The 253,852-nt window shown below is 41.8% G+C and overlaps 15 protein-coding genes across 31 annotated transcripts; 8 read left to right on the top strand and 7 right to left on the bottom strand.

Moving 5' to 3' along the window:
* Positions 1-2,600: 2,600 nt before the first annotated feature.
* Positions 2,601-3,584, bottom strand: mc1r (melanocortin 1 receptor). The gene has a single exon (XM_067248783.1). It carries the CDS (start codon positions 3,582-3,584, stop codon positions 2,601-2,603), a length of 984 nt encoding a protein of 327 aa, XP_067104884.1.
* Positions 3,585-7,592: 4,008 nt separating this feature from the next.
* Positions 7,593-19,101, bottom strand: tcf25 (transcription factor 25 (basic helix-loop-helix)). Its single transcript, XM_067249542.1, has 18 exons — positions 18,819-19,101; positions 18,390-18,530; positions 18,055-18,126; positions 16,780-16,901; positions 16,583-16,648; positions 16,353-16,435; positions 15,178-15,308; positions 14,802-14,901; positions 14,393-14,486; positions 13,699-13,791; positions 13,445-13,550; positions 13,141-13,300; positions 12,799-12,886; positions 12,210-12,368; positions 11,639-11,729; positions 11,270-11,349; positions 9,770-9,845; positions 7,593-8,437 (listed from the first exon to the last, which is right to left on the bottom strand). The coding sequence occupies exons 1-18, from the start codon at positions 19,023-19,025 to the stop codon at positions 8,270-8,272; spliced, it is 2,037 nt and encodes a 678-aa protein (XP_067105643.1). The 5' UTR covers positions 19,026-19,101; the 3' UTR covers positions 7,593-8,269.
* Positions 19,102-20,325: 1,224 nt separating this feature from the next.
* cyba (cytochrome b-245, alpha polypeptide) lies at positions 20,326-22,776 on the bottom strand. Its single transcript, XM_067249097.1, has 6 exons — positions 22,634-22,776; positions 22,276-22,345; positions 21,936-22,010; positions 21,711-21,794; positions 21,417-21,498; positions 20,326-20,967 (listed from the first exon to the last, which is right to left on the bottom strand). The coding sequence occupies exons 1-6, from the start codon at positions 22,689-22,691 to the stop codon at positions 20,779-20,781; spliced, it is 558 nt and encodes a 185-aa protein (XP_067105198.1). The 5' UTR covers positions 22,692-22,776; the 3' UTR covers positions 20,326-20,778.
* A 328-nt stretch (positions 22,777-23,104) lies between these two features.
* Positions 23,105-26,301, bottom strand: mvda (mevalonate (diphospho) decarboxylase a). 2 transcript variants are annotated; one of them, XM_067249194.1, is made up of 10 exons: positions 26,144-26,301; positions 25,811-25,881; positions 25,604-25,718; positions 25,303-25,437; positions 24,991-25,190; positions 24,589-24,663; positions 24,228-24,446; positions 23,872-23,987; positions 23,531-23,639; positions 23,105-23,401 (listed from the first exon to the last, which is right to left on the bottom strand). In XM_067249194.1, exons 1-10 carry the CDS (start codon positions 26,217-26,219, stop codon positions 23,321-23,323), a joined length of 1,197 nt encoding a protein of 398 aa, XP_067105295.1. In that variant the 5' UTR covers positions 26,220-26,301; the 3' UTR covers positions 23,105-23,320. The 2 variants fall into 2 exon arrangements, with proteins under 2 accessions (XP_067105295.1, XP_067105294.1); XM_067249193.1 differs by having other exon boundaries at positions 23,204-23,401; positions 23,531-23,642.
* Positions 26,302-27,568: 1,267 nt separating this feature from the next.
* On the bottom strand, positions 27,569-29,968 carry pdcd5 (programmed cell death 5). 2 transcript variants are annotated; one of them, XM_067248881.1, is made up of 7 exons: positions 29,798-29,968; positions 29,125-29,154; positions 28,859-28,902; positions 28,541-28,602; positions 28,369-28,460; positions 28,130-28,201; positions 27,569-28,033 (listed from the first exon to the last, which is right to left on the bottom strand). In XM_067248881.1, the coding sequence occupies exons 1-7, from the start codon at positions 29,861-29,863 to the stop codon at positions 27,986-27,988; spliced, it is 414 nt and encodes a 137-aa protein (XP_067104982.1). In that variant the 5' UTR covers positions 29,864-29,968; the 3' UTR covers positions 27,569-27,985. The 2 variants fall into 2 exon arrangements, with proteins under 2 accessions (XP_067104982.1, XP_067104981.1); XM_067248880.1 differs by lacking the exon at positions 29,125-29,154 and having other exon boundaries at positions 29,798-29,963.
* Positions 29,969-30,103: 135 nt separating this feature from the next.
* uraha (urate (5-hydroxyiso-) hydrolase a) lies at positions 30,104-31,395 on the bottom strand. Its single transcript, XM_067248879.1, has 4 exons — positions 31,258-31,395; positions 30,762-30,901; positions 30,481-30,616; positions 30,104-30,389 (listed from the first exon to the last, which is right to left on the bottom strand). Exons 1-4 carry the CDS (start codon positions 31,309-31,311, stop codon positions 30,300-30,302), a joined length of 420 nt encoding a protein of 139 aa, XP_067104980.1. The 5' UTR covers positions 31,312-31,395; the 3' UTR covers positions 30,104-30,299.
* Positions 31,396-31,874: 479 nt separating this feature from the next.
* On the bottom strand, positions 31,875-42,541 carry LOC136955623 (heterogeneous nuclear ribonucleoprotein C-like). Of its 2 annotated transcripts, none has more exons than XM_067249346.1 (7): positions 42,385-42,541; positions 41,161-41,236; positions 35,530-35,580; positions 33,857-34,026; positions 33,422-33,535; positions 33,061-33,224; positions 31,875-32,705 (listed from the first exon to the last, which is right to left on the bottom strand). In XM_067249346.1, the coding sequence occupies exons 1-7, from the start codon at positions 42,419-42,421 to the stop codon at positions 32,667-32,669; spliced, it is 651 nt and encodes a 216-aa protein (XP_067105447.1). In that variant the 5' UTR covers positions 42,422-42,541; the 3' UTR covers positions 31,875-32,666. The 2 variants fall into 2 exon arrangements, with proteins under 2 accessions (XP_067105447.1, XP_067105448.1); XM_067249347.1 differs by having other exon boundaries at positions 32,561-32,693; positions 42,385-42,508.
* Positions 42,542-53,569: 11,028 nt separating this feature from the next.
* Positions 53,570-65,430, top strand: LOC136955808 (mothers against decapentaplegic homolog 6-like). 3 transcript variants are annotated; one of them, XM_067249544.1, is made up of 4 exons: positions 53,570-54,953; positions 56,119-56,175; positions 56,322-56,399; positions 64,447-65,430. In XM_067249544.1, exons 1-4 carry the CDS (start codon positions 54,254-54,256, stop codon positions 65,055-65,057), a joined length of 1,446 nt encoding a protein of 481 aa, XP_067105645.1. In that variant the 5' UTR covers positions 53,570-54,253; the 3' UTR covers positions 65,058-65,430. The 3 variants fall into 3 exon arrangements, with proteins under 3 accessions (XP_067105645.1, XP_067105646.1, XP_067105647.1); XM_067249546.1 differs by having other exon boundaries at positions 54,540-54,637; XM_067249545.1 differs by lacking the exon at positions 56,322-56,399.
* A 9,000-nt stretch (positions 65,431-74,430) lies between these two features.
* Positions 74,431-87,503, top strand: smad3a (SMAD family member 3a). Of its 2 annotated transcripts, XM_067248711.1 has the most exons (8): positions 74,431-74,814; positions 78,402-78,595; positions 78,839-78,973; positions 80,363-80,488; positions 81,470-81,682; positions 81,916-82,053; positions 82,145-82,289; positions 83,275-87,503. In XM_067248711.1, the coding sequence occupies exons 1-8, from the start codon at positions 74,612-74,614 to the stop codon at positions 83,396-83,398; spliced, it is 1,278 nt and encodes a 425-aa protein (XP_067104812.1). In that variant the 5' UTR covers positions 74,431-74,611; the 3' UTR covers positions 83,399-87,503. The 2 variants fall into 2 exon arrangements, with proteins under 2 accessions (XP_067104812.1, XP_067104813.1); XM_067248712.1 differs by lacking the exon at positions 83,275-87,503 and having other exon boundaries at positions 81,916-82,061; positions 82,145-82,284.
* Positions 87,504-102,471: 14,968 nt separating this feature from the next.
* map2k5 (mitogen-activated protein kinase kinase 5) lies at positions 102,472-147,283 on the top strand. Of its 2 annotated transcripts, XM_067248777.1 has the most exons (23): positions 102,472-102,863; positions 103,059-103,107; positions 103,295-103,362; positions 106,536-106,605; positions 112,096-112,136; positions 113,732-113,796; positions 113,927-113,975; positions 115,621-115,685; positions 120,079-120,118; positions 121,014-121,082; positions 121,472-121,553; positions 122,274-122,335; positions 123,336-123,384; positions 123,504-123,577; positions 124,745-124,795; positions 124,989-125,060; positions 126,430-126,459; positions 132,244-132,270; positions 132,649-132,681; positions 137,041-137,087; positions 137,586-137,647; positions 139,672-139,717; positions 144,842-144,927. In XM_067248777.1, exons 1-22 carry the CDS (start codon positions 102,732-102,734, stop codon positions 139,674-139,676), a joined length of 1,242 nt encoding a protein of 413 aa, XP_067104878.1. In that variant the 5' UTR covers positions 102,472-102,731; the 3' UTR covers positions 139,677-139,717; positions 144,842-144,927. The 2 variants fall into 2 exon arrangements, with proteins under 2 accessions (XP_067104878.1, XP_067104877.1); XM_067248776.1 differs by lacking the exon at positions 137,041-137,087 and having other exon boundaries at positions 144,842-147,283.
* On the top strand, positions 139,671-158,923 carry LOC136955154 (SKI family transcriptional corepressor 1 homolog-B-like). 4 transcript variants are annotated; one of them, XM_067248773.1, is made up of 9 exons: positions 139,671-139,717; positions 152,660-154,394; positions 155,053-155,140; positions 155,227-155,316; positions 155,525-155,590; positions 156,427-156,501; positions 156,585-156,659; positions 157,304-157,369; positions 157,726-158,923. In XM_067248773.1, the coding sequence occupies exons 2-9, from the start codon at positions 152,670-152,672 to the stop codon at positions 157,821-157,823; spliced, it is 2,283 nt and encodes a 760-aa protein (XP_067104874.1). In that variant the 5' UTR covers positions 139,671-139,717; positions 152,660-152,669; the 3' UTR covers positions 157,824-158,923. The 4 variants fall into 4 exon arrangements, with proteins under 4 accessions (XP_067104874.1, XP_067104873.1, XP_067104876.1 ...); XM_067248772.1 differs by having other exon boundaries at positions 155,480-155,590; XM_067248775.1 differs by lacking the exon at positions 157,304-157,369 and having other exon boundaries at positions 155,480-155,590; positions 157,729-158,923.
* Positions 158,924-161,676: 2,753 nt separating this feature from the next.
* Positions 161,677-180,468, top strand: LOC136955574 (E3 SUMO-protein ligase PIAS1-like). Of its 4 annotated transcripts, none has more exons than XM_067249292.1 (15): positions 161,677-161,700; positions 168,052-168,553; positions 172,345-172,429; positions 172,596-172,643; positions 172,752-172,842; positions 173,387-173,521; positions 173,795-173,900; positions 174,271-174,344; positions 174,601-174,761; positions 174,870-175,003; positions 175,170-175,368; positions 175,747-175,883; positions 175,976-176,013; positions 176,138-176,361; positions 176,977-180,468. In XM_067249292.1, the coding sequence occupies exons 1-15, from the start codon at positions 161,677-161,679 to the stop codon at positions 177,077-177,079; spliced, it is 2,061 nt and encodes a 686-aa protein (XP_067105393.1). In that variant the 3' UTR covers positions 177,080-180,468. The 4 variants fall into 4 exon arrangements, with proteins under 4 accessions (XP_067105393.1, XP_067105392.1, XP_067105391.1 ...); XM_067249291.1 differs by having other exon boundaries at positions 176,974-180,468; XM_067249290.1 differs by having other exon boundaries at positions 176,138-176,376; positions 176,965-180,468.
* A 786-nt stretch (positions 180,469-181,254) lies between these two features.
* On the top strand, positions 181,255-182,241 carry rxfp3.3a1 (relaxin family peptide receptor 3.3a1). The gene has a single exon (XM_067249273.1). The coding sequence runs from the start codon at positions 181,255-181,257 to the stop codon at positions 182,239-182,241; it is 987 nt and encodes a 328-aa protein (XP_067105374.1).
* Positions 182,242-183,744: 1,503 nt separating this feature from the next.
* On the top strand, positions 183,745-189,555 carry LOC136955052 (mortality factor 4-like protein 1). Its single transcript, XM_067248639.1, has 13 exons — positions 183,745-183,883; positions 184,569-184,615; positions 184,727-184,794; positions 185,009-185,095; positions 185,228-185,266; positions 185,585-185,665; positions 185,762-185,787; positions 185,919-186,007; positions 186,122-186,223; positions 186,405-186,493; positions 186,992-187,164; positions 188,208-188,292; positions 189,019-189,555. Exons 1-13 carry the CDS (start codon positions 183,844-183,846, stop codon positions 189,101-189,103), a joined length of 1,011 nt encoding a protein of 336 aa, XP_067104740.1. The 5' UTR covers positions 183,745-183,843; the 3' UTR covers positions 189,104-189,555.
* Positions 189,556-191,876: 2,321 nt separating this feature from the next.
* On the top strand, positions 191,877-222,500 carry uacab (uveal autoantigen with coiled-coil domains and ankyrin repeats b). 4 transcript variants are annotated; one of them, XM_067248677.1, is made up of 19 exons: positions 191,877-192,060; positions 206,166-206,296; positions 210,316-210,404; positions 210,639-210,703; positions 211,722-211,779; positions 212,040-212,110; positions 212,391-212,497; positions 212,675-212,856; positions 213,170-213,207; positions 213,875-213,931; positions 214,313-214,420; positions 214,846-214,878; positions 215,079-215,171; positions 215,370-215,400; positions 215,527-215,576; positions 216,276-219,005; positions 219,223-219,375; positions 220,097-220,162; positions 220,346-222,500. In XM_067248677.1, exons 1-19 carry the CDS (start codon positions 192,013-192,015, stop codon positions 220,415-220,417), a joined length of 4,182 nt encoding a protein of 1,393 aa, XP_067104778.1. In that variant the 5' UTR covers positions 191,877-192,012; the 3' UTR covers positions 220,418-222,500. The 4 variants fall into 4 exon arrangements, with proteins under 4 accessions (XP_067104778.1, XP_067104780.1, XP_067104777.1 ...); XM_067248676.1 differs by lacking the exon at positions 191,877-192,060 and adding an exon at positions 204,864-205,533; XM_067248679.1 differs by lacking the exon at positions 210,639-210,703 and having other exon boundaries at positions 192,043-192,060.
* Positions 222,501-253,852: the final 31,352 nt, after the last annotated feature.

Genomic DNA, 253,852 nt, shown 5'->3' with positions numbered 1-253,852 from the left:
TGTAAGTTATCCTGCAGAAAAACCTGGATGGTGGTTTTTCTACAGGATGTGTTGCCAGTATTGACATCCTATCCTGTGGTATGCCTTCCTGTATCTGTATCCTCTGGGTTCTGAGTGCTTGAATCCATGTGTGGTTAATAGTGTGTGTGTGTGTGTGTGTGTGTTTATAAGTGTGTGTCAATGTATGCCTGTGTCTTTTCAACCAGAGCAAACCAACAGAATGGGACATAGATATTTACGGCTTACATTAATTGCAGAGATAAAGAATTCTCTGTTTTTTATAGGTGTGTGTGTGTGTGTGTGTGTGGAAAGGGTCAGCGGTAAGTTCAACAGAGGCAATGAGCAAAAGAGCATGTTTAGTGCTGTTCTTCCAGGGTCAGCCGGGCTCAGCAGCATGTGATGTACACAGCCTCTAACCCTAACCGCCGCCCCCACAGTCTCCAGAGCCTCTACCCCCAGTATTCATGTGTAAGGGCCCAAAACAAGTAAAAAGTACAATCTGTACAAACTTTGTAAACTTGAAAATACTGTATAATACAAAATATTGAACAGTTCAAGCAGGGTCAGAACCACAGGTCTAAACATTAATAATATCTACAGTTTTATAAGTAGTAAAAGGGCAGCGGATGTCTTAAGGCCTCATTTGGGTTAATCACTTCTGACATCAGCAACATCATCTTATCATCTCACCCTTTACATCCCTTTGTGTACATCATGTCCTGTAATAGCATGTGTGACAGTGTGGGGGTTACCAACCTGGTGCAGCAGCTTAGTGATAAACATGCTGCTCCGCTCACCCTGAGGGTAAGGAACTGGACTGTTTAAAACGGTTCTGGCAAATAAGGAATCATGTTAAGAGCTTTTATTTGACAAAGAGAATCGTAAAATCATGTAACTTAATTAACTTGCCTTGGAGACATGCTATTTCCCCCATCTGTTCAGAACCCAGATCCTGTCTATTAAAAGCTGAGTTGAGATAGTTGAATAGATCTTGTGTTTGAAGAAGACAGCCACATGAAGGACCATGTGGCCTTCTGGCTCCAGCCCAGGTGTTTCACGGCAACGATACAAAGTTTGGTTCTGCTGAGACCTCCTGATCTTGAAGTCTTCTTTCATAACTGTGCTTGTCTCACCTTGGAGACCAGAACTAACCCTGTCACCATGAAGACCAGAACTAATCGATATTGGAGACCAAAACTGACCTTGTCATCATGGAATTCTGAACTACCCATGTCACATTGGAGACCAGAACTAAAGCTGTCCCCATGGAATTTAGACAGCAATATGTATATTGTATAATCAGGTGCTGTTACCAAGTTTTTTTAATCATACAAGTGATTCTGTGATTTGATGATGAACATTTTGATAGTAAGTAAATGCCAAAACCATTTGCCATGAGCAAACTCACCTTTAGGCTTATACACAAATTAAAGGATACAAACCATGCTTATTTGTTACATTACATTTTAATGTAATTATTCATGCATACTTTATTTGCCAAATAAAATTGACAAGAGATGGAGACATTAGAATATACAGTATAGCCAATAGTCTGAAATTATATACATATGTAGGGTAGGGTCCTAACCCTAACCCCGTTCAGTTACAGTAGCTTCACACATTGAGATCAATTTGAGGATTTACTGATCTTTACATCAGAACAAAGTAACTTCTTCATTGATTATGTATTACTGTAGGCTAAATGTTTTAATAGTACAGGCTGTAAAAATAGAAGCAAATGGATGATGATCAAATACAACTTAAATCGGAACAATACACTTTAGTTTTTTCATCTATAATACATTTGTTATGTTTAAATTGTATTTTTCATATGCTTATACTGATTATTCTAAATAAAATCATATTTCAAAGTCCGTCCATAGCTTATCAAGTGAGAACATTAACCGTGAAAATATTATTCGTATTTTTACTAGGCCTTTAGGCCTACATACAAATGAGACATGTGAACACACAAATAAACAAAAACAGTACACACCGAAAAATTGTTCTATCGGAAATGTCCTTCAGAATTCCGAACACTCCTGTAGGAGTATGACTGACCATATTACTCAAATTTGAATGAATGAAAAAACATGTTCTTGAGCTATATGCAGCACAGCATTTTACCTTTATTTACCAACCATGTATTCCAACTCAACATATAGCAATAAAAGTTAGTATTTTCGTTCCCTGAGAAAACTGGACCCGTGGCAGGCAAATGTTCATTAGGATATTCTTAAAGAGAGCTCCGCTTGGCAGTTGGAAGGAAACGATCATTATAATGAGATAGTTTTAATTGATACTGTGTCTTAAAGTCTTAGGCCCAGAGCCTCAACCATAGAAAAAGCTACGATCCTAAGCGCAACATGCACAAACTGCAATGTCCCGCTATCCTGAATTCCTTCCCGGTAGATCAACAAAGAAACGGAACTCGACCGTTTGAGGCCAGACACGTTTTCACCATTGGCATCACAACAACGCTTTGAAGAGGCCAACCTTCCACTCCCCAAACTATTTCAACTCCTTTCATTATTAACCATCTCCGTCAGCTCGATGCCAGGGTTAGAGTTTGGATTCAGGTGTGAACATGGGGCCCGCTGTCACATACTGAAGTGCCAGCACCATGAGCAGATGAGCAGTTCTTTGAGCGTTTTTCGCAGCTCCTGGCTCCGATAGGCATAGATGAGAGGATCGATGAGCGAATTACAGATGATGAGGATGAGGAAAAGGTTAAAGTGGCTGAAAAAACAGGTACAGAATGGCGTCTTGGGACAGGTGAGGATGAGGATGAGGTGGAGGAAGAAAGGGCCCCAGCAGAGGATGAAGACCCCAAGCAGGATGGTGAGCGTGATGGCTCCCTTCATGCTCGTGGCCTGGCGGCGGCTCTTGTGAAAGGCCATGATGCGCCGCGAGTGCACGTGTGCCAGAATGAACATGTGCAAGTAGAGCACGGCAGTGAACACTAGCGTGATGAAAAAGAACGTCACCAGGCAAACAATTACGGCGTTGTCGGTGTGGTAGACGATAAATAGCGTACTGGAGGTGATGCTGGCCATCCACACCAGGACGATAATGACCACGGCGCGCTGCGTGGTCATAATGCTGTGGTAGCGTAGAGCGTAGAAGATGGTGATGTATCTATCTGCAGCGATGGTGCACAGGAAAGACAGCGAGGACACCACAGAGCTGCAGATCATAATGTCTATGACATTGTCCAGGTGTCTCAGCATATCTTGGGTCACCTGCAGCAACCCCTGCTCGTTCAGGAGCATGAACAGCGTCTCCACCACATTACTGACGCTCACCAGCATGTCGGAGACAGCCAGACAGCAGATAAAGTAGTACATGGGTGAGTGCAGGTTGCGATTTTTTATGATGGCCAGCACCACAAGAATGTTTTCAACCAGACTAATGAGGCCCAGCGTTAGGAACAACTCTTGCGGGATTCGAATCTGCACGCAGCCAGTGGCGTTATGCTCCCCATTGCTGGCGTTGTGGGTCGCGTTGTCGTCCATGTACATGGTGAGGGGACTCAGCTCCATATGGTGCATGACGAAACTGTGCTGCTGGGAACTACGGTTCATGTCCGCCTCTCGCACACAGCTGCAGTCGGTCCTACAACAAACAACACGAGGAACTTGAGTCTTTCTTATTTACAACAATGGGTGACTTGACCTTCACCACGCGTATGCTGAGGCAGGGCTGTAATCATAATATATATTGGGGGGGACACATCCCCCCCAATACTCAAATCTGGTCAAAATGTCCCCCCCTATATATTGATACAAAAATATAAAGAAATTATAGATGTGCAACCACGCATGCTATCCGAAAATTATCATAAAAAATGTAATCATATTCATAACTAAACGTAAAAAAAAGAAGGAAAGGGAACTTCCCCAGCTGATTTCGTCCCCCCTAATGTTGACTCCATGGCTACGGCCTTGCGCTGAGGGGTATGAAAATGTGGCTATTATGAAATGTACTACTCTGTGGTCAGGTGAATAGGCACCAACTTTAATCCTTACCGTAAATCTTAACCGGTGGGGAAAGGTTAAAGGGTTAACCCCTAACTAAGAGTAATTACTCTAAAAACATAATCTTTCAGCAGACTACCCTGTCATTCAGTCTTCATGGTGAAAATGTATTGGGGTTCTGTGGTAGTATGGTCCATATAGTTTGAGCATATTCTTGTCTCCAAATAAACTTTAAGATTGACACAAAATAAGACAAATAAAGGAGTCAACGGGTACGCCTATGAGAAGTAAACGTTTTAAGACTGAGTAAAAGTTGTCAAGTTTTAATTCAAGAAAAGACATGCCTCGTATTGCCCACTGAACAAAAAAGCCTATAGCCTATCAAGATTAAAAGGTTGATTTGAGACGAAAGATGAGATAGAAAGAAGATGAAATTGACTATGAATTCACATTGACGCACCTTTACGCTGTCCTGAAAAATAGTTTGTTGTATTTTCACGAGACGTATAAAGCTTGTATTGACCACTGATGCACATCTCTTTTTATTTCCACTTCAGTGTTGAGCCAAAATATCGGATGCGGTCAAATAATCATCCATGTAAGTTCTCTTCATCCTAAAATCGAAATTGTTCTGTCAAACTGTGCTTGGCAAAGGCGCGCATGCTGCACCGCAGCTTTACTGATGGGGAGATGTTATTCCTTGGAGTGCCGCCCATTGATACCCAATTGCAAGCGGGGAAAATCAAACATTTGGAGATCCGGTTGGTCTACGGTCAGTAAATGTTTGACCCGTGCGCTGACAGTATGTTCCTTAAAGGCTGTTCTCGAACTCCTCCTTTCTCGTGCGGAAAGGAACCGCATGATACTGACAGACACAAACGGAATAACGCGTGATACCGCATCGGAAATATTTAACACCATTAGATTTGTGGTTTAAGCTCTAAACTGTTTTGAGATCTTTATCATTCATTGTCATTAAAGTAACTGACTGAAGTGCAGAATTGAAAATGGTATAGGCCGATATCACCTTTAAAAAAGCCTAAGAGATAGCCTTCAACAACTCTTTCAGAACTATGATGAGATGATAACTTTGCAATAGACTCGCCCATCCCTATCCCTCATGACCAGTCCAGTAATAGTCACTTTACGCACGTTGCGCACAGATAAAGGGTGTCAAAAAAATCACTGAGCGCCCACAATTTGGTATCAGTGTGTTCAGACTGCACGCATGATTTACAATTGTCCCAAACCAGTCGTATTTAACTGTTTAGAGTGTACGATGCAGCATGATAAACGATCAATGTCCTTTGAATATTTCTGATTCTGTGGCAAGATGAGGGCGGTTTGAGACATTGCTGGGATAGAGCTACCGTAAATCCGCGGCACTTAAACGTCAGTTTGTTAGGTGGCTTGTTCTCACTCCCATGCCTCTGGCGCCAGACGATTTTTACCACAACACGGTTCCAGAACAGCGTTAAATTATGAACATTACTTGACCTGGATAAAAAAGGACACATCTTCAACTGAGCAGCAGCCTCAGTTAGATGTGGTTAAGTTTACCCGGAATCGAGGATGGTCTTGCCAAAAGTTGTCTAATGGAGGAGCATTTTGGGTCAATTGAATGCGCGTGTTAAGCCCCTCAGTCTCTTAGAACTACTGGTCAACTGTTCACTTTAGACGTCAGTTAGGCAACAACGCACGAAAGATTTTTGGCTGTCGAGCAAAGTGCAAACCCAATCATTTATGAAACTGCCCTATAACTCTTGTCAGCCATCCAGCTCTTAACGTCCATCTCTTCATAACCATAGGTATCTGAATAGAAATAGAGCAAATATAACTGCTAATAGTTTTGCCCTTTAATCATAGAACAAAACACACATTTAAATAATCTTATAAAATAAAGTACTTATAATGATGTAGATAATTGCTGATTTAGTGTATGTAACCCCCTAGCCTTTTCTGACCCAACCTATCCAGGCCAAACCCCAGCCCTGGCTCAAGTACCGCAGACCCTTGCATGCCTCAATCACTCACACAAGTGGTAGCAAATTAGACATCTTACAATCACACCATTTGCCTATGTGTGAATAAGAGAGATGACAGAAATATCAGCCTGACAAACAAGCACACACGTTCATCCATACCAACAATCTTTTAATCTCATACCTCTTATCAGCAGAGAGCCAAATAACATCTCTTTGCACAAGTGACAGTGCACAATGTCTTTCTTTAGGGTAATTGACCTGGACTTCAACCTTTTTACGTAAAGCAGCTCAAGCCACTGCCTGAAAGGCCTCATAACTGAGTAACGACGTTGACAATATGCTCTTACCCCTCCTGAGAGTGCAGTGTATGCTGCATGCAGCAAATCAAGCTCATTAACTCATGGAAATGAAATCTATATGAGTATCTCCTGGACTGCAACTTCCTGGACCAGGGAAGTCAAGAAAGGTCAGTTTGTGTGTGTTTTTTTAATGCTGCATTACTCTTGTTGAGTCTGTGTGGCAAGGGGCCCCATGAGCTAGATAAGCATCAGATCGGTTTGTGTATTGTAATGCTTACTCTCTCACTCACAAAGACACTCTCATACACATACAGCAACAGGAATAAAAGGTGTCCTGGCAGTGGCCATTAACACTCAAATGACAGCAGTGAGCCCATTTGAACAGCAACCCTCAAAGCCATGTCTTAAAAATGAGGCTTCACACTGTAATTATGAGACTGTTACATCATTACGTCCACATGGAACGTCCTCCTCCATGAACTGGGAGAAACAGTCCACTTGTAAACAATACACAGGCCAGAGAGTTATCTGCACCATACCCACTTCCACACTCATACACTACATACTGTACATGCTGGCCATGACAAACACACCTGAACACTCATACACATTGTTTATCACTTCAGACAACTTTACAGTGAATGTTTCTCTGGCTTTCCCTGGTGTCTATACTGAGCCCAATCTGTATTTCTGGAAGGGGGTGTGGCCTGTGCTGCCTCTGGGGAGGGGTGTCAGTACAGTGGAGGGGACACCTCACATGATGGCTCCTCATGACTAGCTTGCAGCCACAGGTAGACAGGAACAAGGAGCTGGTTGAGCAGCAGGAAGGACCCTTTGGGCGCACCGTCATGTGGCCTCTGCAACACAGCCAACAGGCTGCCGGAGTGTTTAGTACTAGGCCCGTACGGTGACTTACCATGTGTAGCTCTGATGAGTATATAGTACAGGAAAGATCCATATATTTCATAGCATTTCATACATGTATGCCTCCTACTGCAGATCCACAGACATTTTCAAATGTTTATATGTGAATGAGAACTATTCAGCAACGCAAATGAATGTCATGGGACATGTTCCTCTGCCAGAACATCCAAGGACGAGGCCATCTTCTTGCCTCGGTCACCGGGTACACTCATCTCTCCTCCTAGGATGTATCCAGTTATCAGTAATTCAACTTAAAACATTACGGTATTAATATGAAGGATTCTTCCATCTCTACATGAGCAGAAAGTATACTGAAGGCCTTGTTTTTTTGATGTTCCATGAAACTAAAAATGTTTTAAAGAAGATAAGTGGACTTTGCACAGAATTGATTTTACACTTCCAATAAACTTATTGAAACTTATTCAAACATTAGGAACATTTATTTTGTAATCAGTGAGGACAACTTCTAAAAAGAATAAATTTCTTCCGATAAGCCAAATTATATTTAAATCAATAAAAGTTTACTGTGAAACAATATGAACATCAATGACTTCCTGTTTTTAAACCATGTGTTATGATCATGTGACACTTTATTGAGCAGTTCTGACTTTTATCAGAATTCATCTTGAGTGAAAGCATTGCAGTTGACCGTCACTTGGCTGTTAGGACATCACTACTGGAGCCCATCCATTTTTGAAACAGCAAATTGATTTCTCTCATGATCAAACCCAATATTAACATTTTCACAAAAAGCCCATGTTATATTCTTGATAAGCAAACAGATGTTTTTATCAAGTAGATTCTGTCAAACTGAGAAGAAATGGAGGGATGAGGGAGAAGAGAGGGAGGCGAAAGGAAGAGAGTGTAGGACCAGGGTGCATTTCAGAATGTTATAATTAGAGAAATGAACCAGACCCTCATTAACATGTTGTTTCATCCACCAGAACATGATCTTGATCTGTTCTTATGGTAGCCGTCTCAGGTGTTGCATTCTACTTGTTTTCTCAGCTCTCCTTCCATGTTCTTCATCCTTATCCCCCCCCCCCCACCTCTTCTAGTTCATGCACCTTATTTTCTTCCCATCTTAGTCCCATTCTTCCTCATCCCTGTCAGGGTTGTCCTCTCTGGGTGGCTCCTGGAACTGGATGTTGGCCAGCATGTCTCTCATGGCCACCATCAGACGGTTTACTTCCTGGTTAAGCTCCCGCCCTGCGCGAGCCACTTCCAGGTCGTCCTCCGGTCTCTGGCCGCCCTGTGGAAACAGAGAGCTGCATGTCATCTCCATGACAACACCTAGTTGAAAGGTTGGAGTGTGTGGTGATCCACTGTAAAACAGTTAGTCTTGCCTGTCTCGCCCCAAACCTAAACTTCCTCTTTTAGTGTCACATATACATTTACCATAAATCATTCACTTGTGTCTGCACACAAGTGCAGCCTGTTTGATAACTAGGTGTTGAAATTAACTTGGATTTATGTAATCCAATTTGAATTATCTGACAAAGTGTTTTCAGTGTTTTAAGAATGACATACAAACATTGATGAGTTTCACTGAGAGCTGTGTTCATAGATCCAGGAGCTAACTGTGTTAACCAGACACACAGAACAACACCAAACATGCTAGGTAGTCAGCATCTACTCCACATCCTAACAGCATCTCTGCCACCCCAACTGCATTTCTCCATCTCTTTCATTTCAGTACCAAGATCATGATGGTTGGCATTATGAGGCCTTTGGTGAGTTTCACATACAGATTTGAGTTTCACACCCATATCAATAGGACCTGCTGCTGGACTTTGGTCTAGCAGAGGTCAGGGTTAGAGGCAACTCTGGTCTCACCTGTGGCCAGGTAAAGGGTTAGTTAGGGTTTCATCTGTGGTCAAGTTAATGATTAGTTAGGGTCACATCTGTGGTCAGGTTCATGGTTCGTTGGGGTATCAGCTGTGGTCAGGGTTAAGGTTAGTTAGGGTCAGCTGGGAGGGGTCAGGGTTCATTCTGGTCTAACCCATGAATGACATCTAAGAAAGGAGATGTGCAAAACTCTTATTTCACTTCAGGTAATAGATGTAGCTGTATGTCATTAGTTAGAAATTAATTCATGTTTTTTAGATGTTAGACATTTCCTATGCCATCAGGCTTATGGATGTTCTGGTCAAAGTCTCAAGAGGATCACAAGATATTAGTCTTAACCTCCTGTCAAAACACTTTTTTGGTAGAACTCCGGTCACCAATTTGCCCCAAAATTTGTTTGATACTTCTAATTTCTTTGCTCCAGCGACCATGTGCTCTCACTCAGTGGGGCAGTTTGTGTAATTTATCACTATGGCAAAGGAGCCAGGCCGGTCGTAGCCCAGGCAGCATTTCTGCTCTATGAATGTTGCCATTGTTGAGCCTTCTGAGAAGGGGTTGACATCGTCCGTCTATTTTTACAGAGTGTGGGGAGGTCATATGCCTTCACAGCTCTAATGTTCCACATTTGTCACCCTTTTGAAAGGGACCAGGATTAGAGAGGGACACTAGGAGGGACGTCTGCATCCCAGCACATCAATGACACAATGTATTTTCACAAAAGATTATAGCTACTCACCTGTAGGTTGAAGTTGGGCAGCAGAGAGCGGAAGAACAGTGACAAGGTACTCTCATTAGAAGCACCCACACTTGGTCTATATGAGAGACAAATAAAGAGAGAGGGAGAAAGAGAGGCAGACAGTGAGAGACAGACAGTGAGAAAGAGAGACAATGAATGATAGACACACACACAGAAGTGACCAAAGATCACAGAGCCCGCCGTCTCCATAGTAACCTGCAATTCTGGTAGGAGATGATGTCACTGCCTGTGATGAGGGCCAGGGACACAACTTCTAGCCACAGGCTTTTGTCTCTCAAATTCCCTACACTAAACTGACGATATAGTTGCAGTTTATTTTTAGCTAAACTATCCACAAGAGACAAAATTAGATATATATAAAAAAAAAGCAATTATCATTAATACATCCTCTATATTTAGTAGAACAGCCTTCAGGGGCCATGTGGAGTCAGAAAGGCGGAGTTCAGACAGAGATAGAGAGTGCCTGTTCAGAGGCATGGCCTTGACAAGCGCCTGAGCAAACAGAGGACCGGAAACACAACTACCCATACTCATGTAACCACCCTCAGTACTCATGTAACCACCCTCAGTACTCATGTAACCACCCTCAGTACTCATGTAACCACCCTCAGTACTCATGTAACCATCCTCAGTACTCATGTAACCACCCTCAGTACTCATGTAACCACCCTCAGTACTCATGTAACCACCCTCAGTACTCATGTAACCACCCTCAGTACTCATGTAACCATCCTCAGTACTCATGTAACCACCCTCAGTACTCATGTAACCACCCTCAGTACTCATGTAACCACCCTCAGTACTCATGTAACCACCCTCAGTACTCATGTAACCACCCTCAGTACTCATGTAACCACCCTCAGTACTCATGTAACCACCCTCAGTACTCATGTAACCACCCTCAGTACTCATGTAACCACCCTCAGTACTCATGTAACCATCCTCAGTACTCATGTAACCACCCTCAGTACTCATGTAACCACCCTCAGTACTCATGTAACCACCCTCAGTACTCATGTAACCACCCTCAGTACTCATGTAACCACCCTCAGTACTCATGTAACCACCCTCAGTACTCATGTAACCATCCTCAGTACTCATGCACTTCTTTAATAATCCCTTTTACTCTTTAACCCTGGGTTCCAGCTCCAGAACATTCTTCAGCTGATGCCTCATTTCAGTTTGTATTTGTCAACAGAATTGTATTCATCATGTCCCCTCCCGCCCCACCGCAAACAGCATCACATGACTGAGAGCAGACGCAGGGCAGAATGCACGTCCTGCACATGTTCCTGCAGAGAGAAGATCTGCAGGAGGACAGGAACTCATTAACCTCTACTGAGCAGGTCAAAGTGTTTTTTGTGGGTGGGTGAGGAGAGGCAGCTTGCTGGAGAGAGGCTACCGCCAAGAGATCCTCAAGGCTTGGGTGGGTTACCACAGCTTAAGCACAGGTAAAGAGTTTGGAGAGGAGAAGTTTACCTCTCTGGTCGGGAATACGACACCAAGGAGTCCAAAGGGGGGAGTGGGTCGAACCCCATTATTGGTTGAGTGGTCACATCCTGTGAATACACAACACTATGTTCTTAACTACCACAGATAAATGACAAAAGCTTTATGAATACACACCACAACATTCTAAACGTTATCCAAAACATGTTATTGTGGAAAAAAGTGCTTTCTTAATAATGAGGCGGCAGGGTTCAGAGTGCACTTCACCATCGGCAGGGCGGAGGTTTGTGTGTTAGCAGAGTGCACCTCACCAGGGGAAGGGTGCAGGTTTGTGTGTTAGCAGAGTGCACCTCACCAGGGGAAGGGTGCAGGTTTGTGTGTTAGCAGAGTGCACCTCACCAGGGGAAGGGCGGAGGTGGCCTCCTTGATCTCAGACAGGATGACATGGCGATGGATGTTGCGGGAAGGACTCTGGTACCTCTCCTTCCTCCTGGAGGGAGGGGGGGGCAGAATGTCATGACATTACATTTACATTACATGTAGTCATTTAGCAGTCGCTCTTATCCAGAGCGACTTCCAGTAAGTATAGGGACATTCTCCCTGAGGCAAGTAGGGTGAAGTGCCTTGCCCAAGGACACAACGTCAATTCTCACAGCCGGTAATCAAACCAACAACCTTCTGATTGATAGCCCGACTCCCTAACCGCTCAGCCATCTGACTCCTAAGATTAAGTCCTTCTAATCACACTTCAGGAGGACCATTTCAACGCCACTCCCTAAAAATGTGCTACTTATTGCCGCTCCTTCAAAGGAAGAAACATTAACACACACTTTCAATTTCAGAGTGAACATTCCGACGTATCAACTAATGTCTGCCCTTGGAAATCCTAATGGGTCAGTTGATTCTAATTTGACAGGGTTTACACACACACACACACACTAATAGTTACTAATAGTTAGCAGGTCCCTACTTGTTGAGGCAGTCCTCTACCAGAGGTTCATTGCTGTCCACTCTGAGCAGCACCTGCGCCACATTCTGCTCCAGCCAAAACAGCACCCCGCCCTCACGCCACAGCATATGGCTCCGCCCCACGTACAGACCCACCAGCTCCGCCAGGGCTGGGGGCTGTCTGGAGGGAGACGACAACGAAAGACAAGAAAAACAAGTAGTGCTTCTTAACGCCTACCATACTGTGATGTATACGGTTAGAAGTAATGCATGATATGATATGATAAATGAATACTCCATGGCTAGAATGTCAATGCATGCTTGAATTCAATGTATCTGTCTGAGAAAGTACTGTAAAAGAAACGCAGAGAGACTGCAGAGAGAGAAACGGAGAGAAAAGGACTTCAAAAGGAATTGAGACAAAGAGACTGCAAGGGAGCTGGAGAGAGAGATATACTACAGAATGAGACCAAAGAGAGAAAGACAGTAGAGAGAGACTATAAAAAGAGGAGCACTTCCAGAGAGAACACGGAGAGAGAGAGAGAGAGAGAGAGAGAGAGAGAGAGAGAGAGAGAGAGAGAAATACTGCAGTGTGAGTCAGGATGTTGTACCCCAGCTGACTCCGATGGCCGAAGAAGGCATGAGCCGATACGGCTGCATCTGGCTGCACTGTGCACAGGTCCAGCAGAGGCATCAGCGCTGAGGAACACACACACACATGCTCGATGGATAGACACAGTCACTAAGTGAGTCCCCATGTGTAATACCAGGATCAGAGAGCACTCGGGGCCACAATCATTTACTCCAGCCGCTAGTTCTGTGTGCGTGCCATCACTATGGGAGGTGGATGCGTTCATGAGTCAAGTGTGTGTCGTTTTCTGCCCGCGAGCGCATAGGTGTGTGTATGAGTGTGCATCCATACCTACATGCATGCCTGTGTGTGTGTGTCTAACCTCCAGGGAACATGATGAGTGCATACTGCAGCAGCTGGTCAGCCTTGTCTCTGTGTGTGTCTCTCTCCTGAGGCTCCGCCCCCTCCTGCTGACTCAGCTGGAAGTGGCAGAGTGCCACAGAGAACGCAAAGTTGGGGAGCTGGGACAAATTCCTGTGCACCTGAAACACGGGCACGCGCACGCACACACACACAGATATACACACACACACACACACACACACACACACAGAGGAAGCAGGTTACCCTTAATCTCACAAGCATACAAAACTGTACAGACAGACATGTGCGTGAAACTGTCTCACCTCCCACTCCTGATAAAGGCGCAGCAGGAAGTGGTATTCTCTTGAGCGTAGTGACAGGAAGTCTATGAGCAGCAGCATACAGAGTGGGTCACCATCCGGGTCCAGACTAGCACACAGGGAAAAGCAGACGAAGCCATCGAACACTGCCCTGAGCCCCTAAAATGTCCATGCACCTCACACACAGACATGCTCCCTGGGAACCCCTAGTCTGACCCGTTACGCCTCGGGTCCTCCTGACTCCTCCCCCTCCGTACCTGAGAAGGAGGCGGCAGTACTCGAGGGCAGTCCGAGGGCAGCCCCTCCTCTCCAGAAACATCATGTGCTTGTACAGAGCCAAATACAACGCTCTAAAAAGACACACGAGAAATGTTGAGACAAGTGCCATCTGTTGGTGAAATACTTGCATTTCATGCTAACGTCATCCTTATGCCTCAAGTACCTCATTATAGTCTACAGCCGTGGCCAAAAGTATTGGGAGCGACATACATTTTGTGTTTGCAAAGCTTGCTGGGCGTTTGCATAAAATGACTGCTAACATAATTTCAGTAAGTTATATCATCAGCACAGGGGAAAGTGTGAACTAGTTCTAGCCAGGTGAAATCACTATCATTCTGATTGGATTTTAAGAGCAGATTGACTGCTGTCAAGAGGGGACTATTTGCATATATTGAAAATGTTCGCCCTAAAAAAGCTTAAAAAAAATATGAAATGTGCCTGATTGTGATTCCAGTATTCTATAGAAACATGTGAAAACATTTTCCTCAAATACTGAACCAGCAAACACAACATTTGTCATTGCCAAAACTTATGACCACGACTGTATATATATGGACAACTCAATAACAGCCTGAAGTGTACATGTATGAACATTATGTTAGGGCTTTATCCCTTAACATCTGGTGTGTGTGTGTGTGTGTGTGTGTGTGTGTGTGTGTGTGTGCGTGCGACCTGTTCTCTGATCTTTGGTAGCTCAGTCTGCAGGTCCCTGAGGTCAAACTGAACAAAGGGTGGAATGCACACTCAAAGCTGTACAGAGCCCTCTCTGAAACACACAAACACAATAAGTTACACAACACTATCAGTCTATAAAGAAAGCGTACACGCGGTTGCACAATTGGTTCCCGCTGTCTTCACCAAGCAGTCAGGCTTTCAGTGGCTTCATCAAACCATCTCCTGTATGTCTCACAGGTAGAATATGTGCTACTCTGGAGAAGTGTGTGCTGTGCAGTAGAAGAGACTAGACCTCTAAACATGCCCTGGGATTGAAGCCTCACAAACCAATCAGATTTCCCTGATACTGTACTGGTTGTTCTGCTCCTTACCTATGAAGGTTAGGGTACCTGGTGGTGCTGCTCACCTATGAGGTCCCTGGCCATCTCCTGGTCCTCCTGGATGCGGCTCACATCAGACAGCTGCAGCAGAGAGTCGATGTGGTAGGGGTTCATCTGCAGCAGGGCCTGGGGAAGAACACACCCTTAGTCTCCACAGTCCTCTAACACAGGCAAATGCATCTCACACATGTCTGACATAAAGACCTGAGGGTATTACAGAACTCCCAGGGTCTGTTCAGAGATCTGCAAGGCAGGGTATGGTTCAGTGGCTAAAGCACTTTACAGCAGAACAAGAGGTTGCAGGTTCAAATCCCCCTGTACTGTACGTCGCTTTGGATTCAAGTGTCTGCTAAATGAATACATGATTATGATCTACTGCTGGATCTGCCAGTGCTTCCTCACCACTATGTTGTTGGGATCCATGGACTCCACAGCATCCATGAACTTGAATTGAACCTGCTGGTAATCCCGGCTGTGTTCCAGGGTGAAGAACTGAAGTCCAGCCCTGCTCTCCAACAGAGTCATGGAGATACCTGCAGCAAGATATGCCAGGCCAGACAGGAACAAGGCCACACAAGGGATCAGACAAGGGGATTTCTGGGGAAGCAAGCTTTCAAACCAGTCAGCAACCTCCACCAAGCCAGTCCACTACCTCCACCAAGCCAGTCCACTACCTCCACCAAGCCAGTCCACTACCTCCACCAAGCCAGTCCACTACCTCCACCAAGCCAGTCCACTACCTCCACCAAGCCAGTCCACTACCTCAACCAAGCCAGTCCAACTCCATTCTTATATTGAGTGATGCCCGGTGCCAAGTCCTGGCACTATGGTAAGCAGGGGGTTAAAGGCGTACATCAATGGTGCCATTGAGTCTGCCCAACCATAGATGAGTCTTACTGCATTTGATTCATGATATGTGCTGATTGGACATCTCTCGATATGACGTCATGGCCTGGATAGAGACTGAATGTGGCCTCTGTTGTGATTAGAAAAGCCATGTCTGCCAATCTGGTTTCAGGCTAACAACAATGATAGTATGTGTTCATCTAAGCAGTGTTATCCCAGCGTCCCAGAGCCCCCTGTTGGAAATGGGAGTCAGATCTCTGTGTTTAGGCAGGAACAGTGTTGCCTTCTAGCAACAACACAGAGGCGCCACACAGGACCTATTAATGTAACTGTCGCCCAAAGACAGAAAGCACAAAGTGAATGTGTTTCAACACCATTCATTTAAAATTGATCACGGAGGCTGACTGGGTCCCTGCTAGATGACCTCTACTGACACGTTCTGTATAATGTTGTTCAGTCTGGGTTAGCATTGCATTTCCCATCACACAAGGATAGATGTTAATCTATCTCCAGGAAAATTAGGATATTGAACACTGCTGGTTTGAACATCAGTAAATGACATAAACATAATAAACATATTACTTAACATGTAATAACTAGTAACAAGTCAGCATTATATGATTTTAAAAGCAAAGTAGCCATGTTTTATGCAAATCTTAGCATTCTCTTTGTCACAGCAAAAACACAACACAAATTATGAGGGCCTACTTGGGGTAAAAAGAGTGACCTACCTGGACGGCTAAAGCGCGGCCAGGTGTCTTTAGGAATGGTCATCCAGGTGCTGCGGTGGAACTGCCTCTGTCTTTGACGAGGTCTGACAGAAAGGAACCATCAAAGCACTACTGTTAAATACCATTCATGGAATATAATAGAACAGAAAGATTTTGATGTAACAAAAACACACAATATTAATACTGGACTTGGGAGAAATTTCGCACAGCTGAAAAGTAAAACCTTTTACCTCTGGTCCCCCAGAACTGCTCGTGCTCCGAAGTACCTTTTCAGTTCAGTCTCTGGATTCAAGTTCCTGAAGCACACACAGACTAAACTCAGCAACAGTTTATGCTCAATAGATGCCGACTAAACCTAGAGACGGCATCTTAACCCAAAGCAAACAATTCAATGACAATTCCGAGTGATTCAGTGTGACCCCCCGACCTGTGCTCCACATGTAGAACCGGCCTGCTTCCTGCCACTCCGCAGCCATCACTCTGGAGGGTCAGGCTGCCCAGCTGCTCCATACTCTCCAGGAGGGCATCGATGTCCTCTGCTGCCTCCTCCTGGGGACACACTAAAGTCACTAGACAGCCAGGCAGCTCTATGCCCAGATACACATTGGTGGAGCTAGTTCTGGCATGGCACTCGGGCAGCGCGTCGCATCATCAGCTGATGTCACCCAGGCAATCAACTGAAGGTGTGCTGGATGAAGGTCCATGCCTTCCCCTTCAGAGGACTTACATGCTGTATGATTTCACAGACCCAGACACACTTGCTCACATATCAGGCGTTGTACTAGGTGTACTAGGTATTGTCCTCCCTCCACCAACCCGAGCTCCTCAGTACTGTCTTCTGTATTGTCACTACAAGGTGTTAATCCTCTGTAAAGCCTTTTGACTTGTTAAAAAGTCTAAATGATTCCTGTCCACTGGGGGATCTTGTATCCTATGCTCCCTGCCTTGTTATTGTATGTACTGTTGTATGTGCTATGCTGGCTATGCTCCAAGGTAGGGAGGTTCCCTACCTAAGGTTCCCCCTTAGATATGTGGAAGAAATTGGGATTTCCTGTGTGCTTACATTATTCACTAATCAATTAAACAAGTCATTGAATACTAGTTAGTATGTTGTCATGTAAGCTTGCTATTAATAAGAGTAGATTGTGTCTATGTGTCAGGGTTAATAGATGTTCGGGGTCGGGAGAACATTCCTTGTCATGACTACAAGGAGAGCTCCAATTATGAACTCTCTAGTCTGAGAGTTGTCATGTGTTGGGAGCAGTGAATCTCTTTCTCTGAGACTGTTGTAACGTCATTACTGCCAGTGCCTGACTGTCACAATCTATGTTCACATTCTTGTGCCCTATAAAAGATGGTCCTCCGGCTTTCAGAGCGGAGAGAGACATGGTTGAGACCTAAGCCTGGTGTTGTGTTGTCATTTATTGTTGGAGGTCTGGTTTTCTCTCCCAATCTGCAGATTGATAAATACTTATATAAAATCCAGAACTCAACTGAACTTAGTCACTCCGTTTATGAAGAGACGGACAAAACACTTTCTTCATCAGATATAACCACACCGCCAAAGACAAACCTATTTCCATTGCAATAAATGGTTAATTCAATATGTGAGCACACCTGATGTAGCTGAGGGTGACACCTAATGCAATAAGAAGGATAGCATATAAATTAAGTAGTAATACTTGTTACTTCACCGCTTTACCTGTGTGTCTCCTGAAGTGGTCTTTTTCTTCTTCTTTTTCTTCTTCTTTTTCACTTTGTCTACAGCTGCAGACTGAATGTCAGAAGAAAGAAAACATCACACCAGCACCTTTGTAGCTGCAATCTAACCTAGAGCTGTAGCTCTACGTTAGACAAACCAAACATGCTCTTCTAGTCTGGAGCTGGTCCTGACCACACTTAATTAGATTGGTAATAGCTATGTAAAATAGCCCATGTACAATACTATCATGTCAGACATGATATGCGCAGAGTAGGGATGAAGGCAGAATTTTCACACAATTTAAACAGAGCCTTGCTCTACGATGCTCTCATCACCTTGGCTGCCCCCGTCTCAGCTTGTGGAATCCTCTTCTCCGTATCTCCGCTGTCACTCTTCTCCCTGCCCTCCTCGCCTTTCTCTTCAGGCTTCACTGCATTAGTGTCCTCTTTCTCTACCTCGTTCTCAGCTTCACATATCTGTAAAGAGCAGGCACAGACACAAGGTAAATCTGAGATGAACACTAGATGACATGCACCATCAGGTGTACCTTGAATACAAATAGAGGTGTTCTTGTTTGTATAGCTAGATGGTAGCTTGATAGCTGTAACACTACACCTACAAACTCCTCACCAAATCCATGGCTAGCTAGCGAATGCTAACTTTTCTCTACATCATTAGGGAATGCAAGACATACAGTGTTAATCAAGACTGTAAACGTTGTCAACATATGGTCAACTAGCTAATGCGCTATATAGATATTTTACCAGCTCATAAATATTGCTAAGGTTCTTCTGAGTTTTGTTTTTCTTGGCTTTTTGGTTGCTGCTATTACTGATAGGTTGCGGCGCAGAGTCGCCTTCCTCCTCCTCAACCTCAGCAGCCTGTTCCTCACCGGGAACAAGACTACCCATGTCTAAGGCCTCCTGGCCCCTTTGTTTCCCTTTCAGCCTCCGCAGAGCCCGGCTCGACATTTTCTCGGGGGATAGAATTCACTAAGCTGTGCAGTTGTTATAGTCGGACAACTCCTGCCATAAACAACATGCTCATTCTTCAACAAGCAAAGACGAACGTTATTGGCTGCTTAAAAGGAAACGGCTACGTTTTAGGGAAGTGAAGTCACGGATTTGTCTACGGATACTCCATTTGGACAAGTGTAGTGCATATAGCATAAATATAGTACAATGTTTATCCTATTGTCTTATAAATTAACCACAGTGTGCACAGTATAGCGGTCCAGCTCAGATTTCGGAAAGGATGTCCATAAACAGAACACTGGTTTTAGGTGAACTTCACCTCAATGATCGGTATCCACTGTGCAGAAGGGGGCAGTGATGCATCACTGACTAACATTGGGTCTGTCAAACCCAAAACCTTTATGCCTCGAACGCCTACACTAAACATAGCTTATACAAATAAGTGAAGTGAAATGAAATAAGTCAAACATATAGGGACATGAGATATATTTATGATTATTGTTAATTGAGGTAGTACTACTGACAGGTTGAATAAAATGAATCTATCCAATAATCCAATGTTTTGCTGTGCTCTTTTATTTGTACGTTTATATATCCAACTCAGTTAAATGGTTAAGTAGACATCTCGCTGCACATCAGTGGACATGTCAAGCATGATACACCTGCTGGTTATTGACAAGCCCAGTGCAGCTATTCATGCTGTGGAAAAAGTCAGCAGTGATGAGGGAGGAATGTGCATTGAACAATAGGATCCTATTACAACTGTAAGAGATTAGTCAGTCTTCTACCGGTTATGTATTAAACCCAAAGTGAGTTAACAGATGGCTGAGTGGTTAGGGAGCTGTTAGGGAATCGGGCTATCAATCAGAAGGTTGCCGGTTCGATTCCGAGCTGTGCAAAATGACATTGTGTTCTTGGGCAAGGCACTTCACCCTACTTGCCTCAGGGAGAATGTCCCTGTACTTACTGTAAGTCGCTCTGGATAAGAGTGTTTGCTAAATGACTAAATATTTAGGGTAGGATTCCTACTAACTAGACAACTGTGTTTGTGTTTCTGCTACGTAAAGCTCTGGGTTATGGTTCCTGCTAACTAAAGCTCTGTTCAAGTGTTTACGTTTGTGTCCTTGAGTAAAGGTGTGTCTGTGTTTTTAACATGAGAAACAGAGGGAAATTCTTGTGTGCTGCAATGAGTGGTGAACATGCTGTGAAACCACTCAAGGTTCACTCCTTGTGAAAAGGACAGTTCTCTATTCTTCCTCAAACAAGTCAGTCGAGGAGTTTCCAGAGTACACCCTTTAAATTGAAGGATGAAGAATGTATTTAAATATTTTATTTTTAATTTAAAAGCATTGAAAGTTACATAGACACAGTAGGTGGTACTCACAGGCCAAAACAAATCTACAATATAAACTCTCAAGTCTGTCCAGGAGTTTTAGATTCATCAGGGCTTTTAAACACAGTGATAAATAGTGCAGTACACCATTTACAGGTATATACTGCACAAGTACCTTGGTACAATTTTTTTTAACATGCCCACTGTGGTGCAGGTACAAAGGTTTACAGCTTCAGGGACAACACTGACCAGATGCTGGTCAAATCTGTCCTTTTTACAACAGAGATCTGACTAAACTAAACTAGTAAAAGTAAAGCAGGTTGGAGACATATGGTAGCAGCACTAAGAAGATGAGTGATCAGGGTCTATAGTATACCATGGTTTTATATAGAAAGGCTGTAGCTCAGGGGACATGAGCTACTCGGTAACAGGAATGGGGTTGGCATAGGCTGCTCCCTCTATGTCCTCCGCTCTCTTCCGGCGCATATCTTGAGGTGGGCGTGGAGGTGGGTTCTGCGGAGGCTGCTTGATGCTCTCTCCAACGGGCTTCCTGCTCTGCTGCTGCCGAGGCATGATTGGCTCCCACTGCTCCCCTCGAATAGCAGCCTGCAGAACACACAAGTCACTGATCAGATTGGGCCAAAACAACTCCTCCCTTACCTCTACTGATATACAATACAAGGGGGCATTATGCCATGTCCAAAACACTTCCAGTCATCACCCCGACCAGTACCACCCCACTCAGCCATATAAAAATGCCATGCAGAAGTTTAGCCAACTGTATGAATTCAAACTTAGTGTTGTTCTGTTGCAAAACACAGGAAAATACCTGAGATACTGCTTGATTCTAAGATGTGTTCATAACCAGAAACCAGCAGAAAACATTTTCTTGAAGCCACTTCCTTGTATGTGTACATGCATTTCAGCAAGTCTTACCCAACAAGTCTGACCCAATAGCTAACAGTGAGTGTGGGAGGTGCAACCCCAGTACAATACAATATATTCATTTAGATATGTATCCATGTACATACAAATGGAGGTTAGGTAGTACATACTCCCAAGTAGATGAGGCTTGCAATGCCAAGGCACACACAGCCTAGGACAGTGGCTAACATGAATCCTCCAGGAACACAGATGCTGTGGGTGAAAGAGGAAGTGTGAAGGAGAGAGAGAGAGATAATTACATGATGTGACAGTAATTACATGATGTCACAGCTAAACAATGAAGGTTTGTGGAGGAATGATAAAGCACTATATGAACAAAACCCAGAAATGGTTTATCCGGTCACATTCACAGGAGGAGGCAGTGTTTTTGTTACACAGCAGGACTGATACAGAGGCGTACTCACGCTGCATGTAGAAACGCTCGAACATAGTAGTTCCTGGTCAAAGGCCCAAAGGATTTCACACAGATAGTGAAGCAATGTTGGCCCCTAAAAGAACACAAGAGAAGGAACTCAACATATGCTTTCAGTGACACGATTGGGTTTAACTAATCAATAACCAGTGATGACAAAATGAGGGTGTCAGAGATGTTGTGATGGGGTTAGGTCTAGGGTGTAGGGGGTACTTACGTCCTCTCCACACTAGTGCCTTTGTTTCTCTTGCCTCTTGGGTACTCAAGCAGACAGACAAACACTCCAGCAGCTCTGAGCATCAGTTAAGTCAGGTTCAGCTACCATACTTGGTGCCACAAGCCCTTAAGTAGCCCTACGTGCAGCACGAACATGTTATTCTTGAAACCAGGTGTGCTACAATGTATCGATTGCTTTTCAAATAAGGAGTGTTCAAGATTAAGATTATGTGCAGTTTCGTTCGTTCGTATATTTTTCTTCTCTTGAAAAATGGTGAGAATGGGTTTGTATTTGGTTCAGGCTGATAATATAACCCCATAGCTAAAAACGTAAAGGATACATTCCATAAGCTGCGAACTGCCAGTCCCTGAACTGACCGGCCGTCCCGACAATGCCACCGGTAAGAAGAACTGAAACAGGGAAGTTGTAATTACAACGCAATTTAAAACATTTTTTTTCAAAAACAAACAACAAGTATGAAATAGAATAACGAAAAACCTCGCTGTGATTCCCAAACAATTACTTGTTTTGTTTTTAAGTGACATGTTTTGACCATTTATTTTGTATCTCGATGTCCAAAAGAACCATACGAACTTAGCATTACAATGGTGAACAATTTTTTAATTCATGTAGCTGTATTACTCATGTGTAGCGTTCCTAAAGCATGTAAACAGATAAAAAGGTTTCGTGATACTCACTCAATCCTGCTGCTAAAGCTTGTTCATTGGCCCACATTGCCCATTCTATCTTCCCCATGTTTGGAATAGGACGAACAGAACCTCTGACCGCCGCAAAAGCCTCTAGTCTGTTGTCACATTCGATTACAAGAGAACACGTACAGTGTTTCAGAGTCGTTTCCAAAGTTAAGTCACTTCCGAACTGACTTAAGACAAGGAGGAGTCTCGAATTCAGTTAACCATGAAGTACCCTCACAGAAGATTAAAAATGCCAAACGACCCATTGAATTCAATTCAACTACACTGATTTTTTCAAAAGTTGTTTCGCTATTCATAAAACACCACACGTTTATTTCTTACAGTGATAGTTTTATTTCAATTAATTATTTATTTTTGCAGACAACACTCTTCAGTCTAAACCGGAACTATAGAATATTTAGAAATATTTTTTCTATAGAAAAAGAAGTGCACAAAAGACTAAAATATAATTTTATAAAATGTCAATTTATTTAGATACATTCATATATAAAATATAACACTTTAAAACCTATGAAAGAACAAGCATTTTCTATCATCATCTAATTTACTCTGCTTTAGCTTCAACTAGCAATGCAGTAGAGGACAATATCCAGGGCCTCCGCTAAATCCTAGCCTAAAGCAAGACTGAAATTGATGCGTCTCCTTGGGTCGAAAGGATGAATTCAAACATCAGACGTTCTTCTTAGGCAGTCCATCAGGGCAGAGCAGATGCTGGGTGGGGTCTTCCATCACACAGGGTCCAGGGCCAGCCTGATAGTAGGGCCACTCATTACCAGGTGAAACATGTGTATGTACCACGACTTAAAAAGGCCCTTAACAAAGATATAACATCTTCTCAATTGTGACGTAAGTGATTCAGGAGTGTGTGTGAGTGTGTACCTTGGTGCTGATGATGTAGCTGATTCCCTTCACTAAAGGTTCCATACCAATGGCCTCCTTTAGCTCTTCAGACAGAGTTACCCCAGTAATGGGAAGACCTTTGAGGAACCTGCTGAGAACCCAGATACAGTCACACCAACACAGTACAAATACCACCAGCACTACCAACACCAAAAATACTGTAGTCTGTGCATAACAATAGCATCATGAACCATCTTGATGTGGAGTGAGCCTGCATGAGGAGACTACCTGTGTATGATAGGATGGAGATAATGCATGCTAACTGTGTGTGCTAAAGTGGAGAGTATGCATGCAGGCTGTGTTAGATAAAGGACACTCACTGTTCTCCATTGGTCTCTGGAGGGAAGAACGTACGCACCACTTGGAAAAACTCAGCTGTATGCTCCTGAAGGGTGAAGATGACAGCGTTTGGACCTGCATCAAATGAATATGCTACCTGGAGGAGGGGAGACAGGTTAGCTGTGATGGGTATATGAGATGAGAAAAAAAGGTAGCCAAATGTCACCAAGTTTCTCCACTCATGTTCTGTCCCCTGTGAATTCTTGTAAATATCTCCTTTCTAGTTTCACATCTCCATTTCACACTTTAAGATTAGCAGCAACTACTTGAAACTGAAACGTGTTCAGTGAATCTGACAGGAGGAGGTGAGGGGAAGCAGAGACCCTGTGATGCTCACCCTGGTTTCCCCACAGTGACGGTTATAGCGGTGCACCAAGTTGATTATGCGGCGAGACACATCGTTCAGGTAGAAGACAGGAGGGTATGTGTCCAGGCAGGTGGCATGGAACTGGTTGCTATCCTTCATGGTCAGCTCAGCAAACGTGGCAAAGTCCCTCTTCTTCACGGCTCTGATCATCTGCTCCATCCTGCCTGGTACCACACACTCTGCCCGGTGCTGACAGAGACCAGCATGCAGCTTCACCATATTGCACACAGCCATTTAATGTATACATATTGTGTGTGCATTTGTATGTGTGTGAATACGTGTATATAGTTAGCATGCCTGTTCATGTATGTGAATGTGTATTTGTGTGTACCTTCAGCAGACTGCTTGTCTCAACACTGGTCTGCATTCCAGAGGTGCTGCCCACAAGCTTCCGCTCAGCACTGACCTGAGGGTCAGATCTGGCTTAATTCAATACATATTTTATTTATACAAGATGGGATGAAAGTTTAAAAAAAGATACCTTGCAATACAATGTATAAAAATACAAATATGTAAATTGGTGGTGTTTCTTGCACACCCAAAATACCTTAGTAATGTCAGTATGGACGACACCAGTAAAAAAAATCTGAAGCGTTGACATGTATGCACATTTGATGATGATATGCTAGCTGCATGTTAGTGTATAGTGGAAAACTGTTTCAATTTCAGGTACTCTGTTAGTGTATGTTAACTACAAATGTATTAAACACAAATACACATAACAAAGACCTACCACGAGCACCAGCACCCTGAGCTCAGGCCAATTGGTCTCTGGCGCTACCTGCTGGGCAATACTGTCCTTGCCGTCCTCTCTCTGTCCCATGGTCCACTGGACGAAGCCTCCATACATGCTCCTGCAGGCGCTCCCCGAGCCCTGCCGTGCCACCACCGACAGCTCCCCCTCCACCCCCAGCACCCTCGCCAGAGAGTACACTGCAGGGAGGGAATCAGGGAGACGGCAGAGACAGCCAGGGATGTAAGGTGGTGACATAGGCAGAATCCATCAGAATGAGGCACACGCACAAGTACAAACACACACACACACCTAGGCAGGCATAACCAGCAGCAGAGGAGGCTAGTCCAGCTGCAGTGGGGAAGTTGTTGACGGAGCAGATATGGAACTTGTGGGACAACCCGGCAGGATCTCCATCACTGTGCCTCTTCCTTGCTAAGCGCCGAACTGAGTTGGAAGAACAACCAATCACAACACAAAGGTGTTAGTTTATGTGACATAATAGTAGTGCTGTCCTTCTGTCTAACCTTTTTCTTCTAGTCCTGCCTTTCTTTACACTCCTGTCTGACCTTCCCACAGGACTACCTCACCCTTTGAGGCAGGATTTCCTCACCCTCTCTGAGGCAGGACTGGAGCCTAGGCAGGGTGATGTCCTCCTCCCGGCCGTTCAGCCAGATGCGATCCTCCTCAAATGACCTGCTGCAGGCCACTGTTGTGGTGGTTCTGAGCTGAATATTATGAAGGGAGGTATCAGGTCATGGCCATCAACACTCAAAACACACACATAATCTGAAGTGTAGCTACAAAGTTTAACCAGTACCTGGTCTTGGTGCAGTGTCACACTCAAAGATGAATTGATAGGAAGAATTAGTTCCTCATCTCTCTTCCCCCCTATTATACAGTAATAACAGCAAGTCAGATATGAATACAGTGAAATAGACTGCCTTCATATGATAGATGGTTGTGCAGGACGTTGCAATGTTACAAGTTCACATAAATAAGTATAATCTTGGATCCAGTGCTGTTATATATAACAAACGTTAATAAAAAAATGTTGGGGAAAGAATCAAGGAAAGTTTCGTATGCAGCGTTTTCAACAATTGTCACTTGCTAGCTAGCAGTGGGTAACTGGACAATATAAGATAATACTTACAGTATTTAATGACGGCAATGTTTACAGGAGCGCTGCAAGTTACCATGTTGAAACCCAGTGCCTTGTCCTCGGGCATTGTAGTGGCAATTATTATTCTACAACACTAACACACTTTGAAAACAAGTCCTCAATGACTTCTCCAAAAGTGTGCTTATCGTATTTTGAGCTTTGAGAGTTATGTCCCGCCTATCATTGCGCTTCCTAACCGCGTATTCCTATTGGTGGAAGAGGGCACATGGGTAAAGGCACAACCAATAGAAACCATTACTTGTTCGTCACTCAAAAAGGGCAGACGCTGGGTAAACACTTTTGGTAAATACGGACAGCCGCGTATTAAACGGGGCGGGGTAGAAAACTGAACCATTTTAAATTCCCTGTACCATACATCAAATATGTTAACGATTTGAAACGGATAATGTTGCTCTTTTATGGGATTTATTCTTGAAGGTATGTATACTTTTCATTTAAAAAAAATACAATCCTCTGTATGTGGTTTTAAATTGCGCTTAACTCCACCCTCCAGGCAGTCCTCTATATCCAAAACCTGTGACTGACTAATCAGACCACGGTCGTGTGAAAATAAGGCCAGGTCGGTGGAACCTCATTGGTAATCGCAGACGCAGTGCAGAGCCGAATCAGTCTTGCTTCATCCGTGGATTTATTGATTTAATTTTATTTATCAAACTGACATATTTAATTCCAAAGAGACACACTGTTTGAAGGATCATATACTAAGTTTAACTTATAGGCCACAGTAACCTATGACTGTTTCGTTTATTTATACACTCAACCTTTCCAATAGTGTAAGCCATTCAACATAGAACACATACCTTTTCAAATTCGTTTTGTACTCTGATTGAAATTATGTTTTTCTTCAAACTATTACCATAATCCAAGAACATTTGTACTATATGTATGACTGTATGCCAGTTTGTATAGGATTTGTTGTGGTGCTGTAATGACCCTACCAAATCTAAATCTAAAATATAACTATTTTAGTAAGAACCATGTTTTAAAGTAATAAGCATGGTTAGTGGTTCCTGACATTCTGATCAGAATGAAATTCATACACACTACACTTCCCTCAGCAAGTGCCTCACCAGAAAGGCCATGTATTATATACACTCATAACTGTGAAGAATTTTGCAAATGCAATAACGAAATGTACCACTGGAGGAAGTATTAAGTTGTTTTAGAACTACAACCTAAATTATGTGTTAATATGCCACCAATGCTATGTACACATGTCCAGCACAAAAACACAGTCATTGGTCAGATGAGTTGAACCCAGTCCAGCCAGAGATATATATTGAATTATTCTCAAGTCTAGTCCATCGAAAGCTATGTAAAAATATTTGTATAAATCACTCTTTAAAGATTCTTAATTTTTTGCAATACAGTTGATAGCGTAATATGGGCAATCAGTTTAAGGCTTTATATTTGTTTATTCATGTAAACTGTAGAATAGATTTCAGCAAAACAAAACATGAATATACCAAGGTGTCCAGTCATGTGTCATGCTAGTATTGAATAGCACACATACAATATTCACAGAACAGTCTTCAAATCGAGTACATTTGAAACAATATCCTTTCTTGCAAGAAAAACAAAATAACAGTGGTGAAAATGGAGATATGGAGAAATTGAAAATAGAGATAAAGCAGGTTTGCTTCTTTGTTTTGAAACGTTTTATCTCTATGGGGAGAGTATTGTGAGTTCCAGATCCACGCAGGGCTGGATGAGGCATCCCAATGTGCACCTCCCGTGTGGGGCCATAGGTAAAAATATGGTCTGCTACCAACAGAGCCCTACAATCCTGTCTATAGTCCCGCCCTCCGCACATCAGTCATCATCCTCGTCATCCGAGTCCATGACCTTCCGTCTGTTGAACTGAGAGACAGAAGCAGTGAGACAGGCTGACTGACAGAAGCAGTGAGACAGGCCTTACTAAGCAGATGGAGGCATGAATTAAAGATTGTCACTTACTTTGACAGTTGTCTTTTTCTCTGTTTGCTGGCTGACCTTTTCTAGGATTTCAATTAAACCTGTGTCTGTAATCTAAACAAAGGAAGGAATGTTTAATATCAAGAAGCATAGACAACAGAGACAACCAATGAGACTGTTGACAGAGCCATGCACTGCAAAGACTTATACAATATAGGCCCATGAACGTACACAAGGTAGGCCTACAGCCTTATACAATGTCTATATACAAAATGTCCCACCTTTCCTCCTAGCTGACCGAAGCGAGCCATCTGTATGAGGTAGTTCTCAACGGCTTTGGCTTTGTCTGGTTTCACCAAGGCCAGATTATTCACTGCAAGAAAAGGGATGTGAGAAGGCAAAAGCCCCTACTAGTACCGCTGACAGCGAGGTGGAGACTCCAAAAATACTTACATCTGGCGCGGGCGGACTGGTCCAGAACCTGAGCCAGAATGGAGTTCCTCATCTCTGAGTCTCTGAGAGGAGGATCAGAACAGGAGGTCACGACACAGCATGAGCACACATTAAAATAACCAGTTTCACCTAAAACCAAATTCATCACAGGCCACAATCTTCTGAACTTCATCCTCATCACCTTATTTTGAAGTGTGGTACATTAGTTAAGGTTCAGCTTCACATCCTGAATATCCATACAGCTTAAACAGACTGGCTCTGATAATAAGCAAGTTTTTAGACGGGTTGGTATGTTGAATCAGAAGGTAAATGACTGACCTCTGCTTGGCCTCCTGCTGTCCTTGTTGGTCATTTGAGGAGTCCTGTGAGGGGGTCACAAATTTGTATGAGGCTGGACTTCCACTTAGTGTTAGTGGGACACATATTGCAAGCACTTGCTTTGAGGTTAAATGCACACTTTAATTAAACAGAAAGCTTATTCTGATATGTAATCAGGCAAACTGTATCCCTACATCTAGCACTGACTGAGACACACATGCAGTCTGCAACTGTCATCAGCACCCCACTAGCTGCACTCTGCTTACCGGACAATCCACAGGGTTCCAAGCTAGAGCCTGTAAGAACAATCTATCACTTTATCATTTTAAAGACATCTGCTGGATCTCTATATCGTATCAATTTAATCTGATCTAGTCCAATTGTAGACACATCACCATCAGTGTTCAATGGGGCAGAGATTGCAAGGTGCTAGTAAGCAAATAAATCACGCAGGGTAGTTCTTAGTTTTAAGGTAGCCTAAGTTTGCTATCGTTATATCCATGTTATTTCAGGAGGTAAACATCTGCCTGACACCATTCATTCGAAGACGTCTAGGAATAGCGTACTGAAGCTGAACTAAAATGGAATTAGTGCTACAAGAATGAAGCTTGAAGATTGGGTTTCTCATCCTAACCCAAGCATTGGGAGCTAGCTAGCTAGCAAACAAGCTAACGTTCCCTGCTAGCAGTCACCTACTAATAGCTAGTTTACAAACTAGAAGGAATATTCAGTATTAAATTAAAACTCTAAGTTGTACTGGAATGATATCCAGCTAGTGAAATATTAATTGGTCAAACTATCTTTCACATTCATAGTCTATGGTTATCCAGTACTGGGTAACTTTAGCTAGTGGCTTCTACAGTGACAGTATGGATGAGATGAGCCTTTCCTTTTATGGTCGAAAATATGCCTTTTCATCCCTCGTGTTCACTCCCTTACCCCATGTTTCGCCTGCAGTTCGGTCATACGTTGCCTCCGAATTGCGTCCAGTTCGTCATCTGCCATTGTGTGATTGAGTCAAAAACGCGTCCGTTTAGAATAAAGAAAATCTACCACTTTATTATACTTGCGTTATGGAGCCGTTTCGTTAGGGGAAGGGCCTCGCTACAGGCTAGTGTAATCGATGCACGGATACATTCACCACAGCAGCCAGTGAAAGCAGTCAGGGCAAAATGATTGTTCTGAATAGCTTAAAATTAAACCTAGTAGAAAAATAATATAATTTGGGGTAATAATACAATACAATTTAAAATTATCACGTTTCTTTAACACATGTGGTGTATACTTTTTATTGTCATTTCAGTTGTGAACTCAATAAATGGTGCAAACATAATGTTTCTTTCCTCTGCGTGTGGTCACACACCTGCCAAAGTTAACTCTTTCCTGACCATTCAACCTATAGGCCCTCCAGTTAGGTAGTTCAGGTCCCCATAGCTTTTCTTTAGCTCCCTCTATAGGTGCTGTAGGAGAAACGGCTGAGAAGCAGAGGGATGTGGAACTTCTGGCTTGAGTCAGTTATGGTGAAAGTTATCTGTGGAGGAATAAAGACGGTATGATGCCACTATCTATTTATGCCAACCAAAAAAGAAGTTGCACAGTAGTATATAAACTAATCTACTCACTTCAACAAATGGATAGAAGCATGCCTCCCCCAGGCTCTCCCAGTACTGTCCTGTCTCAAAGCGCATCTTGTATACCCCGGGAGTGAAAGTGTCTTTGGTGATGAGCCCAGGGCAGCGGCCATCTTCATTGGTGGTCCTAGGAGAAGTAATTTGGTCACAGAAGAAAGTGCTTTAACTTATCTGAAACAGTACTGAACTTTCTACAGATGTAACACAGCTTTTGCCAGCCTCTATAATAATAACAACATGGAGAACATAGGTTAGTGGAGCTCTGTGCTGACCCTGCCATGAGGAGGTTCCACGTAGCAGTGTTGGGGTCCAGTAGATGCAGACTGAGAGCCATATGGGAGCCAGGGACACCCCTACCAGTGTTCAGTACATGGGTGGTTAGAGGACTGACTGGACCAGCCATCTCTGCACACTGCAGCATACAGAGAAGAAGGCTAACAAGAACTGCATATTGTGCATAACTATATAATTATTAGCTTATTTAGATCATCCGATATGAAAAGTGGTGTCATAAAGCCCCACCTTGTGGCTGACAATAATAATGTAATGCATTTTGTGGCCTCTGATAGGCCAAGGAGATCCCAACCCAACAATGTAAATTCTTGTCAATCAAAAAACTATTTGAACTCGCGACTGAAAGCGTTCTTCTTCCACACCACTGTTAAATATTTAAGTGTCGTGAGAACTTCTGACCCCTGCTGCACACTAATTTCCTTTTGAAGGATAAATAAAGTTTAAAGTTGAGAACTTTTCATCGAATAATCTTACCTTGTTTGCAGTCAAAAGATGACTCCGTATGTGTCGGAGTCTGTTAGCACACATGCGTGTTAATTCGGTGTCGAGCCAAACCGGGTTTTCTAGTTAGCCTATTCAGTCTTCAACAGCAAAGTGCTATCATTTAATAGTTCATATGCCGAATTTACCCGTGCAAATTGCACAACCTACCTCACGAGGTTTGCCGTATGAATGTATTATTATCAAAGACTGCCATCAGTGGGGCTTCACGTGCACATTTTTGGTCAAGGAAACATTGATCTGCTATACTCCGCTGTTAATGTTTAAGGACGAGCAAATATAACAGATGGTGCACATTGTCCCACACTGTAGATTTTACAAGTTTGTTCTTCTGACCAGAATTGATGTTGTTTTGTAATGCAATGTAAAGCTAAATACGTTGATAGGGTTTTGTTAGTTTAGTTTGAAGGTTTTTACATTTGTTTTCTGTTACTCATAGTCTTACACACACTGTATATATATATATGCACACACACATACAATGGCATCAAGATTAAATACTTCTAGAAGTGTTGATGATCAAAATGAAAATACCCTCATTCACGCAGCTTATGTATCCTATGAAGGCTGAAGAAAACTTACAAACATTTGACACCACTAGAATTTTAATAAAACATTTAAAGACTTTTATCTTTGCTCTTTTAAAGAAAGAAATACAACCCCCTAAAATAAAATGCTAAAATGATAGAAAACATACCAAAAACAGAAAAGAAAGACATTAAAGCACAATATTACAGATGTGCCCAGGCGTCTCCTTGGTGACAAACATCCCACCAGACACATTTAAGAAGAGATGGGACAAAGGGAGTGTGGAAGGCAAGGTGTGTGTGTTTTAACCTCTGATTTTGTTTATTTCGATTAGTAAAAATGTTACACAATTGTTGGCCTTCTTTAAAAAGGGGCCACTGTTATCTCTCGCTTTTGACTAGTGTAGAATACAATACTAAATTCTAATCAGGAATATCAACAAGTTCATTTTTTCACGTCTGGCTCATAATTACCTTCAGCATATAACCTCTTTATCTCTCCCACTCTTTCTCTCTTTCATTTTGTATGAAGAGAGGATCTAATGCTTGAAAAAAGGAGCTAATGTCTGCCGAGGAGAAAAAGAGGGAGGACATAGGAGGAAGAGAGAGAAGAGATTGTAGACAAAGAAACAACTGTGACTGAGTGGTCAGTGTGTCTTCAGACAGTCCAGGTGAACACAGTAGGTATGGGATGATGTGTAGATTTCTGTCTGTGTGCATATTTCACAGGTACCCAGGATACATCGTAGGCCTACAAAAACGCTAGCTAGCAAAGGAGTTCATGTGGTCTAAAATAATACAAGACAGCTGCTTTCTTCCTCCACATCAGAGACTCCATCTGCTTGGTCTCCTTCCTCACATCTCATCCTCAGGACCAGAGCTCTGCTTGTTTATCTGTCACAAACAGACAGACATGTCATATAGATAGATAGGCAGACAGATGGACAGACAGACGGGCGGGCATACAGACATTACTGTCCTAGGAACAGCACAGTGCAACTGCAGATGAGAGGAAAGACGTATCTCTGGAATGACCTGTTTATGTCATTTTTTCTGAGAATCTAGGAGGCAGGCTTGCGTATGCTCATTTGTTGATGTGTGTAAAATATGCAGTAAAAATTTAAGTGACACCAGTTGAAACTCAAACAGACTGACACAGAAAGTTCCACTCTCCTACACACAGTCAGGAGATTCTACACACAGTCTCACTCATGGAGAGGTTCTGAGACTAGACTGCACACTAAATTACCGTGTGGTGATCATCGTCACTGGCCTCCCCCAGTTCAGGGCTCTCTCTCTGGGCACGGCGGCGGGGGCTCCGGGGGGAGGAGGGAGAAGGAGAGAGGGAGCTGGGGCTGCTGGCTGAGGCGGGATACGGGGAGCCCGCTAGACTGTCCTCTCTCAAGGGAGACCCTAAAACACACATTCACACATGCACGCATACATACAGTATAAGCACACAGAGTATGTCATCTGGGTGGACAGGGAAGAAAAAAGATTCTTCAAAAGACCACACGATGGCAGCAGAAACTCTTAGGTCTAGACTTGCCCCGCACAGCCTGCACTGTGTGTTCAAGCTTGACATTCAGACGGTTGATTAACCGGCTCACCTGTGTGGTCCCTGCTCTGTGAGTCCATCCTGTCCAGGCTGTGCAGCAGCCCATCTATCTGGGTCTTTATCAGCGTCAGCTCCTTCTTTATCACCTGCAGCTCATTCATCTTCACTGAGGGGGTGGAGATGGAGAAAAGGAGAGAGAGGACAAGGGGGATGGGGAAGGGGAAGGGGAGCGGGTAGGAGATGGAAAAAAGGATGGGCAGTTGGAGGAGGATGAAGAAGGGGAGGGAGGGAGGGTTAGGAGAGTGTAGCAGGGGGCTAGAAAGGACTAGGGGTGATGAGGCCTTGTAAATAAACATCAACATTCTATAGGTTCTTCAGTCTCTAATAAAGAGCTAATAAAGAGCCTTGATTGGCTGCTAACCATTAGCTATGATGGAGTTAGGCTTGTAATATATATGTGTTTGTATGTGTGTGGAAGGGTACTTACACTTGGCCCTAATGGAGCCTGTGTTGTGAGCTCTGAAACTCTTGGACAGGGGCCTGTCTCGGCTGTGCCTGTGCCTAGAGGAGTTGGATGAAGATCGGGGCCGTTTAGCCTCACTGGGGCCCTGTCCCAAGGGCGGCATTGAGGCTGGAACACGCTGGTAGTCATATACTCTGTGGAGGCCACAAACATTTGAGATGTTTCAGGTAGAATAAAATATGTGTCAGCACCCCCATGTTACAGACAATGCATTGGTATACAGTACATTCTTACAGGCCTTTGATTTAAATTTGCGCCTGAGAAAAGGTGGGAATCATGAGGAGGCAGACTCCTCCACACCCCTAAAGGCCTGTTGACTATTGTCCCTGCTGCTCTTGTCTCCCTCTCCCTTCGGAAACTGCTTCCATGGATACCATGGTATCTGAGGGTGGTGGGATGTGGTTCGGAGTGGTGCGGCGATGAGCAGACTGGTGGTGGTTTGTTTTGGTGACACCTTGTGTCCCCATTTTTATGAGGGGGTTGTGACAACCTCCTCCCTCCGTCTGCCGTCCTTTGCTTTTGCTCTGAACGAGCACTTGTCACAGACACCTGTGAGACCTCTCTTGTTTGATTGTGGATTTGGGACCTCTGAATGCATAATACATGCAGACTACAGTATACTGTTGTATTGTTCTATTATGGTCAATAGTTGGAAGGGACTGAAGAGATCTGTCATATTATTTGCCAGGTAGACAAGTCTAATTTGTCAGCCTCTCCACTCACCCTCTCCTGTACCAAACCAACAATCCATTTCCCTATCTATAGCTGAACATAATATAATTGGTTCTGTCAGCACCAATCAAAATCTCTCTGGCAGTGCAGGGGAGATGGGGATAGGAGAAAGTGCATTCCACACTCACTCACACATACACACACGCGCACACACACACACACACATACACACACAGACTGGACACCTGGATAGGCTGGTCAGTGTACTAGAGGACAGGAAAACTAAGTTAGCCTTAGTGGTAGTGAGGTATTTAGTCTAACAGGTAATGTTGTGTGTGAGGATTACAGTCTAGTCTGTGGGTGAGAGTGAGGATTACACTACAAGAGAGGCTTTGTTTCTGCTGGAGCTTCAATCTGTGTGTGGAGATGCACTTTCTCTCACGTTTCCACATACAAACTGACACAAACACACACATACACACACATGCACGCACACGCACTCACCAAGCTGTCTACAAATCTGAAGCTTGTCAGCATTGCAGGGTATAATCATGCACCGTGTTCAAAGCAAATTGAAAGTCAGAGTATTTTTTTCTTAAGTTTAGAGAGAAAGATGCCAAACTGGCAGAATAAAGATGAAAGCATAAACTCTAAAACTACAATGCACCAATACGTGTATGTGTTTTTATGAATGCATGCTTGTGTGTGTGTGTCAGTGTGTGAAAGAGAGAGCAGGATACGGAAAATACTTGTGTGGGTGTACTTTCTCCCTTGCTTTCAAAGCATGACTCAGAATATCTAAATGAAGTGTTTCTGAGGTAGGGAGACTGGAGGAAGAGAAGCGGGGGAGAGGAGGGAAAGAGAAGGGTGTGTGTGTGAGTCTCCTCCTCCCTGTGCACTTACACACTGCCACACTGATATTACCGACACAACAGCAGTACTATAGTTGTTACCAGCTGACTTACCTGTCATAGTAGTCCTCCTGGTAGGAGTCATAGTCCAGATCGTACTCAGACCTGCACAAGGAGAGGGGGTGGAGAGGAAGGAAGGGGAAGGGTAGAGAGGGAGGCTTAGGGTTATGTTCTGCTCACATGTTTGATAGAGTGGCAGGATGTTTTCATCCCTCATAAAACACTTGCACTTTGACCCCTGTAAATGACATGCAAGACATGTCAATGTGCAATATTATGCCAAGCTTTCCTTGTTTGTCTAATTGGCTGTGTTTGTATGATGTGTAAAATACACGTTAACATATGAGTTGATGCTAAACAATAAGGAATAATATGAACCTAGTACTGCTAAATATACACATTCCATGTTTATATTCTCTCAGCGAGCATACTTCTGGAAATAAGAGTGAGAGAGATTATTTCACACCTTAGGTGTGTGTGCATGTGTGAGCATTAAACTGCAGTTCAGCCAACTGAAAAGACTATGCCATCCATGGTATGCAGTCAGTTAGAAAGACGACATTGGATTAGTGGTGCAACAGCAAGGTGAGGAATCCATAATAATTGTCCTGCGCTCTGCACCAGTGACTACGGGACACATACTATGTGTGTTCCTGAATGTTCCAGCTCATTTACTGCGGAGCCAAGCTGTCAGAGAACGTGTACATGGGTTTGTGTGCTTGTGTTTTGTGTTGTATGTGTGACTTTAAGTGATAAATTGAGAGAAAGTGTTTGTGAGTGGTAATACTGGAGCTTCATCCTCCTCTTTAATCTAGTGGAGGCGCAGGCCAGAGAACAATGGTGGCATATCAGATCCACCTCCTGCCACCTGCAGCCGACTCATGATCTGTGATGTACCATTATGTACACCTCACACACTTTCACCTCACACACACTCATGTCACATACATTCACCTCATACACACTTCCTTCACACACCGGCCACACACACTCAAGCCACATGCACTTCCCATACACTTGCTTCACACACGGTGGTGTACTGTGTATAAATGGTGTGTGTTTCTGGTGTGTGATGTGTGCTTTGTGCATGTGTTTGCATGCATGTGTGTGTGTGATGGAAAGCAAGGTCACTGTAGGCTAATTACTTTCTTTTCATAATTTCTCGATATTCAAGTAAACCATTAGCAAGCTATAAATCATCTCACCTGGTTGCTCTCACAGACAGGTTTTGTTTGCGAGAGAGCATGTGTGTAACGACACACAGACAGACAGACACACACACACACACACACACACACAAAAACAGATTCACACACAGACCAACACCAGACCATTTTCACATTTGCAGAGGTTATGGCTAGGTGGTTAGATTCTGGAATGTTGTGAGGTTCTGGAGGGTAGTGGTGAGATTTTGGGAAGGTGAGCCTCCAGGCCTTCCAGAGCAGTTTCAGAGATCAGACTCGCTCTGATTAACACACACCCTAGCAGGTTTGAACCCCAGATAAACATAATCTGCCTTTCAAATCAACCCTAGTTACAGGTGTTGATTGTGATTAGAAACCAAAGGCTCTTACTGTAATTACTCACTTACGCTTCTGGCAGGAGGAGAGATGAATAACACTCCTGTTTTCTGCATTAATGGAACATCTGCAGGTGGTCGGATTGGATGATAGATTGGATTAATCATTTTGTTAAACAGATGTGCACAAACAAAGTAGTCTGTTTATCCCAAACATTGACAATGAATAACTTAAAGGCAAATGTGTTTGTATGTTTTGCATGTACTGTGTGGTTGTGTGTGTGTAAATGTGTGGTTGTGTGTGCTCCAGAACTCTGCACGTCGCTGTTTGTCTGTGTAGGTTCATTTGTCTTGAGGTGAGGGAGCGTGTGAGGCTGGCAGGAGGCTGGGAGGGAGGCTGGGAGGGAGGCTGGGAGGGAGGCTGGGAGGGAGGCTGGGAGGGAGGCTGGGAGGGAGGCTGGGAGGGAGGCTGGGAGGGAGGCTGGGAGGGAGACTGTCCAGGAGGGGCTGATGGGCTGTTAGAGGTTAGAGCTGTGTTGATTAGAGCCTAGGATCAGGGGAGGTTAATGACAATTTCAGAGAGGTGAAGGACTCATTATCAAGGTTAGCTCTCATTTGCAGCATCCAACAGCAGTAAGGGATCAGAATGTGCTGTAACAGAAAGGAAACCCAGTGTGGTACTGAACTGGTGAATTATCTGTCATCAGGCCTCTATATAAAATGGGCTCACAGATCTTCCCTGTGAGATGAACAGCAGTACCAGAGCTGTGTAGTGGAGGAGTGAGAGGGCAAAGAAGCTGTCAGTGTCCTCTGGAGAGCTGTCTGGGTTTATCTGTGACTGACAGGCCTGACATTTGCTGTTGACCTCACACTGTAGTCTGTGATCCTCACAGGAGGAAACTTCTACCTGGGCCAACATAACTGGGATCCCTCGCTCCCTCTCTACACGCACACACGCACGCTTACACACATGCACGCACGCACACACTCTCACACACTCACACACACACACATACACACACTGTACTCAGCTCTGTGCTGACTGGTTGTTTTGCAGAGAATGGTCTTCTGCTCACTGAACACGCTCAAAACACAGCCTTCTTCCCTCTCTCTCCTCCCTCTCTCCTTCAGCCTCCTGTGTGTTCAGGACTGTGTTTAGCCATGTTCAGATTGTGTTCATCTGTGTTAAGACCATGTGCTCACCAGGGTTCAGACTGTGTTTACCCATATGCATACTGTGTGTTTAACTGTGTGTTCAGACTGTGTAACAGTTAGCTACGGTTTAAGGTTAGACTGTGTGTCTGGGATGTGTGTCTATGTTTCGTGGAGCAGAGTGGACCGTAAACTCAGGCCTTTATTGATAAACATTCCTCCAGCCTTTAACACAGCCAGTTACACGACAGATTAAATCAGTTACAAAGAGCTCTAGGTGTCCAATCTCATTTCTCTGACACAAGCACATTATTATGGATCTTTCAACTGACACACACGCATTATAATGGATTGATCTAGGTAGTGTTTCAGACGGAAGAATGTTGCACATGGTATGAAGGGCTATTATTATACAGTATGTCAGTGTTCAACACATATGCCACACATATACGGTATGTTTTCCACAAATACCTTGACACTTGGGAACGTTGCTATGTGAATGGGTGAATGTGTTCTTATGTGCGTGTGTATGTGTGTGTGGGTGTGTTTGTGTGTATGTGTGTGTGTTTCAGTGTTGACCAGGCAGCAGTCTAGTCTCCCTGGCTGCCCTCAGGCTTCAGAGCCTATTTCCTGTTGTGCAGTGTGATAAGTTTCCTTGTCAGGTCCGCCCAGTACCACTATATTTCTGATAAGCTCTGCTGCTAGTTTTCCGACCTCTGGCACAGAGATCAATTTGAGATTGATTCAGAAAGCCCTGCTGGGGTGAGATGGGAGATCAATTTGAGATGGATTGTTCACGCTAAGGGGCAAACGGCACACACCACAGCTCTCTCTTTCTTCCCAGTCTTTCCAACTCTACCTCTGTCCTCATGTTCTGTCTCTTCATACTGCTGTCCTCGTCCCCTCTCGATCTCTCTCTCTCACTCTCTCTCTCTCTCTCTCTCTCTCTCTCTCTCTCTCTCTCTCTCTCTCTCTCTCTCTCTCTCTCTCTCTCTCTCTCTCTCTCTCTCTCTATCTCTCTTTCTGTCCCAGTCTCTCTTTTTTTCTTTTACACATATGCACACTCGTACATTGCAGAAAGGGAGAAACTTTTGATTTTCCTTGACCCATAACGTCTCATTTCAACGTTCAAGTATGAGGATAAGCTTTTCTTGGATGTTATCCGTTGGAAGATTGCTCTCAAGTTGAGCTTTAAAAGGCTTTTTTTCTTTCTTAGGAGGTCCCCCTCTTGCTCTCTTGCTATTTAGGTGAATATTTTACTGTCCTTGTTAATCCATGATCTTCCTCCAGCTGTGTCTTCTCACCAAACCTGTTTGTGTGTCTTGTTGTTGTTGTGTGCATGTGTTTCTGTGTGTGTGTCTGTGTGTATGTATGTTTTTGTTTGTTCTTGTGTCTTCTTGCGTGTGTATGTGTGTGGCAGCAGTAGGGGAGGTGATGACTCCATCAGTAGCTGAGCGGTGAGAGGAGAGATAAGTAATCTGGCTTGATGATATACACACTGATGGATACACCCAGACCCATAGGCTTCTCCTACACACACACACGTACGCACACACACACACTGTTCCCCCACCCCTCCTCCTCCTCCGCTTGACTAACTCCTCACACAACTACAATATATTACTGTATGTTTTTACTGAAGGCTATCAGCTGCAGCACCCCCCATGTTCATACATATCCAGAGGGTACACACCCCTCACACATCCCCCTGTGTGCCCCTCCAGGCCCTCTAGGGTGTGACAGATGGGTCTGGTCTATTATTAACACCCCCCCACACACACTTCATCAGCCCCCTCAAGTAATGAAAACAAATGACGGCACACTATTGGAAGGGAAACACATGAAGCAGGCTGGACTGATGCCTGGCATCCCCTCCTCTCCTCTGCTGCACTTTCCCCCCCACCCTGGACCTCCCTCCATCTCTACCTGCACTTCCCTCACCCTGGACCTCCCTCCATCCCTGTACCTGCACTTCCCCCACCCTGGACCTCCCTCCATCTCTCTACCTGCACTTCCCCCACCCTGGACCTCCCTCCATCTCTACCTGCACTTCCCCCACCCTGGACCTCCCTCCATCTCTACCTGCACTTCCCCCACCCTGGACCTCCCTCCATCTCTACCTGCACTTCCCTCACCCTGGACCTCCCTCCATCCCTGTACCTGCACTTCCCCCACCCTGGACCTCCCTCCATCTCTCTACCTGCACTTCCCCCACCCTGGACCTCCCTCCATCTCTACCTGCACTTCCCCCACCCTGGACCTCCCTCCATCTCTCTACCTGCACTTCCCCCACCCTGGACCTCCCTCCATCTCTCTACCTGCACTTCCCCCACCCTGGACCTCCCTCCATCTCTACCTGCACTTCCCCCACCCTGGACCTCCCTCCATCTCTCTACCTGCACTTCCCCCACCCTGGACCTCCCTCCATCTCTACCTGCACTTCCCTCACCCTGGACCTCCCTCCATCTCTACCTGCACTTCCCTCACCCTGGACCTCCCTCCATCTCTCTACCTGCACTTCCCCCACCCTGGACCTCCCTCCATCTCTACCTGCACTTCCCTCACCCTGGACCTCCCTCCATCTCTCTACCTGCACTTCCCCCACCCTGGAAAGGAGCGGAAAAGACATTGTATGTTTGAGGGTGTGCATACATTTTTGGTCCAAAGCCACACTCTGAACTTCTGGGGACGTGTGTTACCCACTGCTAGTGGCTGCCAGCACCTCTGCACCCCACATGTGTGGCAGCCTCACCCCGGCTGCGAGAACATTCTGCCTACATGGTTGGCAACATAAATAACTTGAATAAAATATACCAATATAACCAATAAATAAATAATAATAAACCAATATATTTATTAGGCAACACTAGACTTAGTAGAGCTCTACACAACACAATACTCACTCAGTGAAGCAAAAGACTCCTGCCCAACCAACATTTCTCAGTGCCCCCCCAATCAAGGCAGTCTTAAACCAGGGCTAATCCACACACACACACACACAGGTACATACTCACCCATAGAGAGTGCTGCTGGGTCTCTTGTTGGATGTCCTGTAACATCCTGTCTTCAGTTCGCCACTCATGCTCATGTCTGGGACCCAAACACACAGAAAACCTTGCGTTACAATCCATTGTAACAACAATTCTCAAGGTGGATGTAAACTGGAAGTGTTTGTGCTCCAGGCTGACAGACTGGAGTGACATTTCAGTATTTTGGGACAACCCAGTTTGGGGCACTACAAGAGCAGATTAATTGTGGGGTATGCAGCACAGCATGTGTATTGGCAAGAAGCCCTGTCAACTGCAAAGACAAATACACACAATCACACTCACCAACACACATATACACCAGAACAACACACAGACAAGCTGACACCAACACACAGGGGCAAACATCTCCATCCAGACTGGAACCCTGCAGTGTCTGAGTGGGTCATTTGTCAGATAGTGCTGTAAAAGTGCCCCTGCATGTGTGTGCGATTGTGTGTGATTGTGTAAATGTGTGCGTGCGTGTGATAGTGATAGTGATTTGTGTCTCAGATGGTTGTGAGGGCTCTCTATACTATTCCCCTTACTCTTCCTCTCTTTGTCCTTTCGGTCCTCTCTTCCTCGCATCAGGGAGGCTGGGTAAGAGGGCTCAGCTGGGGGGTAAAAATAATACTAATCTAGAAAAAAACTAGCTTTCCTGGTTCGGTAGTAGGTCCAGTTCTAGTGTAATTGTAGATTATATCCTGGTGTAGTAGTAGATTAAATCCTGGTGCAGTAATAGATTATATCCTGGTGTAGGATAAGATACACACACAGAGAGATCTACAGTACGCTACAAAAAACACAGTTGTACATGCTCAATTGCTCATTTATCTTCCTTTTGTGACCATATGTGTGTGTGTGTGTTTGTGTGTTGTGTATGAGCTCAGCTGCGCTCTAAGAGTAAACATTACAGCTCCCTTCACCTCGGTTTAGAACCCATTACCCTCTCTCTATCTCTCTCTCTCTCCATCTCTTCTTCCATTCTCTCTCACCCACCGTCTATTTATTTGAACAGATGGGTAAACCAAGGGGTAAGAGATGAACAGGGGGGTTGATAAGGAGGAGAAGGACAAGGGGGTACAGAGAGATGAAATGTCAGAATATGAAATAAACAAAGAGACATGGAAAGGTGTTTCACACAGTACACACACATACACACACACACACACACACACACACACAGAGTAGGGTAAACCCTGACATACTCACATCGTTGACTGCGGTGCTCACTCTTAAACAGGGTCATATCAGGGACGCCTCACGACAAGGGCAGCCTGGAGACCAGGAGATGATGGGATGTCACCTTCTCTCTGCCTCGTAACTGCTCTGTGGAAGTCTCCTCTCCTCCGTCTGCTTGGTGTAGGTGTGCAGGCAGTGGTTATGCTGAGGACTGTGGTACTACTGAGGCAATGACAACGTACTGAGAGCAGCACCAACAGGGATGTACCATGTCTCAAAATTCAGCAGGGGTGGACAGAATTGGATAATTCCATTTTCTACAGGGGGAAAGGGGAGAGGGGGTCTTTGAGTGAGCAGCTGGTTTCCTCTCAATAACAGAAGCTTGGCAGAGGCTGACACACTGTACCCAGGCAAGGCTGAGCTGCCAACAAGAGAGAGCTACAGGCAGAATGTAAGAGAGGATGTGTGCGAGGGGGACTGGGCTGACCGGGTGGAGGAGGGTAACTTAATCACAGCCCAGAGCTGAGTGCATATGGACATGGAAGTTGTGAGCCAGTATATGAGACCAAAACAGGAAGTTGAGGTCACATCATATACAGAATACACACACACACACTGTTGCGCTGTATACTGGCACATACTGATGTAAAATTTGCCCCACACAACCACACATACACCTGAGAGTTGATGATGTGAGTTGAAGAGGTACTATGGGGAAAGAAGGGACAGACTGAAGGGACAGACTGGAGACATGATAAACATCCTTGTTGGTGATAAAAGAGAATCAAATGGCATCACATCAAATGGCGTCATATCAAATCAAATCTAACTGTATTGTTCAGCCAAGGTTCTCTTACATTTATTCAGAAATATTTATTTATATTTTGTCAAATAACACAAGATAGATTGCTGGATTTGTATAAAGCATTGTTAAAAAAAGAAATCTTTTGGAAGGAAAGCCTGTTTTGGAAAGTACTGTGTCTCTGTCCTAATTGGCTTTCTGGGCTCAGAAATTGTGTTTAATAATGCTTTGCAAAGCTGTGTTCCGTGTGTTCAGTGTGTTCAGTGTGCAGACATGCAGGTGGTGGGAGTTTAATATCCCTGCTCATAAAAGAGAGCCTTGCATAGATATTTAATTTGATCATTAAAAAGTGAACATGGTGTGTCCTAGTAGGCAAGCCAGGACATCTTTACACACTAGACACTTATATCTGCATACTAACGTAGACACACACCTGTTGTCATTTAGTGAGAGAGTCATGCTGACCTTGTCAGTAAACAGTGATTTAACTCCCCTAACAGGATCACTGTGCTGGGTGGGCTCAGCATCCTGACTGCTCATTAGGCTTCTGTGGTTGATCCTACCCTTCCCAATCCTAACAGCAATTACAGAGGAAAGAGATCAGAAAAAAAAGATTGAAAGGATGGGAGAGAGGGAAGGGAGATGAACAGAGAGAGTTACGAGCTCAAACTTTACCCTCTCTCCTACCCCTATCCTCTCTCTTACCTTATGTCTAAATTGAACCCACACCCAATCCTTATTACACTGCAGAACTGACTAGCTCCTGTGCCCACACACCCAACTCCTTAGAGATGTTGAGAAACAATCCCCAAAGCCAAACCCTAACCGTTCCCATCTAGCCATTGATAGAATTTGAACCCCACCACTATTTTATGTAATAATTCCCACATAACGCCACAAAAGACAATGACAGGCCAGTGCTAGGGTGTGCTACCTCCAGACCCTGTGCAGCTTCTCCCAGAGAAAGTGTTAGGAGAGCTGCCTGCTGGTGTCATGGTGCCCCTGATAAGAAGATTCTGTATGGGGCTCTGAATGGAGGTTGTGCCAGCAGAATTAGCTTCCTTTGTCATGGTAATGACAGCCATATTCCTGTCCCCATCCATCTCAGCCATGCCATTATATGAAAAAAGGATTGCAATTTATCCAGCCATAGTGGGAAAGGGAAAGATGACAATGACCATCATCTGTGAGCATGGAAGTCCCTAAATAACTCCCCATTCAGGCCAGGGCAAGGGACCAGCAGAAAATGTTATCTACTCAACACACTGAAGCAATATTACACACTCAGCACACACATGCACACACGGACAAATATACAACCCCTCAAATGTAGCTAATTGATTTGAGTCCTTTGGAATCGAACATATTCTGGTTTTTAATTCCTCCAGACTAGGCATAAGGTTATGGAGTTACATACCACTTAGAAGCAAAGTCATACAGTTTGATAACACTTTTAAGCAAAGAGTAATAGAGTTTGATAATAACACAAGCAGTGAAGAAAACAACTCTGAGTTAGGGTACATACATTTTGATATTATGGGGAAAAACACACAGAACACTAAATAATGTGAAAATTTTGTTTCGAGGGAGATGACAGTAAATGAGCTAGCTACAACCTCAATCATGAAACCAATCTATCCCTCGCTTCTTCCTATATCTACATTATGGGTTTCTCTTTCTCTCTTTGCCCTATCGGTCTTCATCTCCTGTCCTCTCATTATTGCACTCTGAGCATTCTGGAGCCCTTTGCATTTGGATGCAGGATGAACTCTGATAAGAATTAATGAGAAAGTGCCTTTGTCCTGGCAGAGAATGGCCCTGGCTACACTGAAAAGCCTTCGTGCCAGAAAACCATGCAGAGAAGAGAACAGCCACCCACTCCAAACAGGTCTGGCAGGGGAAGGGAGATGGGGAGAAGAGGGGAGGACAGAGAAGGCTGATAGAAATACAGCCCCTAAATTCTCTATCATTTGTTGTGCTGTCAGTAGTCAAAGTTTTTGTCTCATATTTTTAGACCTGTAACTTAAACTGTCACCTCTTCCTCTGTCAGCTTCTATTGGCTGTGAGTTAGTTGTTTTCAGGTTAACCATTTTGGAGAGATGAGGAGAGGGAGGCAGGGTAAGAGGGGAGGGGGAGGCAGGGGAAGAGGGGAGAGGGAGGCAGTGGAGGAGAGGGGGGCAGGCACGGAAAGGAGAGGTAGGCAGTGCAGGAGAGGAGAGGGAGGCAGGCGAAGAGGGGGAGGGAGTGAGGGAGGCAGTGGAGGATGAATTGGGAAATTAGGTGAGGGGGTTGAGGGAGCGATAGCTAAAAACTAAGGACTGCAGAAAGAAAATTGTGTAGAGGAAAGAGTGGCAGGGGGCGTCAGCAGGAGTGAGATAGAGGAGAGAGAAGCCCTGTCTTTGCTCCAGTGGAGAGGTCTTCAAAGACAAAGAGAAGGAGAGAGATGAGGGAGTTACTTAGCAGAACGATTGAGCATCTGGAGAATTCAGAGTAAAGCAAGGAGGGATGAGCAGGGCCTCTCAAGGACATCATATCTTAATTGAAAATGACGGCTTCAATTAAAAATGTAATCATTCTGTCCATTTTCTAATCAAAAGCGTGACGGCTGATAGTTTTGTCTCATTAACTTCAAAGAGGAATGTATGATGAGAGGGGTTGTGGTTAACTCCCAGCAGAACAAGCAGGACTACAGGCCAAAGGGATGAGGAAGAGGAAGGGGGGAAGGGAATCCGAGGGATGTCTATCGTAACTATCATGACCTTCATCGGCGCTCTGATCAAACTGATCTACAGTCAGTGTAGTATATTCCCTTTACCCAACCTTATCAGGATTATCCTAATTTAATTAGCGACAGAGAAGCTCTTTGCACACTGCAGTAGCACTGACATACCACACTTCTATAACATTGACCAATAACACTGCAATAACACTGAACAACCTTAACTGTTGGTAGGATTTATGAATAATCAGGACAGTGAGCTGATTTCCAAGCTGATCTGTTAGATTGTTTGGAGACTGAGGGACTCTCCTGCATAATCAACACTTTAGCTGTCTGTTCCAAAGAAATACATGAGAATTAGTTTGTTATAGTTGCAGCGAATTGGACTTACAAGGCACAAAATATCTTCCACCCACTTAGAAAAGCAAATGAGCCTGTTATTATATTTGCAGGCTTTCCCCTATCTGATGATCCCACTCCGACGCTGCACAAAGACAGAGTGAAAGAGAAAAGAGAGAGAGAATGAAAAAACAGAGAGATAGAGATCAACATGTGTAATCAGATGGCTTGTGAGTTTGATGTGTGTGTGTGTATCTTGCCTGTCAGTGTATATTTCCCAGACCCAATGTGTAGGGACTGATCTCTTACCATCTCATAACGACTCTCTAATTGCATTTGGCCTCTAATTCTCTGTACGTGGAGACGAGGCCAGATTAAACATCTATTCAATTTCTCTTGTTATTGTTTCCTCTCTCTCCTGCAGTGGTCTCCCTCTGCTCTCGCCCGAACTGCAGAGGAGATGTCTGGTTAGAGTGCTGCCATGGTGTCTGGGCGAAGCAGGCAAGTATGGCTCCTTCATGACACAGAGAAACAAGGCAGCAGAGGATGATGAATGAGGGCGTTTGTGAACGCTGCTTAGTTGAAGCGTCACACAATCTACTGAGCCTGTCTCTTCACCCAGCCATGAAGGAGGAAGAGTTAGCCCGTTTTATTCTCTCTACATCCCATTCACCTTCTGTCTCCTGAAAACGGGTTCCTTTTCCTGACCCTCGACATGCAAACACATTCTGTTTTTTCAGTTGTGTGCCATGGCTTTCTGTATCTGTCAACCCCTAAAGTGGTGGAGGAGGAAGTGGTAAAGGAAAGGGTGGGTGAGAGGTTGGGTGAGAAGGTGGAAGTGGAGAAAGAGGAGAAGGTGGTGGATGGCGAGTGAGATGGAAATGGCGGAGGAGAAGGCTTTAGAGAAGAATGTGGAGGATCGTGGAGGAGACGATCAGTGAGAGGGTGGAGTCGGGAAAGAAGGAAGAGAAAAATTTTGAGGATGGTGGGGGAGGATGATGCAAGTGGTGGAAAGGAAGGTGAAGGATTAGGTGGTGAAGATTCTGGTTAGGCTAGTTGGACTGTGTGACTTGAGAGCAAATTAAAAGTATTGTAGTCTGGCCACAGTCCTGTTCCCATTGGCTGGTCTAACACAGAGCACTGCCACAGTTACCCAAATAGAAAGGATTGACTTCAGCACCTCTCTCTCTCTCACACACACACACACACACCTGCTCACTCTCTCATACACACAGCTGCATATGCTCTACAAGCCAATAGAGAGACTCATGCTCTCACATTCACATGCACACCTACACGCACATGCACATGCACACACACTTATCCGGGAAAATCTGCCAAACTCGATCCTCTTCAATTTGAAGCTCTGAGCTGGACATGATGTGCCTCAGACACTACAGATAAAAACAGAGACATGAAATGAGGAAGGGAGAAAGGGAGAGAGAGAGATTTGGAAGGGTTTTGGAGAGAAACATGAAAGGAAAACATAGGGAAAGATAAAGAGAACTCAGCATGAGCAACTGTGAAAGATGATGAAAGACAGGAAAAGACAGAAAGAGAGTAAATGGAGGGACGGGATTAAAGTTCCAAACCATCCCTGGCTCCCTTTTAAAGGTTTTGGGGGTTTCATCCTGATTGTGTCAGAAAGAAGCCCAAGTTTCAGGGTATTGATAAAGCAGAGCACAGTGACATCTGGTGGTTTGCAGAAATTATACCAGCTATTTACTCCAGACTAGACAAAGCACGACAGCAGTTTACAAACGTATCATGCATTATGTGTTCATTTTGATCTCCTGGTATTTGTGTTCATACACATTATGTGTCAATTTGCTACATGCTACATACTCTCCTTCCCCCCAGAAAAGAGTGGACAGCTACACTCCCTAGGCCCAGGGCACACACCCACTTGTCGGTTCCCTGTTTTGCAAAACTGGTGTTTTAGTGATGGTGATGTGTAAAATGCAACACACCTGATCCTCCACACTGCTACTACCTTGGGGAAGTTGGTAAATAGCGCCCTCTAATGTTTTTTCCCTGTGTAGCTCTGTTGTGTAGCTCTGTAGTGCTGCTGTTGTTGGTGGTGACACTGAATTCAGCCTTCAGTGGGCCATCAACTAGTTGTTGGGGTACCCCAATATATTATAAAATATCATCTTTGTAACCTTGTTTTTATGTTCCAGTCTCAATATTGCTGCTTTGAACAGTTCCAGCTGCTTTGAAAAGTTTCTAATTTTCCTGATAAATTATGAATTTACAGTTTCAGTGGTAAATCCTGTGTTTACATTTCCTACAAGAATAATTATTGTGCAGACTACTGCATTGAGAGCAGAGTACTCTCCTACATATCCAACCAAGAGTAACAACAAACATACTTCATTCTTTGTAGAGATAAAAACATGTAATAATGATCAAATACATTCAGGTTAAATGGTTATGGACAATTTTATATTTTTGGTCAGCATATTTCCTACTGGCTAATAAAACTGGAATTGAACTCTGACTTGGGATATGTGAAAATAGAAGTATTGATTCTCCAGCTGTTGTACCCAGTGTAGAAAAGTTGCCTGTCCAAACCCAGAGCTTTTCTCAATATAATTACATGTTTCCATTTTGTTACTGTAAGCGCTGTATCACTGAAGTGTAAGTACTGCTCAACACAGAGTACCCTCAAACTTTCAAGGGTTTATAGTTCAATACTTTTGAACTTCAGCAGAAAACTTTAGGTCTTGTTTTTTGTAATCCTAAGTGGAAAATAAACTTAAACCCTACCAACAAATGCTACACAAAAGTTACTTTGCAGCACTCTTACTTCACAAAATACTTTTCAAAATAAACTCAACATAAAACTGAAGACATTAAACTCCTTTGACACAAAAACGTTCTGATGTGCTTTTTCACATCAACAAGCTTATTGGCTGGTCCAAACCCTCCACATCTCCCCTTACGCCAGCCCCGCAGTCCCAGACTGACTCTATTACAGGGTTGTAAACAAAGTTACCTAAATTAGAGCAACACAGTATTCAGTTGTCAGAGCCAATCCCAGATGTGGGCTTTGAGGGGGACCATGTTGCTCTGGGGCCGTTTGCACTTTACTTCCTTCTTTCTCTGTCCCTCTTGGATCAACCCATCCAACAACTCTTGGCTCAGCCAGCCACACAGCTACAAGCCAGAGATGATATGTGTAAAGTTAGCAGAAGTTACATTCAGATTTTACCTTATCCAGGTGCAGAATGTATGTGAACTAAACAGATAATTCCAGGGGTATTGGGTAATTTTTGGGCTACATTATATATTTTCTTTATGTTTTTTTGAGTGTGCAAACTCCATGGTCACAATTTTCATAATTATTCACTTGCCCTTTGACCTCTCCAGTATCTGATGCTGTTCTTTATGACATTTACATGACATTACATTTTAATCATCCAGACACTTTAATCCGAAGTGGCAAACAAATAGTGTGCATAGAAAGTACAGCAGAAGATCAAGGATAAACAATATATCAACAATACACTTATGCTCTCTCTACTTGAGCCTTTGATTCAACTAGATAGAGAACAACCAGTACTCCTATGTAAATGGGGATGTGAAAATTATTATTCATTGCCTGCACGTATTATTGGTAAATACCTTGTTGTTAATGTGGACTACAGTGCTAGCCAAGATTAATGATGTGTTGAACAATCAGAAAAGACATAAAGTCTTACATTTAGCCAGCTAGAAAGCAGAAGGCCATACAGAGCTTGTCTCCTCAGCCCAACAGAGCACATGGTCTTCACCTTAGATCCTTCTTCCTGTTTCAAGGGAGAGTCAGAAACAGGAAATTTGGGGGCGTATTGGACAACGGTCTAGCCTTTGACCCCTGAACCACAGTGCACCCCGCCTTTGAAGCGAGAGGGAGAATCACAAGCAATTACTTGTGATATAAAGCATGTTCCTTGGAACGTCCAGCCCACGCTGTGAACAGGATAGGACTTTTACTGCGCTGAGGGGGTAGGGAAAAGTTAGTCAGTCTTGGCTTCTCTAATGCCTTCCATTCCATCCTCTTGGGAAGGGCTTGGGTTTGGACAAATGTTAAAAGCCTATGAAAAATATGTCAAACATGCACAACATTGATATTCAGGGTGCTAGGCTCCATGCCTGCTAAGAAAGCACAAAAAAGGTTATGTGATGCACCAAAATGCAGACATATGTGTAAATCACCCCCCCACACACACACACACTCCCCAGTCTCTGCTAACACTTCCCTGTTCCCTGTAAAAACTCAGCTCTGGCCTCACTATCATGAGAGGCATCACAAGACATTTAAGCTTCTCCTGTGGTAACAGCTTCATAAAGAGGTCAATGGGCATAGCTTGCCCTCACGCCATCACCTTAAAAGGAAGCTGTTGAAGACCCCCGCTTTCACAGTACCATGTGTGTTTGAGGGTGGGGGGAAGGGGGGTGTCTTTGAGTTGCTGAGGGTCTGAAAGGAAATTCAGAGTCAAACTTGGTGGTAAACTTCTCAGCCTCCTCTGGGATTGTCACCTCCATTTTACATCACTATACTCTGTGCCTCACCACCCACCTCCTAATCTGTGAGAAACAAAATACTTAGCGAGCCAAGCTGGCCCTCCAGTGTCTCTGTCCGTTTTTGTGCAAATGTGTTTGCCATAAAAGAAACAGATATATCTCATGTGTTAAAGTCCCAATACTCTCAAATCTATTTTGTGCTGAAGGGCCAGCGATTGTAGATGGTAGAAATTGATTACCAGGGTAATGATGTATTGGGTATTGGTTCAGAGTCAATGATTAATGTGGCCTGAAGAAATATAATAATAAATTTTATCCACATAATTATATTTTGCTGTGTTGTGTCTTGATATTGTACAACCAAGCCTCATTGCTTATAATGCATATGTCTAATGTATAATCCTAATAGTTTTCTAATACCTTATTAGATTTTCCTTCCTTTTTATTGCTTTATTTGATTTCTTAAAATGTGATTATTTATTACATAAACCATGAAGCCAGGGTTGTAACAACTGCCTCCTCTTTTGCTTTATTTCCTGATAAGTGGTGTGTTCTGTTGGAAACAATGTCTTTGTTGCTAGAGCAGAATAGGTGTTGTAGGTTATTGGCATGCATGAGGATAATGACAGAAAGGTTCCTGTGGGATGCTTTATCATTTGGTCTGAAGACCTCCATGAAGATCCATTCACTCAGATGTTACTATAACTCACGGTCTAGGTCATATTTGGGTTTCTGATGAGGCAGAGACAGCTATAGTCATTGGGGGTCAGGTCAGATCTGAAAAACATACTTACCTTACCATTCACACTCAATGATATACATACACGGACTTTGGGGAAGCAGAAAATTATAAGAGCAGGGGCCATGTTGACAGCAGATCTACTGACCTCTTGACTCCGGGAGCTCAGTTCCTGTGTTGTATTGTCCCACAGCTTTACTTGGAGCCTGGACCAAATCTTTATCAGCACTCTCACTACCACTATAAACACAAACACCCACACACACACACATACAGACACACACACAAGCAAAGCACACATGCACAAGCACACATGCACACACACATGCACACACACATGCATGCACAGACAAGCCTGCAACCTTTTGCTCAGTCTTACTGTCAGACTTCCACAATTCACAGCCTAAGGCCTACTCATTATATCGTGCAACTTTGCAACAGCCAGGAACAGACTCCATCAAAAGGTTACTTTCCTCTTCCTTTGTTTTGGTTTTGTTTCCTTCCTCATTCACATTCTTAGAAACCATTCCCTTCGATGGAAGTCTAAATAGAAGCATATTCCGACAGCAAACAAACTTACAAGTATGAGGTTACCTTTTGATGTTTGATCTGAATGACTGGCATGCCTAACATGGGCTTAATAATCACGATTGTAATCATTGAATTATGCAAGAATTACAATGAGAATTGCTTTTCATCTGAGTGAGAAGCAGAAGTCCTACAATTAAATCCTCTGGGCTCTAAGCACTAAAGAAAGACACCCAAGTATCCCTAAAGCTGGTGCTATTAGTAGTACCCATGTGTGTCATCCACATCACTGCATTAAGGATGTGGTATTCTACTTTTAACTTTGACTTTGAGGACCGACACTGACCACACAAAGCATACAAACACACTAGCTGGCTAAAGTGTCTCCCTTTTGGTAGGTTATCTGCAAAGAGAAATACCTCAAATTGAATTGAGGTGATGGGTGGCGGATTTCCTGTGGTCCGAGTTGACATTATCTCCAGAACCCCAGCATGTTGTCATAAGAGGGGATCTGTGTCTAGCCAGGGTAGAAGAGGATGCTTCTGTGCAGGTTTGAGGGGGGGGGGCAGTCAGGGAGGGGAGCGTGTGCATGCTTTTTTATGTCCATGTGTGAATGTGAGACTGTGAATACATCCTGATGCCTTGACAACACGGTCTACCATGTCTCCAGACTATAAGAGAGAGGGCAATAGAGGGGCAATGGAGCTGATAACATGTTATTCCTGAGAAACGCCTGCCTCCTCTCTGCTGGTGTACCGTGGGAATCCCAGGGCCCTATAGTGGACAGACAGACACACACAGACAGACAGACAGACAGACAGACAGACAGACAGACAGAAAGACAGACGGACACAGACAGACAGACAGACAGAAAGACAGAGAGACAGACAGACAGATGGACATGACAGACAGACAGAGGCAGGTTGGCAAGTTGGCAGGTAGGCAGACAGACAGACAGACAGACAGACAGACAGACAGACAGACAGACAGACAGACAGAAAGACAGAGAGACAGACAGACAGACAGACAGATGGACAGACAGACAGAGGCAGGTTGGCAAGTTGGCAGGTAGGCAGACAGACAGACACATGCAGACACAGGCAGGCAGGAGGGGGAACTTATTTTAAGAGGTGATCTGGTGCCAGACACCCTGTCTCCCACCACTAGCCTTAACTCAGAGACATTATAGTAAAGCAATCTACTGATGGGTTGGTAACAATCCACTGATGGTGGTAGGCCCATACATAGTTTTTGTTGTTTTTCCAATTTACAGGGTGCTTTAGATTCTCAAACGGTATGTGTTTGGCAGAGAATGGAAAAAGCTATAATGAATGCCTATTTAGGGTCCAGTATTGTGAGATTGGCTGGTGTGAGTTGAACATCGGGCGTGTGAATTGGATGGAGTCGGTCCCGAATTCGAAAGATAAAAGGATGATGTGCCTTTAAGAGTTAAGAAACTTGAAACCGTGTTTGCGCAACAATCACTGCCGCTCACAGCCGCCAAAGTGTCTAGACTGGCACATGATGGGAATCAACCAATGGCTCCAGAGCTTTCCTTGGGGCCCCCGTGTGTGCACGAGCGAGTGTGTATCCGAAAAAGAATAGCATCGAAACAGAGTGAAGAAATTCGAGTTTACTTTAAAGCTACTTCTCATAACGGAATATGAGCTGTGCCTCTGCGCTTACGTCGGCGATCAGAGCTCAGCCAAGAATTTTGACTGAGGCTTTTATTGTAGGATTGGTAAAGAATTATATTCACACAGTGGAATCAAACATTGAAATTTGATTGTGTCCAGGATTAGCCTATATGGGATTACTCCGGGTGAAGCAACTCATAGGTTACTATATTCTGTGGATTTTAAGGCAAACGGTCTAAAGTGTTCAAAGGTCCATTAAAAGAAGGAAAATGACTATGCGTTTTTTCTAGTCTACGCCGTTTATTGGGGTTTATGTAGGCTGCTTCACAAGAACGGATCAACGTTTTAGCCTAATTGACTTGAACATGATTAGGCTACAGCCGGTAATTCGTTTTTGATTATTTACCACTTTGATCTTGTCAGTGAACTCGTTTGGCCTTTTTTTAAATGCAACGTTTACGTTTTAATGTTGCGTTTTGGTCATAAATGTATTGCCCCCCCGCTGCGCATGCCGTGCGCGCAGTTTACAAAACCTTGATGTTGTACGAGGAGCATAAATCGATGTGGAATTTCCGCAAGCCAGCGCAGGAACAATACGACACATCCAAAACTGTCTAAGTTGTCGTATGTTCAGGTCTAAACGCTCAGGTCTTATACGGCGACTCTGGAGAAGCCGTTTGATCACTGATAGAGACGGGGAAGATGGAAGCAAACGAAGCAAGGGAAGTCGGGACTGTTCGTGCGGCAGTAACCCTGAAAAGATTCCGAAAACGGAGCTCTGGTCGATAACCAGATCAGATCTGTCTCAAGGAACTTTAGGCGAAGCGTGCAGCGGAAACCTCACGGTGGGCAGTTCAGACAATGGTCGGAGTGTCATGTGTGTGCCTGAGCATCGCGGAGCTCAGGGACACGAGAATGACAGCAAAACGATGACTTGCTGTTTGTTTCGAGAAAGAGACCCGAGACCGAGGAGCCGGACCCAAGACCAAGGAGAAACTAACTCATGCCCGGTGAGCGAACAAGAAGTCAAGAACGTTACTTATGCGTTTTTGAAAAGACTAAGGGAAAAACTGCTGGATGTCTTATTGGAGGCTGTTGAGTCCAAAGGTGGGATGCCCAGTGAATGTGTGTTGGTGCCGCAGATGGAGCTGCGATTAGGTGGTCATCCTATATCCCCTCAGTTCCTCCTTTGTAAACTGTATCGATGGACAGATTTACCTCGCACGGCCCGACTAAAAGCGTTATTTTACTGTCAAAGCTTTGGAATGTCAGAAAGCGCAACGGTTTGCTGCAATCCCTATCACTACAGTCGCTTGTGTGGGCCAGGTAAGAAAAAATGTAGCCTAATGGCTTCCAAACTTTACATATTTTGTTAATTAGCCTATGAATATGCACACACATCTAAAGACACTTCCATTTATTCAAAGACAGTGGATCTATGTCTAGCGAAAATCCAGTGTGAAAATGTATTAACATTGTCTACAGGCCTAACTACTGCTTTACACACTTTGCGTGTATTGATGAGACTTCAAGTAGGCCAGATTTGCTTCGATCAATTTATTCATGATAGCTTACATATGATCAATAATTAGTTGGACCATAAATGCCATTCCTAAACTGTCTTTAGTAAATTCAACAAAATGTTAATGATGATGCGCATTTTTATGATACAGACAAGCCCACTTCATATTCAGGCATATTTCTCTCTCTCTCTCTCTCTCTCTCTCTCTCTCTCTCTCTCTCTCTCTCTCTCTCTCTCTCTCTCTCTCTCTCTCTCTCTCTCTCTCTCTCTCTCTCTCTCTCTCTCTCTCTCTCTCTCTCTCTCTCTCTCTCTCTCTCTCTCTCTCTCTCTCTCTCTCTCTCTCTCTCTCTCTCTCTCTCTGTCTCTGTCCCTGTCTTTCTTTTTTTCTTTTACACATATGCACACTCGTACATTGCAGAAAGGGAGAAACTTTTGATTTTCCTTGACCCATAACGTCTCATTTCAACGTTGAAGTATGAGGATAAGCTTTTCTTGGAAGTTATCCGTTGGAAGATTGCTCTCAAGTTGAGCTTTAAAAGGCTTTTTTTCTTTCTTAGGAGGTCCCCCTTTTGCTATTTAGGTGAAGGAGTGGCGATAATATACAGTTTGCATACCGCTGGCGCCAGACTGGCTAGCTTGGTATCTCACTGACTGAGTACTCCGGCAATTACTGCCTTGGCTCTTAAAGAACCCGCAGCCTTTTTATCAGCTTTATTCTCAGCAGTTTTCTTATTCATTAATTTCTTATGTATTTCTCCTGATAAAATAAAAATGTCAACAACACACAGGCACAGCACATAAACCATTTGTTCAGAGCTTGAACCATTAAGACAAGAAGATTTTAAAGTATGAGAAATACCACCTGTCAATGTTTGCATGGTTGCAAAGTATGCATAAACCTATATGGTGCCAAAACAATGTTATGGCTATGACGTTTATGATCTGTTCTGTACATTTATTGTATTTCAGACTCCCCTCCGCCTCCATACTCCCAGATATCTTACTCAAATGAGCACAAGCCACTTGGTGAGTATCAAAGAATTCTGCCCTATACCAGTGGGTTCCAACACAATAGGTGGTGAGCGCTGCATAGGTTTTATTGTAAATAATGTTAAGTCCTGTGTTAAATCTTTACTATTATTTCCTAACCTTTCAAATTAATCTTTCTTTAGATCTGTCAGATTCAACACTGTTTTACACTGAAGCTGTGGCCCCCCACACCCCCCCAGTCACACCAAGAGACTTCACAAGTGAGTTTGTGGTGCGCAAAGATTACGGCCCAGAAAGTTTAATTTTATAATGTCCAAACTATGGATTCAAAAGCTAGCTGAGAATGTTGTGTGACCTGCACTGGTCACACAGTGTGACATTGTGTGACCTATACTGGTGTGTAACATTTTGTGCACTGGCAAAGCTGATAGTTTAGGTGTTTCCAATTGATCATGGAGTCATGAACAAGCAATTAGTCCATTGAGTAAAAAAGAAAATAATCTTTAAGTTTCAAGAATGTCATGTCAGTGGTTGTTTGTTATAAGGTTGTAAACATTAGTAGTACATTTGCAGTACTGCTTTGTATGAATTGATAAGTGACCAATTGTTACCTTCATGAGGAGGTTGATATGCCATACTGTAGTTCAGTTCAGGGAGTTCAGTGATAGACTGGTTTAATCCCCTATCATTTTGAGGAGCAATTTATGCTTCTAAATGGCTTGCCATTAAAGACAGAACAAGCACACTTGTTGGTCAGACAAACTAGCTTCAAACCCACTGTTATATAATCTCCAAGTCTTGCGTTAATTTCACTCAAGTGTGCAGTAGCCACAGTAGTTACAGTATGTTTATGCTTTTTTCCAAACAGTAAGCATATATCAAATGTAAAACTACATGCTTCCAACTGACATTACAGGAGCTAGTCTTCAATGTAATACCCAGGGCACCCTGACACTTGATGCCACAGTAATTTAGCAATGTAGCTAGTCTCTCTCTGTCTATCTGTCTCTCTCTCTCTGTTTTCAACAGTAAAATATTTTGCTCAGATGAAAATGCAACAAAATCCCTCTAAGAGCTCCACTCCCTCTCCCTGTACCCATCCCCCTCACTCCCCCTCTCTTCCTTCAAATCCCTCCATACCTCTTGGTAATTGAGCAGTGGAAGGGGGTTCGCATTTTTGGGGGGGAGAGCAGAGACGCTCTGGTTAAAGCTTTTTTTAGGGGGTGTGGTCTTGGGGAGTGGTGGGGTTGTACAAAAGCAGTCCCCTCTGGTTGAAACTTGAGCCCTGTTTGTTTACGCTGGGGGGTCCTTGTAGTGTTGAGAGAGACCACAGGCCCACTCGATCAAACTCGCCTTCTTTGCTTGTGGTGTGTTGAAAGACATCCACAGTGCATGCATTGTTTGTTTATGGGAGACCCAAAAGACAAGAAACTACGCACTTTGTTTGTTGCGGGTCGTGTAGGTCCCATTATTATGTTCTCTACAGACTTTATACATTTGTCATGAGTGCTTGTGTATGATTCATGCCATGTTTGCCAGATACGGTCAATATATAGCTTTTATACAGAACTAATAACCCAGAGTTAGGGAGAGAGGGCCACTCCCTATGTTGGGCAGGTAAAGTTTAAGTAGACAGATTAGTTTACCAGAGGTGGTGTGTGTGTGTGTGTGTGTGGTCCTCTGTTACTAGAATTGTGGAGCCCTGCAAATGGCACAATCTGTCAATGCCATTTTTATGTACATGTTGTGTCCTTGATTCTTGTAGAAAAGTTGTTACTTGCATTTTAGCATACCCAGACAAAGCTGTGTCGTATGCCTATCTGTTAGACTGGAGGATCTGGCTTTTAAGATAAGGTAGCAACAAGATACAAGCTAGATATTATAATCCACAGTCAAACAGAAAAACTACAGTGTATAGATTTTAAAATCCTAAGTGTCGTTTAGTCAAGGCAACTTTTGTGCAGTTTAAAGAACATTAACACTGAAAAAGATGCAAATAAAAAAAATGTACCATTAGAAACAGCAGCATTATGCTGCTTCTGAGGGTAGCCTTCCTTTTTGTTTCTTATTCTTTTGAAAACAATAAAGCAACTATCTAGCTTTGAAAGGATAATGACAGGGTGTGGTCCTTACATAGCTTTAGCCTGTGTCCTTTTATCATTTGATCAGTTTACATTCCACTTCAAATCACGGCAATCAACCTTTTTTTGGAAATGGAAATGTCAGCTGGAAACTCTTAAGAGGGCCCTGCTATCTCAGTCTAGACCTGTAACTCACAGTAAACACGGTGTCACTGGCCTGTTTGTCGTTAAGTTAACCCTCATGGGAAAGACGGGTTGTGTGTGTGTAAGAGACAGTCTGGAATGTCCATCTGACCAAGGATAGAGAGATAAGATCGGTCTTGAAAGACTCACATAGGGGTTTCACTGGGACATACTTTAAACACAAACCACTATCAACCACATAATCTGTGGAACTTCAGTTGAAAAGCTCACTCAAACTTTTTTCATTCAAGTTTTGTGGCCAGCTGTAGGTAGGTCAGGGAAGATTGGCCTTTAAAATGTCAAAGAAAACAACATTACAATTTTAACATTGGGCTGTCCACATTCGTTTTGAAGTTTACAGTGCCAAAGTGTTCATTTGAAGCTCAAAGTGTATGCACATTGTCAACTGTGTTGAAGAAACTTTGACTACTTACGTAAAAAATGTCTAAAAGATACTTAAAAATCCCATTGTAATTAAGCCATATAATGTACAGACTTGAAAACTTGAATAAACAAATAAATAATTAAATAAAATGAATGAAATGAATGCAGATGGCTCCATACTTCTGCATATTACAATTACGTAAGCAATACACATTCTAACATGCTCTGTGGCATGTATAAAAAGATGAGCAGGTCTAGTTGACCTAAATTCTTGATCAGGACAGCAAGAGAACTGGTGACTAGAGTGACACGCATTAAGGTCTGTAAGAAATACACCAGTAAATGAGAGTGAATCTGCTCACTAACACCTTAAAATACTTTGTTCTTTGTTTTTATTTATTTATTTGACACAATATTAGTTGCCGTGGATACTTGAGGTTAAGTGAGGAGGCCACTTCTTCATTTCCCTCTGTAACTCTCATATTTTGGTGGCTTGTTTCTTTAAGCAGATCAAGGTATTGGCCTAAACTTCTGCTCCCAAGTCCTGTCTGCACTCACAGCGACGTCAACCCATGAATCGACCCTTTTGACTGAGGGGGTACAGCAGAGAAATGCTGGGAAGTAGGACAAGGCACCAGGTTGTGAGTGAGTGAGTGAGTGAGTGAGTGAGTGAGTGTGTGTGTGTGTGTGTGTGTGTGAGAGAGAGACAGAGAGAGAGAGAGACAGAGAGAGAGAAGGAGAGAAGGAGCAAGAGAAGAGTGGATTGGACAGGGGGTATGTGTTTGAAAAGAACACCAACAGTACATTAAGGAGGTAATGCTGTAACTACAGTACAGAAACTCAGGGTAAAAAAGGTAAAAACATTGTAGCACTTAGTATTTGACTACACCTTTTGTTGTTTTTTTCTCAGCAGGTCCTCTAGTTGACCTGAAGTCATGGACTGTTTCCTGGCATGTGTACAATACTTGGTCTTTTGACTCAATGAGACACATTAGACTATGGAATTCAACATCAAGTGCTGGCCCATTAAGCGCTTGCCATTTCCTCAAATATTTTCCATCATCTCATCTTATTTTTTTCACTTCAAGCTGAGCGTGCGTTAGACATGGTTAACTCCTGTCTAGTACCTAGAGGCTAGAATCTAAGGTGGCCTGGTAGTTTCTCTCAGTGAATAACTAGAAGTAAATGCTATTTCCTAATTTCTTATTGTTTGTATTGATCTAAGAAAATTGATCCAGTTTTACTGTGGTTGAGTGTTGCCTCATTTCAGACTGCATACTTTTACTTCTTCATTTTAGTATGTTCTGCAGGCAGTATAAATAAAATGCATCCTGCAAAATGCAACAACATACTACTTTGTCGAATCATTGTGTCCTAAACCAACAAACAAAAATAGGTTCCTAACAATCTGCTGCTGTCTCCATGGTTGACACCCTTTCGGCTGTGCAGATAGTGCAGATAGTTGTGGGTCAGAATAGCTTGATAAGGATGCTGGTTAGCATACTGCAATTACAAATTGTTTTGGCATCCTGTAGCAGATGTACTATGTAACAGCACATGCTGAACGTTTGTGTGGCATGTCTTTCTGACCATAATGCATGACAGAGAAATACAGCTCACCTTAACAAGGTGAGAGGTGTATGTGGCTTTATTGTCATTCAAATAACCTACTTGTTACCTATTACATTGTGTTCATTGCTTCAAATGAACCATTTGACAAAGACCAGTTGATGGTCACATTTATAGGGTGTTTCTTAAAAAAAGAACATTGTTCAGAGCTATGAAAAGCACAGCAATGTACACAAACGCCTCACTGTCCAGTGTCTACAGGCACTTAAGGTAAATGTAATCAGAATCGACAGTGATGAGTTTGCTAAGTGACCTTGCTAGACACAGACCACCATCCTTGCCAGCGCTGGCTAAGGAAGTTGATAATTATGAGGAATTATGTGGTCACTGGACATGAAATGGAAGTCCTCTTTTGCCATGCTGTGTTGCTTTTACTTACTAAATTTTTATGTCGCCTCACATCCCTTTAATCACATATTGGTATGTTGTTGCTTAGTTTGTCTCTCTCTCTCCCTCTCTTAGAACTACTCTGGAATAGATGTGTAGTAAAAAGTCTGAACTCAAAATGTAATCAATATGAACAATTTATTACTTGCATGAAAGTATTCATACATTTATAAATGTGTCAACAAGTGTAATTGGCTACGTAATTCACAAATCTCTGTATGAAATCCTATGTGCTTAATGTTGGTTACCTAGATGGCTACCCGTCACTTCACTGACTTGTGTCTCATCTTAACACTCACTTGGATTCAAAGCCTAAAATACAGTCAACCAAGCAAGTGTAGATTGGAAACGACTAACGACTAACATTCTGCCTTACTCATCACAGTGCCTTCAGAATATTTGCCAACTTGCAATTTGGTCTAATGGAATCTCGCCATGCTGTTGACCATAAAAATTACTTGCAAATGTTGACAGAGTACGGCAACACAGATTCTGGAAGTTGTCACGTGCATTTCCCAGGACTCTTAGGAGTCGGTTGGTTTGTTTGTACAAAGTGCTGTTTGCTTGGTTTTATGTGCTCAGAAGAGCACTTTGTATGTGTGTGAGTCTGAGGGTGTGTTTTCTTGAATGCCTGTGTGCATTTGTGTGTGGTCGTCAAACGGTTTCTTTGGCAAGTGTTGTGATGGAGACAAATCTTTCTGACAGGAAAACAATCTTATACTCTGGATAGATCGATAGGTAGGGTGTAATTTGCAAATAGAGGACTCTCCATGACAATCCCCCTTTGGAGCATGATGTAAACAGATATGTACAGCTTTCACAGTAACTTACTGTGACATGAAGAGCTTTCAGTGAGCGTCATTCTTTAAAGTTATCAATTTGAAACCCCATACTCTTGGGAATTTGCCACCTCAAACAGATACCTTATAATTCAAAGAATGCTTTGGAGGAATACATTGGATGGTTGTCTATGATGATGAATTGTTTATTCTCGATAATGGAATCACATACTTTGACAGTTGTGCTCTTGAAAATGTCTGAGATATTGCAGTAAGTTGAGAGCAATTGACAGACTTGCAAACAGTTACACAAGTACACACAGATGCCCATGCCCACTGGCAGACACACATATTCCCAGGGCCACAGACAGGCAGTCAGTCAGTGCAGGGCTGCTGTGGTTTACTTTGCTGTGCTGTTTGGTGCATGTCTGACTGATAACAGTCTCCTAATGGGAGAGATAGCTCAGACGCCAACCTAAATGTGGCCTTTTAGATGGAAGTTTTCCTATAATAATAGTAATAGTCTCAAACAACAGGCTCTCAGTACCACTGAGAGAGAAATGGACGGGAGAGGTACACTGTAGTTCAAGGCTATATGTGTTCTTGGGGGCTCTTTAGGGGGGTTACAAAACTTTAACAGGCAGATCTCTTAGTCCGCCTCCCCTCCTCATATATCATAAATAACAGAAAAGTCTGGGGTTTGTCCCATCTGTATTAGTTCCTTGATTCCCCTGCCCTACACACACACACTCACACACACACTCTTTCCCACTCCTCCTCTCTGTCAGCAACAGTGGAAGAGTCTAATAACTGGAGGAGAATTTAATCCTTGGCACAGGATAAGAGACACAGCTCTCTTTTTTCTCCCTCCCTCTTTCCTTTCCATAATGTTTCCTTCTCCCACTTTTTTTGCTTCAATGGCTAAGGTTGGCAGGGTTTCTCACTCAAACATACTTTTTACCATGTCTTCCTAGGTCTTTCTGTTTCACTCCATATCTCTCTTTCCCAACCCTCTCTTCTACACGTTACCCCCTCTGTGCCGGCTGAGGGAAAAATACCCTTTTTACTCCTGTTGTCAAAGTTAGGGATAGAGGAACAAAAATCAAGTCTTCAATTCTGAATGGTAAAATAAAGAAAAAACAGTTGTTTTGGGTGGTTCAGCCTGTGGAGAGCCAGCAGGAATCTGTGTGTCAGAGTTCTGAACTTGAGTGCGTCCAACAAAGAGGGGCTGCAACTACAACTTTGTGTTATTGATTCTAGACACCGTTAATTGTTCAGTAGTGCATTCCTGTTTTGTTCCTAATTTCAGGCGTTAGACCCTGTAAACTGTGATTGAGTGATTCAACAATGATTTAGATATATTTATAGGGTTCGGGTTAGTAAATACATACACAATAAATACACATCTCTTTACTCCAATCTTTCTTGTCAGTGTCTTGTATTCATTAAACAACAGTAGTTTTATTCATTAACAGAATACTATTTACAGCCTTATGTCCAGGAGCAAGCACATCCACAGAGTGACATTGGCAATGTCACACACATCCCTTTTGCTTTGGTCTTGGTGAATAAAGTCCATTGGACTGGGATTTTTTTCCCATAGTGTCATATTTTGTAGTTTCTCTTAGACATGTTTGTGCAGCATTACTACAGGGAAGTGGAGCCTGTAAAAACATCCAAATGGTGTGTGTCTGAGCTCGCTAGCCAAGTATCCCACTCTGCGCTTTTGTACGGGAAGGAAAAAACAGTCCAGACTAGGAGCTGCCAGCCTGGAATTCACTAATGACACATGTATGTCTGAGAGAAGAAGTACACTTTTGACCTGGGACTAGGGATGCTGGACTTGAGGATGTCCAGTGTGGATCATCAGTTCCCACAAAGGACCCCCATTTGTGTTATTGAGCTAAATGCTATTGCACTTCGTGTCTCTGTCGCTCCCCACATACCTACATGTATGCTAAACTCTTATCTTCCCCACTCTTATCCACAAGATCAACTCCAAATGTACCTGAAAGCAGGATGTTAATATGGAAAGAGCAGCCATTTGGGCCTCAGACCTAGAGGGGGGGGGGGGGGGGGGGGGGGGGGGGGCTGATGGACAGCAGTATAAAAGAAATGGGACCACAGGCACATAGGACTTTAAATCCTCTGTGTCAATAGAGTCTCTGGAGCAAAATAATGGCATCACTCTGTGTGGGAGTTAATGTGAGCTGATAGCACGAGGGCTGGAGGGTCAGGGGTTTGCAGGCTTGTGCTAGGTTGTCAGGGAGCTGAGTGCTGTGTACCCCTCCCCCACCACTACCAAGTTTCCTTCTTTCTTTCTTTCTTTCTAATTTTCCCTCTCTTTTCCACTCTGCCGTTAGATAAAGGGATGAAGGAGGTGTGGTGATGGGGGGAGTAAAGGGGTAGTCCGTGCTGGCTCACCAATCTGGAATGTAGGGTGGGGGGTGGGGTGTTATTATCGTGACATGACGGTTTTCTGACAGCTTCAGTTTCTTTTTTCACTGATCTGGTAGTGTTCTCCGTCTACAAAGAAAGACAGTCTTTCGAACAGGGCTCACAAACTTAGTTACACTTCAGCACTTGTTCATATGAATGCATATTCTTTCAGTCTGTGTGGACAAAAATGATCTGTTTGGGTAAAGTTCTTAACCTGGTTAACATTTTCATTGTGTTCTTGCAGCTAGACGCTGGACAGGAACTTCCCTACTCTTTGTACTCTCTCCAGACTTTAAATCACTTCAACCAAGTTTGTTGATACAAAAAAGGGCTGTTTAGAACAATAACCCTCTCTCTCCCTCTCTCTCTCCCCTCTCTCTCTCTCTCTCTCTCTCTCTCTCTCTCTCTCTCTCTCTCTCTCACAGACACCGGTACCTCCCTTGACTCTTCGACCTCTGACGGCCAGCGCTTCCACTGGTGCAGCGTGGCCTACTGGGAGCAACGGACGCGTGTGGGCCGCCTGTACCCTGCCCATGACTCCTCCCTCAGCATCTTCTATGACCTACCTCAAGGCACAGGCCTCTGCCTGGGCCAGCTCAATGGCAATGCTTACCATGACAACAATCACCGAAGCCGTAGTCACGGCAGCAGTGGCGACAACAGCAGGGGCAGCTGTGTCCAGCGGACACGCAGCAAGATCGGCTATGGCATCGTCCTGAGCCAGGAGCCGGATGGCGTGTGGGTGTACAACCGCAGCCAGCACCCTGTGTTTGCTCACTCACCCACACTGGACCTTCCTAGCTCCAGAGGTCTTATGGTGAAGAGGGTGATGCCAGGCTTCTCCCTCAAAGTATTTGATTATGAGAGGTCCAGCTGGATCCTGAAGCACGGCATAGAACCGGAGCTCCAGGAAGGGCCCTACGACCCGCTCAGTGTCCGAATTAGCTTTGCAAAGGGCTGGGGCCCCTGTTACTCCAGACAGTTTATCACCTCCTGCCCCTGCTGGCTGGAGGTGTTACTCAGCAAACATAGATAGCGCACAATCATATAGACATTGACACAGGCACACACTTACACACACACATGCACAGACACAGCCAAACCGTACATACACCCATACACTTACTCATACAGGCTCTCGCACACAGTACATACACACTTATGAAAGCACACATATGCACACACATATATAGATACACAGACAACTGTGCACTTGTGCACACCAGCTCAATCAGAACTGACTCCCAGACAGCTATCTCAACCACTATCCCAAATATAATCTACCTAGATTTAATATAAAGTTTTATATATTATATGAAATATATTATGCTTGTAAATACTGAGTAATTTTTTCAATGTAATTATTTATGTATTAATGTGTATATAGACAAAATAAAAAGGATTATGCACTTTGGATTCTATATATGCATTATAGAGTTTCATAATGCCAATGGAAAGTATGTGTACTGCAACAATAAGAAGAATCTTTTTTCAGATTTTGTCAATTCCTTGCAAAAACAATTCCATTTGCACATTGACAATAAAGTATGCATATAATGTTATTTGTTAAGTATTGGTTTTGTGGTTTACATTCACAATTTTATAAGAACATCCTTACAGTTTGTGCTTCATTTATTTATTCAGAATCATAAGTTTAGCACTAAAGATTTCTCATTGTTGAACGTCAGTGAAATTAGAACTCACTATAAATATTCTTCAATGAAAATTGTCATTGCTCCACTGCTTCAAGGTCACAGCCTTTTACATTTTTTGGCTTCTTCAAGTTAGTTTTGGTGACCACTGAGGGAAATGTTGACTTTTAATTTGAGACAAATCAATGGTTTTTAAAGTTATTTAAGTTCTTAGCTAGTAAACGCAGATATCCCGACATCTTTCTTTTTCATACGTTTCTGTCCAAATTGTGGAATTAAAGAGAACAACCCAGTGATTCTGGTCTGATACCAATGGAAACAAACTGCACATTGTTATGATTGTGGTGAGAAACACATAGCTGAGAGATTACACAACAAACCACCATGAGTACATGGGCTTAAAACTGGCTCCTAAAAGAGAAGATTCTGTGCTCTTAGCACAGTATTTATGAAAGTTCTCATATTTGGGGAAGAGATTAAAAGCCATAAAAGTTGAATGGAATAGCAATATAAGCATCCAGTGGACAATAAGTGATGGCTTTGGGGTAAAGTCATGTCTGCTTTTTGCAGTCTCTAAAGGTGAGACATTTTGTGTGTGTGGGAGGGGGGGGGGGGGGGGGGTTGGTCCGTTTTGACTGCAATTTGGGCGGCCTGCTGAGAGTTGTAATTAGATTTAGTTTGAAAAGTAAACGACTTGATTATACAGTCACAGTGGCTGTGAGAAAAATGAAACGGAGCCACGTTGCTCAGACATCAAAAATACTTTCCCATGTTGTTTTGCCTTTAATTTTGGTTAGCAGTATTATTATTATTAATATTGCATTTCAGGTGGTTACTGGCCTATTCTCCACAGAATCGTAAACCTTTTGTCAATTCACACATACTGACATTGGCGTTTCCACTGTCTACTCTACAGCTTGACATGACTGACACAATGATGGAAGCAGTAAATAAACTTGAATGAGGGAGAATTCATGCCTTTGTGTTTAGAACAGTACATTACCTGTCTGCCTTTTACAGCTCAGTATTGAGAAAAACACCAGTAAGAAAGCCCAGGGTTTTCCCATTGTGCAACACTTCAAAATTCCCTACAACTACTAAAATATTTCTTTTACCATTCTCTTTCCAAGTCAAACATGTCGGTCCTGTGGTTAGCATATCTGAGGTAGATTTAGGGGTTTGGTAGGGATGTGTGGTAATGAGAGGGGAGTGGGCTCTGAAAATCCACCATCTTGTTCTCAATCTTATTTGGCATTTCCGACCTTGTTTTGTTTTGTCAAAATTCAAAGAAAAGAGGAGCACATGACAGAAACGTTGGGATTCCTTAGATAGGAGGTTCTTGGGACTTCCAAAGGCATAGTGTGTTGAACATCGGATGAGCTCTGCCTGAAGTGGCTTCTATTCCTTGCAAAACCTCTACAAGGTTATTTTCCCCTTGCATCCAGATTGTAATTGTTTAACCATACTACATAAATATATTCATTTAGGGTAGTGGTTAGTAAGCCCTTTTCTTTTAGATAGCCAATATCAGTCCGACTTTTCTTTTAGGGTCTGTAATGTTGTCTATTTAGTGACTCTAAATTGATGCAGGAAAGGCTGTCATGTTACTTCCACATTATGTTTTGGCTGAAGGCTTATATATGCTTCTGTTTTTCGAAAAACGGACACATGGGAACGCCCTCTTCTCCGAGGAACGCCCTCTACGAGCTCTCCTTCAGCCCTCGGAGAGCCCGGGAGAGCTCGACGTGCACCTCCTGAATTTTCTAACTATCCGTCGTGAGCGACGGAGAGCTACGGAGACCCCCTTGGCTGTGATTGGTCAGTATTAAGAATCGCTTGAGTCAGGGGCGGGGGCGGGGTTGCCGGGATAAACAGGACGAACAGAATCCTTTGACCGCCATTGCTGTAAGTTTTCACAATTAATATTTCAGCTAAACAGTACATGTAAATCAGCATCTGAATTAAAATGTGACGAGAATTTTGGGCAGTGTAGTTGCTGAAAATGTGCGTATTTTATTGATGAAACGGCTAATTTGTAAATTTGCTCCGACTTCTCGATAACCTAGGTAAATAAACACTCCACGACGATTTACAAAAACCCGTTGCGCCACCTACTCTTCTGGCGGTGAATTGTTTTCAGCACCCACAGCCTACGGAGAACCATAAACGCAGTCTATCCGTGCGTATCCGTGCGCCCGCCCATCCGTAAACGGAGACGCAGAAGCATATTGCGGCCTTGAGGCTAATGCTTTTGTGGTAGACAAGCTAAAATGTTTTTGCATCTCCTAGTACTGGGAGGAAAACTCCTACTTCCTGTATACCTTCCCAGTCTCCATCCCGTCCGTCAGATGGACTTCCTGTAAAGATGAGGGATAGTGTTTCTACTACTATAAGTAATTGCTACATGTAATTGCAGATAACTCAGATCTAAAAATTAAAACAGCCACAGCTAACTTAAAAAATTGCAATAATAGATATTGAACAATACAATGGAAATACAATGATACAATGAAAGGAAACTGTGATATTAGGGAAATGTTTGTATAGGAAATTGGAGACATGCTAGAAGTGTTAAAAGCGCAGTAAAAGAGGGGAAGAAAGAAGAAAAGAAGAAGCAACTGTGTTGACTTCTTAGATGTCTGTACTGTATCTGAGAAATAGATATGGAGAGATGGAGTGCAGTAGTGCAATCCCCCTCCCTTTCCTTTCCTCCTCCTTCCCCCTCTCCTTTCCTCCCTGAGGGCCTGGGATGTTCTCTGCAGTTCTAAAGCAGCACTGGCGGCAGGCAGGCAGGCAGCCAGACGGTCTGGCTCCACTGGCTGGCTGGCTGGTTGGCTGGTTGGCTGGCCATCGACACACAGCCAGACATTCTGTCATGGGCTTCGCTTTCACTGGCCTCAGCCAAAAAAGCTTGCCCTGAGAAAGAGCGCACATACACACACACGCACACTAACACACACATATACAAACATACAGTATACCAAAGGTGTACACAAACAAAGAGGAACACACACCTATGTGAATGCACACACATGCACACACACATATATTGCCCTCAATCCCTAAACCTGATACTGAACACAGGAGATCACTCTCTTCTGCCTGTCCACACAGAACTAATTAATGCGGGAAAGGTAAGAAAGGTAAAAAAGGCCGACAAAGGCTGACAAAAGACAATGGATTCAGGACTCAAAACTACAGAACATGAGAATGGTCATGATAAAGATGTGCTGAATGTTATAATTGTAAGAATAAGGAAACTGTTGAAACAGGAAGGAAACAATAGTAATGTTTTATGTTGATGAATATGTAGATGTCATAAGAGTTGGTTTACAAGATTGATTACTCTCTCTCACAAACACACACACACACATGGACACAAATGGCAGTGCTCATTGCATGCACACACTCAAACACATATACAGAATAACACTCACACGCTGCCCACCCTCCCCTTCCTCAGTAGGACATCGCTTCATACATGTAACAGGAGATTCAGGGGCATGTCTTCCCAAAATGGCTCCCCTTTCCTCTCACTGACTTGCCAGCATTTAGGTAGCGCTGTTTGTGCCTTGTCAAAGTCTACCAAATGATGATGCATAGCCGAAAAAGTGTCAATAAGATTGCTCCAAGAGTTGTTTCTTTGAATATAGCATCAGCCCACTACATTTAAATTATCAGCGTATTGTAAAAAACACATATTTCCTTTACTTAAATATCTATACTTGTATTACACATAATGTGTAACTTTGTCACAAAACTAACCAAGGCATTTAAAAGGACAGTCTTTGGTGTTTGAATAAGTGATAAGCTATGGTCTTTCCATATTTAAGACTCAGACAAACCTTCTACTGCCACCTTGTGGCTTAAACTATAACTATGCCATAGTTTCTTGTCTCCTGCGTATCTTTCCCTCTCTGTAAATTGTGTTCCCTAGCTGCACATACACCGAGGTGGACATCAAAATAAATTGATTTAATAATTGTAATATTTTCTACCCCAGTCCTTCTACCCTTGCTAACATTAGCATGTTGATTCCGGTTTCAATAGGAACTGTGTTTACATTCCACTGCCCCTGGAATCATCTTTAATGAAACCTATTCAGAGGACCTCAGAATAAGTCACTGCTTTAGGATAAAGTCTGTGGACTGTGGATGTTATTTGCATCCTAATGTTAAACAGCTCACATCTGGCCCAGAATTGATGTTACCACAATGTTCCTAATCTTGGTTTGCACATGTACCCAATAATGTTTTCAGTGAAAAAGGTTGTGAAATGTGGTGAACAAAAGCTATTTTTGTAACTTCACCTAAGAGCTAAAACTACTGAGAGCTGTTAAAAAGATAAGCTTTTACACACTTCATCTCAAAATCTTTCTTAAAGGCTACAACTTATTCCAGGAAGAACCAATTTTTCATCTAAAAAGTAATAACAGGGATTTGTTGATAACACATTGTGGAAACATTTAACGACAACATTAACAGCCTATGGAATATGATAATGATGATAGCAACAATAACAATGTTCTTCTCTCTCGTTTTGCAAGTAGGGGAATACAATAGTAGCCCAAGGATATTATTTGCATATCAACTACAGAGATTCAATGGGCTGTGACCGAATGCTGGATTGTCTGTGCATAAAATATCTTAAATAGGCAGGTCTAGATCAAAAAATGCAAATGAAAGACAAGAACAGCAATTATGTTCATGGTTTGAGTATAGTATTTCACAGTGTAGGTGAAGGTGGAGTGTTTTTGTTCAATATTATGCTCAACATAAACTACTTCTACATCTATAATGTAATCGTCATCAACTACTTGTAATTGAATGACAATGAACCCTAGGCTTACCTGGTAGAGTAGTTGAAGAGCAGAAAAATATATTCATTTTGCCTTGAAGTTTTTCAGTTTCATGCATATTGTTCTCTTATCGTAACTAGACTGTCACTTTTTTATTTTTCATCATTAAATATTTAATGCTTCTGGTAGCATTGCAATTTAATCAAAACATTGAATTGAAATCATCTTATAGAGGTGGTTGCAGTGACAAGGTTTCGCCACGTGAAGGCACCACATAACTATACTTCTGCAGCATTTCTTAACACTGTGATGCTCAAAACAGGATCATTAAGAGAATACACTCATTCAACTGGATATGCTATCTGTAAAAAAATAATTTAACAACCTATTGATGGAATCAGGTTAGACTAAATGGTATGGAAACGTTTAATAATATTTTCCAGCTATACAATTGGGTTTACTCTCTAATTAAACTGTTGCTTTTACATTTAATTCATACATCGTCATAATAGGCCTTAAACTTTCCCCCTTAAAATAAATAAGCCCTTAAAATAAAATTATTGTGTGTCATAAACTCACTGTTTAATCTCAACATTTAAAATTTTGAACTAACCTTAGTGAGTATGGAAACATCCAAGTCATGACTCATCATCTCGCTGTTGAGTCATGAGTAACCAGAGAATGACAGAGTGACATCATGCTGAGCTGACAGTTACCCAGTTTGCAGTTCTCTATGCTTTATGCCTGAAAACAGAAAGCAGTAATTCAGTGTGAGTCATTAAGGAGATAGCATGGTTGTGAGAGGATTATCAGAATGACTATACACACTCTTACTGAAGCTGGGAGAACCCAGATGTGACTCAAAGTAATCAACTCGTTGTGTTTCTCCCTATTTGTAAATGTATGAGGTCTGACTAAAGTGAACTTTGTATCACCCAGAAATCACACCAGTACAAAGGAACAGTCACTTGACTGTTCCTTTGTACTGGTCCCACTCAGCAGACTTTGCTTGGCTGAGTGGGCCCTCATCATGTCTGACACATTGCAGTTTGAGAGAACACAAACATGTCACATTGTGCCAGTGTGGCTATTTGTCAAGAGTGACAATGCCCTAACAGAACGGTTCACCGGTCTAAATTGTGTGAAAAAAATAAAAATCTATAAAACAATGAATACAGTCTTCTGTATTAATTTGAATGGTGCTATTCAGGACTGTATGTTTAAGCAAGTTCTACATTGAGTGCTGTAATCCTCTTTCTGCTCCCAACAAAGACAAAAGTCCCAAAACAAATAGTTTGTCTTCTGTTATCTTATCCATTCCAAAAAAGAAAATAACTCTTCCTGTTGTTAGTGTGGCAATAAGTACTAGCTTGCGCAAAAAGTAAGGTTTCCAACGATTTGTTATCCAGGAAGTATGACCTGACAAGTTCCCTACTAAAGTTGTCAAATACCACTGCCCAAAGAAATAGGGGTTGGGCTTTCAGTACACTATGTGCTTTCTCAGACTGGGAGCTGTCACGGCAGCTGAGATTGATGGCTCTCATAGTATTGCCAAGGAGATTCGTGAAAATATTACCAAACAGCAGCTGTCAACAGTTTGCCCCGAGCTTGGTTATTAAATGTATTGAAATGTAACCATTGGTGTCTATCAGGTAAATTTGAAAACACACATTTATTCACACACACATAGCAAGGGCCAGCTTTCACTCTGCCACTGACTTCAGCATAGTTTATTGAACTGAGCTAATTGTCATTTGTTCTGAGTACATAATTCCAATTGTATTTCATGTAAACAGATGGGTTTCACTGGAGTAGATTTGTGATAGTAAGTATTATTATTATTATTATTACATGAGCTGGGACACAAAGCAAGTGCTGTAGTTCATGTTGTGTTGTCTCTAGCTACAGCCACAGTAGCTTCATGGGTACAAATTACAAATATATAAGTTTTACATGAGCTTAATTTAGTCTACAAGTTATTCAGATGATATTCAACAAGAAGATTCATTCAACAAACATATTAGATAATACTGTTAAAGATACCAACTTTCAAATTGTAATAGACAAAAATACTTGTGAATGCATTCTTTGCTAAGACTATTTGTTACTCATGAATTAAATTAAAATGAGACTGAGACTGCAACTCAGCTAGGGACCACCTATTTGAAAAAAATGTTTGTTATACTTCTTGTCTGCAAGAATGAAAGGTGGAAACTGTCAAAGCTTCCAGCTGATGTAAAAATATACATTGCTGTCCCACTGAAATAGATTAAAGGGAAAGGATCTGTCATGCTGAAAGATTGCTATATTTTAAGTTTAAGTTGTGCAGTGTGCAAAGGATGAATAGTGAACACTGGTCAATATGCCAGTGTGCGTACAGGGACCAAAGGAACTGTGGGTTGATGTTACTATTGTAGGATGCTAACTGTCAACTGGTGGAAGGATCAAAGGTTTGTGCTGCTTGGGGGATACAGATTTACAGTCCCTTCTATCCTTTGAAAATTTCAGAAAAAAAAAGAGATTGAGATACAGTAGCTACAATTATTCTGTTAACTTGACCATGTGGACGGCAGCAAGCTACATATTTTCATGCCGCACAATGTATATTATTTTACACCTATGGACATTCTCCACTTTCAATTGAAGTCAAGATTCCATCCAACTGGACAGACGGTGATGTGCGGTGAAACAGTTTACTACTTTTTCAAGTGTTTGCAAATAGGGCACTCAAGATTTGAAACTGTCCGCAGTAAAGAAATCCTTTTGAAGTCCAGGAACAAAGGCACTCACAGGCATCAAACTACAGGCCTGCCATCCCTTTCTGTTTGAGGATATCAGCTGTGCTACAGTACTTCTACATCTAGAGTTCGTGCAGTCAGGTCTCTCTGGCCCCCCTGCCTGTGTGCCCAAGTATGTAACATTTGCCACATAGCACTATGCATCTACGTGGAGTGCCTCGATGATAGTCCAAAACTTTATGTATCCGTGTTTGTGCATGCATAAGTGTCTGTGTGTGTGTGTGTGCTCACCAGCTGAATGTACATCTTGCCTGTGCTATAAGTCTAATGATTGCCAGTTCCCCATTGAACCCTGTTTGGAGTTTGTTGAGACAACATTTACTGGAAAGTTCTCTAGACTCTTAGAACAAGCATTTCAACAATTTACAGTTGAAAAACAGTTAGACTATTGCTATGTTGAAGTCAGTAGGCAAAAATGATCTATCATTTATCCAATAATAGTATTAAATGTCTTGCATAAAGCTTTAATTTCAGACTGTGCTTTGTGACAACCTTGTTTGTGTCCTAACACCAGTAAACAGCCTTACACCAGTTCTGAGACAGATGCAGTAAACTCAATGTTAGGGAGTGAGGTGATATTATTATTACTTTATTACTTTCCATCGACCATTCCGTTTACAAAATGCACTGTTTTCATTCAGTAATGTGATGAAAGACGCTTAATATAGCCTACCCCCAAAATGTGTAGTAGCCTACAGTGTGCCTTGCAGAGACAGCAGATTTTTACCAGCTGCTCAGCCTATGGGCTTTCACAGTTCTTCTGCAGTCTGAATTGGTTCCTACCTCGCGAGGGTATTTGCATTTGAGGCAGACTTTTTGTAGACTTCAGGTTTATCCCTTATGCGGCGGATGACTCTGAATTGGGAACAACTTTCTTGAAAAATCATCAAACAACGTCCTTGACAACACATATTTAAATAAATAAGTATAAACTATTGTAATAGTTTGTTGTAAAAAAACTAAAGCAAAAAACCCAAAAGGATCAATCGTGTTGAACTGTGTCGTGCGCGAACTACAAGAAAGCAAATGACACTTCAGACAGAGCTATTTTTGTCCGCGGAGTGTTACTGAATCTATTACTGTTAGACAATGCACACTGCTCACACACGCACACATACACACACACGCACTACTCGCGTTGAACTCGAACGAACTAGACAGTGCGCCGAAATTGAAACAATCAAACTTTAAATGTCTGAGTTTATCTGCGTGTTTATAGAGCTGCGTGTTCTTTCTAATTTCTCTTTCTGTAATCTGCCACTTGGTTTGTTTTTCAAGAGGATTTCTGTGTATATTTGCAAACCTAAGGACTTGTTACTGATAGGACTTTACTGAACTCAAAATGTCAATTTTGCCTTTCACTCCCCCCATTGTGAAAAGGCTTTTGGGTTGGAAAAAGGGAGAACAAAATGGTCAGGATGAGAAGTGGTGTGAGAAAGCAGTGAAGAGTCTGGTAAAGAAATTGAAGAAAACGGGCCAACTGGATGAATTGGAGAAAGCCATCACTACTCAGAATATCAACACGAAATGCATCACCATACCGAGGTAATGTCGATGCCATACTGTTAGTGCTAGCACCGCTCGTTACGCATCTTTTTGCATTAAATGTTTTACAAATGTGCTGTTTCAGGGTGGTTAGTCTGTGCACATTTAACATAATGTTATGGTCCGTTGGTCCCCTGTTTATTTAGTTTCCTGGTTGTCAATCCCAGACAACTAATAGTTTGCAAATCCAAGTTTTCTTTTGAGCACATTACTTTCGCATGGGTCGTACATTTAGCATGCGATTATCTGGATTGCTTGATACGGAATATTGTGGCGCTCTGCGTTAGCTAGTGCAGTGCACGGCATTTCAAAACACAAATGGAGTCGAAGTTATATAACTTGGCCTCAATCTGGGGCGGTCTCTGGTATAGTAGTTTTATGCGTGGGCAGACAGTGATCGGATTGTTTATTATCACTATGGTGTGCATCCAAATCAATCATTGTCAGATTTTCTAATTGTAGTCTTCCTGCATCCGACAGATTATATAACAAATGTAGCTGAATAAAAGAGGTTACATGAGCCAAATGCAATTTCTGTAACTTTCCTGCATGATATAGCAAATACAGCAGTCATAACCGAGTGTAGCTCAGTGGTAGAGAACTTTACTGCTGATCAAGAAGTCGTAGGTTCGAATCCCTCTCTGAATGTGGCTTTGGATTAAGTGTCTACTTTATGCAGAATAGTTTTATTAAACACACAGGTTGATAGCCTACGTGCTATGCAGTTAAAAGCAGCCAATTAACACAAAGTCAATAATGACATGAATTTTGTAAGTACTGTAGTAACATGTTTGCTAGTAGCCACCACCATACACTGGTTTCCTCTGTGTGGAAGTGCCCCCAACACATCAAACGCTTCTCTAACCATCAGTGCCCCCAACTGAAGCTGCTGTAGCAAAGCAGGAGACTGGCCTTGGAAATGTAGAAGTATTGGTGTTGCATCAGCAAAAACAGTCTTCAACATCTCCTGCTCTCACCCTACCCCACAGCCCCTACCCCTAAACCTAGCGGGCGGCGGGCCTATCCTCACTAACTAGGGACACTCTATCCCCCATGATCAAACTTTCTCTTTTTCACGTCCTTCCTTTACCCATCCCTTCTTTCTGCCTTTGCTCTCTTCTCCCTACCTCTAGGATAGGCCTTTGAGAGGGTGTGAAGGTCCTGGCTTGGTGCCAGGGCCCTGATGTCTGTCTTGTCCACACACGTCTTCTGGATGTAGTGTGGAAAGAAGAGGAAAGTTGAAAAGACAGATAGACAGAGAGATAGATACATTGAGATGAAACAGGAAAGTTGTATGTAAGGAAATAAACAAAGAGGATTTGGAAATGTGGAGTTTGAGGAAGAGAAAGAAGCAAAGACACACCGCAAGTAAAATAGTTTAAGTAGTCATTTGCCTACAGCAGTGTCTGAGGTTTCCTGGTTTTGGCAGCAGCTCTGGTTAGTCTGGGCAGCACATGAAGAGACACGGGAGCTGATAAGAGTGATAAAGCTGCTTTGTTTTCTCACCGCAGACAAGTGGAGAGAACAACAGTAAGAGGACATCAATGAAAGTCTGTGTGTGTGCTTGTGTCTAGGAGATAGCAAGCGGAATTCCTGACACATATTGTGTAGCAAGCATGTGCGACACCCTGTCTCTCCCTGACATGCTTCAGCGTGATGAATGAGGAAACCCGTTTTGTAACTGTGTGTGCACCCTCTTTGGCTCCATGTACTACCACACACAAACTGTGCGTGCACCTCCATGCACCACCACACCACTCTATGGTGATAGAGACCCCCACCCAAACACAGTGGTTCCTTTTTAAACGTGTCTCGTTTTAAAAGCTTGTGTCTTTATCCATCTGTCTGGGGCCACGCAGACACATCTGAGTACCCAGCATCAGTCTCAGTCTACACAGTCACCCCAGACAGTATTGTTTGTCCTTCAGTGATGTGATCCACACTGAGAGTCTGTCTGTCACAGCTCAGAAGGAGCAGGCTGGTAAACTGCAGTCATTGTTTGATTATCTGGATAGAAAAGGAGATATTGCACCGTCTGATGTAATCTATTGTACGTGTGTGTGTGTGTGTGTGCACGCGTGTGTGTGACAGAAAAAGTGTGAAAGAAAGAAAAACACTCCGGTGTGTGTGTGTGGAATGTACAGTTTTGGCAGATGGAGACAGTAGCAAGACACTGCCTGTCTCTCTATGTTGTCGTCACCGTGTGTGCGTTTCAGAGTGACTCACTCTGGCTCACAGAAAGGGCACGCTCAAGTGTCAGGGTGGATGGTACAGTGTCTGCAGACAGAGGCCCGAGACAGTAACTAAACATAACTCTACCAGCCTGTCCATCTCCTGCGTTGAAGCTCCGGTGCGTACCATCGCCCTGAGAACTCATGTTTAGATGTAACCTCAGTACACAGCGTGCGTGTGTGTGTTGGTGTGCATGTAAGGCACGGCCAGTCCCACCAAAGGAATGTGCTGCCCTGCCAAGTAACATACTATGGAGGCCTCAGGGAAGGTATGGGTTGTTTGGTTCTAAAGGTGAAGAGTTAGATTAGAGAGCACCTTGCCACGGCCTATCCCGTCTGTGGGGGGAAACGCAATGCGCACACCCACACACACCCACCTGTACACATTTCGTACATCCCTCAGATAACATGCCTGCCTTTGTGATCCTCTGGCCCCCACTACTGCTGCTGTTACCGCAAATGTATCATCTATGAGGTCATGCTTGAGGAAGTTAGCATAAACATTAACGTTTGGCCCTGGTTAGACCATTAGTCAGCTTTCATACTTTTTTTTCTGTGCCTTCCCCCTCCATACTGAAGGGGGTCTTGTGTCTGACCTGGATTCCTGGAGGCCTTGCCCTGGGTAGACATGCTGGATGAACCCAGCTGGCCTTCTCCATTCCTCATACATGCGCAAGAAAACACACTCTAGAAGCATGTCTCTCATGAAAATGCATGCACACACACATTCATCACACACAATACACACAGCCGTCATCAGAGTGAAGCCCACTGGGGCATTTAGGTTCAGACTGTCCTCATGTCCCCCCCTCGCCCTAACATATAACACCCGCTTCTTTAAATACTCATGAAGTGTCTTTGAAGAGACAGATGATTGTATGGGTCCAGAGTAGCATAGAGCAGTCAATAGGGCTGGTTTAAGACAGGTTTGGTGATGTTTCATCTAGCCATGTTTTCTATCCATCTTGTTTGTAGATCTTTCTCCAACAATGGACTCACCGAAGCCCATGCACAGCAGTTGAATCTGATGTTGTTTGAACTTGTCTGTGTAAAACTCTAAAACGTCACATCTCCTCAGGGGACGGCTAACTTGAGAGTAGTAGAGCTTGACAGTTGTCCCACCCCATTTCGAGATAGCCAAATGAAAATGTGAAAAAAACATGTGGAAAGCTGCTGCCAGTGTCTGTTTGGAATATCAGGTTGATTCAGGGCAGATCGCTACAACGAGATAATTAGGCTCGTCTTCATGTCCTCGGGTGACTCCCCTTGTATTTGTCAGCCACAGGGCTACATCTTGCTGCTGTTCCTATCCAATGGTTACCCATGTGTCCTTTCTTTCATTCCCCTGTTCTCCAGGTCTCTGGACGGCCGTCTCCAGGTGTCCCACAGGAAGGGGCTGCCCCACGTCATCTACTGCCGCCTGTGGCGCTGGCCAGACCTGCAGTCCCACCATGAGCTGCGGGCGGTGGAGCTCTGTGAGTACGCGTTTCACATGAAGAAGGACGAGGTGTGTGTCAACCCCTACCACTACCAGCGGGTGGAGACGCCAGGTAACGGCTACGTGTCATCTCTCACCATCATCCCCTCTGTGTGTCGGTGGGCAGGCACATGTCCCACAGGAATCATATAAGTTCATGCGCGCCATCCACCAAACAGCGAGATTCTAGCTTGCTATTTACATGTTACTTCATTATAATTAATTGCCGTTGTTGTGAGTGACTGTGAGTGTCTTAATGGGCAGGGCAAGTAAACAAGAGGCTGGTGTGTGTGCGTGCATGTGTATCTCCCTGCAGTACTGCCTCCAGTGCTTGTGCCCAGACACTTGGAGATCCCAAGTGAGTACCCACCACTGGATGACTACAGCCACTCCATCCCAGAGAATACTAACTTTCCTGCCGGCATCGAGCCCCAAAGCAACTACATACCAGGTGAGATAGTCTGGCAAAATTTTTTCTTTGTTTTGGTAACAATAGAATGTTCCAGAAGGAGAGATTTTAAGAATGTTCCTATGGGTTTTCTCCTCATAAATTGAGAAACTATCGTAACATAGTTAGGAGATATAAAAGCGGAAGAGAGGACACTAGAGAGACTACCTTACAGCAGGAGAGACCCAACACAGATGAGTTCAAAGTGGGGTCACTTGAGAGAAGTTTCCTGGTTTTTGATACTGGTCTCACACAGGCAATAAAAGTCATAATGTAAGATCAAATGAAAAGCTTGTACCAGGCTCACACTGGACAAGACAAACTCTTAAAATCTTGTTACTTTGTGTATACTGTACTGTGACTGTTAATGCAGCTGTAACAGTGCAATTTCCCCCAGGGATGAATAAAGTATTACCGGTACTCTAAACTTCTGACCTGAAAACCATCAACCCAAAGAGAGCCGAGCATTGAAGCTGGAGAGTACAAGAATACATTATTTTGTGATGCAATCAGCCAGAATCTCCCAGGAGTTAGCATAACTTTTGTTTTTGACTAAGCTGTGTCTGGAAAATTGTCTACGCACACTCTGCAGTTTAGCAGGGTCTTTCTGGCCTCAGGGAATGCAATCCCAAGTTCACCCATCTCATCTCTTGACTGACTCTTACTGAGGTTGGAGCTGAGCCAATGCAAACACACACTGTCCTGAGAAGGTGGACTAGTGCTGCCTGGCATTACGTGTCTGTGCTGTCCTGCTGGCTTTAGATCCAGCTTATGAAAAGCAGAGCAGCCCTCACACTAGCAACCACATACAAGCAGCTAATGCTGTTAGACCTGCCTCTGCAGCCAGCTTGTGTATACAGTTAAGCATGAACAGTATACATACTGTAGACCGAAAGTAGACAGATTTCATGCCCAATTGGTTATGGTTTTTAAATACAACTTTTAAGTACAGCAGTACTTTGTTTCTTAAGGACATGGAAAACCTTTATTCCAAGTCAGTCTTCCCAGTCTCAGTCCAGGCCAGATTTATCTGCTAAAGAAGTTATTCTAATACTTTAATATACTATGGTTTTGAACGATCTTGCAACCTACGACCTTTTGAAAGGGGTGTGTTTATCAACCAAATTAATACAAATAGAAGTGAAATGCTCCAGAGCCAGGTCAGGGTCAGAGAAGCTGGTGACAGAAGACAGCTCAGAAGACAAAGTAATGTAAATGTACTGCATGTTAAAATGTCTCTTCCTAATTAGTTTATGTGCACAATATTAGTTGGAGTACGTGAAAAGGGTAACCGTTTCTATTGGAACAGCAACATCATCTCTGTAAACTGATGTTTTGTGTGTTTGTGAACGTGCATGTTTATGTGCATTTGTATGTTTGTGTGTGTTTTAGAGACACCACCGCCAGGCTATCTCAGTGAGGATGGGGAGACCAGTGATCACCAGATGAACCACAGCATGGACACAGGCTCCCCCAACCTGTCACCAAATCCTGTCTCTCCCACACACAGCAACCTTGGTAAATCATGTGTGATTGTATGGGTTTGTGTGTGTATGTACACAAAATGGAGAAAGAGACAATTAATGGCTGCAAATGTGTGTTTTATGCCTGTATGTGCGACAGGAGCACAAACCAAACAGATGGGTGTTCCACCCCAGCCGTCCTATGGGAGTGTGCTTCCGTACTGTAACAGAGGAAGCTCTGTGATGAAAGATGGCCTTTGTCTTTCCTCCCGTGTGAACTGCTTCCATGCTAGGACACCAGTGAGCTCAATACAACATCAATAATAATATCCTCTCTTCTTATAATGGAACGGAAAACCACTGGGGGGTTGAGCCGTCAGGCTTCAGGTGAAATAACAAATGAACTTTTCACATAGCCCTGGCCCAGTTTGGGGAAAACTTACTTCCAAGATTTGACACCAATGCTGAGATGGCGTAGAGTAGTGGTAAACCAGGGTACACATGGTGTGTTACCAGGAAGTCTCTGGCCTTCCTTGTACCTGTTGAGTTTTCCACACTTCTGGTTTGTGTTTTGGGGAAATGATGTGTTTAGCTTATATGTGTTGTCTGCATTTTCTTTTGTTCCCCACACTTCTTTTTCTAATTTCTCCTTAATAAACGTATTTTTCTTTGTCCGTCTTCCCAGATTTTCTTCTTCTTTGCAATTTGTCCTCAGTTTTTGTCTTATCTTAGTCGAATAGAAAGGGACATTAATAATCTTCTCATTCTGTTTCCCTCTTCGGTTGTCTATGTATTTGCCTAAATCACTTTTTTTTGCCTTTCTATATCTTCATAAATTACAGTCCTTTGCTCCTTCTACATGTCTTTTCCCTATTTCAAATCACTTCTTTTAAAATGTAAACAGAATATAATTATATATCATATCACAATAAAAAATTTAAAAAACAGCATTCCAAGGACAATTTGGATTTTACAAAACACAATGTAAAACCAGTACAGTTAAATTAAGTTTCTTTGCCTCCTTTTCCCTCTGCAGACCTGCAGCCGGTGACGTACTGTGAGCCGGCCTTCTGGTGCTCCATCTCCTACTACGAGCTCAACCAGCGTGTGGGTGAGACCTTCCACGCCTCTCAGCCCTCCATGACAGTGGATGGCTTCACAGACCCTTCCAACTCTGAGCGTTTCTGCCTCGGCCTGTTATCTAACGTCAACCGCAACGCCGCTGTGGAACTCACACGCCGTCACATTGGTAACTACATTAGCCGTTGTACCACCGTCAGGTTAATGTGCTGTTCTTTGTCACATTCAGAATGATTTTCCTTGCCACACATTGTTACTTTTGTAAGTCATTGTACGTATGGAATTGAACGCCACTGTGATGGGTGTGTAACCTGGCAAATGTATCCAAGATTGACAATGTGTTTACGATGTAAACAAAGTTGTTGGTTTGTTGTCTGATGTTGTTTTCCATGGTCCCTCCAGGCAGGGGTGTGCGTTTGTACTACATCGGAGGAGAGGTTTTTGCCGAGTGTCTCAGCGACAGCGCCATATTTGTCCAGAGTCCCAACTGTAACCAGCGCTACGGCTGGCATCCCGCTACCGTCTGCAAGATCCCACCTGGTATGGATGTGTGTACCCACGTCATTGAATGTTTGTCTTGTGGTCTTACTCGTTGATGGTTGACTAATTGTCATGTGATGGCTTTCCTCAGGTTGCAACCTGAAGATTTTCAACAACCAGGAGTTTGCAGCTCTCTTGGCCCAATCGGTCAACCAGGGCTTTGAGGCTGTCTACCAGCTGACCCGCATGTGCACCATACGCATGAGCTTTGTCAAGGGCTGGGGAGCAGAGTACAGGTAACAACATTTAGCCAGACGTTTACTTTATTTTAGTGCTGTCAGTAAACGCGTTATTAACGGCGTTAACGCAAACCCATTTTAACAGCGTTAATATTTTTTATCGCGAGATTAACCTTTTTGGCCTAGCAAACTTAGTAGTTTTTTTCACATGCTGTTGCAACGACTACTGACGTTAGAAAACACCACACCGGATCTAGCTAGACCCGAAAAAAAACAGTAGTAGTAGGCTAACGTTACGTTTTGAGTGGATAGCGAGTGCAAGACGCCAAAATGGATGCCAATAAGATTCTGAATGGAAAGGTTACTTTAAAAAAGTTGCCAAATGGTTCCATTGACAAGACCAAATTGATCTGTATGTTTTGTCGTTGTGAACTGAGCTATCATCGCAGCACGTCCAGTTACCACTTGATGGCCAAGCAATGCGAATTTCCCGCCCCCTCGTCAAAGCCAGGCAATGTTGCAATGTTGTTTTCAATAAAAAAAAACATTTGCACTAACTAAGCAATCCAATCCACTTTTCAATGTTGATAAGAGCATTAAAATGAGAAAAAATAATGGGACAAAGAGATCAAGGGACATTTAGAATAGATAAAAATGTGCGATTAATTGCAATTAATCGCGAGTTAACTATGACATTAATGCGATTAAATATTTTAATCGTTTGACAGCACTACTTTATTTCCTTTGATCTGATTGTTTTTGGTAAAAACCCACTTTGATGAGAGATACCTGGGGCCATAGTGTCAGTCAATTTCTGTTTTACACATATAATACACATCCCACAACTTCTTCACAAGTTAGTCTTTGCTATACCTGTTTCCTTCTACATTCCTTATGTTAACCATTCCTGAAACAAATGTGCAGCTGTGGATACATCTGAAAGTCCAAACCTCTACCCAGCTCAGCTCAGTGATACAGACAGGCACGTCAGCAGTGAGAGGGGTTGTGCAAGCCTGTCACTCTCTCTTATTCTCTCTTGTAGGAGACAGACGGTGACCAGCACCCCTTGCTGGATTGAGCTGCACCTCAACGGGCCCCTGCAGTGGCTGGACAAGGTGCTCACACAGATGGGCTCCCCCAGCATCCGCTGCTCAAGTGTGTCGTAAAAGCCCACCCCTTCCTCTCAACCCCACATCACAGCATCCATCAGTAAGCCAATACACAAACTGGGAAACCTTTTCATGCCCCCCCGTCCCTCACACACACACCTCATCGTTATTGGTAGGCCTTTTTAATACGCTGGCACATTGGTGGTGAAAAGGGGTGAGTGCATTAAACAGTACCGTTGAAGTATTGTCTCCATAATATGTCCATATTTTTTTATGTGTTTTATGTACAAAAAACACTTTTTACATCTAGTGCCAAACTTGCTATAGCATGTGTGGTCGAATTTCTTTTCAAGTACATTCTAGAATGTATTTTTGAAGATTATTTTTCTGTCTTTCCTTAAACTCTCATGTTGTAGGACGTAATGACTAATGTAGATGTTCCAAAATATGTACAGGTGGCATGATTAGGCACACACAAAATTACATTTTGAACACACTTAAAAGGTGTGAATCTATTCAAAATGTCCATATTTGAGGTTGGTTATAAATGTCTCCTCTGTAGTGCACGAGGGAAATGTATGTATGTGTGTGCTTTAAGGCACCTGTATTATACTCCTACTGAAATTTTTATGGTTATTTTTATCACAAGAATGCTCTTATATAATGGCCCTAGAAGTCCCTTTTTTTCATCAGTGTAAAGAACACTTTATGAAAGTATAAAGATCATTTAATGTGCAAGGAAATGAGTGGTTCAGCCCAAATTTATTTTGTTTTATGTCAAATTAAAAAAAGACACTGCAACAATACAGTACAAACAGACTTTCCACATGCAGGTCTGCAGGTAACAATTTACACAAACACAGACAGAAAAGAAAAGAAACATGAAAACATAAGCAACACAACAGCATGATATGTCCCAGAATCTCCCCTCCCAACACACATGAAGGGTTCTAGTGCATCTTGCTGTCTAATGATCCCTACCAAATCATTCTCTGAAGAAGCTACCCCACATTTCAGTAAATTTGGACACAGAATCGTTCAGTTTACCTAGCATTAACTTGTATGTACGTATGTATGTATGTAAATCCAGTTCTTATAACTAGGTATGGTTGTATGTTTTCAGTTCCTTAGTATAATCCTGACTGCGTTACGGAAACCTGCAAGGACTAATCCAAACTGTGCCGTAAGTTCAGCTGGTAGAACAGATTTGTCTCCCAGAAAGCAGAATTGTGCCGAGCTTGGCAGCTTATCCAGCTTCTTAAACCACTCGGGTCCAACATGGGGAAAACAACGGGACAGTCCCACATCAGATGTAGAAAAGTATGCAGAGAACTCTTACATTTCCACTCATTGCTTTGAATTAGACCAAACTTTTTAAATCTGACTGGAGTCCAATAATATCAAATAATTTATGTAACTAATACATCACATCTTTATATCTCTTACTGGCAAACTCATGTTAGGGACAGTTTTCTTGTTAAAGCTCAATGTTGAACTCCTTTCGCCATATTATCCTCAAATTCAATGTTTTACCATACAGAGCATGTGTTGCCATTTTATCAAATACAGAGGATAATGGTAACCTTTAAAAATCTACGTGATTGGTGGTATAAAGTCCCCTTTATCAATTAAAAAATATTTAATTTTACTCCTGATAGGAGTTAAACACTCCATTCCCAAATAGTTCAGCAATTGTGGCTAAACCCTTAGTGTGCCATACCCTCCAACATTATCACTCATCAAGCGCTCTCCAAATTGTCCCCCAAGTCCCGTCAAGTAGCATATACTGTACTGGGTGCCATGTCTTAGTTGGTTTGTCACCAGTACCTTGGATGGGTTCCCTGAATACCTCAGAACAGAGAAGTCTGTCAGTGTTTGGCCTAATCCATCTTGTTGGAAACAGCCCAGCACTCCAGATCATTCCTCTGATCCCAGTTGATTAGGACTGTGGATTTGAACCTTGGTCCAGATGTCTCTCGAAACAGGGTATGATTTCTACGTGTATTACGGTTCATCCACTTGGACATGTTGCTTTGCTCTAAGTGATTTTAGATTCTGTGTTTATGAATGACAAAATGAACAAGGGGAAACACAAATGTAGGTCTGTAATGACTTCCCAGTGGTTATGATGGTTATACGTTGAAACACTTTGTTGCTCAGTTACACCGTAATTCCTAGTCAGTTGTTATCATTGTAAGTTTATAACTTTGTTAAACACCAGTGAATGCTGTCCTGTGTACAGTTTTTACACGAGAATATAGTAGTGAATGTTTTCGTTTTAGTGCCACGTGTCCAAGCGAATCCATCATCACACTGTAATAATAATCTCTCTTATATAGCTAGACTAAGGATGCCATAAACTCCAATTCAGTGCCAAATGGAAGAAAAGCATAGCTCTGATCTGATTTAGTGCACAGTTGGTTCTAGCAGATGTAGCAGAGGATTATTGGGCCACGTCACACAATTACATCATTCCTCTAAAATGACAATACAAATGTTGAAAACTATGGCACCTCAAGCAGCCAGCATAGTTGACAAAGTGAACTTTCTGTACAAGGAAAAAGAAAGGCCTGTTTGTAAACAATGCATACAATTATGCAATTTGAGGCTAGTCTGAAAGCCTGTACAGACCGCAGTTTTGTATTTGCATATGGTATTTTGCTTTCTGTACACTACTTGAGTATGAATATTTCAAAACTGTTTACCAATTTCCTACATTTTATGTTTTCAGATCAATTCATTGATTTGTCTGATAGTATCTAGAGAAGCAAAAAGTATTGTTCCTCTGCCTTGCTACTGAAGCAGGTATAAATAATTAACGTGCGATTTACAGAAGTTTAGACTTCTGCTATTGTGACATCCCCAATTTACATCCACATTTAACAGAGCCAGATGTTTAACTATTCATTAGCATAGACCATGGAAGTGCACAAGCATGCACATTCTAAAGTGTTCAACCTCGTTGGTCTTAGGGACCTTGTCTATTATGGTTTCTCATTGACTTGATCCTCTTTGGACCACCTCAATGTTTTAAATTATAAACAAACTGATACAAATGCATGTTTTCTCTTTGTACTGGATCTGTTTTGCTATCAAGTATTTTTTTTTAACTTTTGTGCATTTTTGCATTCTTGTCAGCATTGCAATTGAGACAAAAACTGCTGGCAGGGTCTGTGAATGCTGTCCTTGTATTTTTGTACCAGAAAGGAAAGTGTTTTGGGGAAAACAGAGTTTATTTTAGAAACGGAAATGGTTGGGATTTGTAGATACACAATAGAACCAAGTTTTCTCAGTCTGTGGGACCTTATATAATGTGCCCTCTTTAAGGAGTAGGGATGAAAATGGGTTTGTGTATGCACCTGCCTGTGTAGGCAGTTGTGTGTTTGTTCATGTATCTTCATGACTTATGCCGCTAATGCTCTTTATGGTTTTGGGCAAAAGGAGAAAAGAAGGGAAATCATGCATGCTGACATGCTGTGTGATCTACGACAGTTGCATGCTTACATTACAGGCCCCTCTATATAACATACTGTATAAATTGTTCCTTGAATGGAATTATGTCTGAGTGCTTGCATTGCTCCTCACTATGTCTAAAACAGTACTGTACATCGGCATATTTAGGAAAGCAGGTGCTAGGGAATATGGCTAGCAATAGATCAAATGTGCATTCTCAAGTGTCTTACCTCTTACTAGCCCAATGGTGCTACCTTTTTACATGCAAAACCTAGGAAGTGTGTGTAAAGATAGGTGAAAAAGCATATACAATCTAGAGTTTCAGGAGATGAGGCAAGGCTGTCCATTGTTCCCTAATTTTTCACCTCTTGCCAAATATTGTCAAAAAGCTAGTGTCCTAAACAGTTTCAGATGAGGTAGTATCTACTGATCTGAGATTAGATTTCTAGAAAAGGGTAAACATTTATGTCAAGCAATTGGCAATTAAAAACGCCATAACGAATACATTTCCTCAGTAGGGAACACATGTCTTCTGGATGCTCTTCAACTGATTGTGCTTCTTCTGTTCTCTCTCTATTTTCCTGTTACTTTACATATGTGTTGTTTGTTTGCTCTGAATTGTTTTAGATGTTTTATTTGTATAAAGATATACCCCTGTTTTTTCTCTTTAAAAACTGTAAAATAAATAAATTGCTATTTGTTTTTGTTATTGGTATTTTATGACTATTTCATACTTTTTACAGGTTTTACACAGGACTAGACAGGTGTTGAAATGATTTTTTATTTTACCGTTTAACTATGTATGTTTTTGCACTTAACAATACTGTTCTTGGCAAACTGTTTTACTTACCATGTACTATTACACAGATATTGTTAATTATGTAGAATGTTACTAACTTGGATGAGAAATTACCCCCAAGCTCCAATAGCATGGCAACCCAATGCAGTTTACAGTATCTTGGAACTCTCGCCATGGTTGAAGATGAGCATCTCTGGTAATTTGTTAGACGAATCTCTAGTTATCTGACGATACTTTTGACCATAGAAAATAAACATAACTAATTATGGACCTGCAGCATAGCTAATCTAACCATACTAGCATGCACTGATGCTTTCAGGGAAGCTTAGTGCCTCCGTAATCTGCTATCACCAAGCACTTGACTGCTTTGTTTTTTTAGTTCTCGCATCTCCTGCATTCAGAACAAAGGGTTCATCCACCCTGTGGGGCTTCTCTGTCCTTCCTCCCCAGTGGCAGTATGAACTTCAAGAACTACTCCACACTTCCACCTCTCCTTTATATATTGATGATGTGGTCTGGAAGAAAATCAACAACACTGGTGGTTTGATGACTCATTGATGTGTGAAACTATGGGGTTACACGGTGAGACCCAAGTGGAGAAAAGGCACTGTGTCACGGAGACAGATTTTCAGTTTTTAAAACAATAAAATTCAAACTGTAGATGCTTTTCTTCAACCACGCTGAGTGCCTGGATAAACTGCCTTGGGTTGCCTTGTCTCAAATTTGAGGGTAATTTCTTATCAAGTTGGCAGAAGCTGACAAAAGGCACATATCACCTAGGTTATGTCGTAGGGAACAGCTTGTTCTGGAAGTAACTTTTCCAGTCTGCTCTGGCACAAAGGAGAACTAGCTATTCATTTTTCATAACCCTTGTGACACCTTTACCAGACTTATACATTCACTGTAGACTAGATCATTTAGACACATCAGTGGGTTCTAAAGATCTCTCAAGGTTATGAAATATTTATTGAAAAAGAGGCAGACAGAAGACATTAGGTTCATTGTTTAATTTTTTCAGTGTGCATCAATTCTACATGAGGAGTTCACTGCCACTGAGCATTCAACGTTCATTCAAGGTTGCATAGATGAGGAATTTACATTTAGTCATTTAGCAGACGCTCTTATCCAGAGCGACTTGCAGTAAGTACAGGGACATTCCCCCGAGGCAAGTAGGGTGAAGTGCCTTGCCCAAGGACACAACGTCATTTAGCACGGCCGGGAATCGAACTGGAAACCTTTAGATTACTAGCCCGATTCCCTAACTGCTCAGCCATCTGACTCCAGGAATGTTTTACATAGCTATTGTTGACACCAAAAAGGTGACTGAAACTGTAACTCGTAGCACGTCTCCACTTTTCTCACTCCACAATATAATATTCTCAATCCCATTTCATTTTATAATATTTATTGCATATTACAATGATTATGACTTGACTTGTTTAGGGACACTTCAAACGACAATGTCTGACAATATATCTACTATACTGTTTTGGACTGTTTAGACTGGTTCCTACATTCCTACTGCTAAATGCATAAATGTAAATGTATTATACCTTTATGAACACAAAACCTTATTATGAAATGTAGAAATGTGTTGTGGCTATAGTTTTAAGTGAAACGTCGCCATCTGCTGGCTGTGTACCATTGTTGCTGCAGCCACGTTATTAGGTATAGGCTAGGCATAGTGTTTCATGATACACACGAAAACACTTTCTTCTCGAGTTTCTCAATTAGTTTATTACGGTGTGTTTCTCAAAGGCAGAAAGGCAATACAAAAATGCAGGTGGCTGATTGGATAAATTGGAGGAGACAGATTAGATAATGACAATCTGTCTCGTAACTGTCTCACCGCAAATATCAGTCCTTTGCTGCCAAAGAACATGTTGGTTAACAAATCCATCTTCCCAATTTGTTTCATGTTGATCAAGCATAACTTGTAGTTAACCCTTCCGACCCAGTTGTCTTTTACTGGCCCTACCCATGTTGTGTGGAAAATAAACTGCTAGTCCTACTTGTTTTCTTTTCCTTTTGCCTTTTATTCTCCGAAAGGCAGGGGCGTGGCCACATGGTGGCCAGGGGGGGGCCATGGCCACCATTGGTCAGAGAATGGCCACCCTGCCGCCGCCCCCCCCCCCCCCCCCCAACCTCACGGCACGAAAAAAACAACAACGAAAAACTCCTGAACAGAAACGGTGTAAAGCTGAAATAAATGCATTAGATTTTTTTTATTAAGTCGTCTTATATTGTAATTTGTCACTTACACTAAAAGCCCCATTTTCGCAACATGTTGGGCCACGCCCCCATCAACAGCGCAAGACACAAACCAACGTACCTGCATTCTGACAGTGCTTCAATGGAGACTAGCAGCTAACCACTGGATACCGTTAGAAAACTGCTGCTCTGAGTGATGCAGTGTGTGAGTTTTAAAATAGTTGATGCACTTGATAGTTTTTGACAATCAAGTGCCACCCCAAATAAAAGACTGGCCAGAGCTGCCCCCCAGAAATGTCCTTGCTACGCCCCTGCCGAAAGATGTAGGAATCCTCACAATTCAAGGAGTTGGAAGAGGTTGATTATGTGTCGCTGCGATTCCTCTTCCTCAGTCTCACTAAAACGAGCCTTTCACTAAAACAGACTACACATAACACACACCATCACTCACACCTTCATTCACAGAGTGTACCGTTATTCTCAACAATGTATCCAACATAATCAGAAGTGAAAATTTTAGCCAGCGTTGTTTTAGTGAGAGACTTGTTTGCAACTTGCATTGTTGACGGATGCTATTGGGAGTCGCCAGCCGCAACCGAATGGTTTGTCCTGCTATGGGTGGTTGCACCCCACAGCTGTCCGACAGTAACGGGTAACCTACCTGGCCTTGCATGCCAACAAACACATTCGCTCAATTCCCTTAGATTGGCACCCACTGGCCCCCTGCCCATTCGCTCACCGTCTGTACAGCGCTCACTGTTGGTATGCCTGCCAACTCTCGCCCTCCCCTGTTGCCTATTCCAGCAATGAAGCTGTCACACTTTTACAATTGTAGGGATTTCTCTTTAATAGCACTTAAATATGGAGTCCTTACATTGTCCTTATTTTATTTTTTTAAATAGAGCATGATTGAGATCAAACCAGAACACATTTTTGGTATTTTTGCTTATTGACAGTTTGACACTGACTGAAAAGAGAGCCAACAGCATTAGGATACTAAACCAGTGTGAACAGTGAATCTCTCTCTGTGTAGGATCTAACATAAAACCTTTAACTAACTAATGACCAAAAGAACATGGCCACTTACAGGTAAAAAAAAAAGCTTGGAAAGAAATAGAGCAAATGTATCATATTTACTGGCTGTCAGTGCTCTGATTAATGTTTGACCATATCCTCTGTGAAAAGGTGTTGGGGATGTGGAAAAAATCCCAGTCACTGACCTGAAACTAATAACATCTGACTTCAACAAGCCGGCCAACCTGAGAGCGTGTGCAGTATTGTTTCTGATAGCAGTGGGTTCAAGAAAAACATAAAGTAGCAGGTTCATACCTTGACCTTTTAACGACATGTTATTTCGACCTGACCTGCTGTAATGCTGACATATAGGCTATAGGGTTGGAAACAAAAGTTGGGTTAAGCTAACATTGGGTCATTATGTTAGTTTGGCATTTATTAGATATGAAAATGAATCTCTTGGTTATAGAAGGGGTGCTCTGATTCAAACTCTGCAAATATCATAAATAGGTAATTACCTTTTTTCAACTTCAATTGTTCTCATAACGAATGATTGCAACGGCTTTGCCAGCTATTATATCTTATTACTATTCTGCTTGTGCAACTCGCCAATGCATTAGATGCAAAAATTCACATAAACTCATTTCGAAGGTCTCTTGGCAGTTAATTTGTCGTTGCAGAAAAAAATCTTCCCATCTAGCCTGTTTCCCCCCTGCAGAATGGGACAGAAAAGCCAACAGCTGGGACATAATGAAGCTTTCAGGCACTTGTTCTTCCCTCATGTTGAGCCAGGCCCTATCTCTCACCACCAGATGTTGTGCTATTCTGTCCAAAAAAGCATACGGAACAGAGGAGAGCGATGAGCCATATCATCATCCAGCAGATATTCAATTCATGATTATCAGGTGATGCTGAGGTTAATTGCTTCTTTTGTGTTTAGCGTGTGAGGTCCTGCCACCTGCTTTGTGGTTGCTATCAGTGGATGTGGTGGCATGTTATCTGGGTTTGGGTTGTATCCTCAACATGGACATCATTTTTCTACGACCACAACTCCTGTCCATCTACCTGGCCGTACTGTGGTGTTGTGCTGATCCCGTGCTTTCTAGCCGTGTCTCTGATCACAGCCTAAACTGACAGGCGCCAATGCGGAGAGCTGAAGATGCTTTGCTTATTTGGAACTCTATAGCTCACAGCGAATGTGATTGAACGTGTTGATATATTTATGTTAATAGAGAGGTCAGAGCTATGTTGAATACTCATATATAGTATTAACCATGAAGTATAATCGTTAACAAATGATCGTCCAGTGCTCATTGGGTTCCATGTTTTTTTGTTGGAACAGTTGGAACCTTGAAGGACACCCAGAGCATAGGGGACTTCTTGTGTTTGTTTTCTCCTGTTAGGAAGGATAGTGTCTACTCACAAATAGTGTCTACCTATGGGATTAGTAGACTTAAAAATATAAGAAAGAAGCCAAATATATGAAGACTGGTCTTCTCATTGCGAAAGGGAGGCATGGTGTCGGGTGCACCTACATAAAGACTAACCATAAACGGTAAAAAGGTAAAGTAAGGTATAGGGCCTAGTACCTATACCTAATATTTCAAAGCTAATGTAAGCGTGACACTGTCACATGGGCTTGGAGCATGTACACTGGTGGCATCCTATGTTTGTTTGTGTTTGAAAATCATCTGGCTCGTGCTCATGCTCAGATGTACATGCCTCAGGGCTAATTGGCAGCAGCAGCTGGAAAATTACCTTTGAAGGGTAAAGGTGAAATCAGCTTGCCAGCTGTCGCACACACACACACACATACGGACGTGTGCATCTTCATGCTTACAGACCACACTCTCACACAGACACACACAATTCACAGTCATGCATCCATGCTTACTTATATACACACATGCATACAATATACCACTGCAGATATAGTTTAACCCACTTGCTATTTATGATGTACGATAATAATTCATAAAGATATTATAGGTTACCAGCCAATTGAGTACAAAGAACTATAGGCTGAGGATATATTATGTTATTTTCTGATACACAAATAGGGTGTGTACTTAGGTTTACATAAGTGTGAGCTGGAAAATAGAATGTTTCACTAGAGAGCAATATGTCCCAGTTCTCAGTCTGAAAAGCTGTCAAAGCTGTCAGGTTTGAAGCATTCCGTAGATTCTAAGCAAGCTTTTTAATTAGTGCTCACTGTGTGTGTGTGTGTGTTTGTGGGTGAGTGTATGTGTGTTCCTTAAAAAAAAACATGCATACGCTGTTAATTACACTCTCTAATCTACCCCTTGCCAGTAGCATCATGTTGCAGGCTAATTGAATTAATTGAGGGTAGATGTTTCTAAGTATAGAATTGATTTAATGAATATAATTTATGCATTGCTCCTCAAAAAGCTGAAGAGAGAAAGGTATTATCAAGCCCTATTTTTCCATCACAGTGCAAATTAGATTATTTTTGGGGCATTTTGTCACTGATCAATGCACTTCTTGATTCCCAACATCTGGCAACCGACTGGAAACTCATTGAGTCCCGCAGTAACGCTATCGTCCTCCCGTCATTAGTTCTCTTGATTGCCGCGAGGACCATAAGCAATCGCCATAACCCAATGTATCTCAACTCATTTTATCGAGCGGGGGGTTGGCCTGCTTGTCTTCTTCAAATTGGATGCGGCAGGGAAATTAGGCCCTGATTTCTCAACATTATGAGAGTGATAATGCAAGAATAAAAGAGTATCTCGCTTCAAACGCCAGATTAGGCTAATAGAAGTCATTACGCAGACTTGCTTTTATAGCGCATGGCTGGTGCGATTTAATGCATTTTCACTACGTTGAAGGGAAATCCCTATAAAGAATTTGAATTGGACTTTATGCAAAATGATTTCCTCCCCAGATTTGTGAGGGCCACTGAAAGTCTACAGTCACAGTTTTGTCAGTGTTTTGATGAAAATCAAAAAGCCTATCAGGGAAAATGAACTAAACTGCTGCACCGGCTTTAATCAAATGTGCAGTCAAAATGATTAGCTAATTTACTGAAATTCTTTAGATGTAATTACAAACAGATGGAAGACTTTATTTGCACTTAGGGCAACTGAGCAGGGGAAATGCTGTGTGAACAACAATAATTAAGAAGTTGGGCTCCGTTTTTCCGAGTTTTGTGCAAATAATTAAAGCCTTTATGTTAATTTGCGGTAATTACATGCGATAATTAGCCTACATGTAGGCTATGCTTTTCAAACAACAGTGCATCACCTTTGTGCCTTGAGGTTGGGAAAACACAAGTTGTTAGTTTAATCCTTTATTATGGCTTAAGCCAATGCCTATAGCGCAATGCGTCTTCCAATGCATTTACAATATGGCAAAGAGTAGGTCTCGACTACTTGGTAGGCCTACAGGGTCACTAAAATCTGTTCTTGTGAGGGAACATTAGTTCTTGACAGCGACCCTTCGAGGATTAAATTAAACAGTTCAACTGTCGGAAAGGCAGTAGCTCATTCCTCAATCAAACTGTTAGGCCTACATGAACAGCTTGTATCCACCCTATAGCTCTGATTCAGCAAACTTCAGCATATTCGTGTTTTGAATATGCCAGTGGGTTTCATGCATGGCGTTTTCGCTGAGGGGAAGAACTTATTCTTCTTCTTCTTTCGTGCGTTTCCCATATAGATTTTCCTGCCGCTTCAGGCCTATAAGAATCTGTGCCAGGAGTGTCAGTTAGATGGATCACTGTTAGCCGAAGCTGGAATAGCTCTGTGCTTCTGACAGAAGGCACAATTCCACGCGGATCAAATAAATACAGATGTGAAGTAATTAGTTGTATTCCCTAGTAGGCCATTCTAGGCACGGTAAAGATGTAAGGGGATTGGTTTGTTTAACCACGAACAGCTTTCATCAATTTAAACAGGAGCAGAAACTGCAAGGGCTATGACCCAGGTGGCTAGAAAGGACGCTTATGTTAAACATACACTTAGATAGAAGTGACAGACTACTTTGGGCCTTTTTCATCAACAATCTTGGTCAGAATGATTATGGAGGTGTCATTCAGCCTTGATGACTGTTTTTCCCGGTACTCAAACAAGTAGGATGAATACATGAAATCAGTCATGATGTTTGCCTCTGCTGCAGTAGGCCCAGGAAAAGCTGCCCTCCCTTAGCTGTCCACCTGCTGAGCCTTGGACTCAAACATTCTCTAACCTTCCACTTCATTCCACCTCACAGCTATGCTATGACTCAGGATAACACCTTCAGACTCTCGCACATCCTAGAACCTACAGTTAATTGCACTACACTGTTTTGCATTTACTATTTAATCTGTACTTACTACTGCCCCAAATTTCATTATGCAGCACTGTTGCACATTCCAGTACTCAAGTTGTTACCTTTTGTATCTGATAAGTGCACTGTTTCACTTTTTTGCCATTATACTTTGTTCGCACTTTATATCTGTTCACAAGCAATCGTTATTTGGAATTCTGGTTAGATGCTAACTGGATTTCATTAGCTATGTACTGGTAGGCCTACAATGCAAAATTATAATAAAGTTTAATCTAAACACAAATAATAATATTATTATGTAAACATTTTGTATAAAAAAAGAATACATTAGCTATTGGAGTCTTATACAATACTGTGCATGCTACATGTTGAGTTTTTCTAAAGAAATACCATCCCACCCAACCAGGTCTCAGACTGTACAATTGCCAGGGAAAGGACAGCAAATGTTATTGATGTGGGACATGTAACCACAAGGGACACTTGAAGATCTGTCCCTCAACAACAAATCTTGGACCTGCTTGTATCTGTGCTGTTATCTGATAGAACCATAATATAATCATTATGCTAAATGCGCCTTTGAAAAAAAAATCCTACTCTAACTGCAACGCATAATTATAAGAGGTGGTATATTTGCTACATAATACTACAACAAGGTGTAATGTTGCATCCTGCTCGAGACCCAGTTTTGCCCTCGCAATTACAGGCCCCTTCAGATATGAGCGTATTTAAGCGATGCATTGATTTAATGTTTCTAATCAGGACATACAGCTTCAGGGCCTAAAATGTAAATTTTTTCTCTTGCTTACAAAGTATCCTTTGATTTTCTGTCATGCCCATAATTACCGTATTTTGCTTCTAGAAAGGGGGAGAGCTTTGTGTTGTCTAATTATTAGGTAATCTTTGCCGTAGCGCCAGCATGTTGTTTTCACCTCTTTGTTTTTACTTGGCACCCATCTCGCTGCCTGCTAGGCCATGGCAATAGCTCCTAGCTATTAGCTCCTAGCTATTAGCTCCCCCTCTAATTCATGTTGTGACACAGTTTAGACTAGAGTGTGGGTGTGTTTTGTATTTGTGGTTGGGGGTTGGGTGGGCACAGAAATTTTTGTTATATCAGTGCTTTTACTTACAATAGTAAACGGTTGAGCTGTTGCCAGGCTTCTTTGAGGTTGTAGAGAGAGGTCCAGAAAGAGTTTTTTGCCATCTGGTTTCCTAGGCAGAGAGTGAGAGGGATAGAATGGAGGAACCAGAGTCAGAGTACTTAGGGTCTCTGGTGCAGATAAAACCAGTAATTCGTGTTTTGTTGCATACCTTACACTTGCAACCTGCGGCAAGCCTGTTTACAGTGCATTTAATTCACATTGATTCTGTAACAAATGTGGCCACTCCCCCGCCAGAAATAGACTTAGCTGACGTCCGCCCGTACCTGGAATCGAACCCACCACCTCCGACATTCCAAGCGCGACCACTACCAGCTACGCCAGTGAAAAGCTAGCAACAATAAAGTAACTTTTTTGTTTGCGTAGAGCTGTAGAACAGCCATGGCAATCTGTTAGATTTGTGATTAAATTCAGCAAGCTGCTAATGGTTGGATGTCTAGCCACCCTAAGTTACCATCAGTGGAGAGAGTCTAAGAAAGCTTAACACAGCAATTAACAACATAATTACTGTAAGTGGCATGGCAATTGTGCCATTGAGCCATTGCACATCCAAGAACAAGGGCTGTATCGATCCAAGGGATTGCCAGTTAGCATCTGATTGATTGGCACATAGATTGGGTTGCGTAGGATTCGTCGACTCGGTGGATAACAAGGTTATGCGTGTGTGGATTATGTGTCTCTGTGTAAGTGAGGACTATAAGTGTTTTGATGTGGATGTTTGATGAAAAAGTATGTTTCTGCACTATTTGTGTGTTGGTGTGTAGGTTTCGCCCAAGAGGATGTAGTCATGGTTGTCAGACACACTGATAATTACCTTTCAAACTCACTATCTAGCCAGAGTACTCCCGAACATTCAAACACTAGCTTTCTGACATACTGTATGTGTAGTGTCAATCTCCCCTTTTCTCACACACACACAATAACGTTCCTTAAACACAAAAAGAAAAATCAGGTGTCCAAATTATTTTACAATATCTAATCAGCAAATCAGCAAATCCAATTAAGATAAATATGGACAGGAGTAAAATGTTTCAGCATTTATTTTTATATAAGTTGATTAAATCATTGTTTGTTTATTTGAGATTGAGAATAACATGCATATGTAGTCTTGTAATTACATCCAGTAAATATTGCTAATAGACAGAAGAAGAAAAAATCCCACTGCAGGGTCTCTTTAATTATTGAACAGATGCAAAAGCAGTTTGATACTTTTAATATAATGGGATGTGGTTCACTTGAAAACATCTTCCCTAAGACACACACATGAACAGAGTTCCCCTTAAAGCAATCACTCTTAGGATCCGGTTTGAGGATGTAGGTGGGAAGATGGTTGCATGGTCAAACTAAACAGCATTTGAGAAAAAAACTATTGAAAGGCATTTCCTTTCAAACCACACTGACAGACCAATTGAGGAGTGTGGTAGAGTTTGGACACATACACATGCACATTTATGTACAATTAACTCAATTTACTTGTAGCCTACATTAAGCGTTCGAGTCTAAATCCATCTGAATTAAGTCAGATGAAATTCAGTCCATGTATTTATTAAACAATCTCATCATATGGTCTTTACTCGAAAAGTGAAATGTGGTTCACCACAATTAAATTGAAATTAATGTTGTTGACTTGTTCAGTTCTTTGCTCAGTTAGAAAATCATTTGATTGTTTATGATAATGACACTATGGTTTAAGACTTTACACAGTTTTGTGCAATGGTCAATTATTCAGAGACACACATTGTGACATCAAAAGCAACTCCATATTTGCAGGGTTTGGATATAAATTTAATTCTACTGAGCTGATGAAATGACATGTTTATCTAACACATTCCACCACTAGAGGGTAGTGTCACATGGACCGAATATGTTGAATGAACAATGAATAGCCTACACATAAAAAAGCTAGGTTTTTATGCTACTATTAAATTCTACATTGCTAGTATATACATTTAGACATGGCCATATGCTTGATAATGCATCTACATTCAGTCTTTATGATGTTAATGACAGTTACATCTATACATTTATTAATTTAGCAGACAACATGTTTACAAAATACATTGCAGCAACATCATAAAATCTCTAAAATAACTACCTAAAAGGTCAATTTCATAGATATCATGAGAAGTACAGATGAGTGCAGCATATGGTGCCCTTGGGTAAAGTGATTTTTTTCAGGTAGAGTATGAAAAGAAGTGTTTTCATACCTTGTTGGAACTAACTGAGAGGTTAGAGCCAACTGAAAATAATTGAGAAGTGCATAGCTGACCATTGGAGAATAAACGTGGGTAACTTCAAAGACATGAAGTGTGTGAACTGATAATGTAATAATATATCAAAACTAAATTACGTATAAAATGTATCATTGTAAGTCCTAAGCAGGATTACAATACTGTTAACTTGCCTCGCCCTATGTAATTATATCCTCTAATGGCATTAATTCATTTGTTTCCTTGTTCCATCCTCAGAAGATGGGGCCTTTAAACACCACAGAGCATTAAAAGCAACCAAATACAAGGTCAACCCCGAGCTCTGACGGTAAAGACTCCAGCAGCATGACCGCAGACAGACACGTGTCCACATCTATCTGCCTCCCAACATCCATTAGCATTTAAACCTGTTGCAGAGGGTGAGATTTTTTTTTTGTTTGATCTGTGGGATGTATTAGAAGCTTGGGAGCAAGTCGCAGATAGCCTATATGTTTGCCCTTGTACTCTGTTGGCATATTGCGGTGTAACAGAGCCTCAGCTGCAAGATTGCGACTTTTAATGAAAAACTGGAGGGCTGTGCTGGGCCAGGTAAGAACACACAGCCTGTATTTATGGTTGACAATGAGGCGATGTGGATTTGATTCTTAGAGACTGGGTAAATGGCCCTCTGGAGTCTGCCTAACCCCCCCCCCCACACACACACACACATACACACATTATGTGCACGCCACACAGACACACACAAAGATACAAACCCCTTCCTCTCTCATTCCCTCAAACACACACACACACACATTATTTATGTCCCTATCTTTGTTTCTCTCACTGTATTAAAAGGAGAGACAGACACTGCTGCAATCGATATGTGCTAAAATTGACTACTGTATGGGCCTGTGTGGATCTTTTTCGACCACAATTTTTTTTCATGAATACATTATGGTTTGTATTAAGTACTGAACTGTTCAGCATCTAGCCCACATTTAAAGTACAGTAGCTGCGGCTGTGAGTCGTCTCCATGATGATTTGTGTGGTACACTAGTGATGATGGGAGTCATTAGTTAAGTCATTAGTAAAGGGATTCATTAAAGAATCTGTTAAGTAATGCAGTAATATTTTTAGCATTTGTATTTATAGTGAATCAGGCTGCTGAAGATGGGTAGTGCTGGATCCCCTCTCTCCTGTTTCAGGCCCCACCTGACTTGGAGGCCCTTCCAGGTCTACTGGAAAGAGTCTGTTTCAATGGTGTGCCCCCCCCCCCCCACACACACACTGTCTGTGCTGGGATCCCTTCTCTTTTCCAGGTACAACACTACACTTGGCTTGGTCTTGGTCTTTTCCAGGGTTCCTCCCACCACTTAAAACTAAATCCAGACAAGATGGAGGTCTACAGACGTACCTCCTCAGACTCCACCCGGACTGAAAACGTATCACTTCTGGTCCTTATTATCTGCTGCTAGTATATGTACATTCATTTGGAAAGGCATCTGACAAATTAATGATATGTAATATCAGACCTATGAAATGGCATCCTAATACTTAAATTATACATTTAAAGACAAATCAAAGGACATATATGTTACTGGCACTTTGTCCTCATTTGAGAAAACCAATGTTTTGGATATAGTAAATTATGTGGCAAACATTTATGTTATTTATGGTTAGGCTCAGCCTTAAGTATACCAAAGTCAAGGTTCAACAGTAACCCCGTATGGCTGTTATGTGTGGGTCAAGACTGTCACAATATTTCCTCTTTATTAGAAACAAGTGCTGGTGTGCTGAGGCATCCAGCACATAGCCAGACAGATCTTTGGGATGGATCTGGAGAAAAAAACAGGATGGTGTTCAAACAAAAACAACAGCACTGTGCTATACTGAGGTTTGAAGAAACCCTAGCCCCATTTCTTTGCATCTTTAAGTTGGAGACATCACATTTCTCTAATAAACTCGATAAGTGACTATTATTCTGTGTTTTTGATCAAACTGTACACGCTAATGGACATCATACAACATGAAATTGATACACGGTAGGACAGATTATTAATTCCAGCTAAAATGTTGTAAACCCCCTAGTATGCTGACCTCAATTTGGGGCTTTTTCTGAAGGTCTGCAGAGAGAGGGATGGTATCGATCCTAACAAAGACTTTGGCAGCATCAATAAACAAGAATGGGCTTCAAGGCCGAACAGACCAACTCTATTTCAACTGGACTGTTCTCATACACTTTTTGGACATAAATGAAGAATGAAAGAATGGATATCCCTGAAAAGACAGCACGAGAATGCATAAGCCCAGAGTTTCTAGGTGAGATGCTGTGCCAAGAAAAGTGATTGAGAAGAGTTGTTCTTGTATATGCAGTGATGAATTGCAGAATTTTTTACAGTAATATGTTACTGGTATGTGGTTTGAGAAAGAAAGGCCTTCAACGAAATGTTGCAGTGAGAAAAAAAATGCCTCAACATAGTATTTCTGGAAAAAAACAAAGAAAAAACATTTAAGCATGTTTCATGTTTTATAGATGAAATTTAAGTCGAGAGCAAGCCGTGCAGTCAATCACCCTTTGTGAATCTCCTTCGCAATTAATCAATCCTAAATTGAGCATCCTGTTGCCAATGCTGTCGTGTTTACTTGTTTGCCTTGTTCATGCATAAAGTTAAATAAGTACACCTCATACGTTTAGTCAAATTGAGATCACTCTCTGCTAAGCAGCTCGTCAATAGAGAGGGAAAAGGGACCAGAGAGAGGAGGCCTGATAAAATGGTTTTTAATTACCAGACAGCAAATACTGGCTTCCCTTCTTGGCTTTCTCTTCCTAGCCAAGTCAGGAGTTTGATTTCTGATAATGTGGATTGCTGACTTGGTTTCATCTTTGCTCCCCCTAAAGCAAAAGGTCCCACTCCAAGTCCTAGAAGAGGGTGTTTGACAAACTGCCATATAGATTCCTTCTCTGCTGGTCAAGGCATTAATCAGGATGGCTGATAGGTCGGCTTTGGTTTCCCCTTTCACCTCTCTCCAACCATTAGGAAAAGTAATAATTTGAGGTGTTACATTGAAATCAATGAGCCCCTTTTCCTACTTCTAATGACAATTGAGGTGATACCATCTTTAACTTGATTTACATGCTACATTACATGCTTTATTTAGAATCTTTAAATACCACTGCTGTGTTCATCTTGGGCATGAGAAGGTGAAACCTTATTGAATACAAAATAATCTAATGCTATGAGGACTAATCTTGTCGTGACATTTTTGAGGGAAAGGCCTTTTCATGGATGGCAATTAGCTTTTCCAATGGCTTCTGTTGCGACATTCTTTGGTTCCATGAAATAAAGTTTACTCGGCGCCAAGGCCACTTTTAATAGAGACATATGTAAGGACGACCAACTACAAACGATATAGGTGTTGTCATTTGATAAATAAATAATACAATGCACACCCAATGAATGTCTTTATTAAAAATCACATTCCACTTTTTTTTTGAAATGTTTCTGAACAGTCACCTGACCCTGGATGGAAGTAACACTCTTTAATCTGAAAATTGGGGGAACGGACGTAACCCTGAAACCAAAGAACAGGATTCTGCTATCAGTCAACGGCTAGGCTAAAAGAAATGTTTTTATACTTGGCCCAAGCTACCGTTAGATAGCTACAAATTCAGTTCCAATTATATGGTAGTCAACTATACACACTCGCCACCACTAATGTCAAGACATTTTTGTAGCTGGCCCTTTGCTACGAAAATGCACACGTACATTTGTATAATATCGGATGACCTAGTTTATCGCTTGTTAATAGTTGCATTTGTATTTATGCAAATCGTAGTCCACACTGATACATGCTATAATCCATGATTCGTAGGTTACAGATGAACCAGGATTATTGTTGGTTTTAGCCACGGGTAATGTTACATTATAAGTATGGTATCCGGGTTGTCCTTGAAAAACTTCCGGTGCGTTTCCTTCCTTTTTGTTTATCGCTAGCTTCTAACTCGTCTGTAGTTTATTGAAAATTGAAACTCGCGTAAAACGTTGATCTGCCATGTACAGTCGCTTACAGTATCACTTGATCATGGGAATGAGATGGGATATTTAACCAAGCAAGCTAACTAGCTAGATTCATGTTGTCCTAGCCAAACCAGGCAGATAATTAATGTCTGCAAAGATTCGAGGATGGTAGCTTAACTGTTCAACAGGCTAGCTGGCTATTACTAGCTAGCCGAGCAGGTAGACAACACAGATTATGCCACTGTACATTTGCCTGTTATGATATTACTTGTTATGAATATTTTTTCTGCAATGGACACCGAGGGAATCGTGATCCGCATAAAGACACCCGTCGGGGACATGGACTCTTCCGTGGATCGTCCTTCACTTTTGAGCTTTAATGACTTGTTGGTGAGTGCATACTAGTTCTTGTTAACTCACAACATTGCTCTGTCTCTGCATCATGCGTGAGTTAGCAGTGTAGCTATCCTGGTGTCTTAAATAAAGGTTTACAAAAACAAGCTAGTATCTCAATTGACCAACTTTAGTCCACCTCAATGTCAAAAGTTTTACGGTTAATCTAATTGTTTAACAACTCTTTTGCAGGTAGCTATCAGGGATGTTATGCCGGAAGCCACAGTCACAGCTTTTGAATGTAAGTTGAATACCCATCTGTAAGTGTAACCATTCTATAATATATGACTCATCAAGTGTATAATATATAATTGCAAGTGCTTTGCATAAATCTTCTAGGATGTAAGCTATTTGTTTAAATGGTTGCATCAATGGCAGTATGTTCAAAACTGGGAGTGTGGTTTAACATCCTACACTTGTGTTTTAAGATGAAGATGAGGTAGGCGACAGAATTACTGTGCGGACTGACGAAGAACTCAAAGCCATGCTGTCATATGTGAGTATTTTGTTTTTGCATCTGCATCAAAGATAATATAGTGGTCACTTACACCAACCTCAAAATGCAGCAACATGTTTTTGTATAGTCTGTCATCCGTCTAGATATTGATGTCACCTTGGTCATAATCCAGTATTATCACAATACATTATGGGACTGCATGCAGGGATTTCACAAATTATCAGTTGGCCTATGAATAACACTGAACCTCATACAACACATCTGTATGATTTAACCAATGCTACAAGCCAAGCTACTATATGTCTCTTCATATAGCTATACAATTGCTTTCTAAATCTAAACAGATTTACTAGGCAAAAGGGAAGGTTTCTAGAACCAGAAAAATGTATACAGAACCTTGCTGACTATGCAAGTTAGAAACAGACTATTTATTTTTCTGTTCTCTTTCTTGATTCTTTTCAAATTTTACATAACAAAGCACACAAGTCCGCCAAGGGATTTATCAAGGAGGAAGAGTCAGATCCCATGCAAGTTCATGAAGACATAAAACCATTTTAATTGAACTGTGGCTCACAGTGCAACAATAGTTTTTGGGGATATTCAATTATGACAAGGTTTTCTGAGCCCTTAGTCCTTTTGTTGTACTGAACTTTAAAGCAGATTATGAACCATGAGTGATGATAGTTTTATTTGTTCATTCTGAACTCTTGTTACAATCTAATGTGTATTGAAAACACGTTATTTCAATGATATAGAATACATTTCTGAACTGTAAACACTGAATTCATTACAAGAGTTATGATTTCCACCATAATCTTTATATAGAGGTAATTTGAAATGGATGTCCAACACCATAAAGAAATATCACAATTATCAAGCAAGAAACAACTGAAACAATTCTTGCCCAACTGCGTTAAAATATTTAGTTTGTCCCTCTACTCCCAAACCCTTGCATCCCCTATACTTACTGTTCACATAACAGACATTAAGAGTAATGACTTGTAATGGGTTTCTCCACGAGGTATGGCGAAAGCTAAATGAACTGTCAATTTTTATTATTTATTATTCAGTACTTAAAGTTTTGCCTCATTAAAGAGCAGCCCCCCTGGGCAGAAACATTGTTCAAAATCTACTTTCATCTGGGGATGTCTTTTACCCCCCATCAGCTTACAATGATGCTGCTATAGCCACAGGCTCGATTTCCTCCCCTGTTTTTGCACGCCCATCTTTATTACTTAGCCTTCTCGCTTTTGGATACTGTGTTAGCATTGGGTTTCACTGATGTTCCTACCAGGCTGGTAAAACAGGAAGTGCGTCTTTGTTGCGGGGCACTGCTAAGATGTCTTAAACTGGGGTCATTGGACAAAAATATGGAACTTTCTTAGCGGGTTTATGTTACTATGTACATTTCTGCCCTATATCCAGTTTTGTTTGTTGATTTACAAATGAGGAAATAAAACACTATTGGGTTAAAAAAAAGAAAAGAAACCACAGCACCCACCCTCTTACATTAACTGCCTCAGAGTCCACTGAGACCGACTAGTCTTCCAGGCATCTCTTATCATTGCTTGGCACCTTGAAAGACAGGTGCCCCAGTTGAAAGTTAAAGACTGACCCGTGTCACACAGGCGAACCACGTTACCCCATTCCCATCCTCGCTCTCCGTCCCTCTGGAGGGAGGGGCCTAATTATGCTGTGTGCTCTCCTGCTCCCCTTAGTCTGCTAATGATGATGAGCCACCCGAAAGCCTGGGCTCTCTCCACTCTCCTCCTCTCCACTCCCCTGTGTCCCCCTAGGCTGAGCGATGGTATTTGGGTTTTAACACTGTTTTACTTATTGGCCAACAAAGGGGAATGTCTTTTAATACACCTTTTACAGATTACACGGTAATTGCGGCCTTAATCAATAAGCTATCCAAGTGGAAAATTAAAGACGTGTGTGTGCCGAATGTGTGTGTGCGCGCACGCTCGTGTGTCTGTGCCTCAATTTTCACTCTGTCTTTCATTTGAGCACACACATGTTAGCCCCATTGTTCCTGTGCGGCCTAGTGACAACACTGGAGGGCAGAGCTAGGGATAGGGCCTGAAGACGGCATGACAGTGATAAATAGGCTTTTTAATAACAGCTGCGCCACTTGGGTAGCCATTCTGATCCACTTTAATTCCAAGCTGGCCAATGAGGGAGCAGTGCTGCCTTTACATAAGGTATTTGAGTCCCTACACTTCTGGATCAAGACTGAGGGATAACTACTGTATAAAGACAGACACTGTTGCAAACACAGTCACCCAACCAGTTAAAAAGACTGAGGCATTGTTTTTGCACACACACATTCATACCACACTCCCCCACCCCCCCACCCCCCCCGTATCCATCTGCCTCTGTGATTTGAAATGGACCTGATTGTCAGGGGCAAGGCCTCTTTGTTAATTTACAAAGATCTCAAGTCTCCAAAGAGGGTGGGGGTCGGGGTTTACACACACATAGACACACACACACACACACACACACACACACACACACACACACACACACTGTTTAACAGATGGTTTTGTTAACTGAAACGTCAATTGTAATGTTCCTTTGGCAGGCCCATCAAAGACTTTGTGTGTGTGTGTGTTTATGTATTTGAGAGAGTGAGGTGCTGACCTGCAGTGGAGAGGTTAATGCTATAGCCTTCCAGAACTTGCCCTTAGGGCACTGCAGTCCTCATCTAGACCAGATTTGAACAGAGCATGCTCTTGTTTAGTGGGAAAACAGATCAGCTGTGAGGTCACTGTCTTTCAAAGTGTACTGTAGGCTTACAATACAAACCTCTCTTACTAGCGATATTATTGTACGGATGTCTTCTGTCACGGTTATGGGATAGCACAATGTTGTATTTAAAGCTTTTAGGCCTGTACTTTAGGTAAGCAGTGCTATCTTAATGTATAAATTGTCAGAAAAGGGGCCTATTTCCCATTACTGATATACTGTATTTTTTCCGTTGGTTTCAATGTGTACATTTGAAAGGAGGATTTGGATGTTGCTTTGTCAGTCTTAACACCTTTCTAGATAAATGCTCATGGTGAAACAGTGGCTGGCTCTTATTTATAGTCAACCTCCATAGGGAGGCAGCCCAAGGAAAGATATTTAGAGATGTGCAACTGAAACCTCTGGTCTAGGCTGTCCTCAGCACCACATGTTCTTTTATTTTGTTGTTTTCTTATTTCCAGTACTGTAATACAGTGCACGAACAGCGAATGAACGGACTGCTGCCTGAGCCCCTCCAGATATTTCCTCGAGGTACAGTTGGCACACAAAGCTATGTAATGTGCTTGTCCTTTTACTATCATGCATGCTTGGATTGTATTATATGTGTGCATGGCTTATTAATCTTTTAGACCAAGTCCATGTTTTGTAATAGGGGTTATGCGGAGCGCCCAGCGTTCGAACCGGAAAACAGATGTAATCGTTTCCGCTTCTCACTTCCGTACACATCTGCAGCGCTTGGTGATGCAAAGAACTTATATTGACAGAGAAGTTCAAGCATTTTATAAATTATATTACTCTCTACATTAGGCTAAGTGTGACAGGTAAGAATAAAGTGATGAGTTTATATAACGTTATAATAGCCTAACGTTAGACCGTTTCCCAGGAGGTAACGTTAACGCTATCTCTACAGTACACATTACAACGTTAACTTATTTGTGTATACTGTAGGCTATCAATGAAATATATGAATTCAGCAAATTAATTTAAGAAGCTCATTTTAATTTACTGTCATATCCATATAAATCATTATTCTGGTTTCTATGGCTAGGACCTGCAGTTCTTAGAAGGAATTAAGTTTACTAGCCTACTAGACAAAAAAAACGTTAAAGTTAGCAGGTGCATAACATTACGCTACCGACAAAATTTACCTGACAGGGTCTTTGGGAAAGCGATGAAAGGCATAAATACTGTCACATTGCTAGTTGTTGCAGTTGATTGCCGAACACTGCGTTCTTTGAGTCCACTTGGACTTCGTTGTCATATTGTGTCTCTTTCTGTGTAACTGTTATAACTAGCTAGTATGTAACTTTGTTACTATTAGTCCAGGCAAAGTAGCGTTTTACAACAGACTAATTGTAAAAAAATTTTTTGGGCAGATTAGATCATTTCTATGAGGTGTCCAGAACAACATACTAAAAGTCCTAAGAAATCCTAGTTGAGGAAATATGTTAAATTCTCATAAATCCGAGATGTGTGCCAATAAGGCCAGGCAACATTACACCCCAATGGGGCTATTTTTTTCCTTTACTCCTATCAAAATGAAACTTTACACACTGAAACTACCCATGACAAGTACAAATTTTTGTATTACAAGTTTCTTAGAAAATGAATGTTAATATGTTAATGAGCTATACACTAATCGAATATGCCCAAAATACACCCAAATAGGCTTAATTTTTTCCTTTACTCATACCACAATAAAACTCAACATAGTAAAAGTATAAATGAAACGTAACTTTTTATTACAAGTTTCTTTTGAAAGTAATTTGAATATGCACATGAGCTCCACACTTATTGAATATGCTCTAATTTGAATAGGCAGAAACACCATTCATGTGACAAATACATCGGCCCAATCTTCATCCAATCATCCTTCTGCTAATGACCTGATGGTCATTATTGGCATAAATCTCCCATCCAAAACATGCCACCCCCAGTCTTTTGGTCCATACGTTCACTTTCCCCTTTCCACTCCATCATTTGGCAAAAGACCCAAAGACTATGGAACTTGGCAGCTGTTGACGTTGGAGGGATAGCTACATTTATGCATTTAGCAGACGCTTTTATCCAAAGCGACTTCCAAGCTTTACAAAAGTGCATAGGTCACTGATCATAACAACGAGATAGCCCCAAACATTTCGGGTAGCCAAAACATGAAGCATACATTGTGAAAAACCAAATAAGTCCCAAAGGGAAGAACCATAAGAGCATGTTTAGACAAGTTACAATTAAACAACATGAACTTCAGAAGTGCAAGTGTGTACCTGTAGAAAAAGCAAGCAACAATAATATAATTCACAGCGAGTACAATAACTTTAAGTCAGTTACAACTAACCAACAAGAGCAACTAGTCTCTCAATAAGAGTCATTGTGATCCTGGAGGAAACTAACATCAGGTCCAGCCAATCATTCCTAAGTACCGGAACAAGTGCGTCTTGAGCCTTTTCTTGAACGTGGGGAGACAGTCAGTGTCTCTGATGGAGGTGGGGAATTGATTCCACCATTGGGGGGCCAGACAGGAGAAGAGCTTGTGTTGGGACCGGGCGCTCTTGAGCGGTGGGCCCACCAGGCGGTTGTCAGAAGAAGACCGTAGTTGGCGGGTGGGGGTGTAAGGCTGGAGGAGAGACTTGATGTAGTCGGGTGCAGTCCCATTTACCGCTCGAGTCTCCACTATATTACGCTGCACCTCAAAATGCTTCTGACCTTAGATCACAATACTTTCTTTTAGCAATTTACAATTTGTATTGCTGCATACATAGCCTAACTCTTACATACATATACAGTACATTTGCCTCAACCCTTACTGCAGTTCTGGGCTTGTGCTATTGTTGTTCAGTTTCTGTGCAGGCATGAACAGGGGGGACAACCTGGATATTGAGATCTGAGTAATGAGCTGTCTGAAAGAGCAGTGCCAGCTTTGCACGAACACTGACTGGAGGTCATGATGACAGGTTCTGAATCACGTAGCACTATCTGTGTAAAATACACAAAGAGACAATTAGACAAACATTGATACTGATGTATCCTTTGAATTGTTTTTGAAGTGAATTTTGCTACTATTCAGATACCGCTGAATTAAGAATTGGCCTAGTAAAGTTGCTGGGGTAAGTTTGTTGACAAGGGGTTTCCTACAAGTCTATTACAATACGAGGTGAGGTATACCATACCAAATATGTTGCAATAGAAAGATTTACTGTCAATCAACTTTGCCCCAATTACCTTACTTCTCCACTAACAGGTGGACTATAGCCATTTATCAAGTGTCTCAGAAGAATGTTTACATAGTCGAGAACATGTTCATGGTCAAATGAAAGCAATTGTAATGTAAATATTTTCGTTTTGAGAGGCTTGATGAACGCATGCTATGCTGCAGTCATTGAACTGGAACAGACTGCAAAATTGAACAGAAAACCCAAACCCATCCCTAAACATTAGTCTACTCTCAAGCTGTGTGGTTTTTCATTCTTCTGCATGGACCTGTGACAAGCTGCTCTGACACTGATAGTACCGGTCAACCTGTCTTTGTTTGAAACTGGTGGACAAGAAGATACAGCATTCATCCATTCAGTACTTTTATCATTATTCTAACAATATTTTAGAAATCTGAAACACCTGCCAGAACAGCAGTCTACCTACAGTCGACAGATTAGACCTACAGTCAGATGGATTACATTACGGTTGACCAGCATAAACACACAGGACATCGTAGTAATTATACTGTTGGTACTATAACCCCATCTGCGAGCAAAAATAAAAGACTACACTACTGATAGCATACAAGTCTAAACTAACTACTGATAGTTAGCTAACACTATCGCTATATTCGATGCCATTAGCAAAAGCTACATATATTACATACCTTCATAATTATGAATAAATGAGGAGGCGTAACACTGATGAGGATAAACCTACACAATTATAAAATGTCTATCTCTCTCCCCCTCATTGCTTTCGGCAAGGGCACAACCTTTGTTCTCTCACATATATATTATTTATTGTTTATTTTCGCCCCCCCTAAGGATCAGTCAATATTTGGACTACATACACAACGGCGGTGTCAAAAGGTTCGTCTTGTTAGCGATTGCGTTGGTTGTATTTTTATTTACGTTCCGTTGCATGGTTTAAGTAGAAATTGCGTTTTTGTGGTGAAAAGTGAAGCTAACGGTGGCTAATTTGCTAGCCACAGTCACTGACGTTACTAACGTCACTACGTCACCAACGTCACGAAAACACGCGTGACTACCTGTAGCAGAACATTCGTTTCGCATCTGTTAACTTGGGGGATAGCTAGTAGTGATGGGCATTCCGGCTCTTTTTCGTGAGCCGGCTCGTATGGCTCAGCTCACTAAAAAGAGCCGGCTCTTTTGGCTCCCGAACGGCTCTTTAAAAAATACATGTTTTAACTATGAATTTGACTATGATAGGTGTGAAAACAATTTGAATTAAATTATGAAATGAAATCATACTCGACCGTAACCCCATATCTTAAAAAATGCATTGATTTTTCATGGCTCTCCTCCAAGTTTTGACTACTCTCTGACTGTGTGTGAGTTGGCTCGGCCCTCCCTCATGCAGGATTGACAGGAACAGAATGTGAGGATGATCGTGTGCGCTTTTAAGCCTACAAGTATTTTTTAGTTGTTATTTTAATTAGTCAATTATTTTAAATACAATTAAAATTAATTATTTCATAATCATTTAGTTTTTATAGGCTGTATTAATCTATTATAAATAGAGTCGGCTCTTCAGATATGCGAGCCAGCTCCCGACGTTCACCTTCAAGAGCCGGCTCTTAGAGCCGGATCGTTTGCGAACGACCCATCACTAATAGCTAGGCTAACTATAGCTTTACTGCAAGGCAGCTGCAGAAACACCACAAGCAAAGAGGCCAGGGTGATAACTATTTACTCATTTTACTTTGTGATGTGAAACACAATTGTGAAATGTAACGTACAATATTAGCTGATATTATTAGGTTAGGTCGAGGTCTGAGATTAGGTCAATTTTTACACCGGTCTGCCAAATGTATTCGTTGATTCAGCTATGAGGCTGCATCTTGCAGGGGAAATGAGAAGACGTCATATTTCATTCTACACTTAACTCGTATTTTGAGTTGTAAATGAGCAGCAAAAATCGATGTAATCTTTATAAATAATAAGTAGGCCCTATGCATTTTTATATAAAATATACAGAAATATTAGTTGTAAAAATGTCATTAAAAAACGGACCCCTGTGCAACCGACGCAAGCAAGCACACCCTACAATTTCCCCAGAAATTGTACCCTCTCAAGTTTTTTGTGTTACACTGATATTGGGTTGTAAGCTCAGTGAGTTTGCCACTATATGAAGTTGTTCACTTGCAAGCTGGTAGGAGGAGGAAGATGAGGTGGAGCAGAAGGAGCAAGAGGGGGAGTAGGAATCAGTGGGTGGCCTGGAGTGACAAAAATCAGCATCACCACTAAAAGCAATCTATAAATAAAATCGTGACAACATTTCCAAAACTCACTGCAGTTCAGTGATTTTAAGTCGCTGTAATGTAAAGATATCTGAAGGCTTTATTTTTGTTGTGGGGCAGATACACTTGTAGGCTTTGAAAATGCTCTTTTCTCTGAGACACTTGGGCAATAACAATGATCCCCGACCCTACCTGCTGTGCCTTCTTGCCTCCCTATAGACAGTATAAACCCCTGCAGTATAAGTATAAGACTCTGCAAATGCACATCCCTCATTAAAACCATAGTGAATAAATGCAATTGGCCACACCTTGGAGCTCAACAGACACCCATTTTAAGATATGTCTCTGACGCATGTCTCTGTCTGGCCGTCTTTTTATGTTGTACTCTCTCTTCTCTCTGGTCTCCCAAGCCACATTGAAATCATTTCATCCGCTGTAGCTAATTTCAGTAACTCATTTTACTGCACTTTTTTTCCCTTTTTCTTTTACATGAAAACCATTCAGTTTCAGCACATTTGTAAATGGCCTAGTGATGTGTTCTATAATTTAGTCAATTACTGTTTCAGCCGGCAAGACTCCCGGGATAAGGAACATACATGGCCTGAAGGTACCATCTCAATAATTGTTTCAGGGTTGATAAAAAAGAAATTGGCCAAATGGATTTGTAATGCAGTGTTCCACTTATTGAAATGTCAATTGAAGTCAAGCTTTTGCCCTTTCTTTTACCCTCACTCACTTACTGAGTCTCTTTCTTTCCTCTCTCCCTTTTTATATTTATAAATGTCATTAGGTGACTGTTGAGGAGTCCCCCCCCAACACACAACCCACACACACACTCCACCCCTGCCCCCTGGCTCCCAATACTCATTTGGTTACACTGGGATCGGTGGCTAAGACTAGGGTATTATTTTCTAATCTGCCCTCAAAACATCATGCTCCCCCTTATTTCAAGCATCCATTTGGAGGTGGAGGTGGAGGTAGAGGTGGAGAATAAGAAGGTGGAGCAGGGTTAGACCAAACCATGTCAAGCGTTGCTGTTAAAGTGATCTCCTCAGCCCCCACCACCTGACAGACACATTTACATTTACATTTACATTTAGTCATTTAGCAGACGCTCTTATCCAGAGCGACTTACAGTAAGTACAGGGACATTCCCCCGAGGCAAGTAGGGTGAAGTGCCTTGCCCAAGGACACAACGTCAGTTGGCATGACCGGGAATCGAACTGGCAACCTTCGGATTACTAGTCCGACTCCCTCACCGCTCAGCCACCTGACTCCCGGTGAACCCCAGACCCTAACTCTTGTCGCGCATATGTTAGCTATTGAAACCTACTGATAATTACAGAAGGTTAACAGGCTTGACACCATCCTCTCTTTCTTTCTGGACAACTCGGTAACAATCGTGCTCACTTCTATACCCCATCTACCAAGGGGTTTGTTGACCCATTCAGCAGTCAACAATTTCTTACATGTAGTTTTTTTTTTTATTGTGTTTTAAATCCATTGGTACATCCTTCTCCTCTATGATTCAGTATTAATCTCAAATTAATTGGTAAGGAGAACCAATGCCATAAATTTAAATGAGGTCTTTCTGGGCACTAATTAAAGAAAGATTCCCCCGATCTTCTTGGACTCAACGCTATGACCCACCGACCTCATTTAAATAAATTATTTTTAGACTGCCACTTTGTGGGTTTTGTTTTCTATTGTTCAGTCTGGGTTAATAAGGGTGTAATATTGCAGCATGAAGGCAGATGTGTAGAGAACATGTATGGACCTCAGATAATGCATTTTTTTCAAAAATATCAATACAACGAAAGGTTTTTGCAACAGGATGTTATATCACATTTATGCAGTTTAATAAAAAAATGCCAGTCTACTGTCTCTCACCTCTTTAGCCCTCTTTTCTACTTTACCCCCGACTTTCCTTTTTCTTTATTCCTTTCCCTCTGTTGCACTGTATCAGTATTTTGTTCTGTCCCCCTATTCCTTTCACTCTCTCCACTCCTCCTCCACTCTTTCTTTCTCTATCTCTGCCTCTTTCTGTTCCTCTTGGTCTTTCACAAAAGTCAATTAACCCCCAGGCTGATCCGGGAGCAAAAACCTGTGTTCCATCCTGTACACTGTGTTCATTAGCGAGAAGGGCGCTCTTCTGTGTGTCTCTTAGCATTGACGGCCTGTCTCCTTTCTGGTTGGCTGCAGGTAAACACCAGGCCCAACCCAGCCAACAACTCTGGGGCGGCCGTCGAAACAATGCCTAACAATAGGTGAGAAGACCGCAATAACGAGACTACCCTTCCCAGGGCTGGGAACTTTTTTTTTGACTTTGTAAATATGTTTCTGTGAAATTGCAAGGTTTTTGAAATTATATTAATTTCCCATTTTCATATTTCCAAGCTTAAAGAAGTCATCAGCAGAGCTGAAGAAGATCCTGACGAATGGACAGGTACTCTATTTGTCTTATTTCGGAGATGTATGTGAAGTAGTTAATGATTCATATTTATAATACATAAAACGTAGTAGATTCTCGTCCAGTGAACTGCACAAGTACCTGCCCAGAGTCCCGTGTCCTAGGACAAAGTAGTTGTCCCCACTGGCCACTGTTCCTCCAGGGTTCACCCTGTGAAGCTCGTTAGCTCCTATTGACCAGGACGTGGCATGTCCTCACTAGTGAGTGGTTTCTCATTGATTTTCTGCTTGTTTCCCCATCCATACGACCATCCTGGCTGAGATCTTTATCTCCTCTGAGTGGATGGATATTCATAGTTTAAGTGAGCTGTCTCCCAGATTACAGAGAATATATAGAAGCAGACAGACACAATAGCAGTGACATACTGGATACCTTCACGTTATCACACATACTCATAATGCCAGGCTTATGTGCTCACACACATACAAAGTGTTGTAGACACATTAAAGCCAGCCACTTCCACAATGTCACCTGTAAATGTAAATGTAACACTTCCAACTAATAGAGCAAATTGTCATCCTCTTCCCCATTTTCCTTCCACCCCCATCCCCTCTCCACCCCAGCTTTCCTTCCACTACTCCACCCTGTTCAACCATCAATGAAGGGAGGGTGGCAGTGTAGCCACAATCTCTCCCTTCACCCTGTCAGGTCCAAAATAACCCTAACAGCCACACATTGACTTTGTATCAGCTGAAGAACAAAGCAAGTACCTGCCCACACAGTCTGTCGACATTCCTTTATCCAGAAGCTAGCTAGCCAGTTAGCCTCTAACCCCTAACACCCAACCACCATAGCAAATCTATACAGGTGATGGGATATACATATGTATCCAATAGCTGTCCCAATTTGGAAGAGTTTCATGAAGGGGGTTATTGATCAAGTGTCTAATGTGTTAAGACGTGTGTCTATATTAAGTCTTTTATGTTTCTCTTGTCTGTATTGCTTGGACAATAGTTTATGCTGATCTGACTTGTGAGGGTTTATAAATGAATATGTTTTGACTAAAATAGAAGATGTTGTATTTGCTCTGACCCAATGAAGGATAAGGTGGATTAGTGCTACCGGTATGTTGTTGAAGTCAACTTAAACAAAAAAAACATGGACACATGGTTATAGATGATTGAGAGTCAGAAAGAGAGACTCACTCATACACCATCAATGTGACCTGAGGAAGCCCCCCTCCCATCCGGGTCCAGGCTATATTACCCCCATCTGACAGCTTCAGAATGGAAGGGAACGACGACAGCAAACAGATCGCCAGTAAACTTTCCATTCTTCCTCCCTCCCCACTGTCCTCCAACAGCCTTTGTCCTTTATAAATTGGACAGCAAATGTTGTATTGATCTACTCCCCCCCCCCCCTACCCCCCCTTCTGTCTTGCAATACCTCTGCGGCCTTTCTGTTGCTGAACTTGGGGTGACCTGAACGCCTGCCTTCTTGTTTATGGCCTCCAGTAACATTTGGCTCTCCTACTTTCTCCCTCCCCTAACCCACTATACTTTGTCTCTTTCTGTCTCCCCCATTTATCTCTCCCTAGACTTTGCCATCTTCCACTTGATACCTCTATTCTCTCAGGGTTTAACCATATCATGTTAACGTGTGTGGGTGTGTGTGTGTTCAGATAAATGCCCAAGACATCCAGTACCAGGAGCAGCTTGGCCAGGGGAATGGAGGCACAGTGTACAAGTGAGTGTCCGTTGTCTCTCTTTATGTGTTAGCCTTGGCCAGGACGCTTTGCAGATGCAGTGAAATTAAAACTTGTTTTTAAAATGCCTGCAGGTATCCAATACATGGTTAAGGGTGATGCTGAGTGATGGCTTCATGTATCGGTATCTGTGCCTGATAATGACCATTTTGTGTTTTTATCCCTGAGATGCTATGTTTTTGTTACCTTAGACTAGGAAACATACTTTTTTTCCTCTCTCTTTTTTAATCCATCAGAGTACCCCTCCACTTGCTTTTTTGTTGATCCATTTTTACAATCCCAACACCTGTATGGGATATCGATTTGAATAGTGAGCTGTGAAAGTGATTGCGTACATTTGCTTTATTGACGTTACCTGACTCCACACACACTGGCACGAATGCAAGACTTGATTCACTCTGTATGGGTAAACGGATGTATTAATCTATTACATGTACACCAACATTGTGACAAGCATGGTGCTTTGGTCTCCATGTAATACATTGCCCCCCCACCCTAACTGTCTTTGTTTCTTCCATCTACTACTTTTGAAATATTTTATTGAGATTGAAGTATTGATCACTTCTCACTCTAACCTTGACTTGACTGAGTGGTTTGTCTGCCCGTCACCTCTCCTAGAGCTGACGGTAAATCTCTGAGGGAGCAAATCCACTTTTCATTCTTTTTTTTTTCTTTATGGCTTTTACCGCTTTATCACGTCGAGGTAGTTTCATTAACGACCTTCCTCAGTTGGTGGTATAAGCAACCAACTATCCACTCAGCTCTGGAAAAATGTTTCCGCTGGATTGAGGAAGGCCGATATTGCAAGCGCAACAACTTCTCTGTCAATTGAGCTCAGCAGAAGATCCATACTCTTCTGCACTGGGATATGTGATGTCAGGAGAAAAGAGGCGAAAGAAAAAACAGCTGATTAAATTTTTCTTCCTGTTCAATTGTTCATGTATTATTTAAATACACAGGGAGGGAATAATTGTTGCATACATTAACTGTTCCACTTGGTTGGGTGCCATTTTCATATTAAGCGTTTGAATTTATTTTTGGGTCGAACTAAGCTGCATTAGGAATACCGTTTGTTACAACTTATTAACCACTTACAGTCAATTACCATTTGTGTACTAATGTTACAGTTGAACACAGTGTCCACTGCCCAATCCACTTAAGTGATCTACAAGATTCCGGGTCAGGGCCCATCTGAGACCTGAGCAACCAATGAGCTCACAGACCGTCACTTGTTTTTATGTTTTTAAGAGTCTTGACATTCCTGCAGCACTTGGAGGCCAAGGCTAAAGCACAGAGCTGCTCATCCAATCAGTTCATAAGTTTAGGGAAGAGATGGGGAAGTGCAGGCAGGCCAGTGTGCCTGGCTCGAGGACACCTCAACATTGACACTGACCCAAAAGGATAACTGCACAAGACGTATATATTGCTGTCTGTACTCGACTCACTGGTAGCGTGTTATGAAAACATGTGGTACGGTATAATATTAGTATTTGTAGGGTTTTGGTGTATATTTTTAAAACAACTTGACCCATAACCCTGAGTTTGGTGGGTTCAGAACCCAGTGGACCTGCTGTCTGATGTTAACCCTAGTTTGCATGTTTGTCCCCTTGTTCTTACAATGTTGTAGCCTTGCTTGTGTTTGAAACCCCAAGTTAACATGACCATAGACTGACAACAAAGTCAAGGCACATACAGATGTATTAACATCTAAAACACAAGTTCATGTCCTTAGAGGAAAACAAGCCATGTCATGAGCCACTCTCGCAATACATACGTATATATTTGTTTTCATTTTTACCCCCATGCGTCCTTTATCACCTCTAGTCTAAATACTTTTTTGCTAATGTCAAATATTAGACATGCAGAGTTGTTTATTTATTTAGTGTTTATACATGCTTCACTCCCAAAGCATAAGGTGCCTGGGGTATTACTTTAAATTGCTTTCTTTAAAAAAGTAATTCAGTTGGATTCTCTATTGGCCATTGGGTATTTTGTTGCAGTGTCATTATATTTCAAGGTATGAAGTGTTGATAACCCGTTGACATACAAAAGCCCTTAGACATGCATACCCTACATACATTATGTATTCAGATACACAAACACACAATGATGTACACCTGCATCACCTATATGCACCACACACATGTTCTCAAAGTCATCCCTTTTCTGTACCTCCTCCTGTTTATGGACCATAATGAAATATTTATCCAACTGGATCACAGGGATCCTCATAAGAAGACAAGTCTCATTTTTTCCCTTTCCTCTTATTTTCCTCCCCCAATTTGACTTATATGAGGCTTATCTGGTGTAAATGGCACTAGCAAAGGCTGCCCACCTTTTAACCTCTCACACCATTTATGACCCACAACCATTTAAACGCAATTGGATGTTGCCAACACCTCGGCTATCCAGTGTGTCCTGTTGACCCCATGAGCCATATGTTCTGGACATTGTTCTTTATTACACTCTAGCTACTGGTCCCTGTCCCTCCCCGAGACGCTAAGCTCTCCACCAGTATGGCTGCCCATAAATAACCAGCACAGGGACAGTCAGCCGTTCCCTGCTTGATGAATCTGTCGCAATTACAACAAGCACATTTACATGCAGTGACATCCACTTAAACACCAGCGGTCTCTTTTTAAATCCCCAGCCCATTTTCTCTATAGATTTTTCTCTCCATTGATTGGATGCGGAAAGCTGATATATTTCTGTCAGAGGGTTTTCTGTTACAAGGGTCTTTGCCGTGGGCTATAAAGCGGGGCTTCAAATGTGCAAGCTATTTAGAAGTTGATCACTTTGAGGACTATTTAATGACTATTTAACTTTGCTTCTGTGATCCCCTTTTTTTCTTCTCCAATCTTATTCAGCTCTTCAATTAACTTTTCTTGCCAAGTGATCTTATGCAACTGAAACAACTAACAAAAATGCACATTCACTTTTGTGTTTTCCACTTTTCTTTGGGGTCTTTGTTGACAGTATGATACTCTTTATAACTTAAGAAGCAGGCCAGTTAGCATGTGTTTGGCAGGTGACTCAGAGGGGCCATCTCCGTGGCACTGTAAACCAAGCCTTCAGCCCTGATCGGGGGCTACGCTAGATTCAACCCCATGGACACTTTGTAAATGCACAGAGAGGGCCTATGAATACTGCATGACAAAGCTTTTGTTACCCCTGGAGCTGGAGTGTAAATAAGATCCAGGCAATGGGGCACGTTTACTGGGGTCATGTCAGGGGGAAGTGAAGGGGCGTGGTTGCTTGTAGGGTAACCTTGCCCCTGACACAAGCCTGTCAGTATAACTCATAAATGTGTGTGTGTGTTGGGGGCAGGGTGGGAGGGTGCCTGAGGGGGCAGGATGGGATAGGGGGTCAAGGATGTTATTTTGAGTGTGCACCTTAAAACTATGGGTCACCCCATCTCACAGGCTTAATAAGGACACAGGCCTTAATAATTGTACAGCTCTTCACTTTGAATGATGGGGTTTGGCTCCAAGCAGTCATGTATTTTTAATGACACATGCTTACCTGCAATTGAGGTTGTCTTGAAGGAATTCTTATTTTTTGTTATGAAAAAACTAGAATGTGACTTGAGCCTAATTTCAAGTCAGAGCATTTCAAGTATTTAAACAAAGGAACATATTTAACGAGACTTGCATTTAAGTGCTGACATTGGTTTTGAACCAAGTGTTTCGTTAAAGACTAAACCAAGACGGTGCGTGCAGAAATGATACGTTGTGCCAGGCGAGCATGAATGTTTTCCGGGTAGTTACCAGACGAGACACTAACAGGTGGTTGTTAATTAAAGGACTGGGCCAGTTTAAAGGTGTCTGGCTAGGAGTGCAACCCCCCCCCCCCCCCCCCCCAATCTAAGATGCATTAATCACACCCTGGTCTGGTGTGCTCTCTGAAAGGACCTGCTGACAGGTGAGATCCTAGACATCCTGATTACCCTCTGGACGGTAGTGCACACACCACTGTTGTTGACGTACAGTGCTCACGATCCCGCCCCATCCCCGACCTCTTGCCGGCTGTTGGGGAAGAATAGGGATTGGATGTTGAGAGGTCGGGACATTGTTGCCGGCGCTGTAAGCCGACCCATGTGGCCCGTAACTAGAGCCGCCGACTAGCATTAAGGAGTTTCATAATTAAATAATTGTGCCCAATCCATTCGACGTTCGTTTACCTGCAACCTGAGAGCTGTCTGGGAGACAGCGTCTGTCCTGCACTAATCAATTGGTGTTGGGTTTTGACCTTTGAGAACTCTTCAGACTCAGCTTGGTAAATAATGTTAGAATGTAATTATGTGCATTTGGAGAATCTTTCTGTTGTCTATTATTGGTTGTTTGATCTGTATGATGTTATTTGTCTCTTTGACAGAGCCTACCACCTTCTTGGAAAAAGGGTTTTGGCAGTCAAGGTGAGAACCTTTTTTCTTTTCTTTCTCAGACCAAGCATCTTCACCTGGGATCCTTGGTCTTCACTGGGCTCCATCCAGGCTCCCTATCTAACTCCTCAACTTTTTCACCCTCATTGTTAATTGTCTTTCATTGTATCTCTCTTCTTCAATCAATTCATTTAGTGAGTTTCTGAGTCTTGTGTCCTGGAATAGTAAAATGCATGAACCTTCAAACAATTTTGTTGCGGTATGCCAGCGGCCAGCGAAGCAAATTCCCCAATGCTAGCATGCTAACTGCAGTTGCTATGCTCAGGAGTGAGATTATATAAGAGTCCTTGGCATCTGTATCAAATGCACCCCTACTGTACCCACAGACAAAATGGTTCAATTAACCCTGTTGCTTTTAAATTCCTTTTCCCATAAGTTAATTGAAGTAAAATGACTGCTAGAATTCTATTAAAAACAAGCACTCCCTCTCTTAATACTTGACGTTGATCGTTTCAATTACAGTGGTCTAGGTCCTAAATGGAAAATAAGACTCTTTCAGCATTTTACTTTCGTTTACAACGAACCAACAGAGATAAAATATAAACAATGGAATGTCTATTTACCTAGAGTTGTTCTGCTGACTATTTTGTCCTAGACTTGGTAGTAATTAGGAGGAGATGGCTATTTCACTTGAGTCTTGAACTTTGAAGTGCATCTAGGTACAGTGAGACTGAATGGGCTTGAAGAGGGTGTGTTCTTCATTAGTTCACAAGTGCTTCCTTAATAGCTAAGAGGCTAAGGCGAGAGAGTTATAATGGAGTGTTCTGGGTTCTTTTAATAGCTTTTTTTGTCCGAGGTGTATGTGTTTGTGTTCACTTCCTGCAAGTATAGAAAGTCTGTGTGTTCTAGAACGTCTGTGTCATCCTAGGTCATTCCACTGGACATCACAGTAGAGTTGCAGAAACAGATCATGTCGGAGTTGGAGATTCTCTACAAGGTCAGTTTGTTTTTTCTCTCCCTTTAAACTCTCACTTGTCCTTTATCAACACAACAATATTTATTTGAAGAAATATAGCTGAATATTTAGTTGAAAGTCTAATGAAGTAGTTGTGGTGCACACACACGCATACATAACACAAACTCACACTAGAGCACACACACAGTTGTTAGGCAGTTACACACTGTCTTGACTGTCCCCCACAAAATGCATGTGGTCCCTCTCCTTTCCCTGCCTGAGGTATACTTGTAAACTTAACAAGTAAACCGATATGTGAACATGTACAAACAGGGCTACTACTACTGACACAATTGGTTAACAACTTAACATAAACAATCAAAATAAATATTTTTCTATTTCCAACTTTATTTTTTTTCTCTGTCTGACAGTGTGATTCCCCCTACATCATAACCTTCTACAGTGCCTTCTTCCTGGAAAACAGGATATCCATATGCACAGAGTTTATGGATGGTGAGTCTTTGCTCTATGGCCTTATCAGTGACAAAGGATGGTGGCTTGTATGGGACATTAACTCATACAGCCGTAGTAAGCCTCAGGGAACTCACCGCCTTGTAGCCATTTCCACATCCACAGAGTGAGGGAGCGTTTTAGCACTGTCTACTGGTTAGCGTGCATGCTTGCTAAAAGCTACAAGGGTGTGATAAACGGGTGTGTGTATGTGTGTTTATGTTGGTGTGAAAGAGAGTGCATGCGTGAGAGAGGGAGTGTGTGTGTGTGTGTGTGTGTGTGTGAGAGAGAGTGTGTGTTTGCTTGAGATTGGGCGTGTATGTGTGAGAGAGTGTATGTGAGTGCGTGTTTGTGTGTGTGCGCAGGGATTCACCATGCCCAGTACATTGGTCATCTTGTCAGTATGCTCCATCAAACCTCTCAACAGGCTCACACCGTTGGCTGAGACCTTTTCACACGTCCATCAAATCCCCCCTGAGTCTTTCCTGTGGTATGCATGCTGTACTGTGTGCCTACACAGGTTGCCTTTAGGACTACAAGTCATTCCATCCATGCTGGGGTTAGAAAATGGCTGGATGAATTTGTAATTGAATAAATGCCCATATTTTCTGTGCTGGTGCTCATTCAAAGACATAGACAGATGAATGAATGCTTGCAATGTGGGCCCATGCAGGTCATGTATTCAAAATGAATGAAAGTCTTTAATACACTGGCTGTGTTCAGGTGGTTCTCTGGACGTGTACCGGAGGATTCCAGAGCAGGTCCTGGGGAGGATCGCTGTGGCGGTGAGTCAGTCACAAACCACCAGGCAACTGTCATTTTTTGCATTGTGATCTGTCATTTTGTTTGATATTGACTGATGTCACTAGCTTGCCTTAATCTGTCCACCTGGCTATGCCTCAAAAATACATTGCTGCTTGTATTATGCCATGACATGTACTTATTCTATGAGCAATCTGAACAAGCACACCCATAAGGCTAACCCCTGAACCATGCATTGAATGCAAACATTTACAATGAAAAATAAAGAACAAACATGTTTAAGCGGGGTAATTTGTTGGGTGCCAAACTGCAGGTATGAATCAAGTAATTAGCCTCTCTTAGGGATCACAGAGAAAAGCTGGATAGATAAAAAAATCTTTATATTTTTGTCATCTTCTCACTCTTTCTTTCTCTTACTCTGATCAAGTGTCTCATACTTTGATTGAGGGTCTCAAAAAACAGAATTTTCGACCCCCATTACCCTCTCTTAATCCCCCTTCTCTTCTTCGCTCCTCCTCCTCCTCCCGCTTGCCCCGTAATCAAACACTGACAGCTATTTAGTCAGCGTTAGTTGTAATTTGCAGCTCTCCTCTCCGCTACTGTCACACTTGTTAATTATCGCAGGGAGAGGTGTCTGGGGAAAGAGTGGCCCCTAAGCCAAGCTACGCCAGGAGTTCTAGAGCGGTGTCTTCTGCTCCCACACAGAACATTTGATCTGGCCTAGATTTCTCATGAAACTGCAGACTGATGATTACCCTTGAGCACTTTCTGGAAGTGTAGAGTAGGGGGAAAATGCACGCCGTTTGACAAGTTGATGTGGTTTCATTTGTAAAAAAATTACGTGCCCATGATGTTTAAAATTACTTTTAAACTGAAACTATCGACCCATTTCCCGTTCAGCATCTGAATGTTGTAGATAATACACAATTGTAGCACTACTGCTGTTTAAGGTAGGTATATTTGGTAGGAATTTGGGGATGAAATTAAGAGAAATGTAATTTTGTAATCCCATTTTTATTTCAGGTCGTTAAAGGTTTGACATATTTGTGGAGCTTGAAGATACTTCACAGAGGTGAGGAAGGTTTAGATGAACTTGCGATGGGAGGGGGAATGCCCGAGGAAGAGACATCGTTCACTCTTGCACCGTGGCGTGCTGAGGCAGCACTTCTTACTCCCATTTTGTCTCCGCAGACGTCAAACCCTCAAATATGTTAGTGAACACCCAAGGACAAGTGAAGCTCTGTGACTTTGGCGTCAGTACCCAGGTATTGTGTGTGTGTGTGTGTGTGCTCGTGGATGCATTTAGCTTATCCATCCGTGCGTACGTCAGCATGTGTGGTTGTGCTTACTCATTTAGTGTGTGAATGACTTGTCCATGACAAGGATGTGTTGTTTTTGCGTGTGAAGATAGTCAACCTGCCAATCTCTAAACAGTAGTTCTAGTTTTCACCAGAACCCCCTCCCCCAGAGACAATGTCTCACATTAACTTAGCTCCAAGGTCTCATTTTTCCTCTGCTGATGCTGCTGCTGCAAAATGCACTTGTTATAATTACTACTTGAGCACAGAATGCTTCATTGATATGCATTTGATGGATGTGGCGGGCACACGACACATGACACAATAGCCAGGCCCACTGTGTGTGTGCTGTGGGAGTTGGAGTATGCGCATGTAATGTCATCACTAGGGACGGCCCTTTAACCTTCCTCAAAAGAGCCCACTCCTCCCCCCTCTGACGGGGGGGATGCCTGCTTATATACACACACAGTAAAACAGGCACCATTGTGTCACCCCAAGCCCTGGTTTTAATTAATTTTCAACCTCCCCATCCTTGGAGATGAAAGCCCATGTTGACCCCTGTGTATGAATGGCAGTGTTGACCCTTCCCTCTGACACACTCACACACACTTACACAGTGGTTCTCCAGAGGAGGTCAGAAGGTGAGGTTCTCCTTTGCTCATGTAGGAGCTTTCCATATATATATATATATATATGGAAAGCTCCTTATACAATATACAATATACATTTAGGGGCCACAAGGGAATACACACTCATTATTCCTGTCACTGATAACATCTGCCATTGTGCCCTCTGTCTCTCTCTCACACACACACACACACACACTCTGATGCCCACTTGCACTGTCCCTGTTCCAGTCCCTGATGAACAGAGCCTAAAATAACACTTGTGACATTTGAATACATTTGGGTATGTAAGTCAAGGAAGCGTACTCAAGAGGAGCGTTTGCCGTTAGACAAAGGCTGAAGAGCTCACTCGCAAAGCCATTTGTTTCAACTGTAGAAAATTATAATGTAGTTCTATGGTTGTGAAGTCAGTCAGAACATGAAGTCAAACAGTGGTTACAGAGGTTGACAAAGAACATTTTTGTTTTTATAGCTCACACTAATTAATCTCTAAATCTTTTCCTTTTAGTTGGTAAACTCCATCGCCAAAACATACGTTGGGACAAATGCCTATATGGCTGTAAGTATTCACGTAATCTTGTTAAAATGTGTTCTAGTACCGTCAATTATAGGTTCAGTATTTCAGTCTATACTCTTGACAATATCTCAAGACAATATACTTTTCCCTGAGCAAATCAAAACAGTACAGTCGTATTAGATTACTAACTGCGCCAACTAATACCTGTAATACCAATATTTTTTTTGCTACACAGCCTGAAAGGATATCAGGGGAGCAGTATGGCATTCATTCAGATGTGTGGAGTGTGGGCATCTCATTCATGGAGGTATGTTATTTTGCTTGTACAGGGCCACATTCAATACATTTTCGTCCCTTCAGGGGAACATTTCCTTGTACTAGAAGGTTCACTATATATGCATTCCCGGTGCATAGCAGACTGTTGATGCTGGCTTGTCCAAGCCCCAGAATTCTGTCCAGGATCATTTTGAGACGTTGCAATTTTATTTAAAATTGAATTTGACCCTTTGTAAATTGGTGTGTGTGTGTGTGTGTGTGCGTGCGTGTGTGCGTGCGTGTGTGCGTGCGTGCGCGTGTGCGTGTGCTTGCACATGTGTGTAACTATCTCCAAGTCGGCATGGACTTTGATTGAGAACAACACAGACAAGCTATGTTATCGAATAACATTTTTATTTCACTATTAGATGCCTGCTTTGTTGCCCCCATTGACACCCCTATTGATTCTGTTACTGTCCAGACCCCCACAACCGCCTCTACAATTGTGACACATGGTTTAGCCCCCTTGCCTCAGTCATAGCAGTCGATGTCGAAAATGGACACTATTTGGACCCTGAACAGATGGTTCAATGCAAGGAAAAAAGGCACGTCACAATTTTCAAAGTGATCCTTGATACCTTTTCCCTTCCATCTGTTGAAGTAAGCATGAGCCAAATGTAACTTAATTTGGATTCATCTTTAATCCCACAGTTGACCTAATAACCTTCACAGGTTTAAAATGTGTTGTTTTGTGACTTCCTAATAACCTGATGGAAATGGTAATGCAAACCTGACTGAGATGAAAGATGCCACACTGGCATAGCCCATGGGAGTTGACAGATGTGACAAGGTGCTCCATCCTATCTCCTTTCCTGTTTCCCTTTGCTTAGCCAGTTTGTGGCACAGGCAATGTGTGTGTGCGTATGTCTGTGTGTGGGGTAGAGGCTCGGGGGTTATTAACTAATAGCTGCTGTTCTTTGAGAGGGTTTGTTTTTAGCGGGGGGGCATTAAGCCCTTCTTCAAGACTGTGATCTTGCTAATTGTGCACATGCCTGAGCCGGAGCTATCACCCTTTAGATTAATCAACCCATGTCACCCACACGCACACGTCCACCTACCCCTTTGGCTTTAAATTGTGAGGACATGGGTTAATCATTACAAAGGCATTGTCTACAAAGTCCCTTAAAAAAGCCAAATGCTAATATTGGTATATTCCTGTGTGTATAAATAATGCTATGGAACATTTATTGCAGACATAAAACATGCCATGAAAGGTTATTTCAGGTCCGATATCAAATCACCACATAACAGCTTTATACTGAGAAGTGTGAATGCTTTGCAAATAGTCTGCTGATTAAAATGTCTATCCATAAACGTGTTGCAAACTTTCTGTAACCTTGTTCTTTTCTGTCTTCCCCCAGTTGGCTCTCGGCACGTTCCCTTATCCACAGGCAAGTCCATTTACAGATTTTCATTTAGTAATTTTTCCACTGTAACATTACCATTGCAGAAAAAAATACATGTTAGAGTGTGAAATAGCATGACCTTCAGATAGGACAAGGTCCATTTTATACATCCCCACCCCCTTCCCCACCATCTTCCAGACGGGGATATGTCTTCTCTTACATTTCTCTTGTTTAACTACATGGCAACAGTTGAGTCTTACCTTGTGCTTCCATATCACTGTTCACCTCGCCTCCGCTCATCCATTACCCTCCTTAAAGTATTTCCTCAATCCCTCTCAAATGTAATTGCTGACCACAGAAGTGGACTTTTGAATCCCATCAGCTGTTTAATTAGGGCTCTGAAAAAGGATTTAAACAGCTAATCCCTCTTAACATTCTGAACTTGGTTACATTATTTGACTCCCTGCCCATATGCCTGCCATCTATGAAATGTATTCTGGGCCTTGGCTCAAATGGAGTGAATTTTCCTTTAAAGAACATTCAACCCAAAAATATAAATTGGTGCATGTAAATTGAGGGAGTGTTTCACCTTGAATCAATGGAACAAAATGTGATAATTCTATAGAAGTTGGTTCTTTCTTAAGGGACCTACTGTCTATTCCATCTGATGCAATATGTAGGCATTGAGAATTTGAAAGACCATGGTCGCAAACAAAAGATTTATTAAATGCCTCTAAAATAATTCATAATTAATGTCAAGTTCACATGTGTACACACACACACGTCAAGGATTAAAGGAGTCCAATGGGTCAGACACAGTGTTCTCTGTCCAGGGCTCACATTATTGTCCGTTTTGTTTCATTATGCTAATTGACCCACCAGGCATGCTGTGAACCAATCTAATGAACGTTAGTCAAGGCTACCCACAGTGACTCAGAGGGAGTGTCATACACTCAAGGAAGATTAGGGACAACGCACAGCTACTGAATGGAATGATGTCAAAGAAAAAGGGTTGAAAACAAAGTGAATGGTTTCAGGTGCATACCATGAAAGTATTTAACAATCAGAGGGATCTTAAAAAAAAATATATAGCTAAAGACAGAATTTTAAAGATGTTTATAGATACCGTTTAAACTCCATTGGTGTATGTATAAATACAAAAATATTGTTGTTAATTACTGGTCCGGAAGACAAACACAAACTAAAAATATTGTGTTTTATTGTGCTGTCACAATGTACTTAGCCTTATTGTGTAGGCAAGCTATTGTACAATTCTATTAGTATTATGTTGCATTTGACAATAATAAAAAAAAGCAGAACGTTTTGTGCGGAGCGCTGAAGTTGTCAGAGCAGCCACCTTTTAGCTGCTAGCTGCCGCTCCCCATAGAAAAGAGACAGAGGTCTGAAAAATAGCGTATTGTGACCTTGGCCTTAGGCTTTAGTTATGTTCGGTTAGGGTCGACCAATGTGGAGTCTCTGCAATGACAACAAAGTCAGTTTTCTTTGAGGGTGTGAACCAGAAAGGTTTTTATTAGTGCATAAGAATGTTCATATTACTGTGCTGCACATCTTTGTACTGTAAATTGTTTTTTTATTGCATTATGTAGGTACGATTAAAGCGATGAATTATAAATCCAATAATTGTCCCCCAGTATTATACAGGTAAACCAGAATAGCATTAATACATTTGCCTAAATATCCACAGATATGAAGTGGGCTAGAGGAACTTTATTTTGTGCTCCTTGCAAATAGAGCCACGGGCGTTGTGGTGGAGCGTTTAATGTTTTCACACCCCATTAATTTATTACTTCTTTTCTCTCTTTAATATATGTATATGCAGAGGGAGTGTCATACACTCAAGGAAGATTAGGGACAACGCACAGCTACTGAATGGAATGATGTCAAAGAAAAAGGGTTGAAAACAAAGTGAATGGTTTCAGGTGCATACCATGAAAGTATTTAACAATCAGAAGGGATCTTAAAAAAATATATATAGTTCGAGTATAGTATACACTTCGAGACCCACCCTGTTTTCTAGATAACAAAAGTCATTCATTTATACAGGCACTAGTTATTACAATAGTTAAAATAAAACAGAGAAAGTGAGCAAGTGGCACAGAAGAAAGTAGAGAGTAAAGGAGTTTGTGTGAGACAGTGAGTAGCAGTTAAAAAAAAGTTTTTTCTGTGCCACCTGCTCACTTTCTCGGCTTCCACACTCCCATTCACTCAGTCCCCCATCCTTGTCTTGGCCGTCATACAAATTCCGCTTTACACGTTCTATTCTTCCCCTATCTCTTAATGTCTCTGAACCCCTCTCACCAGCCCCTCACAAGTTGCAGTACTCAGAGAAAGCAAGGGAGCACAAAAAAAATGGAACGAGAGTGAGAAAGAGAAGAAAAGGACCTCCTGCTGCCACAACCCTCCTCATCCCGTTGTTAATTTTCCCCGCTCCATATGGCGTCGTAGACAGTTCACCTGCAGGCTGTAGCAGAGACGCGCCACTGTGCTCCGGCTTCAGCTAGCCAGGCGCAGCCGGCAGACGTCCTCAGGCCCAGGCTGTCATTTACACAGACGCTTCACACAGCTGTGCAGAGCGCCACATACATACATACACACTAACTCTTTACTGTATAGAAACAGTGGTAGCAAGGTATTGTAAAGGCACTGGGTATGGAAGTGAATTGGATGTACTTCACTTTGGAAGGGGCTGTTGCATTTGTGGGACTCCGCTTGTCACCCTTTCCATTGTGAAGTCTGAGAATGCTGTCTGTGTATGTGCTTGCCTACAGGCATACGTTTGGGGCATTTCGTTCTGCCAAGGGGTCACCTCCCTGAATGTGTCCTTGTATGATCTTATGTGTGCGGATTTGTGTATTTACGATGCAATACAACTAGGGGAGGGGCATCGGATGAACGCAAACACACACACCACACACTCACAGAAGCATTTTCATCCTGTGTTTGTCATTGATTAGAGACGGTCTCTTTATTTCCCCTTCACCCCATGTTGCGATTCATTTGCATTCTTTGTCAGGAGTTAATGGAGTTCCCTTCACGGCTCGCTCTGAAAATCTTTGAAGACACCAGACTTGATGTAATGTGTATACAGCCGCCGGCACATTGCCCCCCTGATTGATTCATTTGCCGTCTCTTTCTTTTCTTTTTTTAGTATTTTTTGTATTCCGGCTATTTTGTTTTGCTTTCATTTTCTTACTTAAATTGTGCATTTTATTTTATAGACGAAAACAAAATATTGACGTTAGTTCAAACATATTTGAGCAGTGTGTGTGATCATTTTAACGTGGTACACTTGTTCTATCTCAACATCTATAAGTATAGGTAAAGGCACAGGGTTATTCGATTTTTGCATAACATGCTGCCATTTTCAAAAAGTGTGAAATTGAATGTTGTGTGCAGATTTGTAACTTACTGGTACATTTTTCCAATCGCTGAGAATGTTGCCACAAATGGTTAAAATCCTTAAAGCATTTGGTTAGTGTCTGTAGTACGGTCTGGAGACAGGAATCTGTGTGTCTGTGGCTCTATCATCTTGAGAACTTGGTCTCTGCAAAAGTAGGCTGAACATTTGACAGGTGTATTGCTCAGGACCCAAGGATGCGTTGTGTGAAGTTATTTCGAAGTTATTGTGTTGTTTTGCGAGAATTAAATATAAACACGTTAGCTGCTATGTTGAGCTGCTCTTAGCGATGGAGCCATGGATCCCTCCAATACGATATCCTTCCATGCAGCCGAATACACTTCTAGACCCACCCTGTTTTCCAGATAACAAAAGTCATTCATTTATACAGGCACTAGTTATTACAATAGTTAAAATAGCAGTTGACTATATGAGTAGTAGTTGTTGTAGAATTAGTTTGAGAGAATGCTTTTAAATCACAGGTTCCAACTCTTCTTTATATTCAAATGTTTTTGTGTTGAGAGAAAAAGGGTATATGTCTTGAACTGGAGTGTTTTGGGAAATGCAGGCCAAACTGCACTTGTTATCTCCACAGTGATTGAAAGGTATTGCTCTTGCCATCACTCAAAAGGTACCTTCCCTGCTGTGTGGCAACACATGCTTTGATCACATGAGAATCGGTTTAATAAGAGGATCGAGCAACTTTGAGGGAATCCGACAAAAATGTCTGTTCCCTCTATCTTTCTGCATCACTGATCACTCAGAAGTGTTTATTGGGTTGCCTCTAAAGAAGACGGAAATCACAGTTTGACTCCTTTTGAATCTTTATCTTGATTGTTGTCTTGCAAATGTGGCACACGACAATTTGAAAAGAACTCACTTTGCTTTGTCAACCATGGTCAATCTGTATCCTCCTGAGTCCGCTTTCTAAAGTAATAGTCTCATTAGGTCGTGATCACCATATTAAACGTAAGCTATACTCAGGAGCAAGAGACTTGGGCATCGTGATATATCAATTGGGTGATCTGCCTGCAAGCGTTCAAGGGTGCCGTTGAATGGAGAACTATTCGGATTTCTGAAGCCTCAGCAAGTTTATGCTGGCCAAATGACCGTTTGCAAAAGAAACACACTCGGAATACACTCATATGTTTTGTCTTCCACTGTCCAATATTTAATTCCCTCTTGAAGCTGCATACATTTTTTTGTTTAAATCTTTATCTCCCTGAAGTTTACTAATAGTCCAATAGTTTTTCAGTTGCATCTAATGTTATCTAAATCAGATGTACTGGCTTTGGAGGTGATGAAAGAGTCTCTTGATATTTACAGTGAGAGCCAATTGAGCAAATTAATCAATGAGGGCTCTAATTCATTGTCAACTAGCCTAGACAAAATGTGCAGCACGTTTACTGAATAATAATCAGATACTAAGTCCTACTAGAAGACCTTGAATCTTCCATTCTGTAAAATAAAAAAGCAGCTGTTGTGTGTAGAAAGTAAAGCTCAAAGTTTGTATGTTTTGCTTTGTTTTGTTTGGCCAATGCTGATCATTTAAGGGAATGTTAACTACTTGCCCCTGAAGTATTAGTTTACAAAAGTCTAGCCTTGAGGACATGCACTTGAATGCACTATACCTTTGATAACTTCCTTGACTCAAAAGTTAACAATGTTATAATACTCAGTGGTAAGGTATATATAGATTTATATTGTATGTAATGTAAGTATGGCTGCACAGCATTGCGATCTTCTTTAAAATACTGTTGGTGTCCCATTACAAAGAGCCTGTGTTACTACAAGAGATACATTAAGATTTTCCACGAAAAGGCTTTTTGGTGACGCCAAAAACGTCTACCTGTAGATAAAGAGCTATATAAATGCTCAAATAACTGTTAAATTACTATACTCCAACCCTCACCCTAATGAGTTGTTGCACATCAGCAGATATGCTGCTGACATTCATTAATAGTTGTTAATAGTTTGAGCATTTACACATAATCTGCAGGGGACTATCCAATTAAAGGTTTATGAGGTCTTTGAAGTGTAAAGCGTTCATATATCCTTCTTAGCACCATACCTGTGAAAGAAACCAAGAAATATTAAGACTCATTTTTCACAAAATCTGTCCATTCCGGTTAAAAAACACTCTTTGTTCATCTTTCCTCTCCTCCCTGCATCTTTACAAAGCCTTTAGGTAACAGAGGGGGAAGATCCAGGAACATCAGCGCTGTGGTCATCAAATGAAACCTGTTAACATCTCTGTATTTTCATTATGTAAATGGTGTTCCCACGCAATGCCTGCAAATTGCCACCAAGGATGCAATTATTTTCTCCCAGTGATCATAATGTGCTGTAAAAAGTCATCTTTTGTTTATTCATGACACGCTAATTACATATTGCCTTCTCTCACTTTGCAGATACAGAAGAACCAAGGATCTTTTATGGTAAGATGTTATGAAGTCAATAGGAATGGAATGGACAGATAAATTGTAAATCTAAAGAAACACCAGTAACGTCCTCATCCCCTCCAGTCTTCTTTTATTCTCAATTAGCTGCCGGTTTTGGAAAACCTGCCCTCTCATTGCACTTGGGGACAGAATGATACTGGAGACTTTAACTGCCTTTATTGCATTAGATGCTATAACAGAATAATAGAAACATCTGGTTGCCTATATCTCTGTCTAATCACACTGTCTTTGATTAATATAAACAGATAAAATGAGAACTTTTTATTGTGTGCATCATTCTAGTGTACTACCTTGTAGATGTGGCATATAGGCTAATGCTCTCTATCTCTCTCCCCAACCCTCGCTTCATTCTAGCCACTCCAGTTACTGCAATGCATCGTTGATGAGGTGAGTCTTTGTCTTATGTGCCTTCGCTCCTAAAGTCGCTCCTAATGGTCCGGAAAGCGTATATTTTGTTTCCTAATGAAGCACGCTGCTCAGGCGGCTTAGCTCCTGCTCGTTCAACCCTCCTCTCTCTCCACCACACAACCGCCCCAGGCAGTTCCACACGCACCAACACACATTACTGTACACATACATACGCACACCATAGCTGCCTATATGTTGTGTAGTCAAAGGCTACAACTATATGTAACATTCTGCCTCACTACCCCCCCCCCCTCACACACACACACACATGAATTTGATTGTAGCTCTGAGGTGAGTGTCTGTTGCTCTGTGTATAGTGTGCTCGTACCTTGTAGTCAGTCTGCAGATGTCTGAGAGTTGGTCAAGGGTAAAACTTAGAAAGTGAAATGTGTTATGAATTGACTGTTCACATAGAAACCTGGCATTTCACGTATAGTTATGTTTTTATTAAGTAAGTGTGTTTGTAGATACATTACACACTCACTCACGCACACACACAAGGATAATGTACCGTGACCGGTCTGCACTGCCAAACGTACCAGGCTGTCCAATTTGTAGCATTAACCTTGGCCTCTGACTCTCATCAAGAGACACCCACAAAACCTCCACATACCTCCTTCCACACACATACACACGCACAGATACGCTTTTCTGCATTCCAACTGCAGGTATTATTATTGTGAGTGACATTGCTTTGCATGGGGCCAGCAATGTTAAAAAATGTTTATCATGGCAAGAAAGGCATTGTAAAATCATTGTGTTCTGTAGCCTTTTGTACATATTTACATTTGGCATGAAGCTAGCCCACCTTGTCATCAAGCTAGATCTTTTGGAGGGGAAATGTAGCGTTAGGATTTGACAGACATGCTGTTAGGGAATTATCACATTCTAAACCGATTATTTTCGTTGATATTTTGCTGCACAGCTGTGGGTGTTGTAAGTCTGGGCCCTTTTAGCTTGTACTAACTGTTTACAGACTCAGTCATGTAGGTTTCCACTGTATCAACAAGCAGCAACCCTTATCCAAGCTTTCCTATGCCTTTCCTAAGCCACCTTAAAGATGTGCTGACACATGCTGAAAACAGAACAGCAAAAAAATACCACCTGTGTCCAGCATACCCCTGACCCCCTAACCCAGGTCTATCCCATCCCAGCCCTACCAGACATTAAACATACCGCCATCACGCTTTTTTTCTCCTGTCGTATAGATTGGGCCGTAATTAATAATTAAACGCTGGCAGTTGTAATAGGTTGACCCAGGTTGGCCCGCCCATTAGTCAAGGGGGACGGAAGCATCACTCAAACTATTTTCTCCCCGCTGCCCTTCGTGGTGCAGGAGAACTCTCTCTGGTGAGTGCCTACCCGCGGCTCACTGGCGTCAGGTGAGGCAGCCGGGTGAATCCACTGAATATTAGAAGTCTCGAGGGGGCATTCACATGAGACTCACATTCTTTTTTGCACAGACCAGTCCATTGTTTGGATGGATTCAATTGATTGATGGATTAATGAAAATGCATTTCAGCTACTTTGAAAGTCTGTGCCCCACCCTGTGGGATTTGCAATTGCTTTCTTTTTTTCGGAGAATATGTATGAAAGTCTTATTTTCAAACGATCTCTGAGATCCATCATGAGGATTAGATAAAATAAGTAATGGTTAATTACATTTATGCCCACGTCTACGCCAATGGGCTTAGCTGTACCATTTAGACATGGAAGAGAGTACAAGTTATACAAGATAACCTTTTATCTAACCAAGATCCAGTCAGAAGGCTATCATTAGTTGGATCCTAGACCTTGTGTGTGTGCCTGTATTATTGGGTGCATCCATGTGTGCGCATGCATGTGATCCGTAAGTGGATTATTAATATTAGTGGAGCTGGAAGTGTTTTTCTGCATGTGTGCATGCGCACACACACTGGCGCATTGACATTGGATTGCTATAATAAATAAGTGAAAAGTGGGGCTCAGGTGAGATGGTGAATAAATGGTGTGTATGAATGCATCTTTGTGTGTGTGCATCATTTCTACCTAACCAGTTTACTGGGTTCGCTTTTGTCCCTCCTCCATCCCTCCTCTCTCAATCTCTCTCTCTCTCAATATCTCTCAATCTCTCTATTCCTCTTCTACAATAATATTTCACCTCTAGCAGATGTACAGATGGGGACATTTGGCTTTGATTTGCTGTACGCCAAATCTTGAATCTGGTAGCCATGGGAGACATTTTCCACTAACATATGTAACAATGAACGAAGCAATTTGAATCATGAATTTGGATCTGAAACGAGCCAAGCCTTAGATCCCTCCCCTTCATGCTTCCACTGTCCAGTCTCACGGTCTTCCTCTCCTCTACTTGCTGAACAAGGCCCTCCTCTAATAAGAAGCCTGCTTTCATTTCCTAGCCTGTAATTACTAATCAAATTTTACCTGATAATTGCTTTATGCCAATGACATGTATATTTACTGCTCTTAGTGTGTATGGGGGTGTGTGTGCGTGTGTGTGTTGGAGTGGGGGGTAGGGTAATTACGGTCAAAGGTATAAAGCAGCCCGGTCAACGCTTTAATCATCACACTCACCTCAGCCTCAGACGCTCCGTCTACATCAAAGCCCCAGCTTTCCTCTCAGCTTGAGCCATGAATAGATGCATGAGCGTGCGCTCTATGTGAAGGGGTGCATGTCTGTATGTGTATATGCAAGTCTTTGTCTGCATTTCACATGTGGGCGCAAACAATATTACAGTAGCATGTTCGTCCGTCCCCCCCATCCTTCATTTTAAACAGTATGTTTCTTTCTCTCTGTGTGTGTGTGTATGTGTCAGTCACACAGCACAGCTCAGCGTGTGGAAATTGCTTGGTGCTCTCCCTCTAAACGGCATGTACACTGAGGCGTGTAGCCCGCGGTGCTGGAGGGCCTGTGTGTGTGTATATATATATATGTGTGTGTGTATGCATGTGTGTTTCTAATGATATATTGCTCATCCAAGCAGTGGCAGCACTTTGGAAGCACAGAAAGATTAGGGGAAGCCATTCCTTTGTTAATTTAAATAGGTGCATGTATCATACTTAGCAAGGGCACTGCGATCAGGTTGTGAAAGGAAAAGTTGCCCAGAGGTGTTTTTTGATAGAACAGGGACCCAAATGTAAAGAGGTGCTATCCCCTCCACCCTTGCACTAGACTCTCTCTCTCTCCCTCCTTCTTTCTTCCCCTCACACGTTTTCATAATCTATTACTTTACTTATCTAATTTAATCTTTTCAAGTATAATTCTATTTTCCTCAGTATGACTCATTATTTTAATAAATAGTTATTTTCACATTCAAGTCACTTCACTTTGAAGTAATAAGCGATCCTCAAAAAAGGGCAGTGTCTCGCCACGATTTATAAGCGTTTACATTGCTGTGTTGGGATTGGTTGAAGGGAATGAAGGTGTGTGAGAGAATGGGGGTTAAAGAATGGAACTAGGGAGAAATAAAAGAGGGAGGGGACATGTTATACAGGGTTTCTCTTGCACAGCTGTTCTACATGACATGGCTCATAGACCCTGAATGGCCAGTAGGGACTGGGACCGGCCTGTCACACACACACACACACACCTCACATGTAGTGGCCATTCAGATATGACAAGCCACACACAAACCTTTTATACTGGACCCTTAGTCTGTATTTTCTACGCTGGCAACCAAGGACACAGATTCAGTAGTCGCAGCTAAACAAATGGCTGTACAGTGCAATATAGAAATACTTCAAAGTCTCTTTTTTCCTCAGTCCTATTTTCCTAAACTCAATTAAAAAAAAGACGGGGGGGAAAGTAAAACTGGAATAAAAAAATTAAAAAAAAGAAGTACACTTAAGGCTGCCCCAAGGTGACTAGTGTGATCTGTAGCAGTATTCTAGTCAGAACTGGTCTTTTATATATATATATATATAGAGAGAGACCTCTTTGTCATTAAGATTGTCCTTGTTATACAGGGATGATAGATATAGATAAGATGCTATGGTGCCATTTAGACTTTAACTTTTTTGTAACCTGTGGTCTTCCAAAAACATGGAAATGTTTTTTCCCCAGTTATAAAATGTCATGGGATGAATACTGCATAGAAGGACATAATTATAGAGACATCGAAACATAATCATCTATACACTGTGAACACATGCTGTACCAATTGATTGCATCACACCAAGACATATTTTCATTTGTTTGGCAATAGCCTTTGCTGCCCTATTTGTCGCTTCATACTTAAACTGGAGATTAATATATCTGCTGTATTGTTGACAATAGATGGGGCTCAGGTGTAGGTGAATGCTACTTCTATCCTTATTCTTATTATTCTTTTTACAGAGAACGAGAGAATGTTATTTCCCCTTCTGTCCAAAACCTTCCCATCAAGGTCTGCTTTTTTTCTGAAGAATATCTCTGAATAACTCTGCTTTGAATGGGGTTCAGGGTTTGGGGCTCTTGTATTAAGATTGTGGTTTGCATGATTTAATTGGTGGACACCATGTCTTTGTGGAATAATTAGATTTGGTTGGGGCACATTTTGGTGTGTGCGGGAATATTTGTGTATAATGGTAGGTGTATTAAGTCTAGCAGTGTATTAAACACATGTATCTTTTGCAATGTGTATCAAGTTTTGGGACACTTAGCATTAACATGTATTTTACATGAACTACCATGTAATTTGTAATGGACCTCTGACACCCCTCGCTCATGCTGTGCCTTCCTACACTTTTGTAATAACATACACCACTCATACTTAAGACCATTTCTATGTATCTACAATGCTGTTACAACAGGTATGTAATTACATGGTAGTTGATGTTACCTTAATGGTTTAAGTGTTGTTTTTTTAACCTACCCCTTCCTGTCATCCTCCCCCTGTTCCCAGGACCCTCCTATTCTCCCTGTGGGCCAGTTCACTGAGAAGTTTGTTCACTTCATCACACAGTGGTGAGTCTTTCTCCTAGCACACTCCTACATTACAATCCATATTAAGATCAAACCCATTAGAGGAGGATCATGTGCTCAAAGCACGTTTTTTTTAAAGGTATAAAGGCAGGATGTTTTTAGAGAGACTAACATATTGTGTTGGTAACATATTCACTTAAACTTAATCTTCACTGAACAGAAACATAAAAAAGAAGAAAATATATATATACAAAACCGAGTTTTTCTAAGCGCTTCTTGCATTTGGTAGAATGTTTCAGTTGTTTAAACTGAATCTAGTGCCCAGCATTGGGCCTGCGTTGTTTGAATGCGTTAGAAAAGGCCACATCAGGCCTGTACCTTGTGTGTGTCTAATACAGCAGCCTCAGATTGTTAATGAGCTGCAGTTCTAATGACTGTGGGCTCAGAGAGGATAACAAGGTAAGGTCCTTCCCCTATTACCTGAACTGATTGGTTTATTCAGCAGCACGACTAACAATATTTACTCTGTGCTCGTCCCTGGTTTGTTGGCCTTTTGGAGGCCACACACACTCACGCAAAACATCACTACATTGGTGTAGTGGTGTACCTATACACAAGCATGTAAATCTGTGTTTGTGTACTGTGTGTGTTTGTGTGTATATGCCACCCTTGCCAGCTGTTGTTTACCCCAGCTCCCTGCCTTATTTACCCAAACAGGATAACCCCCTCTCTCAGGATGAAAGAGACACTGGTGCCCATTCCAGCCTTGGCATGGGCACCTCTCGGGCTATTCTTAGAGGGCCAAGGCCCTGCTCACTGTGATAAATCACAAAATAACGCGGCTAGCTCCAGATGGACTCCTCCTTGTCCCAAACGCTAATCCCTCACAGTCCCCTATGTAGGTCAGCCTGATGAAACACACACATCCACTCAGGTGGGCCTAGTGGGGACACTGTTGGTTAATATACCTACTCTAGTTAGTGCACTGTAGCAGTGCCAATTGCACCCATTTTGTCATCAAACAACGCACTCGTACATACAGTATGGTAACACCAAAATCAAGCACTTCATTGCAATTCCATTAATTTCAGCATGTATATTCATGCTAACATTTTCACTCAGCAGTGCTTTTATCCAAAGGAATGTACAGTTGGGGGGTTTGAACGTGTGGACTCTTGATCTGCAGTCAAACGCTCTGACCACTGAGCTACCTCTTTAAACGGAAGGATTTTCATAATATTTGGGGCTTGACCAAACCCTTGACCCATTTAATGGAGAATACACCGTTACGTGTTGACAAGGTCCGTCTTGCTTATTCAGTCGTTAAATATGTAGGATCATTTGCATACCTAAGAATCAGAACCAGTACCGGATACAGTTGTAGTATGTGTTGACTTGATTGTTATTTTTGTTTTAAATCACCGCTTGAGAGAGAGAATTACTATATGTATATCTAGAGTCCAACTTAAAAGGGTAGCGAGCTAGTTTGGAAAGGTTACGGTTTACAATTTGAATTCACTTGATGTCCTGTGAATAAAATACTTATTTTGGGTGGAATTTTGACTTTCTTTACATCATGTGGGAACCGAAACAGCTTTGAGGTAGTTACCTATGATACTTTTCTAACAGTTTTTAAGGAGTAGTATTAGCTCAAGAGCAGTAGTTATAATACTTTTCCAATTGTATGTGACAAAAGACAGTGCTGGGTTTACTTATTATGTTCCCACTGAATTTTCTGGGTCAATAGGACGCACAGGATAGTTTAAACCAAAAATAAAGTGACAAAACCATCAAAGACTAAATTGAGACTATTGAAATGAATTGTACCATTGATGTGAATGGAACATTATATGTATTCAGAAATTAACACAAAGATACAGCATGTGATAAGACAGTAGAACTGGAGTCAAGGCTTCCCTTATCCCCCCTCAATGTGAATGTGTCACCTTCTAAAACACCACATTAACTCAATCAGGGAACATGAATCACATTTTTAGTCAAAAATGACTATTTATACTTTATATAAAAGGTATATTCATAATGACTAGATTGCACTCTCTTTGCAGCATGAGAAGACTTCCTAAAGAGAGGCCTGCACCCAACAACCTCATGGTAAGCTACATCTCTTTTCAAAAAGCCAAGTTTTTTTGTTGTTGCCTGAGGCCAAATCTTTTTGTATTCTGAATGACTTCATTATAAACGGTATAAATGCAGTTACAGGGGGGTCCTGGTTTGGTGTAATCGTAGCCTAAAATCTGTTGTAATATAACCTTGCAATTGTCGCCATGATTTGATAAGTATGTTAGATGAAAGTTTGTATATATACATTATTGTAAAAATTAAAATGACCTTGCCTGAAACGTCCAATGTTCAATAAACTTATAGGTGTGTAACGGTAACAAAGTAACTACAGATCTGTATAGTATTTTATCTTTAAGGAGGGATTTGTGATGTAAGTTGTGTGTGTGCCAAAGGGTTTAAGGATTACTTTTGAAATGGCATGGAAAAAAAGCAGTCAAATGTGGGTATTCTGAATGGAAATGTTGACCAAACCCTAACGGAGCTATCACATTGATCTGATTGTTTTTCCTGCTTGATCTTTGTATCTACCATTTAATTTCTCTCATCTCATTCTGTTTCTTTTCCACATGCTCTCATACCCATTCTCTTTTTATATCTATTCGTTTCTCTTTTCTTTCCACCGCAACACCCCCCACCCCCCCACAATGATTTTTCCTTCCCACTTTCTCTCATTCTCTCTGTACATCCTTTTCTTTTACTCTGTCTATGTTTTAGGTCTCCCTCCTCCCGCAGGCCCTTCATTTCCCTACCCCTCCTCTCCCCCCACTCTCCACCCCACCCCCGCCACGAGTCGGAAGATGAGGTCACGGATTTGTGCCTTTGTGGCGCCAGCATCTGATTGTCTCACGCTCCCCTCCTCCTCTCCCTTCATAGCCCCCCAATCCCCCAGCCCCTGCATACATATTAACAGTCTATACCCATTCTATCTCTATGTTAATGCCGCTCGCCACAGCTGGAATGCAAAGTGCCGGCGTTCACTAATAGTTATTATCTTCACGGCCTATTCCTCCAGGAAAGACTAGGGATGAAAAGACGTAGACACACACAGAGGAGCGCAGGTTTTCTCCGTGTGAGGAGGCCCTGATTCTCATACCCAGTCCTAGTCAGCTCATCGGCTTTTGCCAGCGTCGTCTGATTATTTGATACAGGTTTTATCAACGTCATTAGCATCGCCTGTTTATCGTACTGCCTGCTTTCAGGGCCACTTGGGAACACATTTAGACGTCTTGAGGGTGGGTCTTTGCTTTGTAGATGTAGACAGTGTTGTACCGTAGTGCACAGCAGTGGAAAAATGTATTAGCATTCTGTATAGCAAACTCACACTATATACATTACTATGAGTTCATGATGCATTTTTTTACCTTTTTAATCCAAGCTATTTTATAAGAATGAAATCAGTTAATTGTTAGATTCCTAACTTCATCCCTAACCCCCAAAATGTACTCAGACTTAATTAAGAATGTCAGGGATCAATTTACGTGGAAGTACATGTGCGCACCCAGGAGAGATTATGTGTGCATATCAGCTCGTCTTGCAAACACATGGCATGACGACGTCACTCGAAAGTTGGAACAAATGAACCTAGGGTTTACACATTGCACAACCTGCGTCTGTCAGGAAAGTGACAGTGTGTTATTTCTTCACCAATGCATATTTCATGCGAGGGATACCATATCCTTGCATGGGTATTATCATCTCTTGTCTCGCCTTTTAAGGCCCTGTACCAGACTTTCCATTGGCTAGCTCCCAGCACCATAACTACAGGTGCCTCAGGTGAATTTTCTGCACAGTTAAAAACAATTGTCATTCTCAGGTGAATGTACCGGGTCTGTGGCAAACCAGCTTAAGAGAATCACCCTACTGCTACGGTGTTTTTTTGTAGGTATGGGTATCTTGTTTTTCCTAGCTGATTTTTCCCATAGAATTCAGTTGGGACATTTGTCTGACACTTGATGTCTTGTTGTCATTTAGTCAACAAATTGAAATGCTGAATTTGAGGCCCTTAGAATACTTCAATTATGTAACGTTTCTTCTTGGGACCTTCCTTGAAGATGCCACAATATGGCAAGGCATGTTATGACTTGTCTATTTTATCCATCTATCTGCTTCTTTGCGGTTTCTCTCTCTCTCTCTCTCTCTCTCTCTCTCTCTCTCTCCTCTCTCTCTCTCTGTCTTTCTGTTTGCATGCTAGAGGCCCTTTCCAGATTTGGGGGCTGTCTCAAACTTTGAGAGGGATTGGGACACTATGTCCCTTTTGTTATGGAGCAACGGTCTCATCTGGCAGTACAAGGGGGGGGGGGTGAGTGATTGTGGGGGCTGCAGTGACAAAAGTGCTAAAAGGGTGGGTGACAATGAGGACCCTCAGCTGGGGAATAGGGGCAGGAGGAGTGTACCCCTTGTCAATCAAACCGCAATCACCTGCAAAGACTCAATAAAATGGAAGGAAGTAGGAAAAGCGTCCAATCTGACAGAGAGTTTCTGTACTCCCCCACAGGGACCTGTGTTCATGCAGGGTTTTAAAAGGTCTTCAGTCTTATCAACGTGTTTACACATTAGTTGGATGGTCTCTGCAGAAACACAACCAGGTTTACTCCCAACACTGCCCATACATTTGATGTCAGCACCATCACACCAGACCCTTTTTAGCAAATGTTTCCCTGGGCCAAGTAAATTGATCCTTGCCATTGAGGTCTATAGTTGATTATACCTCAACCCATTGAACACATATGTCTAATGGGAAGGGATACCTTAACTCAAAGAGCACCCGTCAAACTCAAAAGTAATTAGATACACAAAAAAAGTGTTTTGCTGAAACAAAATGCTTATTTCAATTTGTATTTGAAAGAAAGTGGGGTCAAGTGGCTTTGACTGAATCTCATTATGATATAGTGTAAACCAAATTCAGTTCAAATGAGCTAGCTGACTTTTGCAAGTCATGAGTATTATTGGAGTCATGGTCATTTACCTATCTGTAATGTATCACTTCTTTCCTACTTTTACAAAAAAGAATGTCAGCTTTTAATAGCCCCACACACGCACAAAAACACACATTTCCCATTTCTGCCAGTCAGTTACCAGTGGGAGCTGGTGATTAGCATGCAAATCTGCAAAGACCTAGTTATTCTACTGACCTCCACACCTTTCCCTCTCTGTCTATCCGACTCACTCTCTCGCACACACACACGTACACACTTAGTCAGCCTTGCTCTCCCAACACAATCTAATGAGGTGATGACCAGCCACTTGTTATAATTGCCTTATACTCCTTTTAATTTTCTTGAGCTTATTAATCATACATAGTTATTTAAAATGAATTAATCTTCAATTAAAAAACCTATCAACGAACTCCAAACAATTAAAGAGTAACGTGGAATTTCCCATGGGTTTTGCTAGTTTTACTTGAATGGAGCATTCAGGTGATTCTTTCACTTTGATGTGGTAAGACTGTGATTAATGTAGCCATACTTTTGAATTAGTTTTTCTTCCCCGTATCCATTCACTGGTGAAAAGGTAATCCGCAGCACCTCCAATTATTTAACTAAAGAGTATTTATTCCACTTAACATCTCTTAATAACTTCTTCTAGGGTCTCAGCTTAATTCTGGTGGCAGGTGTTTTAACTAATGGCAGGTCATAGCCAAAGTGTGTTTGTGTGTGGGATGCAGCAAATGCGATTCTGTAAATAACTGTTGGAGTTTAATGTCTCACATAGAGAAATATTTGAAGTTATTGAAAAGAACTAAGTGCTGGCATGTGTTAGTGGATCTAAGTGGTATTACATGCCATAAGCAGATGCCCCCTCATTCAAGCCAGACATGGCCAGTCTGTTCAGGTTAGGGCTCAGAGCAGGGGTTGAGTGCTGAATATTAAAGGCATCACTTTACTTTTCCCCCTCTCTCATTCTCCTTTCATACCCTCTCTCTGTCTCTCTCCCTCGCTCTCGGTAAAAACAGGGAAATGATTGATGAGATGGGTATCTAGCACATAGGGGCACCCAGGAGTGTCCACTCCACCCTATCTCTCTCTCTCTTTCACACACACACTCACTCTTTGATATGAGAGTAATTAACCTCAGACTATGTCAGCCCCAAATGCCCATTAGAAGGACACTAGGATTAATGGGCCTAGCTGGCCAAGTCCTCCAGAACTTTAGACCTCACGCTAGACTGGATTGGTGTAGAATGGACTGGACTAACGGTTACTGCAATATCTAAGGGCTGTAAATGTGGAATACACCAACTGCATTTAGATTTCTTGAGTAGAGGAATACCACCAAAGTAATAATGTATTGTTGCCCTCATCAACAGCGGAAGTTGATCAGAACCACACAGTTTTACATACTTTACATGTTATGTTTTGGATTATACAATATGTAACTAAACTGCTCCGAGCATCCTATATGCCCTCTATGTTCTCCAGGTGTAACTCATCCAAAAATGTGTCCATGCAGCAATAGTAATTGTCCCCAAACCAAGGTCCTTGTAACCGCTTTGTGTTGACCCATGTTGGGCGTCCCTATTAAACAATGAGCCGCAGTGTTAGTTCCTGTTAGTGACAGTCTGGAATCACTTGAACCAGGTGTGACATGTCCATTTCGACAGGCCTTGCTTTGTCGTCCATTATCTAATTGTACTGCTCGACACCCCAAATGGATTTAGCGGTCAGTCTCCCTCTACCCATCTCCTGTAACAACCATGTCCATTTTCACCTCTCGACCCCAATCTGACCTCTGTGACAGGTCAGTCGCAAGGTTTTCCAAATCAGATCACGTTGTACATATGAGGTCAGCCTGCATCAGGACTCTTGTCACTGATGTTGCATTTGTGAAAGATATTACAAAAGCTACTTAGTCAATGTAGACGTGAACAGACATATCCTGCTTATACTTAGAGTAGAGGTTTTGTTATTCATTGTTGCCATCTACAGCTCAAAATTTAGTTGATTATCTAGTGTTGTATTTGATATATATTTGGATTTTTTTTTTTTACCTTGAATTTGTATTTATATTTTCTTTATGCTGCAAACAATATGTAATCTTTGTGTGTTCCCTTTGCAATTCATTAGACAAATAATATAGGTCTGAATATAGACCCAACTCAAACTCAATAAAACTTGTTAAGGATACAGTCCCATTTCTCTCTTTCTCTCTTTGTAGGACCATTCCTTCATTATGCTCTACAACGATGGCAATGCGGAAGTGGTATCCATGTGGGTGTGTTGCTGCCTGGAGGAAAGGAGATCCCAGGCCCAGGGACGCATGTGACCCTCCCTCCTACTTTCACTGTTGCTACCTCTCCCTGCAAGGCAGGCAAGAGCTATGTGTATCATGCCACATCTACCCTAGCTTTCATCTTTATGGACCTTCTTAAAGCCCACTGCCAAACCCAAACAAGGATAGACTGCTCATTTGGACAGTGATACTTTGAGTAATGTATTTCGCATTTTTTGTGGGCCAGGAAGAAGTGCATCTTGTGGAGATGGAGCAGAGCTTTCTAGGGTAATTTATGGAAGCTCCTCATCTGAGCCCTCAGCACTGACTGATGGCTTGACATAGTCGGCCTAGATGACTTTCTGTGCTTATTTCCTGTTTCTCCCGGTTCCTCTCTGACTTTGAAATGGGAGTTATATTAGGATCGTGCCTGTTTTTTTGGGTATCCCACTCTACTCCTTGTCCACCAAATTAGCACTGATTCTTTAATCGGTTCCGTTCAGGACTCTTGGAACCTTGGTTCTATCTAGCAAACCAGCCCGTGTTTCCACCAGTTATGAGCGTAACCAAAAGTGGCAGTTCAAGTGACCCCAGTCTTGGCCAAATCTTCGACTAGTTCGACATACAGCTTACTCTGTCTCATGCTGCTTTATAGCTTTTCCTAAAACTCTGAGACTGAGATGACCAAATCATCACCATGCATTGGGTATTGTCGGCAGACCACAGCATGCTCTTTTTTTCAGACGATTTCTCACTTAACTTCTCCGTTGTTGCCTTCTCCATCCCCTCTTTCCAGACTGTAGAATGACACGCCCACTGATGTCGTCATGGTTTGCACTTCAGGTCAAGGAAAACCTGCTATTATTTGGTTCCAGCTGGGATCCAACTTTTTGGCTTCCAAACCAATACATTTTTGGTCTAAATGCTCAGAACTGTTCAAAATTGGTGGAAAAGGGGTCAGTATGTAAATCAGTTAGTAACTTTTGACCTGTGATAGTAATGAGCAGGGAAAAAGGGCCGATGCGCAAAAATGGCTTTACAGTGACTTGCTATATTCCTGGGATGATTTTGATTTATCACTCGGCTTTACTTTGTGTTGCTTTCTAATGAATGTGCCTGTGTGTAAGTGCAGTTATCTAACTGCAGTCTGCTGAATGGAAACATTTGTATATTCCTTTACATTGTTATTACTACAGTAAGTGCACCTCAAGGGTCTCATCAACTGAGTTGTGTTGCATTGTCTGAACTTTTCTGTGCCATTTCCAGCTTAATCTTTTTTTACAACTCCACAAATGTTTTTTTATTTATTTACATTCATACTGTTAAGATGTCAATGAATATCTTTGATTGACAGACCAAACTGAAATGATTCCATAGCATGATTTGCTCAAATACATTCAAAACTCATGAACATTCAAAACAGAATTTTCACCATACCATACAATACCAACTAAACCTATATGTGTGTATCAAATCAGAAATTACTTAATGTGTTACTACGTTGTTACAATATCACAATATCAGTTGAGCTGATATTGAGCTGTTAGGGAATAGAGTATTTCTTATTTTACTTGCGTAATAAAAATCACCTAGTTCAGTCATGGTTTGATCAAATGCTTTGATTCAGTGGGGTAATCATAATTATTTGATGCAACTATGGATTAATGTGAATGTAAAGTGTTTTAGTGGTGGACAATATGAGGGGTTGCCATCTAAAACAAGTTGACTATGATATGCACTTAAACAAGATATGAAACAAAAGCCTGGTCAAAAATGTCTCAGTCTTGGCACTTGTGAAAAATGCTCAGCGAAATGGCCCTAACGTGAGTTGCAATAGAGGGCAAAGCATAGAGACAGGTAGTCTAGCTTAATGCTATATAAAATGCTATATACCCATACAATTCGGCTACTTTTTTGTTTAGTTTTTGAAAGCCTTGAGGTATATTTGTCTTTTTGAATTCACATTTCATTGACAAAGTCTGTGCCAATTCAGGTTCTCGTGGGGTGGGTGGATTTCTAAAGTCTATGCTAAATTTTAAGCATTATTGACGTTATACTTAAAAACTGTTTGGCTGTTTCAACATAACGGGCTATCCACACTTTCAAAGTATAGTGAATATACAGAATTTCCAATAACGAATGGCTTTGTAGTGCTTGTGAATGCTTTAACAACAAGTCATTAAAACATATTTGCACATATTATTTAGTTGTCAAATTATTGTTATTATATCTTAAGGCACTTGAATTGCAATTGAATTGAATTGAAAATGTCAACTATTATTTGTGGTAAAGAGTTTGTTTGAATGTATTCTTGAGTGTTGTACATAGAACAACACTGTCTTCTGATGAGTGACCTTTATTAAATACTCTAGTCTGAGCTGCAATACAGTTATTTTATTTGTTACTTGTTCTTCATTCAGTACTGTACATCCCAATCATATTCATTAAAGAAGAAAATGCAATAAAACTTCCTTAAGGGAGAAAAATTTGTTCAAATATACCAATTAAACTCTTTCCCAACAAGTTCTCACCCCCTTCACTCAAGACCTAATATTTACCCCCTTCACTCAAGACCTAATATTTTCAGTTATAATCACAAATTGTTAAAAAGTATCAACCAACTTATATGTGCCCCCTCTTATGTGACCCTGAAAACTGTATAAGACAAATTAGATGCCTGATCAGTTGTATGTTTATTTACCATCAAGCTGACTGATGTGATTAATGAATCTTCTGCATGTGCAAGGTTATTCTTTACTCAGTCTTCCATCCTTTTTTGTTTAAATCTTTTTATTTATTGCTTCAATATTGAAATAGTTTCTCTCATCAGTGTTTTGTAAACTAATCTAAGAGTCGAACACGACTCAGTCTATGATTGTCAACTAAAACAGAATAAAATGGAGATTCGCAATTGAAACGCAGGCGTTCATCTTCTCAAAGGCTAGACTCATTGTGTGTGGTAACTGACTGTCATCCTTAGCAAACGTTTCTCTTCAGTTTAGTTTATAATTTTTCTAAACAACAAACAGTGATAGGCATAAGAGCTATAGTATTAATGGATGATTAAAACTGATGTAAATCGTAAACAATTTAGATTGGTATGAGGCTGAAGATGATATTGCTATGTTAAAATGTGACCTATGCAATGATGTGTCTCGGATGAAAATTTGGACATTCAATCTCATTTTAACGTAGACATCTCCACAGGGACATTGAGCGCATATTGTTTGAAGATGCGTCTCCATTTAAAGTGTTCCGGGCCCACTCATATTCCCATTTGCCACAAAGGCACGCTTGTATTGTATCCTGCGTGACCTTTTTAGAGAGCCGTCCAAGTTGATAAGCACACCAGGGCTGACAATGAGTGCCCGCCCTGTACACAGCCATTACCCGGATCCCTTTATCAATGTCCAGTAATTAAAATGTCACCGTTTAATTTTCTAGCCAATGCGTTTCTCTTGGAGCAATCTTTTCCCAATAAAAAGTGGAATCGAAATGCTCTTTTCACTGGAAACAAAACGGGCGAATAGAGCCCATTTAGGGGAACTGGGTACTGCGAAGGATCAATAGCCTATGTAGCATAAGAAGAGGATTGATTGGTCTCTAAAATGGAATTTATTGGGGGTCATGATTTTATATGGTGCTGATAAAACTGTTAATTATAAAACAGTCAGCCTAAATTGCTGCTGTTATTAAACTTGTCCTGCATATGGCGCATTTGATTCATATGACATCTTGGAACGCAACTCAGCCTGTAGCTTTAAGAGTAGGATGCTTAGGCCTACATATTTTTATGCAGGCTCTTTGGACAACAATGAAATCAGCATAAGCTATTTGACTGAAACATAACAGAATCATAAGCGTGAGACTATTGAATAAAGACTTGAACGAACTGAACCTTGGCTATTTTTCTTGAAACTCGGAAATTATGTTCACTGGATGCGGAACCATCGGATCACCAGTAGCCTACACATGCGCAAGAATCCAAAACAGTATAGGTTATGGACTATTGCAGATTGTTGAAAGTTCTGCATGTTGTGCGTAGGCTATAAAATTGGCTAATTCTGTAGGCCTGTGGTAAAACAACTGCGTATTGACATCATGAAGATAAATAAAACAGACCTATCATTCATGCTTTCTACTTTTTATGTTGTACCCGAGGCTAATACGTTGACATTGAAGTTAGCCTTTAGACCAAGTTCTAGGCTATATGCCTTGTCAATGTGTCTACATATTAAATAGCCTACTCTATTTAGACGTTCTCCTCCAGAGAGTTTGGAATTCTAATGACTTAAACCCAGAACACATTAATATTTTAGCGCAGGTTTGTTTAAACAATTGAATGCATATAAATGAGGCTCATGTAATTTACTCTTTGAAAAAGACATCCTTGATGTGTATCCAACGGTAATAAAGAGCTCGCCTAAAATTACCGCTGAAATGTCTAATTAAAAGCTCGCAGGGCTGCTCTTGTGCTGTACTCTATACCTGTGATGAACTCCCGCCTTCATGAGAGTGTAGTGAGCCACGTGAGCTCACGTTTCGGCGGAATATAAGCGATGACAATGGGGCATTCATTTGAGCCTCTAAATAATTAAAAAGAGAGAAATAATTACAGTATGAAATTGTAATTATTGTTGGGCTGGAGAAAAGCATCTTGATTGTGAAAGAGGACACGTCGCAGTCGGATCGGAGTCATGTTCCCCTTCTCCATCAATATTGCAAGGAGCTAAGCTGATGGAACTGCTAGTCATTTGAGACTTCGACGTTGGAGCATCGCAGAACAAGCACAGTTCAGTTTTCGATGTCATAGGATGACTAATCCTGACGTTAATATTGTCTAGGTAGCCTACAAAACCAGACCTGATTTATAAACTTGCAAAATAAAGCTGAAACAGTTCAATTAAATTTGACTATGGTTAGTGTTCCTTTGCAAATTCAATGTAGCCTTCTGATGCTGAATATTTTTGTGGCATATTTTTGAAGGCCATGTCTCAATGTAAAGATAAACACATGGAAGTAGCGAGATAGGATAGGCTTATTAAAGTAGGCTATCCACTTAACCTACGAATGGGAGGAATAACCTATCACGTGAATATTTTGTCAATGCATGGTGATAATGCCACTAACTTGTGGTGTAGAATAGCCACAATGCAGCCCTCTGTGCACTTGTGTTAGGCTAAATAGCTAAGCCCTAATCAATTTCGGACTACGCCGGCAAGGTCAAATTGTAGGCAATATTTTACAGACTACGACCTATAGCCCATTCTTTTTTATCATATAGGCTAGCTTATCACTGCAGCCTATTAATATTTTAGACAGTTATGCTATCAGACACCTTCGTCAAAATGACCAAATATAGGCTGTTGCCTAGGCCTATTTTCGCTTTTCTCGAGGCTAGGTGAATGGACTAGCCTATGCCTACTCCACATCTCAGTGCCTTCAGGAGTGACATCAGCAGTCACAGTGCACTTAGGCCTACAGAAACACACACCCTAACTCCTTTTGTTTGTTTCTCTCTCTCTCAAACTTATGCGAAAGATGAAGTGTGACTGGGAAGTTTAGGCAACGCGGTCATAAGTTCAGCAGGAGACCATGTGATAGGCTTTTCTTAGAAAGATGGGTAGAGACTCACCCGCCCTGTTAAACGTAGGAGTTAATTCCACCGTTGTGTTGAAAAATCTAAAAGACCCGTAAATGAGATGGAAACCGAGTCCTCGTAATGATGGGCGTAGGCCTCATGCGGTCAACGGATGTGGAAGAACAGTGTGTTACAGATGAAGTTTGGGATTTGACCGTTAGGTGGAGGGGGTGGGGGTAATAGTAGGATCCTATTATAGTAGTAGTCTAACTTTAAGTTAGCCTTCTCCTTCAGTTAGCCTCCCTCCTTTGTTTTGTGTGCTCAACAAATGTCTTCATCTGTTGACAATTTAGGTCGTAGGCGCATTGGCAATGGGGGAGAAAAGAGGGGGTGCGTAGGCCTGTGTTGCCTGCGGCGGGTTATCGACTCATCTAGAATTCGGGTTAGTTTCAATGCCAAATTTGAGATGACTGCACAATGTGTGATCTAAAACGTGTCGATTTATTTGACATACGAACAAAAGCAAGCCTTAAAATTCATGGCGTCTTTACCAGAAGGGCTTACATTAATTTGCGTTTCCACAAGAAGTCAAACAGATGGTCTTCTACCGTGATTAATTATAGGCTATTCTGTTTTGTTGCCTTCGATTTGATATTCTGTTTGCTAATACTGGAACTATAGACTGGATGTGCTCTCACGATTGGCTATTTAGGCTAATTGTAGCTAAATAAATGTTTCCTCTTATTTTGGTCTAATTCATATCCTAGGCCTACATAAAATGCAACTTGCTCATTTATTTGGGTTTCTGAATTCTCTGTCGTTCACTCAAGTTGACTGTAGCCTACATAAATATAGGCCTATATAGCCTAAATAAAAAATAATATTAAGGGATTAAGTGGTTGTGGTTTCCTGGCCCCGGAAACAAATGGTTAAATTAGAACGATTGTTAACTAAGTGGGTGTGCCTTAGTAGTTTAGCGGTCACTTTTCCAGTGAGGATCGTCTGCTGTCTGTTGAGGAGTGGCGAACGCTCGAGGATTACCATGTGGACACTCCTTCGTTTGCCACTCAGCCCGCGTGAGCCGAAGAGAATGGAAGTCTACTCTCTGCTCTGACAGAAAGAGAGACATTCCACGTTTGTGCTCTTGGTCCAGCATCCTTTGCCTCTTCATTCTCGAGTGGAATTCTGGCTTTAGGCTTAGTTACTTAATTTTTTCCCTGGAAAGTTGACAATTTATAGGCTGCTTTGGAATATTGACTTGAGTGCAAGGTAGGCTAAGACTTCAAAACATGTGTTCGGTCTTGACTTGTTTAAGTGTTTGCCACTGAAAGTGTAATTGCGCGTCGTCATGTGCACTCAGTCTGCCGATTCAGCCAACAGCATTATTTTCTATTTGCATGTGTTTTTTAAATCATAGACAAGCGGCCATATTTATAAAAGCCGTTTGTGTATTTAGGGCTGGTCTGTTATTATCTGTTATTCACTGATCAAAGACGTCCAACTGAACCCGCGTAATTACCAAGAAAGCGGCTTAGTTGTATGACTCTGTTGTAAGCGCATTGATGCAGCTCAGTGTGTATTTTACTCCAGCCCTTATGCCTGTAAGGATCTTATAAAGGCTACTGCTTGAGCAATCCCTGTCGCCCCTGAGCCGATAAAGACATTAAGAAGGTCCAAGCCACAGACTAATGGATATCCCATGTCCGAAACAGTTAAGTATAGGCTTTCCTATTGCACAAGGATAACCAACAAACACGCTCAGGGTCAATTTAAGAGTTGCCATTGTTATCAAAGACATTTTTGATTAACAACTATAAACTTGTTATTATGCCTAAATAACCCATGTCCTTACATTAATTCGAAAACAATTATATGTCTAGAAACATGTAGGCCAGGCCTTGTAGTCTTTATAGTCTCTTTATAGAATAGGATTGTTAGGTTAATAATAATGGGTGAAAGGCTAATGCCTTAATAATATTGTAGAGAATGTCCACAATAATAGGTGAACAATTGTGAGATTTTCCTAAATGTTTTCGTAATTCTGTGATGCCAATGCAATAATTCTCAACCGATGATAATTTGTTAATTGCAGCTTGGCCTGATTGGAATAGGCCTATGTGGCCTACAAAGTAAATGTCCGTGACATGGTCAATTTAATTCAATTCAAAAACCTTCCTTTTCAGACTTCGAGGAATGGAGTCGACACCGAGTCAACTACCAGCGGGACGAGACTCCAGCTCTTCCCCCACTGGCAAGCAGGACGTGCAAAGCTTCACTAACCCCAACCTGAAACCAAATCAAGTCAGCGAGACTGCGTTGTATGGCGTGCCCATTGTATCCTTGGTTATAGATGGCCAGGAGAGACTCTGCTTGGCACAAATCTCCAATACATTGTTAAAGAACTACAGCTACAACGAAATTCACAACAGACGTGTTGCCCTTGGAATCACCTGCGTCCAGTGCACGCCTGTTCAACTCGAGATCTTGAGGCGAGCGGGCGCAATGCCAATATCCTCGAGGCGCTGTGGCATGATTACCAAGCGCGAGGCCGAAAGGCTATGTAAATCTTTTCTGGGTGCTCACAACCCACCAAAGTTACCAGAAAATTTTGCATTTGATGTTTCTCACGAATGCGCGTGGGGAAGCAGAGGTAACTTCATACCGGCCAGGTATAACAGTTCGAGGGCGAAGTGCATTAAATGCACATATTGTAACATGTATTTTTCCCCAAATAAATTCATATTCCATTCTCATCGTACTCCCGAGTCCAAATACACCCAGCCAGACGCAGCAAACTTCAATTCTTGGAGACGTCATCTCAAACTTACTGACAAAAATTCATCGGACGATGTTGCACATGCGTGGGAGGATGTAAAGGCAATGTTTAACGGCGGCAGTCGTAAGAGGACTCTACCGATGAGTGGCTCTGAAATGTCTATGAAGTCACAGGCCTCCGGAAATGTACCCCAAAGAAGTTCCCCCGAGGTCCCCAGAAAAACGTTGCGCTGTGACGAGGACAGAGGTAGCAACATAAGCCTGGCAAATAGCGTCCGGAACTATCCAGTTATCCCTGTCCCAAGTAAGAGTTTTGGGATGCTTCAAAAAATCCCCCCACCACTTTTCCCCCACCCTTATGGATTCCCTGCATTTGGATTGTGTCAAAAGAAGGACGAGGGAGTAAGGGAAATTAATAAAACCAATGTCTCAGGCGTCTTTTGGCCAGGCGCAAAGGACAGTCTCTATCCCTCTTTCCCCATGTTTTGGCCTACAGCAGGTGGCTTGTCAATGGCACCATACCAACAGTCACAACCAAAACCGTCCAATGAGCTTTTAAGTGTCCGGCAGAGTGAGCTTGAGGTTATGGACCAAAGTGATCGGTGCGCAAACACATCGAAGGACAGCTTCAACGATAGCGAACGCTGTTCTAGTTCCCAGTCCGCCAGGAACGACGAAGATAAATCTGGGGACGAGGCCCGGTCAAAGGAAGTTCTCCCCACAGCGCCACAGAAAATAGGCTACATCTCCGCGTTCAGGCCTGTAGTGAAAGATGCTGATAGCATTGCCAAGTTGTACGGCAACAGGGACGCGTACAGCAGCGTCCGATCCGGTTACTTATCCCCAGATTTCGTGAGCGAAAGTTCCAGTTACAGATCCGTATCGCCGGATGTGGACAGTGCAGACGACCCCGACGTGGATGTGGAGTCCAACAGGGGTCAGGAGGATGAAGACTCGCTCCAGCTTTCAGTGGAGGACCGTCAAAGTCCCCGGGTATTAAACTCGTCCCATTCTGGGCCCGAGGAGAGTCAAGAGCCGGTCTCCAGTCCAAGACCAAGACAGGATGATTCACACACAGGGTCATCTGATGATGACAGACGCAGTGAGCGAGTGTTAGAGCGTAACCACACACCAAATTATGAAGTGAGTGATATGGGCAATATTGTTGTAATGTGACCGTGTGTTTTAGGCAATGTGGGTCTGTTCAATTGAAGGAAAACGGCAAGTTCCAAACTTTTGGCATCAGTGCAGTGACCAAATGAAATGTAATTTACGTGAGCTTTAGGGCCTGTGCTTTCTTTCACTGCGGGTCTATGTAGTATTTTATTTTATGTTTGGTTTTCTGAAAAGCCTCTGCGTTCTGATTATTTTGTTTATTTTGCGTCTTTACTGTCTTTTGGCCAGTGATGGCTTATGAGTAGGCTATTACGTATGTGTATTTTTCTTTTTTAGTATTATCGAGACGACCTGATATCAAAGTCTCGACCACTGTATTTAGATTATGCTTACACAATTGGCTTCTTGGGGAGGTATCTGAATAAATATCGATTTATGTTGTTTTGATAGGCTACTTGGAACCCATATAGTCTATCTTTTATTGTTCTCGATAATTGGCGAGCTTTTTCTCTTGTGCTATTGGCTAGCCTTTATTAGAGAATATTGTATCTCCAAAAACGAATAGGACTATCAATCACAGCCCTAATTAGAAAACGTGGATATTCGACAGAATTGCTTAGGAAATTAAGTGAATTACATATAATTGGGGGCTGCATTGACCATAATTGGTTGGTTAATTTCGCAGGTGTACACACATGAAAAGGACGAAGACGTGCCTTTGAACGGCCAATCGTTTGGATCAAAACCTCCAAGCAGCCCGCGGGAATTGAACGGTATTATCTTTGTATTATGACGAATTATTTTTATGGTGCTTTTTATCTTAGGTTTTTGGTAACTATCAGCCGTCCGCATCCTTTAGGAATCCACCGTTTATGTGTTCCACAAAAACGAGTAGGTAGTCCAGATGGCATGTTGGAGGAAACATACCAAGACCAAAAGGAAAGCCCATGTGAGTGTGTGTCTGTCATTCTACTGTCGGTCAAAATGGCCTGTCTGCATTAGTATTGCTAAATAAACACGCACGTTTATTGTTATGAAATGTTCTAGAATCATCCGACGATAGGCCCATAGTTGTAGCTATAAATAGTTGCATGAACTTTTTGTTGTGGCAGTGCATTTGGACGTATCTGTAGAGGGACTGATTCAGTGCGTCACAGGTGATGGACCATTGTGCAGTGATGTCAGCAAAATCCAAGAGAAGGACATGAGAAACATGGCCAAGGGTATGAATTTACAGTTTAAGATCAACCGTTTTTATTATTATTAATTATAAAACAGCATTCAAATGCATGCTTCTTATCCAAGTTATTTGATCAAGTTCCATTCAACGAGTCTCCAAAAATGAAAACAACAATATGATTTAATTAGCTGAATACCTTATTAATCGTATATATATATCGGAGCTTCCTGCTTGTTGTGTGTGTTCTTGCCTTTTGAGCCATGAGTTTTTCAAGAACATCAGAGAATGACTAGCCTATCACTTTTGAACATTCAAGAAATTTACAGTTTAAAGTAGCCTAAATGTGTGTGTCTGTGTATATATATATATATATATATATTCATTCTAGCTGGTGATTTGTGTAGGCTAATGCATATTGCATTCTTAGAAAGAAAAGTTTTAAGAAATAACGATTAAAAAAGTAGCCTATTTATCCAACCGGGAAAAACATATGTATTTGGTCCAGGTCATCCGATTACCTCACACATTTCGAACATGTTCTAAATTGTTCTCCATTTGCTAACCACTATGGTAAGACTCATTACAACGAGAAATCGTTTAGAGACTAGCCTAATAATATTTTAATGACCCCAGGCCATAACGCTGCGGTGTGCATGTCTCTACCCTCAAGGCAAGGAAGCTACTAATTATTTAGCATTGCTTAGGGAAACAGTAGGGAGAAATGACTATTAGCGTTCAAACCGTCCAAGCCCTCAAGATAAATCATATAATTTTGGGAAATAAACTGCATTTATAGACATGCTTTGCTAGTTTTATATTGATAAGAGCTACAGGCCTAGATTAGCTGACCTTAATTATTACGACGTCTTCGTTTTGCAGAAGAACTGCAAAAGCAACTTTTGGAACAAGTAGAGCTGCGGAAAAAGCTGGAACGTGAATTTCAGAATTTGAAAGGTATTTGAGGTATTGGCCTACATCGTTTTTTGCATGAAGTGCACTCACAATATTCTTAACTCTGCGTTCTGTTGTTTCCTTAGATAATTTCCAGGACCAAATGAAACGAGAATTGTCATACAGAGAGGAGATGGTCCAGCAGCTTCAGATTGTTAGAGGTCGGTCTCTTAAATGAGTATTCCAAAAATAGGTTACTATTTGGCAATATCAATATTTGCGATACTCTAGGCTACGTTAGAATGTGAAAAATATGGAATGAATCCATTGTGACTAATTTCACCAAACAATGTTTTATACCAAGGTAGGCCAAATAGTATCTTTTGAAACGAACCAACATTAAAAGCGAAAAGTGACACTTGCATAAATTCGGTTATAATCGAATTACAAGTCTGTGCTGAAGTCTAATCCTCAAACCGTTACTTGTACAACAGTAAACATTTTATATTTTTGGACTGCAGTATAGCTGAGCCAACAACAATAATAATATAAAACCACGGCGGGATTGATTTAAAAGTTCTTTTGCTTCTAAATTATGCTCTGGAAAATTGAAAAGACCATTACGGTCGTATCGGTTACATGCAGACAACAACTGATGCCGCCCTTTGACGGAGAGGTCTAGTGTTACAGTAGGCTAACGCACGCTGTTGTGTAAACACAAAGGTCAAGTACACTGAAGGGTCACTCTAAATGCCCTAGGGGTAAACAAATGACCGCCTCCCATTACATATTTTACAAACCACCCGCTGTCATGTAGCTCAACCAGCGTTTTTTTTCTTTTTTCATTTTCCTTTTTGATGCTTAGACACTTTGTGCAGCGAGTTGGATCAAGAAAGAAAGGCTCGTTATGCAATACAGCAGAAGCTAAAAGGTAATTTTTGTGGAGGAAATAGATTTACAGTGCCAATATAGTATTTTTTAAATGGCCAACCGTATATGCAAGTGCTACTTTTTATTCTACCCTGTTTGATTCCATCTCTATGGTTATAATATGACAGCACTTTTGTGATGTTACTTCTCATACCTCAAGATGTGCACACAATTTCACTTTCCGGATTTTACTTTTAGTATACCAGATAAGTGAAATGTATTATTTTAATATGCTTCTTGAATGTATTCATCCTTCACCACAACCCACTACATTTTAATTATTCGCTTCTGTTTGGTCCTGCTTGAAGTGGTTCTGCCCCGCCAATGTTCTAAACGATGGCTTCGCTTTCTCCCCAGAAGCTCACGACGCCTTACACCATTTCTCCTGCAAGATGCTGACCCCTCGCCACTGTACTGGAGCCTGCACCTTTAAACCACCTCTGCTGCCACCCTAATGGGCCACCACATTCCACACCTGATCCTAGAACAGCCAAAAAGAAGTGAACATTGAGAAGAAAGGCATCCTCAAGAGGTCACTCACACCATGCTCTTCTGTGCCCCCTTACCAGTTCTGTCACTTGCAAGGTTCAACAACCTACAGACTTTGTATACACCCGGCTGTTTGGATTTCAACATTGAAGTGGATGGAAGATATAAAGACCCTCCATTGAGTTGAACTCTTGAGTCATGGATGATGCACCTGAACAGGGGTATTGTATGTACCTAACATGTATCCACTGTTGAAATCAAGTTGTAAAGGTCCCTGGAGAGTCTCTTTGTAACCAATTGCTCTAGGTATCCTGGAAAAATATATATGTGGCAATGTGCAATGACTTGTATATCGTGATATTTCATGATAAAAACAGCTACCATTATTTAAGTTATTTCAAGACATTGTGTTTTTACATTTATTAATTTAATTTATTAATATTGAATTAATTTTCAGTATTTTGGTTATAATTTGTTCCGAGACATGAAGCAGTGTATTTTATTGATATCAAGCACTTTAAACTGGGAATTTTTCACATTGGAACACAATTGTACTTGAATAAGAAACTGTATTGGAAATTATTTGAGTATCGTGTGGAATGGAAACAGCGTATCAGCACTTACTAGCTCCTCCCCACATCTGATACATAAAATGTATACATTTCAGTGTATAATGTTTCATCAATCAATTGTCTGTGTATTGTCTACGTGTACAAAATGTTCACATAAATCATGATTATTGATTTTGTTTTCCAACATATATTTATGTGTTAGACAACACTTATGGTGGCGTGTAAAGGTTCAGACTCATAATTTGTACCTACTGGGAAATTAAATCATTGTTGTTTTAATGTATTTCTTCTCTTATGTCTTTATTTAGAATTTTTACATAAAAAATATTGTGCATGGCAAGAGTTGCATAGATAGATACTATATACTGAAACCGGGAAGCTACAGAATTTTTATTTCCATTTTTATGACTCAACTTTACTTTGTTTAGCTGCATTGTGGCCTATTTTTTGTTATCTTCAATATAAGATTTCAAATCGAATTGATAGTAATATAACCCACAAAATATATTACCTTCAAAGTATTTCCGTGTCCCATCAAGAGTCATTATGATCCATACACTTCTGTATGTAACCATATTGGAAATCAATGTAAAATATAATTAAAAAAATTAAGCCACTTTTGCTTTGCCTCTTGCATGAATATATTCCCATTATATAAAAAATACTATCGGTGGAACAGGTCCAATATAAAAATATTTCGTAACTGTTACTCCTTTTTTGAGTGCAAAAAGATCGGTCCTGTGACAAATGGTTACTCAATACTCAGACTCAAGACCCTTTCATGAGTAATGTTATTCAGTATCTATTTATGTATTTGACTGACATCTGCAAGAATAATAACACCCAACAAAAACAACTTTTAATCATGTTGCTGTATCTCATATTTGACATTTTTGTCATCTTCTCCAGCACCCCTTTCAGTTTGCATGACAAGTATCTGATGTCCAGTTAAGTTATGATATTTGACAGTCAGTCAGGGGAATTGTGTGGTGGTGAAATCTAATTCTCCTTATATTAAGCCTAATAGATATTGATTACATGCTCTTCAGATGTCCCTGTGTCCCTAGATACTAGAGAATGAGAGAGATGTTCGCATAATCGCTGTAATGTTGGATGAATATTAATTGTCTCTGACTGTAAGTGCTCTCCCCATCAAAATCCATTTACTTCGTATACTAAAGAGTATTGTGCATTTCCACAATAAACAGTTATACATTTTACACTGAGATCTTGATCTTATCAGTCCCTCTGTGTATGATACTAATAATCATTTAATAAAACACAATTCTAACTTAGATGTATAATATTTTATACCTTATTAGGGTACCCACATATACACATATTTATATTTGCGTCACACTATTTTATTTTCTATCATTGGAAGGAGAGATAGAGAGATAGACAGAGAGAGAGAGAGAGAGAGAGAAAGTGCATAATGAGAACATGGCATATAATGGTAATTGACAAATGGTTATGTAAACATCAACACACCTATTTGCAAAAGGGCATGCATGCCACATCTGCCAATAACCTCTTCAGTACATTCTGTTAATATAGACAAAAACATCCAAGATATGCCCTCCGCTTTATCAAGTGATATTGACACAATCCTATTAACATAGGACAGAATGAGAACAGAAACGATATGTTAAGTGAATTATGTAATGAAGGTTTATGTACATATTTGAGTGGTTATCAAATCCTGTTTGGAAATGTCATGACACAAGCTATGACAGCATTGCTAATGGTATCTCTATGATGATTTATGAGTCATTTTAACAATGATCCTTGTAAGGTTGACCTGCACCTGTCCTTTCATGCGGCTAAAACATGAACAGTTGGTTGATATAACAACCTTCCTTTACCTGATGAGTCAAATGTATTTATACTGAATGTGTGTGCAAAGCACTTTGTCTGAGAAAAATGCCATTGTGAAAAGATGAATTGTTCATCCCAAGCCACAGACATGTCATCCAGTCATTTCCATCTTGTTATTTGTATGAGTCATTTCAGACTGGAAATGACTTTCAGACATATGGAAGCATTATGTCTATTTTGTTAAGATAGAACCAAATTATGGTTTTGATGAAGACCTGACCACAGTCCATCAAGCCAGCTCCAGTGTGGGTTAGATAAACAATGGCGCCCTCTGCTGTGCTTTTTCTTTTACACCGTGTTCTTGGTCTTTCTGTGGTCTTCAGGAGAATGTCTTTCCATGTTAGTGGGCATACATATTTTGCCATAACCTGCTAACTATAACCATAACGCCATATCACTTTCTGAGAAGGTACCATTCATTCGGATTGCATTTAAAATGTTTTAAAGCACAACAGTACATTGTATTGAAGTATAGTGAAATGAAACAAATGGATAAAAAAAGTATTCACAATAAAACCATTTTATACTTGTGATCACAGATTAAGAACATGAGTTTAAGATGACAAAAAAAAACATTTATTTTTTCTTTTTTTCCTCCAACACTTTTATGTACTATACAGTATAGTTGTACTAATGTGTACACATTTTCTAAAGAAGTTAATGACGAAGTTCAAGACACTGGAATATGAGTTATCTCTCTTTCTAGATGCTACCTAATAAGAAAATGTTGCCTAAAGGTTATATATATACAAAATGTGCAATGTTTGAGTTCACACTTTGCAGGCCAATTTGGCATTAAGTAGGTTATCTGATGCCTCATTGTGTCTACTTCTTCTGTTCTTTTTGCTTCCATAGGGCCTATGTTTCCCTTAATTCAAACAACAAAAACGCCACTAAATTCCCCATCACCAAGATTCCAAACCTGTTCAGGGGGCTTTGTGTGTTTGACCAATGGTTTGTGTTTAGGGACATATTGTGTTAATTTGCATCTGTAGTAACCTAACACATACATTTGAACTCTGACTTTTTTGAAAATAGAACAAACTATTTGTGAAGTCTGTATAGTTCAATGGGAGGGTACTTATTGGTAAAGGTTTTTACAACCTTCTTGGCTCACTTTAAACTATTGTGCTGTATTGTATTGTATTGCACTGATAGTCTTGGATTGGATTGTGTCATGTTGTTATGTGTCGTTTGTAGTTTGTTGGTTGTTACCGTGTAGAACTTGATCGTGGTACTGTTCTTGAAATGAAACAGATTAGCGCAAAAAAACTAAACTGTTAACCATTCTGCCGCGCGCTCTCACGCAGCGTATGCGCAAGTAAGTCATCTGACAGCTCCTCATCGCGCTTGCGCTAGGAATTGCAAGATGGCGGAGAGTGCGGAACTGAAGGTAAAGCGCAGCTTAAAATCATTATGAATTGTAAAGGTATTACGCATTTGTATGCAATGACAAGTCTTCAACGCTTCTATTGAAACGCAACTTGGAATTTGTCAGAAATATAAATTCTGTGAACACAAAAGTAGAACTTTAATGACCCTTGAGTGCGAAAGCCTGACAATGTTATTGTTGAGACCGTTTTCCTACTGTAGCCTACTATAGCCTACCTGCCTATTTGCCTGATACTCAGCAGCAAAATAACATTTATTTCAAACAAGATTTATAATGCTAACAATCATTTATTCCAAACCCTCTGTAATTTGTACGGATCTGTGCACAAAAACTTTGTTGACAGTGTTGCAAAAATGGGTTAATTAGTTAGCGCCCGTTCTGTCGGACGCGGATTGGACAGTGTTGAGAGACAGAGAGATGCACTGTTATTGAAGTATCTTAAGTTCGTTTGTTACCAAAGTTATGGCAGAAACAAGAAATGCCAAAATTGTCATTCATATTAACTGTATTGAAACTATATTAATATTGTCGTTTCATATTAATTATCGAACAGGTCCAGTTTTCTGTCAGATGGAGTCATGGGTGTTATTCTGTTGTAATGACTGTCCAAATGGCATTGGTCATGGCAGAAATCTTATAGTTTAATACCAATTAAACATATTTCAAACGCATGGATTTTATTATTGGTGACAAAGACTTTTTCCATGTTAACGCAAAATTTGCATGGAAGTTTTTTTGCATGCCTTGTTTTTTCATGTGATGCATTTATTTATTGTCATGTAACTTTAATACTTTAATTCTGTTTGCCTGCCCACTGGAGTGAGATAGACTTTCTCAGTCACATGTCTGTGTTAAGTCACAAAGTGATTGCATGCCATACTTCCTCTCTCTTTTAGTAAATTCAACAAAATGTTGATGCATATTTTTTATGATGCAGACAAGCCTACTTTTCTGTCTGCATATTTCTGTCTGCATATCTTTCTTTCTCTCTCTCTCTCTCTCTCTCTCTCTCTCTCTCTCTCTCTCTCTCTCTCTCTCTCTCTCTCTCTCTCTCTCTCTCTCTCTCTCTCTCTCTCTCTCTCTCTCTCTCTCTCTCTCTCTCTCTCTCTCTCTCTCTCTCTCTCTCTCTCTCTCTCTCTCTCTCTCTCTCTCTCTCTCTCTCTCTCTCTCTCTCTCTCTCTCTCACACACACACACACAACACACATGCACACTAACAGCTCGCCAGCTAGGCCTAGTGCTGAGATTGCCCACTAACCTGCTGTCCTCCTCTCGGAGATTAAGGGTTTTGGAGAAGTGAGTTCAAACAGACAGTAGGGGTGTATGGGATTACTTAGTGGTGTATCAATCCACAAATGTACCCCTTTATATGATCCACTAGGGCTACCAGTTTAATTTAGCTACAGTAAGTGTCAATATTATTTGGGGTTTACCAACGGAAACAGTTTTATGTTTTCCTTTATTAAGATCTTCATCCACTGTCAAGAGTCTTTTAAATCTTAAATTGCACTGAGTCTGCCGATGCAGCATCCTGTCTATGGAAAAAATCCCTGCACTGGAGACTTACTCATACAGGTGGAGGCTTAATAGCGCTGGTGGCTAGGTTAATCCATAAATGACAGGTCCCTACTTCTGTTATCCATCTGTTCAACACCTAGCTATTTGACTAGTTAGCTAGTTATTTTCACTGCAGCTGTCTATACTTTTTGAGAGTATGAGACATCATGGATGATGACTATTTTCATCTCTTGAACAGCAGTGTAGACAGACTCCTAAGACGGCAAAGTGGGCAAGTTGAGCTAACAGATTGTACAGATGGAGTAGCCTAGTTTTGAATCCTGTTGGGACTTCTATGAAACCAACATTTCATCCCTAAATACTTTCCCTTAGCTTAAGATTTCTCCCAATTCCTTAGTAAAAGTTGGTCTCTGCAGCTTTATGAATAGGTTCAAGATAAGATAAATAGTTTTGTGAATACGAGCCCTGATCACCAAATTAGGTAATGAGGATAAATGAGCCTGCCTATTTCTCATATTTATTGGTTATAAAAACATGTCACATTTCTGGACCTAAAGGTCAAATTAGAACATAAACTAAGTGTAGGACAGTAGAAAGAAATGTTCAGGGCAGCCCACCTGACAGGTTGGTGATTATGATAACAGTGCCGTGGCTAGGTATTTTGTGTTTTATTTTGTTTGTGCCAATAAAAAAATTGCTAGGTGGTAACAAGCAATATGCCTCAAAGCTAGAAACATTAAATTTGATTGTGAAATCTATTATGCAAAGCATTTTTATCACAAAATCTGAACTTTTCTAATTTGTCAACTTTCCATTTGGTCAGGCATTCCACTTGCCTGACCAAAAAGTTAGTTTGTACTGCACAAGCCATCATTAAATTAACGCTGTTCCCTGGACCATCAATAAATAATCCACTGTACCCTTCAGTGTTCGCCCAAAGCAAAGTCTTTATGTCATGAACCTTGCTATCCGTTATTCTAGGAGCGGTAGAGGAACATTTTGAGTTTGCTGTTTTGAGTCTTCTGACAGGCAGCTGAAGATGAAGGGCCAGGACTGTATCAGCTCTCAGAAGAAGACTTTCTCCTAACTGGCAGCTGCTCCAGTACCTATTTGCAGGTCTCACAGTTTCTTTTCTCAGTTAACCCTCTCTACACCTAAGCTTAAGCTATTACACAACCACGCACATCAGACCTAGTTATAGACAGTGTCAAGGCTATTGCCAAATTGGGTTTCTTTAAGTAAATCTGGTGGTTTGAGCATAGGTTTAAGATGACATCATCTTTTGGAAGGAGGTTTCACTTAAAGGCTTGTATTAGGCTTGTATCTCAGACTAGTTTAGTAAGCTGTGTTGTTGCTGTTAAAGTTCTATATACACTGCCTGTTTCTCTTCTATGAAGTTGGGTTTAAGAATTGTGTTACTGTGAGATTTAAATAACAAGGCTCAGGTTGTGGCTCTCATTCTTTCACTAACTATGTAGATCATAAGAAGGTTGATGACTAATAGTAGAACTGAGAAACATTTGCACAAATCACCTCTTGCTGTGACCTCTAACCTGAGGGATATCACTCCATCCAGTCTCCAAGAACTACTTAAATAATATTTTCTGATATTTACAATTGCCCTAGCCATTGTGAATTAATTTAAACCGGTCAGCCTGATATTCTGTTTCCTGGAAAAGAAATATACTAGCTGTAGAATACCCTTTCACTGGTACCAGGCATGTTGATTTATTAGGTTATTGTTTATCCCAGTCTGCAGCAAACATTGTTAGAAACAGAATTCTGCAGCAAACATTGTTAGAAACAGAATTCTGGAAAGCACCTTCTGTTCTCTTTTATTTAAAGCCTTTCTCTTGTAGTTGCCTAACAAGACTTTGGAGAGATTAAAAACTATGTTTGTCTTTGATAATCATTATAAGACATTTTTACATCAGCTCAATGTCTTTGCCTTTCCCTCAACTCTTTTTTGGCCCACATTTTTTGATATTCTTCTCTTCCCTCCTTGTAGATGCATGAGGAAAGGATGGAGGCAAAATGTAATAGGGCTTCACTACCAGCATCCAGTTATTAGAAACCAAGATAGCTCCAGGATTTAGAAAGCAGTATTTGCCTATGGCAAGGTGGCATATCTGATTTTCTGCCAGACTCCTTCGGGTGCCCTACATCCATGTCTAAATTGTCTTTAACACTGGGAGCAGGAATGTTCCCTCTCATTTCCTCATCTCTTTCTCAGTCATGATGACCTGCATCAAAGTCAGTCAGTTATGACAAACAGAAAACAAAAACCAGATGCCCTACTGAGTTTGGTATTTGCGTGGATTTGATAATCTCCTCCAAGCCTTGGGGTAGCCAGCCGGATAAAAAGTTTGGGCAAAGGTGATCCAGGATTTAGACAGCCGAATACAGCAAAGCTCTAGATTACCTAGATAAGAGTCAAAAGCCCTCACTTTTGGGAACAAAAAGCGCAGAAAAACCTCTGTGAGAAGGACATGACATCTGCCTGATTATTGTTAGATAGTATCACAATTCTATCTGTGAAGTCGCTCCCACAGAACCATAGTCTGGTTTCACATATCAGCATTCAAAGTACAGACTGGATGGAGAAATCCAACAGGCCTGTTGAAGTATGAAAACACTCATAAGAATTGGGCAAGCATAAATACATTGGCCACATTATAAAATCATGGTACAGCGTCTCACTAGAAGCAATGGTAATGGAACCTGTTCCAGTCGCTGATGTACTTGTCCATGATAGGCCATGATCTTGAATGTGTCGCCGTTCATTGTAAATACTTCTGCTTCTTTTTTTCGATCAGCCTTTTAGCCGTCAGATGACATCAGTGAAATATCACTTCTGAAATATCACTCACTGTCAACTCCCGGCCTATATAAGTCTGATAGTTTTGCATTCCTTTGGTCGGAATATCAGTGAGGTGTTGCTCTAAAATGCGCCTTGTGCATGTGATTGCATTTACATGTGTGTATACATGGTTTGTGTGTAAACGGGTGCACATTTTTTGACTGGCTTTTGTTTTTGTGTGTACACACCTGCTGTGTGAGTGCCAGAGTGTGAGCCTTTTAGGACAGAGCACTAAAAAAGAAAATCATTGAACGTTTGCATGGGGTGTGACTGTGTGCCCCCAGTGGGTCGTAATTGTATGTGTGTGTGTGCTTTGTATGCGCTAGGTGGGAGCTAATGCATTTGTGTGTGTGTGTTTGAGTGTGTGTTTGAGGATTGTGCATTTGTCCTATCGTACGTGTGTTTGCTGGCCTGTTTGCTGCTAAGTCCTTATTCCCCCTGAAAAATGAAATGTGAGTTTATTGCTACACTGCAGTCATGTAGCTCAGTGCTTCTCCTGGCAGATGAAATGGCACATTCAAAGACAGTGGACTGTCCAGCCAAACCCAGCAGCCACAGCCCAGATTCACACCTTTAAGCTCCATTTTGTTCCTGGTCTCTTTTTAATATGACTATGCTGTTGTTCTGCATGGTTACCGTAGCTGCAGAGCAGTGGATTAGGAACAGGTGTGTGTGTGTGTATACGTGATTGTATGTACTCTTAATGCGGATTAGTGAGAGTTGGTTGTGCTTGTCTATCAGTGCATGTAGTATCCTATATGTGTGTGTGTGAGGGTGTTAATAACATCTAAGCCTCTGTTTAGTGATTTAGTATCATGATTGAGCCCCCCGTCATCCCCTTTTTTTGATCTCTCTCCCTCTCTTTCTCTCTGTCAAATCCTTTTTTTCTCTATTCTCTTCCCCCTTATCTCTCACACTAAAGAAAATGCCTATATGAAAAGACTCTTGGCAATATTAACTTATAAGCATTCGAAGACCTGGAATTGTCGAAACATTCTAGTACATTCTTGTAAGTAAAAGTAGAACAAGTTCTTCTTTACCTCTCCATCCTACAAATGTATCTTTCTCTCTCACTCCCACGGTAGTATGACTGCAAGAAGAAGGGAACAATCTCTCGGAAAGTTCAGTCTCTCGAGATAAAAAGCAGTGAATAAATGTCTGATTCCACATGTCTGCTTCAAAAAATATTATTGGCCACTTAATAGTCTTGAGATGCTGTTGAAGGTAAAATGTGTCATTTGCATCCAATTAGCACGGGAATGAATAGGAGCTCCTTTCTGATTGGTTCCAGTCTCCAGGGTTAGGCGAGTGTAAATCTCATAGTTCAGAACAGAAGTATAATGAAATCCGAGGGTGAAACATCATTTCTTCACCCGGAGGGAGAACCTTGATTCTGGACAATAGTCCTGTTGTTTTTGGTAATATGTTTCTAGCAAGATATTATAGAACAAACCTACTGTGAAAAAATCTTTGAATTATGCTTGATGAAAAGCCTTGAAAGAAAGAATATTCTAATGACCACCACAACCCTAATCCAATGCACAATCAAGGTTTATTCCAGTACACAGCTGTTACACCTGTTAAAGCACTGTAGATATGTTGGTCTACTGTACTTCAAACAGCATACATCACAAAAGGACTTGTTTGTGCATCGATATATAGGCTGGTGGTGGTCATTTGAATTTCCTTTCAATTGAGGCTTTTCACAAACCATAATTTACCACATGAAACAGTTTTTTGTTTTTAATTGATTCAGAGGATTAATGCAGATACTGATATATGTTTAGTGCCAATAACATTTATCGGTCTGTCTAGTAGCCTAACTAGTTGTGTGTATTGATGTGTGGTTGATTGGGGGCATATTTCAGAATGCGGTAAGAATGATTTAGACCAGACGGTATTCACTCTTGTTGACCAGCTCTTTCCCTTGTCAAATTTTTTGTCCCTCTCTCCCTCTTTTCTCCTCGGCCACAGCAAATGGTGATGAGTCTCCGTGTCTCAGAGCTGCAGGTTCTGCTGGGATATGCCGGGCGAAACAAGCACGGGCGCAAACACGAACTTCTCACCAAGGCCCTTCAGCTGCTCAAGGCTGGCTGCAGCCCCGCCATCTGCATGAAGGTCAAGGAGCTGTACCGCCGACGCTTCCCCACCAAAATGGTCCCCCCTACGGAGATGACCCTGCCTGGACCACACCACCCGGCCTCTGGGGGGCTGGTCAGTGGAGGGGGCGCCGTGCTGCCTGCTGGACTCACCCAGCTGGCATATGAGGGCCACGCGGGGGCGCCCTCACCGGCAGCGCTGCTACCTCTGTCTCTGCTGGGGCCTGGGAAGCACGAGCTGAGCTCCCTCACAGCGTCAGGACACCACCTGGGGTCAGCAGCAGCAGCCACGCTGCACCCTGTGCACCCTGACGTCAAGCTGCAAAAGCTGCCCTTCTACGACATGCTGGACGAGCTGATTAAGCCCACCAGTATAGGTGAGAGGGGTCAAATGTGTGGAATCTGGGATACCTCAAGAATGCATTTAGCACTTAACTTGACTCGCATTTGAAACATATATTTTACATTTTATTTTTGTTCAAAGGCTCAAAGCAGCAAACTTCATTCCTATCTATTGATTATCCAATTAATTTGCCTTATGCTGAATTCCAAATTTAAGGCCTGACATCTATGCAATGGGGTTTTCACTCAATTATAGTTTGTTTAGGTATGCATTACAAATCCAACTGGGCCTTGTCTGATAAAAATCCTTAAACCGACGGAATTCAAGTGCAAATCTATGGAAATGTATCCATGTTCCTACATTAGCATTTTAATTGAGTACAAAGGGATTGGGATTAATGTGTTGCATGTAAAACACATCACCTTCACCACAAATGTGCACATGCACACACACACAAACATCTCTCACTCTATTTCTCTCCCATCGTTCTTGCTCACAAACAATTTGCATGGAGAGTGATACATTCATGCAAGCATACACCTGTGCCTGCAAGCGCTTATCAGTTAAATGTCTTGGCCACACACACACACACACACACACACACACACACACACACACACACACACACACACACACACACACACACACACGTACACACACAGAAACATACCACAAAGAATTACTGAGCCACACATTCATACATACTTTCACGTAAATTATGCATCTACATACATTTTTCTACACAAAATGGAACAGGGACATATATGGGAGAAGACGAGGGAAAGGGTGAGAGGTGAGAGAGAGTTAGAGAATGGAATGTGAGGATGTGATGTCTTCCATCCTATCTGCAGGATAAAGACTATTAGTAAGTATGAAGAGCTGACCCTCTTCCTCCCCATAGGACAGCCACACTTTCGATGAAGGAGGGTGATCAATGCTAGTTTGCTCTCTCTTTATCTCTCTCCTCTTTTTCTCTCTGAGAGAGAGAAAGAGTCGTCGGGGTCAGTCCGATCTCAACCTCTCTTTTTGTGTCCAACCTTTTCACTCACACAGTTGTGTAGGCCAATGTGAGTAAATGTGTGCTTGCGCCACCTGATTAGTCTCTCTCTATATCCCCACCCCTCCATCGCACTCATTTTCTATTTTCCGCTGGCAAGATTCCCCTGCCTCATGCATCTTGCTCTCTATTATCTCTGTTATTTTATCTATGGCCTCCCCTCCTCTCCCCTCTCCTCCCCTCATTGTCTCTTCGTGTATCATTAGCTCTCTTAGTTGCCACCCCCCTGCTCTCTTTTTCCACCATTTTGGCTCCTTACTCGGTCTTCTCTCTTTCAAGCTGTACTTGAACATTGTTTGTCTCTCAGCTCTGGTTCTCGCTCTCTCCCCATCCCTCCTCTCATCTTCAGAGTAGAGACAGTTGCCTATCCCCTGCTCCTTGGAAAGACACTGATTGATTGTAATTAGTCTGAGAGAGAAAGTTTCACTGGCGTGGGGTAACTCCTTCTCCTTGAACACAGATCTCGCCATTATCATTGGCTTCATCATCAGGCGCAGACGTGAGCTTCTGTATTCATTATGCAAATCAATGTGGTGTGCATACATTATAAAGCAGATTTAATCACGGCAGATTATGGGCTCAGAGCAGAGGAATTATACATGTAACATGTGTGGGGGAGAGGGGCGGCTGTGGTATCTTGTGTGTGATGTTATCAAAGGAGAAAAAGTTTTGATGTCATTTCTCCTTTTGTAATGTCTAACTGAGGATGGGAGAAATCTTCACATTTAGGAAGTGGATGAATGCAACTAAGGCCTATTTCATCTCCACAGGTCTCCTCAGGTGGTCCCTGCATTCACAGGGCTCCACTGTTTGAAATGTTCCCATTTCGTAATGAATGTTAACATACTCTACCCAAAATGTCAGCTAGGTTTAGGCTAACCTTTCAAGGTTTAGAATGGTACATTAAATGGCTGCTGATGGAGCTCTTCCTCTCCAAACAAGATGGGCAACATCATGTTCAGCCAGGCCCAGAGAATGTGGCAAATATTTGGACATGAACAGGCTTTTCAGTAGTACCTCTCGTTAAAAGTGCTACAATAAAACTTTATAGTATTGCGTATGCCAGTGTTACACAACTTTCAGTTGTTTAAATTTTTGTACTGCTCCATGATAGCAGTGATGATGCCCAGTCAGAACAAAATCACTAGCAAATACACGCACACACTTTGCAACTAATGCACGTGCAAAAGTATAAACTTGCATGCACGCTCACTACCATCCTTGATATCACAACTATTGCTTTTCTAATGAACACACAACCAACCTATCCCTGCATAACTCAACTCCTGTCTGGATTTGAGTTATGCAGGGAGCTCAATACACCCACCACTTCACACAGAAACATGTCATGACCTCTGAAAACAGACCTCACAACTCCTACTCCTCACAACTACAAACTACAAAACCCACAAGCAGCACCGAATACACTGCTCAAAACACACACACTCACAGGTCACTGAGATGGATAAAGCAGACTCAGTTTTATTGTATTTGAAACATGAACCCTCAGGGATCTGTACTGGTCCTTCTCATATTGTATCTGTCCACATTGCATCCATTGGCTGTACTAAGGACTAATCTAATGCTGAAGAGAAAAGGGGGGGGGGGTGTAATCGGGAGGTTGGAAGAGGAGAGAGCACAAATGGAAAGGGGTAGCAGAGAGAGGGAGACTAGAAGGGGGGAGGGGGAAAAGAGAGAGCAAGAACAAAAGAAAGGAGACAGACAGACAGAGCTGTAGTGAGAAGCAGCAGGAATGGGAGAGAGAGTACAAGAGGAGAGATGAGTGGTAGAGCAACAGAAGGGGGGATGGTGGAGAAAGAGAGCGCAATCACAGGAGGGGGGGGGAGCGGGTACGTAACTGGAGAGAGAACATGAAAGGGAGAGAATGGCTGGAGAGAGAGAGATGGGGGGGAGAGTACAAGAACAAGAAAGAGACAGCATGAGGGAGGGAGGGAGGGAGGGAGGGAGGGAGGGAGGGAGGGAGGGAGGGAGGGAGGGAGGGAGGGAGGGAGGGAGGGAGGGAGGGAGGGAGAAATTGTCTATTTATAGAACGTGCACTCAGGAGACTGGTAGGAGGACATCTATGGTTGTTAGGAACTGTACTAACGTCTCTTAAGGATTTTTGTTATTTTCCTTTTCTCTTATGCTATTGCAGAGCTTATTAGGTGTAGTACGCTATAATATCACGCCCCCTAATCAGTAATTCAATCCCCCCCCGCCCCCGCTTGTTATCTTGGCTATCAGTGAGTATTTGTGTGTGTGATGACGCGAGTTACATGGGGGTGTACTCTTCCACACAAACAGACACACTTCCACATGCACATCTCCACCTAAACAGGAAGTAATAACATCTTTAAACCAAGCAGTCAGTAGAGAGGGGGAGAAACTTGAAGACAACCCCAGCCTTAATATCAACTTGTATCAAAAGGAAGGCAATCAAGCTGGTTTCAGTTGACAACTTACACAGAAGCTAATGATATCCAAATGCATGTCCGGCATGTTAATGCAGTTTATCTCTTTGGTTTTAATCATGCCTAGCAGTTACACACGCTCTGTGTGTTAAGCCAGATCTTTCGGATGCTTGGAAAATTTTGGATTGTGATGCTCTGGGATATTTTAAGGGCCAGCAGGCAGCTACAAAAATGTTGTTTGCAGCTTAAAAGACTCATGTAGAACTAAACCTAGGATAGTGCACCTGTATTATCCTTAGCCATTACTTTTTCTCAATCTCATCTCTTGCTTTTTTCTCCCTCCTTTCCTCTCTGCAGCATCGGACAACAGCCAGCGTTTTCAGGAAACGTGTTTTGCTTTTGCACTAACACCACAGCAAGTCCAGCAGATCAGCAGCTCTATGTGAGTGAGTCCAGGCTTCCAAAATATAAAACCACTTGCAGGTTCAGGGTCATAGCATACAGTACAACCAAGCATGACAAGCTCACAACATAAAAACAGCAATAAACAGTGTTTATGATTGAAATCATTAATAATGTATTTACTAATAAATGTTATATTTTTCTAGGGACAACTCGGGGACCAAATGTGACTTCTCAGTTCAAGTACAGTTACGGTAAAAGCCTTCCGCACTGAATACAGGCAAATATGTGACATGTTGGCATTACTGTAGCCTAACATTCGTGTGGAACAATAATATTGATCAATTATCTATCTTATGCAGGTTTTGTCTGTCAGAAACTAGTTGTCCTCAGGAAGATCACTTTCCACCCAGCCTGTGTGTGAAAGTGAACGGGAAGCCGTGTAACCTCCCGGTAGGAAGTGCTCCAGCTCTGTCCACAACCTACAAGACACCAACTATATCACAAAAGTGTTCCTTAAGTGTTGCTATTGGGACTAAAGACTACATATTAAATTGAGTCTCAAAATAAGCATTGTTACTGAACACAGCACACATGCATGGCACCTTTCCGCTAGGCTTGTAGAGCCTGTCATCTTTGACGGTGTGCTGGCTGTCTCTGCTTTCATTGTTACTGAGATGATTCCTGACTATCTGGAAAAAGAAAATCTTCTCTCACCCTTTCATACAACGATGATAAGACATCCCACTGCTCTTCCTCTGGATCTCTCTGTCCCCATGTCCTTCTGTATGTCTAACGCTTGACGTCTACCATCAAATCAAAATGTATTTGTATAGCCCTTTTTACACCCAAGTATGTCACAGAAGGCTTCACATACGCCCATAGAACTGCCCCTCAACCAACCTAAACCCTCATGTGTTTCCTTAACCTCCATCACCCTTTCATTCAAAGATGTTGACGTCTCTGTCATTCTGTCTCACCCCATGTCCCTTCCCAGGGCTATCTTCCTCCTACCAAAAACGGTGTGGAGCCCAAAAGGCCCAGCCGGCCCATCAACATCACCTCACTGGTCCGATTGTCCACCACGGTCCCTAACACCATTCTGGTATCATGGACGGCTGAGATCGGCCGGGTAAGAACAGGCTGAGGTCTAATAAGAGACACTTCAATCCTCAGTGGCATTCTGTGCTCAAGCTGGACTCGAAACACTTCCTGCCGAGGACAAATGTCAGCTACGCAATATGTGCACAGCGGAGTCGCTCCAACAGGTCTCATCTTGATTGGATGAATAGGCTCGTGTGTGTACGTGTGCAATGTATTTGAGAATGTAATGTTCAAATGTGCACAAACGCGTGTCTGCAAATATTTGTCATGTGTACGTTTCGTGTGCTGGGGGTGTTCACAGAGCTACTCCATGGCGGTCTACCTGGTCAAGCAGCAGACATCCACAGTGCTGCTACAGAGACTACGCTCCAAAGGAATCAGAAACCCAGACCACTCCAGAGCCCTCAGTAAGAACATCTAGCATGATGTGCTACCCGAGCATGCTAAGGAGTATGCTAAGCTACATGCTCAGTGTATTTCTAGGGATTTAGCCAAGGTACAGTTGGTTACCTAATACAGCAGCCACCTCGTTTGTCTGCGCGCTGTGCTTCTATGATACTCACATGTAGCAGGATTGCAGTCTGGTTTACAGGTTCAGCAACTCTTGAGCAGGTGTATGATTCTATGATATGCTTAAATTTCTCTGGGAGTTGTTTATAGGGTGAAGATGAAAAGTGAATAGAAATAAGAGGAGAAATGCGCCATTGGGAGGGTTGTGGTTGCGTTAGGTAGATTTGTAATGTGCTGTGTGTTTTTGTGTACTCTCCTCCCCTTAAGTCAAAGAGAAGTTGACAGCAGACCCAGACAGTGAGATCGCTACCACCAGTCTACGGGTGTCGTTGCTTTGCCCGGTAAAACAAAACACACACATGGTTCCACTCGTTCCACGTGTTTGTGCATCCTCGAACCCCCTATCATGTGTATCTTGTTTCAGAGAGTGTATAATGCCACCCATCCCCAAACCTCTGCTATGCCTCACTGTGCTTGATGCACCTGGCCATTTGTTTCCTTTAATCCCATCAATTTACCTGTGCTGTGTGTGTTTTTGTGTGTGTGTATGTGTGTTTGTGTGTGTGTGTGTGTGTGTGTGTGTTTGTTTGTGTGCAGCTGGGAAAGATGCGCCTGATGATCCCATGCAGGGCGCTGACGTGCTCCCACCTGCAGTGCTTCGACGCCACTCTCTACATCCAGATGAATGAGAAGAAGCCCACCTGGGTGTGTCCCGTGTGTGACAAGAAGGCCCCATTCGAGCACCTCATCATCGACGGGTGAGGGCAGCAGTGTTACTCTGAACATGAGAACAATACTCCAACCCTGTTGTTCAGCTTTTAAAAACAACAACAAACAACAAGGGCTCATATGTCTGTTTCTCTCAGGCTATTCATGGAAATTCTCAACACCTGTGTAGACTGTGACGATATCCAGTTTAAGGAGGATGGCAACTGGGCCCCCATGAGGTCAAAGAGGGAAGTGCAAGAATTGTCCTCAACTCCATGTAACGGTGTGGAAGGTGAGAAACAGCCGGGCAGTTCAACACCACAAGTGGCCGTGCGAGTGCGTAAATCGCTCATGCGGTCTCCAACACACCTTTGTCGTGCTTTCGCGAGGACACAAGTCTCTCTCTCTCTCACACACACAAACACGATCTCTCTAACACCCCCCCCCCCCTCCTTCAGGCTCTCGTCGGACTCCAGCCGCGGGAGAACATAGTGTGGTGTCCCACAGCACCAGTGACGGTGCTCACAGCAGGCAGGTGGAGGTGATTGACCTGACCCTGGACAGCTCCTCCTCTGAGGAGAGTGATGACCTGCCTCCCCCACCCAAGAGGGTCTGCCCATCCCTGTCGCCCACCTCACCACCCCCCATCAGCAATGGGTGAGACCCGAGAGGGTTTTGTGAAATAATTCCCTGTTTGCATCTGAGCACACAAGCACCAATCACATCCATTTAACCCCAGATGGACTCCAATCAGTTGTAGAAAAATCTTAAGAATTATCAATGGAAACAAGCTGCGACAGAGCTCTATGTCAACTGTCATAGCAAAGGGTGTACTTTCTGATTGCACTGTATATTGCACACACAGTGTATGTTTCTTTGTCAGATCATAACGCTCCACGGGACCAAAGAAAAGAACAAAATAAATGTTTTAACTCCTCAATGAACTCCTAAAAATAGCATGTCACCACTTCTGCACAAATATCTTCTCACTCTCTATGTTGAACCCCCCCTCTGTTTTCTTGTGTCCGTGTGTAGAGTGTTGAACCTGCACCCCCAAGCATCCCCGGTGAGCCGTACCCCCAGCATGCAGGCGGTAGACAGCAGCTACATCCCTCCAGTACCACCCCTCATCCAGGACTACCGGCAGTACTACACACCCAACGACCTGTCGGGTAACACACCATATCTCTCATTCCAATCTTGTTTAAAAGAAATCATCATATAGAACTAATAAACCAAGTTAATCTTGTGTTTGATTTAGCAGATCTGAATTTTTTCTCCTTCCTGCAAGGTGACAATCAGGTACAGTATGTTTCATCCATTCAAAATCTAGTATCAAACTGTACAGTATAACCACCGCCCTTACTGACAACAGGCAATGGCTTGTCAACTGTATTTATTCTCCCTTGTGTGTGTGCATGTGTAGCATTACAACATGGTGATGGCGGCAGCGGCGGCCGCCTCAGCATCAGATGACCATGAGCTGCTCCTCAACCGCTTCCTGCCATTCGGCTCCTCCTCCTCACAGCTGTTCCTGGACCAATCGAGCATCGCTTCCGCCGGCTCGGTGCCCCTGGCCACTCATGGCAGCAGCAGCTCAAGCAGCAGTAGCAGCAGCCTGGTGTCCTCCAGCAGCCTCAGAGACAGCACGCTCTCCCACAGCAGCCTCAAAGACAGCACGCTCTCCCACAGCAGCTTCAGAGACAGCACGCTCTCCCACAGCAGCCTCAGAGACAGCACGCTCCCCCTCAGCAGCCTCAGAGACAGCACGCTCCCCCTCAGCAGCCTCAGAGACAGCACGCTCCCCCACAGCAGCCTCAGAGACAGCACGCTCTCCCACAGCAGCTTCAGAGACAGCACGCTCCCCCTCAGCAGCCTCAGAGACAGCACGCTCCCCCTCAGCAGCCTCAGAGACAGCACGCTCCCCCACAGCAGCCTCAGAGACAGCACGCTCCCCCTCAGCAGCCTCAGAGACAGCACGCTCCCCCACAGCAGCCTCAGAGACAGCACGCTCCCCCACAGCAGCCTCAGAGACAGCACACTCCCCCACAGCAGCCTCAGAGACAGCACGCTCTCCCACAGCAGCCTCAGAGACAGCACGCTCTCCCACAGCAGCCTCAGAGACAGCACGCTCCCCCTCAGCAGCCTCAGAGACAGCACGCTCCCCCACAGCAGCCTCAGAGACAGCACACTCTCCCACAGCAGCCTCAGAGACAGCACGCTCCCCCTCAGCAGCCTCAGAGACAGCACGCTCTCCCACAGCAGCACACACTTGCACACAAACTCTGGCGTAATGGGCAGGACCAGCTCCGAAGTGGCGGCCACCGCCATCTACGGCGTCATGCCCGATGTCATATCGCTCGACTGACCCCTGTAGACTGAAGCAACCTGTTCTACAACAGCGGTCAGCGATCATGAGATTCTTTTTGTGATTCGGCTGCTGGACTGATATGAGAGCTTTAAGAGCTGTCAGGGTAACTGTTGTCTGTGGAGGACCCTTTACCTGACCCTCGATTGACCTGGAAACAGTTCTGCAGTTTGTTTCAACACCAAGTGGCTAGACTGGCCACAAATCAGTTAATTGTCTGAGGTCTGTGGCTTGGTCACTTAACTCAGTATGACTGAAGTGCTTCACTGGTACCATTTTGGCAAGAACTGCCTCGAGCAGAAAGAAGGAATTTTTATATGAAAATTTACGTTGTGTATAGAGAACAAAATCTATTTTCCTCTTTTACTTTTGTACATAAACTACAGACTTTCTCCTGTCCAAATGAGTTACTTCAATGGACATTTTGAAGTGGACGCCAAAGCATTTTTTGGTTTACACCGCATTATAAAATGTTCATCGCTTGCAAATCACAGCATTTTTTATACGTTTATTTTTCTTTCAACGGATTCCATTTCTAATGTAATCCTCGTCACACACATCCATTATATTACTTTTCTCTGAATCTGTGTTATTGCCGTCAAATGTGATTCACAAACCTGACACTGTCCTCCATCTAAGGCAAGGTAGATCCAAAAGACCTTAAGATAGTTTGGATGGTTCCAATGAACAAATGTACTTTCCAAAGTGGATCTCTATACATCTGTTCCTGTACCTATTATTTTAATTATTCATATAACTTATCTAACATAATATATAAACTATTAAATGCATTCCCCGGGGCCTTCAGGTTATTGTGACAGGGAAAGTGTGTAGATTAAACCTATTTTCTTTTCTGGAGTAGTTAAAGGCAGTTTAAGGTGTGATAGTGAGGGTGCGATTGATTGATTTAGATACATCTTTTCAATACTCAACCATCTCAATAGGAACTACACGGCTGTCTTAGTCTATCAGTATTTCAACTTGAACGACCTTAAACCTTTTACTGAAAAAATCTGTCCTCTGATTTTTAGTCTCTCTTAGTTTTTCAGGACAACTTATTATTTTACTACTTTTACTTTGAGCCTTTTCAGTCTCTAATTATTTTGTAGCTTTGCCAACCCCTGCTTTAGCAAAATGCAAAAAAACTGACTATGTATGGAAACTCAGTGCAGGTTAATCTGTATGGGACAGTGTGACATTGCTTTCAGTCAAGTATTTTCAAATTCTTTGTTAAGTCTCTGCCATCAATTTAACTCTAGTCCAATTATTTCAGTGCAAGTTTTTCAGAAATTAAATGACTGTTCAAATATATTTTAACTACCATTGGTGATGATAAGCTTTGGAAGAGAGGCTTAATTTTCAATATTGAATGTAGCAGTAAGATATGATAGAGACTTTTCTAAGACACCATGCTACCATTCCAAGTCTAACTTCGCTTTAATCAGCAACCAAAATGACTGTTGCCAAGTCACTTGTTCACCCCATTTGTTTTACAGCCCTTCACATATCTTTCCTTTTATTAACAGGACACAACAACTTTACCCACATGTTAGGTTTAGGTGTCTTTAGATTGTCTCTAGATGTACCCTACTGCCACCATTAGTGATATGAGGTGAAGAATATAAAGTTAGGGATCCCATGAGGACAGTTGCTTCTAGGGCAGGAAGTTTTATCTCCCCCCCTCTCCCTCCCCCTCTCTCTCTCTCTCTCTCTCTCTCTCTCTCTCTCTCTCTCTCTCTCTCTCTCTCTCTCTCTCTCTGTCTCTCTCCCTCTCAGTGTCTCTCTGATGAATCTAAAGCGAAACGCTTTATGTCAGACAGCTGCTTATATAATATATATATATATAAACATGGACCATTCTTGCCAAAGTTAAACAACAGCTGTGTTAGCTGTTTTGAATTTTAGTATTTTTCAGTAACTTGTGGTTGCTGTGAGTCAGGTATCAGTACAGCACTGAGAATATAAAGCACAGGGTTTGCTTCAGATGTGGGGATGACTGAAGACTTTACAAAGTATTTTTCCCTCTAGTTGCTCCAAGGCCTTAAAGGTAGACAGTTTTTTTTATCCAGCACAATGCACAGGATGTATCCATGTAGCTTTCTTCTCCTTCCCCATTGGGTGTATGATACATACTAACCAATGAGAATACAGAATACAGAGGTATTCCTATATAGCTTTGTTATTGTTCATGCAAAAGTAACACCCTGAAGTCCCATCTCCCTCTGCCAATAATAGATAAAGATCACAGCCATTTTCCATCTAACTTTGTCTCTGTCTGTCTGACACACAAACACACTCTTAGACACTTCAGCTCTAGAAGATTGGCTCTCTACATGACCATATGCTGTATTTTACCATGTTGTGCAGTATTTTATTTATTTTGTAATTTATATATGTATATAATATATTTTTACACTTTGTTGATACACATTGATATGTAAAAGAGAAAAAAAAACTTTTAAAGGTTTATGTAGTTTATTTAGTTGTGTTTGGACAGTGCTGTACTGTCAATTGTAGCTTTTATCATTCACATACATAATTTTATATGTATGTGTATTGCAACAGTTATCTGGCTTTTTTATAATGTCCCTATTCTGGTACTCAACCAATGATGGGACACAATGTTTGCAGTGAGCCTACAATTTGAAAGAAACGGATCACTTAAATGAACTTATTTATTTGAACTTATTCACTGGTCTCAGAAGTTTCCGACATTAATTGCACAACAATATACCTATTTACCTTTGCTTTGTCAAAGAGCAAGACTTTGCTGAATGTATCCCCATTATAACATTTTTGTTTACTGTATGCATAGAATAGCCCCACCCACTTCAACCCAAATAGGATTAAGCGGAGAGCTGTCGGTGTCACGAGTAACCATAACAATGCATTTGAACACCACCTGAAAAGTGAATGAACATGTTGCTGCTCATGATTTAAGACAGTATGACTGTTCTGTGTTAGAAAAAGGGAAATGTTATAATGTCTTGTTTGAATTTCTAAACATTTAAACCATTTTGGAAACTGAAAATTGTGCAAAAGTGGGAATTTGAATGTTTTACTGTCTTGTATCCAAAAATGAGAGAATTGATTGAAAATTGTGTGGGCCTACTTTAAAGGGAGTCTACTTTAAAAGTCTTTAAAAATGAACTAACTGAATCTAAACTCAGATTAGTATTCACTCACTGCCTTAACTTCACAGATTCAGTTTTCATGTCTCCCTTGTGAGAGAAAGGAAAGGCTTTTCTAGACAAGGAAAAGACTTGTAGGACCAATGCCAGTTTGTATAAAGTACTGAGTAAATATTTATTACTTGCATTGGAAGACGTTGTTTACTTATTGAATGTTATCTGTTCATGTAGGGAAATTTAGATGTATTAAAAAAAACACATTCAGTTAACTTGTTATGTTTTTAATCATTTACATTACATTTAGCAGACGCTCCTATCCAGAGCGATTTACAGTAATTACAGGGACATTCCCCCCATCTGGGAATCGAACTGGCAACCTTCAGATTACTAGCCCGATTCCCTAACCGCTCAGCCACCTGACTCCCTCAGATTAATCAGATTAAATGTTGCACTGAAGAACATGCAAGTTAAAAAGCATTTTAGTAATGGTGTAACTGTACACGTGGTGGCAGTGTATACATTTGTGGCTATGCAATTGCTTCGTTGGTTAAAGTTCCAACCATGGGTACTTGGGTAGCACAGGGACCGACTAATACACCAATATAGGCTACATCATATTGATGTTTTGTAGGCTACTACAGAGCAGTCGTTCTTAATATAATTAAGATATTAAATGACAAGGTGGCCTAATGTTTTAATTTTCTTTTATGGTTTTATTATTTTTCTAGACAGCATGTGATCACTTATTGCAAGAGGAAAAAAGCATTACGTGGGAGCGGTTTGGATTTAATCTTTGTTGAATATAGTGCAGTCCTATTGTCAATCAAACGATGGCACCAATAGCCTAAGCGTAGGAGGCAGGGCGTTTTGGCGAGCTGCTGATATAAAATGCGGAATTTGAAAGTCGTTCTATATATTCTGTTATTTTGCAGTGAAAGACATTGACCGATGTAAATGGATTGATACTGATAGCCAACAAATAGGTTTTGTAGCAGAGATTTTGTTACTTTTGGACTTTTCACTTAAAAGTTGAACACAGAAACAATGAATGAAGTCAATGGAAGTTGTTTGTTGAACAAGTCATTGACAGAGGATAACCGTTTCAGTAACCTGGAGGATATCGACGTGACAGCGGACGGTAGTCCGGCTTTGAGGTTCCTGATCTGTATCATCTACTCGGTAGTGTGCGCTGTGGGATTAGTGGGCAATTTACTAGTGCTCTTCTTTATAAGAGTTAAACAAGAGAGAAAAAAATCAATAATTAACTTTTTTGTTCTCAATTTAGCGGTGACGGACTTCCAGTTTGTGTTGACGCTGCCGTTCTGGGCAGTGGACACAGTTCTGGACTTCAGCTGGCCGTTTGGAGACGCCATGTGCAAAATCATTCTCTCCGTCACAGTTATGAACATGTATGCAAGCGTGTTTTTCTTGACAGCGATGAGTGTGACCCGATATTGGTCTGTTGCCTCCGCTTCAAAAAACCGAAAGAGACTAAACCCGTGCTCTGTCAAATGGGTGTGCGTAGTTATTTGGGTATCAGCAACAGTTGCTACTGCACCTACCTCCATATTTTCTACGGTGATGAACGTGACAGGGGAAAAACTCTGTCTTTTGAAGTTTCCCGGTGGACAATATTGGTTAGCTGTGTATCATGTTCAGAAAATACTATTTGCCTTTGTATTACCCATGGCCATCGTCTCAATAAGCTACATAATGCTTCTGCGATTCATCCGCTGTCGTAGTATGAAACCAAACAATCCCAAACGCAGATCTCAAGTCACTAAGTCTGTGTCAATTGTTGTTCTATCATTCTTTCTTTGCTGGATGCCTAATCATGCTATCACTTTATGGAGTGTGCTAGTCAAATTTAACGTGGTTAATTGGGATCAGTCATACTACATTGTTCACACTTATGTTTTCCCGGTGACAGTCTGCCTGGCGCACACCAATAGTTGTCTAAACCCTGTTATTTATTGCCTTATGAGAAAAGAATTCAGGAAGAAATTGAAGGACTTAATTGATCGGAGATAGAACATTTTAAGGCACCTGTGAAAATGGTGAAAACGCACACTGGTAAAAAGAAAACCAGGCGCAGAGCCAGACGCACGGCTGATGCGAAATGTCACAAAGTAGCCTATAGGCTGTAACGCAGACAACAAGAAAATAATGTTTGTTAAACATTGTATTGTAATTATATTTAATTAAATGTACATGATTTGATTGATTTTAGTAACATGAGCATGATGAATAGCCTGCTGTGACTGTCAATTCATGAACATATGTAGCCTAAATGCATGCCCCATGGATTGACCAAAGTGTTCTGAGTGATTGTTGTCTTTATCTTATTTAGGTTAACTAATGAATGCAACATATTATGACATGCATACATTGCCTGTAAAGTATTTCTGTGCAACGCGTCGCTTAATTGTATTCATATCAATTAGCCTAACTAAGCTATAAGCTATGTCGACTGATGTAGGACATTGCATTGCAAGCTGTAAAATATGAAAATACATGCTTTTAAAAATACAGTTGGACTAGTTTGTGATGTCTGTCTGTATCACGTAGAGTGAATTCGGGTAATCTGGGAAATGTTGTGCATGCATTTTCTCATGGGAGCTCCCTGTGACACCATACCAACCAAGTATTCAGGGCACTACACTGCGACCGAAATGGTCGCATTTGCGACCTTTTGAAATGCCATTGCGACCGTAATTTTTAATGGTTCGCAAATGTATCACTGATTATTTTTGTGCTTACCTTAAGTTTTAGGCAATATGCTATGATTTATTATGAGCATTTGTTAAAATAGTAAGCTAATGTGTATTTTAAGAATACGTTTTAAAACGTGCTCTGAGCATTCAACACATCAAGTTGGCTTTAGCCCCGCGTCAAAACAAAACACGAAACATTGAAGCTTCACAATGAAGGTATGAAGCACTTGAAGTGTAGAGACAGGTAGGGCCTACATATACCATAACACAGCAGCACTCCTGGCATTTTGGCTAACTGCCATTGCAAGCCATGTCTCTTGAGGAAAAAACAATATCGCGCTTGCACGGTCGTAGCTCATTTTCTCATTGGTGGGCCAAATTCTCTGTGTGGGCAAAGCAGAGAAAGGGGAGGTAACCTTTCCCCTTATGAGGACATAAGGAGAGTGTACAGCACTGGTATTGTGATTTCAGTCACATATCCAGGCTAACATCCAGGCTAAACCTAGAGTAAAATGTATATGGACTACACATAAGCTATGTCATAGGAGGGAAAAAAACGAACTGGAGTTGAGGTGTCCCACATTACTGGAATCGTTGTCTGATGTCTGCTTCATTTGGGGGGTGGGGTGGCAAAAAACATGTACAGTTGACTAAGAATGCATTGAGTTTACTTTACAAACACTGTAGGCTACTATGAATTTAATCATTAATTTAATCGTGTGCAATTGGAGTAGCTTGTTGTATTGTGTTGTTTGATGGCCATAGGGCCTATTGGTCACCTGACTGACACACACAGCAAAGCTATGCGTCGCTCGAATGACGAAGGTGGCGCGCCCTCGCTTGTGTTGTGTCTGGAAGAAATGGAAACTGGCAATGCACGAATTTGATCATTCAGAGATCCGAACAGTTGAGTCTGTGAATGGCGCCAAAACAAGACCCTAAACCTAAATTTCAAGAAGGTGGGTTTGATTTGTTATGAGTTTTAATATGGGGTAATTGATTCTTCCGCTTTGGCCCTGGATCCTGCATCCTGCTAGAGGACAAAGAATTAGCAGCTAGCTTGCGAGGCAGTCGTTAACTAACTGTGCTTCTCTCTGCGATTATGGAAGCAAGCTTTTTTACGAAACAGAATCAACCATGACCTGTAACATACTAGCTAGCAACTTAACCCAGCTATGTATTTGTTGTTGTTGTACCTAAGAACATAGTCTTACGGTGCTAGTGGTGGCTAAGCCAGATTAAAGCTAGCTATGCTAACCTGCAACGCATAGATGCCAGTCAAAATGTATTAGTTAGAAAAAAGCAGAGCCAGATTACTTGTCATTACTGTAGACAGCCGTTTAATACTAAGATCATCTATATTCAATTATAGCTTGCATTATTCATAGCTTGCGTTGTTCGAGATTCTGTGTTGCTAGTTAGAGCTAGGTACCTACATAACCTGCTTGCATACTAGCTATCAAAACAAAAGCTGGCAAGGTAGGCCATTCTGCCCCCTGTGTTGTGGTGAGTAGCTAGTACAGTAGCACAAACAAAACGACAAAAGGATGGATAAACATGGGAAAGCGTGCACGCTAACATAAATAATCATCCTGCTACTTTTTAATCATTCATCTTTTCTGCATTTTCGTCCTTGTTTTTTAGGTGAAAGAGTTCTGTGTTTTCATGGGCCATTGCTGTACGAAGCAAAGGTGAGCTCACCCTAACCCATTTGAGAGCATTAAAACGAATTCATTGTAAAAGCAATTTTTATATTTACAGATAATAATTAACTTTGCCTTTGTTTTATTTTCGATTAACAGTGTGTGAAAATCAATATCAAGGACAAGCAGATAAAGTATTTCATTCATTATAGCGGATGGAATAAAAAGTAAGTCTCCTCTCCTTCCCTTTTAAATATGTCACAATACAGGGCCATAGAAGGCCCTATCACTTGTCTAGTTAAGTGAGCCACATATTAAATTAACTCTGTGTCAAATCAGTACTTTAGATATTTTTTCTTGAATATGATGCTTGGTTTCTTTAAGCCTAACATTTAAACAGTTTATCTATGGATGTTACCAACAAGGTTTAATTTGTTTCAGCTGGGATGAATGGGTTCCTGAAAGCAGAGTGCTCAAATATGTGGACAGCAACCTTGCGAAACAAAAAGAGCTTCAAAAGGCCAACCAGTAAGTCCATATATATTTCTTGACAGACATGGGGTTTGTGAAAGTTCTATAAAAATGTACTGTATTAACATCAATTCACAGCCTGTAAATGCAAAAATAAGATACAATATGTCAATATCAATGTCTCCTCAGAAATGCCGATGATGACTCGAAGATGGGAGAACATAAAAAGTGATTGCAATTAGTTTGTTTCCTCTGTTTGATTTTGAAATATAATTACAGCACATATATTTTGCTACTTGTTGCCTGTGAGCCTTATGAAGGCCTTGCAACGGTCAACAAAGAATATTGCAGATTTCTTTTATTAAGTTGAGTTAAATATATCAGTAACAATACATGTAGTGAAAAAAGGAACAGCATATGGCATGGATGATTTTAAATGAAAGAGCACAAGTCTTTATGACAAAATCATATTGTAGGATTTGATAGTTTATGGTCTGGCTTCCCTCCTGTAAGTAATGAATGTTGTGGTGTTCGTCTCTCCTTCAGGGATCATTATGTTGAAGGAAAGATGAGGGGTGTAGCACCGAGCAAGAAGATACCAGCTGTGCAGCAAAAACATGTTGATCTGTAAGTTTGGCAGGGTTCTTCCTTTTTTATTTGAGACTTGGTGTTATAAGATGTACAAAAGGTAAGACCTCTAAAAATGCTTTTGTTCCTCCCCAGGAAAGCGAAGAAAACGAAACCGAAGAGTAAGTCAAATGTGGCCACGTGGTCGTAACCCCTTCTGAAGATCTGAAAGTACTTCAAATAAACCATATATATTTTTTAGGACCTGCATTATACTGTATACTCCAACTATCATTGTTTCCATCTTTTTTAGCACCAGGGGCTGGTGAAGGCACCAGCACTGGAGAAATGCCACAACCACCACGAAAGAAAAGGGCACGCGTCGACCCTACAGTGGAAAGTGTAGGCATTTTTGTGTGTGTTGGGGAGGGTGCGGCTGGGCATTTGCTGCATTTTCAATTCTTCATGGCTGATTTACCTTCTGTAACCTAATTATGATTCCCTTCTTTTTACCAGGAGGAGACTTTCACCAATCGTGTGGAGGTAAAGGTGAAGATCCCAGAGGAACTGAAGCCCTGGCTGGTAGATGATTGGGACCTCATCACCAGGCAGAAACAGGTCAATGTTGCTAAGGATTAGCCACCAATCATCACATATGTCCCGATGGTTGTAGCTTGTCAGACATCGCATTACATAATCATGGGCATTAATGAAGACGGCAATCTTTTTGCTGTCATTAGTTTGTCAGAGTTTGTAATACCTTGGTGTTAAATAATTGTTGATTTTGCCTTGCCTGCAGCTCTTCCACCTGCCCGCTAAAAAGAACGTAGAAACGGTCTTGGAGGACTATGCAAATTATAAAAAATCTAGAGGAACGTCAGACAACAAGTAAGAAAAACTTGTATTTCCTGAACTCAAGCTAAAATAGTTCCCCTTACCAGCCATGATACCCAATGTTCTTCAGATGAAACGGTTGATGCCATAATTTGGCTTTGTTTCTCAAGTTAACCAGTTATCATCTGAAATGTAGCAGAACAGATTTTAGACACTACAGTATATTACACATAATTGATTGTGGTGAACTACATTTACTTCTACTAAAAAGCTTGGTCACAAAAGACACCTTACTTTGAAGTACCCTCATTCCCACCAACAATTTGATGTATTAATGGCACTTAGCACAGGCTTTTATTGGAAGCAATTTACCATGGAGAGTGCACATACATTTACAGAGTATAATCCAAGCAGTTCTTCAGCCCACTGCAATTGGTGGCACAATGCCTCACTGCAGTGCCACTTTAAGCTCACATAGGAAATTTAAACTCCCAGGTGAAAACTCTTCAGTTGAATATCATGTTTATTGTATACCTCTTGCTCCTCGCTCAGGGAGTATGCGGTGAATGAGGTGGTGGCGGGGATCAGAGAGTACTTCAATGTCATGCTGGGCACTCAGCTGCTGTACAAGTTTGAAAGGCCCCAATACGCCGAAATACTGGCCAACCATCCAGAAGCCCCCATGTCCCAGGTGTATGGAGCCCCGCACCTGCTCCGACTTTTTGGTACTTGTCCCTGTACACACACACCAAAAACACACTTTGGCACCCTCAAAAGCTTGTACATATCGACACACAAAAGACAAGCATATAGACCACCATGCCTATAAAAAAAATCTAGACCACAAAATCTTCACTGCAGTTACATCTTACAATCCAAATGTAATACATATTTGCACTGAAGAAAGTGCTAAATAATTTCCCCCTGTATCCTCGCAAGTGCTTATCAGAAATCAAATATAAAAGTGCTTAAATAAGCAGTGATGACAATTGATTACTCTTTAGTGCAAATCGTTCTGGATTTGATTATGATAATCATATAATTATTTTGAGATATGCAAATGACCAATGAAGGACACTAATAGCTTTTAATTGTTCATCATTCAGTAATTAGGTCCTGTTGAACCTAAAGTATTTTTGAGTAAGGTGTTTCATAGTATTCTCCCTTAAGTGCTTCGCGTCCATGGGTTGAAGCAGAAATAAAAAACGTTAGCATTTACCACTGCCTCAAATGACAGCCCAAGGTCCCCAAGGTTATTAGTCTGTTAATGAAAGCTGCAGAGCTATAAATGCCTCTTTCAGAGGCTTAAACTGCAGAATGCAGCAAGAAGCAAAATCCCCCCATGGCAATGTATGAGCATTTCAGAAAATAAGGATAATAGTGGAATTGTTTCTGACATAGGTGCTCCATGTCAGCCTGTGAATCATTATTGGATTATCAAATCAACATGTATTTGTAGTCCTTTTTACAAGCAATGTCACAGAGGGCCTCAGATACGCCCATAGAACTGTCCCTCAACCAACCTAAACCCTCAAGGAAGACAATGAAAAACTCCCAGAAAAACTCATTCGAGGAGAAAAAATGGAAGAAACCAGTGAGATTGAATGTGCAAAAGTATTTACAGTACTGAAGTGAGTGAGTGTCGACCATAAATAGACGTTGAGATGTTTTTTGTAAACATAAGATATTTTGTTACATAAGATATTTTAAGTCAATTTTCGAAGCCCTATGCTTACTGTTGCATATTGCACTTGTGTTCATTGTACAGTGCGTATTGGAGCTATGCTGGCTTACACACCTCTAGATGAGAAGAGTCTGGCTCTGCTTCTCAACTACCTGCAGGACTTCCTCAAGTAAGACATCTTTCCTCAATTGCATGTCAACTAGTTGAGTCAAGCTAGGCTTTGCACCATTTGGAATAATTATATGTAGAAACTACAGTCTCACTGTTGCAGTAGTAGGCCTGCTAATGGAAATGGTACTTAACTTGTCTTAAGTATGTTCAGGTCTGTCCAAGAAGTACATAGTACAGGAATTACAAGTACCTTCACTGACCTTCTCAATTAATTTATTTTGAAATAAGGGTGCAACATAAATTATATATGCATGTGCAATTACCCCAACTAAATTCTGTTAGTATGCCTTGAACAAGTATAACAGTAACTGGTAGGGCTTTAAATTATGCAGATAGCAAATTGTTTCGTATTTTCCTGTTGACCAATTTCTCCTTATCTGATGGCCACAGGTATTATACACTGCCCAAAAAAATTTAAGGAACACATTGAAAACACATCAGATGTCAATGTGAATAAATATTATGTTGGATATCTATAGCTACTGATATTCCATACCCTGATAAAAAAATATCAGTGTATATCAAGACTAACCTCATTAAGTGTCCAAATGGAGTCTGCATCAGAGCTGTCATTAGTCAAATCTGATAGCTGTTGTGTAGCCTGAAACTTGGCTTTTTATTTAATAATTGGATATATTTTATCTCAATGTTCTTGCTGTACCACACCATTAATTTCACATAAAGAGCAATAATAATTAAGTTGTTTTGTGGAATGTCATTCTAGGTATCTTGTGAAGAACTCCTCAACTCTCTTTAGTTCCAGCGACTACGAGGTGGCACCCCCAGAATACCACCGCAAGGCCGTCTGAAAGCTTTGAAAGGATGTTCCTCCACTTACGAGACTGCTGCCTCCCAGGCCACTTGTACAATAACTATTTTTATGTTTTTGAGTGGAAAGTTGGACTACATTTTTCACTTGAATTTCTTTCCAGAGGTCCCAAGAGTTAGTTTTGGCTTTGAAAGGTGACCCTGTGAAAAACAAGTTAAGGCTGGAGTTGCTGTCAGCCATTACTTTTTTTTGTCCTGTCATTACGAAACAAACAGGATGGGCATGTTTCTCAAGCAGCTTTTTGATGTTAATGTGCATTCCATTGAATCAGTCTCATTTATTGCTTGCAAGAATCTAAAACTATTTTTTTCTTTTTCATGGGTCCAGTATTTGTCAGAAAAACAATGCTCATGCTTAGTGAGAAGAAATCTTTAGTGGATATGTTATTCTGTGTTTGTTTGCCATAATTTTGTAATAAAGACATTTCTACACAATTTCACCAATGGCAAATAACTTGCCATTTTGTGCCAAGTCATATTTTTTATTATCGGAATCTTTGATAACCCTAGCCCATTGAAAATTGTCCAGATACCTTAAATACGCTTGATATTGATGACCTTTCTTGACCTGAAAGTTTTTACTTGACCAAATGACATTTGAATTTTACATATCTTTACTGAGTACCTAGATGATGAAAAAACAACACAAATTATGTTAAATAGAATTTTAAAACATCATAAAATGTCCACTTTCATTTTCATGTTGTTGCATGGCATTATTGACCACAAACTAGTTTGCTGAAATGTACTTGTGATAAGGAGGAATTAAAGGGAATAAATGACCAATGAACCTATGAACAGTTTACATACTTACACTAAATGGTCCAAAGTATGTAGGCACCTGACTGTCACACCTATATGAGCTTGTTGGACATCCCATTCTTCAACCATATGCATTAATATGGAATTGATCATTATCCCTTCTCCATCAAACTGTTGTACACTGAAATAGAGTACAACTGTACACTACTTCAGTGTAAACATTGGGCACTCTCCTCTGGTATGTAGCATTATCCTGGCATCAACTACATCCAGATTTGCTGGCCGTAATTACAGAGCAGGGATCCATAATATGACCCTAGATTGTTTCTATTTTGAAGGTTATTTGCTTGATTTAACCTGTTTACAAAGGTTTTTTTCTGTGGACATCCAATTGCAACAATTATGTCATATTGGTAGGAAGGCAATGCATACAGGTTCAATCTACTAATACTAATTGTGAACCTATGGCAATGCTATGAGGAATCCATGGCAACACTGTTGCTATGAAAACTGAGAGCTACACTCCGGACATAGATAAATGAGAATGTGTATGCATAGCAGTATAACTAGAATCTTAATGTAGGTAAAGTCATTATATGGTGACTAATGTATGTCATACATTTTATTATTTATTAAGTGTTTATGTTAATGTGACAGGAGACCCTTTAATGTTATAATAATGTATTTAAATTTCTCACAATCAAAATAGATGAAGAAAATTATTTAACTTTAAGTAGTGCTGATACTGATGATGTTTTTTTATTTATTTTTTTACTATTGAGCCCTTCATAGCATCATATGTTTAGTTTCTAAACCCACATTTTTAATCACATTTTCATACTTGTTTCATCACAAGTATATTATGGCTCCAGGGCACATTTCTAGCACAGGCTAATTTTCAGCATGCGAATGAGGATTTGAAGAAAAAAAACTAAAAACAAGGTACTCTGTCTTGTCTAATTTACATTTACATTTAGCAGACGCTCTTATCCAGAGCGAGCTTGCTTTAATTGCTCGGTGTTATAACTTCCACTAGGATACCTAGGGGCAATCATGACCTTTTGTGGGTCCCCAATTAAATGTATTTCCTTTGAGTTGGCTGATACTGAAAAAATATTGTCCTTTTCCTTGTTCTGTGATTCATTTTGTTCTTGCATGTGTGCATTGTGAAATGATGTTGTACAGCCACTAGCCTGTTTAATTCCTTGATATTTTAATACTGAAATAGTATGCTTCCTTATCTTGGAAGTAACACAGAATTGTGCTTATTCTTTGCTTATTATGCCAGATACATTTGTAAATGGCAAGACATCTCAAAGTAGCAGGGCCTTTGTGCACATTTAGGGCCAGAAGGGGGCAACCTTTTCTACTTAGTTACTCTATTGTTTTTGACCTTGTCATCTGTTTGTTTTGTACAAATGATAACAAGGCAATTTAGGTGTTAGCAGTGCCTCTTTTTAATTACCATTATCCCTTTTGCTTTTAGATAGGCCGGTTTTTGTTTTCCTTTTTATTGAAAATGCTCCTTTAATGTGAACAGGACATTCTTACAGATAGCTGCAAACTTGTTTGATACTGTACATAGGCCTATACACAGTCTAAACAATTCCTCATAACTTTTGTGTGCTTGTCTTGAATTGGCTCCTTTTATTACGTCAAACCATATTTAAAATGACACGTATAAATGATCGAATAAGGCAAAGCAAAACAGGCCCTACAGTAGCCTATAGACTTATCCCGCCAGTTTATATATTTCTGGCCGGATCCTTCCACCCTCAGGTAAAGATTGACGTCACCACGCTCAGGTTGTCCTATGCACTGTCCCAGGATATCTAGCCTCAACTGCTCAAAAGTACCGATGCCTCATCGAACAAGGAAGTTCCTCCCATCAGAGCGGATTGGTTTAAAACTAGAGAGTGTTGCGCATATTTGAGTCTCATTGGCTTAGAAAAGGTCAATTTTGAACAGGTCCACTGGTGAGGAGTCAGGTGAAATCGACGTCCAGTGGTCAGGAGAGATTTAAGTTTATTTGATTGCCTAAAGACAACGTTTCACTCCCAGATAGGTAGAATTAATCTCGGCGATTCGATTTTTAACATTCAATAACATCATCAAACAAGAAGCCACAATGAAGAGTCTGAAGTATCGACTGAAAAAACACGAGGTTACCATCACAGTAAGTTCATTTTTTTCTAAGCGATGGAAATGCGATTAAAGTAGCTTTTCAACATAAACATAGTTTACATTATTTTACACCAAGGCTATTGTTTAATGGCCTCTATAACAAGTCTTAAAACAATGTTGTAAACAGCTGTCATGAAACTTACTCGGTCCAACCCAACTAAATCCCAGGAATGTTAGACATTAAAATGTCGTACCACTTCGGGAAGTAATTGTTGTCGGCAATTGTAGACCATTGATTTCCTTTTTTACGTAGTTTAAGCTCGACATCCAGTTGGCGGTGATGTAACTGTGCCGAGCACTCAACTGTGCAGAATAAGCAGTCCCATAAAGAAGGAGCATGTTTCACTTATCAATGCGCTGAAGTAGGCCGAATCTTGTTTCCTGATTCTTTTCTTATGCTGGCCCTTTACTACCTAGATTTTGCTAATCAACGACTTAACATTGGATTGTCCCCACACAAACTATTCCCCCCCATAGCAGACTAGCTTCTTATTTACAAAGGGCTGAATGTCCAAAGTGCCTTCATTAGATGTGACCATTAAGATCCTACTAAGTGCAGCAGTAGCTATGTGAAAAAAAACTGTAGACAGTGAGAAGCCCTTTATCCCTATAGTAGCCTAATTACCATGATAAAGGCACATGAACACGTTTTGGGCCAAATCCAGAAAGACAAGTATGTTTTAGGAATTCTATAATGGTGGCTATTTTGTATGGCAGTTGAGTTGCTTCAGGCCTTGTAGTATAAGTTTCAGTCATGAATGAGATGTTGGAGATGGAGTACAGAAAATATAAACTGTTGAATGTAGTTAAATTGTGCAAATCTGTCATCAGTTACTCATGGCCTCAGGTTGGGTGAAACATGATTGGCATTTAAGCAAGGTTTTCATGAGGGATACATGTGGACGGGACAGTTGCACATTGCCGTATGTGTCAATGTCAACTGATGGTCACACGTTGCAGTTTAAACCATGGGCAGCCCCAACATTTTAAATTTTATTACATTCACCCCAAGCAAGGTATGTAAAATGGTGATAAGGAAAGACAGACTTTGTGTTTTACATCCGTAATTTCTGTTAGTTTTCCACCCTTAAATTGAAAAGCACAAACCAGTTTCAAAGCAAGCCTGTGGTAAAAAAGAAACACACCCACACCTTTTGAGTTTCTGTTTTTTGTCATTTGAAGTCAATAGTCATGATGAGACATGGAAAGAGGGAAATGTTACTAGTGATTTAGCAGCTGTGAGTATCAGAAGAGAGTCTGGAATGAGAACAATAGTTGAATCCCATCCAGACTACAGTCACTTCAGGATACCTTCCACTAGTTGTGCAATGTATTTTTCTCCACACACACTGCTTTTTGTACTGGGCCTAATGTAAGATTTTAAGGATTTATTTAAGGTTTGTGGGGCAAAGGTAGCTGTAGGCTTACTGTTTACACTCCATTTTGACAGAGATTCTCTTGTGTTTGGACTAAAAGGTATTGCGTTAGGGTTACCTACTGTAACTTTTCTGAGGTAAACTACTTACTGTCAACATTAAGTGGTTTCCAAACATTTCACACTATTTCTTGGAACATCATGTCCAGGTAATTAAGTGTAAAGTGCTTGATACCATATTTTTACAAGATTGTTATGGAATTTTTCATTGAAAACACCTGAATGTTAAGCAGGCAGCTCAAACATTCAAAGGAATTGCAAATGTCTGATTAAATCTGTGCCAATGGATGTGGTCAATTGGCCACAGAAGGACATAGTTTCTGTATGACCCTCAGTGATTATTTGGAGGGCATTGGATGTAAGATTCAAGACTCTCCAACTTTGTAGAATCCTGTTGGCCAACACACAAACCATAACAAATGTGTGGTAGGCATTGTGCTTTAAACATATTTTTGAATTTTTCATTCATTTCTAGCCTAAGTAAAGTGTGACAGGAAAGATATAGAGACAGATGTATAGAGAAGACAAGCAGCAAAGGTCTGAGGCCGGATTTGAACCCAGGCCACTGCGGTAAGGCCTCAGCCTACATGGTCTGCGCACTTATCTAGTGAGTTGCCGGGGCACCCAAGGCATGGTGTTTTATTCATATTTTTGTTAAATTTCTTTTTTTTTCTTTTCTTTTTTTTTTTTACAGAGAACTGTTATTTTCATGAGGTTTCTTATGAGTTTTTCACATGGAAGCACATGATGCGGAGCGTAACTGTGGATCAGCTTCTAAGGCCTAGCCATTGGGAGAGTTCAGATGAAAAGGGCATTTGTGCTCAAATGCCCACACTTTTTGTTATAAGCAATTGGTCTTTGTGCTGCTTTTGGCCTTGAATTCCAATTTAAGTTTAAAGAGTATTTTATTGACGCCTCGCTTAAAGCTGTACTTGGTAACAAAACTGTGTTGGTGGTCAAACGATATTACGTTTTTTGTATATATGCTATTCAGGATATTCAAATTTGAAGGTAAACATTTGCTGTCTGAACAGGGAAGCTTGTTTTTAAGCCATATGCTTATTTTTCCATGGAGATGGGTTATGTGGGTTTTCAAGGTGTCAACTCACAACCTAGCAAACCAAGGTGACCAATGCACACTTTATGGATATAACTTGAGGTCTATAAGTACTAGGAATTAGGTAATGATATGCAGCATAATGTATAATAATTTGACACAGATGACGATATAGCCTAAGGTGTGACTGTATGTTGAAAACTGGATAAGTATGATTTTAAGGTTACTGATGTAGCCTAGATGCTCTGTGTTCATTCATCTGGTTGCAAAAGGTTGAGTGCAATTACACAGTATAGTAGTTGCCAAATTTTACAATGTAATGTTGGATCTTCCATAAATCACTAGATGTCTAATCTCAACACAAATGTGACAAACCAAACGATACTGATGTAGACTTCAAGTGAGACGACAATGAAGCTTCAAGTATCAGTTGCCAAAGACCACAGGTTAAATTCTTCAGAAATTCTAGGATTTTGGCAATTATTGTTGTCTTTGTTTTTATGTCAATTCATGATTATTAATGAGGAATTTCATGATTATAAGATGATTTAAAATTATACCAGAGTTTTGATTGAATATATTTAATAAATTCAACAAACTGACAGAAGGAATGACAGAAGGAATATTCATAATGATTGTTAAAGTATTTGCCACCAATAGAAATATCTGCACTGATGCTTGCATTTGATAGTATAACATGCCATGCAAATGTATTAAATGTAGGTCCACAACCATAGGGACCACATGCCTAAATCTTAGACCTACAGAAAGCAACATTTGGGAAATGCATTCTGTTTTGGCCTTGTGGGGAGTCTTTTCTTGGAAGTGAGATTTCGGTGACAGGTCCATGCTTTCTTTCTCTGGTATTGTTGTTTGCTTTGTTGTTGTTGCTTGCCTCTAGTCTTGTCCTTCCCGTCCTCCACTCCTGCCCTGCCTCCCCCCGCAACACAATCTTCTCCTGGTCCCCATGGACAAAATGTCTGAAAGAGACTTGCCCTTGAAGTGGGATCTTTTTACAGCACACAGAGCAGTGAGTGGGAAAGATGTTGGTGATGGTGGGTGGTGGGCGGGGCCAGTTCTTTTGTGGCAATAGAGAAACCTCTCAAATGTTTCAAGGTTGTCCCGGGAAATGAAACAACAACTAGAAAACTGGTCATGAACAGATACTTTGGTTACCTTTCTGTCTAGCTACTGAACAGACATTTAAAAAAAGTGGATCCCCTCAGGGTATCAGAAAACAGATTGAAGAAACAAGTAGAGGAAATTGGATTTCACAAGGTTTCTAGGTTTCTCACTATTGAAGTTTTGAATATTGAAGTATGGACCTCTGGATGTAAGTATGCCCACTGGAATGTTACGCTCAGTCTGAAGTTTGCCAGAATGTGGCAGTGGCTATAAACTCCTGAATGACTTTCTATCAAGTTTAACAGCTCTCAGTTCTGGGCTGAATGGCTGACCCCTGCAAGAGACAGAGGAGCCCACAGACATGCAGGTCACATTTTCAATGAGTGGGGAGGTGAAGCTTGCTGACATGCCAAACTCACCAGGCATGATTATCCTGCTGTTGCCACTGATGAAATGTGTTCAGAGTTAACCTCTCCCTGTGTTTTTGGGACTCCATAAAATACACTATTTTCACATCCACGAATGTGTGGTTTCTCAGTTCTTTGCCATTATTTGTCTCAGTTTGTTCCTGGTCAGAGGTCTGGTTGGCATGATGCCTCATATCTGTCCGGGCTCTCCATATGGGAAATCCCCCGGCTTCGCCCCCTTTTTATTTCCACATGATATGACAAGGAAACTACTGTATTAACCCAGGAACCCTATTGTCTATCCCTTTCTATCCATTTTCCTCTTCTCCTCTCACCCGCTTTCTCTGTGCCAGTGTTGGAACACAGTGCTATCAAGAACAGCCCCCTTCCCCCTCAAGAAGCTTTGGAGTGAATCGATACATTGTTGTCCCAACAGAAGTAGTCTTTGGAAGGTCCTGTTTAGGGAAGTTTTTTTTCCTGATAAAGGCTTAGATTCTGAATGCACAGTTCTCCTTAAACAAAAAACTAATCCTGATGCCTCAAACCATCATCTATGTAGGCCTGTGTAAGTCACTACACAGGCTATTTGGTCTCATTTGTTTTATTCCAAATGCTCACTTTATGAAAATATTGTTTTACATTTCCCAAAGATTCCTTCACAACCACCATCCCCACTGTGTGCATTAGATCTCATTAAGCCTACATTAGCACAACTAAAATGAATAATTAGAAAGATGTTTTGCATGCTGTGAGAATATCTGTCTAGCTTGACCTTTTGAAGTTATTCATTCTTAATAGCGGTTGAAATTGGTGTCCTAAATCATTTGTCTCCCTGGTTTATTGCAATGGCCTAACTGTTGTTAGGTTACTCTACCTGGACACATTCCATTCCAGTGTTGTTACATTGTATATTGTATACATACAAAGTTACCACAAAATGGAGAGGAGTTAATTAAACAAATAAATGAGGAATCATTTATCAAAATCATATCCTATATTGTATCAAATAGCATGTAATAGATTAAGTATGCTTTATTGTATAATGTTTAGACTTTGGGAACTGGTTAATTTAAAGTAATTTTCACAGGTAAAAAGAGAACACTACATGGGCATAACAGGCTCTAATTTTCAGTTTAACGATTCTTAACAAAACATTTGGTTTGGCCTACACTAGTAAATATGCAGTTCGTGCTGGATGGCTTTCCTGTCAAAACTTATTGTTAGAATAACAGAAACTCCCCCTATCCATGTTCATGTTCATTAGAGGCAAAAACAACAGCTTTATTTGCCATGTTGTTAGCATTGGCCGCAGTGGAAAGTAAACCCACCATGATAAAATCAAGTGAGGTTTGTTGTAGAGGTCACGCTCAACTGGACTGCACAGTAGCACGAAGTTGAACCCCTCAGCTTAACCATACTCCAAACAGTGTGCCTTTTAGGATTAACGTCTGGCTCCACCGACTGACCATGAAGTCATCCCCCAGTAGACTGCTTTCTCATGCTGTGTTGGGATGTGACGCTCAGACCCTGGGGGGGAATAGATAGATGGAGGGATGGCAAGGGAAGGGATGTGGGGGGATGGGTGTGTGTGCTGGATGTGAGGTGGGGATTACCACTATTGGGGGCATTACAGAGGCAAGGGGGACCAGGGCTAATCTATGGGCTCCAGCTGACATCAGCACTGCACACACACACACACACACACACACACACACACACATGCGTTGGGTGGAGGCATGCAGAGCCACATGAGCACAAACACCATTCTGCTGATGACAGACAAACTCTGGAAAGGATACCAGACAAAGCTGATATGCAGAAAAAAGAGACTCGCTCTCAGAAACACTCAAGGTGAGAGCTCATTCCCTAACATGGATTGAATGCTAAACAGCAATCAAATCAAATGTATTTGTATAGGCCCTTTTTACACGCAAGCATGTCACAGAGGGCTTCATATATGCCCATAGAACTGCCCCTCAACCAACCTAAACCCTCAAGGAGCAATCCTTGCATTCTCTTCAGTTAGGGGGCCCATGTTTTGGTATTTGCTGGGATTTTGTTGTGACTCACACAGTGCTGCCCTCTGTTGAGGAGATGGAGACACACCATGGTCAGGTCAAGGCTCTGAAGTATCCAGAGATTAGTTTAACACTGGGAAGTAAAAAAAAAACTCCAAGCGTACTCTGTATTATTTATGTTCATATGTTGGCCAAAATGTATTCTGGACATAAACAAAATGCTGTAGCCTGGCATCATATCGTTAACATGTTTTTATCACATATTTAATGAAATACGTTTTCAGAAGGTCTGTTGACTACATCTATCAAGTGTAGTAAATAATGACTGGTTAGCAAGTCCATACTTGTTGAGCATCTTCCTTGCTGAGGAATGTTTCTATGCCAATACCAGTTTTCTTTACACCTCATCAACGATGTCTCATTTGCCATAGTTGAGGTATTTTTATAGTAAACTAATCAGCATAAATGTAAAAACTGGCTTAAATTAAATGTCTTTACATAGATGTTATTTACGTCATAGGTCTTGAACAACATACAGTTTTTATTTTCTTGTGGAAGAAAGCACATGCATATCTGGGTGTGTAAATGCCATGACATGTAGCTCCTGGCAAAACAATGATCGTCGCCCCGTGTGTGTACCCAAGCACCAACATGCCAGTCATTTCAACACTACCAAATGTGGGCATGGAGAAACAAATGACGCTCAAGGAGCTTCCTGTACAATGGTTGGTTGACCTCAGCAACTCCTCTTCATGTTGTAGCCCGTGTTGTAGTGTTCATGCCCTAGCCTGAAGCATGGAGACCACGCCCCCACACATCTGCAGCTCTGATATGTAGGTTATGGAGAAAGCTCAAGTCACCGATACAGAAAACATCAGTGGAATTATTACATGGAATTTTTTTACAGGAGAGTTTAGAGTTGTTGTTTTAAAAAAATATATATTTATTGTTTTGGCTACAGCTGTCTGACCCTGTTGCTGGGTGAGGGCTGTGATCATTGGTGGCTGGTGACTTCATTGTTAAGGCACTTGGATCTGTAGGAGCAAACGATAAAAACAAGCATGCATCAATGTGTTATTTTTTGCTTTAAAGATGATAGTAGTAAGCAAACAATAATGATTAATTTACCATATATATTTACACAAAAAAATGCTATAAAGTGGAATTGAAAATGAGTTTTAAGTTCATCACACCACAGAAGAATGTGTTGTTAACTACCCATCCAAATTTGAATGAAAAAAAACAGACAAGTATGTAAAATTAGAATGTATTGAATTTAGCAACACTAGCTAAATCAATTGCAGAAATCAGAACAGACCTACCTGCAGTCTCTGAGTGTTCTATGCGTTCATTACTTTGTCTTTGCATCGTACCAGCTGAGTAACAGAATGCAACCGTCTGTGATCTGATGTAGATGGGTGGCTGTGACGTAGATAGGTTGGGGTTTGCCCCGCCTATACAAAACCTGAGCTGAAAACGGAAGAGAAACTGTTCAACGGTCTAACTCCACATTTCAGTGCAACAAAGTTTTAGAGCTTTGCACATGCTTTCAGCACCTAATTTCTCACACATATAATCTACTGAAAGGAAATAATGGAATTTGCTTTACAGCATCTTTAACTACCAAACGTGTAAATACACAATGACATACTTCTTGACAGATTTCATTCATTTGTCAGCCGCTGTATTCTTGCCAAGCAGGAAGTGACTATACAGTACTAATAAAGAATTCTTGGCAACCCTCCTTCCCCAGACCTTACAGCATCTATGGTTGGGCATTGTATTACTAGTGATCTTCCACCTGTATCCCCTTCATCCTTATCTTCCTCATCCTCATCATGTCTGTGCCCCTTTCATGCATCAATGTCACAGAACTGCCTGGGAATTAAAGATGTCCTTGGCAAAAATATTGTGAGCTCCTTGATTTGGAAGCTCACTCGTCCGTTCGATTTTACTTTCATTTAAAAGAAATAGGCTCACATGCCCTTATTGTTATTCCTCTCGGTTCTTTTCAAGTCAGACTAGATTAACGCCTTGTCAGCTCCATCATGGCTTTTTATGTAGCTATGCTTAGCTGCGGTTGATAACATATTTATAAAGGGTTCTTTCCAAAGGCTGTTTACCTTGCTTTTCCTGATAAGCTACTAACTTATCTCCAACTGTCATTTGCAAGACATAAGGGCTGATTTGATATGTAGCTTGGAAACTGTTGATGGAAAAACTGGCTTGAATCTGACTTGATTTAAGTTATTTTGCTACCCCCTAATCTATATGTTTGTTTATTGTTGACACATCATTATTAAATTACAAGAATCAACCTGTACAGTATGTGTGCTCAACTAAGTAACTTCCAAGTCAATATCATGTCTACTTCAAATACTTAAAAACCAGACTCCTCTTTAAAACTTCAACTATACCTTCAAATGGAGGTTTCTGAAAATGGGTTCCATTATTTCATGGACACCTGTTTTATGATGTCATGCATTTGGCAAAGAGGTCAATGTGGCAGTTGGCCATTGGGGAGACAGCAGATCCCTCGACCTGAAGTGGAAGTCGGAAGTGAGGAGAAATAGCAAGGACGAGTCCTGCCCTCTGGGTCAAAGATCCCAAAGAAGAATGTTAAAATGCAGCTGGCCGCCGCCTTTAGAGCCCATCTTGGAAAAGCCCTTGTATGTAGTGATGCATCTCCAGTTTACCTCAGGGGCTCTCACTCACTAATCGACCTTCGGAATCCTTCAATATCTTCAGACAGTTCTATATTGAGTCACCCACCATCTGTCTGGGTATTTGTGTAGAATAGCAAGCTAGAATCACTCTTGATTATTGTGCAAAATAATCTTTTATGTTTCTAATATTTCAGGTTGTCTTTGAGGTTTTGCTCTCAAGGTTGTTTTTTGAAGTAATGTTGTTGTGGTTGACTGTATTAATGGGTTAGTCTTGTAATGGGTTCTAGATATCTTGGAAACAACCCTTTTCAGTGTTTCCCCTAGGTTTACAGCTTTGGGGGGGGGGGGGGGGGGGGCGTCGGCATCTAGTTTGTTTAATAAAAAAGCAAGCTATAGACATGTTTTATAGGAAAGGTGACCTTAAATGACTTATTTTGTGATCTGGCGCTAAAATAATAATTATAAAAAAAACTTGACCTTCCAGAGGGGGTGGGGGATGCCGTTGGGGGGGTGGGGTGCCCCCCTAATATAATGGTATGGAAAACACTGCTTTTTAATGGTTTTGGAAATGGAATCAACACGTATTGTTGAATAAAGCAGGTACCCGGACAAAAATGTAGTCTCTGCAGTTTACAAATAAAATGAGACTACAACCCCCGACCTCCTCTTCTCCTGATGTAAGAATCTCGTGGGGGTGGGGCCTCGCAGGCTGTCACTCACCACTGAGGGGAAGGTGGGTGGGGGGTGTCTGTCTGAGCCTGCCCCCCTTGGAGTCAGCTCTGCCCAGTGAGAGTGGCTCTTTCTTTAGCTGCAGGCAATGGCGGCTGCATTCCACCACTTAGGTGTCTCTCCCCACCCCTGGAAACTTGGCCCTTGGTCGCCAACTTGCTAATTAAAGCATCAATTTGCCAGCTCAGTAATGACAGATCCGTAGTCCATGCTTTCAGTCTTGCTGTGTTGCTCTCGAGACTTCTCAGCCACACTGAACCCTTCCGGACGATGTCACAGGTGTTGCATAGCCTTTAAATGCTTAGGCTATTACACCATTTCACAACTCCCCAAATCAGTTTAATGCATGTTTTAATCTTGCAAAACTAAATTCCCATTTTCTAAACGGGTGACTAGTATCAGCAATCTACCGTTAAGTCTGAGAGAAAATGGGCTGCAGCTGCTACCGCTAACAGGAGCACTACTCAGGCTTTTCCACTAGAGATGTCCCTTCACCAGAACTGAGTAATTCAATATATGTTTAGTGAAATAACTGTCATAATAAATGTTGTATAGTTTAAAAATGCACTAAATCCAACCGTAGTCCAATATATTAAAGTACATGTGTTTGATTCGGTTAGGAAATCGGGCTATTAATCAGAAGGTTGCCGTGCAAAATGACATTGTGTCCTTGGGCAGGGCAATTCACCCTACTTACATTGGGGAATGTCCCTGTAACTGTAAGTCGCTCTGGATAAGAGCATCTGCTAAATGACTAAATGTAAATATAAACCGTTATGTGCGTGGGTCAAGGTAATTAATGCTAAATACCTCCATTATTAGTGCTTAATTGTTTTCTGAAAAAATGTCATTTGTTGAATCAACGAGTTGCTTTTCAGTTTGTGTAGGTGCTTTCATGAAATGTTTTGGTATTTTAGGCCATTAACATGAAAATTGTCAGAGCCACAGCTGTGCCTGTGTTTCACGTTTAGTGTAGATTATGGTTTTCCCTGCCCTTGTGTTTCGCTGCCTGATTGCCTTCACCTGTTTCTTGTTGAGTTTTCGGTTTGCTCATTAATGCGTCCTTTCACCTTGTATTTAAGTCCCGGTTTTGCAGTCAGTCATTGTCGGATCTATTTAGATATTTACTTCTATGTCTATGTGAGGATCCTGCCGTGTTCCTGTTTTATTTAAGTAAAGTTCTTGTTATCCTGCATGTCTCCTTACATTTACATTTAGTCATTTAGCAGACGCTCTTATCCAGAGCGATTTACAGTTAGTACAGGGACATTCCCCCGAGGCAATTAGGGTGAAGTGCCTTGCCCAAGGACACAACGTCATTTTGCACGGCCGGGAATCGAACCAGCGACCTTTTGATTACTAGCCCGATTCTCTAACCGCTCAGCCACCTGACTCATTGCGTTCTTGTCCATGAATGTTCTTGTTTTCCTTCAGAGTTGCATAGTAAACTCTACACTTTACGGAGTGAATTCTTTACTGGATGCCCCCTCCTTCTCCACTCTTTGCTTTTGTTTATTGTTTTTTCACCCCCAACTCCCCACTTATTTTTGAAAAGCACAATGACAGCTTTTGCTGCCCGTCCTTGATAGGTTGCAGCAATCACAGATGCTGGTTGGACCACGTCCACTCCAGTGAGATATTTCCACTGGCATGCAGCTCTGTTTGTGTAACAAGCCAATATGTGAACACAACAAAAGAATAATGGGTGCCCTCAGTTTGAGGCCCATTCCCCCCGCCCAGGGTGATATTTTTGAATTTGTGTTGAGAGGTGACGTTTAGAGAGTTGCTAGGTGGAAGAACTTGTGAGCTCCGATATCCCCCTCCACACCCTCTCTCTCTGTCTATAAATAATCCTGACTGACTTGCTGCTTGTTTACATCAGAAAGTATTGTTAAGATATCAGCAATGTGATAAATTCTCATCTGAATTTCCATTGTTAGCTGACACTAAGGCCTATTCTGTTCTGAATGCAAATCAAATCCGTGCGGGTCCAAACCACGGTCAGATTACAGATGTGTAAAATCACTGTTGCTAAGCACCAAGCGGAGTCTCTCAGCTTAGTTTCACAAAGCAGTTCATACTAGCTTTAAATCAGGTACTGCCAACGTGTGGAGAATCAGAATGACCAGCCTGATTTTCATTTTTCACCACTCAGACATTGGAGCAGGTCACCGGATATGTTTGTCCAATGATTTAATCTGTCAGGTGTGTCTAGCAGTAGAGAGAGGGCAGGGATACAAAGGTGTCAGGATAAGATTTAGCCTGTGGGTATGGCCGTCATGAATCGGTGTCAAGTGCGACCCTGAGGGGGGGGGGAGGGGGGCAGCAGTGGAGCCATTCTTGGCTGTGCATCCCAACTCCAATATGATTGCTTGTGTACGCTTTGAAAGTGTTTGTGGATAAGTACAAATCTGCAGCAAATCGATACAGAAATCTAGATCTTTTACATTTGTTTTCATTTGCTTAATTTCCTGTCTAAATATGAAATATTTATATATATCCAATTGGTCCCATAAACTGCATCAAAACCAAAAACATCACACAGGCCCTTTTTGGAGATATTTGATTAGATATTCTATGCCCCCTGTGTATGGCCAGGTCCCAGTTGGGTGTCTTTGTCTTCAAGCTGTGTGAGTTATTTTTTTTGCATGGTCGGGGAATTGCAACGCCTTTCTGTTAACGCCAGTCTGGCAGCAGCTCGTAACCTGAGCACCAACCCAGCTAATACAGCCCTCAACCCTCCTATCCCTCAGTCTATACCCCCTTTTATTTTACACCTCAACAGCAAAAAAAACATGACGTCTTCTGTTGGAAATAGAACTAGACAGTTAAGTTTGATGTTCACCACGTACATTCAAACAGGGGAGGCGGGTGCAGTGCACTCCCAGACAGCTAATTGTAAAAAAGCTGACACCTTATCCTGCTACCGTGTGGCAGGCAGGGATCAGCGCCTGTGCCTGCTGCTACATCGCTCAGTTTTAGACAGTGCCATAACCTGTTCAAATGTGCAAACCTTAATCTCCCGTCTCTTCATAGGCCAATATTTTCAGATGCGGGAGGGAGAGAGGGGTGGACACCAACATGGTTCCTTTCTGGCTGGCCTTGTTTTGGGGGGGCATCCGTGATAGACCCACACTATTACTCACGGTGCAGGCATGCACAGAATGTATTCTTAGCCCCTGTCTTCCTATCAGTCATTGGAGAAAGGTTGAAGGGTCAAAAATTTAAGAGGTAACCAGTCTGCGGGGCTGTCTGCACTGCCGCTGTTTACCGGGGCGCAGGGATATTTTAAACCTGGGAGAGCTCACATATTTACCCCAGAGGGTTGAGCGACCTTGCCATTTGGTAGAGAGGACGACGCCCGAGGAACACCCTGTTCTGTGGAGATAGTAGCAGGCAGGCGTACAGAGAAGTCACACTGGGAGTAGAGCCACTAGGAGAAAGGAGTTGAGAGAGAGAGAGAAAGAAAGAGAAATTTCACCGATCTCTGTGTAGAGAAGAATATAAAGTAGAAGAAAGGAAGTGAATGAAAAAAGAAGAGAGGAGTAAAGAGGAGGACTGAACGTGTAGAGGAGAACCAGCCAGGCTGAGTTGACACTACCTCAGGGGAGGTGCTGCAGTAGCCAGCCAGGGCTGGTCCCAAGGCTGGCAGGGCTGGCCCCACTGCTCTCTCACCTCCACCTCTCCTGTACCGACGCCTTTTCTTTCTTTCCTTCAACTCCCCTGTTCAGACTGCAGTGCAGTAATGAACTCGCAGGCAGAACCAGTCAGCTGCTGGGGTGCATTTAGACAAGTCTTCTGGAACTTTTCCTTCTTGTCCACCTCCTCAAAGTCGAGACGAGAAAGCTAGAGGAGCCCTCGTTTGAAAAGAGGAACATCCCCTTGTTCTCCTTCCCAAGCATTCTAGATTTTGTATTAATTTATTCTTATAAACCGGAACCATGGCATCATTCGCAGCATCTTTCTGCAAAGACCAGTTGCACTCACCCAAAATGAGTCGCTGGCTGAAATGCACATCCGTGTACATAGTAGGTATTCCACCGACACTCAAGTGTTTCGTAAAACTTGTGACCATGACTTGTTCTGAACTTTTTGGAGGCAAAGCCACGTGAATGGCTTAGCTACGTCCCAAAATCTACAGTTATGGAATGCGTAGGAGCTCATTATTTTGCCTTAGCGGCCTAATAGTTGCTAGTTTTGATTCAACTGTTTACTGAATGTAATAAGTTCTGGTGGTGATGGGATTTTTTGGCAGTACAACACAGAGAAACATGTAAAAAATAAGTCAAATAATGAACTTGGACCAGATGTTTTATTTTCTGTTGAAATTCATTATTGTTGAATAGAAAGGTCTTATGTCTGTTTGACAGAGTAATAGAGCATGCTGCTAATCATTTTGACGGAATATGAAATGCTCAGTAGGCACGACCAATGAGTATGTCTCTCATATTTATTGAGCCTTCACACCACTCACAGAAGTCTCAATGGGTTCTGAATGTGTGGTTGTGAAACATGGACAAACCGTGTCCATCTTTGAAAATCGCAAACTGGTTGTAACTGTTCCGACTAAATGTATGTCAGGCTGGGAGGGGGCGTTCATGGTATTTACACTTATGTTTGTTTATCTATTTGAATAACTCTCCATACGTCGTTTTCTCAGAACACGGACTGGAACAAGTATGACGACCGCTTGATGAAGGCGGTAGAGAGGGGGGAAGTGGACAAGGTGGCGGCCGTACTCAGCAAGAAGGGCATAATCCCCTCCAAGCTGGATGTGGAGGGCCGCTCGGCGTAAGTACATGCACGCACACACACAAACTTGCACCAATACACGTGGTAAGATACACATTCATACAGCACATCATACTCTAATATATATGCCAAGTGAGCACGTATCCACTCAGTTTGCATAACTGTGCACATAGTTACTCATGTACACACATGCTTAGACTCATCGCTAAACACACAACACTGTCTATAAACTAACAACCTTATCTCAATGAGCTTAGCATGTTTGAAAATGCTGAGCGTCTCTCATCTGTCTCCTTTCTAGACTGCAATGAACGCTCCACATTTTTGGACGGCTCATTATTAGGTTATGGTGTAATTGAATACACTGCAACAATGACCTTATCACATTTAAGTGAAAATATTTGTTATGAGCTTGCTTATGCTTAAAGCTAGTACATTTGGCTGCCAGTGCAGTAAGAATTTCCCTTGGTAAGATTTTTAAAAATAAAATGGTATATAGAAATGCTTGCTTCCACTTTTTGCTTCACACATTCGACTTCTTTTTGAATGTGTGGACTTTTACAAATCGTCATCCTCTGAGTTTGGGTTGTGAAATGTAATCTGCTTTCATGGCTACAGAATAGAGGTCACATACATAAAAGGTATGGTCATAATCCTGTGGTAAACATTTAACTGTTATCCTGACGTGGTTTGATCATAGAGGACAACTGAGGTTCACACTCCAGACAGGAAACTGCTCCAAACTAATACATTACCTCCACACTTAGTTTTTACAGTATGAAATTAGTAGTCAGGACCACTGTATCTTATTCAGTTTGTGAATGAACTTGGCATGTCCTAGTTTACCTTTATTTTTTTTGCAAGTTGTTTATTTGAATGCCACCTCACAATTGATAAGCTTGGAGCCTTTGTCAATGTCTGCCAATAGACCACATTAAGTTCTATATAAAAAGTTAAGTCAGAATTTTTTTCATTTTCCCTGATGTAAATTTAACTAGGCTCTCCAGATCTCTACCAGAGGTAGTCAGTGTCTGATTCGAGTTTCAGGTTAATTTGGACCCTCGGCTTTGTTGAGACTTCTGGCGAGCGAACATGAGACCAAGGAGCGGGAGCGCTGAGTATTTTCATCAGTGTGTGAAATTGTCTTGTGGCAGTGTCAAACATACACATACACAGGGACAAACTGTTTTTTCCTCACTCTATTTCTGATGTAAGAAAAGGGCTTGTCTCATAATAGGCTGTTAGAATTTCCTAGTGACTTTCCAAGTGTGTCAAAGACACCACGCCTATAAACAGTGTAGAAAAACCGAGCTTGTTGTGCTAAAGACAAGTGGCCCAACTTAGGATGCACACTTGTCATCTTTATTGCTTTTGGTTGGCTGCCAAATATGAAACAGTTCTGTTTAAATATGAAACAACCCTTACATTTGCTGATACAGTTTTGACCCAACTGGTCTTTCCCATAGTGTAGTCAAAACATCCTCCCCTCCCTGAAATCATGTATTGAGCCCTGTAACTGCTCTGTTGAGAGATCAGGCTGAGGACAGAGGGCTACCCAAAATATTAATTCAGCCAACCGGATATTGGTGGGTAGCTTAGCGGGAGCACCGGCTCATTTTGTTGTCATAGCTGATAAAGGATTAGCACTCAGGAAAGAACTAATACAACATAGAAAGCTTAGCGTAATGTCTCATACCTCTGCCTGAATAGTGACAGATCAGCTAGCGTTAACATTTACATATGAAGTCATTTAGCAGATATTTTATCCAAAGTGACTTACAGTAAATACATTTGTGTGGTGAACTGACTGTTCATCTCAATAGAGCCTTCCACCAGAAGTCAAATCGGTAGTCACATGATCATACTTTAGACCAGCCTGGTTTGTTGCACCATTTGCAACAGTCAAATGCTCTCTGCTTTTGTCTTCGTAGTTGATTTTAAGACTGGGATTGGGGTTGTATACAAGGTTACTTGGAGGATAGTCTTGACAATAAAGCAACTGACATCCACCATCAAAGGTCTCAGAATTCAAGGAACTGACTTAATCAATAACTCAGCCACAGAAAGAAATGTGGGTTTAGCCTTCTGAAAATGTCCTTCTGCACTGCAGTGTGTACTATTAAATACAGTTTTTATTCATATTTCTACTTGCTCTCAGACTCTTTAGCCTATAATCATATCACCCATAGGATGTCAGAACTGAGTGACATACTAATGACCTGGCAGAACTCCCAGATGGCCTTATGTCTAACGCTACTGGAGGACTGTGGCCGTCTACTCACCACCCAGCTAGAGAACTTCTATCCTTGTGTTAAATCAAGTTCCAGAGCAGTTCATCACTGACTGAAGAAGAGCGACAAGGAACAGGGAGATTCAAACTTTTGTCATAAAAATTATCCATTCTAGAGATGGCAGCACATTGTATTGGCATTTTAACATTGTGCTTTTCTTTCCTCATTTGAGTGACAGACCCTGACAAGTTCCTTTGTTGAGCCTCCTGTATCTAATTGTTCTTTCCAATGGCTGACATGCCATTTTTGTGACATCAGCAAGTGATTCTGCTTTGCCCAGTTGTCCATCTCTATCAGCTTTGCTAATATCTAACATCCAAGGCTGTCTGTTCGACTTTGAATAGTTAGTCTGGGATTACTCATAGGTCATGTTTTCATTTTAATTACTGTACTCTGCTCACACAATCTGTCAACATGTATAACACATACTGTTGGCCACAGTGTATACTGTATTGGGGGGGGGGGGGGGGTAGGAACATGTATAACACATACTATTGGCCACAGTGTATACTGTATTTTGTCTTATGGAAGCAGTTCCAGAAGTAAAGTGGGGACCAACTCCATACTGATATTATTTTGGAAAGCGATGTTTGACAAGTTGGAGTCCACATACTGAGTGGATGCCCACACACCTTTGGCCAAATAATATAAATGCTAATGCTGTGAATAACCACATGATTTGAATATGAGAGTTTAGGACAAACATTAAATTTATTTAGGCCCCCTACACTATGTGACTAGATAAATTCTTCAATTTTAAAGCTTTAAGCTACTGGGGTCAGCAGGCAACCACTTATTAGTATGTTGTTGGAGAGTGTCAGCTAATGGGTAAACTGTCATTGGACCTGTGTTCAAACCGTGTAAACTCAAGCAGAGAAACCCAGACTAACAAATTATTTAATTTGGGCTAATAGTTTTTTTTTTTTTTTTTAAAGCCTCATGCTATTAGCATCCCAGAGTAAAGCCATTAGAAAACCAGCCACAGACTGCTGACTGAGTCACCAAACACTCTTAAGTTAATGTCACCTTGTGACCACAACCTGTTGGACAATACAAAGGTTCTCCTAATGTTGGTTGTCCTATCGCCTGGGGCCTTCAGTCATTACCAAGGCCTAGCTCCAGCATCATCCTTGGACATCATCAACACTGCTTTTAATAGCACACCGCCTGCAGTGAGGTGACAGTCCGTCTGGCTCCTTATAGGCTTTCTTGCACTTAATGCATAAATAGGTTCTGGAGCCTCTGGTGGTATTGGCTTACACACACAAACTTTTGCCCCTGCTCCTGGGCAATGTGCCAAGTAGAGACTGTTCTTTTTTGTGTGTGTGTGTGTGTGTGGGGGGGGGGGGGTCGATCACATGTATAAAGGGGGCTAAAAAACAACTCGAGTTGTCACTACATCAGGTTTTGCTATCAGGTGACAACGACTGTATAGCAGGGGCTTTGTTGATTCACCCGGCAGTGGGTCTTGTACTGTACAGATTGATGCCATGTCATCCTCTTCAGGATTGGCATCGGGATGTGTAGCTCATCCAAACCTCATGGGTGCTTGTTCATTATCTCACCCACTTGTATTGCTGAGGGCATTGTGCTCACAGTGGTATGGGTCCTAGCCCGCCAGTCTCTAAGAATGCTGACTTGGCCATTATCCAGAGGGCTCAGCTTCACTTTGCACTCTTCCCTCGCTCCATATTTCACCCTTCCACCCTCCTTCACCCGATGGCTTGTTTTGACGTTCACACCGTCTCTGGTACTGATACTCTGCAGGTTCCATTTGGCGGCTACCAGAGGACACCTGGACTGTCTCAATCTCATCCTGGGACACACCGTTGATGTCACAGCCACCGACGCCACAGGTGACACTGAGAAATGGTTGCATGTTACAGCTCTTGCCCAAATTCTCACATTTTGGAGATCACAGATGTGAAGAAAAAAGTGTTTTGTGTGTAAATTGTTTACATATGTATCGGCATCGGCCCCAAAGATCTGGGTCAGGTTCTAATAAAGACCAGATTTACATAAGAGAAACAGGTGAGAGGTCCCTTCAATGAGTATATCCCCTTATTCACCCGTGGGTCTGTCTTTTGCAGGTAAAAATGCTCTCCACCTGGCCTCAAGAAACGGACAGTCTCTCTGTGTCCAAAAGCTCCTGCAGGTACTGTGACACGGTAGACCACAGTGGCCTCTTCACTTATTCAGTTACACACTTAATAAATGGTTTCCATTCCAAGAGCTAAGTGTGCATGGCTTTGACTCAGAATTACATCAACAATGATTAACAGTACTGAGGCCCCACTTACAGTAGAGTAATTTCTTGTTCTTGCCTGTGGCTTTTAATGGGCCTGTCATTTGACCCCACCGGTAGCACAAAACCACATAGGTCAATGGTAGGCGTGTTTGTTGAGTTGTAAGGGCACAAAGAGGGGACTGATGTGTTTACATTGACGGTTATTTCTGAATTTGTGGTGCCATTGTATCCCTGGCATTCACTTGAGCGGCTGATGGCAGCCAGGGCAAAGGGGGATGGCGCCTGCGGTGTTGACAACCCCGCTGTCCGTTTTCGGATGCCGTCATCACGATGGACATAGCAACTCTATGCTTCCTAGCCAAGGCTGGAAAAATCTTGCCAATTCATCCCCCACACCTCTTCCACCAGCTACCCTCAGAGTATAGGATTTCCTTGTCTCCCCCCCCCCCCCCCCCCCAGACACACATGCACTACACCACCCTGTCACATGACCACTATGTACTCATTTCGGGACGTTGTTGCTAGAGAGAGCAGAGGGTTTTTTAATAGCTGGAAAGATGATGAGCCTTAGCTCTGGCTAAGCCGAGCGAGTCTGATAGGTCCCTGTTGGCATTGAGTCTTCAAGGCTCTCATGGCAGCTCTCAACGCGGCCGCATTGACGTGTCAGCGCTGACTGAAGGAGTCTCATGGCGGGACCTTAGATAGAGGGTGTATCAGGGTGTATCAAACTCCCGCTCTATCCTGGTGTGACCCGACTGTTGTGCTAGATTCTTCAACTCTTAGACGGCAGGAAGTCAAACTAACTCTTTGACACCGTTGCCTTTTCTGGAAGCTCCCATTTCCACAAGGAAATCAGTCCCAAGATGTGACAGGTATATGCCAGTTTTCTCGCTCTTCATGTCAATGTTTTTGTGTGGTCTTGTAGCACAACTGTCCTGTCGGCAATGTGGACCTACAGGGGAGGACGGCTCTGCATGACGCGGGTGAGACACTGATGCTGTCCTCTTTCCTGTGTTATCCTCCCATCCTAGGCGTCTCACAGTAAAGTAAAACCTATCCTCCCATCCTTTTCATTTACCTGTCTTCAATTGGAGTTTTAATTAGTCCCTTTGTAATCAATGGACTTGTCATGACAAGTCCTCAATCCCACATTGTCCTCCGTTTCAATGTATCAGAACCTACGTTGATGAGTTATTGTGCAGTGCTAGCTGGTGTGTGATGATGAGTCTGTTCCTGTCCACAGTCATGGCTGGCTGCTCATCCAGTGTGAAGCTTCTCTGTGACAGTGGGGCGTCTGTAAATGCCAGTGATTTTGTAAGTATGGATTTCCAATTCATTAGGAGCACCATCGTCCGCCCACCATATGCAGGGATTGTGTCATTTGTATCCTGTTTTGTTACTCCATTGTAGGAATGTGAATTGCACTGTAATGAGTGTGTATCTGTGTACACATACGAGTGTGTGTATGTAGTCAGTAGATCCCAATTAGAATTTGTGTGTTGTGATAGTTTTTTTATCCAGTCAGAAGTGGGAAGGATAGGTTGGTAGTGATAGCTGTTTGTTTGTGATGTGTGTGCGTGTGTGTGTTTTCTAGGATGGACGGACTCCTCTGGTGCTGGCCACCCAGATGTGTCATCCACGGATCTGCCAGTTGCTGCTGGAACGTGGGGCGGACATTGCTGTCCGCGACAAACAGAATAAGTAAGACCCACCAAGTGATGTCACTTTTTGGGCAGTGTGTCCAGACAAAAGGCTTTTGGACAGCTCTGATTGAAGAGTGATCGAGGTTGTCCAAGCATGTTATCTTATCTTAAGTCTCAGATATAACTTGAATATTTTATTGACGTGTGTGTATGTGTGTTCTGTGTTCACCCCCAGGACAGCTCTGATACTGGGCTGTGAGTATGCCTGCATGGATGCCGTGGAGGTCCTGCTGAAGTGTGGAGCAGACGTGACAGCCGTGGACACCTTGGGTCATGACGGTTACCACTATGCCCGCCTCAGCAAGAACCTGGAGCTGGTCAGACTGGTCAAGACCTACCTCGATGGCGCCACCAAAGGTCAGCTGTTTTCCCCTGTGTGTGTGTGTGAGAGAGACGCAATGTTGTTTTTTTGTCGTCATGTTATGTGGTTTTAAAGAGGATGCTGTTATCTGGCATATTAAAATTCCCAAACTAACACCTGTTCTTTGTTTATCATTTCTACCCTGCCTTTCCTCTATTCCATTGTGGTTGTGGGTGGGTGGAAGAAAGGAGAGGGGGTAGGGATTGTACTTGAATCATCTAACCCAAAACTCTTCTCTTATGAAAGTAGGATCTCAGAGAGTGGACCAAGCGTTCACCATCTGCTTATTCTTTATTGTTTCCTCCTCAGTTAAAGAGGCAGCCAAGATGGAGCAGAAAAAGAGACAGGTAAATAAACAGCACACCTTTCGCTCTAATACGCCTAGGGCTGTACTGCTGAAAATGCCCAAAGCCACTCTGGGAGCCTAGTTTATTACAGACCCTGTAAACACTAAGCTCCTCCTTTATCAGCTCCTGCCAGCCAGATATACAATTTGTGACCAGAGTAGCTGATGAATTCGAGCTCTAATCAATGTAATACCAGGTTGTCACGAGATTAAGCCAGGGTGTATAATGAGACTTGATTGTTGGCGCTAGCTGGTGATTATACCGCGATGCACCACTTCCTCATGTGTGTCTTCCTTTTCTGCCTCAAATAATTGTTCTTCCAAAGTTGTAATAAATCAAGTTAGTCTTGTTATTTGCATAGTCTGAGGCAAAGAGATTCTGTGTCTTTTTAAATGTATTATTCAGTTGAATGTTAGTGCCATCTAGTGGCATAGAAGCAGTGTCATTTAGAAGCATCTCCTGCCACAGCAGCTTAAAATTACTCTTGTGGTTGGTAGTCCGCCTTGTGGTTTTGAGAGGTCACCTAGATCGGTATTATCTCCATATTCTCCCCACCTACGTTTATCTCGTTTAAAAGTAATACTTTACTACACACTATCCTAAAGGAGGATTGTGTGTGAAAGATCCTTTATAGAGTAGTATGAAAATGGATCACATCTTTTCACAGCAGTCAGTGGAGATAACTGCAGAGTCTGAAGCTAACATGAAGGATCTGATTTGTCAAGTGAGTGCTACTGTCTCTGCACACAATCCAAACCCTGTTATGTGGTGAATGATCTTATCTTGCATTTAGCACTGGCAAGACTTGATTCTCTCTTTAGGCATGTGTGGAAATCTATTAGTCCGAGCTGAGACATTGAAACTGCCATGTCTTTTAGTGTTTTGAATGTCTCTATTGAATACACCACCTTAGATTGGGGATAACCTCATGGTTATACATTATAGTTTAATCCGATGAATTAGTAGGTTTTGCCAGCATGCTTGTTTAACTGTGTGTAGAGATTGGGTTTGAGTAATAAACGCACGCTTTATTGCCTGTAAATCTGTTTGCCTGGCTGACAGGAGATATAGCTACTGTATTCTGTTTGTTGTTGTTGTGCCATAGGATTTGGAGAGGCAGAATGAGAATCAGCAGGAGACTTTGAGGAGATTTCACCAGGAGCAGAGAGCCCTACTGGACAAGGTCAACATCCTTCAGCAGCAGCTCACGCAGGTCTATAACAATATCCAACACTAGGGTTACTTTAGGCCCCTGGTCCTGTTCAGATATATATTCTGAAAGCCATAATCAAAAGTTACTGCACACACAATGCAATGCACAACACTGCTCAAATGCAATGTACAAAACATACAAGGCAATGCTCCAGGCGTCCGACCATATGCATGATTGAATGGTCAACAACCCCCACCCTTGAGACACCCATGGACACAAACATTTTCAGAGGAGAATAGCTTTTGAAATAAAATTGCCTATGCAGTGGATCCTTTTGTGCCAAATGCAAAGCACGAATTATTTTGTGCACTACTTTTATATTCTATTTGCATGGATCCGTGGGTGTAATTTATAATGTAGCTGATTGTTGTTGTTTGTGAAACCCACTGGGGAATGTATTGCTTGATCCTGTCATTCTTCCTCAGGAAAAGTTGACAGTGGAGGACATTCATAAGGAGGTGAGGAGGAGGAGTGGTGGAGAGATGGGGGTGATGATGGAGAGATGGGGGCAGGGGAATATATAATGTGTTTTGAAATGTATCATGGAACACACACCTAAACAATTAGATTTTGAATATCCTGCCCTTCATATTTTAAGTTTACTGTCTGCAAAGCTGTTTGTGCTATATACGACTCTCAACATATTCCTGATGATCAGAGGGAACATCTGAAGCTATTGCTGAGTGCCAAAGAGAGGGAGGAGGGTGCCCGAGGTATGGAGACGGTCAAGGTCCAACTAAGAAGCACACTGGTAAGTGACAAATACCTCCCAAGAAGTTTCTGGATATTGTTTTATAATGGTGTGTGCCTAATTATTGAAAAAAAAAAGCTTTTAGTGGACATTTCTTGTATTGGCCATGTCCTAATAAACCTGCTTATTGCTGTGTGTTTGAGTGGCTCATGCTTAGTGCTTCTTAAGGTCAAGTGAATATTAATACTATGTTTACAGGGAGACTACTCTGGCCAGTCAGTTATCAAAGGTAAGTCAATTTCTTCCCTTAAAATACATCTTATCATAATTGATTTTGGGGGGTATTTGGTTTGACGAGTGGTCCTTCTAATGATGCATTTTGCTTCCATCTCCCTCTTCTCATTTGCTCCTTCAGGAAAAGACAACATCTTGGTAAAACAGTCGCACAGCTTGGATTCAGCACAAGTAAGCCTGACTGTGTTAATGACGTGTATTGGGTCAACGTTTGACATGAGGGAAGTCATGCTATGGAGATTAGTGTTACCTTTAGGGAAAATAATTCCCCCCTTCTATATCAGAACTAATTAAATTACTTGAAAGCACTATAGCATAGCTATGTCTAAAATATTAAGATCAAGTGTGATCCTTTCTTTCTTTCCAATAATCTGTAGTCTGCAAATGACAAGGACTCTCTGTCCTGTCCTGTTGCTATCCTGATGATGCGGTATAGTCAGTTTATGTCAGCAGTGGAAAGCTTATGGCAGAATCTCTGACTGCTTAATAAGCTCCTGAAATTCTCATCTAGAACCTTTTTTTGCTCATTGCTCCACAGCAAAATCGAGGTGTATGATTTATTTACTTGAGTAGCTGCAAGGAATGTTTCACTGCCAGGGCTCAATTTTTTAAATTGAGGTAGATAATATTTTATCTTCTTGGTATTCTGAACTTGTTCTCAGTAGAACTGACTTCGAAAGCTAAGCAGTGTTATTAAAACTTTGCTAGCAGTCTAGCAGATTTGTGAGAATAGAAACTGACTGAAACTGACTTTTCTCCCCCTCACCTGCTTTATATGAAGTGTCTTATTAGTTGAAACTATTTAAGACAAGAATGTGTTTACTTCCACTATGGCTTGACATTTTTGTAATGTATCTTTCCCTAATATAGATGCTCCAGCCTGCTGGCCCATCACATTCCCAATCACGCCCTCTGGAACTGGGCCGGCCAGCTGTAGGCTGGGACCCGGCCCGCGAGGTTGACTCCTTCCAGGGCGAGCTGGAGGCGATGAGGAGGCGGCAGCAGGCATTGGAGAATGAGACCGCCAGGCTGCAAGTTATGTTGGCTCGCAAGAACCAGGAGTGCCAGGAGCTAGCCCAGAACCGGGACACTGTCCAACGCCAGGCTGACAGACAAGTCCAGGACCTGGAAGAAGCATTGGGTGATGTCCAGAAGAGGATGCTGGACTCAGAGTCAAAGGTCAAGCAACTGCAGGCGCATGTAGTGGCAGTGAAGGAGCACCTGGGAGGCCAGGCAGCCGAGGAGCTTCGTGCACAGCTCCAGGATGTCAAGGCAAAGTATGAAGGTGCCTCTGCCGAGGTGGGCCGGGTCCGCAATCACCTCAAGCAAAGTGAGAAAGCCTTGGAAGAGTACAAGAGCAGTGAGGGCCAGCTTGCTGCTGAGGCGGAGCGGTTGGGTCAGGATCTAGGCGCCCTGCGTGAGGAGCGGGATGAGCTAGCCGAAGCACTGCTAAAAATGGAGGCACACATGAAGGAAGCACAGGGACGCATGTCGGCTGCTGTGGTGCCGGCCGAGAAATTTGACAACATGAAGAACCTGCTGTCCAATGCCGTGGATGAAAAGGAGCGTCAGTTGGCAGAGCTCAGGGAGGACTATGACCGCGTTCTGGAGGAAGTGGCTGATCTCCACAGGGAAATGGACAAACTGCAGTCTCCCCCTGACGGGAGGGGGACCATTCCCACGCAGGAGCATGAGAGGGTGAGGGCTGGTCTGGAGGAACAGAATGCCTCGTTGAAGAGGCGCCTGGCTGACGTGACCGCCAAGAGCCAGGCGTTGATCTGTGAGGTGGAGGAGAGTGAGGAGGAAAGGGAGATGCTCCGGGAGCAGCTGGATGAGCTCAACAGCAGGCTAGAGGTTGACTTTGTTTCCCTCAAGGCCCATGAGGAGGCCAAGATGGCGCTGTCACGGGCCATGGAGGAACTGGAGGATAAACTTGTGGAAGCCACGGAAAAGACGGGTAATGCAGAAGCGCAGATCCAAAGGCTTCAAACGGAGAGGGTATCTCTGAACAAAAATGTCACCAATCTTCAGAGTGCTAATGTGGCCTCACATAAAATCCAGGGAGAGCTGGACGGCCTGACATCTCGCAACAATGAGTTGTTGAAGGAGCTGGAAGTTCTTCAAAAGAAGTGTGAGAACCAAGAGAGAGAGCTAGGCGAGGTTGTGGCTGAGAATGTGATTCTGAAACAGAACCTGGAAGGAAAAGATGTATACAAAAAGGAGCATGAGCAAATAAAGTCAGAGCTGAACACTGGTTTGGAGAAGGCCAAGGCCGAGATCTCTAAGTTAATGAAGAAGGACAAAGAAAGTGAGGAAGAGTTGAGGAATGTGAAAGAGGATAGTGCCAAGTTGAAAGTAAAGCTGGAAGTAATTCAAGTGGGGATCGAAAAGGAATATATTAGCCTTAAGGACCATGAAGCCATGAAGTGGGAGTTGAGCAATGCTATTGTCAAATTGGAGAACCAAGTAAAAACTGCAACAGCAAGGTACGAGTCTGCTCATGAAGAAACAATCAAACTAAACCAAGAAATGGAAGCTCAGAAGAAAGAGCTGGACACCATACAGGAAGCTATCCAGTCAAAGTTCATCCCACTGACAGTCATAGAAGAAAAAGAAAACTCGTACAATGCCAAAATTAAGGACTTGACGACAAAGCTGTCTGAGATGCAAGAGAAGTACAACTGTGAAAAGTCTGGGGCAGAGCGCAACAAACAGGAAAAAGAACAACTGAAGTTGGACATGGAGTCTGTTCAGGATAGACTGAAAACGGGCTTCATCCCTAGTGAGAAGCACAAGGAAGTAGAGGAAAAGTACAATTGTCAAATTGAAGAACTGACCCTGAAGCTGATGGATATGGAGCAACAGTACAAAGAGGTGACTGTTCAAAGAGCTGAACTGGAAGAGCAGAACGGTCTCTGCAAAATTGACATCCAGAACCTCCAGCAGCGTCTAGAGTCTGAGTTAGCCAAGTTGGAAAGGTTTGAGACCGAACACCAGGTCTTGCGGGATACCATCCAACAAGCCCAGGCCGATTGCCAAAAAGCCAAGGAGGTGCAACACGTGGAGTCCCAGAGGGCCTGCGCCTTAGAGAAAGAGCTTCAGGCCCGCTCTGGAGACCACGCCCTCCTCCTCCAGCAACACGCCCAGGCCCTAGCAGCCCTAGAAGGTGAGGTGGCGAAGTATCGCCAGGCTCTCCGGGAGGAAGAGGAGAGTAGCGCTCAGAGGACAGAAGATGTGTCGGCCCTGCAGTCGGAGCTCCTCCGGGCTAACCAGGCTCTGGAAGAGCTGAGAGGAAAGGAATACCAAGTGAGCCAACTGAGAGCTGAAAAGCAGCGGCTGGAGGAGGAGTTGGCTGAGATGGGCAACAAGCTCTCTGGGCTGGCAAACCAGTGCACCGAGTTTCAGTGCCAGGTGGGCCAAGCCCAGGAAGGTGAGGGCAAGGCCAGGATGGAGACAGAGGCCCTACAAGAGAAAAGTCAGGCCATTGAGAGGGAAATCAAGGAGTTGAAGGAGCGATACGACGGGTCACTCGGCACCATCGAGGACCTGCAGACGAGGATCCAGACTTCAGCAGAGCAGACAGAGGTCAAAGACATGAAGGTAGGAGGTCTAGAATGAGCACATTCAAATGTGTATGTGAGGATTGTACAGGAATTGTTTTGGTGAATCTTTTAGTTGTTCACTAGTTTTATCAATCATTGGAACCTTTTAATGTCTGCTAGCTTGGTGGGTAGGTTATGTCTTTGAATTGATATACAAAGTGTGTGTGTTTTGTGTTATCAACACAACAGCTCTGTTTTATGTATGTGCATGTCAGATCACAGAGCTGCTGACAGACGTTGAACGACTGAAGCAAGCCCTAAATGGTCTCTCCCAGCTAGCTTATGCTGGAAATGCACCCAATAAGAGACAGACACAGCTCATTGACACACTCCAAGCCCAGATCAAGACCCTGCAGCAGCAGCTGGCTGTAAGTACACACTCCAAAACACATTTTATTCTTAATTATTGGAAAAAGAATACTTTCTCTATGCAGTCAGTGTAATGTGCAATGTTTCACACTTTTCTTTTATATGTTGAAACTTGATATACAGTATGAGCAAAATTGCAGCATGTTCTTTCATTTTCAAGAATATTATTATTTTATGCCCAGGTACCCTGACATTAGTCACTTGTTATAGACCTTGCTTAAAGTTAAGTCAGGCATTTAGCTCTCCTAAGTGGATAGAGCCTTCATACTAAACAAATGCTATAGGACAAGCATGCCACATTAAACCACACCACAAATAATAGTTATTTCTCACATGGTAAAACACTTAACTGAAGACACTGAAAGCTACTTTTTAAAATCTTTCTTAGACAGGACATTGGACTGTGTATTTGAACCAGAAAGTGAATATATGTGAACCCCTCTTTTTATCTCACAAAATAAAAATGGGTAATTTGGTATTATTTTTATTACCAAAACATAATTTCTCGAGCTTTGCATTGAATCCACATTTTTGTCCAATCCATGAATGAAAGCCAGCTCTCCTGACTCATTTAAAAAAAAAAAATTCTGCTCTTATGTCTTAAAGATATGTGTTGAAATGGAGACAGAATGAGGCCATTTGAAGTGTTGACCACTGCTTATTACAAGGCTTGGTGTTATAAAATAATAAATCCCCATCTCTCTCTTTTCCTCCTCACAGGATGCTGAGAGGCAGCACAGAGATGTAGTTTCAATTTATCGAACTCATCTTCTCAGTGCAGCACAGGTACAGTAGTTAAATGTTTGGCCATTGTTAATTTTTTTTGTCTAATAATTCTATTAATTATTATTAATAATAAATTGTTGAAAACTAAAGCAGGTGTCACCCTATACAGCTCAAGAACAGCCACGGCTGTGAACTACAGTACTACAAACACTAATCCTTGTTTGTTTCTCTCCCCTTTCCTAGGGACACATGGATGAAGATGTCCAAGCTGCCTTACTGCAAATCATCAGAATGAGACAAGAGTTTGTGTGCTAACCATCACCAAAATGATCATTTCTACAATCCCAACCTCCCTACCTCCCGCCACCTCTTCCTGCTGTCAAAAATAACATTTTACCCATTGACTCAAATCCACCAATCCCCTTGGTAACGGAGTACCCTGGCTGCACCCCTCTAAGCACTGTGCGTCAGATTCATATTTTAATCTGCAGTAACGTCCTCCCTACATTGATATTCACATATCAATAGGACTGAGACCAAACATTGTGGATGTACAGATGATAAAATAGACTGATAATGTAAACATATGTTGAATCTAGTCTGCACAAAACACTACAGATATCAAATAACTGTAGACTAAAGATCATTCTTTTCCTGTGGTAGTTTAGCTATCTACCTTCAGAATGTTATAATAATACTGTAATCACGTGCAAATAATTGCAGGATTATAAACTATCAGGGCCTTTCAGGCACAGTATTTATTAGAGGAAATTAATGCAATGCACCACTGTGTACTGCATTTAGTTGTGAGGGTTTTACATGTACACATTGCCATATTTGGGTCACTATAGATTAGGCACTTATGAAAAGCTTGCAAAGTGGACATTTTATACAAGCTAAGACTACTGTTCACATTTCCCAACTTTCTGTAAAACTTTTCCGGTCACACCAAAGCATAAAGTTACTTGGGAGCAGGGCTCCTCAGTTTGGGTTCTTTGGCACACAATACATACTGTCATGACAGGCATGTGGCTGGGTGTTCTGACTGAAAGACTTGTATGTAGAACAAGTATTCCTAGCCTTAACATGAAACATATGAGTATGGTGGACATGAGGATTGATAAGGGGGATGATGTTGGATTTGAGTCATGGTGTGTGCTTAACTAGCAATGCTGGTCCATTTCCAGAAACAACCCGTATAATCTTCCCTCAGATAAAGATGTGGTAAGCAGTACAGTGACAGGCCCCTTATGCCCTGTATAATATGGGCTAAAGGGATTTTATATCAGAACTATGCCCTTTTCAGTTTCTTTGGAAAATATGTAGAAACTAAAGGCTAGTTTTGGAAAGGGCCCGTGTATTTTGGGGTAATATCAAAGTCAAATTGCTGTGTTTTCCAGTTTGAAGTGGAGCGTAATGTTGCTGGACTAAGAGTGTCCTCTAGTGGCAAGACTTGGCAGGCCAAGTTTAATATGTTTTGATGGATGACTAGCTCAAGGGTATGCAACTGTGGTTCTCGCAAGGAGCCAAAATGCTTGTTGGATTTCACTCTTCCCAATGACATTTATTATTTAGGGTTCCAATGTGCTCCAGTCAGTGTCACCGGTTGGTCCAGAGGACATACCACCTGGAAGCTGGTTGTGTAAAAGAATGAAAGATTTGCATAGAAATGCAATATAATTCAGATTAAGTGGTGAGTGCCTGTCCAATAGAAAGATGTTGATAGCAGTTTTACATCCCCCCCCCCCCCCCCGGAAGAAAAAAGGACGGATATCTGAGGATCGCAGATGTGTTCCCCTGAACTAGCTCTTTTGGACTTGTTGTGATTTTGTAGTGATTTTGTGCAAGTCGAGCAAGTCTCTTTACACTGATATATTTTTTCATGGCTTTGTACTTCTTTGATTACTAAAACACGTGGTGAGGATGATGATATTCAGCAGGTCTGGAGTAGAACGGCACAACACACACTTGTTCAGGGTAACATTTCAGATGCCATTATGTGACAGAGATAATCCCCCTAATTTATCTAGAACTTTTTAGGCTTAACTCTTTGAAACAATTTGATAGACTTGAATAATGCTTCTTTAATTTAGCTAATGTATAAATCATTTTGATACTATGACTAAATACTCTATAGAATTCCACAATTATCATGATAGAAATGACTTCTAAAATGGGTCTTTTTGAAGTGGATTTAACCGCCTTATAGGAATACTATCCTTCATTAATTAAATGTTTTTCTCCATTGACAGAGTTTACCAATTGAAATCCAGAAACTATTGTCTACTGTACACCATCTGTTCAACAGTTTTTGTTTGTTTGTTTTCTTTTTGCAAGGGATTTCTTTTGTTTGTCAGTTAGTGATGCAAACTTCATTAAAAGTGCCTAACCTAGAAAACTGGTTTCTTTCTTGTATTTAATATTGGCCAAGCAATCAAAACTACGCCCCTTGATCTAATTGAAGAGGGACTGGACAGGATATTAATTAACATTATCCAACTATGATGGAATTGCAGATATTTGACTATATGGGTTAAATTAGAGCAAGAATGGTCAAAGTAAAGTCAAATGTAATATATATTAGCATTACAAATGAACTAGAGAAGGTACCATTTCTGGGGAAATTGTGAGGTGTGCTTGCGTCGGTTGCAGATGGGTCTGTTTTTAACTGAAATGTTACAATTTATATTTCTGCATTTTAAATAAGTATGCATACTTATTATTTATAAAGATGGCATAGATTAAAAAGCATACATTTGTTGTTGCTCATTTACACTTCAAAATACTAAGAGCTAAATGTAGGGTTCTGAACAGGGTTCTGTTGTCATTTCTTTTAGCCTTTCACCATTCCCTCTTCACCAAGCCTATGTGGCAGCCTCACATAGTTGAAACAGTTGCATCAAAACGAAGAAATTGGGCAATCCTGTGTAAAAATGGTCCTATCTATGTTGTCACCAGTATCTGGAATCGCAGTAGGCTACCTTCTGCAAACTAGAAAAAGTGCCCTCAAAAACATAAATAACTTTGAAATGAATTTATGGAAAACTGTCTAACAAGTTTACTAAAAGTGATAATTATGTGTTAGTAAAAACGTCCCTGTTTGAAGACTAGAGGGTCATGTGACTGGCCATCCGCGCTGTAAGTAGGGAAAAACGCCTGCCGCTTATCCTCTCCAATCGTTCATGAACGGCGTCGATTGCTCATTTCATACGACCCTCTTCTGTAAATTGCTTGAAGAATGGATCAGTCCCATCACAATCGTAGCTCAACCGCGCAAATGCAGGTAACACAAAGCTGAGCTAACTGGCTAATTAACACAGCAGGACATGTGCTTTGGAAAACGGAATTATCTGCTAGAAGATCACAGTCTAGCAGGCATAATGACTGTAACATTTTCCTCACATGGAGTAGCCGTCTTGATCCTAAATGCAGACCTGACCTCCGGACCAGTAAGTAGCCTGCTAAGCTATCTCTAACTACTAGACTAGCCTACCAACATGGGAATCTCAGGAGCTAACCATTCGAAAGGCGTACAAAAATACAGGGCGTTAATATCACAGCCTGGAACTAGCTATATGTTACCCTGACCTTTGCCTGTGGTGTTTCTGCAGCTTTCTTGCCATTTTAAGTAGCTTGCTATCTCCCAGAAGTTAGAACTACCCAACAACGGTCCGCATTCCCTTTTATACATAATCATTATCTTTAAGAACAACCAATCGTACCACTTCTTCACCCCGGTGGCTTACCGGGTAGAGCACTGACCATATGGGCCTAACGCAGCAGCTTGGGTTTGTCACCGGCATGGGACATTCATGCATGTCTTCCCCTCTCTCTCTACCATACATTTCCTGTCCTGTCCGTTTCCCAATAACGATGCATCTTAGTTGTTACGAGCATTCTGTACTTGCAACGTACGTTTCCCGAACATGTTCCTAAGGAGAACCCTCATATGTGTCTCTTAAGAACTACTTGAGAGTGGATGAGAGGCATGCTTTAGCCAACCATGGCACGTGAGTTTGCGTCCCCTGTGCATGTGATGGCCATGCATTGGCTTAGCCAATAGCATTGCAGAAGGAAAGAACGCGAGGCAATGACATGGGAGCTATAGATGTAGTTGTGTTCGTAAAGTTTAGAAACCACCAGATATAAATTCTGGGAAATGCATGTAGTTGCCTTAATTTATTTAGAGAGTGAATAAAATCGTGAAACAGATACGTATCTAATGTAATACATTGATTTCAACAATGTAACTGTACTCTAAATACCAACTATTTAAATTGGAACTGTAACTCAATACAGTACTCATCATTTGTATTCTGAATACTTAACGCCGGTACATGTATTCCGTTACTCCCCAACACTGATTATAGGTCCCATGACCAAAAAGCAATTGAAATTTGAAATATAAAAAAATTCACTGAAAATAGTGTGAGGTGAAAATGAACAACATAAAGGCTGAGCAACATGTATGCATAGTCAGTGAACACTCTGAAATGGATTTGAAGTATATAGGTCACATGACCAAAAAGCTATTGAAGTTTGAAGATTGATTTTGAATTAAAAAAATAATTTTTATAACCTGATTTTGACTCTCCTAGTTCATGTTGTTGAAAAGCTATTGACTTTTGAAATTTGTTGATGGTCCCTAAATATACCCGTTGTTTAGGCAGCCAAAAGCATTGGCTAAGCGGACGATCGTAACGGTGATAAACACCAGTTAAAATAACACAATACTGGGTGTCCGAATATCTGTTGAATATCGAACTTCAAACTAACTTAACCATGGTCGTCTTTGTTGTTGCTTTCCCAAAGCATTCATGTGTTAACGTTATTAACCTCAATTCAACCGTAAAACTAGGCTAACGTTGCAACTCTGTTAGCCCTGCACTTTTCTAATTATTCTTAGTCATTAATAGATAATTGCTTAACACCTCATTCTTCCGGTGTGGTCTTCTGTCGTGCCGACTATTGCTTCCTTGAGTTGGAGCCTTCTATGGTCAGTTCGCGCCTTCTTTGTGTTCAAATGAAAGCAACTTCGGTCGGCGGTGTGGGGAGGGTGGATGATGTCGTCTCGTGCTGCATTTACTTGCATTCGGATATTAGAAATTCGCTCTTGCAAATGTCCGATGAGCCACAACTTTTCTTCGTTTTCAAAGCTGCCAACTGGGGTGGCAAGGCTATTTTTAGGGTGGCATTTGCCACCCCATGCAACCCCGGTATATCCGCCCCTGCATAAAAGACCATAAATAAATATTTTAATATATCTTACGTATAGGCTACACTGGTTAATAATTTTGGGAACAATCAAACCAAGAATGAGAGCAAGTGCCTCTGACACCGCTTTTATAGTCGTTTGTATTTTTTAATTTAAAAAGTTCTTCAGAGCTTAATAAGGAAAGACCTAAATGCAGAGGGACCTTATTACTCTGGAACGCTGGTTATTCTGAAGTTTTACTTTACTGTAGGGTTGGATTATTGTGTTTAAATTTAGTGTGCACACTAAATTTAAAGTAAACTAAATCTAATACTGGGTCAATAAAATAATGATGTTTGATGCATTGCAATACATTCCTGAGGCACTTTTACACTGTCAAGTTGACGAAATCATTTGAGCCCAGAGTCATTGATGTATTACATCTAGGAACTGGTCCAAAAAAGAGCTTTTTGGGCCATAGGTGGTGTTTGGAAGGTGGAATGCTCACCTGGGGCCCGTTCTCCGTACTTCGCTAACTCAGTTAGCTGGATTTGATTGTTGACGATTTGTCATTATCTTGGATTGTTCGGTTCTTCGAAGCTCATCCTGGACTTGCTGTCATAGCAACAGGTCCGTAAACTTAAACCTGCTCGGGAGCAGGTTTATTTTATGTAAACACGAATAGATTGAGGCTTTACAAGCAGAGGTGATACAGGAAGTCTGTCACAGACATGTCTTGTCCGTTTTTACTACAGGAACCTGTTGCAGAAGGTGCAAGAATAATTAGCAGAATTTAACATGAAACCGAATTAATTGCTCATTGCGTGATAGAGGCTCCTTAAGCACAGCGCGATATGCTAGCCTATACCTTTTGAGAGGATAGCCTATCGTTTTTTTGTGAGGGTGTCATTTACATAATACATTTGTTGAAACCACATCATATGAAAATAAAAAAAACATAGGCCTAGCTTACTGTAATAAGCGATAAAACGCGTCACTCCTACATTTAATTTGGTCTGATACTTTTTGCCAGCCCTCTTTCTTGGATTTTGCAGACTTTGAGGTGTTCCTTGGCGTTCTGATAAAATCTTCAAATTCGGAGTAACTTTCGCGCAAGCTGTTGCTCTGTTGGCTCTGTTACGGAAAAAACAGGGCGCTCATTTTGGCCACGGTGAGCAGCCATAGACTTATGTGAGCAGTGTTGCTGATCAAGGTTTCTACTATCGATACATACCCCCTTTTAGACCAACGTATAACTCAATCAAGCTATACTAATCATAAACAACAACTGTGTTCGAAGAACCGAATTAGCCAGATCATGATAAGCAAGATGATGTCATCTTGGATGTGTCATTTGATCTCGGATATAATAAGCGACGTACGGAGAACGGGTCCCTGGTGGTTGTATTCTTGCTAAAAGTATGTTCCCAAAGTTAACTCCTGCATCATTTTGTCTGTAAGACAACATTCAAAGACTGTGCTTCCATTATCTGTTCCAGCTGTGTCTCTTAGGGCTGCTTAAGGAACATCTTGATGTAGTTTTAGGAAAGGCTTTTATTAAGACCTTAACATGCAAGCAAGCCCCCGTGTGCACACATACACACACACACACACACACACACACACACACACAAGCACCTTTTAATTGATCCAAGGCTCCCTCTGGACAAGATTTCTTTAAGATCTAAAAGCCAGGTCTCCATGGCAGCCCCTGTCCTCTCTTTCTGCCATGTTTTATGACTTATTTGCACTTTAGCTGTTCTCAGCAACTATGGCAAACACAGTTCAATCTGTTGGGAGATTTCCTTTTAATCTTATTTCCAGGCCCCTAATCATAACCAGATGCCCTCTAGTTGCCCCACCGCCTCTTCATCATTCATCACTCTCTGCAGGAACACAGCACATGCAGTGCAACAACTGTGTATTGGGGTGGGGGGTTCCACATAGAGACGTTAACGATGTTAAAACTTGAATACTCATCCGCCCACACTATTTGTTCTCAAACTCTCTATCATCACTCTGACGTGCATTTAGAGTAGCCCTGCCCTCTGTGAAACAGTGCAAATGTCTCCGTCTTAGCCCCCCTCGGCATACTAACTCTCTCGCACAATCTTTCTCCATCTCTCCCCCTTCTCCTGACCAACATTCTTAACACCCCCCCTTCTCTGGGTCATGTCAACGGCAAGGACCCAGGCTGCCACCTCTGTTTCCTCTCTGAGATTGGCAACCTAATCTCAGTCAGTAATAGGCCATTACCTAGCCTGCCCACTAACTGGCCAGCAGGCACTACGGTGCAGACAGTGTACTTCATGGGCCTCCCCCTCTTAATTATCCTTCCAGAGGACCAAGTTCCCTTTGGCCCCTAGTTGACTGTGGCGACTGAGGCAGCAGGCCACTTTAATGTTTTTTCAGAGTTTTAAAACACTTTGTTGCCTCAATAAAGTTCATTTATGGGATAACAAGGCTCTGGAGGACACATGGTGCTGATTTGAGTTGGATGGCTTCAGCATGGCTCACTTTCCCCTCCTGTTCTCGCTCATTCTCTCTCTTTTTTTCTCTCTTCCCTTTTTTCTCATTTCCCCCTACGCTCTCTCTCATCCAGCCCTCTCTCTGTTTCTCCTTCCCTCCCTCCAGCAGTACCATATCTCTGATCCCAAGTTGACCTGCACCTCACTCAAATGGGAGGGAAATAAGAGACAAAGGAGCAAACTCCCTTCCCAGGATTTATGCCATGGCTGCGAGGGATCACAGAAGAGGGGGAGGGGGGGGGGGGGGTGTAATAAGAGGAGTCAAAGTTCCAGACCGTCAAACATCAAACCTGGATTAGGGGGACACTCTTTTCTCATACTCGCCAAGACTACAGCAGGGCCTGTGATCAATTTAGTGTCCCCAGAAATTTGATGGGCCGTATCAAAGGTGTGGAAGTCCATGTAGCGGAATACATGTGTGCTTAAGAACTGCTTAAATAGGTCCACATCAGAAGGGAGTGGGGTTCACAATTTGACACACACACACACACACACACACTACACAGATTAGAAACAGGTCCAGCAACATCCTTCAGGTAATTACATGTGGGGTTTAGCAGCCTAAGTAGTCCTTCATTGAAGTGAAGTGAGGACATTTTGTACTGCTGTACACTAAGCGGTTTTATCTGAGTTCTGTGTTCTTTTTCTCTCATTAGCACTTGGTTAACCACTAATGTTGGTTAATCCACCCAGTTCAGTGTATTGCCACTTACACCAAAAACAAATAGGACGAGTCTCTAACTATCATTCTCCCTTTTTCTCACTCCAACACTACATCTTTAGTCATCACGTGCATTTTTTACATTCTCATGTTCTTGTCTGCCAGTGACTTGACACGACACAAAGTGTGTAGTTGAACATCAGATTGGGCCTAAAATTGCTTGGAAACATTGTTGAGGCCAAACTGCTTTCAATAGTTACAGACATTGGGTTTGGGTAGTTGACTAGCCAGATGAGGCTGGTTGCTAGGGCTACTGTGTTTGGGTTGTGGAATGACAGGTTGGATAAACGTGTTTTTTAGGAGAATCGTATCCTTGGATTATCTGTACCAGTTCTTGGAGGGCAATGCTTGTTGATTTATTCAACATGGCGCTCTGCTAGTGACAGCCAGTTGTAGCACCTCCCTAGTCTTTTCTGTTCTTTCTGTCAGTGGATTTATTAAATTATACATGTATAAATCATGAGACAGTTGTAAGTGTTATCAATTTAACACTAGTGTATTCCATTTGTACCTTTTATTGTGCACTAATAAGTATCGGCTACCACCTGTGAATTTGTAGATTATAATGATCATCATTATTTAGTTAACTTAATTGATGATATAATGAATTTCAGTTTCAACACATGGAAAGCACAATGAAATGCATTGTTTGTAAACCCAATATTTTTGTTTTGGGGGAAAAAAGCCCAACCCTCTCCTTGTTGTAGAAGCCTTCATTGTTGGCTTGTTAAGCCTCTAAGTGAGCAGAACATTTTAAACAAAGCAATGATGCTTGTTTCTTGGTCCCTACCCCTATAGTCAATCAGACATTCATCCAGACATTCAAAATCTTCTTTCAGTGTTGTTGTAAAACGAAAAGCTACATCTGTATTCTGTATTTCTTTCTCCTAAAAAACAACCACATTTGGAAGTCTTTAGCAATCCTCTCATGTAATTAAGAGCACTTAGGAATGACCTGCCCATATGCTTTCAATGTTGCTAAAACCAGCTTTTGGGCCTCTGCCTATGAGTGCAAGTATAAATTAAAATGTAGAATATTTAGGCTTAACATGGCGTAATACTTATTAATCAGCCTTTTTATGTATCAATTTTACATTGTAATGCTACTACAGAAAAATGTGTCGGTTCATTAGTTAACAGACAGTAGAATGAAGTAAAGTGTTAGCAACAAAAATGCCATACCATGGCACTGTAGGTGGCTTTGTTCAATGCTAGATAGATTGAGCATCATCATCGCTAATAGCAAAGAAATGACAGTTCAAAATGAAAGTACAAAATTGTATTGGGCCTATTGAGTTTCAGAGCGAATCCCAACTCTCCTTTCATGTTCATGCGTGTGAAGGTGTAATCCTTCAGTTAAGTATGTAGAAACCTAATTTAATTACCCTTCCTTTTTTCTTGCTCCATTTGGCGTTAACACCTTCCAATGTTGCCTGAAATGTCCACTTTAATCGCTGAGTTTTTCAAGCATTTGAGGTGCTCTAATCTCAGGCCCTGTCGGCCTGTGATTGCACTTTTGTATCTTTGAGCTGGAATGCAAATGTGCCCTCATTTGTGCTTTCTATAAATTCCCCACCGAAGAATTCTCTGGAGAAGTGCCCCCGTTCACCTGATTACCGTTGTTTGGTTTTGATTTGCTACAGACGTGTGTCTGCGCATGTGTGAATGAGAGAGATTTTGGGGTGTGTGTGTCTTTAAGTGTGTGCACCTGTGTGAGTGTGTGTTGGGCCAAGAGACCAGGCTTTCATGTCCGTACTTCAGAGAAGGTTGATTTAGACCTTTCATACCTTGCCATGAGCTGGACCAAAGGGAAATATTTATAAATCATCCTCACAACAAATATTAAAGCTGGCCTGGGGTCAAAGCCCATAGGTGGACTCTGCATCCAGTGATGTGCAAATACACATTCTCAACTGAATTGGGGCTGCCTCTAGTGGGGCTGCTTGTAGTGGGGCTGCCTCTAGTGGGTTAGCCTATGCTGTGAACAGAATCTTAAAAAGCTCTTTCAATACAACGTCATCAACTGCAAACCTAAGTCCTGTGCCTATACATGATTTACAATCTATAATTTTTGTAAATTAATGTTGAGCAATTGCTTTTAATATTCACCCCCGTTAACAAAGTAGTTCCAAACCTCTCCTCTCATACCAGCTTTTTGTTAGCAACCCTTTTTTCTCCCCTTATGGAATTTGCTGTAACATCCCATTAATCACTGTCCTAGTAAATGCAGGTCTTCATATTCCTGAACTCAGTGTCGTAATTATCTTAACAACACACCCCATTACATATTTACTATGTGCTGCCTCATTAGCTACTGCAATATATTTGCTTAAAATATGTTAGTAATATAGCCCCTCCCTATAATCTGGGTTGTTACACATGCATAATTTCTGCTTGAGGCAGCATACTATCTACATTGGGTTTGATTGTGGCTTTTGTTTCCCAATGGGATACATACTAATTTGTATATGTGCATACATTATTATGTATGCATATGTATGTATCTCTGTGGGCAGGACTTACTATAAAGTCAAGAAGAGTGCTTGACTTAATGACAATTCAATAATCGCAATGCATCTGTAATTATCCCCCGACCCTGTAGAGGGCAGACTCGTATCACATTGGGATTGTGACTATTTACAGGCCTTCAGTTTCATGATGCATTAAACACTGCTGGTTCGGTTCTCCTCATGCAGAGATGCTTTTTGATCAGGATGGTGAAAGACATATGAAACTCATCTGCCAGCAATGCTGTAGGCTAAGAAAGCTGGGCTTTTGGGGAATTTCATCATTGTTGCACAACACTCTCATTTGGTAATGAATCATGCGCAGTCTGAAAATATGAGAACCTCAAAATTCTGATCCTTTGAAATCTGTCCTATTTTGTTTTCCATGCTCCAATCATCTCCTGCAGACACAGATATCCATTAATTGACTGCCAATTGCCTATTATCAGACAGATACACCCCAACATAGTGTTGAGTACATCTCTGGGGCAGGAAAGAGACTAAATGTTAAATTGGCAGTTTTAAACATGCCCCTTGTTCCAGCTCTGGCAAGAATAGAGACCTTTGACTTTTGCTAAAGCAGCATGAGGAGGGAGTTAGCCAGGTCAGGAATAACGCCAGGGCAGATTAGCCCTGTGTCTCAGATAAGGCCTACTACTATTCTATACACTGCAGTGTCAGAACTTTTTCTTTTCACAGTCACATAGAAACACCTGGTAGAAGAACCGGTACATTCAGTGGCATTTTTCATTTTGCAAATCAACGCCCTTTTCTAACTATTCTGACCCACAATCCTTTGCGCAATAACAAGTGTAGCGAATGTAGCCGGTGTAGATCGGTTAAACTCATGTATACAGGCCACCCGCGACAGCATATCGTTAGCTTTTCTTTGACTGGTTTTGGCCGCACTTGAGGAGTCGGAGGTGGCGGGTTCTATCCCTGGTCCGGGCGAACATCGGCCTTGTGTATCACCGTCAGTGGCGCAATCACGTTTGTTACATGAAGAGTTCAATTAGAGACCAAAACACATTTGTGCCAGTTCAAGACACGTCGCTTTTCGTGAATACTGCCTCCAACATTACATACTTACAGACAAACAGATTACATTTAATAAGTTTACTTCCAAAAAGGATGCCCATGTATCCTGTGTTGAAGTAAAAACCCCACTTTTAAACAACCCTAAGAAATATAATATACTATAGAAATATAATATACTATAGAAGAAGACAGATACTTGACTGATAGAATTAAACAAAGTCGTCATAGCACTACAACTATAAAAGGTTTATATATATATAAACCTTTTATAGTTATATAAACCTTTTATAGTTGTAGTGCTAATAATGGTGTGCTCAGTTTGGCCTGTTAATATTTCCTAATGTGGTGAGCAACTAACCAATTCCTGTGTGTGTATTGAATGGTAATATTAACCATGATGACTACGTGTTTCACTGATTATAATTTAGTGCTCTTTACACACTTTGAATGCCTTGGAAGGATGCCAGCAACCCCTCCAATTGGACTGCTTTTTTGGACCATCAGTGACAGACGGAAGGGGAAGGAGACACCAGGCTGCCGCCTCTGCTCTATTGTGTTCCGGCAGTTTCACGCTCGTAAACACAGTCAAGGTTCAGTAAAAAAGCACACAAACTCATCACTGAATTCCCTTCCTCCATCCTTTCTTTCCTCTTTCACATCCCTTTCCCCTGTTTGTTGTTTGTCTCTTATCATACGCCTGGCTAGATTCAGTTGCCCCCCCCTCCCCATGTGCACTGAGGAGGGTCAAAGCCAGATGTCAACCTGTTTGTCTTAGGTAGCAATTAAAGACGGCATCATGAGAAAGGCATTAAGACATAATTTGTGATTGATTGTATTCACAAATTGAAGGATCTCTTCTGCCTCTCGTTCTCTCACTATCCTTCCTCACTATCCTCTCTTTCTCTCACCATCTCACTGTATATTACATTTCCCTATTTCTTTGTATTCTGTATACCTATTATGTTGATTCATACTAGCCTACTTTATAACCAAGAGATGTTTCTCCTAAGACACTTGAATGGGTTCAAGATTGACAAAAAGTTACAATCAGTTCCCTTCATACCTCTTGATGAGTTAAAGTGCAAGATGAGCTATTGAAAATCGAAACGCAAAAACCTTGGCGTGGCCACTGATTCCGGAGAAATGGAATATCACCAAATATTGATTTAGAACAAGCCTCTGATTGGCTGATGAGGCTGACTGACAGTTGGCCGATGTGATGTCGGCACTAGTGGCAACCATAGAGTAAACCACTCCGTTGTCCCTTTATCAATATTTTCGCAGACACCTGCCCGGGCAACATCTGCTCAAATAATTGCAGAAATCCATAGCATCAAGCCTAGTGGATTTGAGCATCCAAATGTTGTAAATATGATATATGATTAGGATGGGTCTGTGGAGATGCCTTTGGAAGGTATAATCCAACATGACCCGATATGTAAGTAGCCACAAACAAACCAACTACACTCGTTCACTGGTTCTTGTTTCATTTACTCAGATCACAATATATTTGTTTTGTTTTTTCCAACCTAGATAAAGCCAGACGTATCTTTGATCCTGGTTCTTAATTTTATTCAATTCCCACAGGAAAAGTTGTATTCAATTCCCACAGGAATAGTTAAAGTATGTGCTTGAGAAGACACTTCTTTTACGTTGAAGATCAGAGGCTATAATATTGTTTTGTTTTGGCAAAACAACCTCATATTGTAGTCAGTAAAAAGCTCCCCTGTGCAGTGTCATGGCAAGCTAAGTTGTCTTCCCACTTGCTCTCTGTGATGCTGTAATTGATATAACTGAAAATTATTTGTCAGATTATTATCAGCTCTAAGCAGATAAAAAAGACAGAAGCAATGCAAAAACATATTGCCAATGTTTGATCTCCATACATTGATTCTGAAAACTGTTGGCTCAGATGGAGCAGTATTTCAAAGAAAAACCTACTTTTCATGTTTTTTTATCACTGATTAACACTTGTGTAAATTCACAGTTTTGAAAATGAAAGAAAAGTTGATAGAGGAAGCTACACGATAAACAGAGTGGTTGGTGCATAACTTGTACTGTTTAATTTAAAGTATTAGTGACAGGCTTTGCTGACATACTGCATCATATGATGTAAAATTCGTTTTCTGATTCGTTTTCATGATGCGTGCAGGAGCAGTTATGTTGGCTGTTTTACAAAGATCATAAATCTGGCCTGTCATCAGTTCAACCACTTTTGTGGAGATTATTTCAGTCATGCAATAAATGAGCCTTGGTTCAACATTATAAATGCCTCAAGGTTAACTACTGTACCTTGGCAGTCATATAATTTTGCAATGACAAGTTGACTTCATATCCTGGGCATAGACCAGAGAGAGGAAACTAAAAGCTAAACTTGATGTTGTCCCCCAATTCTCTGATACAGTTTGAGATTCTGAATGTCTGCATTTTATAAAATAAAAAATAAAAATAAAGATTTCTGGGTGATACATTTGAAATTGTACAATTCATGAAATGTAAGTCACACTTCCTCATTCAACGCAATCCTGGCCATTTTATTTCGTTTTACAATTTCAATTGATGTTTCTTTGAGTAATGGATGATTTTCAATGCTGTCAGAGAACATGACCCTGCAAAGGATACCACAATTTTGTACGTTCTGTGATCTTTGATGGTGGTGTTCTGAAATGATTGTTCTGAAATGATTTGGGAGTTGGAATATGGCACAACTCTGTGGCTGGGGATAGAAGAGAAACCACATGCTAGTCCAGCAGTTCTTTCTAATTGCCCAATGGCTATTCTAAAATATTTTGTTCATGCACATGACTGTCTGTTCTTTCTCAACAATCTTGGACCACTATTTCCATAATGAGGTCCAGGGAAACCTTTTTTTAATGACAATGTTTTTTTCATCACCTCTAATTTTGTAATTAAATCACACAAATATAAATGTCAATATACATTATAGTTGCTAAATTGAGATCCAGACAACCTGTTAGAATTTCATTCTGCCTGCTCTCCAGGATTTCATTGAGTATCAAATTGCTGATTGACAGATCAGTCTCCACATTGCGGTCTATCATTACTGTTATGAACAACCCCATTCCCCATCCTAAAGCAAATAAACGATGTGTTAGTCCACGTAGTCAGACTGCTCTAATACATTTACAAACTCCAGAGGGAAATTATTTCAACTCTTTTTCTTCAGTGGGGTCTTGGTAGGCTTCCAAGATTTTAAATTTCCCCCTAAGGGCTTTTACTTATGAATCTTAGAAAAGGGGAGAGTTACCAATATTAAAAATGGTAAATGTGAGTAATTACCAGACTGAAGGGGTGGTGAGAGTCTTATGAAGTACTATTGTTGAGTGTTTTCACTGAGGTCACAGCTCTTTAACATCTAGAATGTGTTAATATCCCTCTTGACTCCACAGCAGAATGCAGAGCAGTCATCAAGTACAACTGTTACTTAATTTGACAGTGTGCTAAAAAAGCCTTATATTTACAGCTATCTTTCTGGACATTATGTAAAGACTCTTGTATCCCAAAGGCCATGATGTGGCCAAAAGTGATTGCCTTTGGACTTTGTTTCATCAGGGCATGAAAGTGTCTGGGCCAAAGGATGAATCAAGGGGTCATGCATTATCCATTGTGGTGGAAGCCAAAGGCAGCTGTAAGGTTTAGATTGTGTCTAGATATATCTGGAATGTTGCTTCCTGCCAGTTTTGGACATTTGGTTCAATCTGGAGTGGTGCAGACCACCCAAACAGTGTGGCAGGGCCCCTCACCCCGAAAACTGCAGATAAGAGGCCTTGCAGATCAGTTTTTGTGGTGTCTTTTTGGGTTGAGCCCCAGACAGAAAACAACACTCTGGCAAACCACAGGCATCCATAAATATTCAAGCCCAAAGAAGTTTATAGAGTTTGTCGTTAAGGATTTATGTTGAGCTGCAGAAGTGGCCCAGTGTTGTAGGGCAGGCTCTGGGCCTTGTTTCAGGGAACCTTCCAGAAGCGAAGAGTGCAGGGTGGAATTCTTAAGACCTGTCCAAGCCCCACAGCTCTGCGGTCGGGAAACGGATATACATGTTAAATTCACAGATGCAAACATCACACCCTACCAGCGAGGAGGTAATTAAGTTGGATGTGGTTTGAAGGGTTTAATGAGCCTGTCAAGTTGTGGCGTTGTATTACAGGCTTATTTCACAGTTCTATTGCTCGAAAGAGAAATACGATGTAGTGCGACACCATCTGCCAAGCAATGGAAGGTTTTAAATGAAAAAATTCTAGACTGTATGTCATGTTGACGTGGCCCTATTTAAATACAATCTGATGGCTTGCAACTGACAGTTCAAACATGACCTGTACTTTCAGTGAAACATAAGTAATGGTTTGCATATTTGATCTTGAGTGAGTACACACAGTATGAGTCACATCAGTACACATAGGAGGATATGTATACTGTATACCCTTACAAACACTCTGAAAACATGACACTTATCAAACATATCTAGATACTACATTTTAGTTTTACTCACTAATACACTCATTCATGTGCACTCACTCGCAATCTCAATGCTTCTCACATTTGGAAACGGCTTCATAATGTCTTCCCTGCCCCCACATTCTTACTGTGTGTCATTTCAGTGTGAGACTGAAGCGCAACCGCCCTCATTGCAACAGCTCCATTTCCCCTTTCACAAAGCGACCAGCTCACTGGTGTCTCCTAAAAACACCCAGATAGTAACAATCTCCAAGTAAGGGTCAGGACACAAACCCTTCCTCTTTCCTCTGGGTTGAACATATTTGGTGGAACCGCCTTGTTCTTATGCAATGTCATCGTGTTTCCTGGGCTGGATGTGACATGTAACACATACCTGTTGGCAGGCTTGGGCTATTGTGGTATTGGTGAAGAGTGTGTTGGTGAAGCTAGTACCTGAGTGAACTATAACTATAGTGGGTGCACTATTAAGTTGAACTTCTCTGAGGATGCTGAGTTTATGTGGTGCAGTTGTTTATTGTGTGGCTGGCCTATGGTAAGTTTAACCACTGGAAAGAACAGCAGTCTGACCATCATCCTCTCTGAGACGTCTGCAGTCACTACGTCTGAATGTATCCCTCTACCATCCTCCTGTTCCCATGAACACAACCACAGCATCATGGGATCCAGTGGAACAATGAAAAGCTGGAAGACTCAAGTCTCTCATTTCCCATGCCGGGTACAAATTGCTCCTCCATCCTCCCATCCTCTCTTCCCATGGATTGAAATTTAAATCAAGCAAGATGTTTAAACAGGGTGGATAATGGTACAAGAAAACAAACTGTTGGCCAGCCACAAGGCTAAAGCCAGCTGCAGTTATTGCTGTATAGGACAAAAGGAAATGTTGATTTTTATCTCTTTGTCGGATGCTAGACGGGATACAATAAAAGCGAGACCAATAGCGAGGAGGAGGTGCTTTGATGTCTGCAAAGATGAACCATCATGAAACTATTTACCCCCACCCCCCATCTAAGGACGAGGCAAGGAGATTACACTGTGATCCTATCTTACTCAGACAGAGTTTAATGAAAGAGATTTGTCAGTTTAATAAGTGTGGATATCTGACAATATTGAGAGAGAAAAGCTGGGATATGCTTCTGTGTAGAACAGACAGATTGTAACAGGGTTGCTTTACATTATTGTCAGACCTGCAGTTCACCCATGGCCAAGCTGTCCAATATTGGTACATCCATTCCTCCAAAAGCCATTCAAGAGAGCCTTGGCATTTCTTATACACTCGCTGATCGCATTGATTTGACACTAATTAGTTCAAATTGTACTATTATCAGCAGGGCTTTGGACTGTGATTGCATTCAGTATATTTAATCTTTTCTATGGTTTGGTAATTAAACCAATCCAGACAGTATGCAGTTGCAAATAATCCTACAAATAATACTGTACATTGGACAGGGGAACCCTTAGAAAGATCAGACCGATACGACTTCCATAGATGGCTTAGCATAATGAATAAAATGCCCCTTAGTAGCCAAAGCTAAAGGCATAGCACATTGTTTAGTGAAAGGTCTCAAAGTTCATTATTATTAAAGCTAATGAGAGTGGCTGGAGGGCTGTTTTCCCATTTATGTCATCAGTTTCTTGTCATTTCATCTATCTGTTGGCTGAAATGCTGAAAAGAGAAACTTTTTTTATAATCCCCCCCCTTTCACTTTTTTTTCTTCTTTGTCAGACAGTGAGAGATTGGAAATAAGATGCAGTGTGATTTTGTTAGATCTCTCACACACAGCCCTGCTCTCTCTCTCTCTCGTTGCTTACACACAGACACACACCACCAAGTACACACGCATAAGCCCAAGAGGAGGAAATCAACCAAACAGGCCTCATGAATTCTTATTACAGTGAGATTATTGCCTCGGCAGGCCATGCTTCAGATGTCAATCATGGCGTTTTTATGCCAGTGGCGGTAAAAAAACATTATTTTCCATATGGCACTGGGTCTAATTATTTCTGCAGTTTAAAGCACACATCCAGTTGATGCCATATTCAGGTGCTCGGAGCAATATGATTTACAACATTTAAGCTGTCTATCAAAGTTTCATGTGAAATGTCAATTAGAGTAAAATGTTAACACTTGATGAGCATCTTTCCTAATGAAAGGGCTGCATCTTTCTGGGTGTATGGAAAAGGGTCTGCAATGCAATTTGCAGTTGGAACCTTCAAGCTCAGAATTATTCCTAAATGGATACCAACTGGATCCCAGAGGTTCTTAGTTTGGTTTTCATGGCTTTTTAAAAGTATACCACAATCAAAGTATTTGATGTGAGTGCAGTCCCTTTTTATAATTTAGATGTTCCTTAAAGTTCCTGTACATCCAATTGGTTACAAACTATTTCTGTCTGTGATTCTAAACAATCGTCTACCTGCACCATTTCCTATCTCTAGGACAGCAACTCTTGAGTAATGGTACAGTCAAACAACAGCCAAAGAAAGGATTGCTATGTGAAATTAATTCAACCTGTTCAGTGTTCTACAACCTGTTCAGTGTTCGACAACCAATCTACAGTTTCACTTGCCAGAGTATGAAACTTACAAAAAGTTCAAATGCTGACATGCAAGGGGTGAAGCAATGCAGACAGTCTTCCCCAAGATGCCCCACAACGTGTCTTTCTCCTAACCCTCAGCCACTGCAGCAATGCATCCTCTCAGCGTAAGGGGTCACTTGCCACCCCCCTTAAACCTTTAAATCATATTATCCTGTTACATTTACATTTATCCAACAAGAGAGAAGGGAGTGAGCAACCCAACTATCATTAAAGGTTTATAGAGAGGCATGGGGAGAACAACGTAAACGTGCAAAGCGTAAAAAAGTTAAGGCTTTTAAACCAGTGATTCTCTTTAATGTCTGTGATAGGCCTGACAGAATTATTAATCAGGAACTAAAAGAAATTCAGACCTTTGCTCTCGGCTGCCTCACTTACTGTCTTTAGTTACCGCCATTACATAGCAACCAAGGGTCGGAAGGTCCTGCACTAATTGGTTCTACAGGGTTTTGAATAACAATGAGCCAAGCCCAATTATAAAATCACTAAGAGACACTAGCGGAGGGAAAGAGACGATGGGAGGGAGGGACGGAGGGAAGGAAGTGAGAAGAGAGAGAAAGCAGGCGAGAGGGGACCTGCTGGACCAGTGGAGGGAGGGAGGGAGGGAGCGAGGGATCGAGAGAAAGGGAAGTGAAGCTGTTTCATCACTTTTGCTTCCCCCACTCGGCGCAGAGCTATTAATAAGATTTATAAATCAGCGAACGCATACATTTTAATAGAGGGCTGTGGAAAACAGTCAAGGTCTCTGAAGATAACTTCACCTCATTTGAAATTCCATTTGCATAAAAGATTCACGTGACGCAGGCAGATTTGAAGGGAATTTTTTTTTTCTTTTTCATCGTGTGTTCTTTCATTAGTAATAGAGCTCTTTTTATCTGCCAGAATCTGACACGAGCGCTTTAAAATCTAAATCTATGTCTGTTCCTAACAAGCGTCTCTTGTTTCCCTGGTCTTCTGACGCCTTTCTGTGCCACATCTGCTGTGTGTGTGTGGGGGTGATCTGTGGGGTGGAATGGTGTGAGTACATGTGAGTGCAATATTCACGTGTGCAATACATGTATACTGTGTGTGTATTCAGGTGGTGTATGAGTGAAGGGACTGCCCCCCCCCCCCCCCCCCCCCCCCCCGTGCCTCAGTCCAGCAGAGGAACAAAGAAACACAAGTCTAAATTAAAACACAGTCAGGGAAGTGGGTAACTCGGATCAGGTGTAAAAACATCCCTTCTTCTTTACTTTCTCTGTCTCTCACACACACATAAAAGTCCCACTGGGTCTGACACTGACATGCATCCTCCTAGTCTGACTTTGAATAGCTATTTGTTTATTTATTTTAAATATAAAATACTTAGATATTTAGTAGCTAAATAGTAATAAAGTTTACCCTGTTTTGTTCATTGATTCCCATCGATTGAAAGACAAAACAATTAGTGATGCCCCTTAACTAATGTAAACTAGAGGTTATAACCTGACCTCTCACTGTGGAGCTTGATCATCAGTCCCTGTTGGCTTTAATGATGTGGGACTCTTACCAATAGTCAGAGCATCACAGAGGTTGATCTATGCCACCAGGGATTAACTAAGACTTAATCAGTGCACTGAAGGCTGTCCATGCATACAGAACAGGGACTCTGGGGCCTTAGGGATTATGTAGATTATGTAGGATTATGTACTAGATTAGAATGAACACAGGCTGGGTTTAATTCATCTTCATGGCCTTAATTGACATTGCTAAAATGTGTTTTGACAAAGCTAACCTGGAACAAGCTGTGGTCCAAAATGTTTTTCATTAATTTCCTTTTCAATACTGTAAACTACATTTTCACAGTCTTGTGAATACATTTTCCATTCCCTCATATTATTCCAAAAGCAATATTGTTTTGTTAAAACACACACCCCACACACACCACGGTTTCAAAAGCAATACAATGTATGACATCATCCTTTGCTAATGATGTGTGGCTAATGACTGGAACACATGTAAAGTTATTAACACGCAACAACGGCTGCTTCCTTGTTGTGATCCTTTCCCATTTATTTCCCCCTCTCTAATTGCCTAATTAATGACTTCCATTTTGATTGTCGTGTTAACTGTTTGCCTTAGCACCCGGAATAATACCGCTCTGTTTGTCTGTTTGTGGAAGGGAAGACATCTTGTTGAATAATGCATTACTCTTTGCTGTGACAGACAGAGTTCTCATTTGAATTATGAACACATTTGAGGCGAGCCGCTAACTCACTGCAGGCCCAAGGCACACAGGAGTGGGGTTTGTGAAAAATAAATCTCACCGCTAAGCTTTTGCTACTTCACCTTTTAATGACACAGAGAAAAAGAGAGGAGGGGCTAAAGAGTAAAAGCGTGAACGGTGAAGATCTCGGCTCGTTAAAAACCTCGAAATGAGGTGGGAGGGTTTGGGGGGAGGTGGAGAGGCAGTTTAAGCAGTGTGCTCCTCTATGTGTGGCCCATTTGAGACATAATGTGGCTGCCTCAAGTGTGAAATGGACTTTTCCCCCCGCATCTACACTATGGTCTCTGTAGAGTACGTGTGCATGTGTGTGGAGGTCAGTGTGTTCGTGTGGAGGTGAGGACACAAAGGGTCAATAAAAGAAAAAGAAAGGGAGGGGTCTGAGATCACATGGTGGGAGCTTGTTAAATATCAATCAGCTAGCTTTGTTTACTTGGTTCTTATCTAACCAGCCTTGTACAGGCAGAGGACAGGAGGAGGGGGGAGGAGGGGGAGGGGGGGATAGGTGAGACGTCTCAGGGGACTGTAGTTTGCTCAGTTTACTACCCAGCTCCCAGGCCTCAAAAAAGCATGATCAAACTATACATCCGTCTCTCTCCATCTTGCCCTCCCTCTTCTCTTTCAGTGGTGACCTCTTAAGGGTTCTGATTCAACTCAATCCCCACCCAACCCTCGACTTTATGTTTTTGTGTGTTAATAAAGTGTGGGAAGAAGTGAGGTCGGATGTTTCTAGTCCCAGGATGCTTCTCTGTGTGTGAGTCTATTCTTCATAACACATCATGGTTTAACAAACATTTATTTTTGTGTGTGTCACTATTACATACCATATGTTTGTACCGATCCAAGTAAACAAAGATTTGAAGGGAAAAAAAAGATTTTGGAGGATGTGTGAATTTCTATCTTTTTTTTATATACTACTTTTATATACAGTATATTTAATGTTTGTCTTTCTACTTATTAAAGCTTATCATTATTTATTTTTTACTTTATTACATTGTTAAGGATTCATGTCATGTAACCATTAATTTTGACATGCTCCAACACAAATTGGATTTTCAACAGCACACCTGCATACCAGATAGTTAATGCCAATAGTGCCTTGGGGCATTCACATGACATGTTTCCTTCTTGTGCAAATTGTCTGAGTGTGCTGTGATAGGTTAGAACTGTATGAGCTGGTATTTGATATGGTTAATGATTGTGTGTGTAAATGTGTATGTGTCTTTGTGAGTGCACTGTTGGTGGTTTGTGTGAGGGAGCAGTTGGGCATGACCTGAGGGTAGGGAGCCTGCAGAAGAGAACAGAACCTGTCCTTGCTCTCACCTCAGAGAGAGGCAGGCTGGGAAATCAAGGTGTAACACAAGTCTGCAAGGAAGATCAAAATACAGCCAAGCGAGAGAGAAGAACACATTTTAAGATAAATATTCGGAGAAAGTCAGGGCTTTACAGTTGTACGAGAGATCAGAATTCTGGAAAGAAAAAAAGGGTCTGATGGCAGCGGGAAAGAAAGTGGGAAGAGGAGAAAAAGAACACAACAAATGCTGCAGAGAGAACTGCCTCCTGTCAACTTTATTGGGGAAAGGAGTTTTCAAGGGCAATTTTGCATTCCTCGCTAATGGTAGAGTCACAGCACATATGCTATGCAAATCAGGCCCTGTATTATCATAAAAGTAACTGTTATAATTAGAACAAAAATCCTGACTGGCTTATTTTACCTCTCCTGCCATGGTGCCTCTCAAGAATGATAAAAATGAGTGCATGACTTTCCTGTATTTCTTTCCTTTTTGCACACATTGCTAACTCTTCCAAATTTAATTAGGCTGAATATGTCTTAATGATATTTATATATTTTCCTGTTTAATTGTTTGAAAGTGCTTTTCTAAGGAACTGTAGATGTTTTGGAACTCCCGTGTTTCCTCTGGAAACACGGAGGGAGTTTGTGCTGATTAGTATGTTTTCAAACTCGGCACATCATTAGTAGCTTCATCCCTAACCAGTCTTCTCAGCAGGCACTCTGGGGAGAAACACTGCTCTAAGGCCGCTGGCCAATTAGTATTTGTAATTCAAAGGCAGCGAAACACCTAGTAAGCGAAGTGTGGGTCAGAGGAACACAAAACAAGAAGGTTCTTTAAGGTTAAGGCATCACTTTAAATACATTGAGCTGGAAAATGTCAACATTTGCAACTTAGAAACAAATAGGTGTTGATGAATGTAAAAGTACAACTATTGGAATATTTGCCCTACCACAATGTTTATCATTTGAATCACAAACGGTAAATACTGTATATGCCAATAATTCCCTTGTGGGTAAAATCCTTAACAGGGGTCAAATGCCTAATCAATGGCTGCTTCAGGGCTCTCCATTACGATCATTTATGTATAGGTGTCCTGTTCACCTTTCCAGCGAGTCTGCTGTCAGTACAGGGATACTAAAAGAGGCTTCCAAGAATAGTGCTTTGGCACGGAATAGCCTTGAACGAACTTGGAAGGCATCCAACTATAACATGACCTTATTTAACTTTCACCTACAGTATGTCCTTTTCATTCTCCCATATTTCCTGTCTTTCTATAGAGACAGGCCGTGTGAGGTTAGACACACACGTCACACACAGACACACACAAGCCTGATGGCAACCAACCCCTTCATTCCAGTCATAAGCAGCGTGCGGCTGCTTGATGTATCAGGGAGGAAATGAGGGCTGTATTGCTTGGGCCTGCTTTGAGCGTTTCTGTCAATGACTTCAAATGGCAGCAGGCTTTTCAATATTACATCTCTCCCCCAAGTGGTCTTACCAAGGGGGTTGGGGAGGCTTGTGTGAGAGATCTGATACGAGGCCCGGTGAGTCCAGCCCTGGGAGCAGCGAGCCTGGCTAACTCTGCAGGAATGTCAAGAGAACAACAGTAAGCAGATGCAGATGTCAGACCAGAGTTGCTCACCGGGCAAAGAACCTGGCTTCAGCTCCTATAGTACACTGAGGGTTGCAGGTGTGTGTGTTTATCTATTTCTTTCTCTTCCATCATCCCTCAGCTCTTGCTGTCTTATAATCACTCCTTCTCCTTCATGTCATTCCTGCCTGTGTTGTTTCCTTTGTCTCGGGTGTTGTTGAATCCACCCCCCGCCCCCATCCCTCATCACTCTGTCTCAATCAAGGAGGCATCGTTCTTTATGAATTAATCAAAATGATCATGGACGGTCCACAGAGGATGGCGCTAAGGCAACATGGCATGGAAAAGTGTGTGTGTGTGTGTGCGTTGTGGTAGTAGGTGGGGGCGACGGGGGCGGGGCTGTGTACAGCAGCACCGTCAATTTTAATGAGTACCAGGGGGAATTTCCTCTTTCCCTTTTTTCTCTTCTCATCCCCCCCTTTTTTTTTTGGAATGCTCTCCTCTGTGGCACAGCTTTAAATCATTGTCTTGCAAATGAGGCATTACCCCCTCGTGCCTCTGGCCTGGGCCCTGGTAACTGTGTCACTGCTCATCCTAATTGAACAGATGATCTGCCAATTTGTCATGTTTATCTTTAGTGTCTTCTTTCCACACACGCACTGTGCTCCACACCACTTCCTGCCCATCCCACACACCCCCAAACACAGCGTAGATGTAAGCAGTGTTTTCATATGACAGCCCTCGTAGTCATTACTAAATAATTCATTGCCGCGTTAATGTCCTCAGATAGCATCTAAGGCCTCCATGTTTTCTTTTCTCTCATGCAGGCTTTCTTTTCGTTCACTCTGCCCTCCACCTCCTTGCTCTTCCTCCTCCCCCCATTCCATTTCTCTCTTTTTCACTTTGTCCCCCTTGGGGAAACTTTATTAGGCTTTGCTCTGACAGCAATGTATACAGATAAAAGATAATTGCTTGGCTTGCCCTCCCCTCCGTTGATATGAAAATACAATTTAAATTATTCACATCAGTTTAAAGGTTAGTTGAAGGTTATAGCTGGCAGATAGAAGTAGAAAGGGGGAAAAGGAACCGACTTGTGTGTCATGAATCATGAACAGAAGGTGAGGCACACCTCTGAAAGGCTAATTTGCAGTGCAGGCGATGGATTTGGCTTGCGAAACAAACCACCAAAGCCTCTCGGAAATTTGAACAGGATGGGGAAAGTCAATTATTCAGAAGGAAATAATGGTTAGCTTTCCCTAAAAAGAATGTCAACAAAAAAACATTATTCACTGTAAATAAGGTAGCATCTATCTCCCTTAATCCTTTTGGCCTTGAGTCATGTCTAGCTTTGCATAAAAATGGCTCTGCTTTCAAACCATCTCTGAAATGTTAGGTCATAAACAATCCTCTGTGAATGAATACAGGTAGCCCTTGGTTAGGGTGAGTCAGGTCTATGGAGACACAGGCTCATTTTCTTTGGCCAACATGTCCAGGAGTGGGTGTAGTTGAACGACCTCACAACATTATTGTCGGACTTGCCCCTGAAGAGAGATCCACTGACCACAGCAGGGGACTGGGGTTGGGGGATGGACAGGTGGGTCATAGCTCTAAACTGCATGACCATAGTGATGGCTTGCGGTTTTCAGAGTTGGCAAGCTCATCACAGTCTCTTAAACAAGCAGCAATGCATCATCACAAAATGGGTGTACTTTGACAAAGTGATGGGTGCAGCACCCCACATATACCACAGAATGCTGTGTAACCACAAGGCAGCACTATAGAGTCTTTAGGAGAAAAAGGCTAGTCTTTGCCGTGTGTAGGAAACAAGGAAGTAGGGACAAACTCGTCTTCAAAGTAGGCCCCTACTGAATAAATATATTTTTTTTTTACATGTGTGCTGTGAACTAGCACATGCATTATCCAGTTGATTAGTGTCCCCCTCTACATTGTGATGAAGAAAGTGTTTTGTCCGTCATAAACAGAGTGACTAAGTTCAGTTGAGTTCTGGATTTTCAATCTGCAGATTGGAAGAGAAACCACCCTCTGACCATAAATGACAACACAACACCAGGCTTAGGTCTAAATCATGTCTCTCAGCTCTGAAGGCCGGAGGACCATCTTTTATAGGGCACAAGAATGTAAACATAGATAGTGAGAGTCAGGCAATAATGACGTTACAACAGTCGCAGAGAAAGAGATTCACAGCTCCCAACCCATGACCACTCTCAGGGTAGAGAGATCATAGTTTGAGCTCTCCTTGTAGTCATGACAAGGGACGTTTACCCAGTACTTTCTCCTGACCCTGAACATCTATTAACCCTGACACATAGACACAATCTACTCTTATTAATAGAAAGCTCACATGAGAACATACTGACTAGTATCCAATGACTAGTCCTATTGATTAGTGAATAATGTAAGCACACAGGAAATCCCAATTTCTTCCACAATTGCCTACTGCAACCATACAGCAAACTTTTGGTGCCAAATCCATTCTCACCCAACGTTGGAAATGGAATGGATAAGTAATGGTTTAATTGTATGAGAGATGTCAGTCACGAGGGAGTTAACTATCAACAAATGCACTGAACATGTAGGGCAGACAGACCTAGACTTCCGGACAGACAAGACATGTCGCTCACTGTTTTGCTGCCTCGTCTTTTGCTTTCACTCCTATCTACTGCTCGCTCCCCCAAAAGTTCAATAATTTATCCTACACTGTGAAGTAGCCTATGTTTTTCTATAAAATTCGGAACCCCCCCAGTCCACCAGTGTATGTGAATGCAGCTATTGATCACCTGAAGCCATTCACTCATCAGTGGAGTGTCCTTAGAGAGCAGCAGAGCTTTGCCTTTTTTAATTGGCAATACAACCCGTGGGCGCTAATCTTTGAATCCCTATCTGATATTCCTTAGATGTGTGCTGCTTTGATTCCTCTGACCCGACAAGGAGTATTGGGATTGGGGCGTGCCTCTGCAATACTAATTTGAGCCCAAAAAGAAGAAGATGATGTTTGAAGAAGAAGATGTTTGGCAGCCTGTCGGCGGAGAAGATCAAGCAGTGTTATTTCTCCCTTGCTCTTCATCCATACCGGTAAGCATCATCTCCATCAAATAACTTGTTACTGGTCCTGAACATCACATGGTAGCCCCCCCCAAAAAAACTTGCTAAATAAACTAGGTCGCCTTGCCACTTTTTAAATCTTGTGTCTTTAACAGACTTGACAACAGACATGGACTTTTACAGACTAGAAATGAGGGGATCTTAAAGAGCTCCAGCAGCCCTATCTTTATGAATGCATTGCTGGACAAGAGGAGGACAAGGTACCACATATAGCACATGTACAATGTGTATCACACAGGCCTACTCTAATGTTAATCCACCAGTACATGATAGGCCTAATACAATGGGATTCAAATTGTACACATTTGCATAGCTTCAGCCAGTACGCTGGTGACTTTATTGTTTAGTTTAAAGCAAGTGACCCTGAATAATCCATCTTCAGCATGACTCTGCCAAACGATGGCGAGGCGGTTTGAGCATGTTTTTGATAAGACCAGATTTCTGTATCAGTCACAACCCGCTGCTGCTTAACATACATCCGACAGGCTCAGTGCTAAGCTAATTAACATGAGCTAGCATAGCGCTGATCTGCCTGTGACACAGAACAGCCTGGGCTTAATGGTGGCACTGCATGCTAATTCCATAACTAATGTTCAGCTAATTCAGTATCCTTATGGAAGAGGGGCTCTGAGGGAAACCAAGCAGCTACATTAGCAACTAACAGGGTGCTTGCAATCCTCTTTGCACATATCACTAAACTAGCTCTGATAGCTGGCTTGGCATGGCAAAGACAAAGAGTTTTTCAAAAAGAAAATAAACAGACTGTTTATATTTTCAATGCTATGTCACATTTGATTATAGTTTAAAGACACTTACTCAAACTTGAAATGCAGACATTATCAAATGACAGTTAAAAGGACGTAATTGAAACATTGTCATCCTGTATGGCTCATCTCCCAGCTGTTTATTCATGTTCATAACACATTACAAGATAACTTAAATAACTGGAATGTGACTCATTCCTAGACACCAGGGATTAACTTAATGGGACAAAAGGTGATTCCTAAATGCAAAATGCATAGATGACAGCTATGATGTGACAGCTATGATGTCATAGTTATAGTGAATTTCCATTTAACACCTCAGCAGAGGGAATATTGTCTTCATTGATGGCTGTGATGTAAATCTGATCCCTTTAGTTAGAAAATACTGTGAAGGTAGTATTGGCCAGATCATTTATGTTACACAAGACAATGTTGTCAAATCACAGTAGCCAAGTAAGATATTGTAGTGATGTAATCATGTTGTTATTATTATGTACTTATTAAAAATGACTGCACAAGTAATTAAACATTTTATCTTTCTCAAACACACACATACACCGACACACACACACGTTCCCTGATCTTTCTGGTTTGTGGTGTTGGTGTGAGTGCAGCAAGGGCAAAGCAGCTTCAGTTCTGGGATGCCTGCAGGAATGTAGCCAGTCCTTTGAAGAGTCGTCTACACTCAACAAACATCAGGTCCAGAATGAAGGGAATGTAGCTTCACATGCCTCCATCCAGCTATGTTTTATTAAGGGATCCCACTCTTCATCCTGCTCCCTTTTGTTGCTGCTGAGGTATGTGGAGCCCAGTACACTAACGAAGTGAGTCTTGCCCTCTGGTGGCGCTCAGCGATGAGATCCCAGTTTATTGGGGCAAAACTGAGTTTCAGGGGTCCGGGACCTTAACTTGTGACTTTTGTACACAAACGTAAACATAGTGTTGAAAGTTTTGGGTGAAAAAGCAGAAAGGTATGCTGGATAAAACTAAACAATGTTCAGTTCTACATTTTGTAGCATTTACAATAATATCTGTTATTGCCAACCCAGATGGCGATGGAAGATAATGAATGTATTTACATTTGAAATTATGTTTTTGACCATAGTCAACACACAGGCCTCCCATATTGCATATAACACGACCCCCACCTCTTGTCTTTTATTCTCTATCAAATCGTTGTATGATTCTGATTCTCCTGACCTCCATGGGATCTTCTCTCCACCCTCTGTCCAGGAAAAGGATCATCACTGTGGATAGTGCAGCATCTATCTCCCCCATCGTCCCTGGCCTGCCGCCCTCCTCCATACCTCTTTCCATCCCCCCTCCTGCACAGTATTACTTAGCCCTGTCTCCCTGACTCAGCGTCTCACAAGCACAGACAGTGGTATCGAGCGCTTTTTATCGTAGCCACACTTTCCCCTCATTTGAAACAATATAGCCTGACTGTTACTATTGATTTTAGTGGATTGTGCTCTGGTAAGCACTCCTTTGAGCCCCTGGCGCTATATTAAGCAGTACTTTCCCACAGTAGATGACACTCCACTCTCCCACTGAATTTGGTTGAATTTAATGGGGCCAGCATTACTCACATGTTAATTGATTGCGCGGTGGATGGGTGGAGTGGGAAGGCGGATGTTACTGTCCCTGTGTCTGTTGTAAACGGGAACCAATCAAGTAATGAGTCGTTCTGGTTATTTACCCAAAAGCAGCTTTAACAAAGGAATAGCAGCATGTTGACGCCTGGGGAATTTCCTCTTCATTGACAGCAAGTGCAGTGTTTGTTATCATCAACTAGGGGAACAGGTTCAACTGTACTTATTGCCATGTGATTACATTTAGTCATTTAGCAGACGCTCTTATCCAGAGCGACTTACAGTAAGTACAGGGACATTCCCCCTGAGGCAAGTAGGGTGAAGTGCCTTGCCCAAGGACACACCGTCATTTTACACGGCCGGGAATCGAACTGGCAACCTTCTGAATACTAGCCTGATTCCCTAACCGCTCAGCCATCTGGCCTCCTGTGATACTCACTTTCAGCTTGATCTTGCTTGATCTGAAGGTGTACATATGAGGGTGAGGGACTGCAGTGTGTACTAAGAGTAGTCAGGTAGAGTCAGGTACAACTTCTGGAAGATACTCTGGGTCAACACCCATGCTACTCTATCACTCAAGACACAGCATACATTTACTCCCTCCTGAAGTTGTTTTATTTTTCTTCAGGGTTTAATTAGTGATAATGACAGATGATAATTGCAATGATCAATCAATGGTAATGATCAATCAATGATAATTGCAAGCCTAGAAGTGGAACAGTAGGTAGCAGGTTGTTCTGACTTCTTCCACATTGGGTTTTTAATGAGCAAATCAAAAGACTAGATCTAAACAATGACTGTTCAAAACATCTGAGTGTATCAGTTCCCCCCATCCTAACATTCATCTCCATGTCTTAGTTCTTAATGCAACATGACGGTCCCTTCCAGGCTCTTGGGTTCTGCAGCCCTGTGAAGTGTGTCCCTTTAAATCACCAGAGCCTAATAGAACAACGCCAATGACTTCAGACATGGGCCTGCTTTTCAGATCAGTCGTGCTGCATTGAGTTCTTACCACACTATCTCCCATCCCCTCTCTGTGTATCCGAGCATTGATAAATCAGTAAGCTCAAAAGGATGCCCGTGGTACATGTGGGGAACATAAACCACTCTGTAGTCACGCATATTTAAATATACAAGGGCCTTGTGTTGCTGATGATTAGGCCATGCATTGCGAACCCCGCACTTCCAAAAATGTTAAGAAATGGCTGAATTTGGGAGCATTTAAATGGTGAAACCATCTGGCATGTGCCATAATCCAATTGGCTGCGCCCCGCAGACAGGGTATGTTTGTTTGAGCTTGTGTGATTGAGTGCGTGTATGTGAGAGCGTCTTTACATGGTGTAGATGGAATTTGTGTACATAGCTAAGACAAGGATTTTCACAGTTTGTGTACATAAATGTGTGTGTGCTTAAGTGTGCATCCAAGCATAAGTTGCTTTTATCAGCGAGCAGTGATGTGTGCACAGTATGACCACTCGCCCACGTGGGCGCAGCGCAGAACTCTTTATGGAAATCTGCTCTGGAGTAACGCAGCGTACAGCTTCGGCGCAGCGCTCTGTTTCCTCCTGTCACATGGATGATTAACACTGGCTTGGTGCATTTATTTCATGCAGGAACAGGAGACATACTGTATGCCAGTGGAAGAAGTGCATAGATTCATATCACCATCACGGCTGGGTGAAATCCATCCATGTGAAGTTTCCTCTGCCTCCCAAATGTCCGAAGGGACAGCCATTGGCTAAAACAGCAAGCGCACAGACCCTGGATGTGTGTCAATAGATCACAATCTGCTTCCTGGCTTCAATTATATTGCCTTTCTCTTCCCCTTCCCCTTCCCCATCCCCACCACATCCCATCCTCCCCTCTGGTGTGGAGTGGAGCTTTGAGCCTCATTGTGTATTCAGAGGCGTAATGGCTTCTCTGCGCCTGCACTGCATAGATTAGCACACAAGACCGAGGGGGGGCTGTGCACTGGCACTGGAACTGGCTTTATGAGTGGGAGCCATGATGGATGTGGACCTGGGTGTCATTAGCCATGTTGTGTATTGAATTCAGCATTAGCTGCCTCCGCCAGAAAATCCCTTTAGCATGGCTCAGTATCCTGTTAGCGTGGTGTAGCAACGGGACATGTGTTCCGCCCAAGGCTGGGACGGTGGCAAGGGGTAATTTGCTAATGGAAAGGATATCTTTTTGCTGTTCATCACAAGCTTGTGAGCTAACTGACTAAGTTGTTTATGGGGCTTGGGTTGTGTGTTTGTCTTGTTCATAAGTTATATAGCCAGTTTGCTCGTTAACATACACACAACCACACAAAGTATTTTGCCTATACAATGCTGCTGTACTCTACTTTTGGATACTCCATTCAGATCCAAGCTTCTGTAGCTTTTATCTATCTGACAGAAGGGGTGGGTGGGCGGATGCCACCAGGACACCTCATAAATTACCACTGTCAGTGTGAGGGCGACCACCAGTTCCATTTCCCTTTTTAAACACATAATACAGTAGCACATACACATTTGCCCTGTCCAAGTTGAAATGGTGCTCTGCAATTAATAGGATAGATCATTTACATAGTGGCAGAGCTAATTTGAATACTTATTCCTTTATTATCATAGGAAGAAATTAACCCAGAAATGTATTTACATACCAGCCAGAGAATGGTAACAGCTTGCTAATTGCTTGTTAGATGATTAATAAGCTTACAGCAGATGCTAATGAATCGTGCACTCACTGTTTCAAAGGTGCTCGTGCATCAGGCCTAATGTTTTGGCAGCTTAATTATGGCAATAATTATGCACTTGTTGCATCTGCTTTCAAGCAAACACTATCAAACATTTAGAACTATATCAGAGAGAATCTTGCTGTAATCATGTTGGAGTGTTGTAGTCACATCTAACCGGGACGAATGAAAACAAAGGAGATGTTAAGGGACATGGCACATGGTGCATACTAGACCGCTTCCAAGCCCACCTGGTTGGTGTTCAGAATGAAACATCAACATAAAGTATATTACCTGATGTTAGTTTTCTCCAGGATCACAAATGACTCTTATTGAGAGACTTGCTGTTCTTGTTGGTTAGTTGTAACTGATATAAAATTATTGTACTCGCTGTGAAATATATTATTGTTGCTTGCTTTTTCTACAGGTACACTCTTGCACTTTTGAGGTTCATGTTGTTTAATTGGGTGTGCTCAAGCCTTCGGCGAGAGCACAACCTTTGTTCTCTCACATATATATTATTATTATTATTTCTTTTTGCCCCCCTAAAACTCAGTCAATATTTGGCCTACATAGACAACGTAGGTGTCAAAAGTTTCGTCTTGGTAGCGATTGAGTTGCTTCTATTGGAATTTACGTACTGTTGCATGGTTTAGGCTTAAGTTAAGTTTTTGTGGCGAAAAGTGAAGCTAACGGTGGCTAATTTGCTAGCCACAGTCACTGACGTTACTAACGTCACTGCGTCACTAACGTCACGAAAACGTCACGAAAACACGCCAGAACATTCATTTCGCATCTGTTAACTTGGGGGATAGCTAGGCTAACTATAGCTTTACTGCAAGGCAGCTGAAGGAACGCCACAAGAAAAGAGGCCAGGGTGATAACTATTTACTCATTTTACTTTGTGATGTGTAATGTACAATATAAGCTGATATTATTAAGGAAGTACATCTACTTTCGGAAACAGTAGTCTACTATTTCACTGAAGTATTAGCATCATGACATTAGCCTGTGTTGCCCGGGAACACATACTACAGTGGTCTATAATGTAGCGTTATCTGTTTTCAATCGTTAAAATAAACATTCCTCACATATACATTTTCGTTGTAGGATTTATTCTGACATTAGTAAACAATTTGTTGGTGAAATTACCATTACCTGTGGTTTCAAACCAGTGTAGCTCACTGCAACGCTGTAGCTTACGCGAGACACACTACAAAACATCTACACTACACAGCTGTTTAGGAAGTCAAACGGCGACAGAACATGTTCGGCACTTACTATCTACTAACCTGAACTTCATTGCCACAGCCTAAACGTTGTCAATCTGTTCATGAAAATAATTAATTTCAGCTTAAACCGTACA

Source organism: Osmerus mordax, chromosome 13 (assembly GCF_038355195.1).
Source record: "Osmerus mordax isolate fOsmMor3 chromosome 13, fOsmMor3.pri, whole genome shotgun sequence".
Taxonomy (NCBI): Eukaryota; Metazoa; Chordata; class Actinopteri; order Osmeriformes; family Osmeridae; genus Osmerus; species Osmerus mordax.
Note: the sequence above shows the minus strand (reverse complement) of the source record. Positions and strands in the feature narration are given on the sequence as shown.

Bases quoted from the DNA above. Each gene is read 5' to 3' on its own strand.
- mc1r (XM_067248783.1), bottom strand. From the start codon at position 3,584: ATGAACCGTAGTTCCCAGCAGCACAGTTTCGTCATGCACCATATGGAG.
- tcf25 (XM_067249542.1), bottom strand. From the start codon at position 19,025: ATGTCGAGCCGGGCTCTGCGGAGGCTGAAAGGGAAACAAAGGGGCCAG. The intron at 18,127-18,389 runs GTGATGAGAGCA...TCTGACATTCAG, and splicing joins CTGAGACGGGGGCAGCCAAG to TCTGCAGCTGTAGACAAAGT. The intron at 15,309-16,352 runs GTAGGTCACTCT...ATCTTGCTGCAG, and splicing joins GCCGCGCTTTAGCCGTCCAG to GTATCTCCATGACTCTGTTG.
- cyba (XM_067249097.1), bottom strand. From the start codon at position 22,691: ATGGGGAAGATAGAATGGGCAATGTGGGCCAATGAACAAGCTTTAGCA. The intron at 22,346-22,633 runs GTGAGTATCACG...TCCCTGTTTCAG, and splicing joins AGCTTTAGCAGCAGGATTGA to TTCTTCTTACCGGTGGCATT. The intron at 20,968-21,416 runs GTATGTACTACC...TGTGTTCTGCAG, and splicing joins CAAGCCTCATCTACTTGGGA to GCTGCTATTCGAGGGGAGCA.
- mvda (XM_067249193.1), bottom strand. From the start codon at position 26,219: ATGCCCGAGGACAAGGCACTGGGTTTCAACATGGTAACTTGCAGCGCT. The intron at 25,191-25,302 runs GTGTGTGTGTGT...CCCTCCCTGCAG, and splicing joins TGCTGGTTATGCCTGCCTAG to TGTACTCTCTGGCGAGGGTG. The intron at 23,988-24,227 runs GTGAGCATCACA...CCCCTCCTCCAG, and splicing joins GTCACTGTGGGGAAACCAGG to GTAGCATATTCATTTGATGC.
- pdcd5 (XM_067248881.1), bottom strand. From the start codon at position 29,863: ATGGCAGATGACGAACTGGACGCAATTCGGAGGCAACGTATGACCGAA. The intron at 29,155-29,797 runs GTAAGGGAGTGA...TTGTTCTTACAG, and splicing joins AACTGCAGGCGAAACATGGG to GCTCTAGCTTGGAACCCTGT. The intron at 28,461-28,540 runs GTAAGTATTTTT...CTTTTCTTGCAG, and splicing joins CCAGTCCGCCCGCGCCAGAT to TGAATAATCTGGCCTTGGTG.
- uraha (XM_067248879.1), bottom strand. From the start codon at position 31,311: ATGTGTGCTAACAGACTCCGACACATACGGAGTCATCTTTTGACTGCA. The intron at 30,617-30,761 runs GTCAGCACAGAG...TACTTCTCCTAG, and splicing joins TGGAACCTCCTCATGGCAGG to GACCACCAATGAAGATGGCC. The intron at 30,390-30,480 runs GTGAGTAGATTA...ATTCCTCCACAG, and splicing joins GCTTCTATCCATTTGTTGAA to ATAACTTTCACCATAACTGA.
- LOC136955623 (XM_067249346.1), bottom strand. From the start codon at position 42,421: ATGACCCTGTTTAAGAGTGAGCACCGCAGTCAACGAT. The intron at 34,027-35,529 runs GTAAGTCAGCTG...TGGCCTCCACAG, and splicing joins CAGGAGGACTACTATGACAG to AGTATATGACTACCAGCGTG. The intron at 33,225-33,421 runs GTGAGCCGGTTA...TGTGTGTTTTAG, and splicing joins ACAGAGCAGGGACCACACAG to GGTCTCCCTTGAGAGAGGAC.
- LOC136955808 (XM_067249544.1), top strand. From the start codon at position 54,254: ATGTTCAGGTCTAAACGCTCAGGTCTTATACGGCGACTCTGGAGAAGC. The intron at 54,954-56,118 runs GTAAGAAAAAAT...ATTGTATTTCAG, and splicing joins CAGTCGCTTGTGTGGGCCAG to ACTCCCCTCCGCCTCCATAC. The intron at 56,176-56,321 runs GTGAGTATCAAA...ATCTTTCTTTAG, and splicing joins AAATGAGCACAAGCCACTTG to ATCTGTCAGATTCAACACTG.
- smad3a (XM_067248711.1), top strand. From the start codon at position 74,612: ATGTCAATTTTGCCTTTCACTCCCCCCATTGTGAAAAGGCTTTTGGGT. The intron at 82,054-82,144 runs GTATGGATGTGT...GGCTTTCCTCAG, and splicing joins CGTCTGCAAGATCCCACCTG to GTTGCAACCTGAAGATTTTC. The intron at 82,290-83,274 runs GTAACAACATTT...TCTCTCTTGTAG, and splicing joins GGCTGGGGAGCAGAGTACAG to GAGACAGACGGTGACCAGCA.
- map2k5 (XM_067248776.1), top strand. From the start codon at position 102,732: ATGATATTACTTGTTATGAATATTTTTTCTGCAATGGACACCGAGGGA. The intron at 132,271-132,648 runs GTAAGATGTTAT...GCTTCATTCTAG, and splicing joins AGAACCAAGGATCTTTTATG to CCACTCCAGTTACTGCAATG. The intron at 132,682-137,585 runs GTGAGTCTTTGT...CCCTGTTCCCAG, and splicing joins TGCAATGCATCGTTGATGAG to GACCCTCCTATTCTCCCTGT.
- LOC136955154 (XM_067248772.1), top strand. From the start codon at position 152,670: ATGGAGTCGACACCGAGTCAACTACCAGCGGGACGAGACTCCAGCTCT. The intron at 155,141-155,226 runs GTATTATCTTTG...CGCATCCTTTAG, and splicing joins CAGCCCGCGGGAATTGAACG to GAATCCACCGTTTATGTGTT. The intron at 156,502-156,584 runs GTATTTGAGGTA...TTGTTTCCTTAG, and splicing joins TGAATTTCAGAATTTGAAAG to ATAATTTCCAGGACCAAATG.
- LOC136955574 (XM_067249289.1), top strand. From the start codon at position 161,677: ATGGCGGAGAGTGCGGAACTGAAG. The intron at 172,644-172,751 runs GTAAAAGCCTTC...TATCTTATGCAG, and splicing joins TCAGTTCAAGTACAGTTACG to GTTTTGTCTGTCAGAAACTA. The intron at 176,014-176,137 runs GTACAGTATGTT...GTGCATGTGTAG, and splicing joins TCCTGCAAGGTGACAATCAG to CATTACAACATGGTGATGGC.
- rxfp3.3a1 (XM_067249273.1), top strand. From the start codon at position 181,255: ATGAATGAAGTCAATGGAAGTTGTTTGTTGAACAAGTCATTGACAGAG.
- LOC136955052 (XM_067248639.1), top strand. From the start codon at position 183,844: ATGGCGCCAAAACAAGACCCTAAACCTAAATTTCAAGAAG. The intron at 184,795-185,008 runs GTAAGTCTCCTC...AATTTGTTTCAG, and splicing joins TATAGCGGATGGAATAAAAA to CTGGGATGAATGGGTTCCTG. The intron at 186,494-186,991 runs GTAAGAAAAACT...CTCCTCGCTCAG, and splicing joins AGAGGAACGTCAGACAACAA to GGAGTATGCGGTGAATGAGG.
- uacab (XM_067248676.1), top strand. From the start codon at position 205,447: ATGGCATCATTCGCAGCATCTTTCTGCAAAGACCAGTTGCACTCACCC. The intron at 212,498-212,674 runs GTAAGACCCACC...GTTCACCCCCAG, and splicing joins GTCCGCGACAAACAGAATAA to GACAGCTCTGATACTGGGCT. The intron at 213,208-213,874 runs GTAAATAAACAG...ATCTTTTCACAG, and splicing joins TGGAGCAGAAAAAGAGACAG to CAGTCAGTGGAGATAACTGC.